Source organism: Lissotriton vulgaris, chromosome 2_2, assembly GCF_964263255.1.
Source record: "Lissotriton vulgaris chromosome 2_2, aLisVul1.2, whole genome shotgun sequence".
NCBI classification, from domain to species: domain Eukaryota; kingdom Metazoa; phylum Chordata; class Amphibia; order Caudata; family Salamandridae; genus Lissotriton; species Lissotriton vulgaris.
The window spans coordinates 293,277,724-293,566,081 of NC_141688.1; positions in this window are offsets into that span (position 1 = coordinate 293,277,724).

The following is a 288,358-nucleotide window of genomic DNA, read 5'->3' on the forward strand; positions in this document are numbered from 1 at the left end:
GCGTTGAGACAATTCTGGTGGCCCTCCATTCGGATGGACTTGAAACAATGGAGTGGGCAGTGTGTGATTTGTGCCCGAATGAAATCGGATCGACAACAACCTCAAGGTCTCTTAATGCCTTTGCCAACCCCTGAAACACCCTGGGAAAGCATTTCTGTGGATTTCATCGTAGGGTTGCCGAAAGATCAAGGAAAGACAGCCATCATTGTTGTGATAGACTTCCTCACCAAGATGGGCCATTTCATCGCCTGCAATAAAGTACCCACTGCAGGTCAACTAGCTCATCTCCTGTTAACCCACATAGTTAGGTTGCATGGACTTCCTACAGTAATAGTGTCTGACAGGGGGGCCCAATTCACAGCGGGGTTTTGGAAAGTGTGGTGTGCGGAGTTGAGGATTTCCTCCTCTTTATCTACCAGTTTCCATCCACAGTCAGATGGCCAAACGGAGAGACTGAATCAGTCCCTTAAGCAGTATCTTCGTTGTTATGTTCTTGCAGACACAGACTCTTGGGTGGATTGGTTGTGGGTGGCGGAAGTGGCCTATAACAGCTCCTTGCACTCCTCAACAGGTCATTCCCCTTTCTTCAGCAATTATGGGCACCATCCTAGGGTTACTCCTTTCATCCTCCCTAAAACCACCATTCGTCTTCCAGATGTTAAGGCTCGATTGTTGCGCATTCGCCGTGTTCTTTTGGCAACGCGTAAACATCTGAACCAGGCCAAGGGGAGGTACAAAGCTCAGGCTGATAAGCACCGTAGGCCGAGCCCTGTTTACAAGTGTGGGGACCGGGTGTGGTTGTCCACTAGGTACATCAAGTTTCGCAGGTTTAGCGTATTTAACCCTAAGTTCATTGGGCCATATAAGGTGGTGAGAATGGTGAATCCGGTGGCGGTGAGATTGCGATTGCCTGCCCATTTGCGCATTCACCCTGTGTTTCATGTGTCCCTGTTGAAGCCTTCTCGTAGTCCTGTGCATCGCCCCCCTGTGCCTGTGTGGGTGCAGAATGACTCTGAGTATGAGGTATCACGTGTGTTGGACTCCAGGTGGGTGCGGGGGAGGCTTCAGTACTTGTTGTCCTGGAAGGGCTATGGGCCTGAAGAAAATTCTTGGGAGCCTGCCAGGGCAGTTCATGCCCCGAGGTTGGTATCATCGTTTCATCGCAGTCACCCGGATAAACCTGCTCCGGGCCAGCGTCCCTTGTAAAGGGGGGGTGTACTGTCAGTATCGGACCGTTCGGGACGCTGTCCGCGCAATGCGTGAGGTTCCGAAGACTGCTACGCAAAAGAAACTACAATCCCCATGATGCAATGGGCGTCGTAGCGCGAGACGTCAAGACGCAAACCCGGAAACAAAAGGCAAAAGTATCGGACACTCGGAGCCGATAATTCTGGGTTCTGCTGGCGTTTGTCTGGAGCTACGGTAATCGTTTTTGGAGAAACTGTGAGTAAGCTTTCGCTAGGGTGTTTCCGGCTGGAGGCATTCTAGGCGGACGAATCAAAACGGCTGTTTTGATCCTCTTGGTGCTTTTTCGGGAACAACGGACACGGCTGTGTACGTTGCGTCTCCCTTCAGGAAGACTGTTTACCGGAGTAGAGGAGTAGGAGTTATTCCTCTAAAAAACATTGTGGATAAGCGCGGCGGCGTTTATTCCTTCAGAGGTGTTTGCTTTTGGAGAGATATCAGGAACACCTCCAGTATCAGGAGAGTGCCAACTTGAGCTGAGTTCTGTTTAATGTCATTGCGTGGCACCATAAACCTGTTACTGGCACTGACCTTGTGACATTATTTTGCGTATACTGATCAACACATTCAGTCCTGGATAAAGACAAGGTGCATTTAACCTTGAACTTAATTACTTGTTTCTTTGCTTTGCGACAACTTGTTTGTGCTTTCTTTTGAACTGCAGGAGAGAAATACAAAGGGGTTCCTAGTAAGAAAGAGTGGAACAAGATTCTTATGATCAAGCTTTTGGTATGTTTGGTGAAAGGAACTATTTAGAGTATATGATATGATTGCGTTATGTACATATACATGTATGTTTCTTTCTTTATCAGATTGTAACCACTACTAGGACCCTTCATCTCTCTTCTGCATATAAAGCCTTAGAATTTTCCTTTACAGGTAGGCTAACTGTTAGGAGGGGGGAATAGAAGACTTTTCTCTCATAGAGAGCTCTGTTTGTAGTGGAAAAGTCAGGGAGGGGAGTGAAACTAAAATCCCTTGTTCTTTGTCATTTCAGATCTCCCTCCCCGCTGTCCCCTTCCTTTCCCGCGGTTTCGGAACCCTCCTGTTGGTCTGTGATCAGTACTGGGTCACGGGTGGGTTGCGTGATCGCGTGTTTGGGACTTTCAACACAGCCCCGAGGAGAGGGGTGCCGGACCTTGACAAGTAGAACTTGTGGTGCCTGTACGAGAACATTTGCTGCCGACTACCCCGGCTCCATCTGAACATTTTCACTTCACCTTACCCTACCATGAAGAACGGCACCAACAGACTTATTTGAACAATAGCTTCATTCAAATCTTGCATCATACTCATAATATGACGAACACTTCTAACTGTTGGGTGTGTGGGATGTTGCCTGGTCATCAGAAAAAAGGGGGCACCCCGCTCATCCCACTCCCATTCTCACACAACGGTTCCTGCAACGCTTGGTATACTCTTCTATTCACTTTGCGATGGCCAACGAAAGGGGGGGTGCTTTTTTGTTTAAACAAGATATGTTATCATGACCGGGATGGGTATCCACGAGCTGAGGGTACTCGATTTGAATGGGAAGAGTACCGCCCCGATAATGTGTCTGCACCCCGTGTGTACAGTAATCAAAGGAATATTAATAGGTCCAGTTCACATGTTATTAATGTCATCAATACTAAGGCTGATCTCTGCATACGTAATAAAGGTACAATCCCGGTTGGAAAAAGTGAATGTAACACCACACTTACATTTGACAGTCCGAATGGCATATCATTTGTGGCATCTCAAAATACCTACTTTATCTGCGGTAATAAAGGTTATCATCAGCTCCCTCTAGGATGTTTAGGCACATGTTATGTATCTTTTGTATTGCCCCCTGTATTCATCGCCCCACCAATGTACCATAATGATTACGTGCTCTACCACGACTTTGTGCTAAATAGAGTTAAACGTGCTGTGGTCTTGGACGACATTGACCAGACCGATACTGCCTTACAACAGTATGTAGATTTTAATCTGGGACTGTTTTCTTTTGTGGTGGCTTCTTTGAATAGTCGGAAAATACGACGACTGACTCGTGTAGTCGAGGCTGTAGCTAATGACACTGCTATTGCACTAGGGAATATTACGGAAGAACTGCAAATTTCTAGAATTGTTACGCTCCAAAATCGCATGGTTCTTGATGTGGTTCTAGCTGATCGAGGGGGGGCATGTAGAATTATCGGAAGTAGCTGTTGTGTGTACGTACCAGATAATTCGCCATCTGTTTCTGATGCAATTTCAAAACTTCACAAAATAGCTGCTGAAATACACCCGGACAATGGCACTTGGACTCTTTCGGGGTGGTTCTGGTCAATGCTTAGCACATGGGGTTGGAAGCTGCTGACAATTTTATGTATTGTAGTTAGGATACTATTCTTTGTCTGTTTATGTATACAATGTGGCCCTGCCTTATGTTCTATGTGTTTATCAGCATGTATTCCATCTAGACGAGCTCTTGCCCAAAAAGAAATGATGCTTCATACAGAAGTAGCTCAAATAATGCTAATTGATATTGAAGATCAGTATCCCGACTACTTCCACTATGAGGTAGCTTCAGCTAAACGCTAAAAGGGTCGTCTGTCGTAATTTGACAATGGCCGGGTTAGCGCTTAGCTTTGCTACACGTTATTTCCCTTAACATGGCCTTACTCGAAAACGCCATTTTGTATATTACGGCGGCCATTTTAGGGAATGAGCGGCCTCGTGGTCAGCATGCCCTTTTGTCCGTTGTCCGTACCACTGACCACTCGAGTTTGCCCAGCAACAGGCTATTTTTAGTAACGGTCAAGCCTGTACATGCGCAGTTCCAACTGACCAGTCACCCCTCAGGAATGTGCCGCCAAACTGACCAGTGGGGTCGTAACCCCTCCCACGAGTTGGCTGTGCTCCAAAAATGACCATATATGTACATAAACTTTGTAACCTTGTACCGCCTATCTTTTTATTACCTGTAAAGTGTATAAAAGAAGGACTCACACCAATGTTCGGTGTGATACTTCTTGCATTGCCGAAGGGTGCTGTAGGAATGTACCACCACCCCATGGGGTCTTAATAAACTTGTCCTTTATACTTTTCAGTTTCCGTGCCAACAGTTCTTTCGGTGTAAGTGGGTTATCTACGGAGTATGTAGGCCTTGGGAACCCGATACCATAAGGCTGCTGTGCAGCAAACTTGATAAGGATCATTTGGCAAGGTGCAGGGACCGGCAGAAATTGGACAGCTACACTAAGGCGGTGAACCGCCTCTCCACTGCCACCTCTGTGTTTTGCAGGCACTCGGTTGCCATGCAGGAGAAGATGGCCCACTGCAGCCGTGACATTGCAAGGGGGCTGGTCACAGTTACCAGTGCACTGGTAGTGCTCCAAACCAACCAAATAGACACTACAGGTGCAGTCGATGGGGGGATAGTGAGGAGGCAACTAGCTGCAACAGCATCACACCCCTGATAACCGAGTCCAGGAGGCGCAGCGAAAGGGACAGCGCTGCCACAGGACAGACCGCCAGGGAGGACAGTGTGCCCAGGGAGCGCGGCAGTACTGCGCTTGGGCACGGGAAATAATGACAGCCATCACCTGGCATTGAGAGATGGATGATGTAACCCATTTCACCTTTGGAATGTCCATAGAATATTGGCATGTGCATGTTGAGGCCTTCATGTTGTGGAGGTGTGCTATACTATTGCCTGAGTTAAGGTCAATAAAACACTGTCACGCAATTACAGTTACTGGCTGTGTGTCATTACTTACTCAGAAATAATTGCGTGTAATCTCAGTTGCGCGTGTCTGTCTCCCATCTGGTGCTGCTGCCACACCTGCTGCGCTGGATCTGGCTGTGGACAATCCTCACCCTCATCCTCGGAGTGAGTTAGTTCCAATGCTGGTCCTTTCTTTGTGGAAGGTTATGCAGCATGGCACATGTTGCTATTATTTTACAGTAGATGATGGGGCAGTATTGACATGCACCTCCACTTTTGTGGAGGCAGTGGAACCTGCTTTTTAAGAGTCCAAATGCGCGTTCCACAACATTGCACGTAGATCCATGTGCCACATTGCACATTGTATCTTCTCTCACTTGGGGTAGATGGGTTGAGATATGGAGTCAGGATAAATGCCCGCACGGCATATGCGCTATCACCTGAGTGAGAAAGGAAGTGTCATTAATACCAGTCACCAACACATTCATCCAAGGTATGCATCAGGGTGTGTCGCATTGATTTACCTAGCAGGTATCATTCTCCAAATTCACCCGCAGCCAGACATGTGTAGATCCCACTGTTCCTGAATATGTAGGAGTCATGGGTGCTCCCTGGAAATTTGGCTACGGTGTCGGTAATGATGTGGTCTGCATCGCAAATTACTTGCACGTTGATAGAATGTGTAGATTTGCGGTTCTGATATATGTACTCTATAGCTGCAGGTGGACAGATTGGTATGTGTGTCCCATCAATGGACCCTATTACATGTGGGAACTGTGCCTTCTGATAAAAATCCATCTTGGCTTTCTGCAGTTCCACCTGTGTGCTGGGGAAGCATATGTAGTGATGCATTCTTTGCATCATGGCATTCAGGAAAGTGTTGAAAAAACGGGACAGTCAACTCTGTGACACACCACCAGCCACAGCTATCACCCCCTGGTAACTACCTGATTCAAGTAGGTGCAGGCTACAGAGCACCTGAACATGTGCTGGTATAGCGTGCACCCCTGTTGCCTTATGCTCCAGGAGTGGGTTCAGGTCCTGTACTAGTTCTAGGTTGGTTTGGAGGTGTAGCCTGTACCTTTTATGGATTTCACCCTCAGTAAGTTGGAACAATGTAATGAGTCATCTGTACACGTGTTTCTCGCGTCTTCAGATCCTCAGCTTTGCCACCTGCATCCGAATACACCTTGCAATGACATAGTGGGCCGCCATTGTGTTCACACTGTTGCATTTTGGGACTGTTTAAATACAGTGCCCCTGATTACCACCTGCTTTGAGTAAGTGGTCATTTGCGACTCCTAAATGCCGAAAAATTGAAAAATCAGTATTAGCGATTTTTGGCACATCGATGTGCAATTTTTTAAAGAATTTCTTATTTTACGATTCGGTATTTAAGATTTCAGTGTCTGCTAATCGCAAATTAAGGAATCGCTAACTGGTTTCCCTTATTTTTAGCGATTCCTTATTTTGCAATGGAGTTTGGTGTTACCTACATTGTATATGGCTATTTACCGGTCGGTAACGCTGAAGTTCTGCGAATTTCAGCGTTACCGCTAGGTATTTGGCCACCTACATCTGGCCCATAATGTTTTAAAGAATTTCTATGTTATTATTATCGCTTTCAATGATATAGTTGTTACGTTTTTAAATTTTTTCATTTTAATGTGTTTTAGTTATAACACTTTTGTGCAGATTCCCGATGTAAGTAAGAAAGCCTCCAACCGCAGGTCAGAGTCTTTCAGACCTGCATCATTGGTTTCAAATCTGACAGCCTTATTACGACGAAGGTTGTCGGATTGGAAACTGGCCGGTTGGACAGACTCAATCAATCAATCAATCAGAACATTTGTAAAGCGCACTACTCACCTGTGAGGGTCTCAAGGCGCTGGGGGGAGGGATGCAGCTACAGCTCGAATAGCCAGGTCTTGAGGAGTCTTCTGAAGGTCATCGGGTCCTGTGTCTGCCATAGGAGGATGGGGAGGGTGTTCCAGGTCTTGGCGGCGAGGTGGGAGAATGATCTGCTGCCGGAGATCACTCTTCAGATGCAGGGGACGGTGGCAAGGGCGAGGTTGGTGGAGCAGAGTTGGCGGATGGGGGTGTCGAAGCTGAGTCGTCTGTTGACGTATGCTGGTCCGGTTTTGTGGAGTGCCTTGTGTGTGTGGGTGAGGAGTTTGAAGGTGATCCTCTTGTTGACAGGGAGCCAGTGCAGGTCTCTCTGGTGGGGTGTGATATGGCTGCGGCAGGGGATGTCGAGGATCAGGCGTGCAGAGACGTTTTGAAGGCGTTTGAGTCGTTTCAGGAGTTTAGCCGAGGCTCCTGCATGGAGGGCATTTTGTAGTCCAACCTGCTGCTGACGAAGGCCTGGGTGACCGTTCTTCTTGTTTCAGTGGGGATCCACCTGTAGATCTTGCGGAGCATGCAGAGGGTGTTGAAGCAGGAGGACGAGATGGCATTGACCTGCTTTGCCATGGAGAGCGTAGAGTTGAGGATGAACCCTAGGTTGCGTGCGTTGTCGGTGGGTGTTGGGGCTGTTCCCAGTGCAGTCGGCCACCAGTTGTCATCCCAGGCCGAGGGGGTGGAGCCGAGGATGAGAATTTCCATCTTGTCTGAGTTTAGCTTCAGTCGGCTGTTCTGCATCCACTCGGGGACGTCTTTCATTCCTTCGTGGAGGTTGGTTTTGGCGGTGAGGGAGTCCTTGGTGGGGGAAGACCGGTTTCCGACAGGCTCAAGGAGCTCATCCTCCACACGGAGGCAGCTCATAATCCCTTTGTACGGCATTCGCTGCGGATTATGTCAATTTCCGACAGGCTTTTCATGATGGGCTTTCCAACATGAACGACTTGTCGCAAAGCGACTTTGGAAGCCCCTCGCAGGGACCCCTTGCCACATCGGCCTCCGGTTGCAGGTCTGTAGAGCACCTATGGTGCCCCAGTTAACAAAAACAAACACCCATTTCTCTATGGGAGCTTGTGATGAGGCCGGTTTACTATTGCAGCAGCTCCAATAGAGAAATGGGAGTGTACGAACGCACTACGTATGGTCGCATCTTAATAATACGGTCAGTCCTTATTCCACAACGGTGTCGACATCGTAATGAGGGCCTTTGTGTTACTATTGTTTATATCAATGTTATTATTTTCTTCTAAATGTAGCTTGTAATTTTAAGGGATTTAGAGTGTTTATTTAATTATTAATAGTAATTTATAGTGTCACAGCAGGTTGTTGGGTTTGTAGAAGTATAGGACAGGAAGGTAATGAACTAATAATAAATTAACAATGAATTATTAATTGCTAATTAATTATATACTTGGTTTTTAATTATGTAATTTATGGAATATTTATTTTACTTATATTTTGATTGCACACTGCTAGGCGTGTAGGGGTTAAGGGTGGAAAGTTATTTAACTAATGATTAACTATGAATTTATTGTTAACTAATTATTCAATTGTATTTTAATTATGTAAAATATGGAATACTGATTTTATGTATATTTTGTTGCAGGATGCTAGAGTGAGAAGTTGATTAAGTAATAATTATTAACAATTAATTATTAACTGTAAATTAATCATTTTATTGATTTTTAACTTTGTAAAATATGGAATGCTGATTCATTTTACTTACATTTTAGTTGTGGGCTGCTTGTTTTGTCGGTATATAGGATGGAAAGTTAAGTAATAATTAATTAACCAGAAATGATTTGTAAATTAATTATATACCTGAATTTTAAATATGTTAACTATGGAATACTTAATATTTGACTAATATTTTAGTTGCAGGCTGCTAGATTTCTAGGGGCTTAGGTTAGGAAGTTAATTAAGTATTATTTACTATTAGTTAATAATTCTGATTCATTATTTAGGTGATATACTTATTTTTTGTATCTATATTATATTTGGGAGCTACTAGGTTCTTATGGGTATATGATGGGAACTTAATAATTGTATAACAATTATTTCACAACGTATCATTATTTAGTTTAATGAATAGCAATTATGTACGCTGATTAATTATTTTTAGTTTTTTTAAATACACGCATATATATTTTTTTCATGTTAATGAATTTTTTCATGTCAATAGTATTTTTCCCTACTTATCCTTAGACTGAGGTACAAATAATAAGTAAACGTCTTAGCAGTTCTACACTTTCCCTAATGCAGTGCTGTTTGGAGTGTGAATAGTTAACTTCAACCCTACAAAATGTAATGCTTTAGTACTGCTGCACTAACTGGAGTTGGAATAGTAAATTTGACCACTCCGAAGTCCAACACTTTCCCTCCTGTTGCCCTGTTTGAAGTGTTAATAGTGAATGTAAACCCTTCCAAAGTTTAACTATTACTGTATTGTTAGGTTAATTGTAGTGGGAATAGTGTATTAAACCCTCAGAATTCCAACACTTTCCATAGTGTTGTACAGTTTGGAGTGAGAAAAGTAAACTTTACCCTTCCGAAATCCAACACTTTCCATACTGTTGTACTGTTTGAAGTGGAAATACTAAATTCAATTGCTCCAAACTCCAACGCAATTCCTGCTGTTTCTACAGACTTATGTGGAAATTGTATATTTCACTCCCCCGAAGTCCAACATTTTCCTTACTGTTCCACTATTTGGAGTGGGAAAAGTAAATCAGTGGTGTAGCAAGGGGGGGAGTTTTGGGGGCGGCGTCCTCTCCCCCACCCTTACCTTCAACTGGGCAGGGCAGCAAATGCAGGATTCAATCCCCCACTCACCACGGGCGGCAAAAAGCCTAGCTACGCCACTGAAGTAAATTCTACTCCTTCAAAGTCCATTGCTTTCCCTAATATGCGGTGACAGGAGTAGGACTAGTAAATCAAAAGCTTCCGAAACCGAACACTTCCCTACAGTTGTATAAATTAGGGTGGAGATAATATATTTCATATTCTTAGACTCCAGGTTTCATTAAATTGGTAACATATTTGATATAATTCATTGTTTAAAACAAATGTTTTTAAACTGTTTGTTTTTATTTTTAAATTCATTTTAAAATAGAATATTTAGTAAATGTGATTTTTGGAGTTTTACATTTTGGATATTTTTATTACCGCCTAAATTAATCCCATATACTTTTTGTTATTGAATTGTTTATATTTTAATGATATTTATATATATATATATATATATTCACTGAAAAAAACATGGGTTATAGACCATATATAGTTAGGAATTAGCATTTACAAAACCTTATTTTACTCACACAAAACCATTGAAATTTCATATATAGTTAGTTGCATATAGTTATATTAGAGTCTGAAGAGGTTCACCGTATTATCACATGAATGATGTCATCAGTGATGTGATCAGTAATGTCAAATGAGATGTCACCAGTGATGTCATCAGTGATGTCATTTGAGATGTCATCAGTGATGTCATCAGTGATGTCATCAGTGATGTCACGAATGATGTAATATGTGACATGATCAGCAGTGGATTGCGGGTGCGCGATATATAGTTAGTGCAACTAACTATATATGAAATTTCAATGGTTTTGTGTGAGTAAAATAAGGTTTTGTAAATGCTAATTCCTAACTATATATGGTCTATAACCCATGGTTTTTTCAGTGAATTTTCAAGGTTTTGTAAATGCTAATTCCTAACTATATATGGTCTATAACCTATGGTTTTTTCAGTGAATTTCAATGGTTTTTTAATAGCAAATATCAAAAGCTTTAAAATGTCAAGTACGTGGTAGGTAAAAACATTTTCGTGTTTTAAAGATGGCTCTGGGCAACCGTGGAACTCGGACGCTTGACTGCTAGGGCATGGGACCCATTCCCAAAAGAGTCCCCTCAGCCTTGAAGATTCTACAACAGTCACCGGGACCCCCGACTCCCTTAGACTTCCGGTGGGGAGCGACTGCCATGATTGCTCGCGGAATGGCCACGACGTAGCCACGAGATGGTGGTGCTCTCATGCTGATGCCAGCTTCAGTCTGAAACATCCAGAAACACTGTAGACTACCAATTCGATCAGTTCCGGTGGAGCCCCAACGTGACCCGGTAGAGAAGAACTTTCCCTCCCCTCTTTGACTGATGGTTCTTGTTGCCTGTCCCTTCTGTTGTCATTTAACAGAACTTTTTTGTCTGCTGAAAGGGGTTGTGTTCCGACCGCTGGTTGGTGGAGACATTTTGACTATATTCTGGACCTGCGTTGTCGCGTAATGCGTCATGTGACGCGCCGCGTTAGCGCACCCGGAAGTGCTCCGGTGCGCGAGGCGCAGCTTCCCGGAAGCGATCCAGGGCGCAGCGCGTAACGTAAGCATAACAGGTCATGTGACTTGTTAATAAAACTTTTCATTGGTTCATTTTACTTTTGTTTTTCTAATGTTGGAAGGCTTGGTCATATGACCTAAAAATAACACTTTTCATTGCTTTCAAACTTTTTTTTTCCCCAAATGATGAAAGCCCCACCTTTTTTTTCTCACTCTGACTTGTAAAGCAAAGGACCCAGATGCATTTACAGTTTATCACTAACAATGTTCCAGGCTAATGTATTTTCCCGGGAAATTTACAACTGTCCTGCAAGTAAAATATTCCTATTTCGAGAAAAGGGGTGTTTCTTCGTCCCATGAGGGAGCCGTTGAACAAAAGAGGCTCGGCCTGCTGTCTTAGTGGCTAATAGGCATGAATATCGGATTCTTATCGATCACTTTATGTTGCAGAAGTGGAAAACACAACAGCCCTTGACCATTTATCTTTACTGCGTTCCTGCGTATTATACCTTTTAACCATCATGTAATCGGGCTGCTTTATTTCACTTGCCTTTTACTGATTCGAAAACAGTGGCTATTATTCAAAACTTTACCAATCTAGGTACTACTACCATGTTTTGTTTTAAAAACCTTTATTGTGAAAATGTCAGTATACAAATACGGGCCGATAACCACGTGGGCCGGCCACGGAGCAAACTGGAATCGTATATGATGAGGGGACATTTACACTGTAGAAGAACGTAACTGGCGGGCCATTAGGTTGCAAGAACTAAGGTGTCTAACAGTTGCGGAATCGGTGGACGTACATTTTATAATTAAAGTACGACAGGGCCAGTTACAATAAAATTATCTAGATATACATTTGCGGGCAAGTACCATGGGTGACGTTAATTCGAACTTTCAATAGTACAGTAATCAATAACATATCAGAACTTAATATCAATAGGGATGTCCAAATGTTCAATCAGTACTCGTCCCCGCCCGCCATGTGCTTCAAAACTGCATACGTATCTCGTGATATCAAGGTTGGGCAACCAGTACACAACAAGGAGTTACAAGTCCCATTTATACCGGCGCCATTTTGGGCGAGGCCGGGCAGGTCCAGGATATAGTCAAAATGTCTCCACCAACCAGCGGTCGGACCAGAACCCCTTTCGGCAGTCCAAAAAGGTTCCTTTAAATGACAACAGAAGAGATAGGCAACAAGAACAATCAGTCAAAAGAGGGGACGCTTTCGGGAATGGGGCCCATGCCCTAGCAGGCAAGCGTCCGAGTTCCAAGGTGTCCCAGGGCCATTTTAGTGGACCAGGCCCAAATCCAAAGAGCCAGCCGCCATTTTGAGAGTCCTGTTGCAGCCGCCTATCGCTGCACCGCAAGAGTGGGCGCAATTCAGCTGGATGGTGGGCGAGATGCTGTAGCCGCAAGTGCGGGCGCAGCTCAGCTGGATGGCGGGTGAGGCACTGTGCCGCAAGAGCGGGCGGAACTCAGCTGGATGGAGGGTGAGGCACTGTGCCGCAAGAGCGGGCGGAACTCAGCTGGACGGCAAGTGAAACGCTAAGAGGCGCCCCACTGCAGATGAGGTGCCTCCACCTGGGGAGGCGGGAGAGGCCCGTTTGCGCCGCCTCCCCCCCCCCCCCGGGCACCCCACGCCGTCTTTCGGCGCAGCAATGTAGGATGGCCACACCAGTGCGGCAACTTGCTGGACACCACCTCGGTGCCATCCGGATCTCGGCGCGTTGTGCTGCCTTCGGCCTACTGTAGCAGCAAGTGCGGGCGAAACTCAGGTGGACGGCGAGTGAAACGGTAAGGGGCGCCGCACTGCAGATGAGGTGCCTCCACCTGGGGAGGCGGGAGAGGCCCGTTCGCGCCGCCTCCCCCCCCCCCGGGCACCCCACGCCGTCTTTCGGCGCAGCATTGTAGGATGGCCACACCAGTAGGCTTTTTATAGCCCAAAGCCGCATAACAGGTCATGTGACTTGTTTATAAAACTTTTCATTGGTTGATTTTACTTTTGGTTTCCTAATGATGGAAGGCTTGATCATATGACCTAAAAATAACACTTTTCATTGGATTGAAACATTTTTTTTTCCCAAATGATGAAAGCCCCACTTTTTTTTTCTCACTCAGCAGTCCAAATAGGTTTCGTTAGATGACAACAGAGGGGACAGGCAACAAGAACCATCAGTCAAAAGAGGGGAGGGCAAGTTCTTCCCTACCGGGTCACGTTGGGGCTCCACCGGAAGTCATCGAATTGGTAGTCTACAGTGTTTCTGGATGTTTCAGACTGAAGCTGGTGTCATCATGAGAGCACCACCATCTCGAAGCTCCGTCGTGGCTATTCCGCAAGCAATCATGGCAGCCGCTCCCCACCGGAAGCCTGCGAGAGTCGGGGGCCCCGATGACTTTTGTAGATTCTTCAAGGCTGAGGGGACGCTTTCGAGAATGGGGCCCAAGCCCTAGCAGGCAAATGTCCGAGTTCAAATGTGTCCCAGGGCCATTTTAGTGGACCAGGCCCAAATCCGAAGAGCCGGCCGCCATTTTAAGAGTCCTGTGGCAGCCGCCTATTGCTGCACCGCAAGAGTGGGCGCAACTCAGCTGAATGGCGGATGAGGCACAGTGCCGCAAAAGCGGGCGCTAAACAGCTGAATGGCGACTGAAACGCTAAAGGGCGCCCCACTGCAGCAGAGGAGCCTCCACCTGGGGAGGCGGGGGAGGCCCGTTCGCGCCGCCTCCCCCCCGGGGCGCCCCACGCCGTTTTTCGGCACAGCATTGTAGGATGGCCAGACCAGTGCGGCAACTTACTGGACACCACCTGGGTGGCGTCCGGATCTCGGCACGTTGTGCTGCCTTTGTCCTATTCGCACAACGGACCGCTACTGACGCCACCTACCAGGCCGACGGATTTTGCCGACTAAAAGACAGACCAAAGCAGCCCATTGTTGCTTTGAGATGGATGTTGCAGCAGGCTGCCATGTAAATATTTGTTTAAATTTTTTTTTTTTAACGTGTTTACTTTGTTGGAGCGTTGTATATATTTATAAGTTATTAAAGTGTTATAATCCTACTACTTTGTTGGAGTGCTATATATTTTTAATGTGACACATAATTGTGAAGACTTTGATGTACAAAAAGGCATCCCTGGAATCTTCCGCTTCAGGCTCGGTCCCACACACCCTTACAATGAGAATCCCCTCCCCAATCACAATACAGGATCGTTATCAGATAGTAGGAATGCGTGTGGTGTGACAGATCTCATGGGGTGGGGGCCTTGATCTACTGTAACTCCTTTGAAGAGCGGTGATTCTTTACAGTTGGGGCCATAAACTACATCCGCAGGGCTAGCTGATAGCCTGGGACCGGCCTGGACAATCAGACACAGAGGAAGAGGAGTGTCAGAGGGTGCGGTAGTGAATAGGGTGAAAGGGAGGTGTCGGGCGGGCACAGGGTGTGATTCTCAGGGAAGAGCAGCGCAGATGGGGGGAGGTTTATGGCCCATGCATGAGAGAGAGAGCGGGGGTGACCAGTGCGTGGGGGAGATGCTTGCGAGGGTGGGGATCCATGCTGAGGATCGACGGCGTGCAGAGAGTGGGTCTGGTCAAGGCATCTAAAATGGCTGCCGTGCACGACAAAAGTGTGGCATTGGAAAAAAGGCAAGATGGCGCAGACAATGTTTATCAATACGGATTAATTTATAACAATTATTTTTAACAATATATTTACTCGCAGTGACAAAATGGCGGTCAACACTTCCTGATTTCCTTCGAATCGAACGTTAACAGACGTCACGCAGCAAAAAAAAAAAAAAACGCTCACGGGCAGCCGCTGGAAGACATGTATCAACATATATGAGCATCCTCAGCCACCCTCAGAAAACATAGGGGGTCAGGATACGTCTCCCGTACCCCCTTATACCCATTTCTTACATTGTTTTTCCTCCATCTTGTAATTTAATTAAAACGAATCACAAAATGGCGAATTCCCGTTTCGCGAACCGGGAAGCGCTTCTACCGCGAAAAATCAAATTTTTTTTATTTGCCCCACGGGACCCTTTAATAACCCCAACATCATTCCTAGGGGGTCAAGAGGGGTCTACCTTGCCCCCTTTCATTAAATTCCCCCTTCGTTTTTCTCCTCCTCTTGTCTCTCGATCCTACCGAGAGACAAGATGGCGGCCGTTCCGGACTGTTTAGAATGTTGACAGACACCGGAGAGCCAATCAGCTTCGCTTCGCAAAGTTCCGTAACGCGAAAAGTACGCGAACCGGAGCGCTACCCGGGACGCTGTCACAGATATATCTGTTTTTTAAAACGCTAAATTCTCAAAATCCACTGGAGCACATATATTGAGACCCAGCAAAGGCACATCGGGCTAACAGTCCCTACAATTTTGCGAAGTTTCGTGCAAATCCATTCAGCCGCTCGAGCTAAAAGTGAGGCCAAACGCCCTATGGAAAAATGAATGGGAAAAACGCGTTTTGGGACCCCCCTTTTTTCTCGGCCCCCCTTGACGAAACCCCCCCAAATTTTCGGGGGCTGCTCAGAAACAAAATGTGCCATTTTCCTGAAAATTTCAGCCGATTCCGTCCACAAACGCCAAAGTTATTAGACATAGAATTTTCAAAAGTCCCATAGAGAAAAAATCCTAACTATATATCGCCAGTAGGTAATATATATATATATATATATATATATATATATATATATATATATATATATATATATATATATATATATATATATATATATATATATATATATATATATTGTCACCAAATAATCGAAATAAGTGTGCTCTGAGGGTCATAAGACCCACGTCCAAAGTTTGCTCACGTGTACTGAGTGCACTATAACCACAAGAGAGATAACATTGGGTTGTGAGTAAAAAAGAGACAGAAAAAGGACAAATTTAAAAGCACAATGCAGCAGCCATATTGAAGTGGAGCTCGCTCCATGGTAAACATCGATATATCAGCAAAGTGCCATGCAACATTACATAAACATTTAAAAAGAATGTTATTATTATTCTTGCATGTCATGGCAAATCTCCAAAATTAATGCACAATACTTTAAATTGTAATACATGCAGCATAACGTGACGACGTGTCAAAAATTATTTATGTAAGTCTATATGTCCAAGAACTACCACGTGGTATATCCTGTTATAATCCATTGCCATCATGTATGTTACTGGGGATAAAATGGTGCTCATACCTGAAACGTTAGGTACTAAGACCAAGCGGTACAAAGTAGCATAAATTGGTACAATAATTCGCTCAGTGCTCAAATCTCAATAGATACGGGGTCGTGTTGTTCAGTTCAGTATTTGCTCAGTGCTCAATATATCTCAAACAACATCTCAAAAAGCATAGTGCTCCCACTGATCATCCCACCAAATGCTGCTCTACAAAACAGGTAAAAAGTGTCATCCCACCGCTATAGGATCGCACTGTTCATTCAATAGTCAACTGGTGTTCAAGTCTGTAAAAGCATGGTGCTCTTACTAACAAACCAGCCGCTCTGTGTCAAGTCCCAATGTTCTGTCTACTGGTGAATCCCAATCCTGTGTACGCAACCCAATTTAGAAAACATCTCAAAGTGATTCCGAAGAGAAGGTTATGCAGCCCATGCATGTGAGTGGGTTCCTTCCTTCCCTCCTTCAAAAGAAACAAACAAAAAACTGAATGTTAAAATTAAAACATAAACAATCCAACTTCGTAGCACACATGTGCTATCTGCAAATGGTTAAAAACAACAGTTTCTAATGCACAAAATATCTTATATGGAGTAAAGCTGTATGTGCAACTATACCTACTTGTTCAATACTCCAACGCCCTAATCTCACTTGCCAAAACAGAGAAAAACAGAGAAAACCACGGACAGAGTGAGAGTTCAGTCTCAAAAACATAGAGTGTCGCAAAAACATCAGAGCAAAACACAGGATAATCACACAAGACACAAAACAATGTAATTCAGTCTTAAGGTGAATTGCAAGCTCTTCATTCTGATTCAGCCCCCATGGGATCTTTGTCTGAAAATCCACAATATATTTGGACTCCTTTTGTCTTAAATGGAGTACTCTGTTCCCCCTCTATGTCCCAACTTTATATGTGCAAGTATGAAATATTTCATAAGGGAGGAATGCGAGAAATGGTATGTCTGGAAATGGCGAGCCACAGGGTATTTGGGATCCTTGTTAGTAATGGCTCTTTTATGCTCTAAAATTCTCTTTTTCGCCATGAGTGTGGTACTACCTATGTAATACATTTTACATGGACACTCAATGACGTATACAACAAAAGTGGTGCTGCAGGTAAGAAATTGTTCGATTTCCTGTCTGTGGGTTTTGTGTGTGAATTCCCTGCGGAAACTACTAGTCTGACGAGCCTTGCAATGCCTGCAGGGAAAAAACCCTTTCAGATTATGTGTTGATGCGTCTTGTTGTCTTGTAATGTCACTGTGTACCAACATATCACATAGGCTTCTATCCCTTCTGTTGGTTATGTTCGGTTGGTAAGAAATGGTATACCCAATACTGTTGTCAAACTAGAGAGTGCTCCAGTTCTGTGTGAGAATGCGTCTAATGTCATCTGCATCCGAGTTATAAGTCATGATGGCCCTACTACTGTCAATGTTTGATTCACTCTCCTACACTTTCTTTTCCATGAGTGTTTGAGTTCTGGTCACCCCCTCTGCTCTGGCAATGGCTTTCTTTAGAACCCATGTCGGGTAACCCCTCACCTTGAATCTTTCTATCATGTTCGCACATTCAAGTCTATAGGCTCCCTCACAGTTACAGTTTCTTTTTGCCCTCAGCAGTTCGCCATAAGGAATACTCCATTTGAGAGACTCTGGGTGACTGCTGAGGGCATGTAGAAGGCTGTTACTTGCAGTAATTTTGCAAAAAAGGGTTGTATGAATAGTTCTGTCTTTGATCTCAAGGTGTACATCTAAATATTCTGCATTGGTGTTGCTGATGCTACCCGTGAGTTGTATGTTGAGGTCATTGTTGTTGAGGTCTTCAATAAACTTCTCTGCCTCGTTTGTGGACCCCTTCCAAATAATAAACAAATCATCTATGTACCTGAGCCACATCTGTACTTTGTCCAAATAATGTAGTAAATCAGTATAAAAAAATATAACAATTAATAGATTTAAAAATTATTATTTACAAAACCTTTGAAATTCACTGAAAAAACCATAGGTTTTATCCACGCTATAGTGAGGAATTAGCATTTAAAAAGCCTTAGAAATTCACTGAAAAAAAACATAGGTTTCACACACGTAACTATAGTTAGCAATTAGCATTTAAAAAACCTTAGAAATTCTTTTAAAAACCATAGGTTTCACACATGTTATAGTTAGCTGGACATTTCACTTATACAAAACCATTGAAATTCCCCCGTTATAGTTAGTTCAGCTAACTATAACTTGCGCGCCCGCAATGCACTCCTGATGACGTCACATATTACATCTCTCATGACATGGTCAGTGACATCACTCATGACATCACTGATGACGTCTCAAATGAAATCACTGATGACATCGTAGGATGACAATTTCTACTTAAGACTCCCTTTCATTGTTCCATCATATATTAGGCTTCAACTTAGGGGACAAGAATGATAGCGATCATCGCCCTCAAGAAGTCATTCTAGGAGCCCTTCCTGAGGCCATACTCTCAAACCCAACAGGACTGCTGGACAGTCACACCATAAATCATAAACGAATTAAAACTTTGGTAGCAAGGGGGCGTGGCTTGGCGGGCGAAGATGGCGGTCGCAGCCTTGTAGAGCTCCCGCCGGCCCGGACTTAATCCGTTCATTTATCCTGGCCCCCGAGCCCGCTGTTGATACCCAGTGGCTGGCACTGATCTGGTGAAGTCTCCTGTCTGCTCCGGTGTATCGATTCTGCATTTCTCCCCTTCCTGTGATCGGTGGGAGGCAACGGCGACGTGCGGCCTGGTGACCGGCCGGAGACCGGGGTCCTCGAGTTTCGAGACGCCTGGTGGCAGTCGCGGACTGGCGGCTGGAGGTGGCATCCTCTGCGCCGCTCTTGGCTCAGCTCTACTGCTACGGTCGCCTGTGGACCACGACAACGCCACTCGTTCCTGCGCCTTGGTCGAACAATTTTCCCCTTCGTGACCAGAAAGAGGCGACGGCACCGTGAGGCCTCGTAACCGGCTGGAGACCGGGGTCCCCGAGTTTCGGGTCGCCCGTTGGCGGTGGCGGACTCGCGGGTGGTGGTGGCATCCGCTGCTCCACTCTTGGCTCGGCTCTACAGCTACAGCTGCCTGCAGACCACAGCGACGCAACTCCTTCCTGCGCCTTGGACAGACGCTGTCCCGCCTTGGTGAAGCCGAGACCTCGATTTTCGCGACCTCGGGCCTGTGCCGGTCTGCCCCCTTCCTCCTTTGAGACTCCGATACCGACGTCCCATCCATCATTTGTGGCAGTACCCAAGGGTTCCTGAGCCTTGTCGGGAGTGGTCCCCGCCCTGCTCAGTGTGCGCCATGACCAGGGATAGAGGAGGTGGCCCGCCTAAACATGGCCCTATCGATAGGTTCACGGGGCCTAGTGGTGGCTCTGGGGCGGCCGGTGGCGGCGGTGGCCCCGGACCGGATAATGCAGCGATACTGGCGGTCATCACCCAATCCCGGGACACGCTTGATGCCAAAATTGGGGCGGTAGGAGCGGATGTTACGCTGCTACGCCAAGACCTCCGCAACGCGGTGGAGAGGATCGCCGGGGCTGAATCCCGCATCACAGTGACCGAAGCGGACATTGGCGCCCTGAAGAAGAGGTTGGCGGAGGTGGAGGGTGTCCAGAAGACACTGGCGGCCCGGGTGGAGGACGCCGAAGGGCGCGCGCGGAGGAACAACCTCCGCTTCATAGGCTTTCCGGAGCGGTGCGAGAAGGACGACATGGAGATGTTCTTGACCCAGTGGCTGGAGAGCTGGCTCCCCGAAGGGACACTGTCCGCGTGCTTTGTTATTGAGAGAGCTCACAGGGCCCTGACCCAGCGGCCACCGGAGGGTGAGCGCCCTAGGCCAGTCATCGCCCGGCTGCTGAACTATCATGACCGCGATGTTATCCTGCGGGAGGCGAGAAACAAAGGCTCGCTCACCTTCGAGAATCATACCATCATGATCTTTCCTGACTACACGAAGATGGTGCAGCAGCAGAGACAATCCTTTGTGGCCGCTAAGGCCAAGCTGAGGGGCCTGAAGCTCCAATACTCTCTCCTGTATCCGGCCCGCCTGCGAGTGGTGTACCAGTCCCGGACGCATTTCTTTGATTCACCCGAGGAGGTATTCCGCTGGACCGACGAAGCAGTGCGACTCAGACCGCATGCCCAGCCGGGGCTGGACCCAGGCAGGTCCCAGGGATCGTCGCCGGAGCGGACGGATCGCCCGAACAGGAAGGGCCGCCATCGGAGGTCTCGCTCTAAGAAGAGGTCGGCCTCCGCCAGTGCATCGCAGACGGGTGGTGCCAGGGACTCGGAGCACTCCGATACCGGCAGCTGAACATTGCTGGGACTGGATCTTATTTGCTGAGTACTGATTTGCCCCGCATTGACTGGTGAGACTGTTCTGTTATGACTTCCGTATGCCAGTCAGTTCTCATATGAGGACTCCTGTTACTTTTCATGGGGACGCAGTGGGACTCGGGGGGCACCTTTTGTGGGCCTCAGACCCTCACGGTTGTGAGTGTTGTTGGGGGGGTGGTGAGTGTGTCTTGGTTGGGATGTTGGGATCCATTGGTATGGCGGGCCCTGGGTTCTCTGTTCTGGACCCGGGTCTCTCCATGCCGCGACAGATACTTCAATGTTCTCTGAGGTATTGGGGTGGGGGGTGCGGGGTGAGGGGGGTAGTTCTTTTGTTGCTGATGTTTGGGGGGGTCTGTATCTGGGAGGGGTTGCTGTGTGTTCGGGCTGGGAGGGTGGGACCGCACGTGTATGTGGCTTTTGATTTTGTTGCTTTGTGGGGTGCGCCAGGGTGGGACGGAGGGCCGGGTACTGGATCCTGTGTTGATAATGGCTGATACTGTGACTATGTCTCCTCAAATGACCCTGCGTGTTGTGACGTGGAATGTGAGGGGTATCCTGGATAAAATCAAGCGTGGGGCTGTGCTGCGTTGGGGGAAGAGAGAGATGGTGGATGTGCTCCTGCTTCAAGAGACCCACATGCTGGGCTCCAAGGCCCTTAGCCTCCAGAGGTTTGGCTTTCAACAAGTATATCACGCGGGCTTCACGAGGGGCTCGCGGGGGGTGGCAATCTTGGTACACCGCAGGGTGGCTTATGTACATGAGAAACAATGGATTGATCCCCAGGGCCGGTATATTTTCATCAAGGGCCTGTTGGGTACCGAACATGTAGTTTTTGGTAATGTGTACGCCCCCCCCCCGCCTGCAGTGGGCCTTGTCTGAGCGGCTCTTTGCGCTGTGGGATGAGATTCCGGAGGCACTGACCATGGTGGGGGGCGATTGGAACGAGGTTATGGATGTGGGCCTGGATCGCCTGAGGCGGGTGCCTGTTGTGTTGGATCCCCCCCCTGCTGCTGCTCCCACCAAACTGTGTGCGACTGTGAGTGGCCTAGGCTGGGTTGATGTGTGGCGACACTTTCATCCTGCTGTGCGTGGATTCACTTATGTGTCGGCGGTACATGGGTCCTTCTCGAGACTAGATTATCTGTTTGTACCGGGTGCCTGTCTGAGTCGAGTCAGAGATGCCGCGATACTCCCCAGAGGTCTCTCCGATCATTCCCCTGTCCTAGCTACCATGACCCTCCCCTCCAAGCGACAGCCATTTCGTTGGCGGATGTCGTCTTGGCAGCTGCAGCGGCCTGAGTACGTGCGTCACCTGCGCGAGGCGATTGATCATTTCTGGCGCGAAAACTTGGTGGGGGATGTGGACGCAATGGTGGTGTGGGAGACGCTGAAGCCCACGCTCCGGGGCATTGATATAGCTTGGTGTGTGGCAGCTCGGCGAAAACATCAGGAGGCCATTGTGACCGCCGCGGCCCGCGTGGAGGAGCTGGAGCAGCGTGGTCGACTCGGGGGCGACAAAGGTGTTGTGAGGCAGCTCCTGCAGGCCCAACAGACGTACGCCTCCGTCCTCTACGAGGAAGCCCGGCAGGCGTGGCTCGCCACGCGCAGCAGGGTGTATCAGTGGGGCGACAAGTCTTTTACTATGCTCCATAGGCTTTGTCAGGCGACCTTCCAGCCCCTGGTGTTACCGGGTCTTGCGGCGGACGACGGCTCGGTCATGACCGATCCGGATTTGCTAGCGGCTAGTTTTGCTCGTTATTACGAGGCGCAATACGCTCCTCGTGATCACTTGGAGACGGACGAGATATCTGCGTACCTTGACGACCTGCTACCGCAGGCCGTCCCTGATGAAACCAGAACCGCCCTGGAAGCCCCGCTTATGGCTGAGGAACTCGGGGAAGCCCTTGGTCAGTTAAACACTGGTAAGGCGCCCGGCCCGAGTGGCTACCCAAGCGAATTCTATAGAAAGTTTCACGTCCAGCTGGGACCTCACTATCGCCGCACCCTGGAGGCGGCACGGGCTCAGGGAGAGCTACCGCCAGACTGGCGTCATGCCGAAATCGTGGTCTTCTTGAAGCCGGGCAGGGCGCCGGATAGGCACGACTCTTACAGACCGATTTCCCTTCTCAATATCGAGGCCAAGATTCTGGCCAAGGCCTTAGCGAACCGCCTCTTGCCTCACATTGCTGACCTGGTCCACCCCGACCAGGCTGGATTCATGCCTCACAGGGCCACCCGGCATAATATTCGACGGGCGCAAGCAGCGGTGGATGCCATGGGTGCTAGAGATGAGCAGGCGGCACTCCTCCTGGCGGACATGGACCGAGCCTTTGATTCGGTGAGCTGGGCGTATCTGTTCACCTTGTTGGCCCGCCTCAACCTAGGGCCGGTTTTCTTGTCATACATACGTCTCCTCTACACTAACGTTACGGCCTCGGTCCGTGTGGCCGGTGCTACCTCTGGGCGCTTCCATATAGGTCGCGGCACTCGGCAAGGTTGCCCGTTGTCCCCGTACCTATTTGCCCTTGCTATGGAACCCCTGGCGTCGCGGATACGGATGGATGCCCAGCTGCGAGGCTTCACCTGGAATGAGGGCTTGGTGGGTAGGATTGCATTGTATGTGGATGACGTCCTCCTGTTCCTCACGGATTTACGGCAATCGGGTCCCCGAGTTCTGGAGATCATGCGGGCGTTTGGCGAGGTCTCGGGTCTTCATCTTAACCTGAACAAATCGACCCTGTGGGTGCTGGGTGGCGAAGTGGTTGACGACCCCTGGGCCGCAGAGTTGCGAGTGGCGACTGATGGCCTGAAATATCTAGGCGTTTTCCTTTCGGAATCGCGGGCCGTGGCATGGGCGCGTGGAGTAATGCCGGTGTGGGAACGGGTCCAGGCCGATGTTAAGACTTGGTCCAGAATGCCACTCACTATCTTCGTGAGATCGGCCATCTTCAAGATGGTGGCGCTTCCGAGGCTCCTATACCAACTCCAGAATTTCCCGCACCCCATTGGCCATGAGTGGTTCCGTCAGGTTAATTCTGTGCTGGGCCGCTTCCTGTGGGATGGCGGTGCGGCCAGGGTGGCCTTGAGGACGTGCTTTCTGTCCACGTACTGTGGTGGCTTGGCCACCTCGGACCTCCTCTCCTTCTACCAGGCTTCCCAACTGCTTGTCCTCAATGACTGGTGGTATAGCGACAGGGGTGATCCGGCTTATGCCCTGGAACGATTGCTCATGGGGGATCACACGCTCCACACCATCCTTTATTCGGCTCGCCTACGTCGTGGGTTGCCATCGGTCACTAGAGTGGTTTTTGCTGTGTGGCGGCAGTCCCTACGCCGCATGGGATGGTGGGGCAAATTGACAGCTGAGACGCCGCTCTGGCATAACGGCCTGCTGCCGGAACTGACGGCCCTGACCGGGTTTGAGGGCTGGGAGGCCATTGGGGTTACACAACTGGGCCAGGTCATGTCCGGCACCACCCTCAAATCCTTCGAGGAGCTCCGCACAGAGTTCCAGATGCCTCAGTCCCAGTTCTTCCGCTACCTCCAGCTGCGGCATGCCCTCACCCCGAGCAGCGCCGGCCTCGACTCCCTGCCGGAGTTTAGCCCAGTTGAGGCCAAAGTGTTTATGGGGGACCTGGGGGACAGGAAGGTCTCTAAGATCTATCAGACACTTGTTATTCATTGCTCCTCCACCCTACACTCCCTTCGGGAGGCGTGGGAGGTGGACGTGGGCCCCCTCGATGAGGACGATTGGAGGGAGGCGCTGGAATCCCCACGCGGTACCGCCATTGCTGTCCGGCTCCAGCTGATTCAATTTAAATACTTGCACCGCGCTTATTATACGCGTGAACGTTTGTGGAAGGCTGGTTTAATTGCATCCCCGGAGTGCCTGCGTTGTGGGGTGGTGCCTGGCTCCCTGATGCACACGGTGTGGTCGTGTGGCCGACTGACTGGGTTCTGGAGGGGTGTGTGGAGTTGCCTGGCCGAGGTCCTGGGTTGGGATCTTCCTTGTACCCACCGGCTGGGCCTGCTGCATATTATGGAAGGGGTTGGGGGCAACATATATAAGCGTCACCTGTTGCTCTTAGGGCTGGTGGTGGCTAAGCGGGACCTGGCCCGGGCATGGAAGTCAGTGAGGGCCCCCCCCCTGTCTGCATGGAAGGCTGGGCTGGATTATTTTATGGGTCTGGAGAGGCCGATATTTGAGGCGAGGGGTTGCCCGCGCAAACACTACAAGATCTGGAAGCGTTGGGCCGACTACCGTGGCCTGTCCTTGGACCCCCCGGCGGAGCAGGAAGAGGACATTTGATCACAGTGACACTTTTGGCCTGAAACGGCAAAGCCCTGGTGGCATTACACCCGCTTATTCCTTTTACATTTGAATGAATGAAACTTATATAGCGCACAACTTACCCTGGGGCATCTCAGCGCTTGCTTAGGGAACCCGTCCTGGTATTCCCCTGTGAGATAACCCTGGCAGGGTATCCACAAGGTGAAAGCCAGGCATCCCACCGCGAGGGGCCGTTGTGGAGATTAAGCAAGCTATTGCCCAGAGTCGCAGAGTGTGAACCCGTGAGTTGAGGAGGCACCGGAGCGAGAATTAACGAGTCCGTGGAATTTTGAGCCCAAGACCCGCCGAGACGGGGAATTGAACCCTGGTCCCGGGCCGAACTCAAGCTCCAGGTCTGCCGCCTCTAACCCCTGAGCCACACTTCTCCAAAACATTTCCTTTTCTGTTGCTTTCTATACACGTGTGGTAGGGGGGGCTGGGGGGGGGTGTGTCTGGAGCGGGGAGGGCGGAGTTGTGGGTTAGGGCAGGTTGCTGGGGAGTTTTTATACTGAGCTTATGTCGAGTCTACTCCATCCTTTATTGCCTATGTAATTGCTACATTGATATTGTTGTGGTGATCTTGGTGTGTGGAGATACCACATTCTTGATGCTCATTTGCTCAATAAAATTGGTTGTGAAAAAAAAAACTTCGGTAGCAAATACTGTGGAGGTACTTCAAGCTGCAAAAAGGCAATTGAACAACTTAGACTATCCTTCAGGCAAAACAGTAGCAGGTTGGGAAAAATTCACGACTGAGTTTGCAAACAATTATTCAACAACTGTACGGCACTTCCCACCATCTGCATCTGGTATTGCAAGGAAGATCTCAGGCACCCAGAAACTGGCCATGAAATCCCACAAAAAAATGATTAACAAATCTTTAAGACTGTTAAAGAAAAGCCCGGGTGACGGAACACTTCTAGCGCAGCTTCGTAAGCATCGTACTGATCTCAAAAAGCTGAAATGGGGAATCAAAAGAACCAATGATGAGGATTTCTGGGCAAAACTCCATTATGCTTCCAAGGATAATAACAGCGCCCAATTTTGGTCTACTATAAACAAAATGTTAAATCCGAGAAGTAATGGCATAAACATCTTATATAACGAAATCGTCTTGGGAATCTTTTCTTGACGAACATTTCAATCTACAGGTCGCAAAAACAAGCGAGCCCCAGGTTCAGCTAGAGAGCCGATCACTTCAAACAGTTTCATCATGTGAAGATGTCAAACCTGAATCTTCTGCGGTCCTAATCAGGAAATTAATCTCCTAAGGCAGGAAAGGCGGCGCAGCTGGGCCTAATGGAATTCCGCCGGCTCTCTTTAAACTTGAACCAGAATATTGGGCTGACACACTGACCCCCCTCTTTATGTCTGTCAATAATTCGGGGTGCTTGCCTGCCTCATGGAGGGGCTCAATCATTTCACCAATTTACAAGGCAGGGGATAGAATACTCCCAAAAAACTATCGCCTGATTGCACTCCAAGACATTGAGGCTAAATATTTTGCGGGCCTTCTATTGACCCAGCTGCGAGAATGGGCAACAAACCATAGCCTAATACCATCTAGCCAAACGGGATTCTGCAGAGACACCGGAACAACAACAAATCTGGTGGCCATTTCATTACTCATCGATAAGGCAAGAGCGCCAAACAGGCTCTTCATCTCTGCTTTGTGGACTTTAAGGTGGCCTTCGATAATGTTAACAGAGGAATCCTTTGGCAAAAATTGGCCTCCTGGGGGATTCCCTCGTCATTATTAAGGCTCCTGATTGAATTGCACACGGACACGTGGGTCCAGGTAAAGCTTGGAAATGGCTCGCACCTCTCTAGGCGTATTCCAACTACAAAAGGCCTAAAGCAGGGGTGTGTGCTAGCTCCTACCCTCTTCAATCTATTTACAGCTGACCTGCCACCCGCTAGAGGCTTGCAATTCCCACGCCCCCCGGTTAGGGGGAAAAGCATTATCCAGCATATCTTATGCTTATGACGTGGTCCTGGTCAGCCACACAAAAGTGGGCCTTCAAAATCTGATTAACACGCTCCATGGGTACGCCGACGACAATCTATTAGAAGTCAACATCAACAAAACCAAAGTGTTGTCCATAACTAGGAACAAAACGTTGCAGACTTGGTCCCTTGGCACAAAAGTAATTTCTAACTGCTCAGAATATAAATACCTTGGGATCATAGTTGATAAAGGTGGCCGCTACCAAAATCAATTAAAAGCCATTAAGAGGAAGGGGATGCTAATAACCATGACACTGAAACAGCTAAAGTCCAACTTGAGTGGTGAGACTCTATTGCCACTGCTTCGAGTGGCGAAAACTAAAATAGAGTCATCAATCACGTATGGCAGTGAGGCCCTAAGAGGTACTGATGCAAAACTTCTAGATATAACTATATCAAAGGCCTACAGACTTCTCTTTCATTTGCCATCCTATACCTCACAAGCTCAGATTCGTTTAGAATTTGGTCTGACGAGCCAAATGCTTGCACGTAGAGGGTCATATATAAAGTGTTGGCACAAAATAAAGAGTTCACCGGAAAACTCCTTGAATCAACAGCTCTGGCAATACCTGACCAACTCCTCTGGAACACCGGCGAAAAAATTACTTAGAGGAGTCCCTGAGTACTACAGGTCTAAAAGAGCTATAGGAGATTCCTTTATCGCATGCAACATTTAAGCATGCAGTGAACAAGAGCTTAAAAAGACATTCTCATGTGGAGGACAAAGTCACCTTTTCTCACAGGCGCCATGCCTGGATGACTCTGTGGACATACAAAACACCGGGGCTCCAAGCATATTTTGGTCTGGGATATGGCTGGAAAACAAAAGAAGCCTTTTTAAAATATAGGTTGGGGATCCTACCTGCCATTCCATATCTACCACCGTGGCTGAGAACGAACTATGGGACTAGATGCTGGCTGTGCGGAATAGGAGTCGAAGACTTAGAACATTTACTATGTACTTGCTCGAGGCTGAACGAGGAGAGAGCAGCCCTGTTAAAAACAGCCTTTAACGAACTAAGTATCCGCTCACGCAGACAAGCAGTTCTTGCTTGTTTTGATCCTGGTCTTCCACCGCTAAATGGGAAGCTGGTGAAATTTCTGATACTAGCAGAACGAAAATTACAATGCCAGGCAGTCGGCTAAAGAGGAAATGTCGGGCTGTGGCCAGCTGCTATGAACAATTTGCCACTCACGTTTATTGATTTTAGTAATGTTACTTTTAAACAAAAATTTCTCGCTTTTACATTTTCCTTTTTAATTCTACTTGTGGAGATCGGTTTAATGTATTTTTTTTGTAATGGTTTTAATTAACCTAAACAATAAAAGTTACTTACTTACTTAAGACTGTGTGCACCAGCTACTAACATATGCTTGTTTGCTTTAAAAAATGGGCTATATGTAAAGTTGTCACCACAGTGTGAATGGTGCAGGTAGTATGATCTGTAGTGTCTTCAATCTTCGAGTAGTATCTTTTTCACAAGAGTTGCACAGAGTGTTTGCTGTACTAAATGGACACTAAATAGATACTTTTTAAATACTGTGTGTTGTATTTCTCATGAGAGTTTCACTGTCTCCAAAACAGTGTGGTACAGAGTAAACTTTGTCCATAGAGTAAACATTGTTTACAGTACCCACTTTTGTACTAATATTAACTTTATTTTACAATGTAGCTTCAGTGACGGGGTTGATACAGATAAAAGCTGTCTGTAGCGGGCATTAGTTTTGGAACACACGTTGAGTATCTTGAGGAACTTAGCTTTCTCTGAACGTTCGACACTGTCTGCCACCGCACCCTAGTGAAGTGCCTCAGCAACATCGGAATCCGAGAGAAAGCACTGGAACTCGCCGGAAGAACCCAGAGAGTCCGCCTTTCCCCCTTCAGATCCGCGGCCACCGAAGTCATCTGCGGCGTACCACATGGATCCTCACTCAGTCCAACCCTCTTCAACGTCTACATGAGCCCCCTCGCAGCCATCGCACGCCAACAAGTTCAAGTTCAAGTTCAGGAATTTGTATAGCGCACTACTCACCCAGAGGGTCTCAAGGCGCTTGGGGGAGGGGTGCATTATTTATCGAATAGCCAGGTTTTAAGTTCCTTTCTGAAGGAAATGTGGTTCTGTGTTAGGCGGAGGTGAGAGGGGAGAGAATTCCAGGTCTTGGCCGCCAGGTAGGAGAAGGATCTTCCTCCCATTGTGGATCTGTGGATGCGCGGAACTGCGGCGAGGGCTTGATTGGAGGATCTTAGTTGGCGGGTGGGTGTGTAGAAAGACAGTCGTGTGTTGAGGCATTCTGGTCCTAGTTTGTAGAGGGCCTTGTGTGCGTGGGTGAGGAGACGGAACGTTATTCTCTTGTTAACGGGAAGCCAGTGGAGGTCTTTCAGGTGACCGGTAATGTGAGCTTGGCGAGGGATGTCCAATATGAGTCTGGCTGCTGCGTTTTGGATGCGTTGGAGTTTTTTCTGTAATTTGGCTGTGGTTCCGGCATAGAGGGTGTTTCCATAGTCCAGTCGGCTGGTGACCAGTGCGTGGGTGACAGTCTTTCTTGTTTCGGTGGGGATCCAACTGAAGATTTTTTTGAGCATACGAAGTACGTTGAAGCAAGAGTATGAGACGGCATTGACTTGTCTGGTCATCGAGAGGGAGGAGTCTAGGATGAAGCCTAGGTTATGTGCTTGGTCTGTGGGTATGGGTGCTGTGCCCAGGGCCGATGGCCACCATGAGTCGTCCCAGGCAGAGGGGGATGATCCTAGGATGAGGACTTCCGTTTTGTCTGAGTTAAGTTTTAGGCGGCTGTTTTTCATCCATTCGGCAACTTCTTTCATGCCTTCGTGAAGATTGGTTTTGGCGGTGTTAGGGTCTTTGGTGAGGGAAAGGATCAGCTGGGTGTCGCCAGCGTAAGAGATGATGTTAAGGTTGTGTTGTCGCGCGATGGATGCGAGGGGACTCATGTAAACGTTGAAGAGGGTGGGACTGAGTGATGATCCTGTGGTACTCCGCAGATGACTTCGGTGGTCTCTGATTTGAATGGGGGGAGTCGGACTCTCTGGGTTCTCCCGGCGAGGAACGAGATGATCCAGTCCAAGGCTTTTCCTTGTATGCCGATGTTGCTGAGGCGTTGTATGAGGGTGCTATGACAGACTGTGTCGAAGGCGGCGGAGAGATCGAGTAGGATGAGGGCAACTGTTTCTCCATTGTCCAGTAGCGTTCGGAAGTCGTCTGTCGCTGCAATGAGGGCGGTTTCGGTGCTGTGTTTGGCTCGAAAGCTGGACTGTGAGGTGTCGAGGGAGTTGTTGGATTCAAGGAAGGCGGCGAGCTGGCTATTGACGGCTTTTTCAATGACTTTGACAGGGAATGGGAGGAGGGAGATGGGGTGGTAGTTCTTAAGTTCAGAGGGATCTGCTGTAGGTTTCTTCAGGAGGGCGCTGAGTTCGGCGTGTTTCAAGCTTTCTGGGAAGGTAGCGGAGTTGAAGGAGCAGTTGATGACATCACGGAGATGGGGTGCGATGATGGAGTCTGCTTTGTTGAAGATGTGGTGGGGACAGGGGTCGGTTGGCGAACCTGAAAGGATGGAGTTCATTAGGCGGGTGGTGTCTTCAATGGTGATTGGGTTCCAGGCACAACGGTTGTTAGAGGGCGGTTTAGGTTCGGAGGTGGGTGGAGTGGACTGTTCTTTGGAAATGTTCTCTAAGCTGTTATGTATGTCGGCGATTTTGTTGTAGAAGAAAGAGGATAACGAATCGCAGAGGTCTTGGGAGGGAGTAATGTCGTTTGAGGCTGCAGTGGGGTTGGTAAATTCTTTGACGATGTTGAATAGTTCCTTGCTGTTATGGGCGTTGTTGTCGAGTCGATCCTTGAATGCTGATTTCTTGGTGGATCGGATCAATTGGTGGTGTTTGCGGGTGGCTGTCTTGAAGGTGGTCAGGTTGTCAGTGGTTGGGTTTTTTCTCCCTGTTTTCTCGAGAGTACGGCATAGTTTCTTGGATTTCGTTGAACCAGGGGGCTTTTTTGCTACCCTGTTTGGTTTGGTGGTTTTTCAAGGGTGCTAATTCGTCAACGCTGTGAGTGATCCATTGTTTGAGTTTGGTGGCAGCTTGGTGTGGGTCAGATGAGAGGGCGGGAGGGTTTTGGTTGAGCGATGTGATGAGTTGGTCGGTGGTGATTTTGTTCCAGTTTCTTCGCGGAATAGGTTGTGGGGGGTTGTGGGTAGAGGTAGTTTTGTAGCGGAAGTGAACACATCTGTGGTCCGTCCAATGGAGAGCTGAGGTGTGATCGAAGGAGATGTGCTTGCTGGAGGTGAAGATTGGGTCGAGCGTATGTCTGGCTACATGGGTGGGGTTGTCAACAAGTTGTTTGAGTCCGAGATTGGCCAGGTTGTCCAGAAGGGTGGTGGTATTGCACAACACAACCTGAACATCATCTCCTATGCCGACGACACCCAGCTGATCCTCTCCCTCACCAACGACCCCACCACCGCCAGAGCCAACCTACACGAAGGGATGAAAGACGTCGCCGACTGAATGAGGAACAGTCGCCTCAAACTGAACTCAGACAAGACAGAAGTCCTCATCCTGGGATCATCACCCTCTGCCTGGGAGGACTCCTGGTGGCCCCCGGCCCTGGGCACCGCTCCCAAACCAACGGACCACGCACGCAACCTGGGCTTCATCCTGGACTCCTCCGTCTCGATGACCAGACAAGTCAATGCCGTCACATCTTCGTGCTTCAACACCCTGCGCATGCTCCGCACGATCATCAGATGGATCCCCACCGAAACCAGGAAGACCGTCACCCAAGCACTCGTCACCAGCCGACTGGACTACGGGAACACCCTCTACGCCGGAACCACGGCCAAACTTCAAAAAAGACTCCAACGCATCCAGAAGGCCTCCGCACGATTCATCCTGGACATCCCCCGACACAGCCAAATCACCGGACACCTGAGAGACCTGCACTGGCTCCCCGTCAGCAAGAGAATCACGTTCAGACTCCTCACCCACGCACACAAGGCTCTCCACAACCTGGGCCCCAAGTACCTCAACGACCGCATGACCTTCTACATGCCCACCCGCCAGCTACGATCGACCAACCACGCCCTCGCCACCGTACCACCCATCTGCAGAGCCACTGCCGGAGGAAGATCCTTCTCTTACCTGGCAGCCAAGACTTGGAACTCCCTCCCCACCCACCTTCGGCGAACCCAAGACCATCTCTCCGTCAGGAAGCAGCTCAAGACCTGGCTGTTTGAGCAGTAACATTTCCCTTTCCCCCAGCGCCTTGAGACCCTCCCGGGTGAGTAGCGCGCTTTACAAATGCCGTGATTGATTGATTGATTGAACAGTTGTATACATATTGAACACCGTGGGGCAGATTCCGATTCGGGAAAAACCGCTCCGAATAGCCGTTCGGAGCATTTTTCCCGTACGATTCGTACCCTGCAACGTCCCCTGTACGTACAACGAAGCACGATTCGAACCAGGAGCCGTACTCCGTACGAGTCGTACAGAGACCGTACAACTCTAATCTCTGTAAGATTCTCCCTCGGAACCCGCTGTATGCGACATCTGTACAGTTCGTGGCTGGTTTTTATGACCCAGCCAGTATGATACGTGTCGGGTACGCACCGTTCGACCCTTTTTCTACGGGAGCTAAAAACAGCTGTAAAAGCAGAGTTCGTGCCGAAACAGGTACGGAACGGCCCCCCCGGGTACGGTGCGTACCCACCATGATCACAGGGGTATAGTGCGTACTCCTGCGATCATGGGGTGTACGAGCCATACCCCATGTACGATGGGTGTACAAGCCGTCCCCATGTACGATGGGTGTACGAGCCGTACCCCATGTACGATGGGGTGTACCCATCGTACATGGGGTATGGCTCGTACACCCATCGCACATGGGGTATGGCTCATACACCCATCGTACATGGGGTACGGCTCAAACACCCCATTATCACAGGGGTACGCACCGTACCCCTGCGATCATGGGGGTACGGACCTACGGTGTGTATGTGTTTGTGTGCTTTTCCGTACGACTCACCCTTACCTGACGTGGACCGTACGAATCGAGTCCTCATACTCCGGTCCGGATCGTACTCGTCGGGTCGTACGGCGTGTGTACAAGTTGTACGGCATGTGTACGAGTTATACGGTTCACGGTTTCAGCCTTGCAATACGTACGGATCGCGACGATTTGGACGGATTCACGGAATACGGATCGTACTACGCGACTCGGACGGACGGGTACAATTCGTATGGAGAGGGCTCCGGATACAAATCGTACGGACGTTTTTTTTCCCGAATCAGATTCGACCCCTGTGTGTAATGAAGGTGTTCTATATAGTGGTGGTTGATTGTTTATGTGAATTAGGATACCTGTAAAGTGTATGGCATAGGGTCAATGTTGCATATAAAACATGCTTGCTGCACTTAAGGGAGATGTAACTGTGATGGCATTAATGAAGCTTCATATTTTTCTGAGCTATTTTGTACTCACTTACTTTAAGGCCTGTAATGCCATACTAGTTTATGGAGTAATGTGTAAAAAAGAAGCTTGGATAATTTTAACAATGATGTCATCTGAGATGTCGTCAATTATGTCATAAATGATTTCATAGATTATGACTTGAGTGATAGACTATATAAGGTCATAAGCAGTTCATGTCAGGGCGCAAGTTATAGTTTTCTCTGCTAATTCTAACTGCTGAATTTCTGTGTTTCTCGAAACATTAATGTTGTCACTGACATATGCACCTAAATATAAAGTTACTTTAATGTTTGTTTTTTTCAGTGAATTAGTCAGGTTTTTTTAAACGAAAACAGATTTTTTCATTACACCTAGCTATAACGTTACTTTAATCTTCGTTTATTCAGGGAATTTCTATTTTTTTAACGTAAAAGTAATATTTTATTACCATAGGTGGAAACCAATCCCCTGCCACAAGCGGCCAGCCCCTGCGGCAAGCCTCCCACAGGCAGACAATCCCACGTTGCCTTTGGCTAAGCTTCATTGGGCCATGGGGACCCCATCCCCAAGGCCATATACATTTTTAAGCCTCATTTGGCCCTAAGGATCCAAGGACTCGCATTGTTTAATGGTGGGTGCCCCACCCAGGGCACCCGCCATGCACACTTTGGGGGCTGCGAGGTAAGCCTCAGTGTACCCGCGATTCCAGCCAGCTTCCCGCATGCAGTGGGAGCCAGCAATGCTTCCGCCCGGAGGGCACAGCTGTTTATGCTGCTCCCAACCAGCAGGATCAATCTGTTGATCTGTTTCCCTGCCCACGTCAGTGAGGTCATGGAAATAGATCACAAGTCCACCCCAAGCTGGCGGGAGCATTTTAAAAAGCTTCCACCCGCTGGGAGAAGACTTTGAATTTGCTCCTATTTTGTGAAAATTCAAGATTACTGCCACCTGATGGGAGCAAACACAAGTTTCCCTGCCAACACTGGTGCGGGCAGGGAAACTACTGTGTCCATGTGGTGGTCTTCCTGGTACACAGCGAAGGATGGGGTTCCCAGGGTCGTTTAAAGCTCAGGCAGGGGTCATGTGGCCCCCTTCACTTTTGTGGATGTTTCGGCCCCGGGGTGGGCTCCTGGGGCCTATATTGGTTTGGGGAGAGAGAGTGCTATTTTCAAATGTTTTTAACCTTTTGCTTGAGTCCTATGGGATTGCAGCAAAATTTGCTTTTTTCAATTTTTTTTCAAGGGGGGATTCACTCTGGGTCCCCTGACCATAGGGGGCATGGTATCCGTACCATTCCCCATTATATCAATTAGTCCCTGTGTCAGGTAATGGTTACCAGTAGCTTTACATAACATAACATTATTTTAACCTTTGTTTTTTTTGGGAATATATATAAATGTATATGTTTTCATCGTACTTGAATTAATTATGTTACTATATATATTAATTTATATAAATACATAGACACACACATATACATGTGAGTGTGTTCATTTAAGTATATATTTATTTATAGATTAGTGAATTTATTTAATGTACCTTAAGTAAAATTTGTATACTAAAATATTTAACATTTACTACTTTAAACTCCATGTATTTAAACAAAACACATTTTTAATAACAATAGTGTATTCTCAGATATATTTGTAGATATCTAAATAAGTATAGGAGCACAAAATGGTGATAAAATCTATTTTTCACAAGATATTTTTGTTAACGATATTGTTTACCATGATATAATGTCAACACTTTGGATAATGGTACTTTCAAGAGATATTTTCCTATTGTGCCATTTGAAATGCAGCAGAGCATAGGTTTTTCCCAAATGTGCAGAGTGCTACATGGCATCAGTACCTTAATAATTATTTATGGAAGCAGAGGAAATGGGGTGCATTAGACAAGAAGGCAATTATTATGGTACACAGTCATAATATTGAGTAAAAAATATAGAATTGCATTAATATCGAGTTAAAAATATAGAATGAACAAATTATCGAATGGACAGAATATAGACAACAAAGATATCGAATTTTAAGTAAGTAAGATAATATTGATTTACATAAATATAGAAAGTCAAAATATCGAAGTATATAATATAGATGTGAAAAATATCGATTTTTTTAATAATATCGAATTTTTTTAAGTGTTTTTTATGTTAGTAAATGTGTGAAAAGTGTATATTTATTTTATAATTTATTTTAAGTAATGAATTTTATGGTATTTAGTTTTTGCATAATTTAATTCTGTAGCGGGTTGTGGGTATATAGGGGTATAGGTTGGGAAGTAATTTAATTATAATTGATTAAATGTTTTAATTTATTTATTGGTATTTATCTTGAATTAATTGTTAATTAATTTGTAATTGGTAATTAATTAAATTATGATTGGTAATTAAGTTTTAATAATTGATTAATTGATAATTATGTTAATTTTATTAATTTATTTTATGTAACAGGTTGTGGGTTTATAGGGGAATATGGTGGGAAGTAATTTAATTGTAATTAATTAAATGTTTTAATTTATTTATTGGTATTTACTTTTAATTAATTGTTAATTAATTTTCAATTGCTAATTAATTAATTATAAATTGGTAATTATTTGTTTTAATATGTAATGATTTTTAATAAATATTTTGTATTTGTATTTTTAATTGATTAATTATTATATCAAATTGGTAATTATTTTTAATTAATTTGTAATTGGTATTAATACTTTTTTAATTTTAATTAATATATGAAGTATTTACTTTCCCTACTGTTGCACTCACTGTAGTGGGAATAGTAAATTTAACCCCTACGCTATCCAACTTTTTCCCTACTGTTGCACTCTCTGGAGTGGGAATAGTAATTTTTACCCCTGCGCTATCCAACGCTTTCCCTACTGTTGCACTCTCTGGAGTGGGAATAGTATTGTTTACCTCTACGCTATCCAACGCTTTCCCTACAGTTGCACTCTCTGGAGTGGAAATAGTAATTTTTACCCCTACGCTCCCCAACGATTTCCCTACTGTTGCATTCACTGGAGTGGGAATAGCCCTTTTTACTCCTCTGCTATCCAGCACTTTCCCTACCTTTGCACTCACTGGAGTTGGAATTGTAACTTTTACATCCCCGCTATCCAACACTTTACCTACTGTTGCATTCACTGGAGTGGAAATAGTAATTTTTACCTCTTCGCTACCCAACATTTATCCTACTCTTCCACTCAGTTGGAGTGGGAATAGTAATTTTTAGCCCTTCGCTATCCAACATTTTCCCTACTGTTGCATTAACTGGAGTGGGAAAAGTACTTTTTTCCCCTCCACTATCCAACGCGTTCCCTACTGTTGCTCTCTCTGGAGTGGGAATAGTAATTTTTACCCTCCTGCTATCCAACGCATTCCCTACTGTTGCACTCTTTGGAGTGGGAATAGTAATTTTTACCTCTACGCTATCCAATGCTTTCCCTACTGTTGCACACTCTGGAGTGGGAATAGTAATTTTTACCCCTATGCTATCCAACTCTTTCCCTACTGTTGCACTCTCTGGAGAGGGAATAGTAATTTTTACCCTCCCGCTATCCAACGCTTTCCCTACTGTTGCTCTCACTGGAGTGAGAATAGTAATTTTTCACCCCTACGCTATCCAACGCTTTCCCTACTGTTGCACTCACTGGAGTGGGAATAGTAATTTTTACCCCTACACTATCCAACGCTTTTCCTACTGTTACACTCTCTGGAGTGGGAATAGGAATTTTTACCCCTACGCTATCCAATGCTTTCTCTACTGTTGCACTCTCTGGAGTGGGAATAGTAATTTTTACCCCTACACTATCCAACGCTTTCCCTACTGTTGCACTCTCTGGAGTTGGACTTGTAACTTTTACATTCCCGCTATCCAACACTTTACCTACTGTTGCATTCACTGGAGTGGAAATAGTAATGTTTACCTCTTCGCTATCCAACATGTATCCTACTCTTCCACTCAGTTGGAGTGGGTATAGTAATTTTTAGTCCTCCGCTATCCAACATTTTCCCTACTGTTGCATTAACTGGAGTGGGAAAAGTACTTTTTTCCCCTCCACTATCCAACGGTTTCCCTACTGTTGCTCTCTCTGGAGTGGGAATAGTTAACGGTTGAGGGAGGTCAGACTGAACCTAAGACCCAGATTTACTAAGCCTCTCCTCTGCCCTTGCTCAGCTCAAGGTGACGTTGGAAAACCCAATGGCTTATTTGGGATTTACAAAGCAATGCAAGGCCTAATTTGTATGGCCTTCTATTGCTTTGCACAGAAATGTAACACATAGCAGCAGCTTGCATCGCTTTGTGTTATATTTCATAGTGGTAGGTGCTCGATGGGCATTCCGCGGCATCCATCCATGAATTTCACACAAATTCACATTTACTAAGGGTTATAGAACTGGATTTGTGAGAAATTGGTACCCCTACGAGAGAGAGGCGTAACATGGAGAAATATGTTTATTTCTCCTTGTTACTTCCTCTTCCCCTGCGTGATGGATTCTGCATTACACATAGAAAAAGGAAAATGACTTTGGATTGGAAGGTATCCCTTGTTGCACAAAACAATCCATCCCATAACACTGACACCCTTACAAAATGCACAATGCTGAAAGTTGGTGGTAGACAGCCTCAAACGCAGCGAGATAGCTGAAGAGCGCTATATTTTAGTAGTTATGGCACTTTTCAATTCCCTCCGACTCACGCAACCTAGCGCTTCAACTTTATTTGCTGCTCTGCGTTGAGTGAATGTTTGATAAATATGCCTCTAAGTGCTTCCAAGATCTTGCATGGGGGACACTGGACTCCTCTCAAATTGCACTTGTTTCGAGTCCCAGTTCCTATTGCTTGAGATGTGGGAAGGAATATGTTGTGTCCTGTGCTACTTAAGGACTGGAGACATTCTAACAGATGTAGTGGCATTGGTATTTTTGTCTTAGGAACATAGAATCTCAGAGCTGGTGAGTTGATCTCTGCCAACCAGGGGTCAGTTATGTGCTTCTAAGTGGAAGAAGTAAAGTGCATTAGAAAAACCCTTTTTGTGAACTCAAAAGCGGCGCCAAAGATGGGATAGAGTCAGAAGGCTTCAGAGGTATAGACCCCACAGAGTTACTGGTGTGAGTAATGGTGGGGATGGCATGGTGGGTGCCTTGCTGAGCATCAATTGAAAGTGGGAGAAGTCACCGCTTGGTATGGTGAGGAGGCGGTGACAGTGAAAATAAAGGCGACTTTGGTTTATGTTTGGCATTTTTATGCCTTTATTTGAACATTGCCATCCAATTTGAGCTTGCTCTCTCTTGCGCATTGAGACCACACCCATGGGGCGTTCAAACAATGGATCCCGCGGCTCGTGTCTCACTGGGCACTCCGGCGTTCTCTCAGGGCTCCTGCATACTGCTGCAGCACGCGAGGAAATACTGCTGCCCGAGGCCACCATTGGAGGCTACTCAAGAGGGCGGCCCTCTAGTTACATTGGGCCTCACCCACCCCCCTTACCACCCCCCCTTTTTTGTCCCCGAAGGGGGGGGTGGCGTGAGGAGGAGTCGTCAAGGGGGGCCGAAGGGCGCTACATCACGTCCGGTGCAGCAGGTAGGGTGAGGGGTACTTAAGTCCCCCTCGCCATTTTACCTGCCTCTTTGTTGCACCGGACGCGCCGTGGACACCTCGCCAGGGGACACGCAATCTCCCACCCTACCACTCACCCAGCGTGTCAGCATGGGGAGGGTGGCTAGAACGTTTTAATGTTTGATTGTGTCGTTGCAGACGGAGTTACAGGGCGATCTGGAAGCAGATGGGTACAGAAGTGTACCTCAGCGTGGCACATAGGGGTGCCAGAGCCTAACACCAGGGGCCTCATGGTAGGTTCCTGGAACCTGTGTCAGCGCCCCAGTAGTCCTTCAGACGGTTGTGGGCCTGTGCGACCGGGGGCTTGCCTAGCTGCGCTCTGCCCCGAAAGGGGCGTGAGTACAAAGAACCAATGGTTAGGTGATCCGGGAATTGATTACCAGAAGGGGCAGCACATAGGTGGTTCGCCACGGTGCTGCCTGGCTCATCAGGCGGGCAGGTGGCCAGAATGCGACCTGCCCTTGGATCGCCTGTAAGATAACCCACTATGATTACATAAGGTTGTATGTAAAAATAAACCTGCAGCTGCTTTTCCCAAGTTAACTCTGGTGTGGAGTGTGTTATTTGCTGGATGCCTGCTAGGAGGGGTGGGGGCCGGTTGCCATGATGTTACTATCAAAGCTGCACAGCCACGCTTGCATTTCACTGCACTCACGGATGTCTCCATCAAGACTCGTGCAGGCTGCTAGGGACAAAGGAAAGGAATGAGGAAGAACTGCCTTTGAGCAAGTGAGGAACTGGAGAGAACCGGTCTCTTCACAGTAATGGGAGCACTCTAGTGGGGTAGAAGCAGAAGGTGTGTGAGGCAGATGTATGAGGCTGCCAGTGGCAGGATTTGAGACAGAGGATCGAGGCGAGAACTGATGCATTTAAAAGCTGTTTGCATTGTAAAAATACATGTACCAAGGAAACTCACCATTTTGGAGCACTTTAAGCAAGGATAGCTAACTAGTGTGCTACTGACACTCCAGGTCTTACTCGCTCAGTGAAGAAATGGAGAAGTATTCCATGATGTCATGAACAGCAAAGAGGGACTAACTTCTGTGTACTGTGAACAAGGAAGAAGAACCAAGGAATATATACTGCAAAAATAGTCCATCTGCAAATCTGGTGGGAAAGTGAGCAGTAAAGTTAATCCAGTGACTCCTTTCATTCTGCAACCGGACGTTTCAGAACTCGTCTTCACAGGCCCAGTCAGACACCTTTTGTTCGCCCCATGGCGTGCCTCAGGGCTCAATTTTGAGTCCGCTATTTTTTAATCTGTATCTCCGCCCTCTCGCCGATCTAGCGGAGCGAGTTGGTCTAGAACTAATGACCTATGCGGACGATTCGCATATTATTTTTTCTCTTACTAATTTGGATCCTTCATCCCCTTCTGCGCTGAAACTAGGTCTTCACGAAGTCTTCAGCTGGATGTCAATGAACCAGCTGAAGCTAAATGGGGAGAAGACTGAGATCCTTCTCTTAGGTAAAAATAGAGACCTTTGGCAGGATACTCACTGGCCGCCATCCCTGGGCGCTTTCCCTATTCCAGCTACCCAGATCAGAAGCTTAGGGGTGCACATCGATGACACACTATCGATGAAACAACAGGTCAACAAAGTGGCTGGTACTTGCTTCACTATCCTCAAATGGCTGCGGAAGATTATCTGGATGTTGCCTGCTGATACCCAGAAGACCGTGGTCAATGCCCTCATTACATCACGGCTTGACTACGGTAACATCCTTTACCTGGGTTCCAACCTAGCCATGATCAGACGGCTTCAGCTTGTCCAGAACTACGCAGCCAGGTTGCTGTGTGAAATCTCCAGGACAGCGAGGATTTCTAAGTACCTTAACACCTTGGCTGCTAAGGGTTTTCCCGTTCTGTGCTGAGTTTGGATGATTCCCATTGTTCATGACAAGGTCAGCTCGTCATAAGCGCAGCGCAGGTAACACCCATGACGAGCTGACCTTGTCATTAGCATGGAAGGGGTTAAGGACCTGCATTGGCTCAGGGTGGAGAACCGGGTTCGGTTCAAAGCCCTGAGCTATATGTTCAAAATAAAGGCAGGAACCGCACCAAAGTATTTGGAAAAATTAGTCAGGCCCTACTTTCCTGCACGTAATCTCTGCTCTCTAAATGCAGCAAACTTTGCGGTACCCAGATTTAAACTGGCCAGAGTGGGAGGGAGATCCTTTTCCTATCTGGGACCAGTCCTCTGGAACTCCCTTCCCCCAGTTATACGAAAGGAGGAAAACTTTGCCAGCTTTAAGAAAAGCGTTAAAACCTGGCTTTTCAATAAATAATTTGGTCTCTGGCCGTCTTGCTTTCTGTGCTGTTTGGTTCTTAGTCCTGGCGCCGGGAAACCCTTTGTGGGTATCTGCGCGCATTACAAATGCAAAAAATAAATAAATAATAATAAATAAATTCTGTTATTTTATTTTGTTTGTGGGCTTAAGCAAGTATTTATTTGTGGCATTATACATATATTTGACATTCAATTATTCCTTTTCTGTAAATTTCTGCTGGGAAAGTGAGCAGTAAGGGTTTTCCAGTGACTACTTTTACTGTGTTATTTTTTAGTGTTTTGGGGCACAAGAAGGTGTGTTTATTTGTGGCATTGTATATACGTTTGTAGTTTCCAACATGAGTGTGCATTCGGTTACTGCTCCACCCATGTTATTGTAGAATCTAGGGTACCCTATAATGGTGAGGGAGGATTGGAAGGAGGCATTTGAGACTTATTTTAAGGCAATTGGTGGGAATGTTTTAATGGCGTAGAGAAAATTTGTCATGTTAAAACATCGTCTTGTAGTTGAGGGAAGAAAGTCCTTAAAACGTTACCTATACCGCAAGGCAAAGAGAATGAGAGTAGTGATGGGTCAGATGCAGATGAACGTCCTGAAGATGTGTATACTATGGCCATGTAAGCATTAGAGGAACATTTTGGGAAATGTTGAGCATAGTAGTGGAACAACACAAGTTTTTTTCATGTGTTCAACCACCAGGTGAGACAATTGAGCAGTATGTGGCGGTGTTAAGGATGTTGGCTGTTTCTTGTAAGTTCAAGAACATGCAAGAAGAAATAATTAGGACCAGATGATAAATAGGACAAGCAATCTCAAAATTCAAGAGGAACTATTGCAGATGGAGGACCCCACATTGGAGAAAGCCATTGCAATTACGCGCCAGATTGAAAATACATCCTGTTATGTAATGGAGTTAGGTGAGAATCATGACAAGAACAAGTCAGAGGAAAGTGATGTGAATGTGGTGCAGAAGGGAGGTTTTAGAGAGGACAGGCAAAAGGGGAGAACATAGACAAGGAACCCCAAAGAGAAGTGGGAAGGAATCCATGTTATAGATGTGGAAGCACACGCCGTTTGGTTGAGTCGAGTGCGTGTCCGGCTGTGAATGAACAACATTACAAGTGCCAGAAAATAGGCCTTTTCTCCAGAGAATGCAGAATGTGAAGTAAGGATGTTGACAAAAGCAATGTGAATTTAGTAAGGGAGCTTATGGAAGATGGAAGTGATGAGGATGACTGTCATAACGATGATATATAAGTTTTAGTGGTATGCGGAGTTGAAGGATGCAAATCTGTAGAAACAGATGTGAACTATCCTCCTAAGTGTGTGATGGGTGTAAATGACGTAGAGTTATCCCTAAGGGCTTATTCTTGTTCTCCCTATACTTTTTTGGAGAAGTTCATTTGGATAAGTATGAGCGAAAGAACTGAGTTGATGCCCAGTAATGCGGAAATACACGGTTAATGTTAGGTCAAGTTACCAGTGTTAGGTTATTTTATGGCGGATTTAGTACACAAGGGAATATGTGCATGGGGAAGGGTGTATGTTGTCGAGAGAGGCAAAGCCTTGTTTGGATGGAGAGAACAGCAGGTGCTGGGGTTTGGATTAGATCCTAATAGTCATAATAAGGTGGTGCTGACTATACAACCTGTAGTGGAAACATTAAAGATTGAACACCCTGAATCAGTTCCATTCTCCCTGAGTTTGAGATGTTTGAAGAAAGTTGAACACGGTAGGGTCAGGAAGGATGGGCTTGTGCCAGGGGTGCATGGAGTGAGGGTGCAAAATTGGAAACCATGTGTAGGCACTTATAAGCCTGATGTCGGAGCGGACAAGGCTGCTGCGGTTGCTGCACCTTAATTTAAAAAATCTCTCTACTGTTATTGCTACTGCGAGCCTCGTTGTTTTTAAACATTGTTAACACTTTTATCCTCTTAGTTTTCTCTCTCTGGCTATTTCTTCATTTCACTATATTTTGCATTTGTTCACCTGTTGCATATCAGTATCTCTGCCCTGTTCCAATGCAGCCAGAGTCGTTTGCGAGGCAGACGTATACAGACCAGTCATTCATCCTCCCTCACTTCCGGTGTCTGCAGGCATATCCAGGTGGTGCGCGGGCTAGTTTCCCACCATAACCACTTTATTAGCCTGATGCCGGAGCAGACCCGCAGCGGATGTGTGCCAAAGGCGCATCAAAGCAAGCCTGTCCGCACCCATCTGCGTCTGCTTCACCCCCAGCGCCACAACCCCACCAGTTTTTTCCCAGGAGTTGAGTCTATTATTAAATGCTCAAGGGGATGAACTTCTGACCCTAAATAAGGCATCTCAAAACCATAACTGCCCACTATTAGTCCTACAGAGTGAGCCCAGGCAATGCCACCAGTCCAGAGTAAACTACACTTTGCTAAGGTCAGAAGTAGTTCTGAGGCTACCCAGTATAAACACCTGCAACCTGGAACCACAAAGGTGTTCTTGGGTATGCTCATGAACGCACAGTCCTTACCAAAACATAAACAGAATTTGCAGAGATGGTGGGGCCATATAAGCTCGCCTTGGCATTTGTCCCTGAAACCTGGGTGGATGGATCCTCCGATCCAGAGATGGGCTTAGCAATCCCAGCAGGTTACACGATTCCTAGAGTGGATGGAGCTGACAAGAGGGGTGGGGGGCTAGAAATTATCTTTAGAGATGAATTGCTAGTCTCAGAGTCTGCAGCGGGACGCTCCCCAGACTATGAAGTACTATCCTTTAGGATCACGCTAAGAAAAAACTATACGTTTAAGGGCCTTTTTCTATACAGACCTCCACGGTCAAGAGACACCTTTGTGAATGCCATTAGATCTTTTATAGAATCTAGTATGGATGCAGCAGACTTCACAGTGTTAGGTGATTTCAACTATCATTTAGAAAAATTAGAGGACCACGACACACCATCATTAGTCGATTCCATGGCTAGTTTTTCCCTGAGACAGATCATCGAGCATGCTACGCATGTTACAGGGCATACCTTAGATGGCGTATTTACTTCAAATCCATCCTTAAAGGTCTCGGAAGTGCTGCCTATCCCATGGTTAGACCGTAAAGCTACAATGTTCTCATAAAGCACTGACCAGCACACCTCGAGACCTCATTACCCCCATGTCACATCTAAAGGTCGTGAATGGGGAAAGATTGACCCCACTCACTCTGCAAGGGTCCCTATCCTGCTCAAAGCCTTAACTTACCACCGGTGCCAATACTGCAGCCCACAGGCTCTCCGACTGTATTAAAGCCACAGTCGACCCACAAGCACAGGTAAAGACCTTTCTCACCAGGCAGAAAAATCTCTCAGAACCATGGTTCTCCGATAAACTAAGAGCACAGATACAAGTCTGTAGAAGGGTAGAGAGCAGCGGAGAGTAAATTACGACCCTCCGAAAAAAATACAATATGCACAATCACTGACAGAATATTAGAAACTGATAATGTATCAAAAAAGGAAATTCTATTCAACAGAAATCTTACAAGCAAAAACTCCAGTAAGGAGCTTTTCTTTACAGTTAAAAGCCTAGCTAAACTTCCAGAGCCACCAAGGATGGAAAGTAGGGCCTCATTTTGTAATTTATTTGCTCAGTCTTTTAACCCCTTTAGTGCTGCCGTCGGCTAACGGTCGTCGCGAGCACTACCTTGCCAGTGCTGCGCACGACCATTGTCCGACGCGGCCGCACCCGGTTCTTCAAACGTTCAGCACTGGCGCAGAACGTTCGAAGCAACAAACGGGTTAAGGACAAAGTAGAGACAGTGTACAAATCCTTTATGGACTGTGATGAAACCATGTTTAAGAACTCTCAAGCAGTTAAATCTTCTCTCCCACCCAATCTGTTGACTTCCTTCTCTCCTCCTCCCACAGAACAGATTACCCAGGTGGTAAAAAGGTCCAAATCGGGGGCTCCATCCGGCCCGTGTCCTCCTAAAATACTGCACCTGGTTCCTGATGTTATCAGTGAACAACTAGGCGTTGTATTCTAGGAGATAATCTGCTCAGGTACATTCCTTGACGCGTGGAAAACAACATTGATTCTACCAGTGGCGGCCCACAGTGGGAATGCTGCGGGCGGTGAGGTGTGGCGGGGCAGGGGAGGGATAGGATGGGAGATCAGTGGAGTCAGACATACTACGTCCACGAGTAAAGCAAGTGAATACAACTATTTACCTTGCGCTCGCTGCATCGCCAACTCTGCAATCTGTTCAGGAAGGGCATAGTTCCAGTCCAAAAACTATTCTGTAACAATTTCCTGCCATGCATTTGTGCTGTACAATGCGGCACACATGCAAACAATTGTTTTCGCCTGCCCTGAGGATAAGTAAGATTATAACGCAACTATATGTCTATGAATGGTTGTCGATGGGGATTTGCATCAAAACCGACGTGTGGTTGCATTGGAATGCCCATGTCCGCCTGGAACACCTCCTTAATGCAAAGTAACTCAAAGCAGTAGAAAGCACAACTTTGCGTTACTTTGGGAAACTGTCCAATGCAAATCCTGATGTGACTTGGATCAGTGCCTAGGCCCTCATTTTGGTGTCGGTGGGACCACCGACATATAGGCCATCTATGGGACCACCGACATCCAGGCCATCTGAGGGACCACCGACATCCAGGCCATCTGTCCAAATGCCGCATTACGATGCATTTGATTGGACTGCAGCTGTCGGGGATAGATCGCCGCTTCTGACGGGCTCAAGGAGCCCTTTTCTGGGCCACAGCACAAGCTGCAGTAGAAGAATGTAGGTTCCATGGCATGGCAGCCAACTACTTATCATAATGAGCGCCGCCTTAATTTGTAAATAAATAGGGGCCAGGGCCCTTGTGAGAAGATCACAGCAGCTTCTGCTATTACTTCCTCTGCTGGTAATAAATAGCAGCACGTAGTATGTCAAACTGGTGATACATCTTAATATTTCCCCCCCAATTAATCTTTATTTTCTTGCCTAATTGACATAGTGTCACCAGCTGACTTCATCTTCTTTTCATGATATGAACTCCTAAAGCTGGTAGTAATTTGTGGACTGCTGAGTTAATTGGCATACGTGTTGCGCTATGTGTCAGGTTATTAATGTGAAAATCGAATAAATACATGTTTATTTTTTCATATAACTTATTTAGTCCTTTCAGCTCAGCTGGGGGTATTTGTGTAAACATGTTAAATAAATTGCCTGAGAACAAAAAAACAAAGCAAGAGTTTGTAAATATGCTAAAATCAAAGACATGGAAAATAATGATGGCTTGGGAAAAGGAAGGTTTGGGAGGAAGGCTGCGGGGTCTTAGATCTCTCGGAGATGCGGGGCGCGAATAACAATCTTCAGGAAACCTTTGAGCACAAACGAGGAAGGAGCTCAATGCTGAACCCTTAGGAAACAAGTGTCGACAGGGCCAGGGATGAGTAGTGTACTATCAGCCTGATTCATCAAAGACCCGTTTTGCGAGTCTACAATAGCGATTCATAAGGAATCGCTATTACAGACTCGCAAAACGGGATTCATGTAGGAATCGCAAAAGAAATTGCGATTTATACACATTCCTTATTTGCGATTAGCAAATTGCTAATCGCAAATAAGGAATACTCCCCATTCATTCCTATGGGACAAAAGGCCCATAGTAATGAATGGGGAGTATTCCTTATTTGCGATTAGCAATTAGCTAATCGCAAATAAGATAGCGATTTAAAGGATGCCAGGGGTGTCCAAAGGACACCCTGTAGCACCCCTAAAGGCAAATTTAAACAGGTGTTGCGCACACACATGTCCAAAGGACATGTGTGTGTGCAACATGCAACTTAGAAAAATGCTTTTAAAAGCATTTTTCTAAGTTTTCGCTATTTACCACGAGGTCTGACCTCGCGGTAAATAGCGGGCCGAAATTGCAAATTCGCAATTTTTAAATGGATGATGAGTTGCATTTAAGGAATCTCAAATAGAGATTCCTTAAATGTAATTCCTCGCAAAATAGCAAAATCGCTGTTACCGATTTTTGCATTTGGGATGATGAATCCCAAATGCAAAAATTGCGCTCGCAAAGGGCCAGATTCTGAGAATCTGGCCCTTTGCGAGCGCAAATCACCTTCATGAATCAGGCTGATAGTTCCATGTGGGTCAGGAAGAGCCAGCATATGCAGTCAGACGCCATCTTAGATAGGGATAACATTCCCAGCTCAACAGCCAACTCCGTCCTTCATGCACACCAGTTTTGCACGCCACCATCTACCCATTATAGTTGTGGCCTATATGGCCGCGATACCCGCCACCCCCTCTCAACACACTCCCCAAGGATGGGAAACCGGAAACAGTTCTGAACTTTTGGAAGACGGGAGGGAGTGACCCTCCCAGCCGTATTTATTAAAATATGAAACAAAAATAAAACATTAAAATAACAGTTTCATATTATGTACAATTTCATTTACCACATTGCGATGTTTTGGCTAACCTTAACATATTCTCTAATACAAAGGTTCTCCTACCCGAACTAACATCCTACAAAACATTAACTTGAAATTTTGAAATTGTACATCCTAACGTTTAAGGGCCAACGGCAAGGTCGTAACCGGTGTCAAGATCCCTAAACCCGAAATATCCCCCTCACTTGTGAGGGGCGACCGCACAGAGGTGTACCTCAAGTGCAACTACCAATTTCCCTTGACTTGACGGGGGCCCCAATAAACTCGACGCCACTTAAAGGTCGTTCGAGGACTCGTGTGAGGTATCTAGAAGGTAGCGTAGACCCCCTCCCAAACCCCACACAACTTACCACATCTGCCGTCGCAGATATCCTGGCCCCGGGAAATTCCCCAGGAGGGGGCTGTAGCCCCTCCTACCCAGGAAGGGGCCTTGACCGCCTTTCCTTTCCTCTCGGCGTCCCATCCTTAGAAGGGACCGCCTACCCGTTGAGGGGCCAATGGCCACCTCCCTCGAGCGCTCCCATCCGTAATGGGTGACGCCCACTCATAGGGATCTACCAATTAGTGCTCACCGATCATGACCTTACCGCCCGACCAAAAAATAAATACGACAATTTAACTAAATTACTCAATTACAAAACAACCATAAACCCTTTCACGTATGATTACTGATCAATACTTAGTGCAGAATTACTATATTTGAAAATCCTATTGTAGCTGACCATTCTTTATTGCATACTAAGAATAACACGACAATCACCACAACCTGCAAGAAATAGAATTATCAAATCAAAACTTTATTCAAAACAACTGGCTGTCCTCAGGGGCTGGTGGGTGGGTTCAAAATTGGCTCTTCGTTCCGTCTCGAGCTCACGTGCAGCGAGGGGGTGCAGCTTCAGAGCACAGGAACAAGAGGATGCGTTCTTGGCTTGTTGCTCCTTTTATCCGTCTTCAGGGCGGGCGTACACCCGCCCCTGCCTGCCCTTAGGGCGTGGCCAGCCGCGTCAGTGTCTAGGCCTGCCCACTCGAGGGCGGGAAACAGCGCGCCCCGGCTACGCCGCTTCGGGCATACCAGCCGAGGCTCGCCTCCCGCCCAAAAATGGCTTCCCGGGGGGCTCATGGTACTCGGCCATACGTTCGGGGGGACCGAATGGTCGCCCCTTTCCATATGGCCGCGATACCCGCCACCCCCTCTCAACACACTCCCCAAGGATGGGAAACCGGAAACAGTTCTGAACTTTTGGAAGACGGGAGGGAGTGACCCTCCCGGCCGTATTTATTAAAATATGAAACAAAAATAAAACATTAAAATAACAGTTTCATATTATGTACAATTTCATTTACCACATTGCGATGTTTTGGCTAACCTTAACATATTCTCTAATACAAAGGTTCTCCTACCCGAACTAACATCCTACAAAACATTAACTTGAAATTTTGAAATTGTACATCCTAACGTTTAAGGGCCAACGGCAAGGTCGTAACCGGTGTCAAGATCCCTAAACCCGAAATATCCCCCTCACTTGTGAGGGGCGACCGCACAGAGGTGTACCTCAAGTGCAACTACCAATTTCCCTTGACTTGACGGGGGCCCCAATAAACTCGACGCCACTTAAAGGTCGTTCGAGGACTCGTGTGAGGTATCTAGAAGGTAGCGTAGACCCCCTCCCAAACCCCACACAACTTACCACATCTGCCGTCGCAGATATCCTGGCCCCGGGAAATTCCCCAGGAGGGGGCTGTAGCCCCTCCTACCCAGGAAGGGGCCTTGACCGCATTTCCTTTCCTCTCGGCGTCCCATCCTTAGAAGGGACCGCCTACCCGTTGAGGGGCCAATGGCCACCTCCCTCGAGCGCTCCCATCCGTAATGGGTGACGCCCACTCATAGGGATCTACCAATTAGTGCTCACCGATCATGACCTTACCGCCACAGGCCGGATAGTTGACCGGCTATCCGGACCCCCCACACACTCCTACCTAAAGGTCATGTCTTAAAGCCCCCAGCCAAGCTATCAGGTCTCCTATGAGTAACTCGTTCCCCACCCGGGACAAATGAACACCATCACCCAAGTACATACTGTCCCCTTTAATACAACCATGCGAAATAGAATGCAGTGTACTTGAACGGAACAATCGACTCACTTTGTTATTAATCTTCCTTACTGAATGATTCAGAGCAGAAACTGAAAGAGCCCCCCGCCACACTTTTCGCGGTATCATATGGGACCATGCGATTGTGCACCCTGGAACTCTTCTCGCTAACCAACTTACAGTGGAAAGCATTGCCTCAAGAAGTAGTCGTCTACCAGTGGACACCAAGTCGTTGCCCCCAAGATGTACTATGACTATAGCCGGCGGTGACCTCGTCCGCCCTAACAAACCCTCAAAAAATGATTGAAACTGGTCAATACAGAGCCCGCCCTTTCCGTAGAAGGACACACTGTACCCGTATTCCCCAGCCACGTGAATCATGTCACCTGCTTTGAATACGTCCGCGGCCCGCCTCACGTATGAGTGGCCCACGACCCACACCTCCTTTTTCACAGCCGGTGATGTCTGACCGCTGACCCGGTGTTGGGTCGACTGCACAGTCCGCCCCGCCTCGTAGGCTTGCGCAACTGAAAACCAAAGAAAACAAGAAGCGTGAGTACATCATTACAGCTTCACAACATGTACAACCGAACATACCTTTTATAACAGTTCGAGGACCAACGCCCCACACGTTTAACTTGTTCGACATTCAGACCCCTGGCCGTAGCCTCTGTAGCAGCCCCTATCCGAAAGGAATGGGTCCCAAACTCGCCGGGGTTCAAGCCCGCAGCGGATATTGACATCGCAAGCACCCGCTGAAACTGAAACCTCGTCAGTGGGGTGGTGTCAGCGTGTCGCAACAATGTCCCCCCCCATGATGCCACCCTTTGTGCTAAGTATTCTTCTACGCAACTTACCGGGCACATGGAGGACCCGGGAATCCTTTGTATGATTATGCAGTCCCCCATCGCACCCTGGTCGGTCTTGGACCTGACAAACGAGATGGACATTGTCTCCCCTCTGACCTGAACGTGCTCTCGGCACAGTCCCCCCGTCACATCCCGCTTGTTCCTCGCCACTAGTTCGCTTACCCGCATAGCCCCATGGAATGCCAGCGCAAAAGCGGCTCGGAATAACACTGCTTCATACTGGGATGAACACGTTGAAGGGAGTATAGATAATAACAGGGCCAGCCTATCCAGACCTATCGGGCGCCTTTCATCTATTCTGCGACCCTCAAGGCGTTGCCACCCACGTAGCGCTTTTTGCACAACGAAAGACGCTGTCGGGTCCTGGATCCCATAAGCCCTAGCCACAAAGGAAATGGCTGCCCGATGCCTCTGGGCAGTAGCCACAGATTTGCCTGCCTGATGTAAAGACAGCAGGAAATTTACTACGCACTCCTCCTGGCCCCAAAGCTCCCCTCCAGCAGTCCCCAAAAAGGCCAAATAGGATCGGAACGCCCCTTCATATGCCTTCCTTGTCCTGGGTGCTAAACTCTCTCCCACGAGGTTTCGTAGTTCGGGGCACCGAGAGACCAGAGAGCTTCGGGAAAGGGTGCCGCCACCGGGTCCGCTGTGGGCAGAAAACCCCAGAAGGCCTGCATACGGAAACGAGAAAGCGCATAAGCCGCTTGGTTCATCACCCCCGGCACATGTCTTGCCTTAAATAGGACATTCAATTGCATACACAACAAGACAATTTCTTTCAGCAGCCTCAGGATCCATTTGCATCGTGCCGCCTGGCTATTTATACACTCAACCACGGTCATGTTATCAGACCAGAATACCACAGAGTGATCTCTAAACCCCTCAGGCCAAGTTTTCAGGGCCACCAGAATGGGGAACAGTTCAAGAAAAGCAATGTTACTCGTCAACCCATCCTCATGCCACCATGACGGCCATTTTTGAGCCGACCATTGTGTGCCAAAGATGGCACCAAAACCAATGCTCCCTGCCGAATCTGTCCACAGCCCCAGCTCCTCGGAGGACACCGCCGGTTTGTTCCAGACAACTCGACCATTGAAATCTGCCAGAAATGCCAACCAAATGCGCATGTCCTGGCGAACCTCGGCCGAGAGCCTCGTGCGATGGTGACCCTCCTTCAGGCCGACCATGGCCTGAGCGATCGAGCGGGAAAAGGGGCGGGCCATCGGTATTACTCTCAGGGCAAAATTCAGCTGTCCCACCAATTGTTGTAATTGCTGCAACTTAACCTTAGACTGACTAATACACGTCTCCAGGGATGCCCTGAACCTAAGCACCTTTCCTCTTGGTAAATGAAAACAACCCTCCTCCGAGTCGAGCTCGATCCCCAGAAACTCAAGGCAAGTCGAAGGACCCACCGTCTTACCGGGTGCCAATGGCACACCAAAATGGTTCATTAAGACACAAAATTCATTCAAAGCCTGACCACATTCCGGATCCCCGGCTGCCCCTAGAAACAAAAAGTCATCGAGATAATGCATAACCTGATGAAACCCCCGTCTTCCTTGTGAAGACCCATTGCAGGAAACAACTGAACTGCTCGAAATAGGAACAAGATATAGAGCACCCCATTGGCATACATCTATCCATGTAATAGTGTCCCTGAAACATGAAACCAAGAAGACGCTGATCGTCTGGATGTACCGGGAGCAACCGGAACGCTGACTCGATATCAGATTTCGCCATCAGCGCACCGGGCCCTAGGCGATTCAAAATGGCTACGGCCTCGTCGAAAGATGCATACCGTACTGAACACACTGCCGGGTCTATCGCATCGTTTACGGAAAGACCACGTGGGGCTGATAAATTATGTATCAGCCGAAACTCACCCGTGTCCTTCTTGGGGACCACCCCTAAGGGGGAACAAACAAAGTTAGTAACCGGTGGCACATTAAACGGACCGGCGACTCGACCTCGAGCCACCTCTTTCCCAATCTTCTCCTGTACCACGGTCGTGTGCTGCAAGACTGATATTTGGTTTTTACATTTCGCTAAACCCTGAAACTCCCCCACTGGGATGCGGAAACCATATGAAAACCCGTTCCGCAACACCCCAGCGGAAGCGTGGTCCGGGTATTCGCTGAGCCAAGGAATCATTGCCATGGTATCAATCGGAGTAGGTAAAGGCGCCCCTCGGACTATTTCAGACCTGTTTGGCGCCTCCTCTACCCCCGTTATCACCCGTTTTGGCTCTGCACATGGACTCAGGATGGGACGCTTGCCCACACCCGCTACATTCGTGCCTAAATTTGCATGACCCCTGGGGCCTCGTACATTTACCCCTGTTAAAGTTCCAACAACTCCCCTTTTTACCTGTGGTGCCGTTCGGCCTGGACTGGTAGTCATTACTCGCGCCTGATCGAAAGGAGGTCCCAGAATATTGGCGGGAGGACTCCCCCACATTACTCCCTACTAATGGCAAATTCAACATACCAGTATCCGCCATTTTTGACCATGACACAGAATCGTAACAATCCCAAGTTAAGTTTTTATCATGTTCTTTCGCTTTTCTGAAAATATTATCGTAACAGAACCACTGATTGCCCCCATGTGACACGGAATACCCCATGATCCGTGACTGATAAATCGGCAATTCAGACAGTAATTCGGGCCTACGTTCGCCCAGGATGGATGTAAAAATTCCCTACGCCTTGCCCCAATTGCCAATGTTCTCATTTACCTTGAAGGCGGCCATCTTTGCGCGCCAGACACTCGGATGCATGAGCTCCTTTTGGCTCTTAACATATTCCATCTCATAATGATCGGTAAGCAACGAGAAGATGTTTACATACTCATCTGCCCATATCTTCTCCTTAATAGCTAGAGGGACGTGTTGACCCAACTTTTCCCTTCTTGACGGGGCAGACTCATCCCTCACAATCGGCAATGGCCGCTTACCTGAACCGGAAGCTGTGTCTGCGGCTGAGCCTATCCCAGGTGGCCTTCCTCCTGCCGCGGCCGGCGTGATGACTGGCGATGCTGCCTTCGCCGCCTCCCTTGTTTCACGCAGTTGCCTCATCAAAAACCGTGCGTCGTCAGCCGTGGCGCCCTCGTTATTTCTACCCAACCACGCTGCTAATTGTGCTGCCAGCTCGGGCGGCATATCCTCTCCGGACACGGGAGTGGCCACCACGGGAATCGGATTCCCCTCCGCCGGCACCGGAGTTGGCTCTTCGAGTGGGGTACAGGGAACCGGGATGTCCCCCCCAGCTGCTCCCCTTCTGGGCCTCTTGCCTTTTCCTCCCGGAGCTGCTCCAGCCAACGGACGTTTCGGTCCCTCTTCCCCATCTTTCTCCGCCATTCGCTTCTTTAGGTCGGTCACCTCTTTCATAAGAACACGCAGCATCTGGTCGGTAGTCATCCGCTTTCCGACTTTCTTAGGCATTCTCCAACAGAGTATCTGTAAGACAAACAAGAAAGATTACCACACTCAAAATTGGCTCTTCGTTCCGTCTCGAGCTCACGTGCAGCGAGGGGGTGCAGCTTCAGAGCACAGGAACAAGAGGATGCGTTCTTGGCTTGTTGCTCCTTTTATCCATCTTCAGGGCGGGCGTACACCCGCCCCTGCCTGCCCTTAGGGCGTGGCCAGCCGCGTCAGTGTCTAGGCCTGCCCACTCGAGGGCGGGAAACAGCGCGCCCCGGCTACGCCGCTTCGGGCATACCAGCCGAGGCTCGCCTCCCGCCCAAAAATGGCTTCCCGGGGGGCTCATGGTACTCGGGCATACGTTCGGGGGGACCGAATGGTCGCCCCTTTCCATAGTTGATGTTTCTATCCACCGCTGCACTAGTGCGAGGCATTGCATTGGCTTAGCTTTCAAACCACCGTTCAAAATCAGACACCCTCTTGCAATATCATACATCATTTCAGCATTTCCCACTATGACCGACCGACAAACCGTCTTATGTGTCTATGATTGAACACCTTATTTTCTACAATACAATATACATAGAGGAAGCTTTGGATCAGCCCTTTGGTCATGATTAGATGGCTTCCTTGTCGGTCACAGTTTCCTGCTCATTCTGCAATGTGAGTGTTAATGTTTGTCCCACAGCAGGGCCATGGCTTCTTTACCATTATTCATTGGTATTCTTCCACTGCTGACCGAAGAGTACTACTTTGTATCTTACTTGCTGCAGTCCATGGGAGTGCATTGCTTTCCTCATTTTTCTTCCCACCTCCTCCCTCCCACCTTTTGTTTTAGGTTGATCACTCACTATGGGCTCCCTCACCCGTTCCTTCATTACTCCTTTCTTTTATTTAAAATTAGTTTTTGTGAGGACAAGTATCTGCACACTACTACCCAGTTGCTAACTTTTGGGCCTTCCCTCCTTTGGTCATCATGTTTTCCATTTCCCAAGCACCTCCACTCCTACTTCCTGTTTATCATTGCACTCTGCTAACGTTCTAATATCTTCCCCTATTGCACTTCCCCACGCACATTTTTAAAATGTTTATATTTATCATTCCCACAAGGACATTTGCCATCTTGGATTAGGTAATTAATGATTAATTAACGTAATACAAGATGGCCACCACTCATGCGAGTGTATACACAATAGCTTTCTTCAAATGATTTTTTTTGCCTAAAAAAAATGATTCCAAGATGCACATGCAGCAATGATCTTGATTTTCTTTTTTTAATCCTACGTTTATGTTCCTAGATGGCCCAATGTTCTTTGGGAGAACACTTGGTTTTGAAAATGTCCATCGCTCCAGAGGCCGTTCTGACCAGGCGCTACGGATTGGCTGTGATGCTGATAAATCTTCTCATCTACAGAGACACTCCTATGGTTTGTTTTGCATTTAAGAAGACCATAACTGGGGGTTTACTGTAGGGTATCGGAATAAGTGAGGCCGCGTTCGCCACACTCAGCCTGGTGAGACTTGGAATTAGTAATATGCAATAGTTTATTTGCCCAACGCTGGAGGCATCTGTGTAGTACTTCCAAGGCAATGTAGTAATTAGAGCGGAAGAAGGGTGGACATGCTTGGCTTCTCTGTGGTCAACCACCGCTGCTTGCTGGTAGGCCGCTTTGCATTAACAGTAGGCGCATAGCTACTTTCGACAGAGATCCTATAGGGTCTACTACTGCCTTTTCCTGACATCAGCAATGAAAGGGGCAACCTCATCACATACCTTATGTGGTGTGCATGTGAGCATGAAGCCATTTTCCATCATCTGGAGCAGTGTACAACCCAGACTTGACATTTACAACAGTGATACACAGCAGCAAGGACATGAACATTTATGAGAGCGGAAGAAGTTCCTAAGTGGAGAAGTGTGGCTCAGGGGTTAGAGGCGGCAGACCCGGAAGCTGAGATCGGCCCCGGACCAGGGTTCAATTCCCCGCCCCGACGGGGGTTGGGCTCAATAATTCCACGGACTCGATAATTCTCGCTCCGGTGCCTACTCGACTCACGGGTTCACACTCTGCGACTCTGGGCAATAGCTTGCTTAATCTCCACAACGGCCCCTCGCGGCGGGATGCCTGGCTTTCACCTTGTGGATACCCTGCCGGGGTATCTCACAGGGGAATACCAGGACGGGTTCCCTAAGCAAGCGCATAGATGCCTGCGATGTGGGCGATTTGCGCTATATAAATACATGTACATTTACATTTACATTTACAATTGAATGCAGATATCACCGTTCATGAGCCGCTGATCTACTTTCTATAATGTTCCAGTTCTTGAATTCTGGCATTCAGTGCAATCTGTGCACAGGACTTCACCAAATGGTACAAATCCGCTCCACTAAATCGTTAGCTTGGGGAGAGTGCTATGCGGGTCTGTGATGGTCCACTCCAACAATCTTCAGAAAGTCCTTCATTGCTTCTAATACAATGTGTACTCCATTACCACTCACAATTGTTCGAGGGCAATCCTCCATAGCAACTCCAACTTGAGGAAATCAGTCACTAAGGCTAAAAACATTTATCCACCACTACTTGGAAAAAATATTCACCCATTGGGAAAAAGTTCAAATGGAGCCATGATATCTGCACTTTGAGGTCTATGGTACTACCGTAGGTCATAAAGGAGATGTTCTCATTACTTTGAGTTATCAAAGGTAGCCTTTGTGAGATTCATAACCAAATGGCCTTTGGTGCCACATTGATTATTTTCTTCTGTACCCATTCTGGTGAATCTAGCCTCCTTCCACTTCTCCACTTCCTAAATTCCTATCAAGAATATTCTATTCCTCTGTTTTATAAAAAAATTCCCTTTCTTTCCCAGGTACTGTTTCCTTTTGTGGCCCCCCTTCTATTACCATCTTTTTAACATTGCTCAGAACTAAACAGCCCTCGAGACATCATTCCAATTTCAAAGTTTAAGGCTAATACTTTTACCCACAAAATACTCTATCCCTCATATTCTAGTTTCTTCCCCATTTTCCATTTAGCAATAGGCAACCGAGAAAGGATATCAGCAACCTTCCTACTCAGTCACAGGGCATACTCCACTTGAAAGCTGTAATGTGTTACACCACCAGTCCATCCTGCTATTCTGTGGGTGACCCTCAAAGAACTCTTGCATGAGAAAATATGTACCAAGAGCTTATGGTCTGTTCACGCCACATAACATATTCCCCACAAAAAAGCATTAAAATGTTCAATGGTCCACCTTCATCCTACAACCTCTCTCTCAATAAGTCAGTAATTACCACCACTGCTCGTTAGAGTCCTTGAGGTAAATGCAATCATTACTTTCTTCCAGCCCACAATTTCAGAATGAACCTCTCCAAACCCCTCAAAGTGTCAACTGTAGCTACAACTGTTTTATTGTTGGCAACAAACAAGCTCAAGTTGTGCCTTTTCTATACTCACTTTTCGCTAGCTCTATATCTTCTCTGTATCTTCTCAAACACAACTCCTTTTTCTTTATAAATGACACCAATGAACATGCCATCCACTAAAACTCTTTGACAGATTTCTAGTTGTAGTCAAACCCCATAAAGGAGCAGACTGATATGTCTCCCCCCACCTCCACTAGATACTTCCTAAGTTAAGTTCCCTGTCCTAATACTGTGTGGCCATAAATCCTACACTAGTTCCTGAAAATTCACATTTTCACTCTCTATTGTCTGTTTTCTTTTTTTTTTTCAATTGTTTTTATTAACAACATGAGAAATACAATCCAATCAAATGTGTAATAGGAATTATAGAAATTAAAGAAAAAAGAAAAAAGATACTTAAGCAGAAAGACAAACAATACTTTTCCAAGACAGAATAGATTAATAACACAGCATAGAGAACAAATGAATAATAAATAAATGTACCCCAAATGTAATCCAATTTCCGTAATGATTGGGTCCCTCTCATTTTAGCTAATGAGGACTCCATACCATATGTTTCTTTAACCAGAGACCACATTCCATAACACAGGGTGGGCTCCGTAGTATCCACACCCGGGCTATAGTCAGTCTGACCCAAGCAAGTAGAATGGTGATTAGATCTTTCTGAGAACTATTCAGAGTCTGCCCACCTAGCAACACCACTGATGCTGTAAGAAGGAAAGGTCTATCAAGTTTTTGATTCAAGACTTGAGCAACTCCTTGCCAGAAGTCAGCCAGTTCTGGACAAGAAAATAACATGTGTTCTAAGTCATCCGCTACTAGATCACATTTGGGGCATTTAGTCCGGTCACTAATTAGGCTATTTGGGTACCATTTTGATATCCTTTCTGGTGTATAGTATAATGAACATATTGTTCTGTACTGTTGTAGCCTTAAACCAGAATACTGTACTGATCTATTAATACTGCCAAGAGTGGCAGAGATAGTGTTAGCAGTTATATTTGTGCCTAATCTTACACTCCATCTCTCAGGCAATTTCACACAGTCCTCAACCTTATAAGAGTTAAGGATTCTGTAGCCCTCGCTAATCAGTGATTTATTCTTAGCCACCTAAATCAGTTCCAGATATCCGAGTCCTGGATCTCTGTTAGATTCATACTGCGTATAAGATAATCATGGATTTGATAGTATTTAAACCGCATAACTTCGGTTAAGTTGTAAAGAATCTTTAGTGTTTCAAAATTCATAAAGCCACTGTGACTATAAAGGTCCCCCAAAGTTTTTACTCCCAAAATAGCTCAAATGTTACCAGCCCCATCATGAAAGATTTAAGGGAGTCCTGGATTACCCCACAAGGGGAGTTTAGGATGATATAACTACGTTTTACAAGTAGTAAGAATCAAAAACCAAATTTTAACACTTATCTTATCTTATCTTATCAAAGTCTTATAAAGCGCTCGCACACCCAAAGGTTTCATGGCGCTGACCAGCAGGGGAACTAACTTACAAGAGGCCGTTAGCACTAGGCCGCAACCTGGGTGAACAGCCATGTTTTTAAGAGCTTCCTAAATGGAAGAAGGGCAGTGCATGAGCGAAGCTCCAGGGGGAGAGAGTTCCATAGCTTGGGAGCGAGGGTGGCAAACCTACGGCCTCCTTTGCGCAACAGCTTGTAGCGAGGGACAGTCAGGAGGATTTGGGAGGCAGAGTGAAGGTTGCGGGAGGGGGTGTACCTAAGAAAAAGTTTTTGGATGAACTGTGGGCCAGAGTTGTGAAGGGATTTGAAAATCATGCAGGCCGATTTGAAACTAACGCGGTGTTGAATCGGAAGCCAATGGAGCTGCCTCAGAAGCGGTCTGGCGGACTGCCATCGGGGGTGGTGATAAATCAGTCTCGCTGCCTGGTTTTGTGCCAGCTGTAGACGTTTGCTAAGGGTGGCAGGCAGACCAAGATAGATGGCATTGGCGTAGTCTAAGTGAGACAACACCAATGCTCTTACAACCTGCGTCAGAGCAGGTCGAGTGAGCAGGCGACTGATCTTCTTTATTTTCCGTAATTGAAAGAAGCAGGTGGACACAACGGAATTGACCTGAGGTTTTAAGGAAAGCTCATCATCGATAACTACCCCCAGGCTTTTGACTGATCTAGACGGCGCAGGTGGGGACCCCAGCTTAGATGGCCAATATTGGGGGCCCCAGAAACGGTGACTATCGCCGAACAGGACCAGTTCCGTTTTTCCCGGATTCAGCTTGAGTTGATTCACATCCATCCACCGGCAGATGTGGAGCATGGTGTTTTGGAATTGGTGGATTGAATCAGGGGAGTTATCAATTGTGAAAGTGAGCTGCAGATCATCTGCGTAGTTAAAGGTAGTGACTTTAAATGAATGAAGGGACTGAAGCAGAGGGAGCATGTAAATGTTAAACAATAACGGTGAAAGGGAAGAACCCTGGGGAACTCCACAGGTAGTGTGGAGTTTGTGGGAGGAGAAAGGGGGGAGTCCGACCGCTTGGGTGCGATCGCAGAGAAATGATCTGAGCCAGTCTGGGCACGGCCGCAGATGCCCACCGATCTGAAACGGTCGAGGAGGATGTTATGGTCGACCGTGTCAAACGCGGCCGACAAATCCAATAAGACCAGCGCTTGAGGTATACCCGAGTCAGCACTGAGGCGTAGGGAGTCCAAGACCGCAACGATAACTGACTCGGTTGAATGGGCTGGTCGAAAACCGGCCTGTGACGGATGTAACACACCTGACTGTTCAATGAATAGTGAAAGGTGGGAGGTGACGTGCGCTTCCAGTACCTTGGCCAGATACGGAAGCAGGGAAATAGGTCTGTAATTCGAAAGGGTATTGGGATCCGCTCCTGGCTTTTTCAGGAGAGGCAGTAGGACTGCATCCTTAAACGATGCCGGTACAGTCCCTTGAAGCAGAGAGGTATTAAGAAGACTCAAAGCCGGAATGGGGGCAGCGGTAAAAACCGTCTTTAGTATGTGAGGGGGGCAGCAGTCATGTGGGGAGCCTGATTTTACCCTGTTTAAAAGGGATGCGAGGGTAGTAGTGTCCAGAAGAGGAAAGCAGTCCAAAACTGGGTGGTTAGTGTTGTATCCTTGGAGTCATTTCAGTTAGGTGGATGGGCCAGGACAGGCAGGTCCGGGACCATGGCAGGAATGCTAGATTTTATTAAGGCAATTTTATCCAAGAAATATTGATTCAGGGTGTTGCAGAATTCTTGACTGGCAGCGGGTTTACACTCAGTTCTGGCGGGGTTCGAGAGTTTATTAACAATGGAAAAGATCTCCTTAGGACTATTGTTTGATTGCTCAATTAAATTGCAGAAGAACTTAGATTTGGCAGACAAGATTGCTTTCCTATAGTCTGCGCGGGCAATCAGGTAGCTGGCCCTATCAGAGGAGTTATAGGTTCTCCTCCATGCACGCTCTTTTTGCCGAGCGAAGAGCTTTTTTTCCCTCAGATCCGATGAGAACCATTTGTGGGCTTTGGAGTGCCGAATGGTATTACATTTAATGAGAGGGGCGTGGGTGTCGCTAGCAGCCTTGAGCCAGTTAAAGACATCTGACTCGGCGGAATTGAGGTTCGAGTTTTGGGCTGGTTGCGAGTCAATTAAACTTTCCAGGAAAGCAGGGGTGTCTAAAGTACCCCATTTCCTGATGAGTCCCTGTTCAGTGACTGCCTTAGTTGAAGAATCAGAGATGGAAATGTTAAACTGAATCAGAAAGTGATCTGACCAGATGCACGGCGAAACAGTGGGAGGAGAGATGTCAACGTGGGTGCTCCAGACTTGGTCCAAAGTATGCCCTCCAACATGGGTCGCGACATTGATATGAGGCAGAAAGTTGAGTCCCGCAAGAAGCTCCGTGAGCTCCGTGGCTGCAGGGCCTCCTTTCGTACAGTTGAGCCAGTAATTAAAGTCGCCAATGAGCAGTATATTAGAGTAGTTAGTGACCAGGGAGGACAATTGATCACATAGGGAGAAAGGAAAAGACGGCATGTTTTGGGGGGGTCTGTATAGCAATATGCATACAAGAGGTCCCGAGCTGGATTCTAGCTTAATGACCAGGTTTTCAACTTCGGTAAAATCAAGCGGTGCCATCTTAAAAAAGGTATGATCCTTATTAATAATCGCAGCGACTCCCCCACCTGCTTTCCCTGTTGCACGGTCTGCCTGGAGGATGTAATAATTGTCGGGTAAGGCAGCTAGAACATCAGGGGAGGAGCCGGTATTGAGCCACGTTTCCGTTAGGAAAAAGATGTCCGGTTTATGATCAGTGAGAAAAAGGAAAATGTCCAGGTGGTGTTTGGGGAGTGACCTCGTGTTCAGATAAGCGATGTTGAGGTGTCGGGTAGTGGTGGAGATGGGCTTCAGAGATAAGGTTTGGTGACACTGGGGGGACGAAGATGGATGAGTGCTGGTTGAGGAAAAAGAAATACCTAATATGTTCAGCGTCTCTTGGGTTGCCAGAGGCAGACAGCAGGCAGAGCCGCGAAGACTCAGCAAGTTTTCAGAAGAGTAGGCGATACGGGCAGCGGGAGGCCAGGGCCCTGGGCCCGTCCCGGCGCGGACGGGCGCAGACGGGCTTGCCTTAGGCGCGCCTTCGGCGCGCCAGCGGCGCGCCCGCTGCGCGCGTCCGCTGCGCGGCCGGGGGGGGGGGCACATTATATACAATCAGGCGAGCGAGTTAAAAAAGAACTACAGCGCCGACCCTGGGCTACTCCCAAGATGGCTGCTGCCCTCCCAGTCCCTATCCCTGTCACAGCGTTCAATCGGCTGCAGCAAGGGAGAGACAGTACGAGAGAGGAAAAGTCGGGGAAGGCGGGCAGATACGAAGAAATAGAAGCGCTGTGCAGCTAATGTGCAATAACACAGTCAGAGCGGTAAAATGCGGGTAGGTCCGCCGAAATACAACACCAAAGTTTAAAATACAACAGTATTTTTTTTAAAACATAAAACAGGCAGAGACACACAAATGCTCCCGGCTTTCCGCCTCAGGAGTGAAGAAAGTAGCCTACTAGTGCCTCGCGCTGAGTGTAAGTGAGGTTTATATACAATCAGGCGAGCGAGTTAAAAAAGAACTACAGCGCCGACCCTGGGCTACTCCCAAGATGGCTGCTGCCCTCCCAGTCCCTATCCCTGTCACAGCGTTCAATCGGCTGCAGCAAGGGAGAGACAGTACGAGAGAGGAAAAGTCGGGGAAGGCGGGCAGATACGAAGAAATAGAAGCGCTGTGCAGCTAATGTGCAATAACACAGTCAGAGCGGTAAAATGCGGGTAGGTCTGCCGAAATACAACACCAAAGTTTAAAATACAACAGTAATTTTTTTTAAACATAAAACAGGCAGAGACACACAAATGCTCCCGGCTTTCCGCCTCAGGAGTGAAGAAAGTAGCCTACTAGTGCCTCGCGCTGAGTGTAAGTGAGGTTTATATACAATCAGGCGAGCGAGTTAAAAAAGAACTACAGCGCCGACCCTGGGCTACTCCCAAGATGGCTGCTGCCCTCCCAGTCCCTATCCCTGTCACAGCGTTCAATCGGCTGCAGCAAGGGAGAGACAGTACGAGAGAGGAAAAGTCGGGGAAGGCGGGCAGATACGAAGAAATAGAAGCGCTGTGCAGCTAATGTGCAATAACACAGTCAGAGCGGTAAAATGCGGGTAGGTCCGCCGAAATACAACACCAAAGTTTAAAATACAACAGTAATTTTTTTAAAACATAAAACAGGCAGAGACACACAAATGCTCCCGGCTTTCCGCCTCAGGAGTGAAGAAAGTAGCCTACTAGTGCCTCGCGCTGAGTGTAAGTGAGGTTTATATACAATCAGGCGAGCGAGTTAAAACAGAACTACAGCGCCGACCCTGGGCTACTCCCAAGATGGCTGCTGCCCTCCCAGTCCCTATCCCTGTCACAGCGTTCAATCGGCTGCAGCAAGGGAGAGACAGTACGAGAGAGGAAAAGTCGGGGAAGGCGGGCAGATACGAAGAAATAGAAGCGCTGTGCAGCTAATGTGCAATAACACAGTCAGAGCGGTAAAATGCGGGTAGGTCCGCCGAAATACAACACCAAAGTTTAAAATACAACAGTAATTTTTTTAAAACATAAAACAGGCAGAGACACACAAATGCTCCCGGCTTTCCGCCTCAGGAGTGAAGAAAGTAGCCTACTGTCTCTTGCAGTCTTGAATTTAACCCTTTTAAAGTAATTAGGGTCATTAACTTTGGAAAGAAACATATTAGAGTCCTCACCTAACATAAATCTATAGACATAATGTTGATTATTGAGGTTAAGTAAGCTACGAAGGCGACCAAGGAAGGCTGCCAAAAAGTATAACCTGAAATCAGGAAAATTAAGCCCCCCCTTGGATTAATGGAAGCTTAAGCAAAGCAATTGCTCGGTGAGCTTTTTCATACCCCCAAATAAAACTGCTAAAAATCCTGTCTAATCGTTTAAAGAAAAAATTGTTAATACGTAATGGGATGGACCTAAATAAGTAAACAAACTTAGGCAGTACCTTCATTTTGATTAAATTAATCCGACCAATAGTGCTAAGCGGACTCCTTATGCCACCTTTTTAGTATGACAGCTGTTTCCTTCAGTAGAGCTTCATAATTAAGTGCAATTATTTCTCTTATTTTAGCGGAGATTCTGACGCCTAGATATGTAGCAGCTCTGCATACTCCTTGTATTGGGACCGAGGATTTATAGTTCATTAAAACTTGTTTTTTATTTGTGTTTAATCTGTATCCAGAAACTGCCCCAAACCTATTGGCTTCTGGAATTATTCCCTTCAGAGCTTCTGCCACATCTGTAGAGTATATCGCAATATCATCCCCGTAAGCTGTGATTTTAAGCGAATTTGGGCCAAAATCAAAAGGAGCTATTTGAGATTGATTTTGCAAAGCAAAGAGAAATGGCTCCATGGAAAGCGCAAACAGCAGGGGTGACAAAGGGCACCCATGCTGAGTACCACAAGATATTGTAAAATTAGGGGATAGAATCCCTGCATAGCTAATTTTGGCAATTGGATGCTCGTATAGGGCTTGTATCCACCTTAATAATAGACCTTTAAAGCCCAGGGCTGTCATTGTTGCCCAGAGATAATCCCACCCCACTCGATCAAAAGCTTTTTTGGCGTCCAACAATATCCTACCGAGTGTGGTGGAGTTTTTCTCTGCCACATCAATGTTTACATGAGCCGTCGTATCTCTGCCCATAATAAATCCATGCTGTTGAGGGGTTACCAGATTAGGCATAAGTGGCACCAATCGCGTGGCTAGAACCTAAGCAAATACTTTTGCATCAGTGTTTATAAGTGATATGGGTCTATATGACCCACCCTCATCAGCTGGCTTATTTTCTTTTAAGAAAAGACAATCTTTGAGATGTTCCATGAATTGGGGGCTTTTCCGCCTGCTCCAATTAAGCTGATTAAGAGGCTGAAAAATTGAAGTAATTCATCAATACCGATTTTATATAGTTCTAGTGGTAGCGAATCTTCCCCCGCACCTTTGCCAGATGGCAAGGCGGCAATTGCAAGTTTGATTTCTGCCATTGTTACATCTCGGTCAGTGAGTCAAATCCTTCTATTTCCCTGTTCTTTATTATATTAGCATCCAAATACCTCTGTATATTATTCATAGTAGGACAACTCTCCGGAGTGTACAAAGCTCTATAATAATTAACAAATAGTTCCAGTATCTTTGCAGGCTGGGTTATTAACATTGCTGTGTGCCCCTTTGCTGTTACTCAGATTGTCTTTTGTTTTTGTTGGAGTGTATTTGTCAGCGCCTGTCCCCCTGTTCTCGCTCCCCCGGCTGCCTCGCTCCCCGCTTCCCACCTCCGTTGTTAGCCACGCCCCCTTTTCTTTCTGTGCCCTCCCCGCTCCCGCCTCCCAGCTGCTCCGCCCTCCCTCGCACTTGGCCATATATGGCGACCGTGCGACGCAAGTGAGTATGACCTAGCCTAGGACACCCCCGCGCTGCACGGCCACCAGCTGCTGCGTGTGCTTCCCGCCACCCGCCTGCCTCGGTGACCCAGCTGCCGCCGCCGTCTGACCACGCCCCCTGCCACCGAGCGGCGTGGTCTCCTGCGGTCTAGTGCTGTGTTCGCTGTTGTTGCCTTTTAGGCTCCTGTGCCCCGTTTTTTTCATTGCTGTGTGCCCCTTTGCTGTTACTCAGATTGTCTTTTGTTTTTGTTGGAGTGTATTTGTCAGCGCCTGTCCCCCTGTTCTCGCTCCCCCGGCTGCCTCGCTCCCCGCTTCCCGCCTCCGTTGTTAGCCACGCCCCCTTTTCTTTCTGTGCCCTCCCCGCTCCCGCCTCCCAGCTGCTCCGCCCTCCCTCGCACTTCGCCATATATGGCGACCGTGCGAACGTGCAGCGGTCACGCGCAGCGGGAGCGCCGATTGTGCGCCGAAGGCGTGCCCGTCCGCGCCTAGTGCTAGAACCCCTGGCCCCCGCAGACCCTGCCCACCCGCCGGAGGTACAACGCCGCCACCCTCAACGCACTCAACGCCGGCCGAGTCCCGGGCTGCTACCGAGCCACCCCGAGACGCACCCACGGACCCTTCTGCTGCAACGCCTGCAAGTTCACCTGCATCCGGACCTGCACCACTCCAGCAGTGCCCAAGACCTCGATGAGCAACAGCAGCAGCCACCTGAGATGCATCCTGCTCAACACCCGCTCCGTCCACAGGCATGCCATCGAGATCTGGAACCTGCTCGACAGCACAGCCCCAGACGTCTCCTTCTTCACGGAAACCTGGATGAATCCTCGCCAACCTGGGACTCAAGCAACTGGTGACCACCCCCACCCACTACGCCGGACACACTCTCGACCCCGTCTTCTCATCCAGCAAGGACATCGCCTTCAGCCACGCCACCGGACTCCACTGGGCGGACCACAGCTGCGTCCACTTCAGCTTCGCAAGGACCACGATCCACCACCGACAGCAACAGGCTGCACGCAGGAACTGGAACAAGATCACAGCCGACCAGCTCATGTCCTCCCTGAGCATGAGCCCTCCCACCAGCACAATGAACCCCAGCCAGGCGGCCACCAACCTCACGAAATGGATCAACGACTGCGCAGACGAGCTCGCCCCCCTGAGGACCCCGCCCAGCAGACCCGGCAGCAAGAAAACCCCATGGTTCACCGACGAACTCAAGAGCTCCAAGAAGAACTGCCGAGCCCTCGAGAGAACCTGGCGCAGAGACCCAACACCGGACAACATGACTGCCCTCAAGCTCGCCACCCGGAAACACCACCAACTCATCCGCGCCACCAAGAAAACTGCATTCAAGGAACGACTGGACAACAACGCACACAACAGCAAAGAACTCTTCAACATCGTCAAAGAGCTCTCCAACCCCAACGCCGGAAACAACGACATCACCCCTTCGCAAGACCTCTGCAACTCCCTCGCCTCCTACTTCCACAACAAGATCGCGGCCATACACAACAGCTTCAGCATTCAACCGATGAGCACCACGACCGAACCACCACCCCCCACCACCACCCTCCGCGCCTGGACTCCGATCAGCACCAAAGACACCGTCCGCGCGATGAACTCCATCCACTCCGGGTCTCCGACCGACCCCTGCCCTCACCACGTCTTCAACAAGGCCGACGCTATCATCGCACCCCACCTGCGGGACATCATCAACACCTCCTTCGACACCGCTACCTTCCCGGAAAGCTGGAAGCACGCCAAACTCAGCGCTCTACTCAAGAAGCCATCGGCTGACCCCACCGACCTCAAGAACTACCGCCCCATCTCGCTGCTCCCGTTTCCTGCAAAAGTCATCGAGAAGACCGTCAACAAGCAGCAGGCCGCCTTCCTCGAGACGAACGGATCCCTCGACCCCTCGCAGTCTGGCTTCCGGGCCAACCACAGCACCAAGACCGCCCTGATCGCAGTCACCGATGACATCCGAGCGCTGCTCGACAACGGAGAAACAGCGGCCCTCATCCTCCTAGACCTCTCCGCGGCCTTCCACACCGTCTGCCATCGTACTCTAGTACAACGCCTCAGCAACGTCGGAGTCCAGGAGAAGGCACTGGAGTGGATCATCTCCTTCCTCGCCGGAAGAACACAGAGAGTCCGCCTCCCCCCGTTCAGATCTGAAGCCACCGAAGTCATCTGCGGCGTCCCTCAAGGCTCCTCGCTCAGTCCAACACTCTTCAACATCTACATGAGCCCCCTCGCAGACATTGCACGCCAGCACAACCTCAACATCATCTCCTACGCCGACGACACCCAGCTGATCCTCTCCCTTACCAACGACCCGCCACCGCCAGAGCCAACCTTCACGAAGGAATGAAAGAGGTAGCCGAATGGATGAAGAACAGCCGCCTGAAACTGAACTCGGACAAGACGGAAGTCCTCATCCTGGGATCCTCACCCTCCGCCTGGGACGACTCCTGGTGGCCCCCCGCCCTAGGCAGCGCGCCCAAACCAACAGACCACGCACGCAACCTGGGCTTCATCCTGGACTCCTCCCTCTCCATGACCAGACAAGTCAACACCGTCTCCTCGTCGTGCTTCAATATCCTGCGCATGCTACGTAAGATCTTCCGGTGGATCCCCACCGAGACCAGGAAGACGGTTATCCAGGCCCTCGTCACCAGCCGTCTGGACTACGGCAACTCTACGCCGGTAACCACAGCCAAACTCCAGAAGAGACTCCAGCGGATCCAGAACGCCTCAGCACGACTCATCCTGGACATCCCCCGTCGCAGCCGCATCTCCGGACACCTGAGAGATCTGCATTGGCTCCCGTTCAACAAGAGAATCACCTTCCGTCTCCTCACCCACGCACACAAAACCCTACACAGCCAAGGCCCAGGATACCTCAACAGCCGCCTCAATTTCTACGCTCCCAAACGCCAGCTTCGTTCGACCAGCCACACCCTCGCCACCGTCCCCCGCATCCGCAGAGCCACCACAGGGGGACGTCCTTCTCCTACCTCGCCGCCAAGACATGGAACTCCCTCCCCACCCACCTCCACCTGACCCAGGACCACCTCGCCTTCAGGAAGCAACTCAAGACCTGGTTGTTCGAGCAGTAGCGGACCCCCCCCCCCTGCCCCCAGCGCCTTGAGACCCTCTGGGTAAGTAGTGCGCTATATAAATCCGATGATTGATTGATTGATTGATTGATTGTCAGGTCCCTTGATTGTCTTTATCAGAGTTTTGTCCTTATAGTCCGCCACTTTATAAGCTAAAATCATACCAATTTTATTCCCACTCTCATATTGAGACAGATGATATTTATGCAGTTTTACAATGCTTTTTTCACTGAATGCAGTTTTTAAAGCGGATTTTAGTTTCACCAGTTTATAACCCAATTCAACTATATATATTTTTTAACCCTGGCGTAAAGCCTCGGGTAGTTGACTTTCCAATGAAAGTATATTCGTGATCGTTGTCTCAGTTTTTTTCCTACACTCAGAATTCTGTCTCCATACAAACTGTCTATTGTCAAGTTTCCTTTTTCTCTCCTCCTGAGTACCCTATTGAGGACCCTAGCGGGCTCTTATACATTGCCGCAATGCAAAAGAATAGGATCCTAAAAAAGCATCACCTGGTCTGTTCTTCAAGCACTTTTTTGTTTAATATTAGTTGAAAAACAGCAGTTCCTGAAGCTTTTTTGAATGGCATTCGTAAAAATTAAATGCACCCAATGGTAAAATGAATATGTTAAGATATTGAGGCTCATCATACATCTTACCCTGATGATAAGCAAATGAGAGATCTATTACCCTAAAGACACATGGCCTTTCAATCCAAACTCTTGCAAAATATTTATCAAAGAGTGTCTATGAACCTTGATGTGCCTATTCAGATCTCTCAAATTCACACACACATTTGTATTCCTCATTCGAATTTGTACACACAAGGATCCCTGACCCCCTATCTTAGTCGCAGAGAAATAGGGTGTCCTGGTATGAACTCTCAAGTCAATGTCAATGCTAGAAAGCATTATATAGCCTGGTAGCGACAAGCAACTTAAAACTATCCCTCCACCTTCACAATCAGTCACTTTGCCAGGTACACCATAGGAAAATTAGCTATGGATTATTTTGAACCATTTACTGCATTATACATCAAAGATAGATATGCACTGTGTTAGTAGATTATTATCATAAGTGGTAGTGAGTACATTCTGTTCCTTAGCATTCTACCAGGTCTGTTATAGTATTTTTAAGTAAGTAGGATTTCCCAGATAAAAGGTATGAGTAATGGTACCTTAGAATGGGATGCAATTTTTCTTCAAGGAGATATTTGATATTTTATAGGAGTGCTATATAAAATATCCCAGAATTACACTTTATCATCTGCATGCCAACTATTTGGTTGAGTTTAGAACAGAATATTGGTTGAATGTGTGTAGTGGGCTAAGAACAAGAAGGTTGGCATAAATAGATATAAATCACGATATTAAGTAAAAAAACATTATTGTTTTACTATTGTAAACCAGACCATCAACTTTATAAACATTTGAATAAAAGCACCAAAATATAGACTAACACAAATATCATTAAAATATTTAGAAACAAAAAATTGTAAACAAAATTATCAAACATTAATTACTTATATAACATTACATGCATTAAAAAATATAAAACTCAAACTGTAAAAATAAAAATTAAATACGCACAAATGTTAACATCAGTTAATAAAGAAAATGTGGAAAAAATAGCAAATTAGATTGAAAAAAAAGCAGAGTTTACTCAATTACATAAACCCAAAAATAAACAAATTACCCAACAAATCAGAGTGACATTTACAGAAGTTACGGCAAAAAAAAACTTAATTAACAGAATCATACACAAAAATATTACACAACTACAATTACATATGAAAAAAAGTGAACAAAAGTATTCAAACTGGTAAATTAAAATAGAACTTGATTTAAGAAGGCGTAGGAAAAGAGAAAAACTTAACAATGTAAATGTGACACCATGGATTATAAATTAGGTATAATGTACACGAGGATAGAATCTTGCAGAGTAATACAAATGTCCAACAGCTGATCATCATCGTGAAGTACTACCTGTAGTTATGGTGCATAAACCAAACAGTGAGGAAATAACCAAAGGCCAAAGTGGGAAAGTAAAGGTGGTTCACAAAAAATAACTTAAAATAGTGGATCAGATGAAGTACCAACCATGAGAACACAGACTTTTTAAGCAAAGAATTATAATTAACATTTCAATACACATATTAATGCCATTTGAAATAAAATCATACAAAAAGGAAAATTGTTTCTGGCAGCTTTCAAATTTGTGTCAGAAATCAAATTCAATAAATTCCGGAGAACGTTACACTTGAACTAATTGTTATCTACAGCTGAAGACCTATATTAAGAATTAAAGATGAATTCAGAGTTCCAGTCCAAATTACATTTTGCAGTACCAATGAGCCATAAAGCAGTGTGCATATTCGAAACAAACATACTGCCAGAAATAAACAATATAATTATAATATAATATAATTGCATTTATTACAATATCCTAAATTTGAATACAAGGCAATTACAGAATGGAAGTTGACAGAATCCACAGAGAGTTGCTGAATGTCTGAAAATACAAACAAACTTTTAAATCAAAAACTCATGAGCATCATGATTGTATACATATTAACCTAAAGCCTACAACTACATTGTTGTTAATGTACCTTCCTATCAACCTACCTTGCAAATTGTAATGGGATTTAACATCATTGGGGCATATTCTGAAGGATTTATCACAGAGTTATCGGCACTTTATCGCAGACAAAGTGGCGATAAATCTATCGCCCAATGCACAAGCTGGTGCTAACAGCCCATAACACCAGTTTACCTGCGAAAGCTGCCACAAAAAACATCGACACGGATGACCTGGGAAACTATCGCTAATGAGATGCAGAGTAGGCGTTCCCGTGCAAAAAACTGCAACAACACCACTTTGCAACATTCCAACCACCACCCAGATCGGCGATAGGAACCCAAAACAGGCGATAAGGCGCATTAGCAGCAGGAAGTTAACACCTGCACTGACCTGGTGTAAAGATGGAAGACAGCCTGAACCAGAAAAGGGAGCCCAGCCCAGAGCTGCACCTGAAGATCAACAGATGCCATGGAGCTACTGATCATGCAGCTCGGAGCACCAAGAGGGCCACAACACCCACCTCCACCCCCTAGGCCTGCCCCCCCCCCCCCTCCCCCCGGCCCACCACAGAGGCAGCACAGACAAAGACAGTGAACCTACAGGAAACGCACCAGCCTCACAGACTGAACACCAGAGAATGTCATTGCCATTACAGGCTCAAAAGGACAACAATCCTCACCAACCTGAACATCATTGCCCATAGGCTGACAGTACCGACACAGCGGACAACCAACATCCCACCTCAGACAAAGCTGCTGGCTGTGCTGGACCTGTTTGCCTCTGTTACCTTTCAACCAACAACCGCCAGAGTCGGAGGAGTCCCACAGCCAGCCCAATCCAAGATCCCCACAACTGTATTGGATGCCATCATCAGCTTGGTACCATACTACCTATCCTTCCCCCACAATGCGCAGGACCAGTTGGAGATCAAACAAGGCGTCTACGCCATAGCTGACTTTCCACACGTGTTAGTGGGCATTTGACTGCGCACATGTCCTACTTGTACCCCCTGGCAACATTGCACACAATTACCACTTATATAGCGCAAAACTGTCACCCTGCGGGTATCCAGGTGCTACGACTCACTCTGTTGTCAGTGTGTATAAAAATAACATATTTGCCGGTTTAGAAGAGCTTGTTTTACTAATCCCTAGGGAAGAGCCATGTTTTTAAGCTTATCTAAATGGGAGCAGGTATTTAATTTGTCTGATGTTCAGGGGAAGATCATTCCAGAGGTGTGAGGCTGCTACACGAATGCTCTTCCACCTGTCCTAGTCTTCTTGAATCTAGTGGTGGTTACCAGATTTGCACTTGATGAGCGGAGATTTCTCCCAGGGGTGTACCAGGTAAATTTATCCTGCATGGATGTTTGACCCAGGCCATGTACTGCTATAAACACAATACAGAGGGATTTAAATTGAATTCTCTTTGATGCGTAACCAGCGAAGATCCTTTAAAGCTAACATCGTTGAGGACCTGAGCTGCCTCTTTAACGCCAATTTGGCTGCTATGACTTGATTCTCTGTAACTTCAGTAACACTGATTGCACTGCTCCCACATACAGAGAATTACAATTATCCAACCCACTCAATATTATACTCCTCACTACTAGAGATCTAGTAGCAACAGGAAGTAGTGGAAGGATCTGACGTAGTGCTTTTAACAAGGAGTAATAGGTACCAACTATTTTTTTGACATGTGACTCCAGTTGAAGAATTTCATCCATTAGAACCCCTAGGTTACTCACTATTCTACCTGTAATCAGCGGTTTGTCCATAGGGGTGAGTGTAAACTCGGAGGTAAAGGGCTGCGCAATTTTGGCCGTGGAGCAGTATACTCTCTCCGTTTTATCTCCATTAAATTGTAAGGAGTTTTTCCTGACCCAATTGGAGGTATTGTGCATGAACTCCTGAAATGTATCTAGGAATAGTGCTTGCTTTTCTTCCAGAGAGAACACCAGATGTGTGTCATCTGCATAATTGACTAAATCGATGCCAAAGGACTTGATGATTGGGATCAAAGGGCACAAATCAATATTAAACAAGATTGGGATTATTGCTGAGCCCTGTGGCACAGGGGTCTTTGGGGATGTAAATGGTGGGATAGTTACTAAATGCTGCCTGCCCGTCAGATATGATTGCAGCCACTTCAGTGCCCGTCCTTTCACTCCGATGTCCTCTAGTCTTTTCAGCAAGATACTGTGATTCACTGTGTCGAATGCAGCAAACATATCTAGTAGCACTAATATCGACAGATTGCCATTGTCGACTCGCATTCTCAGGTTATCAAGTACGGTTACTAGAGCTGTTTCCGTTAAATGCCCTGGTCAAAAACCAAATTGGGCCTTGTCTAACAGGTGGTTTTCTTTTAAATAGAGAGACAAGGATTTACTAAGTGCCCGTTCCAAAAATTTTCCTGGGTACGGCAGAAGGGAAATTGGTCTGAAACGCGATGAACATTTAGGAACAAGTGACGGTTTCTTGAGCAGCAGGGTCACCACTGCCTGCTTCCAGACTTCTGGAACAGTTCCCTTTTCTAATTATTGGCATCAAATCTGCCGCAACCAGGGGGATCGTTCTAACTGAAACTCTTTTCATATCCCCTGTGGGAGAAGATCCAAAGGAGAGCCAGAAGATACACTTTGAGCTAAGTTATTAAATATATCCTCAGCGGGAATTTGAAAGCACTCTAGAGCAGGCTGCTGATGGCTGTTTCATATCTCTGCCTGTTGCTCTACTGTTAGTATCATAGGTGGTTCCTTTTCCTCACCCAGGCTGGTATTGTTGTTAGAGTTTAACCCACAAAACAATCTTATTGATCTTTTCATCAAAGTAGACAGCAATATCATCGCAGAGTTTTTGTGTAGCATTAACCTTATTACCCATACATACTGGATTAGATAGGTCCTTTATAATGTTAAAGAGCATTTTTGTACTATTAGGTGCCTGCAAGATGGGTTTGGCATAGTACTCTGCTTTGGACCCAGAGATAGCTTCCTTATATGAGGCCTGCAGCAGTTTCAGCTTTTTTTTATCTACTTCCCCATACGACCTTCTCCATTTCCTTAAGGAATGTTTGCGTTGTTTTGGCATCAGTTTCAGCTCTTTGCTATACCAAGGAGCTGAGGCTTTCTTTCTGTTCTTCAGCCTTTTTACTGGGGCAATCTGATCTAGGGTAGGGTTTATTTGATCACAGTATATTTGATCACTTTCTCCCACTGATTTATTAGGTACAAATTAATTCTGCTCTGGGAATGTCGAAGATTGGCTATTTTTATGTAGCTTAGCCCATGCTCTTCCCTTGCAGAAGGTTACCCACTGATTTGTAGCGCTGGCTGGGCAGGGCAGCGTTATCCTAAAGTGAAGTAGAAAGTGATCGGTCCAGCAGTGGAGTAATACTTCAATCACATCTGTCTCGCTCTGGTTGGCAAATAATAGGTCTAGGGTGTGCCCTCCCTGATGAGTTGACTCATGTACCAATTGATGTAAATTGAGGCTCTCACAGGCTTGCCCCAGATCTCTGAGTGGGGGGCCAAGGTTCCCGTTATCCCAGAGATTGAAATCACCCAATATAATCATCCTTGAGTGTGTTAAAGTGATGTTAGTGAGGGTGTCAATTAAAGCTAGGTATTGGGTGTTTTGTCCCGGGAGCCTGTAGCATACTATTCATGTCAACTCTTTTCCTCTTGCCTCTTGCAGTGAGAAACCTAGTAATTCAATGCCCACTACATCATTAATGTGTAAAGGGGTAAAATCCCACTTTTCTTTAAAGATCACCCGACCCCCCCGCCTCTCCCCAACGGCCTGGGTTTGTGAAAGATTTTGTAGCCTTCTGGGCATGAGAATCCTAGCTCAACAACAGAGTCGGCGCTGGTCTAAGTTTCAGTTAAACACAGAACGTCTAAGTCGAGGCACTCCAGCATAGTTGAAACCTCTTGATAGTGTTTAACTAAGGTCCTACTGTTAATCAGGCCACAATTCAGTCTGCCCGAGGTCTGTTCGACTATGTGATAGTATTGCCAGTGTTAACCATAGCTTTTTGTGTCCTCCTGGTGTCTCTCTCCTCTATATGCATAAGTTGTTCCCTTGAATAGTATAATCTGGCATGTCCTGGAGAAAAACTGGCAGCATGGTTAGCCTTAAGTGTGTCGGACCCCAGACGGGCGCAGACGGGCTTGCCTCTGGTGTGCCTCAGGCACGCCCGCTGTGTGTGCGTGCTGCGCGCTTGTATCACCCTTCCTAAATAGGTAAGCGTACGCTGAGCAGGAGAACCACTAGCGCGCTGACCAAGATGGCTTTGATCCAGTGACCCTCTCTAACAGGCGGAAGTACACCAGGACATCTTGGTCAGTAAAAGCACAATTGCAAGTGCCAGTGGAGAGCAGCAGGTGAATAAAAACACAATGCCCCCGTTGCCCATTTCCAAAATAGCAGCAAAAAGCGAAGTTTTAGAATAGCAGCAGAACACAAGGTTTAAGATAGCAGCAGAAAGCGATGTATAAAAATAGCAGCAAAATGCGATTTTTTTTAAAGTAGAAATCTATTTAATCTATTTAATACAAATGTGAGCTTTATGGCAAGTAGCGTTATGCAGAATGCTACTACTGTTCGAAGAGCCAGGTGTTGAGGAGTGTTCTGAAGGTCAGTAGGTCTTGGGCCTGCTGTAGACGGATGGGGAGGGTGTTCCAGTCTTGGCGGCGAGGTAGGAGAATGATCTTCCGCCGGCGGTCACTCTTCGGATGTGGGGGACAGTGGCAAGGGCACGGTCTGCGGAGCGGAGCTGGTGGGTGGGGGGGTAGAAACTGAGTCATCTGTTGAGGTACGCTGGTCCGGTGTTTTGGAGTGCCTTGTGTGCATGGTTAAGAAGTTTGAAGGTTATCCTCTTTTTTTTTTTTTCCTCATATTGCGAAAATTCTATGTGTATGGAAATTCAGGTCTCTGCCTCTGTACTTTTGTACCGTCACTGCCCTTTGGTCTCTCTTAGTTGGGGAGTTTCCCTTATTACACTGTATCAGAGGAGCCCCTTTAAGCCATTTACATATTAACATTTCTGCTGTCGGAGGGAGGGGAGCTAGCCACTTTGGCTACTCTATGAGTATTATACTCATTAACCAGAAGATGCTTTCGCATTAATCATGGGACCGTATGTTCTGCCCTTACATTGGAGGTCAAGTGGTTTTCCATGATTTCCCAGTATTTATATCTCTTGCTAGCTTTCCCTCTTTTATCTAGTCTGTTTATCTTGAAGGCTGAGTTCATCCACTCTCCATGTGTTGGAGGCGATAGCCCAATCCACTTAATACAAATCTCCCTCCTTGCTATCACCATTAATACGAAGAGTAGATTTGCTTCACTTACTGTTAGTTCATGCCCTTCTCCTGTGTTACCAATCCCAAAGAGAATAAGACTTGTACTTACGTTTAGTTGTCTTTGGAAAATCGAGCTTAGAGTCTTACCAACTTCTTCCCAGAACTTTTCCAGGGATGAGCAATTCCAGAACATATGGACATCGTCTGCTCTCTCTTCTCCACATTTGGGGCACTTTTTCACTCCTGCATTTTTAAATTTTGATAGCCTTTACGGTGTCCAGTATGGCCTGTGTAGTGTGTAAAGGTGATTTCTTTTCAAGGCAGCTGATTTTAGTGTTGACCAACATTTCTTTAGAGACTCTTTCCATATTCTGCCTAGATCTACCGTAGGCAGGTCTCTCCCCCAAATTTGATCTTCAGTCTGAATATTTTCATCTCCTGCCATTATAAAGGTCCAGTACCACTTTGCAATTTCTTTATTTATGGGTAAAATTTGTATCATTTCTTTTTCAAGATTTTTACTGTCTTTGTCATATGCCGAATTGTTTTTGCCCAGCTTTTTAGTTGATAGAGCTTACATTTTGAGACTGTCCAGTTGGAGATCGTGTGTAGTTCTTCCAAGGAGATTAGTGTTGATCCGTTTAAAAGTTGGCCCCAGTATTTGAAGTCAGCTTGTTTCAGAGGGTTAGCCATAGCGTCTTTTAAGCAATCCGGGGTTCCTGGTGAGTCCCATACCGGTGCCATTGAGCTGTAATAGGGAATATTTAGGATTTTTCTAATTTGTAGCCATAATTTGGCTGCCTTTAGTATCTTTAGTTTGATTTTTTTGAAGTACTTTTGGTGTCCAAACTTGAAAAGAAAATGGTCCTCAGCTTCTGTCATTGCCTGTAAGTGTTCTGGGTAATATTCATGATTTTTTAAAAGTGTTCGCATATTTTTAAAGTGAAATGCCCTGTGATATTCCACCAGGTCTTGGCTTGCTATCCCTCCGTTCTCTTTTTTCCTCCTGAGTTTTTTCCATGATGTTCTTGTTCCTTTAGAGGCCCATATGAAGCTAGTAATTTCCCCTGCAATTTTTTTAGTGCGTCTTTTTTAAATTCTAGCGGAATGGTGTTAAAGAGGTATGTATATTTAAGTAGCACAGTCATTTTTATGATGTTAGACCTTCCTATAAAACTTAAGGGTAGGCTGGACCACACTTTGAGTAATTTCCTTACCTCACGTGCCACTCTGTTTAGATTGTTCTGTGGAATTTTGTCTAGGTCCTGACTCACTAAAATACCCAGGTATTTTATCTCTTGCCTGACGTTTGGGCTGTTGAAGTGAGTGTTCCGTGTCATGATTTCTGTTTTGGTGTGGTTAACTAAGTATCCTGAGACCTCTCCAAAGCTGTTTAATATTTTTTCTATGGCTAGCTTAGAGCTGGCATAGTTATCTGTGAATAGCATCAGGCCATCTGCGTAAAGTGCAATCTTTTTTTTCCATCCCTGATGTTTAAAGAGGGTTATTTCCTTGTTGTTTCTAAGTTTGTTTGCTAAATGCTCGATATATAGATTAAAAAGCAAGGGAGAAAGGGGGCATCCCTGCCTGGTGCCTCTTTGTATTCTGATGTCATTTGTGAGATTGCCATTGACCAGAATTTTGGATCTTGGAGATTTATAAATTTCTCCTACGGCATGTAAAAAGGAATTACCTAGATTATTTTTGGTCATTATTTTATTCAGAAAAGCACAGTTTACTCTGTCAAATGCCTTAGCGGCATCGACAGTCAGTATCGTTAGAGGTTAGAGGTTATCCTCTTGTTGACAGGGAGCCAGTGCAGGTCTCTTAGGTGGGGTGTGATGTGGCTGCAGCAAGGGATGTCGGGGATCAGGCGTGCGGAGGCGTTCTGGATACGTTGGAGCCGTATCAGGAGTTTGGCTGATGCCCCTGTATAGAGGGCGTTTCAGTAGTCCAGTCTGCTGCTAATGAGGGCCTGGGTGACCGTCCGTCTTGTTTCGGTGGGGATGCACTTATAGATCCTGCGGTGCATGCAGAGGGTGTTGAAGCAGGAGGAAGAGACGGCGTGGAACTGCTTCGTCATGGAGATGGTGGAGTCGAGGATGGCCCCTAGGTTCAGTGCATGGTAGGTGGGTGTAGGGACAGCCCCTAGTGCAGTCGGCCACCAGGAGTCTTTCCAGGCAGAGGGGGTGGATCTGAGGATGAGGACCTCCATCTTGTCCGAGTTCAGCTTCTGTCGGCTGTCCCTCATCCAATCGGCGACGGCCTTCATTCCTTCATGGAGGTTAGTTTTGGTGGTGTGGGGGTCCTTGGTGAGGTAGAGGATCAGCTGGGTGTCATTGGTGTAGGAGATGATTTTGAGGTTGTGCAGTCGGGTGACGTGGGTGAGAGGAGCCATGTAGATGTTGAACAGCGTCGGGCTGAGCCCTGGGGAACGCTGCAGATGGTCTTGGTGGCTTCTGAGTGGAAGGGGGGGAGGTAGATGCTCTGTGTTCTTCCAGAGAGGAAGGAGGTGGTCCAGTCCAGGGCCTTCTCTTGGATTCCGGCATTGTAGAGGCGTGTTCGTAGTGTGCGGTGGCAGACGTGTCGAAGGCGGCTGACAGGTCAAGGAGGATGAGGGCTGCGGTTTTGCCATTGTCCAGCAGGGTCCTGATGTCATAGGTGGCAGCAATGAGGGCAGTTTCGATGCTGCGGTTGCTGCAGAACCCGGACTGGGGGGGGTCGAGGATGCTGTTCTCCTCAAGGTAGCTGGTCAGTTGTATATTGGCGGCCTTCTCGATGACTTGCGCCGGTAATGGGAGCAGAGAGATGGGATCGGAAGTTCTTGAGGTCCTTGGGGTCCGCCATGGGTTTCTTGAGTAGGGCGTTGATCTCGGCGTGCTTCCAGCTCTCTGGAAAGGTTGCTGTTTCACAGGAGATGTTGATGGCTTTCCGGAGATAGGGTGCGATGGTATTGCTGGCTTTGTTGAAGATGTGGTGTGGGCAAGGATATCCGGCGTGGACGGTGTTCATGATCTTGATGGTGCCGTCGTTGTTAATGTTGGTCCAGGAAAGCATGCGGTTGGTGCGGCAGGTGGGGGTCTCAGTGGGTGCCGGGGTAGTCGTGGTGTTGAAGCTGTTGTGGATGTCTGCGATCTTGCGGTGGAAGAAGGTGGCTAGCGAGTCGCATAAGTCCTGCAAAGGTGTGATGTCGTTGGTGTTAGAGCTGGGGTTGGAGAGTTCCTTCACGATATTGAAGAGCTCTTTGCTGTTGTGTGCGGTGTTGTCTAGACAGTCTTTGAAGGAGGTCCTTTTGGTGGATCTGATGCGGTGGTGGTGTCTGCGGGTGGCGTTCTTGTGGGCTGCGTAGCTTTCCAGTGTTCGTTCACGGATACAGTTCTTCTCCAGTTTTTGGCAGGTTTGTTTGGAGGCCAGAAGTTCTTCGGTCTTATGCTGATGTGGCTGTTGGAGAGCTTCTTGAGCAGGGCGAGGGTGTTGGCGCATTCATTGATCCATTGTCTCAGGTTGAGAGTGGTGATGTCAGGGTCGGTCGGGTCTGTGGGTGGGTTCTGGGCGAGGGTGGTGGATAGTTTGTCTTCCGTGACTTTGCCCCAGCAGCAGCGCAGCATCTGTTGGGGGCGGTGGTGCTTGGTGGGTGTCCAGAAGGTGAAGAAGATGCAATGGTGGTCAGTCCATTGGAGTTCAGTAGTGTGTTTGAAGGAAACGTGGGAGCTTGTGGAGAAGATGGGGTCAAGCGTGTGGCTGTCAGAGTGGGTGGGTGTGCTGACGAGTTGTCTCAGTCTGAGGTTGGGGAGATTGTCAATCAGGGTGGTTGAGTTTATGTTGTTGTTGTTCTCGAGGTAGAAGTGTAGGTACCAGAGGAGGATGTAGTCCATGGAAGCAAGGGCGTCTGTACTGACGAAGTCGGTGATGAAGTCACCGTACTGTGGTCGGGGTCCGTGGGGTCTGATGATGAGGGTTTCTATGAGGGTGGTGTTGGGATCAGTGTGGATCTGGAAGTGCAGGTGTTTGGCTGAGGGTGTCGTCGGTGTTGGTCATGACTTTGAGAGTGTTCCTGTGGATGATGGCGATTCCTCCTCCTACTCCATTGGTGTGGTCCTTGCAGGTGATTTTGTAGCCTTCCGGGATGGCTATGGCGATGTCGGGTGCCGAGGAGTGGTTCAGCCAGGTCTCTGGCAGGAAGGCGACATCTGGGGAGGTTGAGTCGAGAAGGTCCCAGAGTTCAACGGCGTGTTTGCGTGTGGAACGGGTGTTGAGGAGGATGCATCTGAGGTAGTTGGGTTCTTTGGAAGGTGGGTTGGCAGGCCGGATGCTGGTGATGCTGCAGTTCCAGAAGGAGACGGGTCCTTTGGTGCGCTTTGGAGCGGCCAGGCAGCAGGTGCGTGATCGTCCGGCGTTGAGAGCATGGAGGGTGTAGGAGTCATAGGGGAGACGGGCGTCACGGCGTTCGGGGGGCCAGGGATTCTGGTGCTGGTCGTGGTCCAGGCGCTGATGGACGCAGACGGGCTTGCCTTAGTCGCGGCCATGCATATAAGGGAAAGGAGGGAGGAGCAGCTGGGAAGGCGGGAGCTAGGTGGCGAATGGATGGGCTAGGGGCAGGGACTGCATGGAGGCAACGGCGAGTAGTGAAGTGAAGTGAAGTGAAGTGAAGGGGTTTTGTAGAGTGCGGCTGCTGCCCGAAGGCGTCCAAGCGCTGGTAGTGGAAAAAAAACAGATTCTGACGAGGGAAGGGGGTAGGGGGGGATTTGTTTCTGAATAGAAGTGTTTTAAGTTCTTTGCGGAAGTGTAGAAGGGCGGGGATAGCTCTAAGTGAGAAGGGGAGCGAGTTCCAGAGTTTGGCAGCGTTCAGAGAGAAGGACCTGCCTCCTGCTCTGGCTTTTTTTATTCTTGGGACTACGGCGAGAAGTGCATTCGTGGAGCGCAGGATTTTTCCAGGGCAGTAGGGGGAGAGAAGAGAATGGTTAATTTCCGGGCTTGCTCTGTGAAATGCTTGATGTGATATGCAGAGCGCCTTGAACTTTATTCTCTCTCTGACTGGGAGCCAGTGAAGAGATCTGATCCCTGCCTTGGCTGACTCTCTACGAGGGATCTGTAGAAGAGTGCGGGCGGCACAGTTCTGGGTTCTTTGCAGTTTTTCCAACACATACTCTGGGGCTCCTAAGTATAGAGCATTGTTGAAGTCGAGCCTAGATTGTACCAGGCCCTGAATGACCACTTGCCTGGCTTCGAAGGGTAGTAGTGGTAGGATTTTCTTCAGCATTCGGATAATCCCGAAACAGGTTGCAGCTGTTTTGGTTGCTTGAGTGTTTAGTGTGAGTTGGTTATCTAGCCAAACTCCTAGGCTCTTTATGTTTTCCTTGGGAATTGGCATTGGTCCCAAGCTTGAGGGCCACAGCTGGTGATAGGTGGTAGGAGGAGAGGGGCCGAGGATCGTAATTTCGGTCTTATCACCGTTGAGTTTTAAGGATGACATTGTCATCTATCGTTTGACTTCCTCCATGCATGCTGCCAGATTGGGTTGGGGGAGCATGCTGCCTTTCTGTGTCAAGGAGACCACCAGCTGGGTGTCGTCTGCGTACAATATGATTTTGATCCCGTATTTTTGGACGACACCCGCCAGTGGCCTCATGTACACGTTAAACAGCGTGGGGCTCAGTGAGGAGCCCTGAGGCACACCGCAATCTAGAGGTAGGTTTTTAGAGTGAGAGTCCCCGTCGAAGACCTGGAAAGATCTGTTGCTGAGAAAAGAGCTCAGCCAGTCTAGGGCGATTCCTGATATGCCAAGATCGAAGAGTCGAGCTAGTAAAGTTTTGTGGCATACCGTGTCGAATGCTGCGCTTAGATCGAGGAGGACCACTGCCATTGTCCCTCCTCGATCCAGGATCTTCCTAGCTTCCTCTGTGATGGCCAACAGCGCCGTCTCGGTGCCATGTCTGGGGCGGAACCCTGTCTGGGAGACGTCCAATAGGAGGTTCTCCTCGAGGTAGTTAGTGAGATGGAGGTTGACATGCTTCTCCAGGATTTTGCCTGCCCATGGCAGCAGGGAAATAGGGCGGTAGTTATTAGGGTCTGCTGGGTTGAGATTAGGCTTTTTTAATAGTGCTTTCACCATTGCTTGTTTCCAGGCGGGGGGGACCACCCCTGAGGAGATTGAGCTATTGGGAAGATCCAGGAGAGTGGGAAGAATGATTGGGTTGACCATATTCATCATCTTCGGGGGTGCAGGGTCGAGGGGGGAACCAGATTTTACCTGAAGTGCCAGACGTCTGAGTGATTCCAGGCCTAATGATGGGAAATTATTCAGGTGAGTTTGCGCAGGATGTTCAGTCGCGCATGTGGGTTGTGGTGAGACAGTTTCAGGGTTGGGGTTTGTGAATGAAGAGTATATTTTGTTTATTTTTTGAAAAAAGAATTCGGCTAATTTGTTACAACGGGATGTGGAGTCAGGGGTTGTGATTGTAGGTGGGGGAATTTTGGAAAGAGTTTTTACTACCTGGTAAATTTCTTTGGGTTTAGACCTGGCTGCCATGATTTTCTCATTGTAGTAGGTAGATTGAGTGGCTTTTATTTCCATTTTGTAGGTTCTGATATTTTCTCTATACCTTTCTTTGTCGGTTAGGGCGTATCCCAGGCGCCACTTTCTCTCTATTTTCCTACACTGTCGTTTTAACTCCCTGAGTTTATCCGAGTACCAAGGGGCGGTTTCTCGGGCTCTTTTTAGATTAGTTTTTCTTGCGGGGAGGATGGTGGCAATGGAGTTCTCTAACCATTTGTTAAAGGTTATGCTGTTTTGTTCCGGGTTATTGGAGAGGATAGGTTTGGAGTTAAAGAGAAGGCCAGACCATGCCTCTAACGGAAGTTTTGACCAATTTCTCATCTTCCGAGTTGTAGGGGGGGGAGGCAGGGTAGCGTTTTTTATAGCCCAGTTAAGAAGGATTAGATAGTGATCCGTCCAGGGTAGGGGAGTGATGGATTTGACTGTTAGTGTGGGACAGTTGGTGAAGACTGGGTCAAGCAGGTGACCTTTGTCGTGGGTAGGCGCCTTTACCAGTTGTAGTAGTTGAATTGCGGCTAGACTAGAGGTAAGCTCACTGGCGGTGCAGTCGGTGCTGACATCAAAATGAATATTGAGGTCGCCCAACAGCGTGAAGTTAGAGGAAGACATGGCAGTATCTGCAGCGAGCGAAGGTAGAGCGGAGGGAAAATTGTTCAGTAGGCCTGGAGGGCGGTAAATTAATACACCTGTTAGGCAGTCATTAGGAGAGAGCTTGAGGCAGTAGGACAAGCTTTCACAATCCGGGATGGGATCGCAAGTGCAATGGCATTGATAGATAGATTTATAGATTATGGCGAGGCCTCCTCCTTTCCCGCCTGGGCGGTCTCGACGTTCGATGTGGTAGCCCGATGGCACGGCTTGAATTATATCTGGGTCACAGTCGGGGGTTAACCAGGTTTCGGTTAAGAAGAGGACATCAGGGGATCGTTCCTCTAGAAGGAGTGAGATTTCTGTTTTATGTTTCGGCATAGACCTGCAGTTTAAAAGCAATAGGGTGAAGTTTTGCTGTGACTGCTTGGGTTGAGTCGTTTTTAGGTCGGTATTACAGTATTGACAGAAGGTGGGAAGGTTAAGGGGGTGATATTGATGGAGGCAGTTATCCTTAATGGGGGGTCTCAATGTGAGAAGGGTGGCAGAGTTATATTGCGTCATGTGAGGACGATCAAAGGGGGTGGCCCCTGTCCCCGGCCGGACACGGACGGGCGCAGACGGGCTTGCCTTAGGCGCGCCTTCGGCGCGCAAACGGCGCTCCCGCTGCGCTCATCCGGTGCGCTTCCGGTAGATGCACATTTTATCGAAGATGGGAGGGGGCGTGGCCTCGAAGGGGCGTGGCCAGGGTGCACGCCTGCAATGGCGGCAGCTCGGGTTTGTTTGTTTCCTTCAGCTCGCAACAGCGTTCAGATCAGCTGTGCGAGTAAGTGAAGTTCGGGCTTCTGCCCCAAGGGATTTCAGTGATGTGCGTTATTTTTTTTAAAAATACAGAGAAATCGAGTGACAGTTCAAATTTTAAAAATAGAGCAATACAGCTACGACTCCCGGCTTCCTGCCTCAGGAGTGAGTCTTTTCCAGTTAGGCGTTAGTATTCAGCAGCCTTTTAACTGGGCGGGAGGGGGCGTGGCCTCGAAGGGGCGTGGCCAGGGTGCACGTCTGCAATGGCGGCAGCTCGGGTTTGTTTGTTTCCTTCAGCTCGCAACAGCGTTCAGATCAGCTGTGCGAGTAAGTGAAGTTCGGGCTTCTGCCCCAAAGTGCTTTCAGTGATGTGCGTTATTTTTTTTAAAAATACAGAGAAATCGAGTGACAGTTCAAATTTTAAAAATAGAGCAATACAGCTACGACTCCCGGCTTCCTGCCTCAGGAGTGAGTCTTTTCCAGTTAGGCGTTAGTATTCAGCAGCCTTTTAACTGGGCGGGAGGGGGCGTGGCCTTGAAGGGGCGTGGCCAGGGTGCACGCCTGCAATGGCGGCAGCTCGGGTTTGTTTGTTTCCTTCAGCTCGCAACAGCGTTCAGATCAGCTGTGCGAGTAAGTGAAGTTCGGGCTTCTGCCCCAAAGTGCTTTCAGTGATGTGCGTTATTTTTTTAAAAAATACAGAGAAATCGAGTGACAGTTCAAATTTTAAAAATAGAGCAATACAGCTATGACTCCCGGCTTCCTGCCTCAGGAGTGAGTCTGGGACACAGAAATAAAAGGGAAACGGGGCACAAAACAGTGGCAAAGAAAGGGGCAACCAAGTGACAATGGCACCGAACAGTTTAACACAAGGGGAAACAAAGTATAAAAACGGCACAAAAATAGTTGAGGAAAGGAACAGCACAGTAAAGGCAAACTATACACAGCGAGGGGGAGAGGCGAACTCATGAAGCAGCAGCAGTGGGCGCAAAAGGCTGGCACATACATGTGGAGATGTGAAGCGAGGGGAGCGGCCTAACCCCACCACATTGTTATTGGATGTGGTGTTATTGCTATGTGTGCGTGCTGCAGTGTGCAATGGGGATCAGGGACATGATCCTGGGTCATTTTGGGTGTGCAGTGTGCTACACATCGTTGGGGATGTGTGCCTTTGTGCCCATCAACCCCTTCCACCCAGTCCCTGGTCTTTACTCACCCTGTTGATGTTGTGTCTGGTCCTATCGAGCTGTGTCCATACTCCCAACTCCTTGCACCGTCACCACACTGATGACTGTGGCCTCCATTTCCTCCATCTCGTACTGTGGCACAGGAATCCCACCTCCCGTTGCCGTTGCTGCCTTCCTGTTGGCCATGGGTTTGTGCTTGGTTTGGCTTTTCACATCATGCCAGTGCCTCTTGCCTTCCCTCCGTAGACCTCCTTGATACTCCGACTGCATTCACATTTGTCAAATTGACGTTCAGTGGATGGTTGTGTTGTGTCACCTCTGTGACGATGATCTGGTGTTCCTGCGGACTGCACCCCGTCTGCCTCTTCCTCTTCTCCTTGGCATTCCACGACCACAAGGTTCCTTGCTAGTGGTCTGTGGGGCTTGTGTGGTTTACGTTGGCCTCTGCATCCATGGTGCTATGCAGTTTCTTTTTTTCCTCCCTTTTCCTGTAGCTTTACAGTGCAATTTTTCTGCAATTTTCCGCAATTTTCCGCATGCCACGTGAGAATTGCAGTCCTGTCGCTTGTTTTCACTAATTTTTGTACTACGATTGGCGACATCGCAACTTTTTTTGCTTACGTGTTTCGCATTTTTGCGGCGTCGCGTTGACTTTTTGGTGGACATATGACGCGTTATCGTGAGCCTATCGCATGGTACCGCCGTGTTGAGAATACAACCTTAACACAGGGTTATTTTCCCGCAATAGAATGCGATATGAAAAGTTGTGTGAAGCTAATTTTGCGGTAATTATCACACATTCTTGAGAATACTCCGCACTGTGTTTAATCTGAATGTTTGTTCCTTATATGTATCTATTGCTCACCAAGAGAATATAGAATAGATTGAGGGAAATGTATTGGCTGTCAACAATCAACGAGTCCACTCCTACACACCTCTTTTACTTAATTATTTTAAGGGCCAAATGAGAAACATTATTTCAAATCATCCAGTGCAGAAAGTGAATCCCAAAGCATTTTACAAGTATTTATAGACAGCCTTTTCCTGGAGGAGACAGATCTATTAAGGTTTTGAGTCTTGGAACACAATATTAAAATGTTCACTTACAAATATGATTGTATTAAGTTTATGAATATCATCGGAAAGAGACTACTTACTTTTTGGATGTACAGGTTCATAATATGTGAGGATCACCTCACAGGGTGCTTGTGTTGCATGTACTTCTCTGTCCTCCATTTTGCAGGTTAAATGTTCCATCCAAAAGAAGCACAATCTGAAAGGTACATGTTTAAGTTAAGATGGGAGGTAGAATACTCCTAGTAAAATCTGTAGCCTCACCTAAAAGAGAAATTGTCAGTGCAGCAATCCTATTGTATATGAGTTTTCCATCCAGAATTGCAAATCCCAAAGAAGACCCCCCCAGGCAGCTACATTAAGGTCAAAGGGCATGACCTTAATGTAGGTCATGACCAAGAGATAGTTCCTGGAAGCTAGCTATAATCTATGGCCTTATCAAACAACAAGTCAGTTTTTCATATTCTCATACCATTTTCTATTTGTTGAAGTACGGGGGACTTCGGAATGATGTTTTAGAGTTCTCTTTGACTTAGTTTTACTCAAGACTAGGAAAGATCCCACAGCGGAGCATCTTCAACAAATGTGGCCTTCAACTGCTTATAGCTTCTCTGCAGTAAATAAGAATTGCATACATATGACAATAACTGCACCTTATTTTTAAGGTCTTTACTTATTGCCTCATGTCCATTGAGCTTGCATACATTGATAACTGACTTGCCGAGACGAGGGGCACACTTGATATGGAGCAATGGAGATTCAGGCGATGCTCTCATAGACATGTCCTTCACATAAGGGAAAAGTAAAAAAGATCCTTTAACTGTTGAACAAAATTATTGATTACTTTTAGACCTGGTGCCTCATTAGGGCCATATGTAGAAACATTTTTTGCTAAGAAAGCAAGTCCTGGGCACATATTATAGGGGTAATTTTCTTGGGACGTGCAGTATCGCAGACTGAGAGAAAGACCAGTGTGGTTGACCTAGGTGTGTTTCTTAGGTTACTTTTATTCCTTATTGACGGAACCAGTGTCGGAATGGCTTGCAGCACACCCATTGCAGGTCCACCGTCAGAGTGGTTTACCTGCCTCTACCGCACTTTCAGTCACTGAACTCCCGTGGTTCACCGGCATTCGGGTTTATCCGTCCTATTATCTTCATCAAAACGACGCCAGGCACCGTGGTACTCTTCCACCCTGCGGGTACAAGTAAAAAACTCAAACGCCTGTGGCAGCGCTCACAGGGCCTGACAGATACAGAAAAATGAGCTCTCAGACAATTCTCTAGCAGTTCGTAAAAACATTCATTAACCCTAAGGCCTGCGACACTGTATTGGCCCCATCCCAAACACTGTGCGACAACATAGCTAGCCAACTATCTCAGAAAATTGACATGTTCTATAATAAAATCACCTCTACGAAAGATTCTCCAACTTATCCAGAAATTGCTCTCCCACCTATCCTGCCCATCTCTCGTATGCAAGAGAAAATCCCATTACTCACTATAGAAAAGACAGAACCCCTACTAAGGTGCGCAAAATCCGGATCCCTACTTGACCTCATACCTGCGAAAACAGCTGCTACTCTGTCCAAACAACTAGCCAACCCCATCTGCTCTATTTGAAACAGTTCCCTGCAGGAAGGGGTCCCCCCTCTTGTTTGGAAAGCCGTGCAGATCCTTCCGATCAGAAAGAATCCTAAAATTTCCACGGAAGACGTAACCAACTATTGCCCCATTTCTCTCCTTCCCCTTCACACCAAAATTTTGGAAAAACACATTAACAGACACCTCTCAGACTTCAAGGAATCCAATAACTGCTTAGACCCCTCACAATCAGGTTTCCGTCCCAGTTACAGCACTGAATCCGCACTGGTGGAAGTCACGGACAACATCAGGATGCTGCTGGATAAAGGTCAAGCGGTGCTTTTGGTGCTGCATGACCTTTCCGCAGCATTTAACAACATCTCCCACCAAATTCTACTCTGAAGACTGGGAGACAAAGGCATCACAGGAAATGCACTAAAATGGCTGTCCAATTTTCTGGACAACAGAACTTCAACCTAGGCCCATTCCATTCACAGACAACTAAGGTGACCATGGGAGTACCCCAGGGCTCATGCCTGGGCCCCACCTTGTCTACCATTTACGTTACTCCCTTGGCAAGACTGTTGAGGAAACTGGGATTTTTATTTATTTTTTATTCATTTCTAGAGCGCCTGGTTACGCCAACCGACATGTCCCCGCGCTAAATGGACTAGATACTAGGAGATTGGTATAGGTGGCTCCCAGAAGCTTACATGGGGGAGATGATACTGCCTTTGTTTCTATCACAAAACAGAGGAGAAGAGCAGTGTTTTCAGTAGTTTCCTAAATGTGGTTTCACACTGTTCCATTCTTGGAGTTTCAGGAAGTTTGTTCCATGATTTTGCTGCAAGGTATCTAAAGGACCTTGCCCCCTTTCTAGAGGTCCGTATTCCTGCGCCCTTCCTTCTGATCGCAAATTGCGGCCGGGGATGTAATATGTTAATAAAGGATGCAGGTATTGTGGTCCTTTTTTTGCAAGAATCTTATGGCAGTAACATAGTGATTTAAATTGCACTCTTTTTTCTACCGGCAGCCAGTGTAAGTCCTTCAAAGCTTTCCTTGCAGATGCTCTTTTGGGAAGACTCAGTACTAGCTGAGCTACCGCATTTTGTACTAACTGTAGCTTGGCTAGCCTCCTTTGTGGTGCTCCCAGGTATAATACGTTCCCATAGTCTAATTGGGAGGTTACCAGAGCGTGCACTATGGCTTTCCTCGTGTCGGATGGGAGTCGGTCCAGTACTTTCCTTAGAGTTTTTTGGGGGCCAAAGCATTTGCCCACTACCTTCCGTATCTGGGCATCAAAAGACAATTGGTTGTCTAGCCAGACTCCCAAATTTTTAACCACTGTCTTTGGTGTGGGTACGAGACCTAATATTTCTGGCCACCACACAGAGGACCATATGTTTGGGGTTTTGCCCACTATCATCACCTCAGTTGTATTTCCGTTCAACTTCAAACAGTAGTTTCACATCCATTTTGCCATGTCCTCCAAGCCTCTCGAGAAGTTGAGCGCTTCCTGTTTGTTGTTTCCCGAGAGTGTTACAATCAGCTGGGTATCATCAGCATATGATACGATGTGTACCTGATGTTTTTCCACCAATTCTGCTAAGGGTTCTACATATAGGTTGAAGAGCGTGGGGCTCAGTATTGATCCTTGTGGGTCTCCTTGGGATAGTGCCACACTTTTCGATGTTTGTGATTGTTGCAGATTCTTCCCCATATCCTACGCGGATGACTCCCAACTACTCCTCTCATTTGACAAAGTAAACTCCAATAATCAGAACACCTTCGCCGAAGGAATAAAGGCCATAGCAGAGTGGATGAAAGTCAATTTTCTCCAACTCAATACAGCTAAGTCGGCGATAATGTTATTTGGTGAAGCTACCGTAAAATGGTCTACGTGCTGGTGGCCAGAGGAATTAGGTCCTACCCCATGTCCGAATTAGTGGTAAAAAGCCTTAAGGTCCGATTGGACCACAAACTCACGCTGGGAGAGACCATGTGTCTTCCACAGTTGGAGCCTGCTTCATAGTCTCAACATGCTAAGAAGAGTCTTCCCCTTCCTTCCTTCATCTACCCGCAAAGCCTTGATCCAGGCGCTAATCCTAAATTACCTGTATTACTGTAATGCGCAACTGATTTCAGCTAATAAAAGTGCCATAAACAGAATGCAAGTGGTCCAGAACACCGCCACCCGACTGGTGGCCAATGCCCCCCTCAAGAACCGCTTCCCTCCCTTTGCTTCAAAAACTACACTGGTTACCAATACGGAAAAGGATCAAATTTCAGATCTGTTGTATGGCATACAAAGCCGTAAACAGACTTGGCCACAGCTACCTAAATGATACATTTGTTAACTATGTTCTCTTCGGCCCCCTCCGATCTGGAGCCAAAGCTCTGATCCAAGTCCTGCGCTTCAAAAAGAAAAAACGCCATGGCGGTAAGGCCTTCTACCATCTGGCCCCACACTACTGGAACGAACTCCCCCTGAACCTGCGTCAATGCACGGACTACCTAACATTCAGAAAACTGCTGAAAACATCATTGTTCTAATATTCCTTCATCAGCTCCTGAGGTGTACTAGCGCAGAGATACCCTTATGGGGTGATCGGGCGCATTATAAGCTATTAAAATAAAATAAAATTGTAAAAAGAATGTAACTTGTTGCCTGTACATGAAGTAGTGGGTGCCAGTTCCAAAACTCCTGGCCTGGTCTTTATGAGTAGAGATTTTCACGAGCATTCACAAGCTTTTTATGAATAGTTGAGTTTTACTTCAGACATTAGTGCGATTTACTTATGATTTTGGAGGTGAAGAATATAGATAAGGACAGACAAAAATTGTGGCACTAACCGGTGGGCCCAGAGGGTACATCCTACGGATCACTGAAATATTATCGACGGTCACATTATCGACTTGCTAAAATATCGTTGAAAAATTATCGACGACAAAAATATCGACTTTCTATACTTATTACACAAACTACAAAAATATCGAGTCAAAAATATCGACTCTTTAGAATATCGAGAACATAAATATCGCATTAATAAATATCGACTACAAATATATCGTTTCACATGAAATTACCCCTAACACTGCAAAAATATCGACAACTAAAATATAGACTAAAATCTCGTTTTCAAAAAAATATTGAGTTCATTTTTGTACCCTTTCATGTCTAAAATACCATATTAATCATCAATAAAAGTCATTGCTCCATACAAAATACATTTTACATATAATACCTGTTACTTTTATAACATTCCTATTTATCTACATTTGCTATACATTCTATTAAATGTGTTCTATCATTTTAAAAATATTCTTTATATTTAACAAACATTTTCATTACTTATTTTCACTTACACATCTATTTTATTTAACAACTAACCTGCTTTAATGCAGAAATCACAACATACCACCATTCTCACATCAACAAACACACCAATTAACAAAAAAAAATTCAAACTAGCCTATACAATGCTTCATTACATCCTACAACCAATCAAATCAAAGCACACAAAATACACATACTATAAAAGGGATACATGCATTCTACCATTTGTTGCTGCTAACTCTATAGAAAGAAGATGCCAACACTCTGAAGATTTTGTTCCTGAACAAACATCTTTAAAGATCCAGCTCACTAGCTAATTATTCAAGTAAGTTACAGTGCATTATTTAGAAATCTAAATTAGTAGTGTACTATTTTACTTATATCTCCTAACTCTTGCACTTATTTTATTTTTATCTCCTCCTACATTTCTGATAGAAACTACTCCAAATAAATTCCTAATACATGCTCATATTTCTTCACCTGGAAAACCAGATAGTAAGTATATATTAATGCTCTGTTATACACCAACTGCTGTTTTTAAACACTATTTCACAAGATTCATTCTTTATTTTAAATATTTTATTCACAGATATTCTGAGATTTTCCTATTTCTACACTACAAATGTATAAAACTACACTAATTAAACATGTAAGTATATATGTTTTTGTTATTAAACACCCAATATTAAAAATGCTATTTTCTAAATAACATATCTTGCATATTACATCTTGCCTACAGATCCTATAAAAACATCCAACATCAACTATACCAAAAGACAAGACTACCCTTGTAAAAAATGTAAGTATACTTGTAATTTGTCTAAAACTTCCGAAAAAAACGCAAACTATGTTCTTAACACCATGTTATATATTTTATATTTCCTCTACAGATATTCTGAATACATCATACATCTATTCTACCTACAGCAAAGAAAACTACTTATTTAGAAGTTAGTATACTTTTAAATATTTCCCATTTCCCAACGATTCCAAATATTATTTACAATAATTTACATTTATTTATTCTATCTTCTCTACAGATCTGAACTTTACTACCTTGATGTACTCCACCAAATACTACAACTCAACTATTTAAACAAGTAAGTATATGTAATGTTTACATAAAATGTACCTCTAAGCAAAATAGAAAACTGCTTTTTCCTAGGAAAAACGTTTGTTATGTGTAAACATTAACTTAGCATTTCTATATTTTCATACCAACAGTAAATAATGGAAAGGGGCGACCACTCGGTCCCCCCGAGCGTATGGTCGGGTGCCCCGATCCCCCGGGAAACCATTTTGGGCGGGAGGCGTGTCACGGCTAGTATGCCCGAAGCGGCGTAGCCGGGCGCGCCTTTTCCCGCCCAAGAGGGGTTGTCCTAGACACCTACACCGTTGGCCACGCCCTGTAGGCGGTCGGAGGAGGGTCCACGCCCTCCCAGAGAAGAATAAAAGGAGCAACAGTCCAAGGAAGCATCCTCTTGTTCCTGTGCTTGGAAGCTGCACCCCTTCGTTGCACGTGAGCCCTTGACGGAACAAGAGCCAATTTTGAGAACTTGTAATTTTGTGTTTCTTCTTTCAGCGCTTTCGAAGCTTGTTGACCTAGGATCTCGGGGAATATCCGTGAACGATGCCGGGCAAGAAGGTCGGAAAGAAGGTCGCAACCGAACAGATGCTTCGTATGCTGGTGAAGGACATGGCGGACATGAAGAAGCAGATGGCGGCAATGAATGGTGCGGGTGGACCGAAGAGAGTCATCGGACCAGCATTGCCGGGAGTAGTCCCTAACGGGAGAGGTAGAAGGGCCAAGAAGGGGGCATCGGGTGGGGAGGCTCCGGTTCCCGAATTACCTCCAGCGAACCCGGTCACTCCGATCGAGGCCCCAGTTCCGGTCCCGAACGCGGGACAACCGATCCCTGTGGTGGTCACTCCCGTGAACGAGGAGGATATGCCTCCTGAGCTGGCTGCCCAGTTGGCGGCATGGTTGGGCAGAGAGAACGAGGGGGCCACGGCTGAAGAAGCCAGGTCGATAATGAAGCAGTTGCGGCAATCGAAAGATGCTGCAAAGGCACTGTGTCCTCTTGTTTCCCCGCAGGTTCCCGTGGAACAACCAGTATCGGGTGTTGGTTCGGCAGCGACAACGGTTACAGCTACCGCTTCAGGTAAACAGCCATTGCCGATGGCGGGGGAGGGATCGTTACCCTCAAGGAGGGAAAAAATCGTACAACATATCCCGATTGATGTAAAAGAAAGGATTTGGGCGGATAAATATGTGAACATGTTTTCCTTACTGACCGATCACTATGAGATTGAGCATGTAAAAAACCAGAAAGAGTTGTTGCATCCTAGTGTATGGCGCTCAAAGATGGCGGGTTTCAGAGTAGATGAAACGATAGCCAATTGGGCCAGAGCGTTTGGAATGTTCACTGCAATTATGGGGGAACGTAGGCCCGATTTAGTGATGGAATTAGCCGTTTATCAGACACGTATTATGGAATTCTATGAATTGTACGGGGGTAATCAATGGTGTTGTTATGACAGCATATTTCGTAAGTCCAAAGAGCACGACTCATCCCTGACGTGGGATTGTTTCGACTCCATTTCCTGGCAGAAAATAGAGAGGTCAAACACGAGCCTTCCCGCCATTCTTTGGGGGCGCCCTTTCGGGCGGGTACAAGCAGTGATCAGAACACAAAGAATAATGGCAACTCGGGTAGGAAAGGGGTCTGTTGGAGCTTTAACAGAGGCAAGTGTTCTAGGCCACAGGGGTCATGCAGGTTCAGGCATGAGTGTGCAGGGTGCGGGCAGTCCTCGCACCCCGAGAGTTTGTGCAGAGCCAAGACTGGTGATACGGGAGGTAGAGGAGGTGCCAAACAGGTTTAAAATAGACCGAGGGGCGCCATTACCTACCCCTGTTGATATTATGGCACTGATCCCTTGGCTGAACGAATACCCTGATTTTATCTCCGCCGGGGTGTTGCGAGACGGTTTCTCATATGGTTTCCGCATCCCGGCGGGGGATTTTCGGGGGGAAGCACAATGTAAGAACCAACTATCGGTTCAACAGAATTCGGCGGTGGTGCAGGCAAAGATTGGGAAGGAGGTGGCCCGAGGTCGGGTTGCTGGACCGTATGACATGCCACCAGTTGGCGATTTTGTTTGCTCACCTTTGGGAGTGGTCCCCAAAAAGGACCCAGGAGAGTTCAGGTTAATACACAACTTGTCAGCTCCGAGGGGTCTTTCGGTGAACGATGCGATTGACCCGGGAGTTTGTTCGGTGCGGTACGCATCCTTTGATGAGGCCGTCGCCATTTTGAATCGCCTGGGGCCCGGGGCGCTGATAGCTAAATCAGATATCGAGTCAGCGTTCCGGTTGCTCCCGGTACACCCAGATGATCACCGTCTCCTAGGTTTTATGTTTCAAGGACGTTATTACATGGATAAATGTATGCCAATGGGTTGCTCCATCTCTTGTGCGTATTTTGAGAAATTCAGTAGTTTTTTGCAATGGGCGTTCACAAGAGCCACGGTCTTTACACATGTTATGCATTATCTTGATGATTTTCTGTTTCTGGGGGCAGCCGGGGACACGGAATGTGCACAGGCCTTGGGGGAATTCTGTAATCTCATGAAAGAATTTGGCGTGCCACTGGCACCAGGTAAGACGGTAGGGCCATCTACTACACTCGAGTTTCTGGGAATTGAGCTCGATTCTGTAGAGGGGTGGTTCCGCTTGCCCAGAGAGAAGGTGATGAAATTCAGGGCCTCGCTCGAAATATGTCTCGGCGAGAGAAAAGTAACTCTCCATCAGTTGCAACAGGCTGTGGGGCAGCTTAATTTTGCCCTGAGAGTAATTCCGATGGCTCGCCCCTTTTCCCGTTCTATCGCAAAAGCCAGAGTGGGCCTCAAGGAAGGGCACCACCGCACAAGACTGTCGGCAGAGGTTCGCCAGGATATGCGCATATGGCTGGCATTTCTGGCGGATTTCAACGGTCGTGTCGTGTGGACTGATCCACCAGTTTCCTCAGAAGAACTGGGGTTGTGGACCGACTCGGCTGGGAGTGTAGGTTTTGGCGCCATATTTGGCAATCGATGGTCGGCACGAACCTGGCCTATGTGGTGGCACGATAATGGACTCACTGGTAACATTGGGTTCCTGGAGCTGTTCCCCATTCTGGTGGCCTTGAAAACTTGGCCAGAAGGGTTTCGTGATCGCTCTGTGGTGTACTGGTCTGATAATATGACCGTGGTTGAGTGCATCAATAATCAGGCAGCACGGTGCAAATGGATTTTGAGATTGCTGAAGGAAATTGTCCTGCTATGTATGAGACTAAACGTCCACTTTAGGGCAAGACACGTGCCAGGGGTATTAAACCAGGCAGCTGATGCACTCTCTCGTTCCCATATGCAGGCCTTCCGGGGTTTTCTGCCCTCAGCGGACTCGGTGGCGGCACCATTTCCCGAAGCTCTCTGGTCTCTCGGTGCCCCGGATTACAAAACCTCGTGGGAGAGAGTCTAGCACCCAGGACAAGGAAGGCATATGAAGGGGCGTTCCGTTCCTATTGGTCCTTTTTGGGTTCAGCTAGGGGGGAGCACTGGGGGCAGGAGGAGTATGTCCTGAAATTTCTGGTATCATTACATCAGGCAGGCAGATCAGTGGCTACGGCCAATAGCCACCGAGCCGCCATTTCTTTCATGGCGCGGGCTCATGGCATCCAGGACCCCACATCGTCCTTTATTGTACAGAAGGCACTACGTGGGTGGCAACGCCTTGAGGGTCGTAGAGTGGACGAGAGACACCCGATAGGTTTAGAAAGGTTGTCCTTGTTAATGTCCGTACTTCCTGCGACATGTTCATCTCATTCAGAGACGGTGCTGTTCCGGGCCGCTTTTGCATTAGCATTCCATGGGGCTATGCGGGTAAGCGACTGGTAGCAAGGAACAAGCAGGATACGGGGGGAGGTTTGTGTCGAGAACACATTCAAATTAAGGGCGAGACGATGGTGATCTCAATAGCCAGGTCCAAGACCGATCAGGGAGCGATCGGGGACAGTGTGGTAGTCCAGCGGATTCCGGGATCTCCCATGTGCCCCGTAAAATGCGTTGAGGAGTATTTAGCGCAGAGGGCGGCATCATGGGGGGGAAGCTTGCTGAGGCACACCGACACCACCCCGCTAACTAAGTTTCAGTTTCAGCGGGTGTTAACAATGGCAATCTCGGCAGCGGGCTTGAACCCGAGCGATTTTGGGACCCATTCCTTCCGGATAGGGGCTGCTACAGAGGCTACAGCCAGGGGTCTGAGTGTTGAAAAGGTGAAACAGTTGGGGCGTTGGTCCTCGAATTGTTATAAAAGGTATGTGCGTTTGCACATGTTGTGAAGCTAATCTCATGCACTCACGCTTCTTGTTTTCTGTTTGGTTTACAGTTTCGCGAGCAGGCTTTGCGGGGCGGACTGTGCAGTTGACCCGACACCTGGGGACCAGCGGTCAAAGATCACCGGCTGAGGAAAGACTGGTGTGGGTCGTTGGCCATTCATACGTGAGGCGCGCCGCGGACATATTCAAAGCAGGTGGCATGATTCACGTGGCTGGGGAATACGGGTACAGGGTGACCTTCCACGGAAGGGGCGGACTCTGTATTGACCAGTTTCAAAGTTTTATTGAGGGACTGTTAGGGCGGACGAGGTCACCACCATCTGTAATCATAGTACATCTTGGGGGCAATGATTTGGTGACCATTGGTCGACGAATGCTTCTGGAGTTAATTTTGTCCTCAGTAAGTTGGTTGGCAAGAAAGGTCCCGGGCTGTACAATTGCATGGTCACACATGATTCCTCGGAAGGTGTGGCGGGGGGCCCTCTCTGTGCCAGCTTTGAACCAGTCGGTAAAGAAGGTTAATAACAAGTTGAGTAGGTTGTTTCGTACAGGTAAATTGCAGTATATTTCACACGGTGCATCCAGGGGGACCATATGTATTTGGCAGATGGGGTCCATTTGTCCCGGGAGGGAAATGTCTTACTCATAGGAGACTTCTTAGCCTGGTTAAAGAGTTTACGTAACCATGACTTTTAGTAGGAGCTTTGTGGGGGGTCCGGATAGCCGGTCAACTATCCGGCCTGTGGCGGTAAGGTCATGATCGGTGAGCAGTAATTTGAAGATCCCTAGAGGTGGGGCGCCACCCATTATGGATGGGAGTGCCCGGGGGGAGGGGGCCATTGGCCCCTCACACGGGGAGGCGGTACCCTTCTAAGGATGGGACCGCCGAAAGGGAAGGCGGTCAAGGCCCCTCCCTGGGGAGGAGGGGCTACGGGTCCCCTCCTGGGAATTTCCCGGGGCCAGGACATCCGCGACGGCGGATGTGGTAAGCAGTGTGGGGTGGGAGGGGAGTCTACGCTACCTTCTAGACACCTCACACGAGTCCTCGGACGACCACCAAGATGGCGTCGAGTAAATATGGGGCCCCCGCTAAGACAAGGGAAATCGGAAGTTGGCACAGAGGTACAGTCCTCTGTGCACCCGCCCCTCACAAGTGAGGGGGGAGTTCTGGTATTAGGGATCTGACACCGGTTACGACCTTGCCGTTGGCCCGTAATGTTAGGATGTACAATTTGAATTTTTGAGAAATGCATTTACAGGATGTTTTAGAATCGGCTAGGAGAACCTTTGTATTAGAGATATGTTAAGGTTAGCCAATAAACATCGTAATGTATAAATGAAATTGTACATGATATGAAACTGTTATTTTAATGTTTTAATTTTGTTTCATATTTTAATAAATACGGCCGGGAGGGTAACTCCCTCCCGCCTTCCAAAAGCTCAAGAACCGTATCCGTCTTCCCATTCTTGGGGATTGTGTTGGGAGGGGGTGACGGGTATCCAGGCCATAAGAAATACATACAAGAAAATCCTTCAAAATACAGTTCTGCATTTGTGATTACTACTTTTAGTAACTTTAAGTATAAATACATCATTAATTATGTTTGCACCACAAAGTGAAATATATGTTTATTGATTTTGTTTCTTTCTACTCTTTCCTAGAACAAGTAAAACAAAATGACAGAAGGTGCAGAATTTGTTATGTCACAGAAAAATAAATTACTGTTATGTTATATGGGTTATGTGTATAATCAGGAAAGACAAAGTGGTAGTTTTTTGGAAGTGTACCAAATATTACTCAAACAAATATTATGGGAGGGCTACTACTGAGGAAACTAATGTGTTATTGACCAGGGAACACAATCATCCCCCAAATGTCACAGAAATTGAAATAAGAGATGCTTTAGAAAGTATAAAAACTGCTAGCACACAAAGTGATAAACCAACAACACAAATCCTTAAAGAAGAACTGTTAAAAGTCCCAGCCCATGCTTCAGGTCAACTACCCTCTATTGACTCCCTGAAACGCACAATTGCACGCACTAAAAGACTCACTAGCACAACCCAACCCAACCCTACTACTTTTGAGGAAATTATCATTTCACCAGAAATGTGCATCACACACAATAAAGACAAATTTATCCTTTTTGACAATGAAAGCAGTACAAACAGAATCATTATGTTTGCAACTGCAAGTAATTTAAGAAAAATCCAACAGTGTTCCCAATGGATGATGGATGGAACATTTAAACCCTGCCCAAAACCTTTTTATCAACTATATTCCATCCACGGTTTATACCATAACTATAACATCCCTTTCATTTAATGTTTGCTACCCAACAAACAGCAAAACACTTATACAGAAATATTAAATGTTCTCAAAACTGAAATCAATAATTATTTTCCACAAAAAATAATTATTGATTTCTAATTAGCTATGATTAATAGCATTTTGAGAACATTTCCCCACACAGCAATCCAGGGTTGCTATTATCATTTCAACCAGAGCATATGGAGGCATCTCCAGAAATCAACTTTAAGTATACTATACTCAACAGATAGCACCTTTGCCTATCAAGTTAAAAAATTGATAGCACTGGCCTATGTTCCTGTTACCGATGTAGCGGAACACTACAATTTATTAATTGACAGCACATATTACAAGAGGAATGAAGATAAACTAACCCCATTACTGGACTATTTCCAAGATACTTGGGTGGGAAGGTTGCACAGATCTGGACATCGACGCCAACCCAAATTCCAAATTCCTTGGTGGAATGTCTATCATAGTACTTTAAACCAAGAGGCTAAAACAAACAACAGTGTAGAAGGGTGGCATAATGCTTTCCAAGCTACCACAAGCAGAGGCAAACCCACATTCCATAACCTACTAGAAGCTTTGAAAAAAGAACAAAGCTATCAAGAACTAAGAATGGAACAATCTGTGACCCAAATTGGTCCAAAATTCACTAAACAAACTAAACAAATGTTCCGACTACTGCAAAGTCAAGTCACACTATATCCTACAACTAGAGGATTAGAATACCTGTCAATAATAGCTAAAAGCCTGCTATAAAAATGTCTACAAAATATACTAATGTCTTCTTACAATAATGGTAAATTTAAAAATCATAAACATTTGTAAACAATTATAAATAATACATATTTGTTTAACAAACTTATCAAAATTTGGGACATTATTTCTGAACAAATATGCAATATTTATAATTACATCACACATACACATTACATAAATATAGACATTTCCCACCCAATAAAAAAAGTACTTTAAATACTTACAATTTTTGTAGATGAAAAAGACGTAACCAAGCAAAATACAATCCATATAATCCATTCCAATATAGGACAATTCCAATATGGGAAACCCTCAAAAACCCGAAAATTAAGTAAAAAAGAAATAGACGGTCCAGGAAATCCTGAAAACAGTAGTGTGGACACTTTACTATTTAAAGTGATATACACACAACTTTTAAAAAACGGTCGCGCATATCAATGTATCAATCCAATTCGAAACCCTCCAAAAACCTGAAAAATGTTTAAAAAATGTAAAATCCGCTCCTGGCAAACACAAAAAATAGGAGATACATGTCACAATATAACCATAATAAGTCATACATTAGTTTCTCCGGAAAAAAACACGCTTCCTTCCATGTAGTTTTCATGCGAGGAACCGAAACCTGTAAAAAAACTGACATAACGAAACCCACCCACAAATAGCCCATAACATTTGTAAATACACTCACAATTATCATTAACCATGTAAGAAGACATTTCCTAACACTTAAAATAACACTAGAACTAAAACATACACAACGCATCTCTAACGACGACATTTCACCTAAACGCTACTTAAACAATTCATACATACACACAAAAACACTACACAGTTCAAATATACCCTCAAACATTACCACTCAGTTATAATTTGTATGTAAAATTAACCTTACCTCTCTCCACGCGAAGCAACTCCCAACCGCGAGCTTCTCCAGTCCTGAATGAAGCGCAATAACCTTACGCGGTAAAAAAGTAGTCCCCTTAAACCATTTTTGAAAAGGTATCATAGAAAATACAATGTTATAGTTAAAAAATATAATACATACACATTGTTATTTTAACAAATTAATACACTAGACTCATTATAATTTAACATGTTTAAAAAATATAAATATATTTAATATTAATTAATATATAGTAATTATTATATATTAATAATATTAAAAAATTATGTAAGACTTGAAATAATATATGTAAATAATTTCTTATTGTCTACATTTATAGGACAACTTTATGTTTGTTTTTAACTAAACATTATAATGGTTTATGTTAATAATTAATAATAATAAATAATATACCTTATTTATTGTTATTAATATCAAAATTATAACCATTTAATATATAAACAATGCCCTGAAATAATGTATTTTTTTTCTCTGAATGTATGTTTTTCTGAAAAGAAGAAATAAATGGTTATGTTTAGTAATTAATAATAATAATAATAATAATTATATTTGTTATTATTTTTATTAATTATAACAAAATGTTTTATAATAATTTCTAAGTATTATAAAAGTATATAATTGCATAAATAATCTTTTTGCAATACCAGATATTATTATTAAACATATTGTTCCCCTACACTGTTATAAAGTTTACAACATAATATATTTATATGTTTCATTTAAAAACAACATTGTCTGAAATATGTACCAAAAAATGTCTTAATTTGTATTTCCATTTCTTGAGCAAATATAATAATTGTCATGTTACTTTATAAAAATGTAAATGTAAAAAATATATATTTAATAATATTAATATATAATATTAACATTATTAAATATAAATGGAAGAAGCTGAAAAAAACTTATTTTTTATTTAATTCAATATAAATACTTGTTACTCAAAGTTAATGATGAAAATATTTTTTATTTACAGAACAAAATGTTGTTAAATAATTTTGTGTGATAATTTACAACATGTATATAAATGATAATGTGTTATTCTGCGAATACTACATTTCAAAATAATGTTATGTTATTTTTGTTTGTGATTGTATTGTAGTACACATTAAAAAATAAAAAATGTTTAATGAAGTTTTTTGAAAACATCCATTTTGCATTATTTTGTAATATAATAACACAGTAATGTAAAAATATATGCAAATGTGCTGGACACTGACCAATTAATATTTACTATTGATACTCCAGTCAAGCTAATATCATGGAAGGTGCTGGACACTGACCAATAATTATTTACTATTCCTACTCCAGTCAAGCTAATAATGTAATTAACTAATTAAAATTAATTAATTACCAATTAATTACTAATAAAAAATATGTACAAAATTATATTAATTAATTAACTAATTAATGTTAATTAAAAATACCCCTTTACCCAAAAACACAAAACTGACCCTGAACCCAAACAATACCCCTTTACCCAAGAACTGAAAACTGACCCTGAACCCTAGAAATACCCCTTTACCCAAAAACTGAAAACTGACCCTGAACCCTAAAAATACCCCTTTACCCAAAAACTGAAAACTGACCCTGAACCCAAAAAAACCTTAACCCACAAACTGAAAACTGACCCTGAACCCATAAATACCCCTTTACCCAAGAACTGAAAACTGACCTGGAACCCTAAAAATACCCCTTTACCCAAAAACTGAAAACTGACCCTGAACCCTTAAAAAAACCCTTTACCCACAAACTGAAAACTGACCCTGAACCCCAAAAATACCCCTTTACCCAAGAACTGAAAACTGACCCTGAACCCTACAAATACCCCTTTACCCAAAAACTGAAAATTGACCCTAAACCCAAAAAATACCCCTTTACCCAAGAACTGAAAACTGACCCTGAACCCAAAAAATACCCCTTTACCCAAGAACTGAAAACTGGCCCTGAACCCTACAAATACCCCTTTACCCACAAACTGAAAACTGACCCTGAACCCAAAAAATACCCCTTTACCCAAGAACTGAAAACTGACCCTGAACCCTACAAATACCCCTTTACCCAAAAACTGAAAACTGACCCTGAACCCAAAAAATACCCCTTTACCCAAGAACTGAAAACTGACCCTGAACCCAAAAAATACCCCTTTACCCAAGAACTGAAAACTGACCCTGAACCCTACAAATACCCCTTTACCCACAAACTGAAAACTGACCCTGAACCCAAAAAATACCCCTTTACCCAAGAACTGAAAACTGACCCTGAACCCTACAAATACCCCTTTATCCAAAAAATGAAAACTGACCCTGAACCCTAAAAAAACCCCTTTACCCAAAAACTGAAAACTGACCCTGAATCCTAAAAAAAACCCTTTCCCCACAAACTGAACACTGACCCTGAACCCAAAAAAATACCCCTTTACCCAAGAATTGAAAACTGACCCTGAACCCTAAAAATACTCCTTTACACAAAACTAATTATTATTATTTAATTACCAATTAATTAATAATTAACAATAACAATAAAGTAAATATATTAGCACATTAGCTGTAATTAATTGAATTTATTAATTAATATTAATTTTTCCAAATTAATTAATTAACAATAACACAAAATTATAGATAATAAAAATTACTCTAATAATGTAATTAACTAATTAAAATTAATTAATTACCAATTAATTACTAATAAAAAATATGTACAAAATTATATTAATTAATTAACTAATTAATATGAATTAATTACCAATTAATTATTAATAAAAAAAATTACAAACATATATTAATTAATTAATTATTATTAAATTACTTCCCACCCTATTCCCCTATAAACCCACAACCCGCTCCTAAACATTAACTACAATTTATATTACTATTAATAACAAAAAAAATGTTAACCTTTTTTCTACATAATCTCGATATTTTTTACTTTGACTATTTATCAATATTTTGTCTGGTCGATATTTTTGAGTCGATATTTTTGGAATCGATATTTTTTAATCATTATTTTAGTCGATATTTGGACCAACGATATTTTTGATATCGATATTTTATTATTGTCGATATTTTTAACTCAATATTTTGTCCATTCGATATTGTGGAGTCGATATTATGTCTAGTTACCAGATCCTACATTAAAAGTCGGAGAGTAGATCATAGATCCAACATTAAACAGTGGAGAGTACATCCTACATTAAACAGTGGAAATTAGATGATAGATCCCACATTAAACAGTGGAGAGTAGATACTAGATCCACATTAAACAGTGTAGAGTCCTTCCAACATTAAAAGGTGGAGAGTAGATCATAGATCCTACATTAAATAGTAGAGGGTAGATCCTACATTAAACAGTAGAAGGTAGATACTACATTACATATTGGAGGTAGATCCTACAGTAAACAGTGGAAAGTAGATCCTACATTAAATAGTAGAGAGTAGAGCCTACATTAAAGAGCCTACATTAAACAGTGGAGAGTGGATCCTACATTAAACAGTAGAGAGTAGTTCCTACATTAAAGAACCTACATTAAACAGTGAAGAGTAGATCCTACATTAAATAGTAGAGAGTAGAGACTACATTAAAGAGCCTACATTAAACAGTGGAGAGTGGATCCTACATTAAACAGTAGAGAGTAGTTCCTACATTAAAGTCCCTACATTTAACAGTGGAGAGTAGAACCGTCAATAAACAGTGGAGAGTAGTGCCTGTATGAAACAGTGGAGAGTAGCACCTACATGAAACAGCAGAGAGGAGAATCTACATGAAACAGAGCTGTATGAACTGTGAGGGATAGGTATTTATTAATATAAGTGCAAATCGTTGATATTTTCAGCTGTGCACAGTCCTCGAACTCTGTAGTTAGAACATAATTTACACTCCCTATTAATAATGCCAATTTATGTTTATTTGCCCCCTCGCCTTGGTACCTGTGCCATCCTTCCTACCCCTTACCCCTTTTATGCAATGCAACCTTTTCTAACACACATATTTTACTTTATAAATGAAGTTGGGGATTCTGTTCCTTTCCGTTGTGCTTTTTTGTGTATGGATTTTAACTTCTGTAATGTTTATTAATAGTATGACAGAAGCTTCCAAACACCAAACTTCTATCCACAGCCTGCCTACTCTATTCTATAAGAGTTTATAGGAGAACTTGAATAAATGTTCTGAACTTGCTGCCAAGTCTGCTTTATTTATAACACATTACTGAAATGAATTTCAGAGAAATGGAATAAATTAAAATAATCTTTGTTTTGATTGCAGCACTGTGTGGGAAGAGGTTCAGGGTGTGTGAAGTGTTGCTGAGAAGGAAGCGAAAATGTGTTCTCAAAAGTTAGCTTTTTTCTGTGTGAAGATACCAGTGGAAGGCCACCAGTACTGGCTGTCTATAAGGATATTGCCTCAATTAAACGTTTTTTCAAAAGAACATACCACTGGCGTCTCCAGAAGTGATTTGTAGTGGGGGGCACACAGCAAGCCAGATATATAAAACTGACAATCATGGAGATTATGTGTGCACACTTTTACATGTTTGCTTAAAAACTTTACATATGACTATGGATGGATGTGTGTATATACCCATATTAAATATAATTAGGTCAGAGTTTCAATAGAATGAGTGGTTTTTGTTTGGCTAATACCTTTGTCACTGTCTGATGAATCGGCATGAAATTTTTCAGAAACAAAGTTTATCTTCATCAGTTCCTTCTTGCAAAGTTGTAGGGTAATCGGAGTAGTGGGTTTCTCAAAATTGGGCAGTCCCCATTTCCTATGTTATTTCCCATAGAACATTTTGGGAAGCAATACCGAAAAAACGTCTGAACAGAATTACAACAAATTTGAAAGTTAGACATATATTCAACAAGAGTGCTTTTTAGTATTTCACGTAAATCCATTCAGCTGTTTTTATTATCATGTATTAAAAGAGGAGCTCAGGTTGGGCACCAGTTGTTAAAACGTTAGGCATAGCTGTACTGTTGGTGCCCAAATATGCTCATTTTGTCCACTTTATAGAGGACAGGTCAATCCTGATTGGCTAGTAATAACCTGAACAATACGTTGTCATAGCCATTGAAGGACTCAGGGACATGGTGTCTTTTGTATCTCAACAACCTTGCTATTGTGTATGTAGCCTAGTGATGGGTGCTATGTTAGACTCCTAATGTTCTGGAAGATTGGAGTCACTTGGTGGGCGGCTGCTGCAGATACAGACATGCCATGGGGTTGCTCCGTGTAACTTAATACATATATTTACAACCTAATCTATGAAGTGTACTTTGTAAAAGTGGTGATGGGGATGGGATGGTAAAAGAAGATTAGGTGGATACCAACAATCCTTTGGATCGAGATCGGACAACCATTGCCTGTGAAAAAAAACAAGTCAAGCAGGAAAACAAATCAAGTACCACTTTGCGTTCCGAGTGCTTTGTAGCCAATGCCAGTGTCTGGGACAGCATTGGGACTTGTTCTTAAAGTGAGGCGCACCAAAGAGAATAGTAGCAAAGTGTGTTGGAGCGATTAGATTGTGTTTTGATTGCACCAGCCGCGAGTCCTGTTCACAGTGTTTGCATGATGGAAGTGCTATGATGGCACTAGCGGCAGTGTGCGGCCAAGGTTGGTGCTAGTAATGCTGACTGGAAGTGAATCAGTGCTGTCTTGAAGTGAAGTACTGGAGGATTGTCTGCGCAGCGTGGGGCGTACCTGCATTGTTGATTTACAAGTATTCACTGGCGATATGTTGACTTGCGCAAGCTTCATACCGTCATTGTCTTTCCGCCTGTGTGCGTCACTGTAAGGAGCTTCAGCGCGGATAGGTCATGACGTGTGGAGTTGCAGGAAGACATAACGCGCCAGTAAACAATGCGTTGACAAACTTTCGCACCATTGTGAGCAGCGTCAGCGCGATTTCATGTAGAAACAGGAAGTTTTACATGTGAATATGAGTATTGCGCAATCACATCGCGTGAACAGGAAGTATATTGGTGCCGGTTGGGACTCGCACGACAGCATCGGATGTAAACTCTCGGAAGGAACACGCTGTGGACAAAAAGTTGGGACAGTGACTTATAATCATCTTATGACAGCAGTGACAACTTTGGTTATTTTAACTTGTTTTTTTATGTCCATGTAACTTGTGTAATACTATGAGGAACTGGTGACTGGAAGTGATACATTATTGTGAACAAAACAAATAGAAGTGTTAATACTAAATAAACACTGGTTTAATCTAGTTGCATTCACAATATACAAAACAATTAGAAGTGTTGATACTAAATAGGTGTTTTGTTTGATTTAACTCTATCAGAATGGCTGTATCATCTGTAGTTGCTCCACCAAAATTCTTGCAAAATCCTGGGGAACCTATAATGCCCTGGGAGGATTGGATTGAGTCATTTGAGATTATTTAGAGGTGATTAGTGGAGAGGATTTAGTAGCTTCCCGCAAAGTAGCATTATTGAAACATAATTTACTAATTGAGCGCAGAAAGGTGTTAAAAACTTTGCCTAGCCCCGCTAGAGTAAATTCTACCAATCACGAGGGTGAAGAAGCTGACGAGAGTGAGGAAACACAGGATGACAATTTTGATGAATATGCAAAAGTAGTAAAAGCCTTAGAGGTACATTTTGGTAAAAAAGTCAGTATTGTGGTTGAATGGCACACATTTTATTCAAGAGAGCATCAGTCAGGAGAATCAGTTGAGCAGGACATTTTGGTACTCAGAACATTTGCATCAACATGTAGATTTAAAGAGCCAACAGAAGAAATAATAAGATACAAATTTATTAATAGGACGAATAATATGAAAATAGAGGAAAGATTGTTAGACTTAAAAGATCCCACATTAAAGAAGTCAATAGAAGTAGCGAGACACATAGAGAATACTTCTAAGTATGTCAACGAACTTAATTCAGATCAAGTTAAAGATAAAGGGGAGCTTACTAAAGTATGTGCTGTTGAAAAAAAGAGTGTCAAGAAAAGTGACAAGATTGTTTAAAATTTTCATCCCAATCATAATCGTACATTTAATTGATGCGGCAGCCCAAGACATACCACTGATTCTGATAAGTGCATAGCGACTAAAGAAAAATTTTACAAATGCAAAAGAATAGGACATTTTGCATGCATGTGCAAAACCAGTTCATCTAATAATTGCAAATGTACAGTACACGCCATACAAGAGTATAGTGAAGAGGAGTTCTCCGATGAAAGAGATGCAGTTGAAGTCTGTGTTGTATATGAAAATACTATCAATGAACTTTGTGAAGGGTACAATACTCCTAAATGCATGCTAGGTATCAATGGTACTAAAGTTCTAGTATGGGCAGATTCCTGCTCTCTGTACACTATTATAGACAAAGATGCATGAAAGAAAATTGGCAAATGTAAATTGAATTCTCCTGTCATTTAACCCCTTGGTTCTTTTGGAGTTTAGCTTCCTTTAGTAGGATTATTTAACTGTAAACTTTCACATAAAGACAAGGAAATATTTAGCAAGGTGTATGTTGTAGAAAAGGATAGAACCTTATTGGGATGGTGTGAACAAAAAATATTAGGGATCAAGTTGGATCCAAATCACCGTGATCAAATACTTGCAATGGAAGATTCTGAGAAAAGCAAGTGGAGCACAAAATATCCGAAGTTGTTTAGAAGTGAGGTTGGATGCTTAACTAAATTTGAACATCGCATTGTTCTAAAATCCAATTGTGTTCCGTGTGTACATAAGGCGAGGAGTGTACCATTTGCACTTTGAGAGAAATTAAAGAAGGAGCTGCAAAGTTTATGCAAGGCGCACGTCATCGAACCAATTGAATCATCAGAGTGGTTTAGTCCCATTGTTTATATAATGTATAATTTCAGTCTTTCTTGAATATATGTGAATTTTTATAATTCCATGGAAGGCATTGGTGCTCCGTCCCCATTTTTGGCTACTCCAGGTGACCTTCCTGTGGAGTGGAAACAGAAGCCTACATTGAGACAATTGGGGGAGATGATTACACTGACAAATGCAAACTTGCAATATTAAAGCATTGTTTAGGTGCAGACAGAAGACTAATTTTGAGCCATTTACCCTCTATACCGACCAATTCCAGTGATGGGGATGTTGATGTGTTTATCAACACCATCAAACAACTTATTAAACAATACGTTTAAAAAACTAATGAAGTTGTAGCACAACATTAGTTTCTTAGCAGAGGGCCATTATCTAATGAACCCATTGATGTCTTTGTAAATGATTTAAGAATATTGTCCGCCAAGTATAAATATTTCACTTTCCACAATCAAATGGTACATGACCAAATGGTACATAAAGTAGCTGATATCAAACTGCAAGAAAAATTACTTTTGGCAGATGATTTAACTCTTCCTAAAGCTATTGACATTGCTCATCGCTTTGAAAATATGAATTTGGGGATATTGGAACTTTCGGAAAAGACAAATACAGCTGAAGTTAATATTGTGAAAAAGAAAACTACTGATGAAAACGTTAGCAATAAATCTTTAGGAAAATCTATTCCTTCTAGCAATATATATTGGAAAGAAAAGAGTATATCTGCTTCAAATGTGGAATTCCGGGACATGTGCCCACTGATAGAAGATGTCCTGCAAAAGGTCAAGCATGCAAATATTGCCACTCTAAGGACATTATGCTAGGATGTTCAGAAACAAGAATATGTTTAGAAATAAAGAGATAGTTGTCAAAAATTCAAGATCAGATAATGTCAAGGAGGTTAATAGTGGCATAGATGAAGCTGAATTTATGTTAACTGTATATGAAATTGATGCTGACATAAAAGATGCCCAATTTTGTACAATACTAATAGGCAATAAGGAAGTCAAATTCATGCCTGATTCAGGTGCAAGGGACACTCTTATTGGTGATGAATGGCATTTCCAAATGTTTGCTTGTTACCCCCTGATATAAAATTGGTGGGTTATGGAAAAAAGCTAATTGAAGTTTTAGGTTTTTCTCTTCTGATCTTAGTTTTAAAGGAAAATCCATAAATGCTAAAATATATGTGGCCAAAGAGGGATCTTGTCTGTTAGGTTGGCAACAGCAAAGAGATTTAATGATCACTTTAGATCTCTATCATCCTGATCTGGTGTTGGGAAATTCTGACTTGATTCATCAAGTGAGTAATTGTCCTACAACTGAATGGGAAAAAGGTTAGGATTGCAAATAAATGTTATGCATGAAATCATTTTAAAGCGCAATGCAATTCCTAGAGTCCATAAAGTTAGGGCTATTCCTTTGATATTGAGAAAAGCTGTAAAGAAGAAATGAGAAAGATTATGCCAATTGGACGTCATAGAAGAGATCGAATCTTCTGAGTGGCTTTCTCCCGTTGTCATTGTACATAAACCTAATGGTAAGATTAGGTTGTGTGTGGACTTAAGAGATTAAAACACAAATGTATGGGTGGACAGACATCCCCTACCTAATGTTTGGGAGATGTCAAACTTAAAGAGGCCACAATATTTTCTACCCTAGATTTATCAAATTCATATCATCAGATTGCTTTGGATGAAGATAGCAAGCAATTCACTTCTTTCATCATGACTGAAGGTGCCTTTAGATACAAAATGATGTCGTTTGGGCTAATTTCTGCATCTTCCTTATTTCAGAGGGTCATGCACAATTTGTTTTAAGCTGTAAAAATGTTTTGTATTTTCAAGACAATATCCTTGTCTGTGGTAAAAGTAGTCAAGAACACTCTGAGCTCTCAAACAAAGTGTTATCTATTCTTCAAGACAATGTTTTGACTTTAACTATCAAAAAATGCAAATTTGGGGTGTTGATTATTTAGGTCATTCCATCAGTAAAAATGGAATTTCTCTGAAACAAAATATATTTAAAGCTATTGAAGAAGCAACTGAACCTCAACACAAGGATCAGTTGAGATCTCTCCTGGGTCTGCCAGAATAGTACACAACATTTATACCATCATTCGCAGACAAAACTGTGCACATGAGAAATTTGATTAAAAAGCACCAAATGCTTGAATGGGATCTCAACAGTACTGCTGACCTTTCTCTTCTTAAAAAATGCATAGCTTCAGCACCTGCTTTAGCTCCTTTTGATACACTATGTGAATCTGTAATTGTTTCTGATGCCACCAGTGTTGGCATTGGTGCTGTACTTATGCAAAATCAAAAGGGGCATCTGGTCACCATTGCGTTTGCTTCTAGACCATTAAGAGGTGCTGAGAATAAGTATTCCACTCTTGAAAAAAAAAAACACTTGCTTGTTGGTGGGGTATTGAATATTTTTGCAAGTATGAGTACTGTACTACATTTAAAGTTAGGACTGACCACCGTCCTTTGGTGGAAATGTTTACAACAAAAGACTGTGAAAAAGCAGAATTGCTAAATGGCAGTACAAACTACAAGATTTTAATTTCAAGGTAGAATATATTTCGTTCTAGCTGACTGTCTGTTGAGATTACCTATAGAAGATATGGTGTCATTGTGGATGGTTGTGAGCTAGACAAAGTAGTGTCTGTAAAGTATCTAAATGGTGCATAAAAGAAGATCAATGGAGATTGGCTTGTGATAATGATCTAGATATTTCCAAGGTGATATGTTATGTGAAGTCATCTCGGCCCAATAAAGCTGATTTACCTCAGAGAATCATACCTTTTCTCCTAGTGGCACAGGAATTATCTATTCAAGATGGTATTTTATTGAGGGGTCTACAATTAGTTGTGCCTAATGATCTCAGACAAACTGTCTTAGATATGGCACATGAAGGGCATCCTGGTATGACGAGTATGAAGAGAAGGATTAGGAGTGAGTTTTGGTGGCCTGCTGTTGACAGATGTGTTGAAAGGAAAGTCAGATCATGTGTTCAATGCAGTATTAGTGACAAGTCACAGAAGGCCCTTGTTTATCATCACTCTCTAGTTTCCAGGCCATCTTGTGTGTGGGAAAATGTATCTCTTGACATAGCTGCACCAATGAGTTGGGGACATAATTCCTTATATGCCATTGTTCTTATCGATCAATTTCCCCAGTGACCTGAAGTTAAATTGGTTCAGCAAATTACTTCTAAGATTGTTATACAATTTCTCAATGAAGTATTTGAGAGGGAGGTATTTCCTGGATCTATTCTTACGGACAACGGAGTGCAATTAACTTCTATTGAAATGAAAACTTTTCTTGAAGGACATGATATTATACACAAACATTCTTCTGTGCATTATCCACAATCCAATGGAATTGTGGATAGGTGGATAAGAGTGTTGAAAGAGGGTTTGCAGCTCGCCATCAGCAATAGCAAAAGTTGTCATGATGCCATCAAGGACTTGCTCTGGAGTTACAGAAATATCCAAATAGTGAAGGGGGGGATGTGTCTCCTTTTGGAAAATGAGAGGTAGGAAGAGGCTATGCAATTTGAGTAGAAAATGGATGAGGGATCTAATTTGTAAAGATGGTATAAAAACGGAATCTGAAATGGATCAATCCAAAATGAAAGACGACATGGATCGATCCAATGTGAGAGAAAACCTTTTATTTTCCCTTTTGAAAATTAATGATTGGGTGGCGATGGAGCAAGGTTTCATATGTAAAAGAAACTTGCTTGGATTCAGCCCTCTCAAAATAACATATAACTTATTAACCAACATGTTTTGTAAGTACTAATAATTACACCACATGCCATTTTGGTATCTAGGGGAAGCTTTCCTATGTCATTTACTAACAAGTAACCCGAATGTCTTAATATGGCTGCTGAAAACGCAGGAACTCTTCTGCGCATGCGTCTACTGCATGTACGTAGTGTGACGTCCTTTGCTTTTGGTGGGAATTCTTTGAAGCTGCACAGTAGTACCTAAAATGTCTGGGAGCGAAACTCACATGCTAACACATATGCTCTTACTTAAACTAAACCAGGTGTGTCTTTCTAATTTGCTAATGCAATAGTTAAAGTAATGGGGCTAGAGTAGAAATAAGTGGTATACAGTGCATTTATTTATTTTAGTATTCTAATGTCTCTCTCTTTGACTTTATTGATAGCTCGTATTTGGGCCTGAAGGGTGTCTGTATTCTCCATCTTGGATTTGCGGTGCATGCGCACTGGAACTTTGAATGCCTTGAATTCATTGGCATTGAAAAACTGCCAAGTCCCATCTAACCAGTTATGTGCCTGGGAACCTCACCTCCTGACCCGGAGAAAGGAAGAAAAGAGAATAAAATGTTATACAATGTATATGAACCAAAATGAAATAATGCTGGGTGGAATAAAAACATGGGAAAGTAAAATTTTGTGTGGGAATCTAGCTTAATTAAAATAAAGGAAAATGACTTCATACTGGTATGGTGTGATGACCTCTCCCCGTCTTTTCGACCAATCAATAAAAGGAATATACGAATTTGCAACATTGGTGGGTTGTACATTGCCTGGAAATGCTATAACTATGGTAGGCTTAGTCAGTTAGATTGTCATACTTGTCACAAACCTGTTACTGACCCAACGTATGCTGAAGAATAATGGTGGATGCCGCAGACCTCAGAGGGCTGGTCGAGCACTCTGAAAGAAGAATCAGGAGATTGCTGAAGGAAAAGACTCTGTCATCTAGAAGGGAACAAAAGTAGCTGCAGAGAGGGGTGTGATGCTAGTGCTGCACTTAACGGAGGTTACCCATCCTGTCCTGCACCAGTCCCAACCTGTTGGCTCCTGTCTACTCGGGAGCCCTTTCTTTCCAGCCCTTGGCCAGGGGTTGGTCCTCGCACCATTCTAGGTAAATATAAATCTGTGTGGTATCGCTTTGTACCGTTTCCTTTTCTCACCCTTCTTAGGTACCAATGTCTAAGATTTCCGCAGAGTTTCTAATGATTTGCCTTTGATCATTATTTTTCTAATTGAAAGGTCTTTAACTGCTGTTTATCAGTACTTGATTCACAAAATATTGCATAGATAAATGTGTTTAAAACTTTCCTGAGTCTGTGATTATTTTAAGAATAAGGTAAATGTTTATATTACCTATTATTCTAACTGCCAGATCCATGTTCCTCAGTGATTAGAATACATACAAGTGACAAGGAATTGGTAAGTTAGGGTGTTCAGGTATAAAATATAAAACAAGTGATAGGCTGGAAAGTAGGTTATCGGTTTAAAGTGCGTATGTTTATGGACCCAGGTGAGTATGTTGTTATACAAATATCTTAATCTGGTAATCTTGCGCCATCAGTATTAGCTTGATAGCAGAGCTATGGTTAGGTTTTGGTTAAGATAGGTAGTTAGTTTGTGTATTGATTTTATTGATTTATGTAATAACCAAACCCGTTTTGTATTGTTACATGTTGTCTGGAATTTCCCTGGGGATATTGAATAGCGTGTGGTAAATGGAAGCCACACTGCAGTGAGGTTACTGGCCTTGATGAAGTGAGTGCAGATAGATAGGTAAAACTTGAAGCACTAGTTAAGGATTATTTTTTTGTGTAAAAGTGAGAGTGACTGATAGCAAAAGAGTTCACTTTGGCGTTATATCACCTAGAAAGGGTAAGTCTAAAGAAGTAACAGGTTCTTTTGCTTGCGTGAAGAGTAAGCGGGAGAAGTTTTACTCGTAGTGTATGAAGGGTAAATGGAAAAGTTTTACTTGCAGCAAAACAAATTTACTTTCCTTTAAATTTAGTCAATCAGGCACAGTAGCAAATGTTTTGATGTTGTTACTTAATTAAATGTATAATTAAAAATTGAAAGAAATTATGTTGTCGTATTTAGCTTGCAAAGGATGGGTCAGTCATAGGTGTTGTACTGACATCACAGAGAGCCATGCTGGGATTGGTTGAGACAGCGGATGTGTAGCTGAGGTAATTTTGCAAAGGAGGGTTGAGTGCAGAGAGCTAAAACTCACATCACAGAAAAGCTGTGAAAGCATTGGTTAAAGTGTTTCTGTAAAGTAAAAATTGATTGGTCACTAGAATAAAAGATGCGCTAGTATTGGAGAAACATTTCAGAGAAGTAAATAATTGATTAAATTGCAAAAATTGAATTTTCAGTGTTAATAGATAGTGGTGATTTTATGTGGGGCATAGATCCAACTATAATAGGGACTCGTCCAGATAAAAGATGTATAGGGTTTGCTCAAGAACAGTACATTAGAGGAAGGCCGACCATCATGTACAAAGAGAAGAGAAAAAGGTCAATTATGCAGAAAATTAAGAATTATTTTAAAAAGGATAAGCCCATTAAAACAAGAACATGTATTATTATTCCACCTCCGAAACCCCCTGTATCATATATGATGATAGAAAGAGGCTACCACACTTGTGTAGGGTTAGAAAATTGGATAGAATACACAAAAGATAATGGAATATTAGCATTTCCAGAGCATAGAACATTTAATGGTAGCATTTAGCATAATTTGCGAACTCGCATGAATGAATTAGAACCCAGACCTAGATTAACACAGTATGTAGCTTTAGAAGAGTGGGAGACTGAGGCTTTTGAGCAAGACAGATGTTGATGTGACAGAAAATTAATTAAATTTTACCCTAGATTTCCCAGAGAGACTCGAGATAAGCAGATGAAACAATGGAGACAGTCTATGATAGTGGAAGGATTATATCATGTAGTTAGTACAGAAGAAGAAATGATAGGAAGTATATGTACGGAGAAAACTAAGAATTTAATGACTGGTAATTGAGATGTAGTAGAGGATTATCTTGAAGACCTATTAATGAAAAATTCTCCACCTTACCAGGAAGAAACACATAGAATTACCCCCTAGTGCCCCAGTCTTAAAAACACCATTGGTTCTACAGATTGGTCATGAGACTAATATAGAAACGTTGTTGCAAGAAAAAGAAACAGAAGCAATAAATAAACACAGAAGTGAGTTAATTCAGAAAATAACCCAATTGAATACGAGTCCTGAAGCCCTAACGATCCCAGTGACTATAGGTCCAGATGTTCCTTTATATGGAGATAAATAAACCAGCCCTAAAACTCCCGTTCTGACTACTCCTTTTACGCAACCCAGAAATAAAAACATAATAATTGATGACCAGGCAAGTGAGTGTGAGTCAGTAATTTCCCTAATGGTTTGCCCATAAGAGAGCCATTAAATGATTCGTTCAAGAGAGGTACAGATTGAAACATTCACAGGAACGAAGAATGCCACTGTAGTAACCCCAGAAGAAATAGAAAGATGGACATGAGATATGGAAAAGCCAAAATCACAGCCAAAAGAATTAGACATTTTTAAATTAAGGGTAGAATTGGAAAGTAGCTGGAAATGTAGGGCTAGAGAGATTAAATTCTTTCAGTGAAGAAGAGTTGTTTTTCATATGCAGAAGCATCACCTGAAAAACAAACATTTCATTGGAAAATAATGAATTTTGCCTCAGAAATGGAAAATGACATAGGCAAGTCAAAAGTATTGCAAGAACCATATAGGGAAGAATTTTCCTTCAAAGATTTAGAGAATATGAATGTGTCAGGAAGAAAATTGCAGATAAAAGAATTATTGTCATTGTTACAAAAATAGGGAGATTTAGACAGATGGAAATCCAGATGCACAAAGAAAAAGTAGGAAACACAGGGGAATGGAACAACATCTGAGTATGTAATGAAAGATGATACCGAAGGGGAAGATGGATGGAGCGCTTGAGCAAATCAAACACTCACTCCCAGTCAACGGATCTGGGTTCAATCCATCATCATTCTTTAGCTCACTCCACCACCCCAGTTCAGACATGGCCATATGCAAATGAGTCTGACCCTGTGCCTCACGGGAACAGTCCAGCCAGAACTGCAGAGCCATGTCTTCTCTGGACCGGAAACAAGCATCCTGGGACCGGTTTCGGGTTCTGAACCCTCATCGGCCAGGCTATCTTGAATCCAGTGGCAGAGTGAGCAAGGGACCCATGTCTGGGCATACCCTGCGAACAAAGCGATACCAAAGGGGATGATGGACGGATTTTGCTATGTAATGAAAGAAACAGAAAAATGTGAAAGGTTGTGTTCAATGAGAGAAGTGCCAGGAGGTGGTTATGTACATGTCCATGGTCCCGACAGGATATTTTATCATTCACAAATGACTTCCCAAAGAAAAGTTGTTCCTGCTTACTTATTTCAGTAGATTGACCTAATGTTGAGCACCCCCTTTTGTACCGCTTTTGGCCGTCATAGGTGTGGCAGGGTATGCTCAGACATGAGTCCCTTGCTCACTTTGCCACTGGATTAAAGCAAGCCGGGCGGAAGACGGCTGGAATGCCCGAAACCGGTCCCCGGTAGCTTGTTTCCGGTCCAGGAAAGGCATGGCTTGGCAGTTCTGCCTGGACTGTTCCAATGAGGCACAGGGTCAGACTTATTTGCATATAGCCATGTCTGAACTGGGGTGGCAGAGTGGGTTAAAGAACGGTGATGGATTAAACCCAGATCTTTTGACTGGGTGTGAGTGTTTGATTGGTTCAGATGCTCCGTCCATTACCACCCCCTTTTGTACCACAGGTTTAGAAATGCAGCACACATTGAAGTTGAAAAATGTCATTTCAGATTGTTTATGTTCAGGGAGGGAATCCTTCCTGCACATACATAATCATCCCAGTGATGCAGACATCCTTGCACCATGGTGTAACAAGGGTGCCTGCGTTGGTGCATAGCAGCACATTGTGCGCTATCACAGGTGAAAGGACAGGAATGTGACATATTATTATAAATATGTTGCATCCCTGTGCTTTGTAAGTGCCGCAGTATGGCCCAGCCACAGGGCTTGTGGAGCCACGCTGCAGCACAGACTTGTAAAGGAGGCCCATATTGTGATCCGTTAAGGACCTCTTTCTTTGCATTGCATGCTGCAAAAGTCAGTTCTTTTAGTGCAGTTATCTTTGAGCCCCCATAGTTTAATAAGTAGAAGTGCTGCAGCTGAGAACAGGAGTACTTTGGCAGAGATGCCAGGCCTAGGTGAGGTTGGACTGGGCTGTGCGGGTAGATAAGCACTGGTACATCAGATATCTGCTAGTGATAACTGAGGTGTACTGCCAGAGTTCTGAGTTTGGTCTGGTACTGAAACTTCAGAGGATACCCAAGCTGAGATATGAGGTTAGTCTTTAACCGCAGAAGTCTTACAGATCTTGACTCGGTGCCCTGATGGATCTGTGTTTCGTTTCTACTACTTGAATAGCAGGTTGGGAATAAAACCAGGAAAGAGGGTCATAGACTGATCTTTATGTGGGTCCTAATCCTTGGGCCAGGATGCTGGTGAGCTAGCAGAGCTGTGTGTGGGTATGAATGCTTTCAAGGGATGTGACAGGCTAGGATTTAGGTGCTCTGTCTATAATCTTTGGCTGCTGTGAAACAATAATCCACAGTCTTTCAGTAAGCAGTGACAGCTCCCATGATGGAGAAAAATATAACCCAGTATTTGTAAAGAATCCTTGGCTCACCCTCTTGCCTTAGGCAAATAAGTTTTTCTGGTAAGTGTGTATTAAGCCAAATAACAATGCATTGCAGTTTGACTCAATCAGAGGATTGAAGTCCATGTGATGAAGCAGTGTTGAGCTCACAATGAGCCAGCAGCACGAAGAGGCAAAATGCCTGATTCTGAACAAAGCAAAGTGTAGTTTTCAAGCATGCATGATGCACTTATCTGCATGAATAACCTACTGATTTGCTAGAATACCACATTGATTTGCATGCATACAGTACACACCGACATTGATAACTGTAGGGTACATATACGTATTACACTGCTTCTTTCTGGTAATGCTATGGTTTGTATGGGTAAAATACTAGTTTAAATGAACAACTCATTGGTCTGAAAGGATTACTTGCTGATTTTCATACATGATTGCGAGAAAATGCCCCCTTTTACACCTCATATTTTGCTGCATTGTATTGCTGGTTTTTAGATTCTGTACACTGGGACACTGATGACCAGTGCCCCATGTATGTGCTCAGACCTTATAAACATGTAGAAATTGACTAATCCTTGTTTGGCCTATATATACATTAGCCCATTTTATACAGGGGAAAAATACACCCATGGTAAGAATAGTTACATGTCACCTGTAAACTTCAGCACTTAATATGCCATCCACTAGTGTGACAAAGAAAACATGGCTTCAGGTCTCCTTTTGTAGTCTGCCTGATGCTGTGCAAAACTTGCAGAGCTATCTGTGAATATAATTGTTTATGACAGGTTCAAACCTCCCTTTCAACCCCTTCCGTGCTAATGATGGCCCCTGGCTGTCATGAGTCACGGTGAGCTTGTGCGCACGACGGCTGGGGCCGTCCAAGCCATGGATTGGAATGTTGAGCACAACGGCGGAATTCGCGCGCAGCCAAGGTATTAAATATTAGTAAATGACCTGTACCGAAGGGGAAGATGGATGGAGCGCTTGAGCAAATCAAACACTCACTCCCAGTCAACGGATCTGGGTTCAATCCATCATCATTCTTTAGCTCACTCCACCACCCCAGTTCAGACATGGCCATATGCAAATGAGTCTGACCCTGTGCCTCACGGGAACAGTCCAGCCAGAACTGGAGAGCCATGTCTTCTCTGGACCGGAAACAAGCATCCTGGGACCGGTTTCGGGTTCTGAACCCTCATCGGCCAGGCTATCTTGAATCCAGTGGCAGAGTGAGCAAGGGACCCATGTCTGGGCATACCCTGCGAACAAAGCGATACCAAAGGGGATGATGGACGGATTTTGCTATGTAATGAAAGAAACGGAAAAATGTGAAAGGTTGTGTTCAATGAGAGAAGTGCCAGGAGGTGGTTATGTACATGTCCATGGTCCCGACAGGATATTTTATCATTCACAAATGACTTCCCAAAGAAAAGTTGTTCCTGCTTACTTATTTCAGTAGATTGACCTAATGTTGAGCACCCCCTTTTGTACCGCTTTTGGCCGTCATAGGTGTGGCAGGGTATGCTCAGACATGAGTCCCTTGCTCACTTTGCCACTGGATTAAAGCAAGCCGGGCGGAAGACGGCTGGAATGCCCGAAACCGGTCCCCGGTAGCTTGTTTCCGGTCCAGGAAAGGCATGGCTTGGCAGTTCTGCCTGGACTGTTCCAATGAGGCACAGGGTCAGACTTATTTGCATATAGCCATGTCTGAACTGGGGTGGCAGAGTGGGTTAAAGAACGGTGATGGATTAAACCCAGATCTTTTGACTGGGTGTGAGTGTTTGATTGGTTCAGATGCTCCGTCCATTACCACCCCCTTTTGTACCACAGGTTTAGAAATGCAGCACACATTGAAGTTGAAAAATGTCATTTCAGATTGTTTATGTTCAGGGAGGGAATCCTTCCTGCACATACATAATCATCCCAGTGATGCAGACATCCTTGCACCATGGTGTAACAAGGGTGCCTGCGTTGGTGCATAGCAGCACATTGTGCGCTATCACAGGTGAAAGGACAGGAATGTGACATATTATTATAAATATGTTGCATCCCTGTGCTTTGTAAGTGCCGCAGTATGGCCCAGCCACAGGGCTTGTGGAGCCACGCTGCAGCACAGACTTGTAAAGGAGGCCCATATTGTGATCCGTTAAGGACCTCTTTCTTTGCATTGCATGCTGCAAAAGTCAGTTCTTTTAGTGCAGTTATCTTTGAGCCCCCATAGTTTAATAAGTAGAAGTGCTGCAGCTGAGAACAGGAGTACTTTGGCAGAGATGCCAGGCCTAGGTGAGGTTGGACTGGGCTGTGCGGGTAGATAAGCACTGGTACATCAGATATCTGCTAATGATAACTGAGGTGTACTGCCAGAGTTCTGAGTTTGGTCTGGTACTGAAACTTCAGAGGATACCCAAGCTGAGATATGAGGTTAGTCTTTAACCGCAGAAGTCTTACAGGTCTTGACTCGGTGCCCTGATGGATCTGTGTTTCGTTTCTACTACTTGAATAGCAGGTTGGGAATAAAACCAGGAAAGAGGGTCATAGACTGATCTTTATGTGGGTCCTAATCCTTGGGCCAGGATGCTGGTGAGCTAGCAGAGCTGTGTGTGGGTATGAATGCTTTCAAGGGATGTGACAGGCTAGGATTTAGGTGCTCTGTCTATAATCTTTGGCTGCTGTGAAACAATAATCCACAGTCTTTCAGTAAGCAGTGACAGCTCCCATGATGGAGAAAAATATAACCCAGTATTTGTAAAGAATCCTTGGCTCACCCTCTTGCCTTAGGCAAATAAGTTTTTCTGGTAAGTGTGTATTAAGCCAAATAACAATGCATTGCAGTTTGACTCAATCAGAGGATTGAAGTCCATGTGATGAAGCAGTGTTGAGCTCACAATGAGCCAGCAGCACGAAGAGGCAAAATGCCTGATTCTGAACAAAGCAAAGTGTAGTTTTCAAGCATGCATGATGCACTTATCTGCATGAATAACCTACTGATTTGCTAGAATACCACATTGATTTGCATGCATACAGTACACACCGACATTGATAACTGTAGGGTACATATACGTATTACACTGCTTCTTTCTGGTAATGCTATGGTTTGTATGGGTAAAATACTAGTTTAAATGAACAACTCATTGGTCTGAAAGGATTACTTGCTGATTTTCATACATGATTGCGAGAAAATGCCCCCTTTTACACCTCATATTTTGCTGCATTGTATTGCTGGTTTTTAGATTCTGTACACTGGGACACTGATGACCAGTGCCCCATGTATGTGCTCAGACCTTATAAACATGTAGAAATTGACTAATCCTTGTTTGGCCTATATATACATTAGCCCATTTTATACAGGGGAAAAATACACCCATGGTAAGAATAGTTACATGTCACCTGTAAACTTCAGCACTTAATATGCCATCCACTAGTGTGACAAAGAAAACATGGCTTCAGGTCTCCTTTTGTAGTCTGCCTGATGCTGTGCAAAACTTGCAGAGCTATCTGTGAATATAATTGTTTATGACAGGTTCAAACCTCCCTTTCAACCCCTTCCATGCTAATGATGGCCCCTGGCTGTCATGAGTCACGGTGAGCTTGTGCGCACGACGGCTGGGGCCGTCCAAGCCATGGATTGGAATGTTGAGCACAACGGCGGAATTCGCGCGCAGCCAAGGTATTAAATATTAGTAAATGACCTGTACATCCCATAGGGTAGGGTGCGTGGTATTTAAAAGTGTTACATGTAGAAAATTAATGTTACCATTTCTCTACAGTGACAAGGCCCTAAAACTATTTTCAGTGTGTCAGATCAAAACACTAAAACTGAATCTCGGAAATGGGGTGAGCTATAAAAATAATGAAACCCCTATTTTTATTGGTTATCAAAAATCCAAAACAAAGCTGAAGTTGGATTGTTTATAAATATTAAAGAAAATATATTTAAGAAGGTTACCCTTTACCTGCTTGAGCTTTCAGAAGGATCATTTGCATTAGATCCTCAGCTAATCGCAGCTTGGGGTCAGCCTTAAATGATGGGTGAATGAAGTGTGAAATTCCTCCCAGGCGTCCCCAATCAGCAGATCTGAATGGGCAGAGATGACCCCTCTGAGCCCAATAATATAGTCAGGTTGAGGGTGTGCCCCTTCTGTTACCATCCCAGAGACAAATCCTGCATGACAGACCTGTCTGCAGCACGTGTAAACGCACCGTATCCCTGCAATCACGGGGTGTACGCACCGTACGGTTTGTAAGTGATTGTGTGCTTTTCCGAACGAATCGCCCTTACCTGACGTGGACCGTATGAATCGTGTCCTCATACCCCAGTCCGGATCGTACCCGTCGGGTCATACGGCATGTGTACGAGTCGTACGGTTCACTGTTTCAGCCTTGCAATACGTACGGATCTCGACGATTCGGACAGATGGACAGAATACAGATCGTACTACGCGACTCAGACGGACGGGTATGAATCAAACGGCGATGGCTCCGGATGAAAATCGTACGGACGTTTTTTTACCAGGATCGGAATCGACCCCTAAATGTATTAATTATTTTTAATTGAAATGTGTGTTTTTAGTTCCTAAGTGGGTTATAGCAGAATAGGATGGAAAGTAATTTCATTACATTAAGGGGCGGATTCCAATTCGGTAAATTAATCGGTACGACCGAATCGAATACGTGGCCCTTTCCATACAACTCGTCTAATTACCTCCGAATCCCGTAGTACGATTCGTAGGAAAAATATACAACCGCATTGTTGCGAACTGTAGAATAGCAAGGGAAAATCCGTATGACACGGACCCTCAAAGTGAACTGTACGAATCGTAAACATGCTGTACGACCCGACAAGTGCAATCCAGACCGGGGAATCAGAATGAGATTCGTACGGAAAACGTCACGTATGACCGAGTCATATCACTATTGTAATGTAGCCATACGCGAGCATGTGTACGCACCGTACCCCGGCATTCAAGGCGTATGCACGCACACTACCCCGGCATTAATGGCGTTGTAAACACCGTACCCTGGCATTCATGGCGTGTATGTCGCGTACCGGGGATGCGGTTCGGGTCGGACTCTGCTTTTCCAGATGTTGTGAGCTCCCGTAGAAAAAGAGTCATACGGAGTGTCACAGAGACGAATCGTACTTACTGGGCAGGAAACTGCTGCTTAATTACGTACGGACGTCGCGTACTGCGTGTTCCGGATACAAATCGCACATATTTTTTAGTCGAACGGTTTCAGTACGATTCATACGGATATCTGCCATGGATCCGAATCGTACTTCATCGTTCGTACGGGGACGTTTACGGGTACGATTCGTACGGGAAATATGCTCCGTATGGCTATTTGTAAAGGGTTTTTACCGGATCGGAATCAGCCCCAAAATGTGTTGATTATTTTTATTTATTAATATTTGTTTAATTGATATTTTATAGTATTAAATGTGTAAAGTAATTTATTATTCATTAATTAATAATTGGTTGTTAATTAAATATGATAATTGTGTAATTAATTTTAGGTGTGTGTTGTGGTGTTTATAGGTGTAAAGGGTGGTAAGTCATTTATTTTAAATCTATAAATTAATAATTAGGTGTTAATATTATTCATGAATTTGTAATTAATTTTGAAAATGTGTAATAAATTGTAGGTGTGTGTTGTGGTGTTTATAGGTGTTAAGGGTTGGAAGAAATGTTTTTTTTAATTTATGATTTAATAATTGGTTGTTAATTTATTGTAATTAATTAAGTTTTGATAAATTTGGGTAATTTTGTAATTAATTTTAGATGTGTGTTGTGGTGTTTATAGCAATAAAGGGTGGAAAGTAATTTGTTTTTAATTATTTAATATATAGTTGTTAATTAATGTTAATTAGATAGATAATTATTTTGGGTAATGTTTTTGTTGTATTTATTTTTAAAAGGGGCAAGGGGTGGATATTAATTCCATTTCAAGTATTTAATTATTAGTTATTAATAGTAAGTGTTTGTAATTTTAAATTAAGTTTTGTTGTGTTTTAATAGGTTATAGTTTAATTTAGGTGTGTGTTGTGGAAATTATAGTGTTAAAGTGTGTGTAGGAAATTAATGTATATAGTTTTTCTATTACGATTTTATTAATATGATTATTAATTATGTTAAATATGTAAATAAATGTACATTAAAAATTGAAGTGTGTTGTTATTGGTGTGATGCTATTGGTTAAGAAATAAAAGAAATACATTTATTTTGTAATTAATTTCTTTTTCGTTTGTAAATGATTTCTAGTTTAAATGAAATATTTATTTTAAAATCTATATATTATTTTATTATATATAGTATTTGTAAGTTTTTGTCATATATAATTAATATTATAAAATGTGTTCTTTTTATATGTTTAATACATGTTATAAAAAAATATATATATTGTTTATGAATTTTTATTATTGTTTTTATGATTTTTTAAAATATCAGTCAGTCAGTCAAAGAACTTTATTTCGGCAATTGCTTCCATAAAAGCACAAATAGTATGACATTTATAAGTTCACCATCATAGGAGACACAATGATAATAAAAATGTGGATGCGATTTAACATTTGAACCCCAGACGATTAAAAGGTGGCTGTATGTAGAGGGTCCCACCCCTACAGGTAGATGTCACGTGGGGGACATTAAACATGGGCAGGTATCTCTATCAAGGGTGCCATTATCAACATTTTAAACAATACCATCATATAGCACAAACCTTTTAAAAATATAAGTTAAACAAAAAAATGTTAAAGAGAGTTAAGATCCTTGATTAATACAATTTAAAGTCACAAAAGTTAATCTTAAATAGTACAAGACTACCTAAATTATCTACTCTATCTTTTCAATAAACATCTGCGTATGCACCACATCGCAAATAAAAATTTGGAGATTGCATCAACAAAAACCGGGTGAGTGTCATATTTTATTATCCAGAAGACCTCTCTATAGTTTCTTAAACCCAAGTTTCTGCAAAGTTGTAGGACCCATTTAGATCTAGCCAAACTATATGCCGGGCTGAAAAAGATCACATGAATCTCAGTTTCTTCCACTACAGTACACCCGGGACAAAGTTGTTTTGTAGCACCAGCCCAGTAATTAGTAAATGCATAGAGCGAGAGCGTCCCGTTCCTAAATTGCAGGAACAATTTGTTAGCTGCAAGGGGTTGGATAAAGTCCAAAACCAGCTCCAAACCATAATTCTGCTTTACATCCAGAAACCTGGAAGTCAGACTAGATGAATTTGCTGTCTGAAGAATACATTCTAGTCTATGTTCTTTCAAAGCAGATGTTAATCATTGTTTAGATGTAACAAGACATGTCTCCTCTGGTGCAGACCACACGTCATTCTTCCCTATAGCACGAAATGCAACCCTGATAAAGGACAACCAAGGTTTGTTCCCCGCCCCCAAAGTAGACATAACTGATTTAAGTTCCTCCCTATAGTTTTCTAACTCTGGCGTGCTCCATAGCCTTCGCCAGTAGAGGAGTGGGCGGAAAGCGATCAGGTCAGCAATAGGAACAATACCCAGGTCCATCCTCAAAGGAGTTAAGAGGGTGCTTTTTGAAAGGCCCAGAAGTTGTCTTAAGAATTTTTTTTCGGTCACTGTCAGAGTGTTAGTTGGGCGGTGACCCCACCGTTCAGCACCGTACATAGAGGCCCCCTTTGCCTGAACCTTATAGATTTCAGCAGGGGGACCAATAACCTTTATGGCGCAGCTCCTATGGAATTTTAAAATCCCCCCAGTTGCCTGGATTAATTTTAAATTAGCCTTAGTAATTTGTGGCCCCCACTCCATTTTATCATTTAGGGTAATGCTCAGGTAATAAAAAACAGGCACCCTCTCTAAAAACCTGAGATCCATTTTAAGGTGTGGGCAGTTAGTAGAGTCGTATTGGAAAACCATTTACTTTGTTTTCTGTATATTTACCTCCAAATTCCTTTTCTTACAAAACAGGCTAAATGTCTCTAGAACACGCTGCATCCCCATAGGTGTTTTAGATAGGAGCAGCGTGTCATCCTCAAACATTAAGGCTGGTATTTTGCGGTTAGCAAGTCTTGGAGAATCAATGTCCTTAACGGCTAGAAGATCCTCAATTAGCCCATTTAAGAAGAAGGAGAAAAGGGTTGGTGCAAGCACACAACCCTGTCTCACTCCCTTCTCAACGGGGAAAGGAGCTGATAGTTCCCCGCTTTTTCCAAATCTTATTCTGGCAAAGGTATCTTTGTGGAGGCGTTTCAGCTGTTGACAAAGGTAATCTGGAGCTCCCATGTCGAACAATAAGCCCCACAGCTGATCTCGATCCGCTATATCAAACGCGGATTTAAGATCCACGAATGTTAGATAGAGAGAGCCTCCATCCAACATTATAGTTTTCCAATAGATCAGTTGTAATCTAAACAACTGATCTATAGTTGAGGTTTTGGACCTAAAGCGGGCTTGTAAGTGCATTTGTATATTGTGGTCATCCATCCATATCTGCAATCTTCCCAAAAGAACACAAGCAAAAATCTTTTGTGTTACATCGATTAGGCTGATCGGCCTATAGTTTGCCAATTCTAGAGGGTAACCTTTTTTATTAATGGGAATGATCTTGGCACCTGCCCATGTTGGAGGGGGTGCCAAACCGTAGAGTATTGCATTAAAAAAGCTCTGCAGATATGGTGCCAATACTACCTGTCCAGTTCTGAACAGGTCTCCTGGAACCCTGTCCAGTCTGGGTACCTTATTAGGTTAAACTTTGTCCAGAGCCACTGTTACCTCAGCCAGTGAGTAAGGAGGTATGTCGCCAAGGGGGACAGAAATATGATCACTAACAGGTGGACTCATGTCATTGGTTCCAATTTGAGACTTAGAGTATAAAAGTATAAAATGGGCTCGCCAAACTTCCTCCCGAGGTTTGGCTCAATTGCAGACCCTCGGTTTTTCCTGTCTTCACCAGGTTCCAAAATCCTCGTGTATCTTTGTCATCTAGGGCTTTCTTAATGGCCTGACATCTATCAATTTCCTATTCAGATTTTGCTGCTAAAATAGTTTTCTTAAAAAGTGCCCTTTCTTCCCTAGTACCTGCAGTATCACCCTCTCTGAGTTTGATCAACAGAGCATGCTTTGCATCCCTGCATGTCCTGTTGTACCAAGGGGTTTTTCCTCTACATTTATTTCCTTTACAAATTGTACTACTATGAAAAAACTCTGTCAGATTTCCAACCATGTCCAGGTGATTTTTCCCCAGCACCTCTTTGGTGTCAGTGACACCGCTGCTATCTGAGATGGAACTTGCCTTTTCTGAGAAGGGGATAATAGATTTATACAAAGAATCCATTGCTTCTGGGGATTGTACAAATGTTCCCCAACAAATTCTTCTGCCTTTATCGGTTGCTATTAAGTTAGATGGTGATGGGTTAGTTGAGGCCTGGGCTACTACTGGTTGATATCTATCCAAAGTTACAACCAGTGGATTATGGTCACTTTCAACACTTGTCTGGACCAAAATATTCAGGATCCTGTGCCAAATTTCCACATTTACCAAGATATAATCAATTGTGGAGGACTGTCCATTCCTTTCGATGGTGAAATTCCATGGATTGTCAGCAGACAGGCAACCATTACATGCCCTCAGTGAATAACTGAAGGGTGAGTGAGGTCAGCTGTAGGACTAGGAGGGTCCAGCCCCTTATCGGGTAAACGTTACACATAGGAATTCTCCAGGTTGAATCCTCATCACTCATAATAGAATGAGGTAAGCCGTTAAGAGGTTCAAGTGACAATTAAAATCCCCACAGATGATAGAATAGATTTGCTTGGGCAACATGGAAAGAAAAGAAGCCAAGCAAGCTAATGTCTGCGAAGTCTGCCCATACCTCAGAGGACATTAATAATAGCCACTTTTGGGAAGTTACTAAGGGAGAGAACAATACGTAAAATGTCAGGGGAGTGGATTTCTATAATTTTAACTGTACAGCCAAGGTGTATACCAACCCATATACTCAAACGCCCCGACGGTCTCCCCCTTGGCCCTTGAACTGCCACTTTGCAATATGTAACAAACCCAGCTCTATGCAAAGATATTAGCCTCTTCGATGCTCATGACGGAACGGTTCCGTCAAGAGCGTCGTTTGGCCTGTGCTCATGACGGAACCATTCCGTCATGAGTCCATAAGCCCAATGGAACGTTCAGCATAGCGCACGAATGTGCGCCACGCTGATGAGGTTAATGCCCAGTTCTCTTGGAATAAGCAGATTTCATGGGTATCAATGAATTCGCCCCATTCGGGGAGGTCCATGTTAGCATGTAATCCAGCTATATTCCAAGACAACATCCTTAGGCCCTGTGGCGTTTCTACTTTAGGGCTCTGCAGAGCTATACGGGACTCCCCTCTAACAGAAGCCATACACGGGTTCACCTCTTCATAACCACCGGTGGTATCATAGGGGGCATCAGTGTGACTATCGACTCTTCCTATGTTGTTCTCTACTAATGCAAGTTGTTGCTTATCATCGGAAACCGATTAGTAACCACTGCTCCCTGTAACCTTTGAACTTTCAAAGCCTGGGACACAAAAGTAGACTCCTCTCATTCAGGTGTAACAGGCATGGTTCCTACCCTTCCAAATTGGATACTTTCTGAAGCCTCCTGAATATCATCAACGGTTTCCTTAGAGATTTCTTCTGATGCCAATTCACTATTCAAGACCAATAACTGATTGTGAGCCTTAGCTCCCTCACAAATAGGGGGCGAGCCTAACTGTTGAGCCGTAGATGATGAGTATTGGCTGCTGGGCATCAGTCAATCTACCTGATCTAAGACACTAAATCTGTTAGAAAGATATCAGAGTTACGGTGCCTGTTATTTTCACTTCCTGCTTGAGCTCTTGGTTCCCATCTTTCCCATGAGTTACCCCTTCTCTATAATAGAGGGCAAGGAGGGTAAAAATAGCTTAAAGGAAGGGCCTGTATTCCAGATGCTGCCTGCGGCTGGCTACAATCACAAATATATTTAACCACCCGACTGTCTCTAAAATTAATCAAAATGCAATCACCCTCAATAGGTTTCTCTCTTTGTCCCACCCAACTTACTCTACGGTCAAATTACATTTCACTGAACACCTGAGGTGGGAGTGGTCTATTTGTATTTAGCCAATGGGTACACTTATTTTTTAGATCACTATGGGCTAGATGTATCAGGCGTTTTTTTTGTCGCAAACGCTGTGAATCGCAAAATAGCAGCGTTTGTGACAAAAAAACGGGAAATGCGATGTTTGAAAAAATCGCATCGCAAATTTAAGCAAATGTAAAATTTGCGATTCCTTAACTTTTCGTCAGCACTTAAGGAATCGCAAATTGTGATTCCTTAAATGCTAAGCATCACGCATTTCCAATTAGCGATTTTCCCTTAAGAAATCGCAAATTACCACCAACTTGTAGTTGGTGCTAATTTGCGATTTCTTTTCCAAATGCACTTTTTGCAATTTGTAAAGGTGGCATGTGATGCTCATACATGCCCTTAGGGCATGTATGTACGCCATATGCGCACACATGTCAATTTCTGGTGTGCATCAGGGTGTCCTTAAGTCACCCTTGCACCCTTGAAATTATTCTCAATTTGCGATTAGCTAATTGCGAATCGCAAATTGAGAATAATTTCCCATTCCTTCCTATGGGCCTCCTGGCCCATAGAAATGAATGGGAAATTATTCCATAATTGCGATTAGCAATTTGCTATTCGCAATTAAGGAATTTTAAGAAATCGCTAAAATTAGCGAATTTCTACATATATACCATTTTGCAAATCTCAAATAGCGATTCCTTAAAAATCGCTATTTGAGATTCGCTAAAAGGTATCTTGATACATCTAGCCCCATATGTCTCCTCTTTGCCTCGTTCCAACACGGGAACCCCAGCCAATACAATAACATATGGAGAGGATGCAGGTGGTAAGTCTATACCTGGCAGGTTGGGATTCATTACACCAGTGCTGGAAAGGCATGTGCGGCGATCGCAGGCTTTATCTTTTCTCAGGGTTTTATGCACCATGACCCCCCGAGTAAGGGTCTCCGATCTCGCATTCTCATCACTTCCTGCTCCACCGTGTGTCATGTTGCCAAGATTGGTGGTGGTACCAGCCCCATCATTCCCACTAGGTGGTGCTAATATTGTATTAGATAATAATGAGGTAGGTGGTAGGACAGTGGAGATAGGTGGGTTACACATCACATTTGTTGTAGTTGCGGAAAAAAAATCCAGCGTTTTCCCCCAAAGACTTATTGATGAGTTAGACACAGCAAGTGATTCTAATTGCAAAAGTTTTTCCTCTATTAATAATAGTCTTTCGTGGATGGGTGAGAAAGATGATGTAAGTAGGGCCCCCATTTTAATCCAGAAACCATCTGCAGCATAGGGTGGATGAACACCAGCCACGTCCGAGTGAGGGGTACCCATAAGAGAAATAGATAACTGAGGGTCTGGTATAGATGGCATTACTGAAGTCTCCAGCCCACCAATCCTATTAGTTTTAGATATCTTTAAATTTTTTATGCCTCTGGAGGCCTCCACCCCGCTTTCTCTTTGTTGCTGGTTTCGGCACTTGGTCCGTGGCTTGAGATGTAGATTTACGAACAGACCTTGTTGAAACACAAGGCAGTATGCTACAAACAGTCTCATTTGTTGCTGGAATATCAAGCGAGGGCCTAGAGGGGGGTTTGAATATTAGAGAAGTGTTTACTGGGTCCGGAGGGGGCTGACTATTGCCTCCAGCCGGGGCATAAAGTTTAGTGACCGTGTCTGTGTGTTGCTCAGGTGACCGTCCAGACCTCAGGCCCCCCAAAGATTATCGTTTTGATTGCATGGGGTCTAGCGATAGGTGTCTCTCAGTTAAGGCTATTTCGTGGGCCAATACTGAGGTTGCTCTAATTATAATTTTACTATATACATATATATTTTTTAAGTGATTGAGTGTTAATAGTATTTTTTTTTCTACAATTTCCAACAATTTCCCTACTGTTGCATTCACTGGAGTGGGAATAGCCATTTTACTCCTCTGCTATCCAGCACTTTCCCTACTGTTGCACTCACTGGAGTTGGAATTGTAACTTTTACATCCTCGCTATCCAACACTTTACCTACTGATGCATTCACTGGAGTGGAAATAGTAATTTTTACCTCTTCGCTATCCACCATGTATTCAAGTCAAGTCAAGTCAAATAATTTATATAGCGCGCTACATACCCAGAGGGTCTCAAGGCGCTTGAAGAAGGGAGGGGAATTACTTGTCGAATATCCAAGTTTTAAGTTGCTTTCTGAATGCTAGGTGGTTCTGAGTGAGGCGAAGGTGAGTGGGAAGTGAGTTCCAGGTTTTAGCTGCCAGGTAGGTTGGAGTGGGAATAGTAATTTTTAGCCCTCCGCTATCCAACATTTTACCTACTGTTGCATTAACTGGAGTGGGAAAAGTACTTTTTTCCCCTCCACTATCAAACACTTTCCCTACTGTTTCTCTCACTGCAGTGGGAATAGTAATGTTTTGCTCTCCACTATCCAACACTTTGCCTACAGTTGCATTCACTGGAGTTGGAATAGTCATTTTTACCTCTCTGCTATCCAACATTTTCCCTACTGTTGCATTTACTGGAGTTGGAAAAGTACTTTTTTCAGCTCAACTATTCAAAGCTTTCCCTACAATTGCTCTCACTGGAGTGGGAATAGTAATTTTTAACCCTCCGGTATCCAAGACTTTCTCATCTGTTGCACTCCCCGCTATCCGAATAGGAAATTAATTTTTTTTGCTATCCAACACTTTTCCTACTGATTATATTGGGCAATAGAAGTTTACATTTGTTTTCATAGTTTCATGTTTTAATTTATTGCAGACTTTTATTTTATTTTAAATTATTTATAAATATATTTTATTTTGATATAATTTTAAAGTTTTAAAACAAATTAGAGATGATACTTTATGAATTATTTTAAAATTAATGTATATATGTATAAATTATTGTTTGTGCATTTTTTTATTACATTTATTTGCAATAGTTAGTAAAACAAATGATTAAATGTAATTTATTTTGTTAGCATTAATATTAATATTTAATATATTTAATATGTATTATTTTATAAATATTGCAAAATCGTTATTTTTGATTTGATATTTTTTCACTTACCTGTGTAGGTATGGGAGTCGATATTTTTGTTATCTATACATTTATTACGATATTTTTAACATCAATATTTTTTACATCGATATTCTATCACTGAAGCCATATTTTTGATATGTCCACTGCATATTATTTGTATTTACCCAAGCACACTGGTGAATAAATAACAAACCCCTTAGCTTGAATGGCTTTTTCATTGAAGCCTGTTCTGCATGCATTGGTGTGTGTTCACCACACTATGGTTTGGCTCAGCACACTTAAGAGGAGGAGACAGTGATGGGTCATAAGGTCCCTGAAGGCAAAGTTTTCTTAAGGCCTGAAAGAAGCTACTTCCGGTGAAGTTGAGAAGCACTTGCCTCCAGAGATAAATGCTTTGGACCTTTAACTCATAATAATTTCTCATAACTGCAAAGTTGTATTTTTAAAAGTAATATTTGGCCTTTGCTTGCCCATATGAAGTGTGGTTTAGTATACTGTAGAATAGTTGACATTTAAACATTATTTTGGACACAGTGTTGTATGTTACTACTGCTTTCAATAATGGTGAATCTGAGTAGATGGATACTGCTCCAAAAACAGCTTCCTATAATTTATACATTGAAAATGCCCATATAGAAAACACATTGCATGGCTTACAGCTGCTTCTTTCTAGTTTTGCAGTGAGTTTTATGCTATGTTCATATTAGTATGTCTTGATATCTTCCACAAGGTCTTTTGATAGCATCGTAGACATCAAAGCCTCTTGTTTTTGGTTTGTGAGCCCCATGAACCATCTTAAAGGGGCCAGTGCAACACACACAAGATGTGTGTGCTGTTTTTTTCACCCCAGGAGCCGTGTGCTACTATAGAAAGGCACATATGCTTGCACAGCCCCTTATATTATACAGATAATAATGGCACTGAATGTGTGATTCAATCTCAAGGGGGCGTTCCCTCATCTTCAAGGGATGTGGCTCCAGGCAAAGGAGGAAATCCATTGCCACTGCGCCCACGCAGTATTACAGATGCAGACAGAGAAGACCTCAGCAGGAACATTCACAGAGAGGTGGGAAAATGTCAGCCTGCCCCTCTGGATACACCTTGGTAGGAGGGCTTGAGAGTCCAAAGGGTCACTCAGGCATTCCTCATTGAAATGTAGGCTGGGCTGCCAACTTGCTGAAAGGCTGACCAGGGACTACAAACAGCTGTACTGAGAACAAGGTATTTGCACTCTGCGCCAATCACACAGACTAAAGGGTGCACTGGGGGGGGGGGGGGGGGGGCACAGAGTCAGACAGTGAGCCCTATCTGTAATGTGGCCATCCTTAGCACCTGTGCTGGCAATATGACTTCAATGACCATTTGAAAACCTTGAAGCAGAAAGTATTATTGTGTTTTTCATTTTGGACTCACCCAAACATTTCTTCTGAATGCATTTCAACTGGGAAATACAACTATGCCTCCCTTTCTCAAACACAATGTCCCTTTCGTAACATTTTAATGTTCACGTATTGCTATTATAAAAATACAGAACACCTCTGTCTGTACGCTGACCACATCAATCACTTTACAAATCAACTTTCTATTACTTTTCTGCCTTCAAAGGTGCAATGGCCCAGATTTGCGGCTCCTGTGTGGCACAAATGTCTACCTCAATCAACTTTTGAGCTCAGAAACTATTTTACACTGACAGTTCACAGTAATGCAGCTCTAAAAAGTTAATTTAAGGTACGATCTGGCTTTCTGTAAAATCCTTATGCCAAGTGAAACCAAGCACAATTGAGGAGGTAACAGGTATATCGCAAAATACACCTACATGCAACGTAATTTATGCAACATCACATACCCTGCATGGTTTAAACTTGCTCGGTTATCCTTAAATAGCAATCGATACTGGAAGATGAACTTAACTAATACAAGTCCCATACGAGACTCAATTGGCTCTCCTTCAACCATGAACACAACACTCCTTGTTCAGTGCATGCCATACAGGCCTTTGCTGTGCAAGCACTGATGATGACCCCTTCAGCACAAGACTTGTGTGAATTTGGTACTGCACAAGGTTAGCACATCACACTACTGCAAATTTTGCTGTAGCATTTCACAGAGAGGGCCTGATTCACAAAGGTAAATTTAGACACTTGCTCTAAACTTAAAGAAAGTACTAGTAAATGTTCTTTGTGAATTCCCAAAATCTTAAACTTAGAGAACCTAATGCAGATAGAACTGATCTCAACAACTTTCACCTGATCTCCAACATACCACTCTGGCTAAGCTCCTTAAAAAATGTGTGTAATCGCAACTATGCACTAACCTTTAGAATTTCCACTTACTGGATTTCGGAGTGGTCACAGCAGCCGCGGCCCGTGGAGGGAGTTTCGTGGGGCAGACTGACGGGGCGGGGTGATATACACCGGAATATGGATGAATGCAGGTAAGTACACAATTAAATGAATAATATTAATTTCGTAGTGTGCCCTGCATCACATTTTGCGATGCAGGGCACGGAACAAATTTTTTTTAGTAACTTAAATGTTTACTTACCTGCAATCATCTATATTCCGGTGTTTACCACCCCCCCCCCACCCTGCCTCTCCCCCGCCCCGCCTGTCTGCCCCACCGAACTCCCTCCATGGGTCACAGCTGGGTCACAGCATGGAATCGGGCGCTTACTCACATTATGGAAGACAGTTTAAAAATGCTAGACCAAAACGTTGCCTGCCACCTAATCCTCCTTGACCTTTCTCTGTGTTTGACACTATTAATCAGTACATCCTTTTATTCATTCTTGAGCACAGGACGGGCATTGCCGTTCTGGTATTGCAAGGTTCTCATCATTCCTGCACAACAGATCCCAAAAGGTCAACTTGAATAAATCCTTATCCCAGCCCTCTACAATTCCAATGGGGGTCCCACAAGGGTCTGCCTTATCTCCCATACTATTTAACATATTCATGGAACCTTTAGCAACTAAACTCCATTAACCCACTTTTTCACATTATGCGGATGACACGCAACTTTACCTGAAAATCACCTCTCCTAAAGATTTCACATCACCCAATTCTACCCTGACGAATACCAAAACTAGCTAACTGAGCACCACCTCCTGCTCAACACCTCCAAAACTGAATTCCTTCTCATATCTATGCCTAATCACACCCCCAATTTAGACCCCTTGATGAAAATCCTCACACCCTTCAACTGCTCTCCTCATATTATTGACTCAGCCAAATCTCTCGGAATCAGCCTAGACCTGCACCTGAAAACGAAGAATCATATCAGTAAGGTATACAAGGGTTATAACCACCAAATGAGGATACTTAGGAATCTCAACCCATTCCTTCCACAAGATGACTTCAAGGAGGTGGTTCAAGTGCTTGTTTTGCTGGGGAAAGATTGTGGCAGTGCTACGCTCTGTGGCCTCCCCAAAATATACCTTGGCACCACTAAGGGCTTCCTTGAATGCCGAACCCAGACTGATTACGGGTAAAAAGAGAAATGCTCACTTTTCCCCATCCCTAAAATCCTTAAATTGGTTGCATTTGATGCAAGAATCCAACTAAATATTGCCTGCATGACTCACAAAGCCCTCCATCTAAATACCCCCGTTACCTGTCGCAAAAGCTAGAACTATCAGAAGGGGCAGAACATCAAGAAGTGCAAACTCTTTGCTTTTGAAACCACATATTTTCCGCAAAAAGAGAATGAACCACAGAGCTTTCTCATGTTCCGCCACCAAAGATATGGAACTCTCTCCCACCAGAAGTCCACATATTCTCATCAACAGCTTCTTTCAAAAAGGAAGTGAAAATAATCCTTATGGACAAGTTCTTGCCTTAAATGCCCATGGATCGTTTGTCTCACTCACCCCCCTTGGATTAACTACTATATGAGTCAATCACTTCTGAAGCACAGACGTATTCGGTTATACTATCGTGTTATGTTTGCTCTACTCCTGGCATGCTTTTTTATAATCTAAACGTGACGGTATTTAATGACCTCTCTTCAATGATCCTTGCATGCATTGTCAAATGGTGTTTCATTTATTTATTTATTTTCCACTTTCGTGTTTCCGACATTCCAAATTGTGAAGCACTCTGATACCCATCTGGGTCTTGTTTGCGCTATACAAAACTCTATAAAAATAAATAAATAAATGAATAGACGTTTGGTCTAAGTTTAGACAAAATGTCTGTTTACCTTTATGAATCAGCCCACAGACCTTTCATACATTTTTGGCCATATTTTTTTATGGGATGAGGGCGGTCCTGGTATTGGCCCACTGCCCCTACCTCTGAAGTCCCAACTGTTTTTCTGCACTCCCAGAGGCCTTGAGCCTAAATACTGCACCACCCTCATTCATGTGAAGGGAAAGCTGAAACCTTTTAGCATGGTGTTGATATATTTGTGTTTTGGAAGGGAGGGCTCGCCAAGAGCTTAAACACATTAATGGAAATGCTACCAGTGCAAATCAAGGAAAGTATGTCAGTATTACTTATGTGCATGCCTTAAAAACTGCACAATATTTACCTGATTTAATTCTGTCTTCGTTCTCTCCTGTGCCTTCTTGACTGCAAGGGCAGTATTATTTGATTTCAGACTGGTGTTGCACTGTAGTTCCTCTATTAGCCAATACAATATTTAATACTAGTTTTTGTTCTATTTTATTTATTTTTCAGTTATAAAGTTTTGTATTGCGCGAACATGACCCAAGTGGGTATCAGAGCGCTTCAAAATTAGGGTAGGTAGGATACAGTAGTGTTAAAAATCACATTTGTTACGTGTATGCGCACAGCGGGAACAAGACCCAAGCAGCTATCAGAGTGCTTCACAATTAGAGTAGGTAAGATACAGTAGTGGTAAAAGAACATTCATTACATATATGTGTTTAGCATGCTAACACTGGGATTCCCAGGTGTACAACAATGTAGTAGTCAATCAGAGCATAGGAATAGAAGGTAGTAAGTAAGCAGTGGCGCCAAGGCCTTTTAAGCCAGAAACTTGTTTATTAGGATTTTTTTCACTTCCTTTTTGAAAGAAGCAGTGGATGAGATTCGACTGACTTCCAGTAGAAGAGAGTTCCAAATGTTCGGGGCAATACCTGTGAAGGCTCTTTGACTGGTTCCCTCTTTTGTGGAAAATCTATGGTTTCAGGAGTAGTGAACTTGCACTTTGTGACGGTCTGCACCCCCTGATAATTTCAGCTTGTGAGCTAGATACATGGGCTCTTGAAATGTAGGACTTTGTGAGTCATGCAGGCATTCTTTAGCTGTATTCTTGCTTCGCATGGCAGCCAGTTTGGGGATTTTTTATTTGATGGTGTACGTGCTTCTGGGTAGAGTTTATTCAGTGATTCCAGTAGGGTTATGAAACATAATTTCCAAAGTTCCTTGGTTTACGCTTGTCTTCTTCAGTGTAACCTGTTGTAAATTTACTTGTCATCAGGCCATAGGGCCTTTTTCAGTATTAGGGTTGCTGAGTGATTACATTCGACAGCCAAAACATTTTTGCAAAACAGCCCTGTTTTATTGTGTGACATTATATTTTACTGCAGCATCAAATTGCATTGCGCTGTGAGGATAAAGTCGATAGTGACAATGACATCACCTGTGCAAAGTCTAACAAAAATGCACTGTGCAGCAGAGAGCAGACACCAGACCGCGGCATTCTGGTGCACGGACTACGGACGACTGCTGCAGGCAGAGAGAAGCGAGCTGCAAGTTGGCTGTTCCCTGATTTGCAGCGATTTGCAGCGAGAGCGCCCCTCCGTTACTACCGCACTGCCACTGCCACTGCCACTGAAGCCCGACCGCCACTGAAGCCCCCGGTCGGCCGGTCGGCCATGCTTGTGTTTCGAGAGCTTTCGGCGGAGTTTTCGGCAGAGTTTGGCGTTCGGCAGAGCTCAGCTGGGACCGGAGCATAGGACGCTACGAGCTGCGGGAGGGGCCAGCTGTTGATCGGTGAGCTGTTGATGGAGCTGATAGCTGAGAGAGAGCGAGTGGGGGGGAGAGGTTGCAGAGCTGCAGAAGCTGTTGAGGCTGGAGTCGCTGGAGGGCGCGGCCTCATCGCTGTTTCATCGCCCAGCTGACGGTACTTGCATCTGCGACCGGTGGGCAGCGGCATCCATTGTGTAGCAGGTCTTTGTTTGCCTCAGCTCCCCACTGCATAATAGAAAGTGGTTCGGGCCCGACTCCCGTACCCCATGCCCCGAAAAGTCCTTGAAAAAGTTACCCCTGCTGGCGGCCTATAAGTAAAGTTAAGTGCGTTGAGTGCTAGCGTGCTTGCAGTCCGCTATTTACTACTTGGAGAGAGGATCAGGAGCAGGAGCCGTTGAAACAGCCCTTTCTCTGTGAAGACGTTTTGCGGGTTGAAAAAGGACTACAGCAGGGGGAACCACTCATTCTTAATTACTGATTATTCAGCTTGGTTTAACCCCATGGCTGCTAAGGCAATTCCCCTCCTGTGCTGGAGATTGCTCTATTTCATTGTTTTATGACGAGCTGGGCTCGTCATCAGTGTACGAGGAGGCTACACCATGACGAGCCCAGCTCGTCATGAGTGTGGAAGGGGTTAAGGCTAGAAGTCATCAGGTGCATCAGCATCATCTGGTTTCACTGTGTGGTCCGGTAAAGTGAGAAAGGCACCAGGTGACAAGATCCTAGCCTCAAGAGGGGTACTGAAACGGAAAAGAGTTGATAAAATGAATGCAAACAAGGCAAGCAGTACATTGCAAAATCCTTTAATATCACCAATTGCTTCCCTATTTGAAAAGTCCATCTCAAATAAAAATTTGACGATCTCACGATTCCAGTTACTGGAAGATTCTGGAGCAGTATTGTTTTCTTCAACGGAGGGAGTTTTGGGTTTGTCATCTCCAATTGCCCCCAATGCCATGAAAAACCCGGCAGCCACGGTTCAGAAGGATGAAGCATCTTCTCCAACTATATCTGTCCCAGGAAGACAAAGTCCTCAACCAATTGAAACCTGTGAGCCTTTTAAACGGTCAGAACACTGGGAAATACTGAAAACATAAAAGGCCTTTGGGGGAAAAAAGTGGGATAACTACATCAGCAATAGTACATACCACCCCGGGACATTAACACCATATCTACAAAGCCACAGCTTTCAATAAATCCAATAATTGGCAATCTAAGCTCAGTTACAACTGATTCAACAGGAAATCTGTACCATGACCATATGCCACCAATGGAATTAAGCTCTGATGAGCTGGTCTTCTTCTGTCCAAACCCAAGCCAATCAATAGACAAAAGTAATGGGGAGGACGATTTGGCTGAGCTTAACCCAGGCAATGAAGAGGCTGTTGTAGAAGCTGCAAAGGCGTGTAACGAAGAGGCCAAGCTATTGGCCAGCTCGCGCCACATAGAGAACCTATACAGGTCAATGGGTCTCAGTGATGACTAGTTACCATCGGTGAATACAAGGCACAATGAGCCATCAAAAGACGATCCCAGGTCTTTGGTCCTTAATGATGCCGCGCCTATGAATCTAGTTGCTCCTCTTTTAAAAGCACTTCAAACGTCAACAACAACTTTGATAATGCAATCTGATAAGTTGGACATTCAAATTGATTTAATGAATATTATTCCCTCTTATATTGCAGGGATAAATACAAAATTGGACAATTGAAATAGTCTAATAAATAAAGCACAAGCACACATATATCAACCTCAATCCTCCTGCATTTGCGGACCAGTCTTGGATAAACTAAGTTCTCTTCCGATCATTCTAGTACAGATACTAACTCTAAACCAAAGATTTATCAACGCGGAACGGAAGTCGAATAGTCTGAATAGCCCCAATCTTGTCCAAAATTCACGGGTTGATAAAGATCCTTCAATAGAGTTATCCAACAAGGAAGACAGCTTGGCACTCGGAAAGACTAAAACAAGGGAGGACACCAATGTAACAGCCGGTATAGAAACAAGAATTGATGAACCATTAAAGCAAATTTTAACAAAGGGACAAAGGAAAAAAGAGCGGAAAGCTAGAAATAAGAAAAACAAAGCAGGCCCACCCATAGGTAATGGAATATATTCAATCTTTTCACATCTAAACCAAGGGACAACAAAAAAGGTTTGCACCAGTGAAAGTTGCTCCGACATGATAGTAAGTATATGTCTGACAGAGGAAAGTCGATGACCAAAAAAGAATCTTTAGGATCCAAATCATCAGGCACTGTGATTAGTCCCTTACACACCGAAAAAAATGAGCAGATTGAGATGTTATGTACGAATTACTCGTACATCACTAATCCTGACAAAAACTGCAATAAAATCTGCAATGAATATACCCAGTCAAAAGTCACTGGTAAGAACAAGTCTCCTGTAGAGTAGTCCCAGTCCCGGATAATGACAATAAGGAGGGCGATTGCAATCAAGCAGCATTATATCAAAATCACTACCTCAACCATTGCAAGCTGAAGATCATCAAGCAGGTAAAAATGCGGTTCCAGATAGTATAATCAGCCATGCACAAATGTCACTGTGTAGTGAAGCCGGGGCAAAGGCAATGTCAGTCTCTTCTACACAAACAGTATTAGATCCGGACGTCCCATTATGTTCAAGTTCAAGAATTTGTATAGCGCACTACTCACCCAGAGGGTCTCAAGGCGCTTGAGGGGATGAGCGGTGCATTATTTATCGAAAAGCCAGGTTTTTAGCTGTTTTCTGAAAGAGAGGTGGTTCTGTGTAGCACGGAGGTGAGAGGGGAGAGAATTCCAAGTCTTGGTTGCTTAGTAGGAGAAGGATCTTCCTCCCATGGTGGATCTATGGATGCGCGGAATTGCGGCGAGGGCTTGATTGGATGATCGTAGTTGGCGGGTGGGTATGTAGAAGGATAGTCGGTTGTTGAGGCATTCTGGACCTAGGTCGTAGAGGGCTTTGTGTGCGTGGGTGAGGAGACGGAATGTGATTCTCTTGTTTACGGGAAGCCAGTGGTGGTCTTTCAGGTGGCCGGAAATCTGTGCTTGATGGGGGATGTCCAGTATGAGTCCGGCTGAGGCGTTTTGGATGCCTTGGAGTTTTTTCTGTAGTTTAGCTGTGGTTCCTGTGTAAAGGGTATTTCCATAGTCCAGTCGGCTAGTGACCAGTGCGTGGGTGACCATTTTTCTAGTATCGGTGGGGATCCAACGGAATATTTTTTTGAGCATGCGTAGGATGTTGAAGCATGAGGATGAGACGGCATTGACTTGTCTAGTCATAGAGAGGGAGGAGTCCAGGATGATACCCAGGTTACGTGCATGATCAGTAGGTATGGGTGCGGTTCCCAGGGCTGGGGGCCATCATGAGTCATCCCAGGCAGAGGTGGATGATCCTAAAATGAGGACTTCCGTTTTGTCCGAATTTAGTTTTAAACGGCTGTTCTTCATCTACTCGGCTACTTCTTTCATTCCTTCGTGTAGGTTGTTTTTGGCGGTGTTAGGGTCTTTGATGAGGGAGAGTATCAGCTGGGTGTCGTCTAAGTAGGAGATGATGTTGAGGTTGTGTTGTCGCACGATGGATGCGAGGGGACTCATGTAAACGTTGAAAAGGGTGGGACTGAGCGATGATCCTTGAGGTACGCCGCATATGACTACGGTGGCCTCTGATTTGAATGGAGGGAGGCGGACTCTCTGGGTCCTTCCTGCGAGGAACAAGATGATCCATTCCAGAGCTTTTCCTTGTATTCCGACGTGCTGAGGCGTTGTATGAGGGTGCTATGACAGACTGTGTCGAAGGCTGCTGAAAGGTCAAGTAAGATAAGGGCAACTGTTTTCCGTTGTCCAGTAGTGTTCGGATGTCGTCTGTAGCTGCGATGAGGGCAGTCTCGGTGCTATGTTTGGCTCGGAAGCCGGATTGTGATGGGTCGAGTGATTTGTTGGATTCGAGGAAGGCGGCGAGCTGATTATTGACGGCTTTCTCAATGACTTTGGCTGGGAAAGGGAGGAGAGAGATGGGGCGGTAGTTCTTAAGTTCCGAGGGGTCAGCTGTGGGTTTCTTCAGGAGGGCGCTGAGTTCGGTGTGTTTCCAGCTTTCCGGGAAGGTTGCGGAGTTGAGGGAACAGTTGATGACATCGCGGAGATGGGGTGCGATAATGGAGATTGCTTTGCTGAAGATGTGGAGGGGACAAGGGTCGGTTGGTGAGCCTGAGTGGATGGAGTTCATCAGGCGGATGGTGTCTTCTGTAGTGATTGGGTTCCAGGCGAGAAGGTTGTGAAGGTGCTGTTTTGGATCGGAGGTGGGTGGAGTGGTTTGTTGGTCGGTCTGGTTTATAAAGCTGTTATGTATGTCGGCAATTTTGTTGTGGAAGAAAGAGGATAAAGAGTTGCAGAGTTCTTGGGAGGGAGTGATGTCGTTGGAGCCGGCGGGCGAGTTGGTGAAATCTTTGACGATGTTGAATAGTTCCTTGATGTTGTGGGCGTTGTTGTCGAGTCGATCCTTGAATGCGGATTTCTTGGTGGATCGGATCAATTGGTGGTGTTTGCGGGTGGCGTTTTTGAAGGTGGTCTGGTTGTCCGTGGTTGGGTTTGTTCTCCAGGTTTTCTCGAGGGTACGGCATAGTTTTGTGGATTTTTTAAGGTCATCGTTGAACCAGGGGGCCTTTTTGCTACTTTGTTTGTTCTGGTGGTTTTTCAAGGGTGCTAATTCGTCAGCGCTGTGGGTGATCCATTGTGTGAGTATGGTGGCAGCTTGGTTTGGGTCTGATGATATGGTAGGAGGGTTCTGGTTAAGTGATGCGAAGAGTTGGTCGGTGGTGGTTTTGTTCCAGTTTCTTCGAAGAATAGTTTGTGGGAGGTTGTGGGTCGGGGTCTTTATGTAGCTGAAGTGGACGCAGCTGTGGTCCGTCCAGTGGAGAGTTGTGGTGTGATAGAAGGAGATGTGTTTGCTGGAGGTGAAGATAGGGTTGAGCGTGTGTCCGGCTTGGTGAGTGGGGGTGTTAACAAGTTGTTTGAGTCCGAGATTGGCCAAGTTGTCCAGAAGGGTGGTTGTGTTGCTGTCGCTTTTCTTTTCCAGGTGGAAGTTGAGGTCTCCCAGTAGTATGTAGTTCTCGGATGAGAGGGCATGTGGGCTGATGAAGTCAGTGATGTCTTCGTTGAATTTTGTGCGGGTTCCTGGTGGTCGGTAGATGAGGGTGCCTCTAAGTGTGGTCCTGGGGTCGGTGTAGATTTGGAAGTGAAGGTGTTCGGCGACCACAAGATTAACATCGGAGCTGGTCGTGACTTGGATGGTGTTCTTATGGACGATGGCGATACCTCCTCCAGTTTGGGTGGGGCGGTCTTTTCGTATGATCTTGTAGTTGTCCGGGATGGCTATGGCGATGTCTGGTGCTGATGAGGCATTCATCCATGTTTCAGTAAGGAAGGCGACGTCAGGTGATGTGGTGTCGAGTAGGTCCCAGAGTTCGGTGGCGTGTCTGTGGATTGAGTGGGTGTTCAGCAGGATGCATTTTCGGTGGTTAGATTCAGATGTATGTTCGGAGGAAGAGGATTTGGTGTGTGTCTTGATGCAGGAGAACTTGCAGGGGTGGCAGGCGAATGGTCCGTGAGTGAGTCCTGGGGTAGCTTTACAGCATTGTGATGTATGTCAGGGGTTCAGGGCAAGGAGGGTATCAGCGGCGTACGTTATGCGGGTGAGGAGGGGTTTGCGGGGACCAGGGGCTATGGCGCTGGGCGCGGTCCAGGCGCGGACGGGCGTAGACGGGCTTACCTTTGGCGCACCTTCGGCGCGCATGGGGCGTGACCACTGCGTGTGAACGCTGCGCGCGGAGGCATCTGTCATATATGGATAGTGGGGGGGGAGGGGCGAGGGAGGGTCAGCTGGGAGGCGGGGGCGGGGCGGAGGTCCGGGCAGGGAGGGACAACAACAAAGCACAAAATGGCAGCAGGTCAGAAACGAAACTGGACTGGAGGCAGAACCTGAAATGGGCGCTATGCACAATTGCACTATTGCACCAATGTACACAAGCACAATACAATCCTACTGGCTGCGCGCTTTCTGAGTGTAGCGCGACGATTATTGATAGGCTAGGCAGCAGACAGGCTCTAAAGCGCCTTAACAAGCTCAAGCGCTACGATCGCTAAATTAATGCAGATGGGCAGCTGTAGTGGGAATAATGCTACTCAGCGCTGCGATGTCCCAACAGCGATAGCGCGCAACGATTTAACAATGCTACAGCGTTACGGTACAATTAATTAATCAGCAGCAGATGGGAATCACTGTCCGTAAATAATGCAGGAGCAATACGGGTGAACGCAAGCAGACAGGCAGTCACAGTGCTAATTAAAAGAGGAGCAATGCGGGTGAGCGCTACGATACCACAGTAGATAGTCTGGGGAGCTGCGTGGGGAGCGACCGTAGCTGAAGGCTCCAGGGAGGTCTGCCTCTGTCTATCCTGTACATTTGTTTGGTTTCCTCCCCAAGGTTTTCAAAGAGGTATCAGTCTAACCTTGTACTTTGTTCCCTGTACAGCCATGTCCTGTGGTCATTCATGTCTGATTGCACTACTCACAGGCTATGTGTATTACAATTCCCATTATGCCATTAGGGGGGAGGAAGGATGTTTTGTGTTGTCTTCTATTTTATCTACAAATTATGTCAGATGTTTACATCTGATATCATAATGTGTAGCTTTTAACACAATGTGTGGGTGCACCAACTCGCACTAATTTACAACATTTCACTACGGAGCATTTGTGTCAATGTGACTTTGTGCTGTTCACACTCTACATTCATTATTGTAGACGTACGACTACACAGTGCAAATAGCTTTAGTGCCAGATAGTTATTAGATGCTACTGTAATACTAAGCACAACTTAAAACCCTAAACAAACTCCATCTCTAACCCTATATACTCTTACCGTAACCCTCATCCTATCTAATCATACCATACTCCTGACCTATCTATAATGCTTACTCTTAACCAGATTCATTCCCTCACCCCAGCTCTAATCCCGTTCCTCAGCTGAGAACCTCCCCCGTACACTAAGATATACCCTAACCCAAATACTGTAATTTGCCTGAGCTCTCCTTCCAGATTTTTGCTGGTTATGTTTTTTGAACAATTTGATTTAGTTTAACAAGATGTTTAGGCCTCAGATTTGTGGTTCTGTAGGGGATTTTATTAAGTAGCTAACCTAGAAGAAATTATAAATTGTACAGATGATTTTAAAACTTACCCTGAAAGTTAAATATTTTCAGAAAGGGAAGTCATCATTTTCAGCTGACATTTAAGCCAAGTCCAGTCTTCCTTAAGAAGTTTGCTTGAATTATTTTGCTTCGACCAGTCGTCCTATGACCTTCAACTCACTATTTGGCACTATTACTCTCGAGCTTCAACTCATGTTTCGAGCCACCGTGAGCCTGAGGCTCGGGGCCTTGACACTGTTGTACAATTTCCACTTTCTCAGTAAAAACTGCATTTTTGTTTGGAAAACATAAACATTGGGTTGGTGCTAGACTGATTCATTGTACTCCCTCAGGATTCGTTGGCCAATAGTCCTGCTAGTTCACAGTGCCCCCGTGAGTACCCCTAAACCTAGTCAGGTAACTAATGGGTTGGGCAACCTCAGAAGATGACAAACCTTACTCCCCAAGGAATTGGGAATCTAGAACATTTTCACTCAGCCACTCGTTCATACTCGGATAGGTACACAAGTAATACACAAAGGGGCATTTCAATATTTATTGAACCATTGTGCTTCTTGTATAGAATATATGCACTGCAATGATTAACAGACACAAGCAAATGAAAGTGATTAGCAATATGAGGACAGTGAAAAGGATAAACAATTCCATCATTGTGCTAAAGCAGTATATATAGGCTGGCATATAAGTACTGTGTATAGTGTACTCCTACTAAGCATTCCCTAACTTATTAACCTAGGGCTGGTTCTGTCAAGAATCCCATACTGGATGAGCTGAAGGTAAGTGTGTACAGGTCCCTATCTTTGTCATAAGCTGAACATCCCTCCTCGAAGAGGTTAAGCGGGAATCAGCTGGGCTGAGACTCCGACAACAGCAACCTCGCAGTCACATCAAAGTGCTCCTCTGATTTGAACATGGAAATGTGTGTGTATTTATAATAACAGTACTCATGCTTTCATGTCCTGGCTTCAGCCAGACTGGTATTATTTATTCTCTTGTGATAGCCATGTGGCTACATGGGCAATGTGTGTTCAAGCCTTGTACTAAATGTTCAAGGTGTCACAAGTGTACAAAGCGGAATTTGCAAGCGATGTGGTTTCAGAGAAACTAATCCTACACTATCACACAAGCAAATGTGTGTCAAAAGTAATTGTGCATAAATGAAGGCAACTTAAGAAATGTGGCAATGTTTATTCCTGGGTCTAGCCTAGCCACATGACAGCACCTCTTTCCTTATTATTCCAGGAAGCAATGCAACATCTTGAAATCAACAGTCTGCTTGCATGAGGTGGCTCTCTAATTGGGCATTCTGCCTCATCATGCTGGTTCATTGTGAACTCAACGCTGCTTCATCACATGTGGACCAATCGGCTGACTGAGTCAAACTGTAGTGTAAGTACATTCAAACTATATTATTTGACTTAATGCACACATACCAGGCATATGGTCAAGCCAAGACATAGAGGGTTAGTCAGAGATTCTATACAGAAACTGGGGTATATTTCCGGGCACTGTGGGAGCTTTCACTCTTCAAAAAAAGACTCTGGATTCTCTCTTTACGGCAGCCTAAGACTATAAACAGACCACCTAAATCCTAACCTGTTACAACACTTGCAAGCATTCACACCCACACACAGCTCTGCAAGCTCACTTGTATCCTGACCTGCTATGTAAGTACTAGGACGCACATACAGATCAGTCTATGCACCTCTTCCCTGACCTGGCGCCCCACCTATTGTCATGAGCCCCAATGTAGCCCAATATAGGCCTATGTAGCTGCACAACCTGTTAACTCAATGTATCCTACCTTACTCTGCATAACAGCTCTAGCACTGACATTTTGCCTAGTTATGTGCTGAATAAATGTTGTGTGGTTTTCTGCAAAACCTAGCCTCAATTATTATGCATGAGGATTTTTAGTATCATATCTTAATCCCCTGCCCAGGACGTACATAGAAGGATTACCATCTTCTGTATAATATCTCTGTCCAAACTTCACCTCTATTGTCATCCTTAGACAATACACCCACAGTACCATTACAAATCTAGGTAGAACCCCTGAGGGTACCATATGGGTATAAAAGAAACACATTTTCACTGGGAAACCAGAAGAGAAGCTTCCATGCTGACACAAGACGCTAAGATTCCTGCCCGCAGAAACTCCTGCAAGCGGTGGTCTGACATCCCTTGCAGGGTGTCCAACTCAAGACCAATATGGGGTCCTTCATTCTCTCCCATCAGATAATGGGGTTGGCTCTTTCTGAGGTGATTCCTGGCTTTACACCCACATACATGCTAAGTACAATTAGGTAGGGTCCGCATCACCAGAGTACGCTCGATTACTGCCAGGTATCTATATGCCTGCATATATTCACTGTTTTAGCACCATGGTAGAATTCAACATTTTATTTTCCCTGATGCTGCTTGTAATCGTAAACATCTGTTTCTGTCGAATGATTGTCACAGCAAACATGTTTTGTACTAGAATGACGCTGTTTCAATAAATGCGTATTGAAAACGTCCCCATTATTTATTCTGTGTATTACTCTCAGACCAAGTTAGCACGAATGACAGGGGGATAAGTAGTGTACAGTTTCCACGATCCCTGAAGGATCAAGGATTGTCATGTTTGTTAGTTGCTGGAAACTATTTTCTCTTTGGTAAGTATAGGGGGATTAAAGTGGCACTATGAGCTAGCTGTTCTAGAGCCTAATCTGTCCTTTGGGTGTGTCTGGAATTAGTCTGGGCACCAATCCCTTGGTTTATGTTGTCTAAACGTGCAGATCCTATCCATTATTAGGAACTACACAACACTACTTCAAGCGTTGAGCACCCAAACACAGATTCATCAGTGCACCCTAGTAAAGGCCTGTAAGACATCAACCAGTAAAGACAGATGTTTCAGTCCTGAGCTTGAGTCTCCACTGAAATCAGTCAGTGCACCTCATTGATCACTAGCAGCACTGCTGATATTCCAGTACTCGTCCACATGTAATACCCAGTCCATGTTCACCTAGGCCTGGCACTCTCACACTCTTGTACCTCTTTTCTGTGAGGGCCCACTGATAACTGCACTAAAAAGCTACGTTTTGCAGCATCCCTTTCTATTTAATTTTTGAATGTCAGTTTCCCAGCACTGGTACTCACTGATAGCTCTTCCAGAACATCCCTACCCTCACTTGCATCACTTTAACAATTCCATCATTGGGGACCACAAATAACTCAACAAAAAAAGTTCTGGCTTACAATGTCAATGGCTAATAATGTATTTCTGGCTTGCAGACTGCTCTGCTATTCCAGCATTGGAAATAACTTTGTTGAACCAAAGCACATATCCTGCCTTACTGCACCTAATTGGTTGTTAGCATTGAGGATATACATAGCTAAGCCAATACAACTCTCACTCTACTTGTGCTCACACCAGCCAACCCCAGTCCGTGACTCAGCCCGCTCTATCTGTTTTGCCTCTAGTAAAAGAAGAAAATGGAAGGGAAGCATCCATTATTGATCCTGCAATAAAATAGTAAATAGAAGAACTGTCCACAAAGGTACATCCTGCATGCTATAGCTGCAGGCTTCAGGCATTATTGATTGATTGCACAGGTTGTCTGGTCAGTACAGTCTGAGATTCTATGCATCATTTACAGACTTCAGCCGTTCACTGGCATTAAGCTTCATGTATATTTAATAGCTGACTTAATACAGCACAGAAAGAGCCAGAGAGAACACATTGTCCGAAACAATGCCTGCAAGCACAGCTGAGGCGAAAATGCATGGCAAATCTAGCTTCTGACCTCAACCAAGTGTGAAAATAACTTTTATTTAATGGACTTTCAACAGCATATGGCCTTACCACATTATTCAAGACCAAAAGTTGCCAGTTCAAAGATGATCATATACTGATGTAGTGCCTACTAATAACACAGCCAACTAGCAATTGGCCTGTGTTATGTGCATGGCTGGTCAAGCAGCTTCCCGGAAAACAATGTCCTTAGGTTCCAGGAGAGAGTATGGTTGAAAAGTTGGAAATTAGAGGAAATTCTGGAAGAGAATCATCAGGAGTGAAGTGAATGCCTTATTTAAATTAATATGGGAAGCTTCATCCAGCCTGTCTATAGAAGAGATTGACAGATTGCTAGCCCTTTCTTTATTCTGTGGGTTGTGGTGTATGGTCATTCTTGGAGTGATGTTTCTGGTAATTATAATATCAAGCAAACATTCTTCAGACTAGTTAGTTACAGGATTCGCAGTATTCTGCATTAAAGTTCTGAGTCTGAGAATAACAAATGTTATTACTTGCTAAGATCAAAGTATTACAGGTCACTGATGCATTTGGATGTCTGGTGCTGCAAATGCACTGCACTGAACGGGTCAGGATGAGGGATACACAACGTTTAATAGTATGCTAAGACTAGTATTCGTTATTATTGTTAGGCTTGGATTTGCATTTATTGTTAGTGTCGGGAAAGCTCTACATTTTAGAAAAAGTGTTAGTTCAGGAGTTTTCTACAAGTGTGTAGGTAACTGTAAAAATGATATGTTCTTATTATGCATACTATTTGCACCTGTAGCATGCATTCAAGGAAATACACCAGCTGGGGCTGATAGAAGAACATTGCATATGACACTGACAGAGAGCGTATTAACCTAGAATAGGCCACTCTGTGTAACACAAATATAGCCTAATACTTTGCCAATTTATTATTGATCTGTAAGAATGGATGAACAAGAGTCCCATTGGCCCTACTTACTATCAATGAAAACCAGAGGTAAGAAAAGATTCTGTGTCAAAAGGGCAGGGAATGAAGTCCTCCTTGATTTAGACTCAAGCCTCCACTGTGAAGGGACATAAGCAGTGTTCTGCATTAAAGTTCTGAGTCTGAGAATAACAAATGTTATTACTTGCTAAGATCAAAGTATTACAGGTCACTGATGCATTTGGATGTCTGGTGCTGCAAATGCACTGCACTGAACGGGTCAGGATGAGGGATACACAACGTTTAATAGTATGCTAAGACTAGTATTCGTTATTATTGTTAGGCTTGGATTTGCATTTATTGTTAGTGTCGGGAAAGCTCTACATTTTAGAAAAAGTGTTAGTTCAGGAGTTTTCTACAAGTGTGTAGGTAACTGTAAAAATGATATGTTCTTATTATGCATACTATTTGCACCTGTAGCATGCATTCAAGGAAATACACCAGCTGGGGCTGATAGAAGAACATTGCATATGACACTGACAGAGAGCGTATTAACCTAGAATAGGCCACTCTGTGTAACACAAATATAGCCTAATACTTTGCCAATTTATTATTGATCTGTAAGAATGGATGAACAAGAGTCCCATTGGCCCTACTTACTATCAATGAAAACCAGAGGTAGGAAAAGATTCTGTGTCAAAAGGGCAGGGAATGAAGGCCTCCTTGATTTAGACTCAAGCCTCCACTGTGAAGGGACATAAGCAGTGTGCAATTCATGGGAGCCATATGTCCACCAGTGAAATGCTGGACCTGAAAAACTGGTGCTGGGGAACCTCACAACCAAGGGCAGAGGATGGAGGAGAGTTTGTGTAGGGTGGTACAGCTGTAGAATGATAATGTAGGTGTTCTACAGTGAAATTAGACGAAGATGTAAACCTGTAGAGCGGAAGGAAAAAAGCTTACTTCTGCTTGATGTTCAGTATGACACAGACTTTAAAAACAGGCCCTCATGATCCTTCTCACTTTTATGGCTTTCCAGCAGTAGGAGTCATAGGGATCTCTGGAGAGGAGGCCTAGTATTCTCAGCAATATCACTTATTGATATTTTTTAATCTGTTCTTCCTATAATTGTGAAGCCAAATCACCAATCATTGGATTGTTCACCCAATAGAAGTGAACATGAGCTAGGCTTAGTCCATTGTGAGATAAGCTAGTTCTTCCTTAATGACAATATATTTTTGCAGTATTAATGCTTCTTAGTATGAGTGGAGCCGTAGGTTCAGACATTTGATGTACGAGTGGCTGAGAAGCCACTAGGGCAAGGCTACCATCTATGGCTTTATGACTGAACTTCTCTAAATTCGACTTTTCATAACTGTCCGGTGCCAAAAGCCCACATGAAAGAGGGGCTTAACAATCCTAGAAACTCGCTATTTGGGGAGGTCCAAAGAGGGAAGGGGGTTTAACAATTAACTGCTATGCAGGCCTAGGCTGCATGGAGACAGAAGGCACTCATGGGAATCGAGGATATACTGACTCCATCTGGCAATTCCATGTGGAGACAGAGCGTGCTAAGTCTGCAGGGGACACAAATGTTGTAATGAGATGGATGCCAAGTCATGGCCATCTTTGAGGTTTCTCAAGGCCAGCAGGGACTTTGGGGGCAACTTCTGAGCGCAAGTGTGAAAGGGTAGACTATGTGCTGCAAGACGTTAAACCACATGCAGGAGGGTGAGATGGCCTGATCAGGTAGAGTCTGCCTTTAAAGTGTATACCCTTTGAGTCGAGCAAGGACGCTGTAGAAATATGCATTGCATAGTGAAAATAATATTTGTTGGATACTTAATTATGAGTATGCTGCCGTATTACCATCACCGGCTGATATAACAATGCAACAGGAAGTAGTATGCACTGAATGCTAGTATTGACGTTGGAAGTTTGACTTCCAATACTGACTATCACATCAGTGTGTATCTAAATGACAATATATGCATTACATCTAAAGCACTCTGTAATGCCATCCAAAGATGTCTAATTATGGTTTTTTCATATGTACGTTTATGTATATATTTTTCGTTTTACACTAATGTAGGATAGGACTATCCTAAAGGGAGGATTGTGGGAGAAAGATATATATATATATGTATATCTATATATATATATATATATATATATATATATATATATATATATATATATATATATATATATATATATATATATATATATATATATATATAAGAGCATGCAATGGGCGATTTAGTGGGGATTTCCCAGGGCAACCACCTTACAGGGGAATGGGTCACGCCTCTGTGATTGATTATTTCCTGGTCAGTCTGGAACTTTGGAATGAAATTCTAGACTTTAATATAACACGACGCATGGAGAGTGATCATGATCCCCTGACAATCATACTGGACCTCCAGTTGGAGTACGCAGATCACGATGATGTGATATCCACAAATGATGAACTGAGGGTAGTGCAAGGTGGGAGGCGCGTCCGTTGGGCAACATTCAAGCAGTCATGTGACAATATGGCCTCCCTATACCAGCGTATACTTCCCCTATTTAAAAGGGTAGACTTCATCCTTGGTAACTACACGCTAACGATGTGGGTGTTGATATGAGCGGAATCCACACAGATTTAGTTGCAATCCTGAAGGACTCCTTCTATAAAGTAGGCACCCCTAAACAAAAAAAGCGGGGGGATGGAAACTCCTGGTTTACTAGGGGATGTAGGGTGGCCAAGAGTGAACTTCTTAAAGCCCTTAAGCAAGGTGAAAAGGCATGCGTTATTGAAGCTCGGCAGGCATATAAGAAAATTATACATAACGCAAAATCAGAATGGGAAATCGAACAATGGCAAGCCATTAGGGCTGCGCTCATCAAAAAAGATCCAAGGACTTTCTGGAATCTTGTCCATAACGGAAAACCAGAGGGTAATGCTGTGATCAATCCAAATATTCATGAAGAATTATGGGCACTCCACTTTAAAGAGCTTTATTCTATTCTCCAGTTTGAGAATGGTGAACCTTTGTGTACTTTTCCCACTACCGATTTTACTCGGGATACGCCCCCCTGTACATTAATGGAAGTTTAATCAGCATTAAAAAGTCTACAGCATAATAAAGTGCCAGGCCTAGACCGTATCCTGGGTGATCTGTTCAAAGATGAACAGACCATATGGGCACCCTATTTGTTATTATTATTTAATGATATCTTGCAGGGTTCACCATTACCACCCACTTGGACGGGAGCGGAGATAATCCCCATATATAAAAAGGGCTCGCTGCTCGAACCATCCAATTATATGCCTATCAGCCTTATTGACGTGAGTCAGAAAATCTTTGCTCGGATTCTACTGCAACGTTTGCAGGCCTGGATAGATGAAAATAGCATCCTGACCCCGCTTCAAGCGGGTTTCAAAGGCTAACATTTCAACAATCTACCACCTTTTCAGGTTACAGGTCCTGCATTGGAAACACGTTGTATTGGATGGAGGTAGCCTTTATCTGACTTTTGTGGACTTGAAGTCCACATTTCATATGGTGGATCGCAATCAGTTTTGGAATTTATTGCTGTCAATGGGAGTGCCACCATATCTATGCTACCAACTAAGACTCCTCCACGAAGGGACATATGCTAGAGTTCGCTACGGTAAGGATGGACAACTGACGGGCCCGTTTCCTGTCGAAAAGGGTGTGCGCCAGGGTTCTGTCCTTGCGCCAACCCTTTTTTCTCTTTTTCTTAATGGGCTCATCTATGAACTCTTGGCTATTAAAGATATTGACTCCCCCAAGTTGGCCTCCCAAAGATTTCCTGCTCTTATGTTTGCAGACGACACCCTGTTGCTTTCAAAATCGCCAATGGGCATGCAGCGGGTGTTAAACCAGTTTAATATTTTCTGCAAAAAAAGGAATTTGGTGGTAAACATTGACAAAACAAAGTATATGGCATTTAATGTAAATACCAGTAATTGCCCCCCCCCTACGATGGAGGGCAAACCATTAGATAGGGTCCAAACTGTTGAGTATCTAGGTCTAACGTTAAACGACAAAATGGGGTGGGCTCCCCAAAAAGTGAAGGCAAATTTAAAATTAATGCAAGCAGCAGGGGGCATTTTAAAAGTACAAAAAACAATGTGTTGAAAAAACAATAAGTGCCCCTCTTGAAATTTTTAGTGTTCAGGCAAGGTGTTTGTCCCTCTATGGGGCGGAACTCTGGGGTCATACAACATCAAACGACCTAACTTGTACAGAAAACAAGTTTATTAGGCAAATTATGTCCCTCCCAATTAACACGCCGCTCGTGTCGCTAAGGTTGGACTTAAATATAAGTCCAATTTCAGATGTTATAGCGTCACGGCCTTTGCTGTATTGGAGGAGACTTTGGAGTACGCCGGAGCTGACGAGCTTCAAAAACGAACTTATGGTAGTTTTGGGATCCTTAGGGGCTAACAATATTCCCTGGCTATCATTTGTTAGGCATTCTTTGACTGCGATCGGGCTGCAGAACCTCTGGACAAACCCCGCGGACTCCAGCTCGGTTACTTCAAAGAAAACATTAGCTCTAATATTAAAGGATCACAACCTTATTAAAGATCTTGGTGCTGCCAAAACCCCAAGCCTAACCATTATGGCTTCTTGACCAAGCTAGATGTTATACAACCCACTCTAGCCAAGAAGCTATTTTTACAATTTAGATATGGGACACTCCCTTTATATCCTTTTACTGATAGGTGGACAGTAGGACCCCACCGCCCATGTCCCGGTTGCATAAAGGAGGAGGAATCTCCTCTTCACGTTTTACTTTTCTGCCCAACGTATGCTGTAATTCGGAGGAAGTGGGTTATTCAGTTATGTAAAAATCTGGGCATTTGAAATTACCGCGCTTTCTACAGGATTTTGAGAACTGACACTAGTCCTGTGATAGTTGCTGTAGTTGCAAAGTTTCTGTTCTTAATGTGGCAATTGCGAAAGAAACTGATTAGTTAAATTATGCAGTCTTTCTCTACTAATTGAATTCAGGAATGAATTTGTGTAATCACATAATCTTTTTTATGTTCTCTTATTCCTTTTAGATTTAATTTAAAAATTTTATAAATTTTAAACTTTTTTTCCCCCATTTCTGACATTTTGTAGTAGCGATGTATTTTAAAGCAAAATGACTGTGAGGCACTGTACTTCTGATTTTAATAAGAAACATGAAGATTAATTTTATTGGAATATGTATTGTTTTTATATGTTGTGCTTTTATGGTCATATCTAACCGAAATAAAGCTTTTGGAATGGAATGGATACAAATATATATATATATATTCACTGAAAAAAACATAGATTTGACACCAGTTATAGTTAGCTGGAAATTTTACTGACATAAAACCATTGAAATTCCCACGTTATAGTTAGTTGGACTCACTATAACTTGCGCGCCTGCAATGCACTGCTGATGACGTCACATATTACATCACTCATGACATGGTCAGTGACATCACTCATGACATCACTGATGACACCATCCTTGTGACAGAGTGACAGACCTCCTTTCAGTGTAATGTAATCCTTGAAACGCATATTCAAAAATAGAAACTGAAATCTTCAAAAAAATAGAGATACGCATACCTCTTACAACAACCAATTCAGTAATACCACCATCTATATACACATCCACTCATTCACCAACAGTTCTATATAGTCACTCATACATATATTCACTCATCATATGTAGTGAAACACCTATACATCCTGTTTCACACCGACAGTCATCCAAAAGTTACTCACACACATAATCACACATGCAAATAAACTATTGAACATCCATATATTTGCATATACAGCTATACACACACTACCACCTTACTTCTAAGGAAACTTACACATACTTACTCTCTTAAACAATCACTTATAGAAACACATACTTATTTAAACAAGAACTCTTTCAATCTCTCACTCTCACAAATACTCACTTATATACATCAATACTCACATATACTAGATTAAAACATATGTAGTTACTGATAAAGACACTAGTGAGACAGTCATTCACTCACTAACAAACACATATACACACTCATCCATCCATACAGTCCGGCACATATGCTGTCTTCAAAACACATACAAACAGTGAGTCAGTCATTGATGCATCTATGTGCTAAGTAACACCCCCACCAAACCATACAGACACTCATACTGATACTAAAAAAACATCTAATAACCCATATACACACACATGTAGCTACTCACCAACCCATGCAGCCACTTATACATAAAGTGAAACACTGATACAGACATTTAAATATTTAAACAATACTCGCTAATATATGTATTCACTAAGATACACTTAATAAGCCAGTTAACCAATCCATTTTTTTTAAAACATCCATTAAGACACTTATTTAAACATTTATTCTTCCATCGACCTTTACATATAATATATAAAACATATTTATTTTTCAGAAAGACACACATTCACTGGATGGTGTCATCAGTGATGTCATGAGTGATGTCACTGACCATGTCATGAGTGATGTAATATGTGACGTCATCAGCAGTGCATTGCAGGCGCGCAAGTTATAGTGAGTCCAACTAACTATAACGTGGGAATTTAAATGTTTTTATGTCAGTAAAATTTCAAGCTAACTATAACTGGTGTCAAGCCTATGTTTTTTTCAGTGAATTTAATAGGTTTTTTAAATGCTAATTCCAAACTATAACTGGTGTGAAACCTATGGTTTTTTCTGTGAATATATAAACATATATAATCTGTATATCTATATAAATACAAATATAAATGCATGCATACATATACATATATGCATACAGATGCATGTTATTTACATGAAAGTTTAAAATTTTGTGGGTATCAAGGACCCCCTGATATGGATAGGACTCCTGGGTCAGGGAAAACAATTTTTATGTAAGGGTATAAACCCAGGCAGACTTACAGTACAAAGGCTGGCTATTTAGAAAAACATATTTATATATGCATGAATAATAAAATTTGTGCAATGGACTGAAATGATATCAAAAAGGGGAATTTTTAATATTGATATAAAAATGAATAAATACATATAGTTTTGTATACACAATATACACAATAAAAACTCTTAATACTTTATGTGGCATTTCTTAAACACATATTAGGAAGTCATAACAATATATAAAAAAGGCTTTTTCCTTATTTTTAGATCTCTGGTTATGGAGAATGGGGCTGTGTGTCAACGCGTTTCGACAAAATCTTTTGTCTTCATCAGGACAAATGAATATTCAGCCACTATTTCTAAATAATATAAAACAATATTTAGATGACATCAAGATAACAGTGCATTGCTTTTTTTATATGTTTTCAGAGATAAAATGTCATTCATTTGATCAAAATCTTCTTAGCCAGACTTATGTTATTGTACGAGTTAATTGAAACAAAGAGTTGGAATACATACATATCGCATAGTATTAATAATCAACAGTGTACCTCTATAATCAGGATGACAAAAATATTCCTAGATATACATACAAATGTTGAATAGAAGTTGGCGTAACATTTTAGAAATTTTACGTTTAACGTGATACCTATAACTGTAACTAGAAAAATAACCTGCTTAAAAAGGCATTTTGATTGAGATCCCTATTCAATTTATCTAACATTTGCTCAGTTTCTTAATAATGGCCGGCCTATGTTTAAGAAAAGAGGGGGGGTTTCGTTGGAGGTTTATACTTTAAGTGAGACAGGTTCATGTTACAGAATAAGATTTTAACAAAACATATCAACAGGATATATAATCTGGGAAGCAGGAATTATTAAAAATACAATCGGATAAATATGAGTTTCTTATCGTTTATATTCTGTCAGTTCAGGGATCAAAAGACGGTATATTTTGAGTAAACGGACTGGAAAGAACCTTCCTTGATTCATCAGTATCTGCCTATTATTTATTGTAATTCTTACCTAAAACAGATTATGAAAAGATAGATTTGAAGTTGATGGAGGGAGTAAGGCACCTTTCCTTTGATATCTGGAGTAGGTATGTGATAACTGTTCAAAAAGAGATGATGTATTAATTCCTATAATGGCTTAACAGATGTTTTAGAGTTCTCCCTATTGTAATTTGCGATTCTGTTGGTTGGTATTCTTACCTGCTTAAGGAGGTGATGAGATTCGCAGAAAAAGAGAGGTTTTTTGGATCTTCACCCTTGGGACGTTCAACCATGGGCTAAACCAAGATCTACCGTGGGAAAACGCAATAATATAGCACCATGAATGAGGTTTTCATGAATTTAATGCAGAAATCAAGTCCTAGAAACGATAGTATAACGATAAATTGTCACATTTGAAGATCCGTCTTATAAAAATCAAGACGACCATACTGACACCTAATTCGTAACTGCTTAAACAAAGTATCGCTTTAAATAGGGGCGGAGCCTACCCTAGAGATAAATAGTAGTAGAAGAAGGACTGCGCGTAATCATCCATTTTTACACGAACCGCTGAGGGAGGCAGAGACGTCTTGAGCTCCGTGCACATTATAACGGTAAGAATCTGAAAAACTCTGCATGAACTCCGCATTATTTAAACTGAACTCCGCATTACCTAAACTGAATTTTGTCAAGTCTTCCCCCATCGATTCGAAACCCCATTCTTAATATAGTTGTTTCCTCGTATCCTTCCTTTACCTAGTGGGCGTGATCCGGTTGACGGACATCCGATTTGAACTGCAGCCCCTAGTTAAAAAACGCGACGGTCCTTCTCCATTACCGCGTTTCCTTAACAATCAACGATTGAGAAAGGTAAATAACAAAAAAGAGAAGTAACCTTAGACCTTTGAAAATTTTAAATAGCAACTGGCACAAATCCATATATTTTCTCTAGCTTAACAGATAACCAGCTTTAACGATTACTACGCAACGTAGTGATGAAAATGACGGAGAACGCTTGAGGTTTCCCTCTCTTTTAAAAGGCGATGAAAAGTAGATGCAGGTAGAAGTAAGATGGAAGCAGTAAACACTGTTTAAGCAGGTAAGAATACCAACCAACAGAATCGCAAATTACAATAGGGAGAACTCTGAAACATCTGTTAAGTCATTATAGGAATTAATACATCGTAATTGTCTCTTTTTGAACAGTTATCACATACCTACTCCAGATATCAAAGGAAAGGTGCCTTACTCCCTCCATCAACTTCGAATCTATCTTTTCATCATCTGTTTTAGGTAAGAATAACAATAAATAATAGGCAGATACTGATGAATCAAGGAAGGTTATTTCCAGTCTGTTTACTCAAAATATACCGTCTTTTGATCCCTGAACCGGCAGAATATAAACGATAAGAAACTCATATTTATCCGATTGTATTTTTAATAATTCCTGCTTCCCAGATTATATATCCTGTTGATGTGTTTTGTTAAAATCTTATTCTGTAACGTGAACCTGTCTCACTTAAAGTATAAACCTCCAACGAAACCCCCCCTCTTTTCTTGAACATAGGCCGGCCATTATTAAGAAACTGAGCAAATGTTAGAGAAATTGAATAGGGATCTCAATCAAAATGCCTTTTTAAGCAGGTTAATTTTCTAGTTACAGTTATAGGTATCACGTTAAACGTAAAATTTCTAAAATGTTACGCCAACTTCTATTCAACATTTGTATGTATATCTAGGAATATTTTTGTCATCCTGATTATAGAGGTACACTGTTGATTATTAATACTATGAGATATGTATGTATTCCAACTCTTTGTTTCAATTAACTCGTACAATAACATAAGTCTGGCTAAGAAGATTTTGATCAAATGAATGACATTTTATCTCTGAAAACATATAAAAAAAGCAATGCACTGTTATCTTGATGTCATCTAAATATTGTTTTATTCTATTTAGAAAAAGTGGCTGAATATTCATTTGTCCTGATGAAGACAAAAGATTTTGTCGAAACGCGTTGACACACAGCCCCATTCTCCATAACCAGAGATCTAAAAATAAGGAAAAAGCCTTTTTTTATATATTGTTATGACTTCCTAATATGTGTTTAAGGAAGGCCACATAAAGTATTAAGAGTTTTTATTGTGTATATTGTGTATACAAAACTATATGTATTTATTCATTTTTATATCGGAATTAAAAATTACCTTTTTGATATCATTTCAGTCCATTGCACTAATTTTATTATTCATGCTTATATAAATATTTTTTCTAAATAGCCAGCCTTTGTACTGTAAGTCTGCCTGGGTTTATACCCTTACATGAAAGTTTAAAAAACACTAATAAAAGCAAAGCTAAAAAGCCACCTCATTACAAACAGAATGGCTTTAACTTAAACGAGGGCGAGATCTATTACATTTTCAATGCTTGTTTACTTTGGTTCCATCAAGAAGGCATTCAGATGTGTCACACATTTGCCATAAATTCTGAATGTTAGCACTCTAGTTGCTCATTAGATCACTGTAGTAAAGCTACTGCTCACCAGGGAAGTCTGCTGCTGGTATTCAAAGTGCATGTTTCAGTCTGCATGTCAGAATTTTTTTAATGAAATAGAAGAGGATTTGAGAAGTCACTCAAAATGATCCCTAATTTTTCGTTCTGCAGCACTAATCATACTTTCTATTGCAAAATATACCCCCTCATTTTGTTCCTTTTTAAATTAAATGTTTTAAGAGTTACCACTTTATTCCAATCAAGATGGCTTCAGGTGTGCCATACCTTTGTAATAAGTAGGACTGTTAGCGCTCTAGTTGTTCTTTAGAAAACTCTGGGACATTCTGTCATTGGGCTATACTTGGGCTACGTCTGGGTGATATTTGGGCTACATTTGGGCTCTTTTGTCTCTGGTGGCCATCTTGGGAGACTGCATGTCAGAATATGTTAATGAAATAGAAGAGGATTTGAGAAGTCACTCAAAATGTGCCCTAATTTTTCTTTCTGCAGCACTAATAATACTTTCTATTGCATAATATACCCCCTCATTTTGTTCCTTTTTAAATTAAATGTTTTAAGAGTTACCACTTTATTCCCATCACGATGGCTTCAGGTGTGCTATACCTTTGTAATAAGTAGGACTGTTAGCGCACTAGTTGTTCTTTAGAACACTCTGGGAGGCTGCAGTAGAACACAAAGGAATCAACTGACAGTCTCTGTCCTAGTTGGATGTCAATGTTTTACTGAGAATGTCAGACTTCATTCTCACATGACTGAGAAAGATAATGTGAATTTACAGAAAATATGCTTTCAGTTTAGCTTCTAAATCCCCTTCCAAACCACTGTGGGAAAATCATGAGATATTAGTTTCAAACATGATTCATGATATCACAGCAGAAGGCTTTTTCACATGGTAAAATCACCTTAAAACACACCACAATTCCTAAAATGAGTATGGTACCATCAACAAATGATTTATAATGTAACTAAAGTCCTAAAACCCTCTATTAACTACAATGCTTTTTAATGAGGTGCTATCATGTATATTGGTCCCAAGAAGGCTACCAACACTTCTTGGATGAAGTGCTGACAGCCAATCAGATCAGATGTGCAGTTAGGCTCCGCCCAGATATATATATATTTTTGAACCTAAATTACTCAAAATCCACTGGAGCACATTTCTTGAGACATAGCAAAGGCACATCGGGCTACCAGTCCCTACAATTTTGCCAAGTTTTGTGTGAATCCATTCAGCCGTTCGGGCTAAAAGTGAGTCCAACCGCCCTACGGAAATTAACATGGGGAAAACACGTTTTGGGACCCCCCTTTATCTCGGCCCCCGCTTGACGAATCCCCCCAAACTTTCAGGGAAGGAGCGGAGCGCAGCGAGGCAAATTTAAGGAAAATTACAGGCAGATTCCTCAACTGGCACCAAAGTTATTCCCAATAGAATGTTGCGGATTTCCTATAGAAAACAATCCTAACTATAACTACCTACTGGCGACCGCCAGTAGGTAATATATATATATGTATGTATGTATATATATATATATTTATATAAATATATATATACTAGCAGCCCGTCCCCACGTTGTCCGGGTATGAATTGCTGACGGCCAGTAGTATATTGTTTTGTAGGATTTCGTTTTGATAGCATTTCTTATCTGTGACAGGCCTGTGAAACGCTCCAATTCACAGTGCACGGCTGATGCACTTAGGAGTGCGCGTTCAGTAGTGTGTGAACTCGAGTTTCCCTACTTTATTTTTCCTTGCAATATTATATAGCGCAAACTCGGCAACATGGCATGAGCGCAATTTACATTACAGAAGAACACTTTCATTTCTGGTAGGCACGGGGAGACAAAGCGATTTGCCTGGAATCACAGGATGTTGAGCTGATGCTGAGATTCGAACGTAGCTCCCCAGCTCTAAAGTTCGCATTCTAGAACTTGTGGTGGAGGTGTGTCTAAAAGTGTATGTCGGTGCTGGCCATCAAAGAGAGAAATGTGCTTTTTTCAAATGTGTGGTGAAAAAATATGAGTATGTTGCTGGAGGTGTGGGCCGCCGTGCCACCAATGTACTTACCGGGGAGGGTAAACACCCATTATTCCGCAACTTTCTTTCTTTCCGCATACCATCACTCTGCATACTTTCATTACGAAAGTACCATGACTCCGCAATGCCATTATAACGCATGGCATTACATTTTATATGCTTTTACCACGCATACATTTACAACGAAATTTGTTGTAAATGCATGAATGGTAAAAACATGTTTTTTTTTCTAATATTTGGATAAGGTAAGTATGGGTATAGGGGTATATGTTTTGGGGTACTGAGGTATATGTTTTGAGGTGTTTGTGTATTTTAAGGGTTCAGATATAGTTTTGGGTTATGGGGTACAGGGGTAGTTTTAGGGTTTAGAGATAGGTATGGGTTTTGGGGTACAGTAGTATTTTTAGGGATCAGGGCTAGGTTTGGGTTTTGGGGTATAGGTGTATTTTTAGGGTTATGGGGTAGGTTTGCATTTTGGGGTACAGGTGTATTTTAAGGGTTCAGGGCTGGGTTTCGGTTTTGGGGTATAGGGGTAATTTTAGGGTTCAGGGCTATGTTTGTATGTTTGGGTTTTGGGGTACAGGGGTATTTTAGGGTTCAGGGGTAGGTTTGGGTTTTGGGTACAGAGTTATTTTTAGGGTTCAGGGCTATGTTTGGGTTTTGGGGTACAGGGGTATTTTAGGATATGGGGTGGGTTTGGGTTTTGGGGTACAGGGGTATTTTTAGGGTTCAGGGGTACGTTTGGGTTTTGGGGTACAGGGCTCTTTTAAGGGTTCAGGGCTAGGTTTGGGTTTTGGGGTACAGGGGTATTTTAGGGTTCAGGGGTAGGTTTGGGTTTTGGGGTACAGTGGTATTTTCAGGGTTATGGGGTAGGTTTGTGTTTTGAGGTACAGGGTTATTTATAGGGTTCAGGGCTAGGTGTGGGTTTTGGGTTACTGGGTATTTTTAGGGTTTAGGGATAGGTTTGGGTTTTGGGGTACAGAGTATATTTATAGGGTTAAGATGGGTTAATGTTTAAGGGTGTTGGGGTATTTTAAGGAGTAAGGGTGGGTTATGATTATGGGGTGCAGGGGTATTTAAAGGGAGCAGGGTGGGATTAGCACACAATATGAGACATGGCATGAAGGGCGGAACGTACCACACGCCCCCAGCGTTTGTCAAGCCCCCAGCACACGGCCACAGCACAATGCAGACACGGCCACAAGGGACTATTTTGCTGGCACAGTTCTTTTATCTTTTAAATGTATATGGTGGGCGTCTGCATAGCCTATGTCCTTCTGCTGCAACTGCCCTTTCCAACGCTGTATTGGGTGTTGTGATTGGTGCTGTGGTGCCTGAGATTTTCCGCCTCAAAGGTTTGGGCTCTCTCTTTATTATATTAGTATAGATATATATATATATATATATATTGCGCTCCAATTTTTCTTCTCTTTACAGAAAAGGCACAGCACTCAAGGAGGATTGTAGAAACCACAAAAGGTTTATTCAGGGAAACTGCACAGACGCGTTTCGGCGTGCTGCCTTCCTCAGTGTGTCTATATATATATGTATATATATATATTAGCAGCCCGCCCCAGCGTTGCCTGGGGGCAATGAGGCTTCAGGGCCAACCGGGGGCCCAGGCCCCCGCCCGCCCCGACATTGTCTGTGCCAATGCACGGACACCGACCAGGCCTCCCTCCCGCCCCGACTCCCTCCCGCCCCGACTCACTCACGCCCCCTCCCACCCGACTCACTCACGCCCCCTCCCACCCGACTCACTCCCGCCCCCTCCCGCCCGACTCACTCGCGCTCCGACATTTTACTTTACTGCTGCCTCTTCCAGCTGATAGCACTGCAAAGGTCCTTCTTGCCTCCCCCTGCATCACACATCGCACCGAACTTTCCCTTTCCTTACCTGTGCCGCCGCTCCTCCTTCATCATCATCACGCACTTCGCGTTGCGGTCATCACGCATGTCGCGTCGTGGCCAGCACTAGGTCCCGGTTGGCGCTACTTTCAGGGGACTGCTTTGTTTTCAAACTTAATTTTTTTATTTTATTTTTTTAAATTTATATAGCCTATGTCCATCTACACACCCTGACATTTTCATAGATATATCGGGTGTGTAGATTGGCGCTGTGGTTCATGAGTTTACCTGGCCAAAAGGTGCAAGTTCTCTCTTTATCATAGTAGTATAGATATATATATATTTTGTGTATGCACTACAAATATTTCATGCTTACATATATCACACTTTAACAAGATGTCCAGAGCTGCAGAGGCTTCTAAATTTTTCCTTGCCCGGACAAACATCAACAGATGGTCAGAACTAACTCAGAGGTTACTTTAGTTTTGCCTAACACCCATGTTAGTTTTCTCATCATTTTGTTTACACTGTATACATGTATTATAATTGGCATAGTGTGCACATGGCACAGTGCCAGCTTGCATTTCTCTGCTGCCCATATTTAGTATCTTTAATGCCTGCATTATAATTGGCATGGTGCTGATCTTCCATTTCCATGTTAAAGCCATACTTGGCACTGTGTCTCTTTCTAGTTCTGTTGAAGTTGCCATACTAATTGTATATATGGCCCACAAACCAGCCACTCAGGGAAGGAGCAGACTGAGAGCACCTTGAGTGGACTAACTCCTTTCTTGCTGTCCAGCAAGTATGCATGTATACTGACAAATACATTGCATTTTTTCCTGACCAAACTGTTGAATTGTATGTTTCTTTTATTGCTTCTGAGAGGGTGCAAAAGTATTTATTTCCCTAACATAAAAAACGATATTGTTCTACCACACTTTTGTCTGGGGGATAATGGAGGTAGAATAACCACCCCCCAGCTGAATCATGACTTAGGCCTGCCTCTGCAGCCTGGGTGGATAGTTTTAAACTGCCCTTTCCACCTGACAAAATAAACCATTTGACAGCCTAAGCCTTCCTTTTTCATACATATATGGCATCGCTATGGTAGGGTCTGAATACCCTTAGGGCAGGTTGGACATGTATATTTAATATTTTGCTTGTCCTGGCAGTGGAAAACCTCTGAATTTGGTAGTCACTGTGGCAAGTCTAACTCTCCCATAGTGAAACAATGGGCTGTACTTTAATAACCTTTGGTGCTTCATTTCAGTTTGGCAGCTGCTAAAAGATTATTTAAGGACTCATTTTAATAGTAATTTAAAATACAACTTAATGGTCAAGTTAGATTTTATATCACTATTTTGCAAACTACACTTTTAGAAAGTTGTCATTTTCCTGCCTCAGTCAAATGGGCCTGTCTGCCAGCGTCCAGTGCCACCTGACTGCCGATGGCTACTGTGTGGTGAGATGTGGTTTGCTCCCAGACACAGAACTATGGGCTTGGGTGTGTAGAGATGCTTTTCTCCCTTGAGCAGGATGGCTGGGGCCTGTGCCCAGCCTCTTCTTGTGATTTAAAGAATGCCTACCCAGTCATTGGCAGATGTAGGTCACACCTATGCCTGCCTATTGTTTGTTTTGGTAGCCATCTTGGCTCTAAACTGAGTGGGAGGAAAAGCTGCCCAAGAACTGGTATGGAGTGACCACAGAAGGTTTGCCCATTTGCATAGTCACACCTCTGGGTGGGCACTTAGAGCTCTGACCAGGGGAAGAAGAGCTCTGCCATATTGGTTTTAGGGAATGAAATGTACTGTGGGCTAGTTTACAGTAAATGAGACAGAAAGTGCTGCAAAAATGGGTAGGGACAGGCTCAGGAACTGTTATCCCATTGACTTATTAGTGTTCAGGAGTTTCTTCCTGCAACACCCTGACACTGAGCATAAAAGTGCCCCCCACCAATACTCTACTCAGACAACTCCTGGACTTTTGCAGAATTAGAAGGACTCCTCTGCTGTCTGAAACACTTGCAGGAAGACTAGACCTGCTTGCCTTGAAGTCCGGACCTCTGAAGTGACTTCAAGGGTCAGTTGACTGACCTCCTATTTGGGTTATAGGGACACAATTCTCTTTCAAAGGCCTCTACCCTGCAACTGCCCAGCTGACCAGTTCCAACTAGACCTGCCCTAGAAACTACTACTAGCCTCTGTTGGAGTGAGCCTAACCCCCAAATGGTGCCCCAACCAACTTTTCCTGTAAAGAAATGTCAGGAGACAGGGACTGCTGTCCACTTTGAGTCGCCAATCAGATCCAACTTGCTGGTTTGATCGGATGTAGGAGATCTGACTCTGGAAAAGTCCAAACGTAGAGAGTTTCATTGTGACCAATGCTGAACAGCAATCCGTTGATGTTGAGGCCTCCCCCGGTACAGGCTTTGGATTTTGCCTGCTTCGAGCTTTCCCACCTTTGTCAATGATCACACCGGTATCTTGCTCTTTGACAACTAGCCGCAGTCAAGCCCTGTTTCAATCCAGCTTTCCCCGTATACGTCCCGCCAATGGCCACTTTTCCTCCATAAAAATTTCAAAAGTAAAATTTCCACCAGAATGAACCTGGTCACTGCATCTGGCTGCCGATCCATTGTGGTTAGCCTAAATGTTTAGCTCTGACCCGGTCCAGCACAACCAAATGACGGCGGTTGGAATTTTGTGCTTTTTGATTTTGTTATTTTATTCATAGTTTAAACATCCAAATTTTCAGTTCTGGTTATTGGATTTCTGTCTGACACTCCAATTTCATACACCTCTCTCGCAAAACATGTCCCTCTTCCAAATCTGTTAGGTAGCATTCCTCCACCGAAAAGGAGTACACATGCTACCACTGAGTCACATGAAAGTAAAATTAAAGATGCACAAAAGTAGCATTAGGAGATCCCACCTCTGTGTTTGTGTGTTAGTCTCCTCTGAAATTGCAGTACGTGGTTTTCAACTACTTCACCATGTCTAGTGCCTGCCTCCATAGTCTCTCATGTAAACAGAGGGACTGCCTAGCTCAGCTAAAAATAAATATATATTGTGGGAAAAGATCAGACAAAGGTTAGTACCTCAATGAATACTGCAATTAGTCACTGGTATATAAGTATGATTTTAAAGTACAAAAACGATTTACTTGACGGTGGCATAATAATCTTTACTCTCAGCACTAATACATGGAGTATGTATTAAAACTAAACACACAAAGAAAAAGAAAAAGAGGGTAATCACCAATATGTAAACACAAAATGGTGACAACTACAACATAAACAATAGTACTTCAGTCTTCTGTTGGTTTGAACAGCAGTGTAACCACACTCCTTATTTACTGTGCATGCCACACAGCGGGTAGTCCTTTAAATTGTGTTGCTTGCAGAACAATTCTGTCCTCGATCGATTGGGTGTTTGTCCATAGAATATTTTGTATATTCAAGATTGGATGACTCCTCCGAAGGAAAGTGTTGATGCGTTTTGGCCTCTCATGGCGCGGGCCTCCATAGGACTTTGGAAGAAGGAAGTACATATTGATCAAATAATATGTACAATTTAAAATGATTGTTGGTTCTACACATAAACCTGCACCTTGTGCATAAAACCAGATAAGAGTACCTTCAAGTGTAGTCCATTCAGAGCCAAATTTAAAAGTTGAAAAGTACATCACCGGTTTGTTCTCAATCACTTGTATCATTTAAGACTCAATTATTGTGGTAAAGGTCAGCTGTAAAAGGTGTGTCACTCTTGGAGTTTAAACCTATTGTCTAAAGTGCCTACAGAGTAAGAAAGGTCTTAGTGATCACCTATGCTGAAATACTACAGTACATATATATCACTGCACAGAGTTTTTAAAGTGAAAAACTGTGCGCCTATGTTCAGCAATATATACATATATATATATGAGAAAGTCACCTTTTACACGTGATAGCGGAATGTGCCATTGGAGGAATGCCAGGCACTCTCAAGATTTCCTGAAATGAGAAACCATGTATTACTACCTGCATATCGGCTATGACAGTGGTGACATGCTTGGTTGTGAGCAAACAAAAAATAAAACACAAAAAACATACGTGCGCCTTGCCATGTCGTTAAAGACTCACGTGCGGGGCTGGTACATGGCTTATTCGGGGTTGGGGTGGAGTGTGTGGCAGCGGCTTTGCTGGTACCCGGCAGTCCTAGGAGGAAATCGGTGACCTGTGATCAAACTCCTTTGTCACAAACCAGGTGAGGAAGGCATGGGGGGCAGAGCAGGTGGCATGTGTTCATATGAGGGCAAAGACCCGCAGGAGAACCAGACCCACCACACTCACCCACACCATGACCAGACCCCTTATCAAGAGGACATGTGGCAAGGACCATGGGGTACTGATGTATTTTCCTGCCGCTGTTGAGGTGATTGCTTTCTCCTGAAATAGTTTTACTGGTGCGGTAGAAAGGCCAGTGTTATTGGTACATAGGAGGGGAGGAGAGGGGTTCTGTCTGAAACAACACCAAGCAATTGAGGTGTCAACATTGAGTGACACTTCATCAATCAATCAATCAATAAATCAGGTGTTTGTTAAGTGCGAATACTCACCCGTAAGGGTCTCAAGGCGCGGGGTGCATCATCACCACTACATTGCTAAAGTACTCTGTTGGCCTGGCAGAGGTTCCAAAGAGAAAATTGTCCGGGACCGTTGTCAAGGCAATTCCTGCCACTATACTGTAACTTTGCTGTACAGCTGTGACAAACAACATGGAGGCAAATAGCAAAATCATTATTTTTTTTAATTTATTCAATCTAGACCCCAAAGCGGGATTTTGTTTAAACAAGTATTTTAACCAGTGCGTCCTTAGACGCTGTAGTTATCTTCCATGGCGAGGGAGGAATTTTGTAGTTTTTATGGTCTCTTACCACCTGTTTTCCTGGCAGTGATGGGCAGTGTAAACTGACCTGTATGTCCACCCACCTCAAATAAAGTGAGAAGATATACAGGTCAACCTCTGACCGCCCTTACTTCATCGGGCCGTCGGAGGGGTGTACCCATGGTGGAGACGGAGTAGTCTCTGCCGTTGCTATATCTATGTCCCCCTGCATTTAAATTGGCCTGGCGGACAGAGATGTTGGCAAAAAGGGTACTCTCTGATTGTTGCAATGGTGTACTCTTTAATCTGCCCTTAGTGACCCGCTACCGCGCTCCCTTCCTTCACAGATGTGTTTTTGAGGTCTGGTTTTGATGGGCGCTGCTTCCACCATTCGTTCATGGTAGTTGGCAAGTGCCACAGTTTAAGGACAGCCATTAGCCTTTGAATGATATTAATCATGCATTTGTTGTAGTCGTTGGCCTTTCAGTCCTTTCAAAAACCATTTCCAAATCCCGTGTTGGGCTTGAAAGCCTGGGGATGGATTTCATAGCACTGATAAAAAAAAGTGATCGATTTAAATGCCACACACCTTATATTCCAGTCTCAAGATAACAATTTATCACCAGGAAGGCAAAGTTAATTGCAGGCTTAATAGAGTTGGACAGCCAAGTATAGGAAAAGAATAACAAGCATTGCCAAAGTTCATAGGTCTGGTTTTGTTACAGAGCATGCATCCATCAATCAATCAAAGCATTTATAAAGCGCACTACTCACCCGGAGGGTCTGAAGGCACTAGGGGAGGGGGGGGGGGGTCTGCTACTGCTCGAACAGCCAGGTCTTGAGCTGCTTCTGCATGGGCAGACATTGCTGGCACACAGGGTACATAATACTGGCACACATCTAAACACTACAGTCACACATACACACATAAAATATGTCGGCAAAGACATTTTGCAGTGAGTACTGTTTGTAATAACTGTTCCCTCAGGTACACCTGTAATGCAGGGCCAGCTAGACGTAACAAACATCCTTCCTTGAAGATCCTTCCCTTGCTCGTTGCATCCTGCCCACCACCTTCAGTCATCTGTGCTCCCTTCCTCCCCCAAGGTTTGCAGATGCTTGCATGTGACTCACCTACCCCAAAATACTCAAACATGGAAAAACCCTGTATGGCAGTTTTCTGCACCCCCCAACCCCTCCCAGAAAACATCCACCTTTCGCCACTCAGCCATACGACCATCCACACCAAACCAACTCATTCCATAAAGCGCTCACCACATCCCACAATTCCATCATGTAATATACATTTCCCAATTGGAAAAGGTGCACTCCATCATCCCTAAAAAGAGCAAGTGCCTTTTCCTTAACTTAAGTCCCCCATGTTCTTGAGAAATTCCTGTTGATTGTCTCCAAATCCCTCCGCATATTTTAGGGCAAAGTCAGACCTGACAAACGTACCAAGACATTTTCCCTCAGATGAATCAGGAGCATGTCTCGGCATCCCCTCTGCAGAACCAACTTCGTCAGCCACTGCAACAACGAATTCACCCATTACCCCACAAAAGCACCAGGTTCCGTCCATAGACTTGTTGGTCGGCATACTTCGTTGCCTAGTGCACAAGACCCATTACGCACTCTGCAGCAGCAAAAAAAGAGGCAATTAGCACAGGCACCCCATCCTCCTCCCACCAGGAAAATTCCACACTACTTTTGCACATAGCACTCGCAGCATCTCAACCTCCACCTGCCAATCTGACAAATCCGTCCCCAAGACCACCCCAAGTGTGCCGCAGAACACAGCCAACAACAGAAAGGACGTAATTGAAGGGGATGATGAGTGTGTTAGGCATTACATCGTAGTGTACTTAGGCTCAATCCTGTATTATTTAAATGTAATCAAAGTAGTCCTTGTTTTGTAGAAAAGTTGCTTTATTAGTGTGGATAAAAGCGTGAACAGCCGACACGTGTTTCGCCCCTGTGGCGAATTGCGCCAGGGCATTTTCAAGGCTATTTACAAAGTTATCAGTTCTGTAAATTTCTTCATTTTGTTCACATTATAATTCAACATTTGATCCGGTTGGTAAATTTAATAGGGTTGAATCCCTACGTGCTCCTGAGAATCTCCCATTTCTCCTACCGCTTACACGAACCTTTGTGGACCACCTCTCTCTTGTAGAAAACAGAAAGGACGTAACCCTTCTGCCAACAGTGTGACAAAATATCATTGATAAACACCTGCCTGGCCATCATTGGAAACCATGTCATTCCCACCCTTGGCAGACCTCCCTGTTGCCGCCCTCACACATCCACACCTATTTTTCCCTGCCCACCTGATCTGTCTTAGATTGCAACAGCCAAATCGAGCGTCATCCAAAATCTCTGAAACCCAAAAGGACTCAACAAACATCAAGATCACACATATCCAAAAATGTGCAACTTCAAAACAATCGTAGCAACAGTGAGGCAAAAAAGTCAACAACTCCCGCAACAGCTCGAATATAATAGCTTCCTGCAACGCCACCATCACCAGCCTCTCTCCCTGCCCCACCCTTTCAGAACCTGGCCCAGAATCTCATCCTTGGCAGGGTTAAAACCCCAAAACAGCTTGCCACAGAAAGAGATTCCTGCTAACTTGCCCACGATAGTCATAGGCGACAACCCTTTGTCAATACAAGATAGAAAAAAGCTCAAATCTCCCTGCTCAGTGTCCTGTCACTTTAGATGCGCCATCTGGACGGGGGCCAGAAAAGGTCCCAAATACGTTAAATGCCAGTCTGTAACTCCTCCTGGTGGACTCCGCCAGCGACCTTTTGGCCAGTCTGATACAACTCTCACTGCCTCCAGACCCTGATGTCTGCCGGCAATTTTGGCCAGCCGGTGGAAAATCTGCCACTGTGAACGAGACAGGAATCGGCTATATCATTGCTGGCCCCTGGTACATGCTTCACCCTGAACACCACATTGAGCCTCAAGCACACCAGCATGAACCTCCTCAGCAACCTCTACACCCTCAAATCCCTTTGCTCGCTGCCTGTTCTCTAGATCCACCAAAGTCATGTTTTCACACGGAACAGTATCATCCTGTTTATCAGTTCACTGCCCCAGACTACCAAAGCCACTAAAAGTGGGAAAAACTCCAAAACGCCTGGACTCAACTGAAGCGCTCACCACGCTTCTGCACACCACCTCCCGTCCCAGAAAAGACCCACACCCAGGCACGAGCCGCATCCAAGAATATCTGAAACGGCCGTGCAAGAGGTCAAAACAAACAGCTGCCGACTGCAGTGCTTGTGTTTTTTTCACCCTTTTTTAGCCCCTAAATTGACCAGAAATCTTACTACTCATCTTTCCTTCTGAAAAGACCCTAAGACTGTGGTTTATTCTGTTGTATAGCCGTTCTTTGTAGTAGCTCCTATTTTAGCACCTTGTTGAGGTCACTGTATGTACTCTACAAGAATTGTTCATTCATGTATGAAATGAACTAATAACGGACTACTGCAGATATTTTAGAATGTCAGAGAGATTGAAATACGTGGCACAATATAAAAAAAGTGTAATCTCTGGAATACTTTAACCATATACAGTATATCGACTGAAACACTAAGTCAGAGCCAAAGTAGGGAACAAAACTATGGGGCAAATTTAAGAAACAGAGGCTTGCTGCACTGCGCCACAGGGAAAGTGCAGGAATGTGCTTTATTTAAGGCAGAGCTTTCCTGTCCTTTCCTCTCAGATGATGAACAATGGGATGCTTATGCCCACATGCATCAAGGGTTTTTGCATTCGCAAACGGTGCGAATCTCAGAAATCGGCCGTTTGCGAATGCAAAACCCTTTTTTGGGATGCATTAAGGTTTAGGCTTTTTTCGCAATTTAAGAAATCGCAATTTATTTGTGATTTCTTAAATTGCGATAGCATTTAAGAAATCGCAATTTTGCGATTTCTTAAATGCAATGCATGATTGTTTTGAAATTGCGAATTTGCACTTTGGAAGGGGTAAATTAGCATGAAGTTGAACTTCATGCTAACTTACCGAAAACTTTCAAACATGCCTAGTGCATGTTTGAAAGTTTTAATTTACACACACACATGTCCTTGGTTCATGTGTGTGTGTAAATTGCACTTAAAGTTACATATCAGGCGTTCAGGGAGGGGTTCTTTGGACCCCCCCCTGCACCCTTGAAATTGCATTCACATTTTGCGAATCGCAATTTGAAATTTGAAAAATGTGAATGCCTTCCCATTCATTCCTATTGGCCTTTTGGCCCATAGGAATCAATGGGAAGGGTTTTCCTTAATTGCGATTCGCAAAGTGTGAATCGCAATTAAGGAAAAATACTGAATCGCAAAATATATTGCGATTTTTTAATGCATAGCATTTTGCGATTTCTTAATTAAGAAATCGCAAAATGTTACAATGATGCATGTGGGCCTTAGTTCCTATGCAGGCACCCTTTCACCATGAAGGATTAATTTTGGTTTACAATTACACTGACACCTGTAGAGGCTCTCTGCAGCTGACTAAAGTGATCTTATAGCAGAAAAAGGCTTCCCGAACAAGCTCTGCAGATACATTTATTTGTATTTAATATTTCAACTAATGCTGCCAAGCTGTCCATGAATATATGTTTAATTTATTTTTAAATGCTGACAGAACTTCCTGTACCTGGCATGTAGTTGCGAGAATTGATTTGCATTTTCTTTTTCTTGCAATTAATAATGAATATGGCTTCTAGTCTCAGTGCAAATGTGCACTCAGAGTCTCAACAAACTCATTGCTGATGACGCAAGGCAGAGAGGTCTCAGTTAGGGCAGCCAGGCAGTGGCAGAGGATGGTTTACTGCAGTCCATAGAAACCACTGGGAATTTACTGAAAGTAGTCATGTCAGGATCAGGAAGAAAATCGGCTCCACAGTACAGTACTAGTAAATAGATGCGTTGTAAGATGTCATGAAAACACAGTTCTTTGATGTCTATAGCTCGGTCTAGGCTATCCCGGTATCGCAAACAAACAAATACAAAAAGTACTGGCTGGCCGCGGTGTCACGGGTCAGCTGCGGTGCAGGAAAGACCCACCAGATTCAGGTCATCAATGACCTCTCGTTATCGCGCCTGTTGTAGGTTGATCTCCTCTCTGATGGAATCAGGAGCGCTGGCGTTAGCAGGAATCGGGTGCTGTGGTGCAAAGTACAGCGGTGAGGCATGCGGTGCCCTCAGGTCACGGTGCGAGCAGCGGCTCGGGCGCAGCGTCAGATGGCGTTGTTGGTGATTCCAGGGTTGCGGTGTGTGATGAAGGCGCTATTCCTCACTGTGCTAGCAGGTCACGGTGCAGCAGCGGCGTCGCTTTTGCTAAAGCGCTGTCGTCGGCTGACAACTGGAATCAATGGCACTGGCATCGGTAGGCCAAGGCTGCGGGGCGGAATGAGGGCGGTGCGTCGTATAACTGTACGACAGGTGCCCCCGAACCACAGTGCAAGCAGCGGCATTGAGTCCGGTGTAGAGCGGCGTCATCGGGGATTCCAAGGCGTCGTTGTGAAGCAAGGCAGTGTGGTGCCCACCGGTCGCGCAATGAGCAGCAGCTCGTGGTGGCGTCAGCAGGCATTGTCGGTGAGACAAGGCGGCGTTGCGGCGGTGCTCTCTATGGACAGCGTGGGGCTTGAAGTCTTTGATGATCCTGAGACTTCGTGAACAGGGGGAAAGCTCTACCTCAAGCCCTTGGAGATACTCAGCACAAGTAGAGAAAGTTCAGTTCAGTGCTTTCACTGCCCAAGGCAGATGCAGCAACTGCATGCCAACCCAACAAAGCAACAACTCAGCAAAGGGGCAGTACTCCTCCTGGCAGCTCTTCCAGCTTTTCTTCTTGGCAGGTTCCTTGATTCAGAAGTAATCTAAAGCTCTGGGGTCTGGTCCCCACATTTTATACCAGCAAATCCTTTGTCCTCTGAAGGTAGAGGGGCCTGGACCTAGTTCGAACCAGTTTGGGGTACATACTGCCAGGGCGCACCTTCTTCCTTTGTCAGTGTGGGCCAGGGACCCCAGACGCACCACAGGGTGTAGAGCCAGCATTGTGGAAGGTGAGCCCAGCCCTATTCAGACCTAGGCGCTACCCCTCCCACCCATCTAGGTGTAGATGTGCCTAATCAGCCCTGCTGACTCACCCTGTATCCCCCCCAGCTCCTGTCACTCACAACCCAGATTGACAATACACATGCCAGCAGAAGCAGGCTGGATGGTTAGGTCAGAAAATGCAGACTTTCTAAAAGTAGCATTTTCAAACACCTAGGGCCAGATGTAGGTAAGTATATTTTACCGACTCATAAATACCGAATTTTACCGATTCGGTATTTATGAATCGGTAAAATTGATGCCCATAGGAATCAATGGGCATTACCGAATCGGTATTTACTGAATCGGTAAATACCGAATCCTGCAAGGGTGCAGGGGGTGTCACTTTGACACCCTCTAGCACCCCAAATACAGGCATGTGTGCCATGTGGCACACAGACTTGCCCTATGGGCATGTCTGTCTGTCACATGGCATAGGTGTGCATGCACACATGTGCATGAACACCTGGATTTGGTATTTTACCACCCAATTGGATTGGGTGGTAAAATACCAAATCTGTAAGGCCTTTGGGACTCAGAAGAGTCCCTCCTACATCTGGCAGTTACCGAATCGGTAAAAATACCGATTCGGTAAATTTACCGATTCGGTAAATTTACCGAATCGGTAAAATAGGGCCCCTACATGTCAATTACTAAATACCAGTCGGTAACGGCTGAAATCGGCCGTTACCGACCATTATTTCGGCTCCTACATCTGGCCCAGAATGTTTAAACCAACTTCACTAAAAGATGTATTTTATCATTCTTAGTTCAGACATACTAAACTCAAATTTCTACCATGTTCTCCGAGTCAGTTAGTATCATAGGATGTAACGCTCAGACTGCCCATTATTGCCTATGGAGAATAGGTAGCCTTGCAATAGTGAAAAACAAATAGGCTGTCATTCACTATCATGACATGCCACACACACCAGGGCATGTCCTACCTTTTACATACAATGCACCCTGCCCATGAGGGTACCTTGGGCCTACCTTAGGGGCGACTCACATGTAGCAAAGGGAAGGTTTAAGGACTTGCAAGTGTGTACTCTTGCCAGGTCAACACGGCAGCCCCAGGCTGCGCAAAGGCTCTGCGATGGCAGACCAGAGTTACACTTTACGGGCTGTTTGCGTGAGTGGTACAATCCAGTGCTGCAGCCCACCAACAGCATTTGATTTATATGTCCCGGCACACGCAGTGCACTTTACGAGAGACTGACACATAAATCAAATATTCCAATCAGGGAAACACCAATCCATAACACATTTTATACAGAAGCACTTGCACTTTACCACTGGACCGATGTGAGGAAAGTGCGCAGAATCATTACACCAGCAGAAACAGAGCCAAAATCAGGAGGTCAGAAAGCAAAAAGTCAGGGGAAACACACCAAAAGATGCCAAGTATAACACATGTCCCCCCCAGCTGAAAGTAGGGAGAACTACCCACCTGGTACTTATCTTCATTAAGGCCTAAGAATCTGGATAGACATCTGCGTTGGCATGTACTGTACCAGAGCGGTGTTCATCCGTAAAATCCATCCCCTGTCGGGAAATGGACCACCTCAGCTGTTTTGGATTCTCACCCCTCATTTGCATTAACCATCTGAGGGGCCTGTGGTCGGTCTGAACCCGAAGTGAATCCCACACAGGTATGGTCTCAGCTTCGTCAGCGCCGATATCACAGCAAAAGCTACCCTTTCTATGGCACTCCACCTCTATTCACTGGGGAGTAGTCTCCTGCTAAGGAAGACTAAGGGCTGATCTAGGCCCTCTTTGTTCAGTTGTGAAAGCACCGCTCCCACACCATGCTCTGAAGCGTCAGTTTGCACGACGAATTCCTTGGAGAAGTCAGGTGCCTTGAGCACCGGAGCCATGCACATGGCTGCCTTTAGGGCATCGAAAGCTTTCTGGCACAACTCAGTCCAGATCACCTTCCTTGGCTGCTTTTGGAAGTCAGCTCTGTTAAGGGGGCAACGATGGTGCCATAGCCCCTAACAAATCTCCTATAGTAGCCAGTGAGGCCTAAAAGTGCCCTCACCTCTGTCTGGGTCTTGGGGGGCTTCCAAGCCAGAATGGTGTCAATTTTGGGCAGTAGGGGCGCCACCTGGCCGCTATTTACCTGGTGTCCCAAGTATACCACCAAACCCTGCCCGATCTGGCACTTACTAGCCTTGATCATGAGGCCTGCACCTTGCAGAGCCCTCAACACTCTCTCGAGGTGCTGTACATGTTCTTCCCAGCTGGAACTGAACACAGCAATGTCATCTAGGTAGGCCGCACTGAAATCCTCCAGCCCAGCCAACACCTGACCAACCTCTGCAAGGTGGCAGGGGCATTCTTCAACCCAAAGGTCATCACCCGAAACTGGAAATGACCTTCTGGGGTTGAGAATACTGATCTCTCCTTGGCTCCATCTATTAAGGCAATCTGCCAGTACCCAGACGTCAAACTAAACGTGCTGAGGAACTGGGCAGCTCCCAACAGATCAATGAGCTCATCAGCTCTGGGGTTGGGGTGCGCATCAGTCCTGGTGACGGCTTTGAGCCCACGGTAATCCACACAAAATCACAGTTCTGGAGTGGCACCGGTTGCAGCAGCCTTTTGAGAGCCCAGTGGTCTTCACTGGGCTGGCCCAAGGACTGTGCGAGGGCTCAATCACTAATCACCCCTAACGCCAACATCTTAGAGACCACCTCCTTGATGCTGGCCCTGACTCGATCAGTCAACCTGCAAATCTTGTGCTTTACAGGAAGGCTGTCACCAGTGTCCACATCATGGGTACACCAGTGAGTAACACAGGGGGTCAGAGAGTACAGTTGGGTGAACTGTCCCAACAACTAGTGACAGTCCTCCTGCTGCTCTTGAGTAAGTGCAGGGTAGAGGATTACACTCTCCACTGACCCATCATGCTCCTTGGTCGACAGGAGGTCAGGGAGAGGCTCACTCTCCTCTTCCACCCCATTATCTGTCGCCACGAGCATACTCAATTCGGACCTCTCGAAGTGGGGTTTGAGACGGTTCACGTGAAGAACCCTCGACGGGTTCCATGGAGACTGCAAATTCACCAGGTAGGTGATGTCACTTTTGCGCTCCACCACCTCAAATGGCCCAGTCTACTTGTCCTGCAAGGCACAAGGTTCCACTGGGTCCATGACCCACACTTTTTGCCCAGGTTGAAATTCGACCAGAGTGGCATTCTGGTCATACCACTTCTTCAATTATTCCTGGCTTGCTTCTAGGGTCGCCTGAGCAAGTTTCCTGAAGCGGGCGTCTGGTTTGAGAAGGCCAACATGTAACTAAACACATCCTGGGGAGTTTTCCTGGGAGCCGCCTCCCAGCCTTCCTTCACCAAACTTAGAGGTCCAAGGACAGAGTGGCCATACCGGAGCTCAAAGGGGCTTTACCCAAGAGACTTCTGAGGTATCTGAGGCACCTCCCTGTATGCAAAGGGTAGGCATGGTAAGAGAACGTCCCACTTACTCCTCATGGGTTCTGTGAGACGCTTGATCATGCCCTTCAAGGTCTGGTTGAATCTTTCCACAAGACCATTTCCTTGGGGGTGGTAAGGAGTGGTGAACTTGTAGGTTACATCACACTCCTTCCACAGGGATGTCATATACTTGGATATGAAATTGTTCTCCCTCTCAGAAACCACCTCTTGGGGGAATCCCACGTGGGAAAAGATCCCCATTATCGCCCGGCCCACCAAGGGTGCCTTCGTTGTCCTGAGAGGGATTCCTTCCAGGTATCGGGTAGCATGGTACACCAAGACCAGGGTGTACATGTTGCCCATGGCTGTCCTGGGATCCAGTGGCCCCACAATATCCATCCATACCCTTTCAGAGGATGTCCCAACAACAGGAAAAGGTTGGAGAGGAGCTTTGACCTTCCTCCCACTCTTACCACTTGCCTGGCAAGTTTGCAAGACCTACAGTGTGCATCTGACTGCCTTCACATTTAGGGCCAAAAGAAGTTGGTGACAAGCCTGTCAAAGGTCTTGTCCTGCCCCAAATGTCCTGCCAAAGACACGTCATGAGCCAGACCCAGTAGGAAGGTCCTGAAGCGCTGGGTACCACCAGCACACCGGCTGACCCAGGCTCAGTGACCTTAGGCTCACTGTATAGAGACCATTCTCCCAGTAGACCAGATGTGACCTGGACTGATTACCAGCTGCCTGGTGTGCAGCCTGCCGCAGCAGACCCTTCAGAGTATTATTTATTTATTTATTTAAAGGTTTTGTAAAGCGCGTAGTAACCCGATGAGCATCCCAGCGCTATCCTGCATCTCCAGGGGTTTCAGCCGTCTAAAGAATTATGTTTGAGGGAAGAGGAGAGTCTTTAATGATTTCCTGAACTGGAGGTGATTCGATTCTGTCCTCAGTCTTCGTGGGAGGTGATTCCAGTATTTGGCCGTGTGGACCGAAAAGCGACGGCCACCGGTCTTGGCTTTTTTGACTCTGGGGACTGAGATGAAATTTTCTCCGCTGGACCGGAGATCCCTTTCCACCTTGTAGGGGATTAAGAGTTCCTTGAGAAGGGGGGGGCCGTTATTGTTGAGGGTTTTGTGGGCCAGACAGAGGGCCTTGAAGGTGACCCTTTCTCTGACTGGAAGCCAGTGTAGAGATTTGAGAGCTGGCTTGGCAGAGGATCTAGCCGGTGTGCCCGTAAGTAGGCGGGCAGCGGCGTTTTGGACTTTCTGCAACGTGTTGAGGGTAGCTTCAGGAGCTCCCAGGTAGATAGCGTTGCAGTAGTCCAATCTCGCCAGGATGAGGCCCTGAATGAGGAGCTTCCTTGCGTTAGCGGGGAGCAGGGGGAAGATCTTCCTACAGGCTCTGAGGAGACCGAAGCATGTCCCTGCCGTCTTTTTTGCCTGCGTTTTGAAGCTCAGGTCCTTCTCGATCCACACGCCTAGGCTTTTGACCTCATCCTTGGGAGTGGGAGGGTCCCCCAAGCAACTGGGCCAGAGGTGAGGTGGTAGGGAGGGCCCCTTATGACCCAGCATGAGTATCTCGGTCTTTGACCCGTTCAGCTTTAACGATGAGAGATTCATCCATCGGTGGACTTCGGAGAGGCAGCTGTGGAGATCAGAGGGGGCCTGATGGGGATGTGAGAGAGTTACCACCAACTGGGTGTCATCGGCGTAGTTGATAATTGAAACGCCGAACGGACTAACCCTCTTCTCCAGTGGGGCCATGTACACGTTGAATAACGTAGGGCTCAAAGATGAGCCCTGCGGCACTCCACAGCGGAGGGGGATGATAGGTGAGTGGCTGTCGTTTTCCCAAACCTGGAAGGAACGGCCTGATAAGAAAGATTTTAGCCACTTCAGGGCCATACCCCTTAATCCAATTTCTCCCAGTCGTCGGATTAGGGTTGTAGTATCGGGTTCCCAAGGCCTACATGCTCCGAAGATAACCCACTTACATTGAAAGAACTGTTGGCACGGAAACTGAAAAATTCAAAGAACAAGTTTATTAAGACCCCATGGGGTGGTGGTACATTCCTACAGCACCCTTCGGTAATGCAAGAAGTATCACACCGAACATCGGTGTGACCCGTTCTTTTATACAATTTGCAGGTAATAAAACGATAGGCGGTACAGAATTACAGAGCGTTATGTACATATATGGTCATTTTTGGAACACAGCCAGCTCATTGGAGGGGTTACAACCCCGCTGGTCAGTTTGGCGGCACATTCCTGAGGGGTGACTGGTCAGTTGGGACTGCGCATGTACAGGCTTGACTGTTACTAAAAATAGCCTGTTGCTGGGCAAACTCGAATGGTCAGGGGCACGGACAACGGACTAAAGGGCATGCTGGCCACGAGGCCGCTCATGATCTAAGATGGCCGCCGTAACAAACAAGATGGCGTTTCCAAGAATGGCCAAGTTAAGCGGGAAAACGTGTAGCACAGCTAAGCGCTAACCCGGCCATTGTCAAATTACGACAGACGACCCTTTTAGCGTCTAGCTGAAGCTACCTCATAGTGAACATAATCAGGGTGTTCATCTTCAATATCAATTAGCATTATTTGAGCTACTTCTTTATGAAGCATCATTTTGTTGTGAGCAAGAGCTTGTCTTGATGGTATGCAAGCCGATAAGCACATGGAACATAAAGCTGGGCCACATTGTATACATAAACATACAAAGAACAGTATCCCAACAATGATGCATAGAATCGTTAGCAGTTTCCAACCCCAAGTGGTAAGCATTGACCAGAACCACCCTGAAAGAGTCCAAGTTCCATTGTCCGGATGTATTTCAGCAGCGATCTTATGCAATTTCGAAATGGCATCATAAACAGATGGTGAGTTGTCAGGCACATATACACAACAGCTACTTCCGATGATTCTACATGCCCCCCCCCCGCGGTCAGCTAGAACCACATCTAGAACCATTCTGTTCTGAAGCGTAACAATCCTAGAAATCTGAAGTTCTTCAGTAATATTCCCTAGTGCAATAGCAGTATCATTGGCTACAGCCTCAACAACCCGGGTCAATCGTCGTATCTTCCGACTATTCAAAGCAGCCCCCACAAAGGAAAACAGTCCCAAATTGAAGTCCACATACTGTTGCAAAGCAGTGTCAGTCTCGTCGATGTCGTCCAGAACAACAGCACGTTTAACACGATTCAACACGAAGTCGTGGTAAAGGACATAGTCGTTATGATACATTGGTGGGGCAATGAATACAGGGGGCAATACAAAAGATACGTAGCAAGTGCCTAACCATCCCAACGGGAGCTGATGATAACCCTTCGTTCCACAAATAAAATACGTATTACGGGATGCTACAAACGATATGCCATTCGGGCTGTCAAATGTGAGTGTAGTGTTGCATTCGCTTCTTCCAACCGAGATGGTACCTTTATTGCGTATACATAAATCAGCTTTAGTGGCAATAACATTAATAACATGTGAGCTGGAGACATTAATGTTCCGTTGGTTGCTGTAAACACGTGGGGCAGACACATTATCGGGGCGGTACTCTTCCCATTCAAATCGAGTACCCTCAGCTCGTGGATACCCATCCCGGTCATGGTAGCAAATTTTATTCAAACGGAAAAGCACCCCCCCATTTGTTGGCCATCTCAAAGTGAAGAGTAGAGTGTACCAGGCATTGCAAGATCCATTATGTGAGAACGGGAGTGGAATGAGTGGAGTGCCCCCTTTCTTCTGGTGCCCGGGCAACATCCCACACACCCAACAATTAGACGTATTTGTCATGTTATGAGTATGATGCAGGATCTGAATAAAGCTATTGTTCAGATACGTCTGTCGGTGCCGTTCTTCATGGTAAGGCAAAGTAAAGTGAAAGTGTTCAGAAGGAGCCGGGGTAGTCGGCAGCAAATGTTCACGTGCAGGCACCACGAGTTCAACTACCCACGCTATCACTGCTATTACCACAATGGTCAAGACAAAAAGGATGGCACCAAGTATTCTTTTGTCCCGTGATGCAGAAGACGCCATAGTTCAATGAGTTCTCAAAGTCTTAAATAGTTCGAAAAGTTCACAAAGTCTCAAATGTACATGTGTGTATATTTACACCTAAAAAGGAAAAATACGGTGCTGAGCTCCGAGGTAGCCGTTGTTTTCTTCTCCGGGGTCAAGACGGGTGTCGCTACTCTTGGCAGAACTGATCCCCCCCCCTTGAGATTCCCGGCTTCCGTTTCACAAACCCCAGAGCGGTAACCAACCAGTCTCGAAAACCAAAAAAAATCTTCTTATCGTGGCCGCAGATTATAGCGCTCTCGTCCAGAAATAGTGTGGTCCGGGAAGGCTCCCTCAACCTCGGCCGATGTCACAGCTGGGCTCTTTTCTTTCTCCAGGATCTCCTTGTAGTCGGTCAACACAGCAGGATTCACCAGATCAGGAGAAACACGACGGCAGTGGGTTGAGTGCACCCACCGCTTCCTGTTGGTCACTCGTACAGCTGTTCGAGTTGCCAGGAGGACCTGCTCGGGGCCTCGCCACCTCGGTTCCAAGCTGTTCGCCCTCTCAAACGACTTAATCATCACAAAGTCGCCAGGGTGAAGATCGTGGCCCTCTCCAGTAGAGTTGTCGGGGAGCGCTTCTCGAACCTGTTGATGAATAGAAAGCAAATCATTTGTTAATCGTGCCAAATAATCGTTCATCATTATACAAGGCACATCATGTATCAATCGCGGCTTAGGCACTCCCCAAATATTCATAGGCCTTCCAAATACCACTTCATATGGTGTGAGGCCTTTCGAGAGTGGGGCACTGATCTGAGAGAGAGCAATGCTAGCGGTAAGGCATCCGGCCACTTCAATGTCGTAGGCGCCACAATCTTAGCCAGTTTTAATTTCAACGTGGCATTATACCGCTCAACAAGACCTGCCGACTGAGGGTGGAACACAGCATGAAACTTCTGCTGAATCCCCAAGCCTTTCAGCACATACTCCACAATTTTCCCAACAAAATGAGGCTCATTATCGCTCCACAAAAATTTGCAAACTCCAAATCGAGGGAAGTACTCCTTGAGCAAAACCTTAGCTGTTGTCAAAGCTGTATTATCTTTCGTGGGGAAGGCCTCAACCCATTTGCTAAAAGCACACACCACCACTAAGACATACTTAAGGTTATTGCAACGCTCAAGCTGGATGTAATCCATTTGGAGTACCTCGAATGGTGCAGAGGGTGGAACGAACCCTCCTTTCGGAGTATGGGTCCCCTTTGCAGGATTATGCTGCAAACATATCAGACAGGTCTGCACTACTCTCTTGGCTGTATTGGCAATCTCGGGATGCTCCCAAACTCGTGATAACAATCGAGTGATCGCAAGAGCTCCCACATGTGCTAATCCGTGTGTCATCTGAACTATCGCTTGCAAGTAAGCTGCAGGCAATTTCCATCTCTCCATGTCTTTGCTTCTCCAACAGCCCTCGTCATCTAGCGCCCCATCTACTGCCCATGCCGCAAGTTCTGCTTCAGTCGCTGACTTTTGGATATCTAGTATCTCCGCTCTAGCATCGTACCATCGCTCAGCTTGTGATTTTGTTACATACATGGGGGAGTCAGTTCGGGACATAGCTGTTTGCCTTGCTATGCTGTCGGCAAAGGCATTTCCTTGACCCACTTTATCAGTGATCTTTTTATGGGCACTGCATTTAATAATCGCTACTTTCTTTGGACAAAGCAACACGTTTAGGAGATCACGCACCAGTTCTCCGTGCATAATGTGTACTCCATGAGAAGTCAAAAACCCACGTTCTCTCCAGAGTAGCCCAAAGTCATGCGCCACTCCGAAGGCGTACCGGCTGTCTGTGTAGATGTTCACACATAGGCCAGCACTCAATTCGCAGGCTCTCGTCAAAGCTATCAGCTCTGCTGCCTTAGCCGATTTTTGTGGTATTCGTGCTGTTTCTACCACTGTCTTAAGAGTCGTGATCGCATATGCTGCAGAAGTCGTACCATCTGGCAGCCTCAAACACGATCCATCAACCCACAGTTCCCCATCCACATCTGGAAGTGGCATATCCTGCAAGTCGACACGACCCTTTGTCTGTTCCTCAGTCAGGAAAACACAATCATGATGTTTTTCTTCCTGACCCTCCTCAACCGGATAGGGCAATAAAGTGGCAGGGTTCAGGGTAGCACATCTTTTCAGTGTGATATGTGGCGCCAGAAGTGTGAGCTCATATCCTGTCAAACGTGCGCTCTTAAGATATTGGGTCTTTGTTTGATTTAACAGGGCATCTACTGCATGGGGAACTAACACCAACAGTTTGTGCGATAACACTATTCCCTCACTCTGTCGTATAGCTACCGCTGTTGCTGCAACTGCTCGAAAACACCCAGGTAACCCTCGTGCTACAGGGTCAAGAACCGCCGAGAAGTATGCACATGGCCTTTGTTTGTCCCCGTGTGTTTGCACTAACACTGATAACGCGCACCCATCTTTCTCGTGCACGTACAACGTGTAAATCTTTGTATAATCTGGTGTACCTAACACGGGTGCAGAACAAAGGGCTTGTCTCAACTGTTCAAAAGCATTTTGGCATTCATCTGTCCATTCAAGGGGCATTGGTGTAGTTTTGGACAGCAACGCTAACAACGGTTTAATAATATGTGAAAACCCCATGATCCACTGCCTACAAAAAGACGTCAATCCTATGAAAGCACGTACATCTCTCTGTGTGCGGGGGAACGGTGTGTCTAAAATCGCCTGAATTCGATCTGATGTTAATGCACGCCCCTCCGAGGTAGGTCACCTTAGGTCTACAGTATTGGAGCTTTTTCTTCGAGACTTTATTATTATTTTGAGCCAAAAAGGAGAGCAAAGCAATCGTACTCTCCTTGCATTGAGCATAAGTATCAGCAGCCAACAAAAGATCGTCGACATACTGGATAAGGGCAACTCCAGATTGCAATTGAAAAGAATCAAGCTGTCTTTTTAAAGCCTGGCTGTAGATACTCGGACTCTCAGTGTAACCTTGAGGAACACGACAAAATCTATACGATTTATTATTTAACGTAAAGCCGAATAAGTATCTGCTGTCAGGATGAATGGGAATGGAAAAGAACGCATTTTTCAGGTCAATGACACTAAAGGTCGTTGCCGTTGGTGGCACCAGTGTAAGCAAAGTCGTGATGTCGGACACCACCGGGTATTGGGGAATGACAATTTTGTTAATTTCTCTCAAATCAATATTAAATCGATAGACTTTGTCATCAGTATCTCTCTTAAGGATCGGAAGAATAGGGCTGTTGCAAACATTGTAAGGAACCTCCTCCACCACCCCTGCAGTTATCAAATCTTGGACAATGTGTGTCAGGGCAATTTCACCTTCCCTGGAAATCTTATACTGTGGCACACGTGGCAGAGAGGCTCCTTCCTTTACAGTAATTTGAATAGGCGGAATACGCATCTCTCCCACATCCGTGTCTGAGGTTGCCCATAACGTGTGCGGGAGAGATGCCAAAGCTGGAATGTCTAGTATAGTGCAAACCCTATCTAATTCAAGATAATTGTCATTCAGGATAACCCGCACTCCCTCGGGAGCGCAGCGTATAGTCGCTCGGAAGTATTTAAGCAGGTCAATGCCCAAGATGTTATCTGGTGTATGGGGAGATAGCAAAAATTGACCAAAACTGAAAAATTTATCGAGGCAAAGTGCAAGAGGCTTTGATAATGGGCTGGGAGTGGGTGTGCCATCAAACCCAATACATGTAATCATATCGCCAGACAGGGGAGCCCTCGGAACCAAGTTTTTAGACAAAGCGCTACGAGTAGCCCCTGTGTCGACTAGAAACTGATCAGTAGAACCCAAGATGCCCGCTGATACGTATGGACCACTCTGATCTACTGGCACTTCAACTGATTCCTTACCCCATCCTACGCAATCCTATGCATGTACATAATCCTGATGCTCCACATTCTCGCCTTCCGATATCTGGTACTGATTCCGTCTATCAAAGGTGTTACGCTCATCCTGGCCACGGCCCCTCTCCTCAAACCTGCCACGATCACCTCCACTACCTCTCGCCCCCGAATAACTTCCCCTCGACCGTCCCCCTCCACGACCACGCTGACTACGTTGCTCACGAAGTACCGGGCAATCATCAGCCCAATGCCCAAACTCCTTATAATAGGCACATTGATCCTCCGCTATATCCGTACGCCCATACGGCGCATTACCCCCTCCTCGTCTGCCTCTATCATACCCTCTAGATTGCGTTCCCCGAACCTGCGCCAACATCACCTTTGTTTTCAATTCCTTCGTTTTCTTATCAACACTTTCCTTAGCCTCCAATTCCTGTCGCTCATAATACTGAGCCATAGTTAGCAAAGAAGCAGGGGTCGCCGTGGCCCAGGAACTTTCACTCGATTTCAATCGTTTTGCAATCTCCGGTAGGAGATTAGCCACATACTTATCTACAAACAAATGCCTACCCGTATCGTCTGTTAACGATTGACCACTATAATCATGAAACGCCTCTTCGAAGCGTGTAAAGAAATCTGAGACCGTTTCATCTGGCTTTTGTTTGCACGAAGCTAACATGGTCCAATCGTTCTTTTTAGATGGGACGAGCGTTTTTAATTTAATCAAAATAGCCGCCGGGAGGTCTAAAATCAACTGACATGGCTTACATGCCGGTTCCCTATCTAGATCAGCTGCATTTATTTCTTTCCATGTTCCTCCAAGTATTGTTTCATCATTATTTTTTCGAATTAGTCTCCACATATCAGGCGGAAGGATTAGCCCAAAAAACAAATCTATATCAACCAAAGTCATAACACAAGACGAAATAGCCCCTTCAACCCCTTCATAAAATGCTGCCGGATTTTTACGAAGGTCAGGCAAAGAATTTTTCAACGCCATAACATCCGCTCTATTCCAAGGCGTATACACCCAATTATATATAAAATATCCCTTCGCATCCTTTGACATTTTATCATCATCTGTACCCTCCCCTTTAGGCGGAACATACAAAGGTGCGGCTTCACGCATAGGCATAACATGCACTTTAGAATTCTTATCTGAACCCCGGAGAGAACACTCCTTAGATTGCCCAGTAGACTCCGGACCAGACTCCTTATTCTTTTTCCGCTCGTCCCGCAATCTGGACGTCTCATCCCGCAGCTGGATCAGTTGCTTGTAAAAGGCATCAACATCTGAAAGATCAAATACACCTTTTTCCAAATTCTCACGATGAACTGACACAGCCTTAGATTCTAACGTATCCGAAAATTTACGGTACGTAGTAACAACTTCATCTGCCAAAGTAGCCAAAAAATACAGTAATTCTTGTTCTGTCCATTGACCCCTTTCAGTAACAAGCTCGGCCTGAGTAACAAAATTCGTATTCACTTTACGAGCCCAACTACGCAAATTCGCGGATTTCTCCGCAGAAAACCTGACACCAGACGTATCCCTTTTTCCTGGCTTATCCTGTCCTTCGTCATCAGAGTCTGCAGTTGGAGCCGTAGGCGAGACGTACGGAGGCGGTGATCGATCTAGCAATGAAAAATCATCAATCTCGTTATTAAGGACAGGATAAAGTGGTCGGCGAATAGGAAATTGACCAGTCGTTTGCAATTTACGTTCCCGTTCCTCCCTCTCTTTCTTCTCCTGAGCCTCCTTTTCCTCAAGCTGTAAAGCCTTATCACGAGCAGCCTTGCGCTGCTCTTTGTCCGCCAAGGCAACCTCACGTTTCATTCGCTCACGCACCGCTTTCTCCCACATTCGTACACAATCAAACATATTTTGTCTAGACCTTCGTTGAAACAAACATTGCTCCACAAACTGAACCTTACGTAAATCGAACGACCCATGTAGTGGCCATTGCAATTCAGGATCTGATTTAGTGTACTTATGCCATAATTTACTGTACATTATAGGGGGAAGGCCGAATTTAATGTACATCTCACGGTTTGGTGTACCTTCTGGGGGAGCCGGCTGTGATTCCGCTAATCTAATTGTGGTACCATTCCCAAAACAGCACATCCCTCGGAGTGTGCTTAAAACAGGCATGTTCAAAAAGTATCACGAAAGCGTGATACCGTATAAAATGGCACTTACAGTACTTCACACAAAACGTGCCGCTCAGAGGAAAAAAAACAAAATTAGAGAAACATCTCTACATGCCTGCCTATGTGAAGTGCACTACACATATAGATTCAAAGTTCACAAAGTCACAAATGTTAGCTAACTCAAATCAAAGTCACAGGTCATAGAACTTCGGCGAGCGTCTGGAGACTACCTCACCGATCACAAAATCATAGAACTTCAGTAAGCGTCCGCAGACTACCTTACCGATCACAAATCTTACCCAAAGTCTCAAAGGTCCAGATTCCAACTGCCAAGGTCTTTTAATCGAATCAGCCAAACAGCACTTTATCCAGCAACGCAGACGATCAAGAACTCAGTCGGAGACGGGCGCCACCTGGAAGGTCAGATCAGAAGGAAGGGAAGAAACACCGCGGGTGCCAAGACTCGGGTCACTCGGTGGCAGCGTACGCGTCCATGGCGAGTTTCCAAACCTTCGTCACGACCTCTCCTTCGGGCATCCGAGTCGCCGATGAGTCCCTTCGTGGTCGCCAATTTGTAGTATCGGGTTCCCAAGGCCTACATGCTCCGAAGATAACCCACTTACATTGAAAGAACTGTTGGCACGGAAACTGAAAAATTCAAAGAACAAGTTTATTAAGACCCCATGGGGTGGTGGTACATTCCTACAGCACCCTTCGGTAATGCAAGAAGTATCACACCGAACATCGGTGTGACCCGTTCTTTTATACAATTTGCAGGTAATAAAACGATAGGCGGTACAGAATTACAGAGCGTTATGTACATATATGGTCATTTTTGGAACACAGCCAGCTCATTGGAGGGGTTACAACCCTGCTGGTCAGTTTGGCGGCACATTCCTGAGGGGTGACTGGTCAGTTGGGACTGCGCATGTACAGGCTTGACTGTTACTAAAAATAGCCTGTTGCTGGGCAAACTCGAGTGGTCAGGGGCACGGACAACGGACTAAAGGGCATGCTGGCCACGAGGCCGCTCATGATCTAAGATGGCCGCCGTAACAAACAAGATGGCGTTTCCAAGAATGGCCAAGTTAAGCGGGAAAACGTGTAGCACAGCTAAGCGCTAACCCGGCCATTGTCAAATTACGACAGGGTGGGATGGTCTACAGTGTCGAAGGCCGCACTGAGGTCCAGGAGGATCACTGCCACTGATCCTCCCGCATCCAAAATGCTTCTGGCCTTCTCCACTGCTGCCAGGAGGGGGATGTCAGTGCCCTGACCTGGACGGAACCCTGCCTGGGAGACCCCTAATAGGTTATTGCTCTCCAGGAAAAGTGACAGTTGTTTGTTCACTAACTTCTCAGTGATCTTACTGTTTCCTGGGAGAAGGGAGATGGGCCTGTAATTGGAGAGGTCCTGAGGGTCTAGAGAGGGTTTTTTTAGTAGACCTTTAACTGCTGCCGCTTTCCAGCTGGGGGGAACTGTGCCCTCCGAAAGGGAGGAGTTAATCAGAGCCGTGAGGGGGGGGATGATGGTGCTAGACACTTTTTTCAGGAAGCGGAGGGGTGCGGGGTCGAGGGGGGAACCACTTTTGATAGAGGCCAAAGTTGCCCCTACCTCTTCCATTGTCACTGGGCCAAAGACATCCAGGGAGGGTCGGGGGATATCAGACGGATGGGAGGGGTTAGTGGTAGAGATGGTAAGATCCCGATCCGTGTGAGCCGGTTCAGGGGGGGTATAGCCAGGAGAATTTTTTGGATCTTCTCGTCAAAGAAGGTGGCGAGATTGGAGCATTTGCTTTCTGCTTCTTTAGGATTGAGAGGTTTGAGTGGGGGGTCGGGGGCGTGGAGGAGTTCTTTAAGAACGGAGTAGGTTTCGTGGGCCGAGCAGGCAGCGTTTTTGATTCTGCTTTCGTAGTAACCGATTTTGGTGTTGCGTAGCTCCTTTTTGTACGATTTTACGGAGGTACGAAATGTTTCTTTTTTCTCCTCTGTTTTTTCCTTCCTCCAGAGGCGTTCATTCCTTTTGCAAACCTTACGCAAAAGGTTGAGTTCGGGGGTATACCAGGGTGAAGGGTTAACTCTCTTGGTGTGTTTCAGAGAGTTGGTTTTAGGTAGGATGGCGTCAAGCGATTGGGTAACCCAGGTGTTAAATTCCTTGTCCGCTGCTATGGTGTCTTGAGAGGGGTAGGGCACGTGTTCCCTTAGTTTGGCTGCCCATACGTCTGGTTCCAATTTCTGCCATCATCTGGTATAAGTTCTAGTTTTGGGAGGTTGAGGGGGCGGAATGTTGATGTCCCATACGAAGGGGACCAGGAAGTGGTCAGTCCAGGGGAGGGGGATGTGGTCAAGGGATTTCATGTCTGGGATGTTTGAAAAGATGGGATCGAGCAGTTGCCCTCTTTCATGAGTGGCCTGTGGGTTTTTTAGGTCTAGGCCGATGGAGGTGATGTCCTGTAGCAGTTCGCTGGCCTACTTGTCGACCGGGTCCAAGAAGTGTACATTGAAGTCTCCCAGTAGTAGGTAGTTGGTGGAAGACATACATTTAATGGAGGTCTGCTAGATGATTTTGTTCGGAAAGTCTGCTAGATTGCCCGGGGGGCGATATACCAGCGTTCCAGACAGCGAGGTAACTGGGGAAATTTGAATAGCGAAGTGACAGCTTTCGTGTCCCTTAATGTTGCCGTCAGATATTCTGCAGGTAAAGCCGTCCTTGAGGATTATTGCTAATCCCCCACCTCTACCCTCTGGTCTGTTCAGCGAGCACATAAGGTACCCGGGGGGGAGTGCGAGGACGATGTCGGGGCCACTGCTGGGGGTGAGCCAGATTTCCGTGAGAAACAAGATGTCTAAGGCTTGGTTTGTGATTAAAAGGTTAATTTCGTGCGAATGCTTCACAAGCGACCTGCAGTTGAGTAGGCCTAGGTGCAGGCCATTGTGTGCCGGGTCTTGATCTGCGGGGTTGCAGATGGGGCATCTTGTGAATTGGTTATCACCCTTCAGGATGCGCGTGCAGGAGGGATGTTTTTGGGTATTTAAGGCTAGAAGCTCCTCACGGGAGTAGGTCCGGTGATTCCTGGCTAAAATGGGCAGAGTGGCTGGGCCCGGACGGGCCCAGACGGGCTTGCCTTTGGCGCGCCTTTGGCGCGCTGACGGCGCGCCCGCTGCGCTTCCTGTGTTGACACATTTTAAGTAGAGAGGAGGGGCGTGGCCTGAGGAGTAGGCGTGGCCTCAGTGCTCGCCGAAGGCGTCGTCAATTTCCCTCCGTCAGCGCTAGGTCCGCTGCGTGGGAGTGATCAGGGGGGCGGCAGGTGAGTAAAATATGCAGAGAGCACAAATTGCAAGTTTTAAAAAACACAAACACACAAACAATCTCCCGGCTTCCGCCTCAGGAGTAGCAGTATTCTGAGCGCGCATTGGTCAGCGCGCCTTTTAAACTATGAGCGGGGGCGTGGCCTGAGGAGTGGGCGTGGCCTCAGTGCTCGCCGAAGGCGTCGTCAATTTCCCTCCGTCAGCGCTAGGTCCGCTGCGTGGGAGTGATCAGGGGGGCGGCAGGTGAGTAAAATATGCAGAGAGCACAAATTGCAAGTTTTAAAAAACACAAACACACAACAATCTCCCGGCTTCCGCCTCAGGAGTAGCAGTACTAGTAGGGCACTCGCTCTGCTCACATCAGAACTCCTCCCTGGTGGGACCCCCTTCTTGCTGCCAATGGGTCAACTTAGAGATGTCTCCCAGTCTGGATACCTGTTCCCCTGTCGGCACCGGGGTGTCCCCCTCGAGGTCCGCCTCCTCCTGGTCTGTGGGAACTTCGGGGGCTGGTTTCCCGTGCCCCCTGCCCTTTCTCTTGGCAGGGATTTGGGCCACTGTTTCAGGCTCCAAGTCCTCTCGATCACCCTTTCTGGCCGCCATTGACCGAGTAGACACACATGTCCACTCTGGCAACCCAAGCATCTCCAAGTGAGACCTGAATTCAACATCCTTCCATTAGGAATGTTCCAGGTCGTTACCTAGCAGACAATCTACAGGCATGGAAGGGCTCACAACCACACTCAAGGGACCTGAGACCCCTCACCCATGCAAAGTGAACCTGCGCTACCTTACACTGGCGCTCCAAAATGTCTACAGCAACTACTTGGTGGAATGCCCCTGGGACTACCTGCTTCTCAGAGACCAGGTGACACCGGCTGAGGTCACACTGGCTCCAGTATTCCTGAGAGCCTCTACCCTTTTCGCATTAATGGTCACCTAGGTGCTATATTTCTTTGTGTTAGGGGCACCTGTTCTCCTGGGATCATCTCACTGTCCCCTAGTGAGACAAGGGTAATTTCTGTGGGATCCCCACCCTCCAGTGGGCACCCCTCCTCCCAAGCGCTACACTAGTTAACACCTTGGTCTGTCCACCGGTGGGTGGCTATGTCCCCTTTGGGCACCTACTGTCCCCCTTCATGTGACCCACCGGATCACATGCATAACACTTGCGGGGACCGGACTCAGCAGGCTTCCCTGTAGAGACCCCTTTCTTCTTATCACCTGGGGACAGGGAACCTTTACCCTGGGTACGAATTTGGGCCCCTTTATAGAACTCTTGTCTTTTACCCTTGTCCCCCCCACTTTTCTGCTGGGGACCCTTCCCACCTTTAACTGAGTCTCCCCAAATGCTTTCTTGTGGACCCTGGTACTCACCCAGTGGTCCGCCTCCATAGCAAGCTTTCTGGGGTCAGTTAGCTTACTGTCCACTAGGTGCTGGCGCAGATCTGCAAAACATAGACTAGACAAGTGCTCCCATGCAATCAAATTGTAAAACCCCTGAAGATCAGTTATGTTACTGCCCTTCATCCAGCGACCTACAGAACATATCCACACATTCCAATCAAGTGTTGGTCTGAGACTTTTTACTGGACCTAAACTGATCTCTGTACTTTTTAGGAGTGAGTCCATACCTAGTGAGGAGAGCTTCTTTCATGTCATCATAGGTGAGGTCCTGCCCCTTACCCAAAGCTATCAGGGTATCCCTAGCTTCCTCAGGAAAGAGAGGCCACAACCCTGTTCCCCAGTTCCTCTCAGGGACCCCATTCATATCAATAGACGACTCGTACCCTTAAAACCACCGTTGAATGTCATCACCCTTCTTGTACTCTTTACCTACGTTCTTGGGGAAGAGTTGCTGCCACCATCTGAGCCGTTTCTACTCTTTAGCTGCTGCTCCTTGATCATTCTCTCATGATCTAGTATCGTCTTCCTTTCCTCCATGGCCATTCTCTCGTCTTCCCTCTTACTTTCCAGTCTGAGTTTCTCCAATTCAAACTTCCTTGCTTCACGCCTGTCCTCCAGCTCCTCTGGGGACAAGCTACTGCTGCCTGGCTGGATATTTCCCCTCTTCCCAAAAGCACATCTCCCCTTGGACCAAGCTCATCCACCTCTCCACTGAGATTACCAGATTGCCCACTGGCATGTCTGGCTGCTACCCAGGCCCTCAGCGCCTTTTGTAGCTCATCCTTTTTGGTGAGGCATCGGACCTGGACTTTCACGTTCTTGCAGATTGATTTCAATTCCTTCACATTGTAGATTTCTAATTGATCCTCCTCAAAGGCAATTTCTACTGATGCAAACGATGATGCAATGGATTCCGGCGTGTTGAAGTAGTACGTTCAAAACTGATAATATCAAAAATAGGCCAAAGAGAAACAGAACCTGTCAGTGGTACGTAATGGTCTGTGATATGGTAGTAGTGCACACCAATCATTGTTAGTCAAGTGCAAACACAAGTCCTATCCTCACCGCTGACAACCAATGTTAGAAATGGGATTTTGGGTTGCTAAGGTTTACACCAAAGCCAGACCAGAACCACCACTCTAGTCAGGATAAGGGAGTTACACTCCTAAAATAATCCCTGCTCACCCCCTTGGTAGCTTGGCACAAGCAGTCAGGCTAATCTCAAAGGCAGTGTGTAAAGCATTTGCACATAACCAACAGTAATAAAGTGTTAGCACTACAAACAAACACCACACGAGTGTAGAAAAATATCCAATATTTTTATATACTTAAACAAGACCGATACGATAAAGAATCCAATGTACAGAACTTTTAAATATATGTGTTGCAAAATGTCATGAAAACACAGTTCTTTGATGTTGATAGCCCCATCTGGGGCTATCCCGGTGTCTTGAACAAACAAATCCAAACAGTTCTGGCAGGCAGCGGTGTCGCGGGTCAGCTGCGGTGTCGGGAAGAAATGCCAACAGTACCTTTGAGAGATGCAGGTCGTCAATGACCTCTCATGTCACGCCCGTTGCAGGTCCATCTCCTCTCTAATGGAATAAGAAGCGCTGGCATTATCAGGCGTCGGGTGCTGCGGTGCAAAGTGCAGCGGTGCGGCGTGTGGTGCCCCCAGGTTGCGGTGCAAGCAGCAGCTCGGTGGCGGCGTCAGATGGTGTCATCGGTGATACCAGGGTCGGGTGTGAGATGTAGGCGGTGCTCGTCATGGTGCTGGCAGGTGACGGTGCAGCAGCGGCGTAGCTTTCGCTGAAACGCTGCTGTCGGCTGACAACCGGAGTTGATGGCACCAGCGTCTGTAGGCCAAAGCTGTGGTGCGGAATGAGGGGGGTGTGTCGTGTAACTGTACAAGCAGTGCCCCTGAACCACGGTGCAAACAGCAGCGCCGAGTCCGGCGTGGAGCAGCGTCGTCGGGGATACCAAGGCGTCGTCGTGAAGCGAGGCGGTGCGGATTGCGGTGCCCCCAGGTCGCGGTGCGAGCAGCGGCGCGGTGGTGGCATCAGCAGGAGTTGTCGGTGAGACTAGGGTCGTGGTGCGGCGTTGCGGGGTTTCTCTCTGCGGTGCCTCCAGGATACGGTGTTGGCAGGGGCATCGTAATCAGCGTCGGGCTTGTAGTCTTTGATGTTCCTGAGACTACGTGAACAGGGGGCAAGCTCTACCTCAAGCCCTTGGAGATACTCAGCACAAGTAGAGAAAGTTCAGTCCAGTGCTTTCACTGCCCAAGGCAGAAACAGCAACTGCAGGCCAACCCAACAAAGCAACAACTCAGCAAAGGGGCAGTACTACTCCTGGCAGTTCTTTCAGCTCTTCTTCCTGGCAGGTTCCTTGATTCAGAAGTAATCTAAAGCTCTGGGGTCTGGGCCCCAACATTTATACGAGCAAATCCTTTGTACTCTGAAGTCAGAGAGGCCTGGACCTAGTTCGAACCAGTCCGGGGTGCATTCTGCCACCTTCTTCCTTTATCAGTTTGGGCCAGGGTCCTCAGGCGCATCCCACGGTGTGGAGCCAGCATTGTGGAAGGTGAGCTCAGCCCTATTCAGACCTAGGCGCTACTCCTTACACCCATCTAGGTGTAGATGTGCCTATTCAGCCCGGCTGACTCACCCTGTCTCTCCCCCAGCTCCTGTCACTCACAAATCAGACAGACAATACACACGCTAGCAGAGGCAGACTGGATGATTAGGTCAGAAAATGCAGACTTTCTAGAAGTGGCATTTTCAAACACAGAAAGTTAAAACCAACTACACTAAAAGATGTATTTTATCATTCAGGCATTCTAAACTTGAATTTCTACCATGTTCTCTGAGTCAGTTAGGGTCCTAGGATGTAACGATCAAACTACCGATTCTGGCCCACGGAGAACAGGTAGCCTTGCAATAGTGACAAATGAGTAGGCTGTCAATCACTATCAGGACATGTCACACACACCAGGGCTTGCCCTACCTTTTACATACAATGCACCCTGCCCATGGGGGTACCTTGGGCATACCTTAGGGCCGACTCACATGTAGCAAAGGGAAGGTTTAAGGACTTGCAAGTGTGTGCACTTGCCAAGTCGACACAGCAGCCCCAGGCTGCGCACATGCTTTGCGATTGCAGGCCAGTGTTACACTTTACGGGCTGTTTGCGTGGGTGGCACAATCCAGTGCAGCAGCCCACCAACAGCATTTAATTCATATATCCCGGCACACGCAGTGCACTTTACGAGGGACTGACACATAAATCAAATATACCTATCAGGGAAACACCAATCCATGACACATTTTATACAGGAGCACTTGCACTTTACCACTGGACCGCAGTGAGGAAAACTGGGAGGTCAGAAAGCAAAAAGTCAGGTGAAGCACGCCAAAAGATGCCAAGTCTAACACTGGGCAAATCACTTAATGTCCCCGTGCCTTACACAAAATAAAAATGAATGTGTCCTCATGTAATGTAACTGGTGCTCGTGTAAAGCGCTCCGATACCCGATTCAGGTCAAGTTTGCGCTATATAAAACTCTGTAAAGTAAATAAAAAATAAATAAATCAAAGACGATTGCTAGAAGGAATGTATTTGACCTGCACTCCTTTCAGCAAAATATTCCCTCTATTTTTTCTGCCTGCGTTCAGGTCTGCCACATGGCAGCCCACCTAGTCTTTCAAGAGACCCATCATTCCATGCCACCCCTGATACCCCCTCCTAAATCTATGTTGGTTTCCAAGGCAACACTAAAATACAGAACCCTCCCCCAGTGCCTGTGCCCTGAAGGTGTCTGCAGCCTGTAGCCCCTGGTGACCGAAACTCTAAATTACTTGAGGCAATTACTCAGATCTCGTGGAAGCCTCCCTGGTTTATAATTACACTGACCCCTGCAGAGCCTCTCTGGCCTCTGCAGCTGACTAAAGTGATATTATAGCAGAAAAAGGCTTCCCTAACAAGCTCTGCAGATTGATTGATTTATTTTACATTTCAACTAATGCTGCCAAGCTGTCCCTGAATATATGTTTAATGTATTTTTAAATGCTGACAGAACTTCCTGTACCTGGCATGTAGTTGCGAGAATCGATTTGCATTTTTCTTTTCTTGCAATTAATAATGAATATGGCTTCTAGTCTCAGTGCAAATGTGCACTCAGAGTCTCAACAAACTCATTGCTGGTGATGCAAGGCACAGGGGTTCTCAGTTAGGGCAGCTAGGCAGTGGCAGGGGGAGGTTTACTGCAGTCCATACAAACCACAGGAAACTGTACTGGAAGAATATTTTGCAGCTGACCGTAGTCTTTGTAATATTGACCGCGAATCGGGCTGACCTATGTGACACCCATTGTTAGGGTTGATATGGCAGTTCCCCCCGGAGCGTGAGTTTAATGATCTGGTCCTGCGTCCGCGCGGGCCGGCACGCAGCCTAATGAATAAGTAGCCCGGGGCTCTGGGCGTAGTTCAGTAAGTTGCTGGCCACCACAGTTAAAACACGTGTGTCTGTGCTATTTATTGTCAGGGCCTAGCACGACACTACACTGGCGACGAAGGTGGTCTCGCCACCCCGCCGCACTTGCTGCTGTATCTGTGCCTGCTGCAGGCGCAGACATCGTAGGAGCGACCCGCTATGCCCCCCGGCTGCCCACCTCGTCTCTATAGCGCCTCCGGAGTGGCGCTGTGGCCCTGCATCACGGGCGACTGTGCCCGGTTGTCCCTCCTGCTCCGGTGCGGCCCCAGTGCGAGACACTGATCTCTCTCTTCCAGCGCTCGGCCGCACCCCGCCGTCGCCGCTGCCTGCCCTCCAGCATGCCGGCCGTGCATTAGCGCTAACCCGGTTTGGCCTGCTTTGTTTCCCGGCCCGCGGAAGGGCCGCATAACAGGAGGTGAGTGCGCACGTCGCACTGAAGCGCGCATGACGATGCTTTAACCAGCTGACGCTTCTCATCAGCCCCTGCAACCGGGCGAGGATAAACATTGAACTGTGCCAGGCAATACCCTGGGTCACCCCTGAGAGGACATTCACGCCACAGAGCTGCCTGGTATTTCCAGCAATGGCCCACACATCTCCCTCGCTGTAACAGTGCTATGTGCCCTGCCCTGCAAGCCCGGCTGGCTACGCTTACGCCCTCACACACCTCACAGGGCACCTATAGAGACTATCCTGCGCTGCCTGCTGCGCCCCACACCCTAGGGTGCCCCACTGGGCCTGTAAGGAGCTCATCTACCACCAATAAAACAGCCGGAGCCTGCAGCCATGACCACCGTGCCCGCCCTGGAACCGTTTGTCATCACTAGCCCCCCACCATCCCGAGCAGCAAGGTGGAAGGTGTGGGTGGAACGGCTTGAAAACTACTTTGAAGAGGCAGAAATCGCTGCCCGCGGCAGAGAGGCATGCTGCTACACCTAGGGGGTGCGGACAATCACGAGATCTCGAAAGATGTCAGGGAGGCAGGCCCGCCCAGAAACGACCGCGTACTTCATACCATTTGCTCCTCCGCCAAGCCCGCCAACTCCCGGAGGAGTCTGTCGATGTCTTTTATGCAAGGCTGAAGAAACTAGCTAGTACGTGCACCCTCCCAGATGCAGATGATGAAATCCGCGCCCAGTTCATCCAAGGCTGCGCATCCTCGAAACTGCGAGAAAGAGTTCTGCAGGAAAATGAAATGCCCATAAGAGACATCCTTACACTTGGGCGCTCAAAGGAATTATCCAAAGCCAGGGCCGCACATATGGACCCCACGCCCTCAGTAGCGGTCAAGACAGAACCAGTGTGCGCCCTGCAATCCGGCACCTCGGGCATCCGCCCGAAGCCTCCCCGGCGAGGAGCTCCCAAGCCCACCCAGCCACCACGCGGCTGGGCCTGTGCATGGTGCGGAGGCCCCACACCCCATGACAGCGCCTGCCTGGCACAAGGAAAAACCTGCAGCGACTGCGGAAAAGCGTATCATTTCTCTGCAGTATGCCGGTCAACACCAAGGAAGATGCAGAGTGGCCCACCCCGGAGGGTGCGAACGGTGGAAATGCCTCCCAGCAGCCCCACCAGCAGCGACATGGATGACGACGAAGCGGACACTGCCTCTCTCCATGTGGTCAGGATGCTTAACACCCTCGCGGCCACGCCGTCTGCAGAACCCATGTGCACCATCAAAGTGCACGACCAAGCAGTGGCAACCCTCATTGACACAGGAGCTACCATCAACCTGATGCCTGCCAGCGTGTACCGAACACTTGTGAATCCCCCGGCACTTCAGCCGACCAGAGTGCAAGTATACGCCTATGGCACCAGACACCCGCTCCGCCTGTGCAGGATGTTCTGAGCGGATCTATCACATGACACAGCCCACCAAAAGACCAAGGTGTATGTGTCTCAAAAAGGCTCGGGATTCCTACTGGGATGCAGGACAGCGCAAGATCTCAGCCTGATCCACTTTGCCCTCACGGTTCAATCTCACAACCTTGACCATCTGCTGCAAGGATTCGCAACCCTTTTCGATGGTGTCGGACGCCTGAAGGGACCCGCTGTTCGCCTTCACATAGATAAGTCAGTGGCCCCAGTAGCCTTCCGATACCAGCACATCGCTTTTCACCTGCAGCCCAATTAGAAGCGGAGCTACGCCTTCTGGAGCAAGTGGGGATTATCGAGAGAGTAAGCGGCCCCACCCCGTGGGTGTCGCCCATTGTCGTGGCGAAGAAACCAAAACTGCCCGACGCCGTCCGCATCTGTGTGGATATGCGAATCCCCAACCTCCCCTATCAAGCGTGAACGCCACCTGACACCGACCATAGACGACATCATTGGTGAGCTGTCGGGCTCGAAGTGGTTCTCAAAAATGCACTTACGTTCAGGGTACCACCAGATTCCTCTCCACCCAGATTCACGCCAGATTACTACTTTCTCCACCACGCCGGCCTCTGGCGTTACACACACCTCAACTTTGGTATATGAAGCGCTGCCGAGGTATTCCAGAACATCATCCAGAACGTCCTTCAAGGGCTTGACGGTGTCTTAAACGTAAGTGACGACATCTTAGTTCACGCACCCACCTTTGACAAGCACATCAGATGCCTCCACGCCGTGTTCATTCGACTTCAAGACCGAGGCATCACCCTCCACTGGGAGAAATGCGAGTTCCTGCGCAAGGACATCAGCTTCTTTGGTTATCGCTTCTCTGACCAAGGGATAGGCCCGGACCCCGAAAAAGTCAAAGACATCCACGATGCCCCCGCCCCAACGTCAGTGACCGCAGTGCACAGCTACTTAGGGATGGTCACATACTGCGAGTGATTCATCAAAAACCTGTCAGACCTCACAGGCCCCCTTCGTGACCTCACCAAGTCAACTAGCGTGTGGGTGTGAGGCACAGAACAACAAGAAGCCTTCCAGAGGACGAAAGCCGCACTCTCTGCGGACACGACCCTGGCCTATTTTGACCCCCGGCATGAGTCACAACTAGTAGTGGACGCTAGTCCAACTGGCCTGGGAGCTGTTTTGGCCCAACAACAAGCCTGTGGGGAGTGGGCCCCAGTGGCCTATGCGAGCATGACCCTCACACCAACGGAACAGCGCTACTCACAGATGGAAAAGGAAGGCCATCGCGATCATGTGGGGATGCCGCCACTTCCACATATACCTGTACGGGCATCTCTTCATGGTGATAACGGACCAAAAACCCCTGGTTCCATTGTTCCATGGCTCCTCCTCGCGTCCTCCTCCCCGAATTGAGAAGTGGGTACTTCAGCTCCAGGAGTTCCAGTTTACTGTGGAATATTGACCAGGCACCCGCAACCCCGCCGACTTCCTGTCACGTCATGCCCGCCCGGTCACCGTGGCAGAGGCGGCTGAAGCTGCGGCCACTGAGGAATATGTCTGGATGATTGTGGACAGATCCAGACTGCTCCTGATCTCCCTAGACGAAGTAGCGAGAGCCACCAAGGATGATGATTGCCTCCAAATCGCTATTCAAGCCCTCACATCAGGGAACTGGAAGCTTCTCTAAAGTCCGACCTCATTCCGCACACCGGAAGCACAAGCCACGCTGAAGGCTCTCTATCAAGTCAGCCACGAGTTGTACGTTTCCACAGAAGGTTGCCTTTTGAGGGGCCCCCGCCTGATGCTACCTGAATGTCTCACTCAACAAGCAGCTCTCCTAGCACACGGTGCCCACCAAGGCATAGTGAAATTGAAAAATCGCCTCCGGAGCAAACTTTGGTTCCCAGGTCTAGACCGGGTAGTGGAATCCTTAATCCAACGGTGCCCCGTGTGTCTAGCAACCAGCTCACCTAACCGCCCAGCGCCAGTGATCACTGAAGAGGGCCCGACATCTCCATGGGAAAGGGCCAGTGCTGACTTCAGCAGCCTCCCAGGCGGAAAGTACATGTTTGTGTTGGTGGATGACTTCTCAAGATATCCAGAAGTGGAGATCCTGGCCTCCACCGCAGCCTCAGAAGTCATACCAAAGCTAAAGAAAGTGATAGCCACCCATGGCCTCATCGGTGAGCTGCGTACAGACAATGGCCCACCCTCCAACAGTATCGAACTGGGTGAATATCTGTCGGCCCACCGAATCAAACACCGCCGAGTGACCCCGCGGTGGCCCCAGGCAAACAGGGAAGTAGAACGGCTAATGAGAACACTGAACAAGACCATCCAGATCGCTCTAGCAGATGGCCAAAGTCTTGAACTAGCTCTCTATCAATTTCTTCGAGAGTATCGCCTAACCCCCCACTGCACCACGGGCGTCCCACCAAGCCGCCTCTGTTTTGGCAGGGTTGTAACAGACACCATCCCACACCACCCTGCATGGGCGACATCTCCGACTCCCCTGAGCCAAACCATGGAGCAGAGAACCAAGGCAAACATGGACGCATCCCGAAGGAGGCGAGTCGTTGACAGTCCGATTGGTGTTCGCGACCGGGTGCTAGTAAAAGACTGCCACCCTGGGGGAAAATTCTGTCTTCCGCCACCTTTCGAATTGGACCCCTGGACTGTGACAGGAATCAAGGGCACCATGGTCACCGCCTCACGGGGAACAGAGAGAGTCACCAGAAACGTATCAGTCTTCAAAAAGGTTCCGGTGGACGACTGAGAAGAATTCCCAGAGCTAGGAGAACACGACTACGACACATCCTGCAGCCCGTTGGTGGCAAAATAAGATCACACTCATCAACCGGCCTCCAGTGGAAGGGGCGACCGAGCAGCCATGGAGCCATAAGGTCCTCCGTCACAAGGGGCGTAAGGCGGACAAAACACCTCCGAAGGTGACGGTTCCGAAGACATGTTCCAGACCCCGGCAGCCAGAAGCACCAGAGCAAGTATCATCTGAGACCCTATCCCCTGCCATCACAGAGGTATCAAGACTTTGTTGCCCGCTGCCAGCCACGTGAGTTTTGGTGAACCAGTGCACCAGTGAAGACCAAGTAAGACGGTTCCAAGTGTTGTAAACATGTCAGAGACTGTGAAGTACTATATTATAAATGCTCATCTGTTCTATGGTTTATAATGTTTTGCATTTCTGGTAAAGGAGGAATGTAATGTTGCCCGCGAATCGGGCTGACCTATGTGAAACCCATTGTTAGGGTTATTATGGCAGTTCCCCCCGGAGCGTGAGTTTAATGGGCTGGTCCTGCGTCTGCGCGGGCCGGCACGCAGCCTAATGAATAAATAGCCCAGGGCTCTGGGCGTGGTTCAGTAAGTTGCTGGCCACCACAGTTAAAACACATGTGTCTGTGCTAATTATTGTCAGGGCCTAGCAGGTATATCCTGACAGGGACCTGCTGAAAAGAAAATTGATCCACATGCCACAGGAGAAAACTCGGATGCGTAGGAGTTATTCAAACAAAGCACAAGGGCAAGTATGGCCATATATTAATTAATCCCCTCCATTTGTTAGGGACTAGGAGCTGTTTCTAAAGGGATCTTTATCGTGAGGAAGGCCAGTGACCCAGTGTGGCAATTTCTACGGCAGAAACATGTCGATACCAGCAGAGAGGGTAACAAAGATGTAGTTTCCCTCGGATACCCCCCATTCATGATGTTAACCCTGCTGGGGGAGTGGGGTGGGAGGTAGATTAAAATTGAAAGGGTACCACCTTACACAGTTTTAAAATATTTCTTCTGCACATAAGATCCCTCCTAAATCTTTAAAACATAGCTCTCTAACCTGAGTGTTGGTTTGCGCTAGGGTGTGTCAGCTGTCCTATGATGAATCATGCCACTAGCTCGTGGGTGAGGGCAATTTTAAAAACCCATAGGGTTTTACATGTAGGGTTTCTAACCCCACTGTCTGTTTTAATTGGTATAGACTTTACCTTTTTGTGAGTATAAGTGAAGCATATGGGAGAATTAGTGAAGGCTTAGAGCCAGATGTATCAGCTCTTTTTGCAATCGCAAAGGACCGTTTGCAAACGCAAACATATTTTCCAATGTATCAAACATTTTGAATTCGTTATATGGGTAATCGCAATTATTTGCGATTACCTAAAATGCGAATGCAGTTAAGGAATCGGAATTTGCAATTCCCCAAATGCAATTCATGTAGCTATCACAAATTGCAATTTCGCATTAAGGAATCTCAAATTACCACCAACTTCTAGTTGGTGGTAATTTGAAAATTCCTGGAAACCTGCACTGTTTTGCATTTCTCTAAGTGCCATGTGGCGCACAAACATGCCCTTAGGGCATGTATGTGCGCCATAAGTGCACACATGCATATTTCAGGGGTGCATCAGGGTGGCCTTTTGGCCCCATGCACCCTTGAAATTGCATGCGCAATTTGCGAGTACCTATTGTGCTTGCAATTGCCATTCATTCCTATGGGCCTCTAGGCCCAAAGAAATTAATGGAAGCCCTTCCTTATTTGCGCCTTGCAATTTGCGAGTTGCATCTAAGGAATGCGTAGGAATCGCTAAATATTTGCTGAAACCTACATACATTGCATTTTGCGAGTCTAATATTGTGAATCTTATGATCACTGTGAACCTTTACACCCTCCTCTACTCTAGCCTTTACACTTACCGCATTCCAGCCCTTAAAGTTAATCTAATTCTATCAGCTCACCATGCCCTATCCCTAACTCCCAACCAGTCCTAACCATAACCACTACGTCATACCTTTCATCATTCCTCACACCATACCGTACTCTTACACTAATAGATGTTTGCATATCCCAGTTTTTTTCTAACCCAGTTTTCTTTTTATCTGCTTCTTTGCCTCTACATTTTCCTTACTTTACTTTTTTTTTAAATTCTATTTTGTTTACTGAATAGGACATCCTCAAGCAATGCTCTACCACCAGTCACTCGTTGATTGGTCAGGGTTCTGTTGCAGAGCCCTGCTGTCACAAGCACGAACAGTGTAATACCATTCCCCATTGCAGGTCTGGGCTCACAGTGAGACCAGCTGAGCTCAGGGCTTGTGCGCAGAGGGGCGGGGCGTGCATGCTAATGAGAGGAGAGACATGTGCAGGACTGCAGGATACTGCACTTGTACGGGCTAGGCAGGGGCGGTGCTACAGTAAGGCCACTCCAGGCTGCTGCCTTACAGCACAATCACAAGAGGTCATTGGATTGCACAAAAAACCTTAAACTGGGCCTTGTTGCTAGGAGAGAGGAAGCGTCTGAAATAGTTAAATATGAGGGTGCAGATTTACAAGCCCCTTGCGCCACCGGTGCATCACTTTTTGTGTTCGTACCGGTGGCGCATTTTACTGCTCCATATTTAGAGGGACAGGAAAAGGGCCCCTGCGTGACTTTTCCTGTCCTTGTAAATATGGCCCCTTTCAGGCATGCAACGCCCATTGGGCTCAAAGGGCTTCAGCCCCCCCACCCCTGTTGTGTGTGGCAGCCCGGGCTGAGACAGCTTCCCGGGCACACACATATCCGCACCCGAGTACTTCAGAGGTTTTTGTTGTTCTGGAATCGTAAATCTGGTAATGTGTATGAATGCTACACCTCCCCAGGGGGAGGCGCAACGAGGATAAATGTATTCATTTCTCCTCGTTTTCTTTTCTTATTTGTATGTGTGCTGCAATCTACAGCACACATAGAAAGAGGAAATCACATCTAACAACTGTTTATGTACAGGAAGGGTTCCCTTCCTGCTCATAAACAATCATTGAAACAATAACGTTTTTCAATTTCTATGTGTGCTAGTGCATCACACTCTAGAAGTTGAAAAATGGCATTTCAGATTGTTTTTGTGCAGGAAGGGAACCCTTCCTGTACAAAAACAATCTCCCTTTGATATAGGCATCCTTGCACCTAGGTGCAAGCGTGCCTGCACCAGCGCATGGCAGCTGTTTGTGCGCCAGCGCAGGGAGGAGCACGGAGATGTGACATATTGTTGTAAATATGTTGCATCCCTGTGCTTTGAAAGTGACTCAGTGCGGCGCAGCCAAATCGCTTGCGTTCTGCACTGAGTCACTTTCTTGTAAATCTGCCCCAAGATGTTTGTTCCTGAGCTTGACACAGGAGACCACCCTGTCTGCCTGCACTGCGCACTGGCATTACAAACACTGTCCTCCCAGAAACTACAATTCCATCAGCACTGGAGCTTTGTGAAACAGCATTAGGGGGAGCAAACAGTGGCCCGAGGGACTGAATTTCCCCGACCCTAATGCAGCAGGGCAAACTCGTCTTCCAGAAGGAACAGAGGGCGTAGACAGTGGCTGCTGTAGGTTCTCTGACCGCTCATGTGGTTACAAAGCTTTGACTATGACCAGCAAGGAGAGGAAACCCTGCAACTCCATGTCTGAGGACCCGTTTCTACTCCTGCCCATGTGCAGTCCATGTGACCCATTCCGGAGTTAGAACCTGCTCTCCAGCAGGCCGCCAGACCGTGCATATGGCAGGAGTGTGCAATACAAGGGCTGATAACATAGCGTATGAGTCCTCAGAGCACATAGTGGGCCTCATTTCTGAGGAACTGACGCAGCACAGCCAGCTTTGGGACTGCGCTGCCCTACGCCAATGTGAAAGGGCAGGAATGCACTGACGTCATGAAATATGTATGACAGTTTTTCTCCGAACAGTCCATTTGAGGACAACTACGAGGCCTTTTGTCTTAGGATATCTACAAATGTGGACACCCTTGTTCCACTAAAAAAATGTAAGCACAAGGGTAGAGTATTAGCTCCATGGTTCAATGATTCTTTAAAGGCCCTTAAATTGACCTGTAAACAGGCTGAAAGGAAATGGAGCAACTCTGGAAAACCAAACTTTTGGAATATAAATCTGCAATCATTAAATCTAAATCTGTTTACTTCTGCTCTACTATATGTACAGCCGCCAATAGTTCCAAAAGTATTTTCCAGATTTTGAACAGCCTCACCCACCCTGACTGCGCTAAAAAATCGATCCCTCCCACACAAGCCCCTTGCGACAATCTTGCGCTGTTTTTCAAAGAAAAAATTGAGACTATTATTCATAACCTGAGCATCTCCCCTTCACTGGTCTGCCCTACCGGCCCTGGGGTCGCCACTACTGATTATGAAATGGTGAGCCCAGGGTGCCTCCCTATGGACTGCTTGTGGGAGTTCCCCCCTATTATTGAGGCGGACTTCGACAGACTGGCTCGCGGGATTTCCTCGGGTTCTCCTCTCGATCCCATTCCCCCTAAAATCTGGAAGGCCTCCGGAGAGGAACTCGTCTCCACTCTCTGCAGGATCTGCAATCAATCCCTGCGCAGTGGCTTAGTTTCTGCTCCCTGGAAGCAGGCTCTTATTACGCCACTGCTGAAGAAACCCTCCTTGAACCCTGAGTGTCTACAGAATTATCGGCCTATCTCCCTGCTACCATTCCCGGCAAAAATTGCCGAGCGCTGGGTGAGCTCCTGTCTCTCCAAACATCTGGAGCAGAATCACTTCCTGGACGAAATACAATATGGCTTTCGTCCAGCCCATGGCACCGAAACAGCTCTACTCACTGCCATGGAGGACCTCCGCATGCGTGCAGACAGGGGCCAGGCAGCTGCCCTGATCCTGCTGGACCTGTCTGCCGCATTCGATACGGTTAATCACGTGATTCTATTGGAGAGACTAAGGGAGGCCGGGGTGGACGGCACTACCCTGCTCTGGTTTCATTCCTTCCTGCGGGATAGGAAGCAGGCTGTGTCCCTTCCCCCGTTTCAATCGGCCTTCTCCCCGGTGCTCCACGGGGTGCCTCAAGGCTCGTCCATCAGCCCGATTTTATTTAACGTTTACCTTAAACTACTGATTACGTTAATAAAATCCCATTGGCTAAAGGCAATAAACAACGCTGACGACACTCAGCTCATCCTCTCCTGGGAGGGTGAGGAATCGATCCCTCTGGAATCTTTTCATGACTGTCTGCGAGACACGGCTGGTTGGCTACACAATAATTCCCTACAGTTCAACACCTCCAAAACTGAGGTTCTGTTCTGTGCTGGAAGTCGGATCCCCTGTCCGTTCCCGGCGCAGTTTTGGCCCCCTGAAGCCCCGGCAAAGCCACAGCCGGTCACCACTGTTCGCAACCTGGGTGTTATGATGGATAACAAACTCAGTATGGAAGCCCAGGCCGCGAAAACAGTGTCCACCTGCTCAGCCCTCATTCGCTCTCTTTGTAAGATCTTGCCACTTCTCCCCTCACAGGCCCGGGCTTTAATAGTCAGGTGTACCATTCTTAGTCGCCTTGACTATTGTAATGCGCTGCTGCTCGAGGGCCCGTCCGTGTTGTTAGACAGACTCCAAAGAGTTCAAACTGCCGCTGCCAAACTGGCCCTTGGCTGGCCTAGGAGATCTTCGGCCACTGCGGCAATGGCCGAACTTCACTGGCTCCCTATGAAACAGTGAGTGGCTATTAAATCTCTCTGTCTTGTTTTTAAAGCCCTGCATGGAGTCGGGCCCGGCTCCCTGCAATCTATGTTTGCCTGGTACATTCCAACGAGAGTCCTCCGATCTACAACGGCCTGTCTTGTCAAAGTACCGAGATTCAAAAAGGTCAGGACCGGAGGGAGATCTTTCAAAGTTGCAGCCGCAAAACTTTGGAATAGCTTGGCCCTGGACATCCGCCAAACAAAGGAACTTCTCCCTTTCAGGAAGCGGGTCAAAACTTGGCTGTTTCCTAAATGTTAATTCTGGCTATTCTATTGATGTCTCCCAGTGCATCCATCTTAGGAGTTATCTCAGCGTCAGGATACCTGTAAGGTGATAGCCGTGCTATATAAATGTTTTAAATAAATAAATTAAATAAATTCCTTTCCTCTTTCCTTTCCACTGCGCTGGCACACAATTTGCTGCCTAGCGCCAACTGAGGCACCCTTACACCATGGTGTAAAGGTGTCTGCATTGCAGGCAATATTGTTTTTTTAAGTTCAAGAAAACTTTATTTGATATGAGAAAGAAAAAGCAAGGTGTCAATACAAAGTACCATGAGAATATAAAACATTGAGAAGTATGATAAACAATGATATATACATCAAGCATAAGGTTGTAAATAGTATCAAAAGGAAAATCCAGGCAATGGAATGAGGAAAAAAAAAAGAAAAAGGCATATAAACATTAATCATAAATGCAAGAAAAAACCTGTAAGAAATGTAAAAAGGATACAATGAGGAAAAGAAAAATGGAATGCGTTGAGCATTTGAGGAGGTTTAAGGACCTCTTGTTGCGAGGGCAGTGGACGAAATGAACGATTAGCACAAGTATCCAAGTAAAGCGTGATAGGGAGCCATAAGTCCAAACGCTTTGCGGCCATGTGAGCCGGAAAAACAAAAGCAGTGTCAAGTCTGTGGTTATGGCAAACATTAAACCACCACGCCTTAAAGGAGATATTGGAGGAGTTCTTCCAGTTTACCGTTATCTGCTGGAATGCAGCGGCTAGTAGCAAGTCAATAATCTAAGGCTTTAGTTCAACATTATCCCAACAAGGGGAAAGGCTGCCTAAGAAAATATTTATGTGAGAGAAAGGGATACTTGTGTGAAAAATCAAGTTAATTTGAGCCCAGACCTGTAACCAAAAAGCGTGAACAGAGGTACATAAGAACAACAAATGAAACATAGTTGCTTGTGGGGATGAGCAAGACCAGCATGGGTGAGAAGTGTTTGGGAAGCGCTTATGAAGGTCAAAAGGTGTATAGAGAAGTCTGTTATAAATAAAAAACAGGGACTGTGTCAAGGTTGCCGCTCTTGAAGATTTACGGATCTTGATCCAAACTGTGTCCCATAGTGAAATTGTCCAAGACGTGGAAAGGTTGTGTTTCCAACATTCCTCTACTTTAGATTTAGGCCTAGGGGAGTCAATGGTGTGAAGGTATTTATAAATGGAGGAGGTCTTTGGAGTCTTGCGTAAAAATGAGTGAAGTAAGGAGACGGGAGTGGGGGGAGCAGGAGATGAATGTAGCTGAGAGAGTTGATTGTAAGTTGTTAATGCCGCCTCCCTAAGTAAATGATAGTTGCGAGTGAAGGAGGTAGGTAAGTCATAGAGGGAACGGAGAGTGGTGAAAGACAAGAAAGAGGATTGAGAAAAGAGTTGAGAGATCCATAACAGCCCCCTGTGATGCCATGCTTTCCAAAAGAAGGGTTTGTTGCGAATAAGTAAGGCAGCATTATCCCAAATGGTGGAAGAAAGGAAATCAGCAATGGTCGTGGGGGGGGAGGAATGGGAAGAAGATAGGAGCAGTTTAGTAGTAAATTTATGGATAGGAGTGGAAATGGAAGAGGGTTTACGGGAGAAGGAAAGATACTCAGCGAAGGAAAAGGGAGAAAGAAGGAGGCGCTCAAATTTAGCCCATAAAGGACAAGGAGTGCTTGGATCTTGCAGCCAGAAAGAAGCTTGTCGTAATAAGAATGCTTTATGGTAAGCAGGGAAATTTGGAAAGTTAACTCCACCCTCCGTCTTAGGACGAGTCAGTCGGGCAAGAGACATTCTAGGCTTTTTCTTATTCCAAAGAAAGGACATCAGAATGGAGTTAATCTTTTTTAAAAATTTGGAAGGAATGGATATAGGGATATTGGAAATAGTATAGAGGACTATGGGAGACAACATCATTTTAATAGTGTCAAGGCGGCCCCACCAGGACAAGTAAAGAGGATACCACTTGGACGTTAAGTCCACTCATTTTTGGGTGCATTTGGATAAACAGAGGGAAACAGTGTCTGGAATGGTAGGAGTAATATGCAAGCCGAGGTATTTAATATGGGATGATTTCCATGTGAAATTGGAGATAGCAAAATCGGGTTTAAATGCGAATTTCGTTAAGGGTAGGATCTCACATTTATCATTATTGAGTTTATAGCCAGATATTTGGGAATATTAATGCACTTCAGCAAGGAAGGCGGGAATCGAATCAGTGGGGTTAGAAATAAAAAGAAGGATGTTATCCGCGTATGCGGCCAGCTTAACTTGGGAATCTGATATTTGGAAACCTTGAATGGTAGCGTTCTGACGAAGTTTAGACAGAAAGGGTTCTAAGGCCAAATTAAAAAGAAAAGGAGATAAGGGGCACCCTTGACGAACACCTCATCCCGAATCAAAAAAGGAGGATATTTGACCATTAGCACAAACAGCTGCACGTGGATTGGAATAAAGTAAGGAGATCAGAGAAATAAATTTAGGACCAAAACCAAACCAATGAAGGGTGTGAAAAAGATAGGTCTATTCAACTCTATCGAAAGCCTTTTCAGCATCAAGGGCAATGGCCGCAAGGGAATGGGGCAAGTTACGGGATTTAGATAGCAGTTAAGTGTTGTCAGTGATAAAGCGTCCCTTGACAAAGCCTGACTGTTCCTCCCCCAGAAGATCCAGGAGAAGAACATCAAGACGCGCTGCAAGAGACTTCGCAAATATTTTATAATCAATATTAACCAGGGAGATTGGCCTATAATTCTTACAATGTTGAGCATCTTTTCCCTCCTTGGGTATGAGACAGATATGTGCATCCGAGAAAGAGCCTGAGGAAGAACCCAAGGTTAGGAAAGCATCAATGAGGGAGTGTAGTTTAAGGATGAGAAGTTTTGAGAAGCTGAGGAAAAATTCAACAGTAAAGCCATCAGGCCCAGGGGCCTTATCTTTTTGGAGACTCTGAAGTGCTGTAAGTAATTCTCGTTGAGAGATATTAATCTCTAAATGAGAGAGGTCGAGCGGGAAGTGAGCTGGATTGAGAGGAGGGTTGGGTTTCGGAGGAGTATAAAGTTTTGTAAAAGGCAGAAAATGCAGCAAGAATGTCTGTATCTTTATGTTTGAGTACAGAGTGTGCGTCATAGATTGATTCAATATTTAATTTGGTATGCTTTACTTTCAAATAATTAGCAAGAATCTTCCCAGCCTTATTTTTACCCCCGTAAAACTTTGCACTTGATTTCAACAAATATAAAGATGCATCATCTGTGGACTTTTTGTTAAATTTCATTTTGGCATTAATCAAGGCTGTTAAACTGTCCTGCGAACGTGAGGTAAAATAAGAATGCTCCAATTTCTTTATGTCAAGAAGGAGAGTAGCTGTGAAGCTACGAGCAGCTCTTCGTTTTTTTGCCACAAAGCCAATTATAAAATCCCTTGCTGCAGCCTTGAAGGCATCCCAGATGGTGTGCTTAGGAATGGAGGGGGTGTCATTAAGTAAAAAAAATTCATCGGAAAATTCAATGAAGGAAGCAGTGAACTTGGTGTCTAAAAGAAGGGAATTATTAAAGCGCCATCGCTTGGGTCCAACCGATTTAGGAAGAATATCAAGTTGAACTAAACTGAGGGCATGATCTGAAAGTAGTATCGGGCCTATCTCTGCATGAATAAGGGTTTGGACAATGTCATGGGTAACAAAAATGTAATCGATCCGGGATTGGGAATGGTGACAAGGAGAACAAAAAGTGAATTCCTGCAGCTCTGGATTGCATAAACGCCAGGCATCAGTGAGTTTATGTTGGGAAATAGCTTGAGAGAAGAGTTTATGTGACTTATTGGGAACAAAGTGAGCCTTGGAATGTCTATCCAAAAAGAGGTGCAGGGGCTGGTTGCAATCTCCCGCTAAAATAAAGTTACAATCAATAAATCTGGTAATATGATGGGAGAAGGTATACCAGAAAATAGGATCACCAGCAGTGGGGGCATAGACATTTAGAAGGGAAATTGGAACATTCTTATTAGAAAGCTTGACAAATGTCCAGCGACCAACATCATCTGATTCCTGAATAAGCAAAGAGTGAGAAAGATGTTTGTGGCATAAAATGGCTACTCCATTACGTTTGCCATCCCCTGGAGAGTAATATACATCACCCACCCAACTTCTCTTCAACTTAACAGATTCTTTAGCAGATAAATGAGTTTCTTGCAAAAAAGCAATATCAACATTTAAGCGTGCAAGGTGTGAAAAAATTCTCTGTCATTTGATGGGAAAATTAACGCTCTTAACATTCCATGTGGCTATTTTAACGACATATCATGAAAATGAAAGAGAAAATAGCAATGAAAAAAGGAGAATAATAAGTGCCCAGAATAATAAAATGAGTAAAAAAGATATGAAAGTCATAAAGAGGTAAGGTAATGTGAAGTTGAAAAATAGTAATGAGGAAGTACAGGTTAATAATGAGGAAAAATGCTAGAGGAGTGAGAAAAAGCAAAGGATGAATATGCAAAGAGGAAATAAGAAAAGAAGAGGAAAGAAAATTCAGTTAAAAAAAGAACAAGGTCGAGAGCAAGTGATAAACAACAAGAAAAGGATCAGAAAAAAAGAAAGAAAGAAAAAAGGAAAGGAAAGAATGTAAATAGAGAGCAAATATGTAAACTGAAAAAGTGATAGTGAGATTCAGATAAATGAAGAAATAAGGTAGAGGATTACAAATGCGAGGAAGAGAAACATGAAAAAGGTAAAGACAAAGAAGTGGATGAGAGAGAGGAAGAGAAGACACCTTTGAACAGAGAAAAACTAGAGATAACAACAAAATCAAAGACAAAAAGAGAATAACGAAGAACACGGGAAGGAAGGAGAACATACTTACGAAGGTGAAACTGAGGAAGGGCGATCACGGGAAAGGGGAGACGAGAAGAGAAAACTGAGGGGGGAACGCCCACTGGGGAAGGCGGTACAACCGATGCAAACGAACCGTCAAACGAAGGAAGGACGTACTGTAAACTGTGAAACCTGTGGAAGAAAAAAGAAAACAAAAGAATTGAGGAGAAGAAAACATCAAGAGGTTTACTGGTAGAAACGAAATACCAGAATAAGTGGGAAAGAAGTGAACATATTATGGAAATAGGAGGAAACAAATATAAGGGGAGAGGATTGAAATAGGAGAAGGGTGGAGACAACGTGATAAGAACAAACATATACAAAATCAGCAGAAACTATGCGAACTAGTGAATGAACACCAATAATAGATTATGAAAATCATGGGGGGAAAGCTGACGACGAGCTGGAGAGGTCCATTTCAGATGTTTGGCAGGAATTAAGGAAACTTCGAAGGCGAACAGGATCCTTGTAGGTCGTTGTTTTGTTGTTATGAGTGACTCGAAAAAGGCAAGGGTGGAAAAGCCCATATCTCGCGCCAATGGATCGAAGCTCCGGTTGCATATCCAGGAAAGCTTTACGGCGATTGGCTGTGGCTCTAGCGTAATCCTGTGCAAAGAAGAGGGTGGATCCTGACCATGTGAGGTGAGGAGAAGCACGGGCCGCCGATAAAACTTTGAGAAGATCGGTATATTCCAGAAAGTACATGATGACACCTCGTGGTCTGGAAGAGGCAGAGGAAGATGAAGAGGTGCGACCAAGTTCCTTCAGGCAAATGGAGGAGCTTAGGCAGGAAAGATTTGAAAAAGGCAACGGGGTCATTCCCCTCACAATTCTCCGCCAAGCCGTAGATACGGAGGTTGTTGCGTCGATTGCGATTCTCAAGCTCCTCGACCTGCTTCTGGAGAGAAGAAATCTGTGACTGCATATGCGTTACCTTGGAGGATGATTCTTGAAGAGAAGATATGGAATATTCCACAGTCGTCACTCTCGCATCCATCTGTGACCAATTGTCGGTTAAGACCTGCAACTTAGAGTTGGTTTCTTCCATGAAAGGTCGAAGAGCACGTATCTCCTCCAACAGTAGCTCCATAGATACAGCTGAAGTAGAGCCTGATGGTGATGGAGGGTCATTTTTGAGCCGCTTCGACGTAGCTTTCCCTGGGGCCTGGACAGGACGTTCTGTGTTGGACTGCGACATTTGGTCAGCAAGTGCTTGAGACGCTTCCAGATGCGCCAGTGCAGAAAAGACTTTGGAATTTTTGATAAAACACGTCGTGGAGTTTTGGAAACATGACCAATTGCGCCTCTCTCCATATGATGAAAGCTGCCAGCAGAAAGAAAGCAGTATGGAGACTAGACCTTGAAATGTTCCCTGTTTGCGAGAGTCAATAGGAGAATGGAGGAGGGCTAATCAACAAAAGCATGTAAGAACAAAGAAGTCCGAAGGAAACTTTTTCATAACCATTTAGGAGCTACAAAGGTATACATGAAAACATGTAGCAGTATCCACTTGTGTAGGTCAGGAAGCCTTCATGCTAGAAAGTAGAGCGCAAAATGTCCATAACAGGAGAAGCAGAATGCTAGCATGTATTCAAAGAAAAAAGAAGGAATGCAGCAGGAAAGTTGCAGCTTTGTGGTGTATGAGGGTAGCCTGGAAAATGTGCGCAATCAGAAAGAGGCGCTGGCATTAAGAACAAAGAGGAGCATTGCATTTGGAAGCACCCAGGAGAGACAAAATGGCCGCCGAGATCGCAATATTTACGAATATTGCTTATGCAGGATAAGGCAGGCAAAGTGAAAGCAGTAGCATGCTGAAAAATGAGAAAATAGGCTCACCATGCGTGTTTATAGGGGTCTGGAGCGGCATATGAAGGCAGCATTGTCCTCGGAAATTAGCTCATCAGATGCGCGAGGGAAAAACAAAATGGCGGTCGCGGCTGACAGGGAGCCGCGGCCGCTCGTATTTGCCTAAAATAAAGCTGATGACAGGCTGAAATATGCCGCCGCTGGAGTCAAGACGTTCCCTGCATGCTCTGAACGGGAAATCTTCTCCGTAGCAGTGGCCGGCACAGGTAAAAGAGGGTGAATCCCTCAGCTGACTCGGAGCGCTCACATCAGAGCTGCCGTCCGCGTCGGGAGCTAAGCCACGCCCCCGGCAATATTGCTTTTTGTGCAGAAAGGAGAACAAAACAAATCAATCAATCAGGGGAATTGTACGCACGCTACTCACCCATGAGGGTCTCAATGCGCTGAGGTTGGGTGGGTGGGGGGCAGCGGTTCCGTTCAGTCAAAGATCCAGGTCTTGAGAGGCTTCCTGAAAGTGTTCATGGAGGGGGCGCATCTGATGTCAATCAGGAGCTTTTTCCATGACTTGGCTGTGATGTAGGAGAAGGCTCTTCCTCCTGTTTTGCCTTAGTCAATGCATGGGTTTTCGGCGAGGACGAGGTTGACGGATCGGAGATTTATTTTGGGTACGTGGAGGGTGAGTCTATCGTTTAGGTATTGGGGTGTGGTGTTGTGTAGGCATTTGTAGGCATGGGAGAGAAACTTGACAGTGAATCTTTTCTTGACGGGGAGCCAGTAGAGATTCCGTAGTTGTTGGCTGATGGGCTTGTGTCAAAGGATACCAAGGACGAGTCTGGTGGCGGCATTCTGTACCGTTTGGAGCCTGCGCAGTAGAGACACGTTTATGCCAGCATACAGGCCGTTTCCGTAGTCCACTCTGCTGGTAATGAGTGCGTGGGTGACTGTATTACTTGCCTCAGGGGGGTATCCATTTGAAAGTCTTACGGAGGATGCGGAGGGTGTTGAAGCAGCTGGAGGCTTCGGCGTTGACCTGTGGCTCATGAAGAGCAAGGAGTTTAGTATGATGCAGAGGTTCCTGGCGTGGTCTGTGGGGGTCGGGGGGCTGCTGAGGGCGGTGGGCCACCAGGTGTTGCTCCATGCTAATGGGGTGGTTCCGAAGATGAGGACTTCTGTCTTCTAGGAGTTGAGCTTCAGGCAGAAGTTTCTCATCCAGGTTGTGATGTCCTGCATTCCATCCTGGGAATTGATTCTGGTGGTGGTGGGGTCCTTGGTGAGGGAGAGGATGAGCTGGGTGTCAACAGCGTAGGATACTATGCTGAGGCCGTGCTGTCGGAGGATGACGGCGAGGGGACCATATAGATGTTGAACAGGGTTGGGCTGAGCGTTGATCCCTGGCCCACTCCGCAGTTGATTTCCATGGGTTTGGAGAGGAAGGGTGGCAGTCTGGTCTTCTGGCTACTGCCGGTGAGGAACGATCGGCTCCAGTCGACAGCGGTTCCTTGTATGCTAGCATTGAGTGTGCGGTGGGAGACGGTGTTGAAAGCTGCTGACAGGTCGAGTAGAATCAGGACTGCGGTGTGGCCCTGGTCGAGGAGGATGCAGATGTCATCTGTGGCGGGGAGTAGGGCGGTCTCAGTGCTGTGGTTGCTGCGAAATACAGATTGAGAGGGGTTGAGGAGGGAGTTGTCTTCGTTGAGCCTTGTCAGTTCTGCATTGTCGGTCTTCTCTGTGACTTTCACTGTGAAGGGGAGGAGTGACATGGGCAGGTAGTACCTAAGGTCCGTCGGATCTGCTGAGGGCTTCTTGAGCAGGGGCCTGACTTCTGCACGTTTCCAGTCGTTGGGGAAAGTGTCGGTCTCACTGGTGGCATTGATGGTGCATCGTAATTTTGGTGCGGTGGCGGCTCTATGGTAGATGTGTGGTGACCAGGGGTCTGTGGGGGCCCTTGAGTTGATGCATTTCATGGTCGAGGAGGTCTCTTCAGTTGTGATCGGTGTGCCGGAGGAGATGGTGGGGTGGCTGGCGTTGCCAGAGGGCAGGAAGTTAGTGGAGTCAGATGTATGGTAGTTAAAGTTGTCGTAGCAGTTTTTTATCTTCAGGAGGAAGTACGCTCTGAGCTTGTTGCAGAGTTGTTGGTAGGGGATGATGTCTGTGGCTTCGCTGGGGGGGCTTAGTGAATTCCTTGTTGACACTGAAGAGTGCCTTGGAATTGATGGAGTTGGCAAGGATTTTGTTGTGAATGAAGGTCCTTTTGGTGGTTCTGATGCGTTGGTGGTATTTAGTTATGGCATTCTTGTAGAGAGTGTAGTGTTTGGGTGTTGTGCTGTTTCTCCAGTTCTTCTCCAGGTGTCTGCAGGTGCGCCTGGCTTCTTGGAGTCAATGGTGAACCAGGCGGCTTTCCTGGGGCGCTGTCTGTTGGAGTTATGCAGCGGGACGCGCTTGTATACCCAGTTGGAGATCCATGTATGGAATTTCCTGGCTGCGAGGTTGGCATTGGTTGCAGCTGTGGGGGTGTTGTGGTTGAGGGTGGAGTTGAGCTGCTCTTTGGTGAATCTGCTCCAGTTCCTTCGTGGGCGCGTAGAGCGGGTTCAGGCAGCTTGGGTTTGTCGACGAGGAAGTGTACGCAGTGGCGGTCGGTCCAAGGGGTTGCGTGGTGTGACTGAAATGGATGCCTTTTCTTCCTGCGAAGGGTGTGTCCTGCCTTGTGGATTAGTGTGGTGACAAGTTGTTTCAGTCCGATGTTAGTGTGGTTGTCAAATAGGGTGGTGGAGTTGGGGTGCTGGGGTTATCTAGGAGGAAGTTCAGGGCTCCAATGAGTATGTAGTCTAAGGAGGCGATGGCGTGGGATATGATGAGGTCAGTGATGGTGTTGGTGCAGAGGGCCCAGGGGTCTGTAGGCAAGGGAGCCATGGAGTTTGGAGTAGGGGCTGAACTGGACCTGGAAATTCAGGTGTTCGGCGGCAGAGAAGATGTTGCTGGAGGTGGAGAGGCAGGGGGAATTTTTGTGTGCTATGGCAAGGCCTCCTCCCAGGTGGTTGGGGCGGTCCTTCCTCTGGATCTTATATCCGTCTGAGGTGGTGATGTCAGGGGCGGAGGGGGCGTTGGTCCTGGTTTCTGTATAGGAGGCGATGTCGGGTGAGAGGGTGTTCAAAGTACAGGAGGTTCAAAGCCTCAAACCGTGTCTGTGTACGGCGCATACATTGAGGAGAATGCATCTTAGAGCGTTGTTGGTGTGATTGGCCGGGGCGGTGGTGAACGTCTGGCGGCAGTGGCGGCAGGAGAACTTGCCGTTGGTTGTGTTTGTCGTGGCCCTCTGGCAGAGATTGTTCCTTCCAGTGTTGAGTGAGAGGAGGGCCACTGAGTCATAGAGGAGGATGGTCAGAGATCCCGGGTGCCTAGTGCTGGCTGTGGTCGGGTCGCAGACGGCTTGCCTTTGGCACGCTTGCTGCGCGCACCCACTGCATGACCCACCAGTGGCCGCCATTAATTAGGGAAGGAGGGCGGGACTAGCAGCTGGGAAGCGGGAAATGGGTATCAGCAGGGGGAGGGGCAGTACGGGCAGGAGCGGTGGGGAGAGACTGGTCAGCACAGAAAACTAGGCACTAGGCACAGGCACCTAAAACAGATTTGCACAATGCCCAATAAACTGCCACAAAAAACGAACTGTACGCTTACAGTGCTGTCAGAGGCAGACACACAGCGCAGGACTTAGAGAGGGGCACTAAATAGGCTGGAGGGAGATGGATGGCAGGAACGGGCACAGAGAAGAGCAGACCTGCAGTGGCCTCGAACACCAGGCAGGTGGAGGCCAGCGGCGAGTCTGCTGGGCAGAAGAGCAGACCTCGGACCGGAGGTCAGAAGTCAAACAATCCCGAGAAGTGTTTCCTCTTTCCATGTGTGCGGGACAATGCTGCGCCCATGGAAATAGGAAAGAGGAAACAACAGAGAGAGATGAAAACATTATGAAACATTTCTCCTTATGCTTGCTCTAGGGAGGCGTAAGGGTCTGGTGCTCCCCAGGTTTACGTGATTAAGTAAATGTGGGGCAGCGTCAAATCCAAGTGTGCTGCGTGGGAAAACCCACCGCAACACCCATGGAAGGGCTCCTTGATGGTGAGTAAGGCAACTTACTCCACATCTATGAGGCCAGGCAAAGCAACGCAAAGTGGCCGTGGGTCGCCTCCACATATGGTAGAGAGCTTTATGCCTCTGGAGCATCAACAGTGACGGCCGGCGGTGCAAGCTGCTCATAAATACGCGGCAGTATTTCTATTTTATTGTTCTGTTTGCACAGTAGGTTTCAGAAGATTGCACTAGCCACCGGTTCATAAGAAGGTGCTATTCAAGACCCTAATCAGGGGCGGCCTTAGGCATGTGCAAGCGGTGCACCTGCACAGGAACACCAAACTCCAGGGGCCGCCACGCCAATATATATCCTTAATATAATAATCCTCTGAGGATGGATACATATTTGCGTGGCAGCCCCTGGCAGGGATTTGGTGGCCTCTGTTCCACTTCCAAACACCCTGACTCCCGACTCTTCACTGGCCTCCGTGCTCCACCCCGACCGGACCCCCTCTTCCGGGGCCCCCTACCTACGCTCCCTGCCCAGGGCCACCATGAGCCTAGAGCCGCCCCTGCCCTCATTCTGGTGTTCAGAGCTTTTAATGCCACTGATCCAAAATATCACCCTGCCTGGTGCCGTCACCACAGGACCCAGAGGATGCTGAGACCCTCAAATGCAATATTCTAAAAACCTGCATCTTTCAGACTTAAATCCCGGATGGGACGTCCTTTATGGTTGCAGGTGCTAAAGCTTGGAACAAACTTCCAGGGATGCTTCGGTTTATAGGGAATGAGGCCAGCTTTAAAGAGTCTGGAGACCTGGCTCTGCCTTGCACCTGATGCTCTTTTTTATTCTTTAATCTAGTTCAGCAAAACTGCGAGCCCTAGCCTGCACTAACACAGGTTTTCTCCGACGCTTCTTGATATATTTTAATCTTGAACCGAATTCGGCTCCGCCCTCTGAGAGGAGAGCGGCGAAACGGCAGGCTCCTTGCTGTCATCTGCGGTTGTGCGGCGCCCTCTAGTGCATGCGATGCCCCAGGACAGCAGATGGTGGCGCTTGAAAGTTTATGAGTCCGCTGATGCAGACCTGCTAACTAGACCCTGTCGAACAGGAGACTGGGGGTGACAAACATATGTATATTAATTGTTTCAATGCTAATGTACTGTTTAACAATTAAGCTTAACTGCTGTTTAATGACGGCGCTCTGAGCTGTTAACTGGCCCCTGCCTGTAATTCATTTGAACAAGCTGACGTCTGTAGAGAGCCAGGTAGGCTCTACCATATAAGGTAGCAACACTCAAGCATCCAATCACCCCTCAGGGCGGGCACGCCCCGAGGGTATAAATAAACCCGGTAAAGACCGCTCGTGGTCTTCCCGGCAACCTGATCACAGAGTGTCTGTCAGTCATTTACTATTAGAGCTGAGGCCCCCGTGTTACATGGCACATCACCACATTGGCGACGAGGGCGGACTGCCCTGCGCGTGCTGAACACGAAGAGAAGTGACGGCGCATCACGGAGCCCGCTCCCGCTCTGCTCCGGTCAGTGGCCTGCCCACGCGCCTTCCCGTCGGAAGCGCTTTCAGCTGGCAGGGCCGGGACCGCAGAGCGCCTAGGGTGAGTGCGCGATCATTGCTCCCCCTGCGAGCGCCTCTTAGCCTACCTGGCTGTTTGTCCGGGCGACGGCTGCCTGTGTCGAGGCATACGCCGGACCGAGAATCCGGCTGCTGAGGCCGGTGAGGCTCCGCGCCACGTCTCTGACCCGCCTTATGCGCACCACGCACCTGTAAGTGCGTCAGGCGACGATCACCACGCTCCTGAGCATCTCCCTCAGACGACGCTCTCCTCAGGAGTCGCTCTTCTTGTCAGCTGCCTAGCGCGAAGAGCGCGAACGAGCGTGAGGCGGCCCCCGGTGGCTGCCAGTGGTACTGCACGCGTCAATATCACTAAGGACCGGCGCGAGGAGCGTGACAGTGCTTGTCTACCCCACACCAGGTGTTTACTGAGCTAAATAAAGTGGAAAGAAAAAAAAAAGAGGAAATAAATTGAAAAAAGACAATAATAAAAATAGATAAAGGCCACACCATGTCCCTGGAGGAGGGAGCCCCAGCGTTGCAGGATGAGGCACCAGCACCGGCTGCACAGCCTTCCCCACCTGTCCAAGCAGGACACATCCCAGCACAGGCTCAAGCCGCAACACCCGGCCCGCAGACTAGCCATCATACCCATTCAGGCGCGGCGCCGTTGCCGCCGTTCAGTGAAGCGTCTGACCCGGCCACTGCAGCAGTGAGATGGAAGGCGTGGGTTCGCAGGCTGAACCATTATTTCAAGGGCACCAGGGAGACAGATGGCGAGGTCAAGAGGTCCCTTTTGATCCTATACGGCGGAGCAGAGATAGATGAGCTCTTTGAGACGCTCCCCAACACAGGAGGTGACAGCGACTATGAGGCCGCGGTGGCCGCACTAAACACACACTTTGACCCCCAGCTGAACAACGATTTCGAAAAGTTTAAATTCAAACGGGCGTGGCAAACAGGCTCCGAGTCGGTAGACATGTTCTACGCAAGGCTACGCCGGCTGGCGAACACCTGCCCGTTCACGGACCCGCGTGAGGAAATTCGGGATCAAATCATTGTGGGGTGCCGTTCAAAGCTGCTAAGGAAACTAATCCTGCGCCAACCAGGGATTTCGCTCGATGAGATCTTGATTCTCGCAAGGTCACATGAGCTGTCAGAAGTGAGGGCTGAGGAAATGGAGGCGGCGCTACACACCCCGGTAGCTACCCCCGCACAGACCAAGCCAGTGCAGATCAAAACGGAGAGAGTGGAAGCAATTCACCGGAAACCTGCGGCGAGTCGGCCGCATCAAGTGACTACGACAAGGAATCAGTGCGGGTACTGTGGAGAGGCCCACTCCGCCACCGCAGCGTGTGCAGCAAAAGGGCGCACGTGCTCCAAATGCGGCAGGATGAACCATTTTGCGAAGGTATGCCGAGGGGGAAAGTACAGGCCGGCAGTGACAAGGCAGAGAAACATACAGAGGAGAGTTCATCAAATGTCGCTTGAAGAGGATGCCGACCCGCCACCAGACAGCCATGCTCAAGAACGGCCTCAGTGGTACGAGGATGATGAAGACGACGAAGTCTACGTCGTCTCATACGTAGGCAGAGCATCCGCAGCGTCCACAAGGAGAAGACCCCCACCGATGTGTTCAGTCAAGGTGGATGGCACAACAGTACAAGCACTCATAGACACTGGGGCATCTGTGAATGTTATGGACTCCGAGCAGTACAACCAGATGATGCCGAGGCCTGAACTGGTACCGTCCCAAGCGAGAATATACACGTATGGAGGAACAGAGCCCATGCCGCTGTGCGGAGTGATCACGACAACAATCAGACAAGGGGAATACTCCACTGTAGCTAAGTTCCACGTCACGGAAGGAAGGAAAGGTACGCTACTAAGCTGCCACACCGCCGAGGACCTCGGATTAGTATTTTTCGCTAATCAAGTGCACCAGTCACATGCAGAGTTCTTGATGGAGGAGTTTCCAGAACTGTTCAGAGGACTAGGGAAACTTAAGAACAAGAAGTTTAAACTACACATAGACAAGTCTGTGCGACCGACAGCCCAAAGGCACCGGCGTGTCCCGTTCAATCTGCGGCCGCAGGTGGAGGATGAGCTGAGGAAGCTTGAAGAACTCGGTGTGATCGAGAAGGTGACCGGGCCCACACCGTGGGTCTCTCCACTTGTCGTGGCGCCCAAGCCCAAGCAACCCGGAGCTATACGGCTGTGTGTGGATATGCGTCTGCCAAATGTAGCGGTGAAGAGGGAAAGGCATATCACCCCTACCATGGATGACATCATAGCGGACCTCAACGGTGCCAAATGGTTCTCCAAACTCGATTTAAACGCAGGTTACCATCAGCTGGAGCTTGAGCCAGACAGCCGCTACATTACAACCTTCTCCACACACGTTGGGCTGAGGAGGTACAAACGACTAAGCTTCGGAGTGTCCTCGGCAGCTGAAGTCTTTCAAAATGCCATCGGAGAGGTGCTATCCGGACTGAGTGGGGTCATCAACTTGAGTGATGACATCCTGGTGTACTCTGGATCGCTTGAAGAGCATCACGTACACCTGAGAGCGACCCTCAAAAGGCTATCCGAACAAGGCCTGACACTTCACAAATCCAAATGTGCCTTCTACCAGGACTCAGTGGACTTCTTCGGTTACATCTTCACCCGAGAAGGCCTGAAGGTTGACCCCAGGAAGGCCGAAGCCATCCGGGCTGCCAGCACCCCGCGAAACCCCACGGAAGTCAGGAGTTTCCTTGGGATGGCAACGTATTGCGGGAGGTTCATCCCCAACCTTGCAGACCTGGCCGAGCCACTGAGGCTACTCACCCGCCATGACCATAAGTGGGACTGGACAGTGGCGGCGAACACGGCGTTCCAAGCTATCAAGAACAGCCTCCTGGACACCACAGTGATGGCGTATTTCCAGCCAAAGAGGAAGACTGAACTAGTGGTCGACGCAAGCCCGGTGGGCCTGGGAGCGGTGCTCCTTCAAGAATACGGAGCTGATGTCTGGAAACCGGTGGCGTACGCCAGCAAGGCTCTCTCGGACACCGAGACCCGCTATGCACAGATCGAAAGAGAAGCCCTGGCAATAAAATGGGCGTGTCAGCACTTTCACTTGTACCTATGCGGTCAGGAATTCCGGGTGGTAACGGACCACAAGCCCCTTGTGCCCCTATTTGCAGGATCAACGAGGCTGGCCCCTCCAAGGATCGAGAGGTGGGCCGTCCAGCTACAGGGCTACAACTACCAAGTCATCTTCCGCCCGGGGGTCAACAACCCAGCGGACTACCTGTCGAGACACCCGGACTGCACCAAATCAGCCACTAGACTAGAGGAAAGTCAAGAAGCGGACGCCTTTGTGCAGTGGATCTCAGAAAACGCGTGTCCAGAGACAATGACACTGAAAGAAATTGGGGAAGCGACAGAAAGAGATGAAACACTATGCCGAGTCAAGCACGCGCTCAGGGGGAACCAATGGGCGCACTTCCTGGATGGAATACATGGGCTCAGGCCTGAAGTCAGTCACGCCCGCCAGCAAATGTGGCAGATTAGGAATGAACTGAGTGTCGGGGATGAAGGTGTGGTCCTTCGAGGGCATCTAATAGTGATACCGGAAGACCTCCATCCAAGGATTCTGTCCCTCGCTCACGTCGGGCATCAGGGAATGGCCAAAACAAAGGCCAGGCTGCGGTGCCGGGTCTGGTTCCCGGCGATGGACCTCAAAGTAGAAGAGATGGTGAGGGCCTGCCACGCGTGTCTAATCACCGGAGGAGATCCCGCCCCGGCCCCTGTCATGACGGAGCCCTCCCCGACGCTGCCCTGGACCAACCTGAGCCTGGACTTCGGGAGTTTCCCGGATGGTCGCCATACCCTGGTACTAGTGGACTCGTTCTCCAAGTTCCCGGTGGTGGAGGTAATCCCCTCCACAGCTTTTCCCCAAGTCAAACGGAATCTAGACAAGATCTTCGCGACCATGGGATTGCCGGAGGAAATTAAAACAGACAACGGTCCTCCCTTTCAAGGCCGAGACTTCCAAGCCTACTTGGAAGCCCTCCAAATCAAACATCGGAAAATCACCCCCGTGTGGCCGCAGGCCAATGGAGAGGTGGAGAGGCTTATGAGGACCATTAACAGAGCCCTGAGGATTGCCGTAAGTCAAGGAGAAGATCCGGAATCCGCTCTAGACCGATTCCTGGGAGCCTACCGACAAACGCCCCACTGCACAACCAAGTGTGCCCCGGCCCATTTACTGTTCAAAAAGGCCCCCAGGGACATTATCCCATCCGCAAGTTCGTGGACACCACCTGAGCGAGATGGGGACGCCATTCAGTCCAGAAGAGATGTAACCAACCAAAAGGCTAGTGCGGCCAGACGTGCGAAGACATCAAATCTACAGGAAGGAGACACAGTAGTGGTCCATGACCGACACCCCGGATGGAAGTATAGGACCTCCTATGAACCGGATTTGTGGACCGTTGAAAGGATCAAAGGAACCATGGTGACTGTCAAGAAAGGTGAACAAAGAGTCACGCGAAATGTGTCATGCTTTAAACCAGCGAGGGGAGGAACAGAGGACCAAGGCGAGGAAGAAGAGGTCGGGCCACGACAAGCCGGGCTGTCTCCAACAGTTTCATCATCAGCGAGAGGGTCTGATGATCAAACGTCGGTCGGAGACCAGAGGAGAAGCCAAGACCCGTTGCCGTTGCCGTGCGCATTGGCCGACAATTCCCCGACCTGCAGAGCGCAAGGAGACGTGTCCCCGGCTGGGGACACTCAATCACCAAAGGGCCGAAGCCAAAGATATAACCTTCGGCCAAACCCTGGCCCAAGCCACAAGTTGCGGGACTTTGTGTGTACCTCCCCCTGAAGACCAAGAACTGGTGATGAAGCAGACTGAAATGAAGGAGGGATGTAGAGAGCCAGGTAGGCTCTACCATATAAGGTAGCAACACTCAAGCATCCAATCACCCCTCAGGGCGGGCACGCCCCGAGGGTATAAATAAACCCGGTAAAGACCGCTCGTGGTCTTCCCGGCAACCTGATCACAGAGTGTCTGTCAGTCATTTACTATTAGAGCTGAGGCCCCCGTGTTACATGGCACATCACCACAACGTCGAAGGTACATAATGAGAGGGAAAACCAATTACCAGATGTTCGTGTCCAGCAGCAGGTGGGTAATTACCCGAGCTCCTTGCTTGTCCAGGCATGCGCAGCAGCGTGTGTCACTGCAGGGGCCTGTACTTTCACTGAACTCTGGGCGGCGCGTGCCATTAATAATAGCCGGTGCGGTTTAGGCACTCTGATTGGCCTAGTCGATTTCAGTAGTCTAGTTAGGGTGCTAGTTAACGCCGGTAACTGAAGACACGAGGACCCTGAGCTCACCCGGACTGAAATGAACAGAAGTCAACAGACCTTTGAGCAGCTGGTGCAGATCTGACCTTTACACGCCTTCCTGCCCGGAAAAATGACGTAGTTAATGACATGCTTGCTACTGATCTCTTTTATGACCTATAGTTTACCAGTCTGAACCCTGCCTTTCATCATCGGAGGTCTATTTATATTGGGTAATAATAAAAGCTGTGGATTACAGCGCTTAGAAACCGCTGGAATATGAACAGTACCACCTTTCGTCCTCGCAGGTCACTTGACTGAGTATTATACCTTAGTTTATAAAAACAGATATCATATGTAGTGCTTAGAAGCGGCAGAAACTACAAAATATAATTTTAGAGCTATGTAAAATCTTAAGCAGTAAATAATTGTAACATGTTGAACAGCAAAGCCCGTCAGCACACACGTCACAGAGAGTACAGGTGACGGCACGAGAAAGGTTTAGGGCAAGTTGTGTAAAGCATTTTACTGCTCGCTAACAGCCCATCGGCCGTTCGTAACCGGCAGAATGGTTTATGGCATGTATCAGCCCTGTTTTGCGAGTCAGGAACCTATTACCGACTCACAAAGTAGGATTCGCGAGTTGGTATTAGGAAGGAGCGCATTAAGGGTGTCCCTTCCTAAAACCGAGTCGCACTGGCAACTACGAATGTTTTGCGATAGAAAATGCGGCTGCAAAATATTCGCTGTTACCACCAACTTCTACTTAGTGGCAACCCATTCTCATATAGTAAGGGGGTCCACAAGGGATCCGTTCCCCTTTGTGAATGTGGACGACAACATTTTCTAAGAGCAGGCAGTGGTCTCACGGACCACGGACGATTCATAAAAAATGGAACGGTAGCTGTAGCAAGTTGATTTTGCATGAAAGAATCAATTCATACAGAAACTGAGATTTTCTTTCGAGTAAAACTTCTATATTTGAAATAAAAGAAGGACACTTCCAAGAGGTACTTCTCCGCTGGTTCGCAAGTTGAACTGCCTGAGTCCAACGTTTGTAACCATGGTGAAGGAACTCGAACATTAGGGCCTTATTAAAGCAAACATGGCATCTTCTTTAGTACTAGGAGTGACTCGAGAAATACAGCAACACAAATGAAGGACTGATGTCCCAACACTACAGCAGCTGTTCATTTTTATTTTTAAAATGCATTGCGTTTTGGGCTGCATTACAAAAAAAAATTCTTTATTAAAAAGCAATCACAGACATAGTGTCTGCTGACCCCAGAAGGCCGGTACAAAAGGGGGTGGTGATGGACGGAGCATCTGAACCAATCAAACACTCACACCCATTCAACAGATCTGGGTTTAATCCATCACCGTTCTTTAGCCCACTCTGGCCATATGCAAATCAGTCTGACCCTGTGCCTCATGGGAACAGTCCAGCCCGAACTGCCAAGTCATGCCTTCCCTGGACCGGAAACAAGCTTCCTAGGACCGGTTTCTGGCATTACAGCCATCTTCAGCCCGGCTTGCTTGAATCTAGTGGCAAAGTGAGTAAGGGACTCACGTCTGAGCATACCCTGCCAACTTATGGCGAACAAAGCGGTACAAAAGGGGGTGGTGATGGACGGCGCATCTGATCCAATCAAACACTCACACCCAGTCAACAGATCTGGGTTTAATACATCACTGTTCTTTAGCCCACTCTGCCACCCCAGTTCAGACATGGCCATATGCAAATCAGTCTGACCCTGTGCCTCATGGGAACAGTCCAGCCCGCACTGCCAAGCCATGTCTTCCCTGGACCGGAAACAAGCTTCCGAGGACCGGTTTCTGGCATTACAGCCGTCTTCAGCCAGGCTTGCTTGAATCCATCGGCAAAGTGAGCAAGGGACTCACGTCTGAGCATACCCTGAAACTTATGGCAAACAAAGCGGTACAAAAGGGGGTGGTGATGGACGGAGCATCTGAACCAATCAAACACTCACACCCAGTCAACCGACCTGGTTTTAATCCATCACTGTGACTGTAGCCATTCACAATTGGTCACAAATTGCGATCGGCCTCATGAATATTAATGAGGCAGGTGCATGTGTGACCTACTGCTAATCGCTAACAGTGACAAATAATCTATTGTACATCACAGTTTGCCATTACGTAATAGTAATTCTAAAAAATTCGCTATTAGGACATCGCAAACACAGGGTTTCGTACATCTGGCCATATTCCGCAGACAGACTTTAGTGCTCCTCACTGGACTTGTCTCAATTTAAGAAGTTAAAGGTGGCAACCTCAAATAACAGAAACATAGAACACATTTGGTCTGACAGGAATGACAGACACTGTAGTGTCAATCCTAACAATTGTATTTTAGGAATTTCATATATACAGGAATTTATTTAATTATGTCAAAACAATTAGTCAATAAATCAGATTACAAATCCCAGTTAAGGTACAGAATCAATAAAGAACTGAGTTCAGATCAGCAAAATACAGAATAAAATGGGGAAGAATTTTAGTTTAGATTTGGCTTCTAAACTAAGAGGCAAAGATTCTCTGAACAAAGGATTTCATACATTCACTGTAGTGGTGCCTGGTTCACAGGTTCTTAAGCAATCAGAACAGTGAAAGACAAACATTTGCAACTGACTACGATTGACAAGATTGTAATAATTCTGCTGCATAGAGCTTCTCACGTGTAACATCTGCACTTGGCACAGAAACATTTACATAAAATGTGATTCTTCCTGGGACATCTCGGTTTAACCTTGAACGTGTAGCCTTTCTCTGAACAGTCTGTGAAGGTCTTCATCCTTCTCTGTGGAACACATCTCAATTTTATTCTAGTGAGACATGAAAATACAAATCTATTCAAATAAGACAACGAAACATCACAGTAAAGATGGAGTCTGAGGCCTACTTTACCTTAAGTTAGCTAGGGTACTTGTTTTTATTACTACAAAGCATTACAATTCAACAAAACTGTCTTATCACACAACAAAGATGCCAAACAGCGATGCACTGGGCAAGCCAATCTTCACCAACACAACACACCCAAACGCAAGCACTCTATGCAAATCTCAGAACTAGAACCTAGGCTACAGAAGTGCCTCGGTGACACACATGTAGCAGAAGTGTGAAATACACATGTTGTTAACATTCGCAAACATCCAAATTATCAGAGTAGATAATAGTGCTATTTTATAGTTCTAGCTCTACAGTGGGTAGTATTACTACTGTTGTCATTCTTTTTTTTATTGATTTGGTGTAGTGGAGCGCTTTGAAGCTGCTCTGATGAAGAGTAGCACTATATCTGCTTAAATAAAACACATTTGTGATAAAATGGAATGGCACCAGTGGATGCAGTTGGTCATGTCCAGGGGATCAGGGTCCAGGTTTCCAGACTTGAGCTTTTCATGTTCCAAGTGTGTTAGGAACAAACTGTGACTGCAGCTTTTGAGATACATGGGGCCAGTTTTGGTGAGTTCAAGTGTTAGTTTTTGTCTTTATGTTTATTCTGACATATTTCACATGTGAATTGTAATGTTATTTATTTATTTTTATTTATTTCAAGTTTTGTATAGCGCAAACATGACCCAGGCGGGTATCTGAGCGCTTTGCATAAGGGTTGCGCAAGACAACGATCAATGCTATGGGAGCAATTTAGGTCAGTATTCATCAGTTACAGCAGTGACAAATTGGACTGGACAGTGAAAGTGGCCAGTTAGCAATTACAACAAGATAGGACTTGGTACAAAGTCAGGTAAAAACAGGCAGGGCGACAAAGGAGCACAGCTTCTAGTTCAGGTTATTGTTCATCCATAGAGCTTTCACTTCCCTTTTGAAGGCAAGAGTTGAGGGAATTAGTCTTATTTCCACAGGTAGGGAGTTCCATATTCTTGGGGCAGTCCCAGAGAAAGTATGTTTGTAAGTTTTCAGTTTTTTAAATTTCTTTGGCTTGAGGAGCAGAGTGCTGGAGCTCCTTGAGGGCCTGGCACTACCCGATAGCGTGAGCTTATTTGTCAAGTACATAGGGGCAATTGAAGTGTAGTGCTATATGGGTCATCTACACAATTTTTAACTAGATCCTTGCCTCTGATGGGAGCCAGTTGAGCGCTTTTCGGTCAGGAGAGATGTGATTGAATTTCTTGGAATCCGTGATAAGTCTAGTTGCAGCGTTGAGAGATGCTCTGAGTGGGGCTAAACTGAGTATCGGGAGACCGCATAGAGTAGCACTGCCATATTCAAGTCTTGAGATGACTATTGCATGCACCGCTGTTTTGAAGTTTTCTTGTGGTAGGTAAGGTTTGAGTCTTCTAAGGATGCTTAATTAGAAGTTTGCTCCTTTGGTAGATACTCTGATGTGATCTTGCATGTTTAGGTTATTGTCCAGTACAACACCCAGTGATTTAGTGGAGTCAATGATTTGTGGTGTGCAGTGAGGTTTGTTAGGAATTGCCCCACAGTGGAGGATTGCCTAGTCGGAGAAATGAGGAGTAATTCAGTTTTAAGGACGTTTAGTTTGAGGTGGTTGGAACTGAGACAGTTTAAGGTTTTGTGCAGGGTTCCGTTGAGTGACTGGGTGTCTTCAGGAGAGGATAATTTAATGTATTGTTGGGTATCATCAGCATACATGTGATATTGGATGTTGGAATTTATGAGGATTACAGTCAGCGGTTCAATGAAAAGGTTGCATAGCGTGGGGGAGAGTTAGGACCCTTGAGGATCACCCAGAGTGCAGGGACTGGAGTCGGATAGTTGTTGAGAAAGGAGGCAAACCATTTTAGGACTGTGCCTGAGAGCCCCATCCTACCTTCATGGAGGTTAAGTAGGTTGTCATGTTTGACCATATCGAAAACAGAAGAAAGATTGAGTAGTATTAATAGGCAGGCTTCATTTTGATCAAGCAAAGAGAGGGCATCGTCCACTATATGCGTGATGGCCGTCTCAGTGCTGTGTCCAGCGCTGAATCCCGATTGGAAGATGTCGAGGAGTTGGAATTGCTCAATGTGTTTGCGCAGTTGTTCACAACCACATCTCTCAAGGAGTTTTGCCAGGGTAGGAATGTTTGTTATTGGTCAATAGTTATTTAGGTGTTTAGGGTCAGCCGAGTGTTTTTTGAGAATAGGGAGAACTAGTCCTGCCTTCAGGGAGTCCGGGATCTCCCCTTGGAGAGGCGAAGCGTTAATGATCTTGGACCAGAGCGGGGCTAAGGTTTCTACCATTTCTTTGAAGAGGTTGAGTGGGAGGGGGTCATTGAAGTGATTGGAGGTATTCAGGGTCGATACTCTGCTGAGGATGTCAGCGTCATTGACAGGTGTGAAGGGGCTCGAGGCATTGTTTTTGGGGCGGGCGGGGCAGCACAGCCTAGGAGGGGGCAGGTAATGAGGATTCCGGCGAGGGTGCGAGATTGATTAGAGCCCACTTGAGGTCCGATTCGATGCAATGTTCTTACCGGCGTCATCGAGTCCTTTGTCTGGAGTAGCTGCTGTGTAGTTGTGTTTTGCAAGGAGTTGGCTAGCAAGGTCAGCAACCAAAGCAATAGTTGCTAATACGCCGGAGAGAAGCAGCATTTAGAGGTACATTTGAATGAATCCTTGGTGTTTCCACGTCATCTGGAGCCATTGGATGATGAAAGGGCCCTGAGCGCTCTGCAGGTCGATGCCTCTGTCCTAATGTCAGATGCAGCTTTGAAGGCCTTGCACAGGAGATGCTGGGCAGCTTCAAAGGTCAATGCTCATTTTTAAGGGATGAGCTTTTAACTAAAATAAACTTGATTCTGCTGAAGAGACTTAGAAACGTGGCCTCTCGGAGTACCTGTGAGACCACGGGTGGTGCGTGTGTGCTGTTTGTTTAGCAAGTCCTAGAAAAGTAAGAGCTTTGATTGGGTGTGCTGGTATATTTCATTGTGTGCTCTGCCCCTCTGTCCGACCATACAGATGACCACCAAGCTCTTGATAGTTCATGCCCTATCTTTTCCAGACTAGTGGACATCCGGAGATTCATCCCTTGCACAACGTCTCCCACTCTTAGAAAGCTGCAAAGTGCCCGTCTCATAGCCCTGCAGTCCTGACTTTCTGGCCAACAGAACCTTGCATGCTGGGCTTTGTGAGACCATGCTCACAGTATAAAAAGTGAAAATATAACTTCTAGTATACAACGTAAAGATAGGTAAAGGTCCGAACTGTGCAAAGGTCAGGGCCGGCTACAGGTGTCACACACCCTGGGCCGGATCTGCTTAGAGATTTGCGCGCGTGTTCATTGGACTCCACGGAAAGAATTTTCCGGATTCAAAGCAGGTTAGGATCAGACTCTCTCTCTCTCTCTCTCTCTCTCTCTCTCTCTCTCTCTCTCTCTCTCTCTCTCTCTCTCTCTCTCTCCTCTCTCTTCACTCCCTCTCTCTCTCCACTCTCTCCCCCTCTCTCTCTCTCTCCACTCTCTCTATCTCTCTTCTCTATCTCCATTCTTTCTCTCTCTCTACTCTCTCTCTCTCTCTCTCTCTCTCTCTCTCTCTCTATCTATCTCTCTCCACTCTCTCTATCTCTCTCTACTCTCTCTCCATTCTTTCTCTCTCTCTCTCTCTCTCTCTCCACTCTCTCTCTCTCTCCACTCTCTCTCTCTCTCTCTCTCTCTCTCTCTTTCTCTCTCTCTCTCTCCACTCTCTCTCTCCACTCTCTCTATCTCTCTCTACTCTCTCTCCATTCTTTCTCTCTCTCTCTACTCTCTCTCACTCTCTCCACTCTCTCTCTCTCTCCACTATCTCTATCTCTCTCCCCTCTCTCTCTCTCTCTCTCTCTCTCTCTCTCTCTCTCTCCTCTCTCTCTCTCTCTCTCCACTCTCTCTCTCTCTCCACTCTCTCTCTCTCCACTCTCTCTCTCTCTCTCTCCACTCTCTCTCTCTATCTCTCTCTCCACTCTCTCTCTCTCTCCACTCTCTCTATCTCTCTCTCCACTCTCTCTCTCCACTCTCTCTCTCTCTCTCTCTCTCTCTCTCCACTCACTCTCTCTATCTCTCTCTCCACTCTCTCTCTCTCTCTCTCTCCACTCTCTCTCTCTCTCTCCCTCTCTCTCTCTCCCTCTCTCTCTCTCCTTCTCTCTCCCTCTCTCTCTCTCGCTCTCTCCACTTCTCTCTCTCTCTCTCTCTCTCTTTCTCTCTCTCTCTCTCTCTCTCTCTCTCTCCCTCTCTCTATCCACTCTCTCTCTCTCTCTCCTTCTCTCTCTCTCCCTCTCTCTCTCTCCACTCTTTCTCGCTCTCTCTCCTTCTCTCTCTCCCTTTCTCTCTCTCTCTCTCTCTCTCTCTCTCTCTCTCTCTCTCTCTCCTCTCTCTCTCCCCCCCACTCTCTCTCTCTCTCTTTCTCTCTCCCTCATCTCATTTCCCTGCTCTTTCTCTTAACTCCTGTCCCCTCTCTATTCTCTATTCTCTATTCTCTCCTCTTTCTCTCTCTCTCTTCTCTCCTTCTCTCATCCTTCTCTTCTCATCTCTACCCTCTCTCGTCTCCCCTCCTCTCATCTCTCTCTTCTCATCTCTCCTCTCTCTCTCTTCTCCACCCCTCCTCTCTTCTCTCTTTTTCTCCCTTCTCTCCTCTCATCTCTATTCTCAACTCTCCACTCTTTCTCTCTCTTCTCATCTCTCCTCTCCTCTATTCTCTTTCTCCCTCTTCTCGCTTCTCATCTCTACTCTCTACTCTCCTCTCTTACTTCTCATCTCTCCTTTTCTCTCTTCCTCTTCTCCCCCTATCTTCTCTCTTTCTCTCTCTTCTCTTCTCTCATCTCTCTCTTCTCATCTCTCCCCTCTATCTCTTCTAGCCCACTGTCTTCTCTCTTTCTCTCTCTTCTCATCTCTCCCCGCTCTCTCACTTCAACCCCTCCTCCCTTATCTCTTCTTTCTCTCCCTTCTCTCCTCTCATCTCTCTCTTCTCATCTCTCCTCTCCCCTTTTTCTCCCTTTTCTCTCTTCTCTCCCCCTCTCTCTTCTCATCTCCCCCTCTCTCCCCCTCCTCTCTTCTCATCTCTCTCCTCTTTCTCTCTCTACTCTCCTCTCTCTTCTCATCTCTCCTCTCTTTCTCTCGCTACTCTCCTCTCTCTTCTCATCTCTCCTCTCCCTCTCTTCTCTCTCCTCCTCTCTTCTCTCTTTCTCTCTCTTCTCTCTTTCACTCTCTTCTCTCCCCCTCTCTTTCTCTTCTCATCACTCCCCTATCTGTCCCTTCTCCCTCTACTCCTCTGTTCTATTTCTCTCCTCTTTCTCTCTCTTGTCTCCCCTCATCTTTTTCTCCTATTTTTCTCTCTTCTCTCCTTTTTCTCTCTTCTCATCTCTCCTCTCTTCTCTTCTTCTCTCCTCTTTCTCTCTTCTCACCGCTCTCTCTTCGCATCTTTCCTCTCTCTCTCTTCTCGCCCCTCCATCCTCTACTCTCTTTATTCTCTCCTCTCACCTCTCCCATCTCTCTCTCTTCTACCCCTCCTTACTCCTCTTTCTCTCTCTCTCTTCTCTCCTCTCATCTCTCTCTTCTCTCCTCTCTTTCTCTCTTCTCATCTTTCTTCTCTCTGTCTCTTGTCCCCCTCCCTCCTCTCTTCACTCTTTCTCTCTCTTCTCTCCTGTCATCTCTCTCTTCTCATCTCTACCCTCTCTCTCTTCACCCCCTCATCTTTTCTGTCTCTCCTCTTTCTCTCTCTTCTTTCATCTCTCTCCTCATCTCTCCTCTCCTTCTCTCTCTTCTCTCCTCTCTTTCTTTTCTCAGCTCTTCCCTCTCTGTCTCTTCCACCCCTCCCTCCTCTCTTCTCTCTTTCTATCCTGTTTCTCTCTCAGTATCCCTCTCATTGCTATTTTCTCATCTCTCCTCTCTCTCTCTTCTCTACCCTTTCTCCCTTCTCTCTTTCTCTCTCTTCTTTACTCCCATCTCACTCCTTTCATCCCTTCCCTGTCTCTCTCTCTCTCTCTCTCTCTTCTCCCCTTCTCTCTTCTCTCTTTCTCTCCTCTTTCTCTCTCTTCTCATCTCTCCCTCTCTCTCTTTTCTCCCCTTCCTCTCCTCTCATCTCTCTTTTCTCAACATTCCTCTCCCCTTTTTCTCCATTTTCTCTCTCTTCTCTTCACTCCTCTCTCTCTTCTCATCTCCTCCTGTCTTTTCTTTCTCCCTCCTCTCAGCTCTCTTCTTTCTCTCTCTTCTCTCCTCTCTCTCTCATCTTTCCTCTCTCTTCTCCAGCCCTCCTCTTTCTCTCTCTTTTCTCCCTCTATCTCTTCTCCCCCTCCTCACTTCTCTCTTTCTCTCCTCTTTCTCTCCCCTCATCTCCCTCTTCTCATCTCCTCTCTCTTTCTCTCCCTTCTCTCCCCTCTCTCTGTCTTCTCATCTCTCCCCTCTCTCTTCTCCACCCCTCCTCTATCTTTCTTTCTCTCCTCTTTCTATCTCTTCTCTTCTCTCCTCTCATCTCTCTCTTTCCCCCCTCCTCATTTCTCTCTTTCTTGCCTCTTTCTCTCTCCTCTCATCTCTCCCCTCTCTCTTCTCCACCGCTCCACCTACTCTCTTTCTCTCTCTTCTCTCATCTCTCTCTTCTCATCTCTTCTCTCTTTCTCTTCTCTTTCTCTCTCTTCTCTCACCTCTCTCTTCCCTCTCTCTCTCTCTTCTCCTCCTTCTCCCTTCTCTCTCTCTCTCTCTCTCTCTCTCGTGTCTCCTCTCCTCTCTCGTGTCTCCTCTCCTCTCTCTGTATGTTTAATTACATTATACCCATCTTCGGTTTCCTAGCAACCACCATTCCCGGTGTTGGTGTGGGGCACCTGCCTGCGGGTACCAGAGTAGATCCAGTCATTGCAGCAACATGCCGGGCGTTGCTACTTTTTAGCACCAGTGCATACTTTAAATACTCCGCCCTTCCGGCCAGGCCACGTTCTGTGATGCCGAAGTTAGTGTCTCTTTACGATCTTCTCTCGTACACATTTCTGTTTATCGCCTCACCAGGCACTGATGTGGGTTCATTACCCCGTGTTTCCCCTGCAACTGGGGTGTTTCTCTTCCCGTCCTTCATTTCCGTCGCTTGCTTGTTGACATGCCTGCCAAGTAGCCGTCTGTCGCGTACAACACGTCCGTCTTTCCTGGATTTTCAATCCTTCTGGACTTTGCATGCTGCGATGTTTGAGTTCGCACCGACAACGTAAATCGTGAAACTACTAGTCCCAGAATCCACCATGCTGATGGTTACGGAAACGTCACACCAGACGTATAGCCCACGTGGCAGCTCTCTGACGTAGAACCCACGTGGCAGCTCTGCATCTGCTTGTTACTTTGTTTGGGCGATCGTCAGTCACTTCTGGTGGTGTAAAGGGGCCCCTTGCCCCAAGTCTCCCATACCTCAAAGAAATGCATTGGCCTTGGGCTGATTGGGGCCCCCTGAAGGTTTGAGATGCTGTTAAACTGCCTTTCTTAAATGTGGGCCCCACGTTTGCATGCTCGGATTTTTGACGCCATGCATCCGATGAACAGCCAATTGTCTTTTCTTCTCAGAGTAGTGGGGTAATTGCGCCAGTTTTTTAGGTCGAGCCTAGACTCAGCGCCAGCGCTTAATTTGAGCCGCTGGTTACATGTGGGGCTCACCAGCACTCATTTTTGGGGACTGGCACTTTTTTTTTCCCTCAACAGACTTCGATCGAGATCAAGAGAGAGAAAAACACAAAAAGGGGAAGAATGAGGCAGAGAAAGACAGGAAACAGTGACCAAGGGAGAAAGCAGGGATTCATGAGTGAGATAAAAAGGTAGTGAGTGTCTGTTGGTGGATTGAAGAAGCATCAGGTGGAATCAAGTCTACACAGCGCTGGTTTTCAGCACCTCGACCTTCAATAGCGCCGGACATGGACTTCTGAGCAGAACATTGGGTCCAGCGCTTATTCTTTTACAATTAAGCACTGCTCAGCGCGCATGTGCTGCCCTGCGAGACATGCTGTACTGGAGTATGGAAGAGCAGCCCGCCCACTCTCTGCCCTCAATGTTCATTGGCTTCTGTTTTTGTCCTTCGTTTATGCTGTCTTCTGAGTCAGTAATCGGCTTGTTAGCCCCTCCTTAGTTCGGCCTTGTCTTCATCTGTAGCCTCCCATGGCTACTGCCCTTTTACTTCTGTTGTTACATGGTATGTGTTATTTAGTCTGTAAGCACTTACAGGCACATGCATCAAGCGATTTAGGAATCGCAAACGGTGCGAATCGCAAAATTCGGCCGTTTGCGATTCCCAAATCACTATTTGGGATGCATCATCCTAAAAGTGAAGACATCGCTATTTTAGCGATTTTTGAAAGTGCGATTGCTTTTAAGGAATCGCAATTTTGCGATTCCTTAAAAGCAATGCATGAAACTGAAAAAAATTGCGAATTCGCAATTAGAGAGAAAAAATTACCATGAGGTTGGGCCTCATGGTAATTTTGCGAAATGTCAAAAATATGCAATTTTGTGAATTTTCGTAACTTTCATGTTGTGCACACACATGCCCTTAGGGCATGTGTGTACACAACATATGTGCATTGTTTGATTTCAGGGGTGCAACAGGGTGTCCTTTGGACACCCCTGCTCCCTTGAAATCGCAATCTCAATTTGCGATTAGCTAATTGCGAATCGCAAATTGAGATTGTCTTCCCATTCATTCCTATGGGCCCTTAGGCCCATAGGAATGAATGGGAAGGGATTCCTTAATTGCGATTCGCAAAATGCTAATCGCAATTAAGGAATTCGAAGGAATCTCAATTTATTTCGCGATTTCTTGATGCGTAGGCATTTGCGATTCCTTAATTGCGATTCCTTAAAAATCGCAATTAAGGAATCGCAAATGCCGAGATTGATGCAGGTACCTGTACTTTCTTTAATGCGTTTTTCCAACTGCAGACAAGACATGCTTTCCAGCAACATTCAGCACCCAATGCACGCTTTCACTTTCCAAGCAGCACAGCACTTATTTCTTTAACTAGTGCAGCTCGCCTAACTTGGTTTATCTTTCTTCCACCCCTGCCCTTCCGAGGTGCCATTTATTTATTTATGTACAAGTGTGAGATCAGGATTTGCTAATAAATACGGATGTTAAGCCAACGCCAAGGCTTCTTCATTTCTTTATATTGGTAACTTGTTCCATTTTAGATCATTTCCTTTTTAGTTAGCTGTCTGCACTATGCTAACTTGTTCTACATGCTGTGCGATTCGCAGGGTTCTCACATCCTGTAGCTGTTATTTCAACCTGCCTGCCAACCCAGCAGAGGGCTGCATTTCTGCCGCGGTCCGGGTGTTCGCTCACCCCGCCAAGATGCTACAGATTGTCCAAGACTGGTTCTAGTGGGGCCGGCTCTGGCTGTCTGCCAACTACACCTGGGACAACTTAGAAGATAATGAGGAGCTGGTGCTACCCAAGGACTCACACCTTTATATCCCCATGCCCGGTGCTGCTGCTCCTCATGATTGTCAGGTTCTTCGAGATGTGAGAAAAAGCACCAAGTGAGCGTTTTTTAAGGAAAAGGGCGAGGCTCTGGAATGCTTGCGGGGCCATCGTGGATATCTCGAGCTGTCCCATGTGAGACTTGAAGTCTCTGTTTTAAATCTGCCTTCTGGTACTTGTAGTTCTGTTGAGAAACTCTTGTAAGTGGGGAGCGACCCTTGACCCTTTTTACAAGTCGCTGTCCATGCCGCACCTGTGCCCCTGTGTTCTGAGCCCCAGCTGCCACTGATTTGGAGTTCGAGGCCCGCCTCCACCCGCAGGCTACCACCTGCGCCTCATCCCTGGTGGCCAGTGGTAGGCCGTAGGCTTGCTTTTTCCCAATTGTAATTGCACTGTAATTGTTTTATTGTTTCATTTGTTTTTTTCTGTTTATCGCTTTCCTTTTCCCAAATGAAATTGTACTGTAATTGTTTTATTGTTGTATTTGTTTTATTCTGTTTATCGTTTTGTACTTCATGTGCCCTGTGAACTTTTTCCACATGTATCCTTTGCTGCTCGCCGGTCCCCTCTGTTTTTCCCGCCGCTGCATCCCCTGCGGTCCCGCTCCCTAGCTCGCCCATTTGTCCGCTTCCACCTCCCAGCTGCTCCTCCCTCCCGCCTCCCCTTCTTCTGGCAGCCGCTGCACGGTGAGGAGAGCGACCCTTGACCCTTTTTACAGGCAGGTTGCTCCCCACGCTGCACAGCACCACCTGTGTGCCCATGTTCTGAGCCCCAGCTGCCGCTGCTATCGGAGTTCGAGGCCTGCCTCCACACGCAGGCTACCAACTGCGCCTCATCCCTGGTGTCCAGTGGTAGGCCGTAGGTCTTGCTTTTTCCCAATTGTAATTGCACTGTACTTGTTTTACTGTTGCATTTGTTTTATTCTGTTTATCGCTTTCCTTTTTCCTCGTGTACTTCTTGCTTTTTCTCAAATGTAATTGCACTGTAATTGTTTTATTGTTGTATTTGTTTTATTCTGATTATCGTTTTCCTTTTCGCAGTGTACTTCACTGTGCTCTGTTACCTTTTTCCACCTGTATCCTTCGCCGCTCGCCCCTACCGCTTTTCTTGCCGCTGCGTCCTTTGTGGACCCGCCCCCCGTTCTCCCATTCGTCCGCTCCCACCTCCCAGCTGCTCCTCCCTCCCGCCTCCCCTTCTTATGGCGTGCCTAAGGCAAGCCCGTCTGCACCTGTCCGCGCCTGGACCGCGGCAAGCGGCAGAACCCCTGGCCCCTGCGAACGCCACAACGCCCGACACCGCTACGATGCCAGCACCTCCACGCACTCAACACCGGACAATCACACACCTACTTCCTGGCCACCCGAAGCGCACCCAAGGACCCTTCTACTGCCAGAACTGCAGCTTCACCTGCATCCAATCTGCCAAGCCACCCACTGTGAAGGAACACAAGCACCTCAGATGCAGTCTTTTCTACACATGCTCCGCCCGCAAACACGCTGTTGAAATCTGGGACCTACTCGACTCAACCGCCCCAAACATCGCTTTTCTGACGGAAACCTGGATGAACCTCTCCTCGGCACCCGACATCACCATAGCCATCCCTGACGGCTACAAGATCACCTGCAGGGACCGCACCAATGGAGCAGGAGGAGGTGCAGGAACACCGTTAAAGTCTTGACCAACACCGATGACACCCTCAGCACCGCCGAACACCTGCACTTCCAGATCCACACCGATCCCAACACCACCCTCAGAGGAACCCTCGTATACAGACCCCCTGGACCCCAGCCACAGTTCAGCGACTCCATCACCGACTCTGTCTGTACACACGCCCTCGCCTCCACAGACTATATCCTCCTCAGGGACCAGAACTTCCATCTCGAGAACAACAACAACACCAACTCCACCACCTTGATCGCCAACCTCCCCAACCTCGGACTCAGAAAGCTCATCACGACACCCACCCACTCTGCCGGCACACGCTTGACCCCATCTTCTCCGCAAGCTCCCAAGTCCCCTTCAGCCACACCACCGAACTCCATTGGACCGACCATCGCTGCATCCACTTCACCTTCCGGAAACCCACCACACACCACCGCACCCAACAGATCCCTCGCCGCTGCTGGAGCAAAGTCACCGAGGACCAGCTAACCACCACCCTTGACCGTAGCCCACCCGCCGACCCCACCAACTCCAACACCGAAGTCCGCAACCTCAGACAGTTGATCGACGACTGCACCAACTCCCTCGCCTGATCAAGAAACCCTCCAACAGACACACCAGCAAGAAAGCCAGCTAGTTCACCGAGGACCTCCAGGCCTCCAAGCAAACCTGCAGAAAACTAGAGAAGAAATGGCACGTGAACCAACACCGGACAACTACGCAGCCCACAAGTGTGTCACACGCTGGCACCATCACCCCATCAGATCCACCAAAAGAGCCTCCTTCAAAGACTGCCTAGACGACAACGTACACAACAGAAAAGAGCTCTTCAACATCGTGAAGAAACTCTCCAACACCGACATCCCACCCTCACAAGACCTGTGCGAATCCCTTGCCACCTTCTTCCATAGCAAGAACTCAGACATCCATGACAGCTTCAACGTCACAACCGTCCCAACAGCCATGGAGGCCCCCGCGCCCACAGCCACCATCCGCACTGATCCCCTGCTCTCCTGGACCAACATAAGCGGTGAAGACACCATCAAAATCATGAATACCATCCACTCCGGATCTCCATCAGACCCATGCCCACGCCACATCTTCAACATAGCCAGCACCACCATTGCTCGCCCGTCTCCGGAAAGCGATCAACATCTCCTTCGAGACAGCAACCTTCCCGTACAGCTGGTAGCATGCCGAGATCAACGCCTTACTCAAAAAACCCAAGCTGACCCTAAGGACCTCAAGAACTTCCGACCCATTTCCCTGCTCCCGTTCCCGGCGAAGGTCATCTAAAAGATCATCAACAGACAACTGACCTGCTATCTCGAGGAGAACCGCATCCTGGACCCGTCCCAGTCCAGGTTCCACAGCAACCACAGCACCCAAACTGCCCTCATCACCGTGACCGATGACATCAGGGCCCTGCTGGACAACGGCAAAACCACAGCCCTCATCCTCCTGGACCTGTCAGCCGCCTCGACACTGTCTTGCCACAGCACCCTACGCACATGCCTCCACAACTATGGGATCCGGAACAAGGCTCTGGACTGGACCCCCTCCTTTCTCTCCAGCAGAACCCAGATTGTCTGCCTCCCCCTTTCCGCTCCGAAGCTACCGAGATCATCTGCATGTCCTTACCATCATCTCCTACGCAGACGATACCCAGCTGTTCCTAACCCTCACCAAGGACCCTCTCACTTGCAAAATCAACCTCCACAGAGGAATTAAAGCTGTCGCCGAGTGGATGAAAATAGCCGTCTGAAGCTAAACTCGGACAAGACAGAAGTCCTCATCCTCGGCTCCACCCCCTCGGCATAGGACGACTCCTGGTGGCCGACAGCACTGGGAGCAGCACCAACACCCACCGACCATGCACGCAACCTGGGGTTCATCCTCGACTCTACTCTCTCCATGACAAAACAGGTCAACGCCGTCTCATCCTCCTGCTTCAACACCCTTCGCATGCGCCTCAAGATCTACACGTGGATCCCCACCAAAACAAGAAGAACGGTCACCCAGGCACACGTCATCAGCAGGCTGGACTACGGAAACGCCCTCTACGCAGGGTTCTCGTCCAAACTCCTGAAACTACTACAACGCATTCAAAACACCTTGCACGCCTGATCTTTGACATCCCTCGCCGCATCCATATCACACCCCCCTGAGAAACTTGCACTGGCTCCACATCAACAAGAGGATCACCTTCAAGCTCCTCACCCACGCACACAAGGCACTCCACAACACCGGACCAGCATACTGTTGTATCCTCGTGCTGTCTGCTGAGCTCGCCTCGCCGCATGCTCTGGAATGTGGAATCCTGTGCCTAGGTATTCCTGTGATTCCAGTGCAGCGGTTGGCGTGGGCTCTTCATGTATCCATCTCGCCTCTCTAATAAATCTCATTTACCACAAAATAGAGAGCAGTCTGTTTCCCTCCTTGACGGATACTTCATTGGCGACTTGGTGTGAACGAACCTACGCGATTTCTGAGCCTGCAGCCCCGGTATCCCCGGACCAAGATTACCGTTGTCATCATGAGATGCTGAATTCTCTTCTCTGTGTCTGCCGAGCCTTCATTATCGAATCGATGTCACGTTGGTGAAAATCCCGCTTTCTTCACATTAAGCGGTGAGATTATTTTCATTTTAATACTTTTCGCTTTGTTTTCATCTGCGCGAGTTGACGCGTGCGCTTCACCACGCGCCTGAAAACTTCAGCGCGAGCCAACGCTCAACATTCTCTGCATTCCAACCTGGCAGCGTCAGCACAAGCAAGTGCAAGCATCGTCTGTTCTATTTGCTATTGTGACATCACACATTCCTTTCAGTCCATTCCCGTCCATTCCCCTCATTCAAGTTTTTCCCGTCTGAGGAAACCTCCTGTGTGGCATAAAGATTACATTGTTGGTGAATAACCTTTTCTTTCCAAATTGTTCTCAATGAATAACCTTTTCTTTCCAAATTGTTCTCAATGAATAACCTTTTCTCTCCAAATTGTTCTCAATAGTATAGCTTAGTTGGTAAAGGGAATCCCACCAGGAGCTGCATGACCGCTGCTCAGCCCACTCACTCACTGTCATTCTCCCCCACAAGCAAGCACTCTCACACATTCCAATCACACTGTCATCAGGCATTCTAACATTCTACACACACAACTCATTCATCCTTGCTGAGCAGCTGTCTGAGAGAATGCATTAAGATAAATTAGATCACAACACATCCTCTTCCCTTAGAGACAACAAACAATTGTGATTGCAATAATGCAGCAAAACCAAGATAATTGATGAACAAGGTACATAGTGCAATATACATCAAAAGACATAGATGAAAATTCAAATGCAGCAAAAGCTAAGGGAGAATTCGCAATGCTTAAAGTACAGAAGGCAAGATAGATGAGAATTTAGAAGCTGCAAAAGCTAAAAAAGAATTAGCACAGCTTAGAGTACAGGATGCCAGAAAGCACAGCATGAGAAAGCACAGCATGCAGGATAGCACATCACTTCTCCTCTCCTAGGGAAAAACAAATGAACATGTGCAAAAATAAACTTTCCAGCAACTAGTAAAAGCAAGAAAATAAAGAGAAGAAAAAGAAATAAGATGCGAGTTAAAAGCATAGTTGGAGACAGATTAATAAGGTAGGTACTAAAAGTACCAGCCCAACTATGTTTCCGCACATCGCACAAAGGAGGCATAGTGTGGATAATCAATGTCCCACATTCCTCCACCAACAACATAAATTGTTAAAATAATTATGAATCCATGAAAGGGACAAAGACAAAAGTGCATAAACAATGATATTAAAACATCCCACAGCACCATCAATGTCACAAACACCTCCAATATCCATGGATGATATCTAAATCCAAAATGCAACTGAGGTACCAAACAATGAAGCACATTAATGAAGTATCCGTCAAGGAGGGAAACAGACTGCTCTCTATTTTGTGGTAAATGAGATTTATTAGAGAGGCGAGATGGATACATGAAGAGCCCACGCCAACCGCTGCACTGGAATCACAGGAATACCTAGGCACAGGATTCCACATTCCAGAGCATGCGGCGAGGCGAGCTCAGCAGACAGCACGAGGATACAACACATCCTCCTCACTAGAAAAGAAAAGCATTGATCTTAACAGTTAATACATACAAGCAGAGCAATTAATACAGTCACATCACATTGAGAACAATTTGGAGAGAAAAGGTTATTCATTGAGAACAATTTGGAAAGAAAAGGTTATTCACCAACAATGTAATCTTTATGCAACACAGGAGGTTTCCTCAGACGGGAAAAACTTGAATGAGGGGAATGGACGGGAATGGACTGAAAGGAATGAGGGAAAACTCGTCTCGCCTCTCTAATAAATCTCATTTACCACAAAATAGAGAGCAGTCTGTTTCCCTCCTTGACGGATACTTCACATACCTCAACGGACGACTCACCTACTACACCCCCAACCGCCAGCTCCGCTCCGCTGACCTCGCCTTCGCCACCGTCCCCCGCATCCGAAGAGCGACCTCCGGTGGCAGATCGTTCTCTCACCTTGGCGCCAAGACCTAGAACACCCTCCCCATCCTCCTACAGCAGACCCAGGACCTTCTAAATTTCAGAAGACTACTTAAGACCTGGCTATTCGAGCAGTAGCAGCAAACCCCCCCCACCCCCGTCAGCGCCTTGAGACGGGTGAGTAGTGCACTTTACAAATGTTCTGATTGATTGATTAAGTGTGCTGACATGACACTTATACAGTGCCAGACACCTCTTAGTCATAGATGTATCATGAGTACGAAATCTCAACTGTGTTATTCTATGCCTTCTGATGCTCATATTATGTGGATGTTTGAATTATGTGAGGAAAGTGCATTCTAGAGCACCTAGTCCCTGAGAACTCATCTTGCCAGTGTAAAAAGTATTTTGTTTCTGTATATTCTGTTAAGAATGGCCGAGTTGGGCTATTTATATTTAGGAAAGCAGAGTTTGTTTTCTGTGATGTGTAATATCAGAGACCATGAGTACTGTTGTGCCCAAAGACTTGAGAACCCCTATACACATCATACAAAGCTGAGATGGACTCTGGGCTGGAGTGCCAGTGAGTGTGTTGTTGATGTAATGAGCCAGCAGCGGTAAAGCTGGAGACCGGAATGGAAGGGGCAGAGGGAGGCGGCCCGGGGGTCCGCGCTCCTCTTTCGAGTTGCATGCTTGTCTTAGTTTTAGCTAAGCAAGCCGAAGACAGGTTTCAGAGCCAGGTCTGCGAGCGAAGAGCAGTCAGGAACTGACGCCCGCAACCCCATGGATCCGTTTACCTTTGGGTCCAGCGTTTTCTAAAGTATTTACTAAATTCCTCTGAATGTGGCGTGCTAACCTGTCTCGCCGTCAGTCCCAAAACAGCACTTAGAGGCATATTATCAAGAAACGGCGTTAAAATTATCGCCGCTTTAACGGCAGGACACTGCAGATAAAGCGGCGATAATGGTCTTTCTAATATGCCCTTGTGAATTCCCATGGAAGCCCATGTTCTGGTGTTAACCTGGGCTTCTATGGGAATTCTCAAGGGCATATTATCAAGCCCTTATCGCCGCTTTGGCTGCAATTTCCTGCCTCTAAAGCGGCGGTAATTTTAACACCGTTTCTTGATAATATACCCCTTAGTTTTTTAACTTTTGTGTGCAAAAGTGTGCACAGATGCAGCTTTGTTGTGGCAGAATTCGTTCAGTTTAATCCTTTTGGAGTCTGACTCTGCCCTCCAGCCACGCCGCGGCCCAGACAGTAATAACAGAAACAGGTCCAAACACCCCACCTTCTCACTGTACCCCCTGGGCAAGGGTCGTGCGGTTTAGGGCTTCTGTGACAGCCTCCCCCGCCCCTTTGAAAGTGTGCAGTAAGTGAACCTGAAGAGTGTGCAACAGATTTGAGAAGGAAGCAGCCAGTAGGGGGTAGGGGTTTGTCGATAGATGTATGTGCCCTGGCTATTGCATTGCTCCTGTGTAGGTGCTTTAGAAACAGATGATGGAGGGGTGACCCCCAGGAGCTGACAGAGTATGGGGTGTGTTTACAGATGTTGCATGATTGGTTGTGTTGTGTGGGGGCTGTCGTGTGACGATATTGTGCTCCCAGGTGTGCATCTGGAGCTAAGAAAAGTGCGTCATAAGGTGTCTATGGTGTGTTGATGAACAGGTAAACTGCCTACTCGGAACTCTCCGCTGCTTCTGGAGCTAAACAGTGCTGACAGTTCTGTCAGACAATTTGCTACTCCAGTGATATTAATTGCATTTCAATCAGTTTCTTTGAAGGAATGTCAGATGCACCAACATCTAAAGCCACTCCACAGAAAACAACATGAGCCTGAATCTGTATGATGGCTGACAACTTCAAAAATGCCAGTTTCTTGCATTGATCCAAGATTAAACATGTTTTTCTAGTATTTATCTTGTTTATAGTGTGTGAAGGTAAACACAGCTCTGTTTACCTTATTAGCTCGCTCTGTGACCACTGAATAAAACAGCACCGGTAATTTTGCAGTTTGTTAGGTGCGCCTTTATCTTAATGCGGGGCCAAAGATGAGAAAGGGAATGTTTCCTCTCATCAGGAGCTGATCTCCGTTTGACCTTTTCACAAAAATAAAAAAAGTATAAAACTTTTTTGTTCTTAAATATTAATTGTAGTTGTAAATCCCACTGCATCCCCAGTGTGTACTAATTGATAGCTATTCTATTCCTGGTGGCGAAACATCCAGGGTTTTGTGCTGCATGGCTAAACACTTATATGGTCCCAAAGGCGAGACCGATTGTATTGCAAATGCCTGTTTTATATGTCTTCAGGAAGATGATAGAGGTGGTAGTTCCTCCACTAACACAGACATGGCCTCATAGACCCGAAAACCTCTCTTGCTCCTGGTTTGTGAGTATATATTTAATTTATAAAACTTCAAAGGAGTTCATTAAGTTATTGTCCCATGCATCTGTTTTTATCAACATTCCTGTTGATAGAGGAGATTTGCAAATTATTTAATATGTTGATTTGTAGCTGGATTTTTTTCACAGTGATGCATTAGGAAGTATACACTAAGATTCATCAATTACTTGTTTCCAACAGATGAAGTGCATTTAACTACGGGTAACATTATTTGATTTGTTCTGTAAACTGGCACGAAGGTAAACAGCCAACGAAAATGCCCTTCACTGTAATACTGGCTCGGCACTTTACTTTTGTCTTCCATAAGCCGATTGTGAGAGTGGCTTATCGGTGGAAAAAAAAGTTATTATAAATATATAACGAGGGGAATTCAAACCCATCTTTTGGTGTCTTGCCACCTATTGGTGTTGGTACTTTAGATTTTTTCCCGTGCTCTATAAGAAATTTCTTTATAAGTTTGTCAATTTTTTTAAGCATTGACGCAGTGGTAAAGGAAAATTCTGCATCAAGTGCAATACTTTTAGGAGAGAACACATGTTCAAAGCATATATCTTCCCCAGAGGGTTGAATGTTTCTACTCACATCTATTGCAATCAGCCTGGATTAATGTAAAGATAGATTCTAGTATCTTTTTATTGTTTCCTTGAAAGACAATTGTAGAAGAACTGCTTAATAGTTAATTCCTTCCATTTTCTATTCATCCTCCAATTAATAATGTGTGCTGAACAATAGTATGGAATAAGTAGAGAATTTCTGACTTCCCCAATTCCCTTTCTGCCCAGGTATTACACCTAACTCTTTTATGTTCATGATCATGGTGATCATGAACATAATCAGACGCCTTACAGAGGGCCACGGGGCAGTCAGGGGCTACTGGGCCAAACCATGGTTATTGAGTCTCTTTACCCTGATGTCCCCGGGGGCGACCTTCTATGGATCCTGAGCACCTGAGCCAAGTACCCCCCTGGACTTGACTCTCATTGGTAGCTGTGGACCAGCATTCAACGGCTGCCTTGGAGGGAAAGTGTAGGTACAGGAAAGTGAACACAATTCATAACTCAAAGTGCACATAGTACAAACAATAAATCAATGTCAGGTCCAATAATTGATTTTATAGGAAAAAGCAGTACCTTATTCCCAACCCTTCACATTCAAAGGAATAACAATACTCCTATGAAAAACTCTTCAGGTCGGGCTCTTGTAATTGTCAGTCAATACCTGTCCTACTCTCCTTCTTGTATTGTGTCTGGGATTATTCCCCATTCGCAGGTGGCCACAACCATGGAATGCATAGTAGGAGGCCGTACTCAAGAACTCCCTTTGGACTCCTTAATTAGCCAAAAGTGTTTATGGTACTGCAGCATCGTTAGCAGGGAGTCCCCCCGGCCTCACAGACACTGTTCTGCTCTTACCCGCTCCTGCAGTTTGGAAGTGTTTAGCGGTGAGGTGGGTTCCCTCTTTGTGGTTGCTCCTGAGTCCAGTTCCTGTTTTGCGAAGACAGCCGCACCCAGTGCACATGGCAGTACCAGGCAGGCACTGACTTGCTCCTCAAATAGCTCTGTCAGCTCGTCCAGCAATTTGAGCTGCTACCTCCCATCCAGCACTCGGTGTTATGTTATAAGGTTTTTTTTAAGCGCACAGCTACTCGAATGAGTGTCCTGGCGCTAGCACAATGACTGAAAATCGCTGGCCTGCAATACCAGAGCAAAAATCTGGAATAACCACATTTTAAGTGATTTCCTAAATGCAAGGAGATCTGTCATCATTCTTTCAGCGGCATCTCATTCCACAGCATCGCGGCTTGCACCTGGAAGGAGCGTCGCCCGATGCGAGCTCGCAGATATATATAGGGATGCATGCCAATTGAAGAATTGCGGACCTGAAAGTACAAGGAGGATGGTAAAGCTGCATTCTCTTCACAGTGAATCCAGCACCATTGCCACGAAGAGCCTTGAAAGTGAGCACCAAGGACTTAAATTGAATCCTCTTGCAGACCAGAAGCCAGTGCAAAGATCTCAATTGGATTGACATACACACTCTAGGGCCAAGCAATAGAATTGCCCTGGCCACTGCATTCTGGGCTATCGCAGTCTAGCTAGTAGATACTCTGGTAGCCCTAAGTATAGTGCGTTCACGTAGTCCAGGCTGGATATTATTAAGGCCTGGACCACCATTTTTCTCTGGGGGTTAGGTAGAAGGGGAAGAAATTGCCTCAGCATCCTGTGCATTCCGAAACTGGTACCGACTACTGACTTGATCTGAGGATTCATGGAAAGCTCCTCGTCCATCTTCACCCCCAGATTTTTCACTGATTTTACTGATGTCAAAGGGGGAGACTTGTCGGCAGGCCACCAACTACACCAGATGTTTCCGGGGTGGTGGCCACAAAAAAGATCATCTCCGACTTTCCAGAGTTGCACTTAAGCTGATTACACCTGAGCCAAGAAAACACTTTTGCAAGGCAGCTCTTAATCCTGTCTCCATTAAAATCAGCATCCTTTTTACAAGTAAATAACAGCTGCGTATCGTCCGCGTACGATACAATTTTAGCTCCATATTCCTCAGCTAGAGTAGCTAACGGTATGTCACTGTTCCTCTAATGGAGGATGGGACAGGATTCACCGGCTCCTAACTAGAGCTCCTGCGAGAGCACAGCATCTTCAGAGGCGTCCTGCGATCTCTGGGAAGCAGTCTGAAGCAGCTTGGGGGACTTAACCTTCCGACCACTGCAATAGGTTTACTGACATATTATCAATGCATGAATATCGAAACACAAAAATATCAGTAATTAAGTATTGATTACAAAATATTGACTTCCTAAACATACCTATAAAAAGCACAAATATCAAGAACAAAACCGCTGCCCTTCTGTTCCTGCTCTCCCCCCGCCGCCGCACTTCTGACACCGTGAGTGCAGCCGCAAAGCGGGGGAGAGCGCGGGGGACAAGGAAGACTACACTGCCCAATAGCCCCTGCGACCGGAAGTTGCATACCGCCGAAGAGCGCCAGGAGGGAGTTAAGCAGAGCCTCGTTTGCGGCAGAGCGGGGACTCGGAACCACTTACCCGCTGTGTGGACCCTTGCCGCTTACTACCGCTGCCCTTCTGTTCCTGCTCTCCCCCCACCGCCGCACTTCTGACACCGTGAGTGCAGCCGCAGAGCTGAGGTTTGCAAGGAATACTGGGTAACAAAACCACGTGAGATCCAGTGAAGTCACCCCGTCCTGTATTCCCCTTGGTGTCTAGTTTTCAAAAATGAATAGGTTTGCTAGGTTTTCCTAGGTGCCGGCAGAGCTAGGGTTCAAAATCCACAGCTACGCACTCTGAAAAAAAGGGTCAGTTTTCACTGTAAAAATGTTGTGTGTCCAAGTTGCCTTTTGGGCCATATCCTGTCGCGGGTACTAGGCCACCCACACAAGTGAGGTACCAATATTCTCTGAACACTTACATTGAGTTGGTAATGCAGAGTTTGAGGAATTTTGTGGATCCGTGCAGATTCCAGAACTTTCCATCACAGAAATGTGAGGAAAATGTGTTTTCTTTTACAAAGTTTGAGGTATGCAAAGGATTCTGGGTAACAGAACCTGGTGAGAGCCACTTGAGTCACTCCATCCTCGATTTCTCTGGGTATTCAGTTTTTAAAAAATGTATAGGTTTGCTAGGTTTCCCTAGGTGCTAAGGGTTTAAAATCATCAGCTAGGGACTTTGCAAAAAAAGGATCTGTCTTCACTGTTAAAGTGTCCACATTGCGTTTTGGGCCATATCCTGTCCCGGGCACTAGGCCTACCCACACAAGTGAGGTACCTTTTTTTATCAGGAGGCTTAGGGGAACACAGAATTGTAGAGCAACTGTTATTGCCTATTGACTTTCGAAGCATTTCTGCCTTCCAAATGTAAGACAATGTGCAAAGAAAAGTCACTTGAAAAACTCTCCTTTAATTCACATGCCAGTAAGGCTACCCACAATTCTGTAGATGTGCAAATTGCTACTGTTTCTAATCACTATATTTTATTCCCATTTCAAAAATAGATAGGTGTCTTTCAAACCCCTTTTTCACTGTTGATATTCTCCCAAATTAATTGCTATATATCTGGTACATATTAAAAAAACAATTGCAAGAAGCTGCTCAGTTATTGGCTCAGGGTTCGTCGGATACTTGGTAAACCTACAAGTCCTATATATCCCCACAACCAGAAGGGTCCAACGGCTGTAGCGGTATATTGCTTTAAAAAATCTATCATTCTGGTATTTTCTATAAAAACCCTTTAAGGATCTACACAAACAACCCCTTGCTGAATTCAGAATTTTATATACTTTTCTGAAATGTATATCTTTTCAGGATCCATTATTAATTTCATACCAATTTCTACTATTAACTGGTAAGAGGTTGAAAACACAAACAATAGTAAAAATAAGCCATGTCCCAGTAAAATGCAAAACTGGATAAAACATTTTGCTTTTCTGACAAAAGTCTGTCAGTCCCTTGTCATATGGATACTTCATTACATATATTGCGTTAAGTTAGCATGAGTGTATTACATGTTTAAACAGCCGGTTTGCCTTCGGCTTGAGTTTTGCACACGACACATACTTGTTGTTGTAGCTTTCACCCTAGAAGCGATGAGGTGGTTTATTTGAGAATAATATGTTATTTCTATGCTATCAGCTTTGCCTGGTACACTTGGTACAACTGTCTGCACACTGAGAGCTGCACACTCTAAGATTAACCTAACACAAGGTTGCTGGGAGGCCTGATCCTCGCACCACATTAGACATAACACAAATAATGTTGATGCCAACATTTTGGGCTCTACGCGGGTTTAAGATAGAGTTACACGGAATGAACGAACACACTTGGTGCTGCGCATGAAGAGAGCTGGTAGCTGTTGATGTGAACTGCTCCTACTGACATTGAGAGGTATGGGGCCGCCCTGCTAAAGCCCGAATGAGACCTTCATATATATAAAATAATATGCTAGATAGGGTGCGCGAAATATAGGTGCTATCGATTTCTATAGTTTTTGCATTATAACATGCTAGCACCTTTTGCTTACTATGGATTAGTGACTATGCTGCTGACTCTGATTATTATAATCTGCATTTTGGTATTATACAAGATACTGCGTTTGAGAACTTTGCATTGAATAATAAATATTTCAAACTTGCACTTGTGTTCTTTGACTCTCAGTTTTGGTTTGAAATGATTATATAACGAAAGAGTGTTCATGTGTTCCACGATTCCTGAGGTATTCTAAAGATCATGTTCTGGTTTGTCTAAGACACGGATCATTCCATAATGATCCATGAGACACTGTAGCTAGCTAGGTAAGGGGATTTCTGACACTGAGATGAGTTTTGGATCATCCTAACTCACTGAGGTTCTAGATCTCTATGCACAGTTCTGTGGGAGAACGGAAACCCTGCTACATGGCGCCCAACGTTTTGGTTGGTCTTAAAACATGACACTCGAGTAGTATATCATTCATACCTTGACACCTTCATTCCCGTTTCCGGTAAACGGTGGTGTCGGAAAACCTACCTGTTTTTGAAATGGGTCTTTTCAAGCTTGAATTCTTCTTTAAACGGTTTCTTTGAATTACTACCCAGTTGTGCTACAAAGTGATCTTTGTCTTTTTTCACTTCCTGTGCTACCATGGCCGTGGACATAGCGCAGCATAGCCGCGTCGCGGTTCGCGACCACTTGAGGGCATATAATGTCCCTGCGGAAGGTTTGGCTGTGGTTCTAGTGGTGAGTGCGGAACATGCGTACCCGTACAAATTGTTTTATTCCTGGGTGACGTTTCCGGAAGTAAACGCTAATTCGGGAGTCTACCACTCATACACTGCCTCGGCTGTTCCGGCGGCTTATGCTCCGTACAGAGCACTGGAAGTACCTATAGATGTTTGGCAGCACGGAGTTTGGTTTGGTGGCGCCCTACCCCATTCTTTAACGGCTCCGAGGTTAGGTCCGTTGTCCATTGCGGGCACGGCCTGGCCCGCCTTGGGTGGATTTACTCCACATCCTAATCGCGCCACTTGTAATGTGGGTGATCTGCGGCGACTGCATGATGTCGCGGTTGACGTGATTAGAGCGCTTGTTCATTACATTGGTCGTAATATACATGGCGCAGCCCCCGCAGGTGCGCAGCTTCGAGCGGAACAGGCTGGTTTGAAAATCAGTCCTGTCTTGGTGAATTCCGTAATGGGCAGAAAGCCAGAAAATAAGGATGATTTTCCTTACTGGCTTGCCGAGAAATTCGACCAGCTGGAGGCTGTGTTTCCTAATACGACTCCGGGTGAGAAACACTGGATTCTTACGCTTAGTTTACCGAAGGATTTAGCCCCTGAACTTGCTGACTGTGAAACATGGGGTAAGACTTTTGCAGCGGTTTACTCGAGGTGCTTTGGCACCCCGTCAGTGTCGAACCTGTCTGCGGTCCTAAAACGTGTTCAGGATGATCACGGACCGGAGTCGGCGGTTGAGTTGGGTATGCGCCTGAGCGGTTCATTTGAGACGGTTTGCGGTATTATCCTTGCTAATGTAAAAGGGGATGCAGTGAACTTTCAGGTGGCCAATGGTCTGGCGTTAGTTCCCGATGCCGAGAAACCCCGTCAGCTGGCAAGAATTATTGTGGCGGCTTATAAAACGGTTGGCCGCAATTCTAAGGGTGTAAAGGTTTTTCTTGAAAAAGAAAAGAAGCAGCCCCAGGGACAGTCTTCGGAAACGGGTGGACAACCCAAGTCCAAAAAACAAAATTGGCCTAAAAAACAAAATCAGGGTAAGCAACAACAACAACAGACACAGGTTTCTAGTCCGGCGCCTTCACAACCTGCGCAGTCGGATAGAGTTTATGAATTGCGCGATCGCGCTACGATTAAATCGCCTGACAGATATCAGGCATCTGACCAACGCTCTCCTCGTTCCTTTCAGGACTCATCGGCTCCGTCAACCGGTGGTGGAGGGGGCGGCAGGGGCAGGGGTGGCCAGCAAGGACGTGGCCAGCCCCGCACGCGAAGTGAAGGGGATCAGCGGGACGACTCTACGCCAAAGAGACCGCAGTTTGCCAAGAAGAAAGTCGCTGCCTTAACGGCGCATCGATATGCCCCAGATAGTGAGAACGCGGCTTCGGAATCTGACGTGGGCTCTGACCTTGCTGGACAGCGCGGCGGAGATTACCATAGTGAGAGAGGCCCTCCGTCCACTGTTGAAGGTGACAGCGACTGAGACTTTTATTGTGATTGAAACAGCTGATACACATGTTGCTCCCCCTGAAAGACTTTTTGAAATTGTCCTGTTAATTGAAGGTGACATGCAGCGAACTGTAAAAGGGGTATTTTGGGAGAATCTTTTGGATACGTATGACATTTTGCTTTCGGAGGCTGACTGGCCCCCACCTTTTGTTCTCGCAGCTCCGCGAGGGGAGGAGGTAATCCTCCCCAGTTTCGCGCACACTGTTTCGAGAGTGGAAGCGCTGCATTTTGCAGAAGAGTGGGCTCTGGCGCTTGCGCCGGCTGTGTACCGAAATCAGTGTGGCTGGGATAAATTATCCCCTAGCCATGAGATTCCTTTACGGTCACAGCCGCAGCCACAACCCCAGTATCCCATACGGCGTGAAGCTAAAGCTTCGGTCGCGGCTATCCTTGAACAATTGGAATATCAAGGTGTAATTGAAACGTGTGTGTCACCAATGAATAATCCCCTTTTTACTGTTAACAAGCCGGACGGCTCATATCGTCTGGTTTTGGATTACCGGCATTTGAACTCGCATTGCCGTAACTGTGCAGTACAGAATACTCACGGCTCTGCCCTAGTGAATAGTCTTGAGCGTAAACGGTTCAAAACCACGCTTGACATTTCCAATGGTTTTTATGCACATAGATTAGATGGTCTAAGTTCCCAATGGACCAGTTTTACGTGCGGCGGCGTACAAAAAAAGTTTAATCGACTCCCAATGGGATATAAAAATAGTCCTGGAGTGTTTTCCGCCCGCATAGTCTCTCTTTTAGAGAGTTTCGATCCAGTTGCATGTTCGTATGTGGATGACATTTATCTCACAGACGACGAACTTTGGGTGCATCTGTGTCGAGTAAACAGCATAATTTGTAACTTTGCAGACATGGGTTACAAGTTTAACTTTGCAAAATCACACATTGCGGAGTACACAGTGTTGTTTCTAGGTTATGAACTTAACCATGAAGGAAAGGGATTGGCTCCTCAGTTCCTGGAGAAGTGCGCGCAGTTGCGCTCTCTGACAACGCTGAAAAAATTACAGTCTTTACTGGGTTTTTTAAATTTCGGGAGGACATACATTCCGGAATATGCCCAGCGTATCAAGCCTTTATATGCCTTGGTACAACCATCTTTTTCCAAATCATGCTGGCTGCCTGAGCATTCAGCCATTCTGCAGTCCTTGCAGGCTGATATGCTAGCTTCTGACTACTTACAGACTCGTGATAACCAGACCAACCTGGTGATAAGAATTATCCCTGGGACGGTGGGTTTCACGTACCTGACTTTTAATGAAGGGGATACTGTACCTATTGCTTACAAGTCACACTTGTACACTTCGGCTGAACTGCGTTTTTCCACTGTGGAGAAAGTTTTAACGGCTGTGCAGATGGCAATACTTAAGGAACGTGCCCTGTCGCAGGGAAAGCGCATGTTGGTTGTCACCCCGTGTCCAGCCTTGGAGGCGGTCACGAAAGCCAGTGTACCGAATTCTAAAGCTTTGCACCCTCGGTGGATTCAGTGGGCTACATCCTTGACATCTCAGGATGTCACGTTTATTTTTGACGCCGCTTTACGGTCGCAGGAGTATTTACAGTATGAATTTGTTCATCCTGCTCCTTTAGCAATGCGGCCGTTGGAGGATTTCCATTGTATCATTTACACGGATGGTTCGGCGCAGGTTGCGCATGGCTCTAAACACGCCTACGTTTCCGCTTGCGCCATTGTGGTCGGTGCCATGGTGAACGATGAGTTCAAGTCCAGTGTTGTGCACACGCAAACGCTAGGGGACTGCACCGCACAATTAGCAGAGCTTCGTGCTCTTATGCTTGCATTGGAGTACGCTGATCCTTGTGTGACGACTTTAATCGTAAGTGATTCTTACTACTGTGTCCAGTCTTACAATGAGAACTTGTTCTTTTGGATTCGGAATGATTTTCGTGATTCCAAGGGTAGCACAATAAAACATAAAATGATCTGGGTCCGAGTGGCGGAACTTAAAGAGAAACTGCAGCTCGTGTTTGTGATTCATACTCTCGGCCACCAGCGCGTGGGGGTCCACGCTGTTGGCAACTCGCTTGCTGATGAAGCAGCGAAGTCAGCGGTATCAAAATACTTAGTTGCAGCGGTCACGAGGTCCAAAAGCAAAATAGATGATGACATCTTGGCGGCTGTTGCTGCCACGGAGAAGGGAGGTAAATATCCTGCGGGGTTCCCTTCGAAGTACACATACCACTTAAGTCCCGATAAAGTTCCTTATGTGAAAATTCCTGAAGTTGGAGAGCGTCTAGTTCCCAACTCGGATTGCAGAGCTTCTCTGATTACAGCGGCTCATGAAGGTGTGGCGTCTGCGCATGCGGGCGTCTCAGCCACTGTATCTCAGCTACAACAGAGGTTCTGGTGGCGGGGACTGTACAAACAGACGCGCGATTATGTCCTTATGTGTGACATTTGTCAGCAGATCAAGCCTTCTACTGCTGCGCGTCCGCCTCAGACACAGTTGTACATCTCTAATAAACCACTTGGATGTGTTTATTTGGATCACTGCGGTCCTTTTTCTTCTGATACTGCGTATAAATACATCTTAGTAGCAGTTGACTCATGCACACGCTTTGTATGGGTATGGCCGCATCGAAGCGCTGATTCGCGAACTGTCATTAAGGATTTGCGTGTCTTTGTGGGAATCTTTGCTTGTGGTACTTTCCATTCGGACCAGGGTCCGGCTTTCACCTCTAAGGCGTATAAGGATGCTATGGTTTCGTTGGGAGTACAGGTGAAGTTTTCAAGCCCCTACAGGCCTGAGGGCAATTCTGTAGTAGAAAGAATGAACCGCGACTTAAAGCAATCTTTGACAGCCCGTGTTATAGGCACTGGTAGAAACTGGCTGACCCACCTCTATGGCGTGCAGCGTGCGCTTAATAATCTCCCTAGAAGGTCTCTGGGTGGGCGGACCCCATACGAAATGCTCTTTGGTATCAAGATGTACGTACCTGACCTTGATGGTGCAGACTGCCAGGCCCAGGCCGCGGCCTTTGACGTAGATGAACATTGCAATGTTTTACAGGATCTACAAAAGACCAGAGACAGTCTTGCAAAGGAACACTTGCCCTCCACGTCGGATGATGCGTTGCAGATCCCGGTAGTTGGCTGGCTACCCCAAGTTGGAGAACTGGTTCGAGAGAAGATCGATAACAAGAAAGAGTTTGGTCCCTCGTATCGAGCACCAGTCCGAGTACTTGGAGTGAAGGGCACAAGAACAGTCATTTTACCACCACTTCCAGGTCGTAAAGAAAACAGATTTATTTCTATTGACAATGTCAAGACACACAGGGTGGCCGATTCTTCATAGCATGACACCGGCTGTATCCTGTCCTTCCATGGTGAGGCACTCTGTGCTGGCTATTACATCTGGTGCAGATCAGGAGGTGTCCCTCGAGATGCCTGCCATATCCAGACCTTTATTAAATACTATTCCTGTTACTAACATTGATGAGGTGACCTATGCAGATCCTGCTGATTTATCCATGTCCGATTTACAAGCTCGTTTGGCTAACCAATCCAGATTCTCTTTTGACTCTGATTCGGAACTTTCAAAGAAACCATCGACTATTGCAAAATATGCCACGTTGTTTAAAAAACATTTTTTAATTCCACCTTGGACATACATTTGGCTGATACTATTTTTATTTCATCTTTTTATGTCAATTGGTTTTGTGTTTTATTTTTTCCGACTGATCGATGGCCATTATGTGAAAGAAAGAACAGGAATTCGGTACCTTAATGGAACATTGGCCCCTCTTTCCTCCTCACATTCAGTACACAGACTAAAGAGAGACTTACATTCAGTACAGATTACTGCTTGGCCAGTCCTTGATGGGATTGTGTGGGATGCGGTTAGGTTTCAAATACATGGCCCCACAGAAGTTATTAATGTTCCTAATGTGCTTAGAGTAAACATGGGAGATGTGATTAAGCAAAATGTTCGTTCTGATGATTGGGATCTTCAGGCCGTAGAAGCATTGTTCTCTGATTTGAAATATTATGCGGCCTTTGATGCTGAGGATTTGTACTTAGATTCTGTCAATTATGGTGATTTGTTTTGTTATCAACATTATGGGAATCATTTCTTACACAAGACAAGTTCCAGGAGGGTTCCTGTGAATTACACTCAGTGGGAGCATTGCCCTACTCCATTACAGGGGAGCTCAAGTACATTTCTGGGAAAATACTCATATTTTACAGATTTTAATCAATCGAATCCTGAGTCGTTTTATTTTAAAGTGAACCAGAAATTCATGCCCAAAGTTAGACTTACTGATACAAAATTGCTGTATTCAAAGTCCTTTTTAGAAAGGTTATCTGTGGATGGCTATGAGTTATGGAAGGATGCTATTGACCTTAAATCGGTTTGGGGTACCAAAGATTGGCAGGTACAAGGCACTGAGGCTTTGCATCGTGCATGTCTCATCCCGAATCACATGTTGTTTTTAAATTCTACTGTTTCTCAAACAACATGTTTTGGATTGGCTACATCTAAAAAATTAAATACCCCTACTATCCCTGACTTGGAAGAGTATTCAGGTTGGAGTAATTTCACTACAATATCCATCAGTGGGATACAAGCGCTTTTGCAGAATTCCTCCTTTAATATTTCCCGTTTTGATCCGGAGGGGTGGCTTTTGTGGCAAAGAAGCACTGATGCTTGCCAACGTAGGTTTTTGGGTTTATCTGAAGGTTTTACGCACATCAGGCCAGATCCCAGGTTTGAAACAGATCACACTGTTACCACTTATTCAGTAGGTAAATTGTGTCAGAACTGGTTACAACATTCCACTTTGGCTGCAGTTAAACTGCATCTGTCCCAGTTGAATGAGAATATAGAGCTAAATGATTTTATAAGAGGCCCGACTAGGGGTAGATCTAAACGCTTTATTTATGCTGTTTACAATGAAATTTGGAAATTTTCACAGGTTGAGGCAGCTAAACGCCTGAGAGCGATTGATCAAGCAAATTTGGAAAAAGTACTAGCAGTAGTAGATAACAGTATTAACATGCTTTCTTCCAGGATTTACACATTGGATAATATTGTTTCTTCTGTTGTTGATATTGTACATGATGAAGTGTCCACGTTATACCATGGTCAAAATCAATTGCGTTCTGTAATGCAGTTTGCCTGGACTCTACAGACAATTAAGGCAGGTCGAGTTCCCTGGAACTCATTGAACGTTTCATCCCTTTTCGCCCCTTTTAATCTTACTGAAAAACAGCGCATGCTTTCAATGCGTGATGCATCATTTTCTATGTTACATATTGAGAAGCTAGAATCCTTACCTTTCTCTGTTGCTGAAACCACTACTGCCACGTGGCTGATTCATAGTTTAATTACATTACCATTTCCTTTATATAAATTTACTAACTGTATGCGGTATATTGCTATAGGACGATATGAACCACTAGGCAATGCATTCTTACACGAGGCATGGTCATTACCATACACATACAGATGTCTGAAGGATGGAAAAGAAGTGAATCTTAATGGTGAGGATTGCACACAGTCACCTGACCAGTCATTAATATGCAGACACATTCAGTTACACGGTTCTTGTAATCAGGACCGCCCAAATTTAGCATGTGTTTTAAAAGGCACGCCAGTTCCAGCAGTAGTTCCCACGTTTACATTATTAGCTAATGGTAGTTATTTACTTTTAAACAACGAATTATGTTGTGGTTTATTAATTGGTGTGGCTTATGTGGTAACTGTATCAGAGCGTGTGGTGTGCTGCAAGAATGTTCTATACCCACCCACGCATGGGTCTTCAGATGTCTCCATCTGGCCACGGATTCCAACCTTGGAAGCAAAATTCAATGGTTTAAGCAGAATAAGGGCCCTTTTGTCTCAAAAACAAGTGACCCTGAGTTCGGCCCGGGAAACTTATGTCCTTCACATAGCTAACACCCGCACAGAGGTGCAGGCGCTTTTAAATACTGATTTGCCGTTTCATTTCTGTGAACTGGTGCACCAGATTTTTAACGCTTCTTCAACGACTGGGCTTGCACATTTTTTTAAATTAGTAAGCAGTGGCCTCGTGACTACATTTGAAAAAGTTTTTGGAATCATTCCCACGTTTTTCCACACTATTTTTTCGAGTTTGTTTGGTGGACTACCTGTGCTGCTGGCTGTAGCCGCAGGAATTCTGTTGGTGTTTTTCTTCATAAAACATGGATGCCCGTCCTGCGCAAGACGCCGTTCAACGCCTCCTGACACTGTGCCGTAATCGGATGCTCAATTACTATGGAACATTGCCGCTTGCAGCATTAAGCACGGCCTATAGATTGTCATTTCGGTTCACCGACTTCACGTGTGTCCAACCTGTGTTTCACTGCCTGAGCTGCGAGTTCGATTGGGCCATTGATTTGTGCCTATGCTTGAGGACTGCTCCTGACGTCGATTTTGATCAGCTAATGCGTCCCGTGGTGGCTCACGAGCTGATCTGTTCTGGCGAGAGAGTTATGGCCTTGGCAGCGATAAATGGAGTTCTGGGCCAATGGGAGATCTCTGCAGCGGCGGATGCCTTTCTGACACACAGCGATCTGGTGAACCCACCGAGTTGTCCTCTGACGTTACAGGAGGATCCGATGCTGGAGGAGCACGTATGTTCTTTCCCATTGCTAAATTGGATTGCTGAACTATTTTCGGATGATGGCAGTGATTTCATGCTGGAGGCTGTGGCAGCTTTCTTTGCATATACTTTCCAATCGTGAGATGCCTGGGAGGAATGCTTTGTTGTGAAATATGACTTTCCCCTCGCTGGAATGGAGGGATGGACTATGTTCAGCTGATGGAGAGTACAATCATGTGATGTCACTGGGGATAACGTCAATGTGGCACATGACTTTGGAAATCGGATACGTGCCTTGTTTTTTCTCTTACAAACATTTGAATTGATGAAACCTGGTCCTACGTTTCATATTTTTGAGACCTGATGGATGACTTTTGGTTCAAAAGTTTTGTTTTTATTTTTTAGATTTGAGGCCACTGTAGGCATTCATACATATTCATTCATACATATTTTTAGCTTATTTTAGCTCAAGATTATTGAACTTTGCTTTCAATTGTTGTGTCTGATTTAGTATTGCCTTTTCCCTTATGTTTAACGGTGCTCGGACCAATGGGGGGGTGTCATATGGATACTTCATTACATATATTGCGTTAAGTTAGCATGAGTGTATTACATGTTTAAACAGCCGGTTTGCCTTCGGCTTCAGTTTTGCACACGACACATACTTGTTGTTGTAGCTTTCACCCTAGAAGCGATGAGGTGGTTTATTTGAGAATAATATGTTATTTCTATGCTATCAGCTTTGCCTGGTACACTTGGTACAACTGTCTGCACACTGAGAGCTGCACACTCTAAGATTAACCTAACACAAGGTTGCTGGGAGGCCTGATCCTCGCACCACATTAGACATAACACAAATAATGTTGATGCCAACATTTTGGGCTCTACGCGGGTTTAAGATAGAGTTACACGGAATGAACGAACACACTTGGTGCTGCGCATGAAGAGAGCTGGTAGCTGTTGATGTGAACTGCTCCTACTGACATTGAGAGGTATGGGGCCGCCCTGCTAAAGCCCGAATGAGACCTTCATATATATAAAATGATATGCTAGATAGGGTGCGCGAAATATAGGTGCTATCGATTTCTATAGTTTTTGCATTATAACATGCTAGCACCTTTTGCTTACTATGGATTAGTGACTATGCTGCTGACTCTGATTATTATAATCTGCATTTTGGTATTATACAAGATACTGCGTTTGAGAACTTTGCATTGAATAATAAATATTTCAAACTTGCACTTGTGTTCTTTGACTCTCAGTTTTGGTTTGAAATGATTATATAACGAAAGAGTGTTCATGTGTTCCACGATTCCTGAGGTATTCTAAAGATCATGTTCTGGTTTGTCTAAGACACGGATCATTCCATAATGATCCATGAGACACTGTAGCTAGCTAGGTAAGGGGATTTCTGACACTGAGATGAGTTTTGGATCATCCTAACTCACTGAGGTTCTAGATCTCTATGCACAGTTCTGTGGGAGAACGGAAACCCAGCTACACCCTGCAAGCTGGGAAGATGGTGATTTCAGCACCACAAACCCTTTGCTTATACCACTTGCAGGGAAAAAACAAACACTTTCATCTGCAGCACTTTTTCCAAACAAAACCAAGATTTTTCTGTATCTTGGCTAGTTTCTGGGTCCCCTCCAGGGGAATCAACAATACCTGGTTACCTTCAAAACCCCCTTTATGTTTGAAGGAAATGACTCTAATTTGGCATGGATAACTTATGTGGTTAAAAAATTGCAGGGGCCTAAGCGTGAACTATCCCAAATAGCCAAGAAAGGGCTTAGCACGGGGGGGGGGGGGGGGGGGGGGGAAGGCCTAGCAGCGAAAGGTTTAAATAAACATGTTATGTAAGCTAAATAGCAGTTTAACCAATATTGACAACAATATTATCACCCAAATCTAAAATATAAACAATACAACCCGCTAAAATTAGCATTAACTACAAACATTTAAACCCCAACCACAATAAATATATATGAATATATATATGCATTTTTATTAAATACATTTATATAAAAAATGATCAAACTATATACTATACATCAAGTATAAAACCCAAATTTGCATTTACCATAGAAGAGCTCAATTGATAAAAAAATCAAACTAAACTAAACCAACCAGTAAAATGTAATTATAAAAAAATGTAACCAATTAAATCAACCACACAATAAAACGGCAAACTAATTTGAACAACTGAATACCCCAAATCTGTCAAATGCTGCAAGATAAGGAAACTCTGCTGGATTCCCTCACCAGACCACTAAAGCAAAAATATATACATCTCAACAACTACCTAACCAAGTAAGTGAAACCGGTGGTACCAGCAACCAGTCCAACTACAAAGGGACCAGACACCTAATTAACTAGTGTCCTCGGAACCACTTACCCGCTGTGTGGACCCTTGCCGCTTACTACCGCTGCCCTTCTGTTCCTGCTCTCCCCCCACCGCCGCACTTCTGACACCGTGAGTGCAGCCGCAGAGCAGGGGAGAGCGCGGGGGACAAGGAAGACTACACTGCCCAATAGCCCCTGCGACCGGAAGTCGCATACCGCCGAAGATCGCCAGGAGGGATTTAAGCAGAGCCTCGTTTCCCGCCTCGCGGGAGCGCGCGGGGCGGCGCCGGGCTAAGCCCGGGCAAAGGGCGGGCCCTCTGTGGCACGAAGAGGACGGGACGGGGCCACCCCCCTAATTTCTTCCCCGCAAGGTACTTCCATCCCAGTTTATGTGTTTGGACCGCTAAAGACACATTCTGCATGAGAATTGTGTGTCAGTGACTTTGTTCCATATTGTACCTGGGTGCACCTGCATGCTGGTCCATAATTTTCTTGCACTGTTCATTGAGTGGTACTCCTTCTCCCCCCCTAGCTTTTGGTTCTTTATATCTGATTTGTTTACTGTTTACTATTACTGTTCTGCCCAACAAACGTTAGCGCATATTGTTTCTGGCCTAGTATACGTTTCCACCACTATGTCTCCAAGGGGCAGTCGCAGCAAAACTGCCGCTGCGGGGGGTGGTTCAGTAATTGGCCCTATAGATAATTTTATCACTAAGGCCAATGATGCCATACACCAGGGTATTTTGCTTTTAGAGCGTAGGGTCTCCCAAGATCTGGCCCACGCTAAGCGTTCTTCCCTTGGTCTTATTGCTGCTGCTACCACACCTGTTCAGGTCTTGCCAAATAATATCAGACCTCTAGTAAACATTTGTGCCGAAATACATACCATCCCAAGTGAGGTAAACTTATCAGCCTCTATCCCTCTGATAGACTCAGTCACAGACATTAGTATGGACTTGGAGAAGACCCCAGATTTACTACCCTACCCCTGAAGAAATACCTGTTGATAACATAAGGCAACTAAGAGGTAGAATTGAGGGGGCTATCCAAAAACAAAGTATATGCACCTAAGTCCCGGTCTACAAAGGTTAGGAAACATGGTCTGATAAAAAGAAAAACCGGGAAAGGATCTAACTCTAACCTTAACCAAAATATAACCAGAGTTACGGAGACTATCCAGGAAGATGATAGAGAGAAGGATCAGCTGGGTGGAATGTTAGTTAACAATGATACCATCAATGATAATACTGAAAGTGCTAATGACCGCATGTTGGAAAGGTTGGCCGAATTATTAAGTATTTACTTATCTCCTATTGAGAGCAGGCTTACTCGGATCGAAAAGCAAATAGCCGATCTGAGTATCCCTATCAAGAATTTACATAAAGAACGTGTTGTAAATGGTGCAACAAATTCTAGCTCCAATAAATCAGTTGGCACCAAACCTAATACTTCTCAAGCATCAACCACAAACATTAATGTTACACCCAAAATCTCATTAGCTACATCAGCGACACTGAAGGGCCCATCTATCAGCCAGCCAGTAGTTACCCTTAGCACTAACAACGCAGCTTTGGATAAAAGGAAGGACCAGAATACTAAAAAATTAAATGCGACTACTACTGGCCAACCCGCGAATCCCGCAAGTAGTTCCTCTGTGGCCCAACCGCCACAAAAAACAACTAAGCTAGTTCCCTCTCGCATCAATCTTCCACTAGAATGCAGAGCGTATGTATTGGTGTTGCTAAATGTCACTAAACTAAGGAAGGACCAGGATGAAACCTTTTCATCTCCTAAAAATAAAACCTTACACTGGTTAATTGCAAATTGCAATTTTCCCATAGATGGTGCAAGGGAGATTATTAACACTCAGCGAGTGGGTTGGATAGGCCCACTCAGGAAAAAGTTCGAGGGCGATTGTGTTACCATAAGTTTCAAAAACCCTCAATGGGCGGAGAAAACACTTGCTAGCGCCCCATCACCCTCTCCCTGGGAATTCAACACCACACTCCTTCCATTAGGTTATTTTTACAGACATTTGATACCTCCCGAACAGGCTATGGCGAGTCACCCCACAATCCCTTACCATGAAATGAATTTTGGAGCAAGGATCAAATCACCGCTCGTTATCCAGAATCAGAAGCCCAATGTCAATCATATGAATAGCCACAACCTGCGGAATCAGCCATCAATGTCAATCCCCGTCCCTCACTTTCCCCATTATCCACAATTCCCAACCATGCACCAATACAACTATAGAGAAAGGTCTTACCCAGCTCCTGACCCCTATCAGTTCACACCAACAACATTCAACATTCCTACTTACAATCGATTTGAATACTTTTCTAATTTAGACGAACAGGACTGACTGGGTACACCGGCCAAAAATGAAATGTATGGACAAGCTGCAATCAGCAAACTGGAGGGACCTCCAGCTTCAGCTTCAGTTGCAGCTTGTCATGACCTGATTGATCCCACAGAAACCATGTCTATCAACAGCATTTTGCCCATTTTGCCCATTCCCCAGAAGTCAACCCATCAAAAAATTAGGAATACTGGGAGTAGATCGGGCAAATGTCGTAATGCTTATGGCTTATCGATCTTAAGTTGGAATGTTGCAGGACTGGAAGCTAAGTTGTTGGACTCTGCATGGATTGAGATAATTAATGATGTGGATATTCTTATGTTTCAAGAAACATGGGCTGTAGGGAATTTGTATATAGAGGGATACCACTGTTTTAGTTTAACATCACCCAAACCTAGATTTGGTCGAGCAGTGGGTGGCTTATTCATAGGGATCAGAATTCTGGCAGGTGGTATAATCAGAGATATGCAGATTGATAACTCTGTTAATCCTAACATCCAAATTCTTGAATATAAGCTAAAGTCAAAGACCACGATTTATTTAATCAATTTTTATAATAATGATTTTTATTGTGTACCGAACAATTTTTTTTTGGCATTATCTAAGGTTTTAAGTATGCTTGAATGTTCCTCATTAGTAGACACTAACACTGGTATTCTAATAGGGGGCAATTTTAATGTGAAACTAACAGAGAATTATGGGTCTGATGATCCTATTTGCCCTGACTCAGTAGATCGCAGGGGATCAGAATTGTCTAAAACATTAACCGAATTCAACCTTGCTGATGCTATGAGGGTAGGGCATAACACAAATTTCCCCTATGCCCCCAGTTTATCAGTGGGGATAGTAGCTCTATTATTGATTATGTATTCACTTCACCACTTTTAACTGATTGTATAGCAAAAACTTCTGTGGTGCAAACTTCCTTTAGTGATCATAATCCATTGCTGGTGATTTTAAATCTTGTATCTAGTCCAATTTATATGAATTTAAACGGGGCAAGGGATATTACACCCTCAATTGATGGCCTCCGACTGAAATGGAGAGGAATTGACTGTGGGGCTATTCTAGCCAGCCTACAAACGTTATACCCACATCTGATAAAATCTTGCTTGTCCCCCACTGGTAATCATGAGAAACTAATTGCAGATTTTGAAGCATTATGTCATACCATTAAAACCCTCCTGTCAGTCCCACTCCCCAAAGAATGCAAAGAGCCTAGGTGGTTTGACTCATCTTGCTCCTTGGCTAACAGAGAGTTAAGAAAAGTACTCTCTGCCAAACCAAGGTGCAGAGTTGCTGTTCAAGCCGCCAGGAAAAATTACAAAGAGAAAATATCGGTAAGGAAGGCTAACCTACTGTCCTATCGATGGGACTCTTTGTTAATTAGTGCAAATTTGGGTGGCAGTGGCCCTTTCTGGTTGAAAACCCGAAACACGTGTCCAGGGATGGCGAAGACAGCGAAGATAGCAAGATCGAAAGATGATGCATCGCAAACACTCTACTACAATGACCAGAGTCCTTAGGGGCAACTTCCGCCGGTGTGTGAGTAGTGTGCGACCCCACCCCTTTTTGTAACTTTCTGGTCCGCCGTCCGAAAAACGAGGGAAATGGGTAAAGAGCTCACCCAAATTAGCTGTAATATAACAAGTACAGCGGGGGAGAGCCATTTCTCCAAAATGTATGCAGCCCCTTCTGATGAGTCTGATGAGTATCTTCTCCCTAATCCAGACCAATTGGATGGTTTAAAGATCTTGGATCATGAAGTTTAAATAGCTATAAGGGAAAGTTTAGGAAATAAAGCACCTGGACCAGATGGTCTCCCTATCGATATTATTAAACATAATGTCGACTTGTGGACACCTATACTTATTAACATCTTTAATAGTCTCCACAAGTAGCCATGCCAGCCACTTGGGCCACTAGCATTATTGTCCCAATCTATAAAAAGGGAGACAGGTCAGATCCAGCAAACTATCGCCCCATTTCCCTTTTGGACAATACCCTAAAAGTCCTAGGACGTATCATTACAATAGGGTATTAGAATGGGCGGTTGATACTGACTTCCTGGATCCCTGCCAGATGGGGTTCAGGAGCGGGGTAGGAACAGTGGAGCAATGTTTAAATTTGAAATTGATAATTGATAAATATTGCATTGCCCGCTCATCCCCTACCTACCTCGCCTTTATGGATCTTTCATTCGCTTTTGATCTTGTAAATAGATCTAAGCTGTGGTCAATTCTCTCATCCAATGGTCTTGATGACACACTTGTTAGATTTCTAGCCTATCTCCATACTGACCTGAAAGCACGGGTACGTATTGGGATGGGTGGAGAGGTCTCGGGAGCCATTGAGATAGGGAGGGGGGTGAGACAGGGGTGCGTTTTAGCACCCCTGTTGTTCATCATTTACATTAATGGCCTATCTAACTGTCTGAAAAAAGCCACATCAGATGTCACAATGATTTTAGGTAATCCTTTACCCGTGCATTTATATGCAGACAATGCGGTGCTTATGGCCCGCACCCCTAATGCCCTTCGTCTGCTGGTACACTGTTTTGTAAAATTTATGGAGGGTCTGGACCTGAAGGTAAATTTAAAAAAATCATTTATTATGTCCTGCGGCCCCGGCAAAAGGAAACTAAACACAATTCGAATAGGCACAGATAAACTAGAATCTGTTCCTAACTTTCCCTATTTAGTGTTGGTTTTCGCTGCGAACAGCTCTTGGAGTGGGCTATTGGCCCATGCCACGAGCAAGTTCTCGAAAGCCAACAATTCTGTGTTGAGCCTCCCTCGCCCAAAGAAAATTGGTGCCACTAAGGCTATTTTAAAGGTTTTTAAATTGCAGTGCTCACCTGTTGCTACGTATGGAGCAGAGGTATGGGGGCTGGGAAGCAGTACATGTATTCAAAGAGAGGAAAACCGCTTTTGTAGAAAAGTGCTGGGTGCCCCGATTTCCTCATCTGACTTCATCTGTCACAAAGAACTAAATCTTCCTTACATAAGTGATTTTATTAGAGCCAGACCAGCTCTTTTCTGGATCAGAATCTGGAGAAATGATGCTGCCGTCCTTACACAAAATATCATTAAGGACTGCCTAAATTGCGAACATGGTATGAAGATTCCTTGGTTCACAGAAGTTTCTAAATCACTCAATGGAGTTGATAGAGGTACCTTGTTCACTGACCCAATGTCAATTGAACCAAAGGACAAAGTGGAGGTTCAAAACGCACTTTATGCACTTTACAGAAATGGTCGCATTGGAAGAGAATCCCAGAAATTAAGTGTCATGAAATATATAGGAAATGGACTGTGTGGGCAAACTCTCCCCCCTATCGCTACCTCCCTATGTCTAGCTGGGAGAGAGCTTTATTGTTTCGATTAAGGGCAGGAACCGTTAAATTCTTGCTGTCATTTCCTCTGGGGTATCGACATAGTGCTGATCTCACCCCATGCCCCTGTGATGGTATGAGTACTCAAGATGACTTGCACTTTTTATTTTTCTGTAATTTTTATTTGAGATTCATCAAATGGCTTTTAACCCCATATTTAAAAAAATACAGACCTCTCACCCTGAAAGAATCATATACAATGCTGCTCACTTTGGACACTGAAGAATTGACTTTTCGCACCAGCACTTTTTTAAGAATGGCTATACGAGCGCGTAAGACGATGGAAAACCCCTGAAATCAGAAACTAGCCATAATGGTGTCACTTTGTATATAATGTAATGAAATGGAACCTATTTTATTGTCATTGTATACAATTTTGGAATGTTCTTCTGTATAAATCTTTTATCTGTTTGTATATATTATATTCTAATGAATTATTGCTGTAATCAGTACTTTTATGAATTTTATGAAATTCGAATAAAGGTCTTTTGAACTGAACTAGTGTCCAGATTAATCAGGAGATGCCTAAATCTACTGAATATGTCTAGAGAATATAGTCAAACCTGACATCCACCCCATCCACTGACTACTAGATGCATTAGAGGCCAACATTTAAATATGGACTGCGATTCCCCCTCAAAAATGTTGGTGGTGGTACATTTTTTTTGCTGCAAGAGACTTTGGCCTGGGCAAGAAATTGCCTGCGTATCACCCTGAGTTCTGAAAAACTTAGTGGAGCGGAGTTTTTTCCTTGCTCGCTCTCACCAGCATTAAGGTGCAGAGCGAGGAAAATCTTACTCCAGACTACCTCCCGGCGAGATTTCCCATTGCGAGTGATCATGGAGGGCTGCTACTGCTCAAGTTAAGAAACCTTCCAATCTGGTTGAGGAAGCTGTCACACGAGTAGTACGCCTACTCGAGCGGCAGAAAGAAGAAGCTCCCTATTTCTCTGTGCATGGTGCAGTTTGTGCTGATTTTACAGTGTGGGACAAAACACCCGGCATTAAAATCAGCACCAATAGTGCAACGTAATGCACTCCACCACTTGTTGAATGCTGTATAGCACAACAGAGTTTTTTGGTCACTTCGCAGCCATGACACAGCTTACTTATTGAAAGGTTTTAAAGCAGGTAATGTGCGCTCTACCTGCAGTTGGCTCCACAGTACATATATTTTCCAACTAATCCACAAATAGTGAATGCTGTAAAACCTACATTTTATTCACAAATTTGGAGAGTAGACCCTCAAACATACCTAAGGGGACAGGGTTAATTAAACCTACTACCCAAAATTGTTCCCCTTCAACAATATCTTACAATTAATAGGTATTCCCTATGAACCTTTTGTTATATACCCTATGGGCACTATAATATAGGCCCAAGTAAACTTGTTACCCTTCACCTATATTCTCTCCCTACATTACAATTGTCACGGTTTACAGGGACTGACTTTTTACCTAAATATTACACTGCATTCAGAACACTGGTTTTCCCCAGTTCAACATCTCATGCATTATGCATGAGGATTCTTGGAAGCACAGTAGGACTACCATCTCCTGTATAAAATCTATGTATAAAGTTCATGAGCAACGTCATCCTTTAGGCTGGCACAGTAACATAGCAAGGTAAGACCCCTGCGAGACCTGTGGGTATATTTAAATCACATCTTGCTAAGAGAGGCAAAGGAGACCAAGACTTCCTGGCCGACACACTGACCAGAGACGCCGAGGATCCTGCATGCAGACACTCCAGCTAGCAGTGGTCTAAACATCCCTCGCGGGGTGTCCAGCTTGAGGCCAGGACGGGGTGTCACTGTCTCACTTAAGGTAATGTTGTTGACTAAATCCTAGAGGAATTCTTGGCTTAACAACTACACCCATGCTAGGTACTCTTTTGTACAGCTAGTTAGGGAGGCATTGTAGGAGTATGCATCTTTTATCATGCGTTTTATATACTTGAATGTACTTGAATGTATTCATGATTTTAGTAAGGTGGTAGAACCATACCATCCTTTTATCTTTATAGTATTGTTAATCATTCATATCTTATACTGTCTAACGGTTGTTGCAGCACATCTAGTAATCTAATAAAGGATTATTGAAAATGCCCAGCTTGTTTATTCTGTGTATCTCTCTGAGAGAAACTAAGTAAGCACGAGTGACTGAGTGAAAGGTAGTACATTGTTTCCACAATACTGAGGGATCAGGGTTGTCATGTTCTGAGGTTGCCAGAAACTATTTTCTCCTTGGTAAGAGGAGATAATAGAGGCACTGAGAGCTAGCTGATAGAGAGAGGCTAACATACTCAGTGGGGGTGTACGGAATCAGTCTGCTACCAGTCCCACAGTGTATGTTATCCAAATGCCCAGATCCTCTATAGGTCATATAGGAACTACACCACACTTTAGTTCTGAGAGGATTTTCAGTGGTAATATGTACTACACTTACACGGTTTGGTACACTTCCTAATTTGGCAGGCCTCTCATACATTTAGGGATCTGTTCTGATTCATGGCTAATGTTACACTATGAACTTAAGTGACCTCAGATGCAGTTTTGTGAATACTGAAAAAAGCATGACTTACACAAATGTGCAAGTTTACATTAGGGAATTTTAGGGGGAAATATGAATATTCCTGTTATAAAGCGTTTAAATATAGTGCTCAATTGAGCATTAAAATTTACTTAGAGACTCATTTTGAATCAAATTGGAATTTTAATGTGGATTCACTTAAGTGCAGAGTGTAACATTAACCATGAATTGGGGGGATACTAGAGATCCTGCACGAATACGTTTTTTTTATTTTTTTTATCTGATCCTTGGACCAGAGCTACAATCCTGCAGCACTATCTGCTAAAATCGAACCACCACCTAACTCATGCTGGTCAGAGGGGGAGGACAGGAGAAGCAGCACTATACTTAATTACTGGCTCCCAGCGTGCAGCAGGCGCCAGGCAGCCGGAGGAAGCCATACTTGCTGCAGACTGCTCGGTCTATGGGCAGCCGCAGTGGAGTGGGCATACTCCCATTCTGAGGCTGGGAAAGTGACATTGTATCTCAAAGCAATATTTACAATGTTGCTTGTGCATGAATAGTCTTGTGTGCAGAATGAGACAGGGATAACAACAATGACATGAAAGAATTACATTCGAAGATGGCTGCAGATAGTAGCAACTATTTTGAAATCAAGGCCTTCATAGACTAATGTTAGCATAAGAACAGTTCCCTCAACACAATGTTGTGATTAAAACTACATTCTAATGCTCTTGTATGGAGTTAATGCTATCATGCATATATTTATAAAACTCTGGACCACTGGTATCACATAGTTCTGCAGGAGAGATCTCTGACAAAGTAGGGAAAGAGCCCAAGCACAATGCCTACACATTTAGAGACACACAGAAGGTATATGCACCTGCGGCATACACAAGAGCGTACCACATTAACAAGGCGTGATCTCTGATTTTATCAAGCTTCCAAGCGCAGTAATGCCGGTGATAAACCCGTGCCACTATCAATACCAGATGGCGATAGACTGCGACTACCACAGCAGATGTATGAGGGAAACCAGAGGTCGCAGTGAGTGTCTGAATCCTTTTCATCTACATCCTGCTTTGCGTTTATGGCACCGAAGTGGAGTGTGCTGGTGAATAGGGTAACAATGTACCTTACCATAGAAACTTGCGACAGCCAGACACTCCCACAGGGCAATAACAGAAGAGCAGGGCAATGCAGTCAAACCACTGAGTCAAATCCTGGCAGTGGAAAGGGCAAAAAAGGCTGTCAGACAATCAGAAAACTACCTGGAGAAGAGCAGTAAAACCTGCACATGCCAGCAAGATTCTCTAATATACAGCGAGGCAGACAGGAGACAAGAGTAGTCCCACTCACAAAGATGGGCCCCAGGGCCCAGCAGCCAAATTATGGCAATGTTCCTATGCTCCAGGGCAGCACTTGAGACCAAAATAGTGTCTGCATGGTAGTGGATTTAATATGCACAGACACGAGGACACAGTCAGCTGTTGAAAACCGGGAGACACTAAAGCATGAGGAGATGACTGGAAAAAAGGCTTTTCTGTGCTAGATGAGCATATTCACAAACTGGAGGGAAGAGCTGAATAGGTGGATCTAGAAGAAGCAATTTGTGGTTCCTAGGCTTCCCTGAAAAGTGGATGGCCATTGAGGAGACGCATCTTGACAATTGGATATTTAAACACTCTAAAATACAAGTACCTCCCTTCCATCTTTACAAAAAAAGAACCATTAACACTGGGTCCACCTGGAGCTGTGCAGGAGATCTGATTGGCTGTGTGTTCAATTACAGTGATAGAGACAACATTCTATGACCTGCCAGGAGACCTGGAAGCCCTGACTACAAACCCCACACCATTGTAGTTTTTTCAAACTACATAACATTTTTCTTAAGCACACGTTCGTTCACCTGTGGCATCTTGGCGCTGAATATCAGATGTTTATTATTGCCGAACTCAAAGGTACTAATTATATCAGAATAAAATCTGTTACCATGCATGCCAACACAAAGTGTGTTTTAAAAATGCAGTCAATACAACGAGTTCCATTATAGCGACCTGCTTTGAGGAAGTGCTGGACTTTGGAAAAGTTTAAATTACTATTACAACTCCAGTCGGTGTATCAGTAGGGAAGGTTTTGGACCTAAATTCTTCATTCCGTAAAGCAAGTTGTTGTAATGAAACTCCTGGTAATGTCACAGTACTGACTGCATTATAATGCCTGCATTGTAACAGATGTTTCCCATTTTATCAACCTCAGAAGGATAAAAAGGCTGAGTGGACCCACTGGGATTTGAACCTGTGACCATGATGTCAAACACAGACTCCTACAGTGGACACATTAATCCACTAAACCACCAGACCCAGCTCATGGATTATATGAGGAAGGTACAAGACAAGTGAAAGGTATTTCTTGTGGTAAAACAGAAGATGACAGAACTAAAATACTAATTGTAGCTGATGTACCCATCAAGGCTCACATACACAGAGGCAATTCACATTTCTTTATGGCCCTGAAAGAAGATTTAGTGTCTTGAAATATGAGATAAGACTCTCCCTAGGACCCATCAAATTGAGAGTGGTAGAACCCCTAAGGGAAAACTATGACACCTTACAAAAAACAAGAAATACAATATCTTCTTCCAGGTAGGACAGCACCGCCTGTGTGTCCCTGCCCCAGCTGCCGCTGCTGAGGAAGTTAGAGGCCCTCCTCCACCCGCAGGCTACCACCTGTGCCTCATCCTGGTGGCCAGTGGTTGGCGGTAGGTTTGCTCATTCTCCATTGTATTGCCTGTATTTTCTTTCATTGCTCCCGTTGCAGTGACTGCATTTTCATTGTTGTGTCTGTGACTGCTGTTGTCTGTCTCCCCTGCTGCCTGTACGTGGTCTGTGCCCGTTCTCTCCCTCTGTCCCCCTCACTGACCCTGTGTCTCTCTGCCCGGTTTCCCTTCTGCTCCCCTCGCTGCCCCGTGTCTCTCTGCCCAGTTTTTCCTTCTGCTCCCCTCTCGGCCCCAGTGTCTCTTTTCCCGTTTTTGCCTTCTGTTGCTTAGCTGCCCCTGCATTTCTGTGACCTTTCTGCCCTTTCTTGTGACCTTTGTGCCCTCTGTGCCACTCGTTTCCCCCTGTTTTCTTTTGATGACCTTTCTGCTCTTTCCTGGGACCTTTCTGCCTCTGTGCCACTCGTTTCCCCTTGTTTTTTGTGACCTTTCTGCCCTTTCTTGGGACCTTTCTGCCTTCTGTGGCACTCGTTTCCCCCCGTTTTTGTGACCTTTTTGCCCTTCTTGTAACCTTTTTGTCTTCCGTGCCACTCGTATCCCCCTGTCTTCTTGTGACCATTTTGACCTTTTGTGACCTTTCTACCCTCTGTGCCACTCGTTTCCCCCTTAATTGTTGTGCCCTTTTGCCTTCTGTTTCCTTCATCAGGAAGGAAACAGAAGGCCACCCACGCCGCTGCGTCCCCTGCGGCTCAGCCCCCCTGACTGCCCATTCGCTGCCCCTGCCTCCCAGCTTCTCCTCACTCCCACCTCTCCATACATGCTGGCCGCTGCGCGGTCGTTCTGTTGGCGCACAGCAAGCCTGTCTGTACCCAAACTGTGCCTAGACCGTGCCCAGCGCCAGAACCCCTGGCCCCCGCACCCGCCACGATGACCGCCGCACTCTGCACGCTCTCAACCCCGGACGGACCCACAACTGCTTCAAGGCTGCCCCGAAACGCACACACGGTCCTTTCACCTGCCGGAACTGCAGGTACACCAGCCACAGAGCCGACGAACCACCCGCCAAGATACACCTCAACCACCTCCGATGCAAACTACTGAACACCCGCTCCGCACGCAAACACGCTGTCGAGCTATGGGACCTGCTCAACACAGTCTCCCCCGACGTTGCCTTCCTGACAGAGACCTGGTTGAACAACTCCTCTGCTCCCGACATCGCCATAGCCAGCCCAGACGGCTACAAGATCACCCGCAGAGACGGCACCAACGGAGTCGGAGGAGGAATCGCCATTGTCCACAAAAACAGCATCAGGATCTCAACTAGCACCAACGACGCGCTCTGCACCGCCGAACACATGCATTTCCAGATTCACACTGACCCTAACCCCACCCTCAGAGGCACCCTCGACTACCGACCCCCCGGACCCTGCCCCCAGTTCAGCGACTCCATCGCCGACTTCATCAGCACGCACACCCTGACCTCCACCGACTACATCCTCCTCGGAGACCAGAACTTTCACCTTGAGAACAACTACAACAGCAACTCCACCACCCTGATCGACAATCTCGCCAACCTCGGACTGAGGCAACTCGTCACAACGTCAACCCACTCTGCCGGCCACACACTCGACCCCATCTTCTCCTCAAGGCCTCACATCTCTGTCAGCCACACCACCGAACTCCTCTTGACCGACCACCACCACTTAACCTTCCAGAAAGCCACCACACACCACCGCACCCAACAGATCCCCCGCCGCCACTGTAGCAAAATCACAGAAGACCAACTACATGCAAACCTCTCTCTCAACCTACCCACCGAACCCTCCAACACCGACGTCGCTGCCCACCCTTGCCCCGCTAAGGAAACCCCCCACAGAGACACAACAATGCACACGACAGCAAGGAGCTCTTTAACATCGTGAAGGAACTCTCCAACCCCAGCTCCAACGGCAACAACATCCCGCCGTCGCAAGCCCTGTGCGACTCCCTCGCCACCTTCTTCCACCCCAAGATAGCAGACATCCACAACAGCTTCAACACTCAGACAGCCTCAACAGAGAGCAACACAACAGACCCTCCGAACGCCATCAACCATGTCCTCTTGCTAGCCTGGACCAGCGTGAGTGTCGATGACACCATCAAGACCATGAGCACAATCCACTCCGGCTCTCTGTCAGACCCATTCCCGCACCACTTCTTCAACAAAGCAAGCAGCTCCATCGCACCTCACCTACGCAACGTCATCAATCTCTCCCTTGAGACCGCGACCCTTTCAGAGAGCTGGAAACACGCTGAGATCAACGCCCTACTCAAAAAACCCAAGGCAGACCCAAGAGACCTTAAGAACTTCCGAACCATCTCTCTGCTCTCCTTCCTGGCCAAGGTCATCGAGAAAATCGTTAACAGACAGCTAACTCGATACCTCTAAGAGAACAGAATTCTGGACCCTTCCCAGTCAGGGTTCAGCAGCAACCACAGCACCGAGACCGCCCTCATTGCCGCCGCCGACGACATTAGGACCCTGCTAGACAACGGGGAGACTGCAGCACTCATCCTCCTAGACCTCTCCACCGCCTTCGACACCGTCTATCACCACACACTACACACACGCCTTCAGGATGCAGGGATCCGAGACAAGGCTCTCGAATGGATCACCTTCTTCCTCTCCGGCAGAACCCATAGCGTCCGCCTCCCCTGTTCCGTTCCGAAGCCTCCAATATCATCTGCGGTGTACCCCATGGATCCTCCCTCAGCCCGGCACTGTTCAACATTTACATGGCCCCGCTGGCACACTTCACCCGACAGCACGACCTCAACATAATCTCCTATGCCGACGACACTCAACTCGTCCTCTCCCTCACCAAGGACCCCATCACCGCCAAAGCCAACCACCATGAAGGAATGAAGGCCGTCGCCGACTGGATGAAGATCAGATGTCAGAAGCAGAACTCGGACAAGACGGTGGTCCTCATCCTCGGCTTCAACCCGTCAGCCTGGGAAGACTCCTGGTGGCCAACGGCACTGGGGGCAGCCCTGGCCCCCACAGACCATGCACGCAACCTGGGAATCATCCTCGACTCAACGCTCTCAATGACCAAGCAAGTCAATGCCGTCTCCTCCTCCTGCTTCAACACCATCTGTATGCCCCGCAAGATCTACAGATGGATCCCGACAGATACAAGAAAGATTGTCAGCCAGGCCCTCGTCAGCAGCAGACTCGACTACGGAAACACCCTCTACGCAGGAGCCCCGACCAAGCTCATCAAGCTACTACAACGCATCCAAAACGCATTGACACGACTGATCCTCGATGTAACACGACACGACCACATCACCCCCCACCTGAGAAACCTGCACTGGCTCCCCATCACCAAGAGGATATCCTTCAAGCTCCTCATCCACGCACACAAGGCACTCCACCAGACCGGCCCAGCCTACCTCAACAGACGACTCTCCTTCTACAACCCCAACCGCCAACTACGCTCCACTGATCTCTCACTCGCCACCGTCCCACGCATACGAAGAACAACCACCGGCGGGAGATCCTTCTCCCACCTCGCCGCCAAGACATGGAACACCCTCCCACTGAGCCTACGACGGACCCAAGACCTGCTGACCTTCAGGAGGATTCTCAAGACCTGGCTGTTCGATCAGTAGCGCCCCCCACCTACCCCTCCAGCACCTTGAGACCCTCGCGGGTATGTAGTGCGCTTAACCAATGACTGATTGATTGATTGCTTGATTGCTTCTGAAGTGCGAAACACTGCTAAAGGGTTAGGCAGGATATTAGTACAACTTTATGGAACACTGACAAACAGTTGTGTAAACTGGGCACCTGGACAGTGCACTACTGACTCACAGGGAATGGTATGTGATGGTCACAACATCACCGTGGACAATTCCAACTGAGATCTGAATAGGACAGTATGGACAAAATTAACCCATTTGATGCAAAAGAATGCTGATATAAACTCACAAATTGGGACTAAATTTATGGCCAAGATGAACACTTGCTTATTAGAGGTGGGACACTGGGAGAAAATAATGAATAGATTCATCTTCTGATTCAAACGGTTATCACCTTTGAAAAGACATGCCAGACACACTTGAAATAACCTGATCCAGATTTATGGGATGGCTGTGGTTCATGAACAGCCCCCGGCAAAATCAACAAAATTAGAATTAACAGTATCGAGTTATCACTAATTTAGGGGAAGGACAATGTTTTTGTTCATGATATTAGAAGGTGGAATAGAAAGTTAATTAAGGGTGGGAGAGAAGGGCTGTGATTTGATGCAGAGACCTGATTTACAGTCAGCCTCCTAACTGCGGTGCCGAATAGGTGGAAATCCAATTTGGGATGTTGATAGTTATATGTTCCGAAGTCTGCCGACATGAGGGAGGATGTAGACCTCGTTCACAGTCCATGATGACATTCATGTTAAAATGTATGCATTCGGAGAACACATCAGAATGGGTAGAGGTTGAAATGCAGAGGCCTTGAGGGCTGAGGCTGCATGATTAAACGAGGGCGAGGAATGAGATGTGCTACTACAGACAATATGGGAAGAGCCATAAAGCCTACCCTAACAGCAGTGGCATAGCTAGAGCTTCTGGCGCCAGGGGCTATCCCTCAGATTGCCACCCCTGGCCGATAGCGGGAGGGGGAGGGGTAGAGGAGAGGGCTGCAGAAAAAAGGACGTAATTGCTCCGGACCCCCCAATGAAGCCAACCTTGTAGCTTGGCTTTGTCGAGCTAAAACCCTCCAGCTTGTTATTGATATATAGAAGTTCATTTCACACAAGGCCTAGTGACAGAGAAATCGCACACTGCTTTTGTGTTCTAACATTCTTGGCATGCTTTACATCATAACGTTAGACATACTACATTATTCCATCCCATTATCATGTATTTTTAACCTTATTCCTCATCACCACATTCAGTACCTTCCAGTCTGGGTTGTGACCCCCTAGCTCTGTTCGTGCCCATCCATTTCTTCGCTTTCCAGCCGTTTTCAGATCTTCTTATAGTTTCTCGTTATTCAAATGGGTGTAATTTATAATATTTATATGTTTCTCTCCTCTTCATTGCTTGATTTTGCTCGTGCGGAAGTGTCACTCATAGTTGTACGGGTCTCTGCTTTTTATGTCACAACTTATTGAATGCTGGGAGTCGCACTCGTGATTCACTACAATTGAGCCTACTGGACTACAGTACAAAATGGCAAAGATTTCTACAAGGAAAGCTCAGGACTGGAACGAGATGTTTCTGGTGGCACAGGCTCCTCTGATAAACCACAGACCTCTCAAGTTCTCCATTTCCAAGCTCGAGTAGCTCATCCCGTTCATATGTTTTCATTGCACTCAGGGGTTTCCAGTCATTTTCATCCCATCATAAACCCAACACTACAAGTTCCAGAATGCAAAGAAAAAAAAATGCACTGAGTGAGCGCCTCACGCTTGGATCTGGAAAACTCAGACAGAAACCTAAATCTACAACAGTGCAAGGAATCGTTTTCCAGCAGCTGCCCTCCCAACCCGCTCACATACATACTACTCTGACAGGCATTATGGATCAAGACACTTAAAGAGAAGAAGACATTAAATCAATGTTTTAAGTGAGCTCGAAACTGCCTGCGATTGGCACGCTGTTTGAAATTGAAATACAAAAAATATTAGTTCGAACAAAACATAGGTTTTAAATATAAAATTAGTCCCAATGACTTCCTCTTGTCCAACTCCACATATCCCCCACTACTCCTTTTCCGTTCAAATAATATTCTAACATGTCCACGCTCAAATGCAAATTGAGAAAAGGCAAAATGGAAGTCATCGATATTATTAAAATCTGGCCCAGCCAGTGGCATAACAAAGGCCCCGTAACACCAACAAACGCAAATGTCTTTCAATATAACCGGCTGCACGTCATTTGGGACATGGGACCAAAGATATTCTTACTTAACAAGGCGTGGCCTAGCTACAGCAATGCTTCAGAAACGCGCCTGACTTTGGTAGAGATTACCTAGCCAAACAGCCAACTTTATGGTGATATACTAGGGGATTAATGATTTGGAGGGTTGCTTGTATGCCATCTCAAATGAGAGAAATAAAAGCAGACCAAGGCAGCAAATATATTTTGGTCTCTGGCTTGGTGGGTGGAGTAGAAATACGCCTTGTTAATAAATATGCCCAACCATAGATTGTGGAGGAGTGTGGCTCACTGATTAGAGCGGCAGACCCTGATGCAGAGGTCTGGCCCGGGACCAAGGTTCAATTCCTGATGCGGCAGGGTCCTGAGTCCAAAAATGTCCACGGACTCGATAATTCTCGTCTCGGTGCCTACTCTAATCATGGGGTCCCACGCTGCAACTCTGGGCAATAGCTTGCTTAATCTCCACTACAGCAGCCCACCCGCTGCGGGATGCCTGGCTCTCACCTTGGGGATGCCTAGTAGGGGTCATCTCACAGGGAAAAAGCCAGGACGGGTTCCCAAGGCAAGCGCCTTAATGCCTTTGGGTGATACGTGCGCTATGTAAGTCGCAATACATTTACATAGATCACGAGTAGTTCAATCAATCAGTCGTCATCTTTATTTTTTCCAGACAGCAGTAACAGTTGTATTACGTAGAATAATTGTATATGTGTGGGAAAACACACTAAATAAACATGCATAGCTCTATATACAAAAAAAGGTAAAACAAAAATATCCAGTGCATACATGTGCCTTCTATAGAAGGACTACAATTTACAAGGGTCTAAATTAAAAACAATTCTATTGGCTCATTGCAGAACCATCTTTAAAAACACCAAATATTGTTTTTGCCTGAATACTGACTTGTAAATATCATTCCCTTTAACACTGTTTTCTATGTTAAAAGGGGCATGCAACGGATGTTACTGGGGGTGTATCATGCAAACGCCATGGATTTTTGACACTGCTCCAAATTTACGAGAAATCATAACTCTGAGGCAGCACCAAAAACGTACGTCACCCCATGGGAGGCATAAGGGAGGCACAAAGAGAAATATCTTTATTTTGTGTTATGTTATTTTTGTTATGTTATTTTGTGTCTTTTATAGCGCTCGGCTACTCAGAAGAGTGTCCCGGCGCTTTATTGACAAGCTGAAAACGCCAAACATAACAAACAGATTGAAAGAAACAGGTCAGCAAAAGCAAAAAATCTAGGAAGCAAAGAGCCAGGTTTTCAGGCCCTTCCTGAAAGCCAGTAGATTTAAAGTGCTACGTAAGGTATGGGGCAAAGAGTTCCAGAGTTGAGAGGCCCGGAGCTTAAAAGAGCGACCTCCCAAACGTGCCTTCCTCACACGAGGGACAGTAGCCAGGAACAATGACTCAGACCTCAGAGATCGGGGAGGGCGATAGGAAACGAACCTCTTCTGCAGGTATTTAGCCCCTGTTGCATAAAAGGCCTTATGAGCGAACGTTAAGGCTTTAAAAACTATCCTCTGGCGGATACGCAGCCAGTGAAGCGACTGCAATAAGCCAGAGACTCTAGTTCGCCTATGCAGGCCAAAAATGGTACGCGCTGCCGCGTTCTGGACCACCTGCATACGTTGCAGGAGATTTTCTCCTTGTTTTTCCTTTTTCTATGAATGCAGCACGCATAGAGGAAACAGCATCTTGTGATTGTTTTTGTGTAGAAGGGTTTTCTTTCATGCACAAAAATAATCATCCCCACAACACAGGCACTCTCTCACCATGGTGCAAAGGTGCCTGCATTGGCTCACGGCAGCCCTTGTGCGCCGGCGCATGGGAAAAGGACAGGAATGCGCCATATCTGATACAGTGCTTTGAAGACACTTTAGAGAGGCGGCTTTGTGTGTGTTTTGGTAAAATGGTTACCTAGCTCTCTCCCTAAAAGTAACAAATATACCAAGTAGTTGTTTGAGGCCATTGGCCGTTCTTGAGAGTAAGTCTGTATCATTAGCATACTAAACAACAGAATTAGGGTGTAAGCCCACTAAAGGCATATCCTGTCTCTCTGAGATCAAAGTTTTCTCCAATTGATTGCTATATAATATTAAAAGAAAATCCCCTTCTGATATATATTTTTCCAATGTTTTCAATATTGGGACTATATCTCTCAGACACCACATAGGATTCCTCCGTAAAATATAAATACGGTAACATCAAGGAACAAATGAATTAAATATTATGTTAGCCCATATAGGGCATGATTGTAATTCTAGTTAATCAAAAGACATGGGGATGTGAGATCATTGTGGACCAGCCCATACAGGGCGAATTTTTGGAATAAGAACCGCTGTGTATATATTGCTGTATTGATTGAGTATTGAATACATTATATTTGCAATTTTCGATTGAAAGAAAGCTGCAATTATTGTACAGCAACTATTTAAGTTGGATAGGCTAAATATGATTGGCTTCCACGTTTTTTCATATTGGAGATAGATAATGCAGACAATTAATTTGTGATCACTTTTAGATGGCTGCTACGAAAACTCGGACATGTAATATAATTTGAGCCCTGTATTTTGTTGTTGAAATCCACAAGAAATGAAATGCCTCTCTACATTTACATTTTTTGAATAGAACACTATCGCACTGACATTAAAAAAGGTGACCATGCAGAAACGCATCTGTCCAGTTTTAGATTTGCGATGTGGCAATAAACCTTGATCAAATATAAATTTCATAGAGTGAGCTTCGTTTATACAAGGCCAGGATTGGCCCTTATCTAGGTAGTTGTACGTGATTCACCTTCACGGGAAGCGGGACCAGCGGCGAATGGAGAGGTAGCAGGTAAAAAAAAAAATGTATATATATACACTGAAAAAAACAAAGGTTACAGGGACATTATAATTAGGAACTAGAATTAAAAAAGCCTTGGAAATTCCTTAAAAAAAACAAAGTTACAGGGATGTTAAAGTTAGGTTCAAGTTGTACACACACAAAACCCTAGCAATTCACTAGTTATAGTTGTAGTTATCTCAAGTAATTATAACTCGTTCCCTAATGTAACTATAACTCGTGCCCCCACCATGCAGTTTCCTCATCAAGAATTTCACTGCAAATGTTGAAGTGATATTATCAGTGATGTCATAGAAGATGCCATGACTGTTCTAATATGTCGGGTAATTAGATTGTATGGCGAAGGCGTGAATTATAGTTACTCCTAGGGCACGAATAATAGTGACTTAAGATAGCTATATCTACAACTGCTGAATTTCTATGATTTTGTGTGTGTATAGTCTGAACCTTACCATAACATCCGTGTAACCTTTGGTTTTGTAGTGAATTTCTAGTTTTTTCAATGCTATTTCCTAACTGTGACATCCCTGAAACCTTCATTTTTTTCAGTGACGTGGAAGTCATAGTTATATGAATTGTGGAATAATATCTCATTTTAGCTGGTCTGCATTGCACATTTCTCATAACCAATCAATCAAAGCATTTATATGGCGCACTACTCACCCGGAGGGTCTCAAGGCGCTGGGGGAGGGGGGGTCCGCTACTGCTCGAACAGCCAGGTCTTGAGCTGCTTCCTGAAGGCCAGGTGGTCCTGGGTCAGGCGGAGGTGGGTCGGGAGGGAGTTCCAAGTGTTGGCGGCCAGGTAGGACAAGGACCTTCCTCCTGTGGTGGCTCTTCGGATGCGGGGGACGGCGGCGAGGGCGTGGCCGGTCGATCAAAGCTGGCGTGTGGGAGCGTAGAAGTTGAGGCGGCTGTTGAGGTGTCCTGGGCCTTGGTTGTGTAGGGCTTTGTGTGCGTGGGTGAGGAGACGGAAGGTGATTCTCTTGTTGACCGGGAGCCAGTGCAGATCTCTCAGGTGTCCGGAGATGTGGCTGCGACGGGGGATGTTGTGCTGAGGCGTTCTGAATCCGCTGGAGTCTCTTCTGGAGTTTGACGGTGGTTCCGGCGTAGAGGGAGTTGCCGTAGTCCAGCTGGCTGGTGATGAGGGCCTGGGTGACCGTCTTCCTGGTCTGGATGTGGATCCACCGGTAGATCTTACGTAGCATGCGCAGGATGTTGAAGCACGACGAGGAGACGGCGTTGACTTGTCTGGTCATGGAGAGGGAGGAGTCCAGGATGAAGCCCAAGTTGCGTGCGTGGTCTGTTGGTTTGGGTGCGCTTCCCAGGGCGGGGGGCCACCAGGAGTCGTCCCAAACGCATTGGCACGACTGAAGATCCCAGGGTGAAGATCCCAGGATGAGGACTTCCGTCTTGTCCGAGTTCAGTTTCAGGCGGCTGTTCGTCATCCACTTGGCTACGTCTGTCATCCCTTCGTGTAGGTTGGCTCTGGTGGTGGCGGGGTCGTTGGTGAGGGAGAGGTTCAGCTGGGTGTCGTCGGCGTAGGAGATGATGTTGAGGTTGTGCTGGCGTGCGATGGCTGCGAGGGGGCTCATGTAGACGTTGAAGAGGGTTGGGTTGAGCGAGGAGCCTTGAGGAACGCCGCAGATGACTTCGGTGGCTTCTGATCTGAACGGGGGGAGGCGGACTCTCTGTGTCCTTCCGGTGAGGAACGAGATGATCCATTCCGGTGCCCTCTCCTGGATTCCGATGTTGCTGAGGCGCCGCACTAGGGTACGGTGGCAGACAGTGTCGAAAGCCGCGGAGAGGTCTAGGAGGATGAGGACCGCTGTTTCTCCGTTGTCGAGCAGGGCTCGGATGTCATCGGTGGCTGCGATCAGGGCGGTCTCGGCGGTCTCGGTCTCGGTGCCAGGGACTGAGGCATGCATATTCAATCAGGAAATATCCCTCAATCAAAACGTGAATTGATACAAGGCAACATTTTCAGAGTTTACACAAGAGAATTACAATTGCCTGATTGAATTCCATTTTCCTCTAATTAATTGCATAGCTATAAGTTATCAAAAGAAGGGATTAGAATTCTTGCCTTAATGCAGAGTGGCAATTGCAGTGCCTTTGTTGTTTGTTTTATTGCATTGCATGTTTTGTGCTCATGTTGTGCCTCATTTATTTGATGTTACTGAAATGATTTCAGTACCCAAAGAATACGTTTGGTGGGAGGCTTTAATGTAACCTGTCTGATTCTGTTGTCAGTGAAGAAGAAACCTGGTCGAGGCTGTCTCTTGAAATCAGTTCGGTAGTGTTGATGGACCCTGTAGCAAACGCTGCATAAAACATTCTCACCTCAGCAGCAGGGAGCTCGACAGCCTATATTCCTTGTCTCACCTCAGCAGCAGGGAGCTTGACAGCCTGTATTCCTTGTGCAGGAGTTTATAACATAATGAAAACCTCCCTGTTGTGCCTTACATTTTAAATCCCTCTTTTTTCTCGCTTGTTGTAAAGAAATATCGTTATTTCTCCTAATTTTTAGCTCTGCATTTTTCAGCACACATAGAACGATGAAAAAGCCTCTCAGGATTGTTTTTATGCAGGAAGGAGCGCCTTCCTGCACAAAATCAATTCTGGCTTCAACACAAACACCCTTACACCAGGGTGCAAAGGTGCCTGTGTTGGTGCTAGGTTGTCAAAACTGCGCCAGCGCAAGAGACAAAGAACATGAATGCCCCATACTGGATAAATATGGTGCAATCCTGCCCTTTCCTGTGATGAGGGCTACACAGCAAGGTGGCATAAATATCCCCATGAACTATTGTCACATTTAGAGGAGATCCAAGTGTAGAAAGTGCTTTGTTTTGTGTTAGTTCCTGTGTGTCTCTGACTCTGTTGCAGCAAGGGAGCTAGAGCAGAGCGCACCGCGGATGAGACCGTTGCTCGCCGTTGCGTGCTGGTAAATATTGCAGCTTTCTGAGGGCAAACTCTTCGCTTATTTTGGAGCTTGAAGGTCCTGTTGCATGAGAGCGGATGAGTGTATAGTGGAATGTGCTCAGTGGTGTGCCTCTTGGTGCTAGAGGGTGGAAAGGTGAAGAGAGGGCAGGAGTGGATGGAGAGATATTTGGAGAGCATGAGATGGAAGGGATGCATGAGTGGAATACCAATCATCAAGAAAACTTTATTTCGGTAAAAATACCATGAAAAGTATACTAGAAACATATAAAAACAAGATACACATAGATGACAAAATAAATTAGTTATTACAAAAATGATTTCTAAAACAATTTCCAGATGGGCACAATTGAGCATAATCCGTACATGTGAAAACCCAGTTAAAATAGTAAGTATAAAAATAATTATTAAAAAAGTACAGGGAAAAAACCTTTGGCTGACATTCCAGTCAAATGCTATGGTGGCGTTGTACATGAATATATGTATCTACCCTTATACTCATTCAACAAAGTTTCTGCGCTTGTGCCACATGGCTGCCAAATATTGCGAAATGGCAAATACGATAAAATCAGTTGTGTCATACTTTAACACTCTAAGGCCCACATGCATCAAGCATTTTTGGAGTCGCAAACGGTGCGATTCCTTAAAATCGGCCGTTTGTGATTCCAAAAATGCTTTTTTGGATGCATCAAGCAATTTTAGAAATCGCAAAATTTTTGCCATTTTTAAAATTGCGATTGCTTTTAAGAAATCGCAAATTTGCGATTTCTTAAAAGCAATGCATGATAACTTTTAAAATTGTGAAATCGCAATTAGGTGGTCAAATTTACCGAGTGGTTGAACCACTCGGTAAATTTGCAAAAAGTGTTTAAAACGCTGAAAATGCATTTTTTTCAACATTCATGTTACGGACACACATGTCCTTAGGGCATGTGTGTGTGAAACATGATGCGAAAAATACATTTCAGGGGTGCATGGGGGGGTCCTTTGGACCCCCCCTGCACCCATGAAATGCATTAACAAATTGCGATTTTCAAAGTGAAAATCGCAAATTGCTAATGCCTTCCCATTGCTTCCTATGGGCCTTTTGGCCCATAGGAACCAATGGGAATAGCGAATTCGCAAATTGTATTTCAGTAATTTATGCGATTCGGTAAAAATTGCGATTTTTACCGAATCGCATAAATTTACCGAAAATAATCATGCATCCCGTTTTGCGAATTCTAAAATGCGAATCGCTATTTTTCGCACTTTAGAACTCGCAAAATCCCGGGATGATGCATGTGGGCCTAAGTGCTTGCATACAATGACGAAGGCCAAGATTTTTGCACAGGGTACGTGCCAATACCTCCTTGATTAGTCATACGCCGGGCAAAAAAAGAAGACATTGAGTTCAATTTCAGTCTCATAGTTGCAAGCTGTGCAATTCTTCAGAGCGAGGGTTGACCACTTACTAGTAAAAACTCGAAGGGGTAGAACACCTCGCCTCAATTGAACATACAATTGTTTAGCTAAAATTGGGTACATGACATCTAAAAAGGGCTCAAAGGAATAATAACATAACATGCAAGAAAGAGGCAGTGACAGAGCCAATTTGAGGATTACACTGTGCTGCATTAAGTTTATCAGAACGATAGATAGTCGCAAGCTTAGATCGTGAGGTGGCTTTACATTCCCTCTCTGGGTCAGCCCATAGCACAGGAACGCCTAACCTCATAAACTCATTCTTGATAAAAGTAAGCCAAGGGATTTTCAGAG